The sequence below is a fragment of the Epinephelus lanceolatus genome, chromosome 9 (genome assembly GCF_041903045.1).
Source record: "Epinephelus lanceolatus isolate andai-2023 chromosome 9, ASM4190304v1, whole genome shotgun sequence".
NCBI classification, from domain to species: domain Eukaryota; kingdom Metazoa; phylum Chordata; class Actinopteri; order Perciformes; family Serranidae; genus Epinephelus; species Epinephelus lanceolatus.
In genome coordinates this window covers 16,044,112-16,312,355 of record NC_135742.1, presented here as the reverse complement: position 1 = coordinate 16,312,355, position 268,244 = coordinate 16,044,112, and the positions used below count along the sequence as shown (strand labels likewise).

The 268,244-nt window shown below is 41.0% G+C and overlaps 5 protein-coding genes across 8 annotated transcripts; 4 read left to right on the top strand and 1 right to left on the bottom strand.

The window, feature by feature from the left end:
- The first annotated feature begins 3,975 nt into the window (after positions 1–3,975).
- adra2b (adrenoceptor alpha 2B) lies at positions 3,976–6,930 on the top strand. Its single transcript, XM_033620596.2, has 2 exons — positions 3,976–4,635; positions 4,810–6,930. The coding sequence occupies exon 2, from the start codon at positions 4,833–4,835 to the stop codon at positions 6,408–6,410; it is 1,578 nt and encodes a 525-aa protein (XP_033476487.1). The 5' UTR covers positions 3,976–4,635; positions 4,810–4,832; the 3' UTR covers positions 6,411–6,930.
- A 20,654-nt stretch (positions 6,931–27,584) lies between these two features.
- On the top strand, positions 27,585–229,449 carry gpat2 (glycerol-3-phosphate acyltransferase 2, mitochondrial). Of its 2 annotated transcripts, XM_033619169.1 has the most exons (25): positions 27,585–27,673; positions 40,721–40,790; positions 93,301–93,366; positions 177,032–177,135; positions 180,337–180,447; positions 180,762–180,832; positions 180,942–181,052; positions 181,496–181,618; positions 187,039–187,138; positions 191,938–192,071; positions 193,827–193,926; positions 197,518–197,697; positions 200,802–200,900; positions 203,061–203,143; positions 206,609–206,739; positions 206,888–206,958; positions 207,221–207,381; positions 207,542–207,645; positions 214,841–215,025; positions 215,592–215,669; positions 216,444–216,572; positions 223,118–223,238; positions 224,502–224,570; positions 224,960–225,015; positions 228,803–229,449. In XM_033619169.1, exons 4-25 carry the CDS (start codon positions 177,064–177,066, stop codon positions 228,917–228,919), a joined length of 2,406 nt encoding a protein of 801 aa, XP_033475060.1. In that variant the 5' UTR covers positions 27,585–27,673; positions 40,721–40,790; positions 93,301–93,366; positions 177,032–177,063; the 3' UTR covers positions 228,920–229,449. The 2 variants fall into 2 exon arrangements, with proteins under 2 accessions (XP_033475060.1, XP_033475062.1); XM_033619171.2 differs by lacking the exons at positions 27,585–27,673; positions 40,721–40,790; positions 93,301–93,366 and adding an exon at positions 166,964–167,101.
- Positions 229,450–233,083: 3,634 nt separating this feature from the next.
- fahd2a (fumarylacetoacetate hydrolase domain containing 2A) lies at positions 233,084–246,732 on the bottom strand. Of its 3 annotated transcripts, none has more exons than XM_033620259.2 (8): positions 246,611–246,732; positions 245,139–245,407; positions 244,370–244,586; positions 238,794–238,853; positions 238,535–238,697; positions 237,012–237,120; positions 235,047–235,134; positions 233,084–233,207 (listed from the first exon to the last, which is right to left on the bottom strand). In XM_033620259.2, exons 2-8 carry the CDS (start codon positions 245,405–245,407, stop codon positions 233,145–233,147), a joined length of 969 nt encoding a protein of 322 aa, XP_033476150.1. In that variant the 5' UTR covers positions 246,611–246,732; the 3' UTR covers positions 233,084–233,144. The 3 variants fall into 3 exon arrangements, with proteins under 3 accessions (XP_033476150.1, XP_033476149.1, XP_033476148.1); XM_033620258.2 differs by lacking the exon at positions 246,611–246,732 and adding an exon at positions 246,378–246,604; XM_033620257.2 differs by lacking the exon at positions 246,611–246,732 and adding an exon at positions 246,470–246,604.
- Positions 246,733–247,082: 350 nt separating this feature from the next.
- LOC117252952 (putative aminopeptidase W07G4.4) lies at positions 247,083–253,625 on the top strand. Its single transcript, XM_033620256.2, has 16 exons — positions 247,083–247,199; positions 247,851–247,892; positions 247,983–248,073; positions 248,203–248,351; positions 249,427–249,535; positions 249,790–249,917; positions 250,011–250,110; positions 250,272–250,347; positions 250,460–250,545; positions 251,534–251,638; positions 251,955–252,030; positions 252,117–252,235; positions 252,327–252,410; positions 252,514–252,571; positions 252,797–252,978; positions 253,076–253,625. Exons 1-16 carry the CDS (start codon positions 247,189–247,191, stop codon positions 253,211–253,213), a joined length of 1,554 nt encoding a protein of 517 aa, XP_033476147.1. The 5' UTR covers positions 247,083–247,188; the 3' UTR covers positions 253,214–253,625.
- Positions 253,626–255,042: 1,417 nt separating this feature from the next.
- On the top strand, positions 255,043–258,266 carry pcna (proliferating cell nuclear antigen). Its single transcript, XM_033618705.2, has 6 exons — positions 255,043–255,475; positions 256,740–256,837; positions 256,951–257,018; positions 257,121–257,315; positions 257,509–257,632; positions 257,728–258,266. Exons 1-6 carry the CDS (start codon positions 255,255–255,257, stop codon positions 257,802–257,804), a joined length of 783 nt encoding a protein of 260 aa, XP_033474596.1. The 5' UTR covers positions 255,043–255,254; the 3' UTR covers positions 257,805–258,266.
- Positions 258,267–268,244: the final 9,978 nt, after the last annotated feature.

Here is a 268,244-nt window from a genome sequence, read left to right as displayed (position 1 = left end):
GGCATCCCAGAACGTCAACAACCAGTGCACCCAGGGTACCTTGCACATCATATGTGGATGTAGAAAGTCTATAACCAATCATCGATATATGTGACAAGGTTGGATTGAGAATGTGTTGCTTAGTTATTTACTTTGGTTTCTTATTTTACAGTTAATGTCAGTAATTATGTATATTTTAATTATATGCATAGACTAAAACTGGTTCAGATAACATTCTGAGTTCCTCAACTATCCTGTTTGAATATGTAATGTATCCATTTTAGATGATTCATTGTTCTTTAAATAAGCAGGTTCTTCTTTTCCTTAAAAAGACAAATATAAAGCTGTAATTTGAAGGAGTTCCTTAACTGTAGGGAACAGAAGTTTTACTGGGAACAAACCCTCTCAAGTTCAGAACCCATTTTCATTTAGATATCTTAAGATGAGAGTTCGAGTGACCCCTCTGAAAATGAACATGCCAAGTTTTCCTTCCAAAATTTTGCCCAGCTTTGAAGTGGTATTTACCACCCTTGCCAACAAGCATCCCAGCACACAAGGTTGTTACTGATAGATGACTTACGCCTCATTTCCACAAAACTCTGTGTACATATGCGAGTCAACTGGAACCCCATTCATTCCTGTGAGGACCTCGGTAGTCTCTGATGTGTTTGCAAAACTCCTCATTGGTTTTGGGAGGTTTTTGTTTATTGCGTCCATAATTTGCCTCGAGTATGTGGAAAAAAAATAAACTTTTGCGGCAGATTTTGAGCAGACCGTATGCATCGTGCTACGGGAAATTGACATGAAAATGAATTATCTAACAGACTGAGGAATGTAATACAGCTCCCTTCAGCCATTGTAAGAGCTTAGAACTTTACATAGAAAATGCTGGACGCTCTCTGAGGCCCCTCTCATCCCGTATGCCTTGTTTCCACTTTCGTATGTGTACAGAGACATGGCAACTGGAAGTCCATTCATTCCTATGGGAAACTTTGTGATATCTGATGTCCCTGCGAAGCTCCTCCCCTTCATAATATTTTCAGAATTTGCCTCGAGCATGTTTTAAAAAAAAATCGAACTTTTGCGTTGAATTTTTTGAAGAGACCATCTGACAGTCTGCTATCTTTGCCAACAGGTTGCTAACTGACTAACAGGCTATTTCCTTCAATTCATTTGCCTGTGTTGATTGACAAGTGAGTTGTGTGATTAAAAAGAACTTGTTTATCTAGTTTTAACACAATGTGAATGTTATCCTGCTAAAATATGGTTATACATTATATTCAGTCAGATTGCCATTCATACGTCTTTTTAATTAGATATTTCACAAAACATGCACCTGGCAGGCCAACATATTCACTTATTTGTTGCTATGCAATATTGATCCTGTTTTTGTCCCAGTAATGTTCCAAGTGATACCCCAAACCGCTGCAAACAGGAAAAGAATCCAGGCACTCCAAACAAAAATGAGAATGAGGAAGGAAAGATTAGATTAAAAAGCCTTTAATATAATGGCCAACTCATTAAAAAGCCAACATGTTTCCACCACTGTTGGTCTTCAACAGGGCTGGAGAAAACCCAAACCACTGGATGGCAATAAACGGATAAAATTAGCCTCTCCCCCATGGCTACAGGTAGTGTCAGGTTTCTATCATCCATAAAGAAATGCACTTCCTTGCGTTGGACACTAGGGGCATCATCCATGTATTCACGGATCTATGGGCACCAGTCACATACGTAAGTTGAAATGAGGCATTACAGGCGCAAAATAGTTAATAGCTAGCTAGCTAGCTAGGAATCATCTCTAAATGCAGCTAGAGTAGGTGACTGCTAATGCTCGTGGAGCACCAACCTACATTGTCATTTTCTTTCCATGAGACAGAAAATCAGAGTTCAAATTAAGAAAAGACAGGAAAAGGGCAAGAAAGCAAACTGACTTCTTGAAAATGCAGTTTATGAAGGAGACGTGAATCAAGTGAGTAAGGTTGGGGGGCCCACAGAGACTGCTCATGCACAGGGCCCAGACTTTGGTGTTACGCCCCTGTAAACACCTGACAGGCCAACCTCCTCACTTATTTGTCGCTGTGCGTTATTGGTCCTGTTTTTGTGTCTGTACCGCTGAATGTGCATATTCCACAAGACTGGATGGTGGAGAACGGCCTTTTCTGCAATAATGTTTTCTCCATCCAGAAAGAGATGCAATTCCTTGAGTTGAACACTAGGGGTGTACTCCGCATACTATAAGGAAATACGGACACAAAACAAGGCATTAGGTCGAGTTTTCCAAAAATACCACTACCTTTGCGCTAGCTTACAAAATGAGTGCCGTACAACCTTTGTCATGATTCTGAGTTTGTTTATATTCTGTCATCCTATGGACTTATTTGGGAGTTTTCTGTTTGTGTTCCTTGTTTCATGTTATTCACTCATGTTTAATCTGTTTCCTGTTTTATTTTGTAGATTCTCTCCTCATGTGTCATGTCTTACTTCCTGTCTTTCTGTGTTTTCCAGCCTTTTTTCTGTCACACCGGTCTCGTTAGTCCTTCCCTATTCCCAGAGTCTTCCCTTCACACCTGTTCTGTATTAGTCTTGTTTGCTCCACCCTAGTGTTCCTCTTCACACCCTTGTTGTCAGCCAATCCCCATCTCCTTCCTTGTGCCCGTGTCCTCCTGCTCCAGCTGTGTCTCGTTCTTGTGATTAGTTTTCTGTGTTTATGTACCTGTGGGTTTCCCTTTGTCAGTTTGTCTGTGTTCCTCCTGGGTGCATTCTGTGGTCGTTCCTGCATTCATCCCTGTGCTCATCCCTGTTCTCATCCCTGTTCATCGTGTTTTTCCCAGTTGGCTTTCAGTTTGGTTTTGTTCTGCTTTCATTTGGACTTTGAGTTGCCTCCCTGTACTGGATGTTTTCAATCAGCTACATTAATGCTTGCTTTTTGTTAGAAACTCAGACTGTCTGTTGATCTGCATTTGGGTCCTCCTCTGAACTGACAAGTGACACCCTTTTAAAGACAGGCCTCCAATTGTTTTCACCAGAGGGGCCAGGGCCCTCTCTCACCCCCCTTTGGGATCGCCATTGCCCTTTTATGGCGCTCTAGCAGTCTCTATCAAGAATGACCATGACAAATCACTGCAGCATGTTCACAAATCTTACCCCTGCATCACAAATGAATGTGTGTTTGTCCTGTACACCTCGAACATCAGTCCTAACTTTAACCTTTTGTTGTTTATCAGTGCCCTTCAGTCACTCAATCGACCTCCAGCTGCTGCAGTGAAGACGTTTATTGGCCCTAAATGACAGGAGCTGTCGGAGGTTACATGGAAACTGGTGTTAAGAAGAAAGTCTAAAGATGCAGAGATCGCACAGCCGACCTATATAAAAGCCATTAATCAGCCAAAGGTGCTGTGCCTCATATTGAAAGGGATGATGATGAAGGTGATGATGATGACGGAGTAGCTTTAAAAAGTGCAGGAGTCCCTGGAATGAAACTAATGTTTTCGTAAAGCAGATGACATCAACCCAGCGCTCTCAGCTGGACACCTCAGCGTCCCGCGGAGTTAATTGACCGGAGCAGTACCACCCAACAAGCCATTCCTAATATAAGTGCGTCGGTTGAGCCGCTCGGTTATACATATAATCTGAGAGAGGGAGAGAGAGACCGAGGGAGGGAGGGCTACAGGGAGAGAGAAAGTAAGGATCCCATGACGCCCACAGCTCCACAGTGACATCACCGGGTCTAAAAAGTAGCGCAGGAGGGAGATGGGAGGCACCCCACTCATTAGATTTCGTCGTAAGGTCCTGTTCAGTAGTGAAGATGCTGCTGCGCCTCTGTGAGGAAGCCTGTGATGTGCGCCAGCGGAGCGACTGTACCTTGGCATCCCGGTGAACTTCTGAGGAGACAGAAGGAGCGAGAAACAGCTCCAGAGACTCACAGACTGAACCTGCTCTGCGGGGATCGTTTCACCACTGAAGAAACTACGCGGCTACGCACTTTGACTTCATATCTGCCTTCATGCGCAGAGCTGGAGAGCTTGAGGTTAACTTTGTTTGATTGGAAACGCTGCCATCAGTCAGGCTGTCCTTCACGGGGAAGCATTAGTATCTTTTCATCTGTAAATCACTGTAAATATCTCATTGTAACTTTATTTCACTTTATCTAAACCATTCTGTGCTCGCTGTTCAGATGAGACTGTCAGTCATACGCGCGTCTCCAAACGAGGACGCACCGAGAACGCACAAGGGTCGAGATTATTTGCTCGTCTCTGAGCTCTTAAACACAATGTCGCTTCGCTGCAAATGACACCAAATTATATTATCATAAATTAAATATCCCCACCTTCAAAGCAGTAATTTATTCACTGAGGAAAAAAAGGACCAAACTCCGTGCGCTAAGGAAGTTTTAAGTTTTTCGGGCTGTAATGTAAATCCGCAGAGGCTGGTGCACAGCAGTCAGCGTCACGAAAATTTACTCGTGTTCTGTTTCGGAAAGAAATCTTCTCTACAAAGTGGCAAATCTTCTTAATTGAAAGGCAGTGATCCGTGTCTTGACGCATTGCCCAGGACTGTTTTGTATGCTTAAAATGGACTTGGAAGGGCTGCCGTGGAGGATGCAAGGGAGCTTTCGTTTGGAAACAACACAGGGACAAAGCCAGAGCATCTGAGGTAAATATATAATTATGATTTATTATAATCACATGTACTATGAAAATAAACACTGCATTTATTGCGCACAATGTATGATCATCTGAGACACAATTGTTAACACCTTATAAAAAGTTAAATACATTCTTTAAACACAGTTTATTTAGTGATCAAACATATTCTTTATCTATAAAGAGTCCTGGAAAGATAATCCCAGTATGGCCTCGGTTCTGGAGAACGGCTGCTCCATGGAGCTGAACGGCTGGAACAGCAGTGTGGGCAGCGCCGGAGCCTCGGTGCCCTGTAACCAGAGCATCCTGAAGCTCGCCCCTTACTCCCCTGAAGCCACGGCGGCCTTCGCCACCGCCATAACCTTGATGGTCCTCTTCACCATCGTGGGCAACATCATGGTCATCATCGCTGTCCTGACCAGCCGCTCCCTCCGAGGACCGCAGAATCTCTTCTTAGTGTCACTGGCTGCTGCAGACATCTTAGTGGCCACACTCATCATCCCCTTCTCTCTGGCCAATGAACTGCTCGGCTACTGGTTCTTTAAGTCTCTGTGGTGTGAGATCTACCTGGCGCTGGATGTGTTGTTCTGCACCTCGTCAATTGTGCACCTATGCGCCATCTCACTGGACCGCTACCTGTCCATTTCCAGGGTGACCTACGGGCGTCAGCGGACTCCCCAACGCATCAAAGCCGCTATTGTGGTGGTGTGGCTCATCTCTGCCATCATCTCCTTCCCTCCTCTGCTCTCACTCAACAAAAGCGAGGGAGGCAATGCGGGGACTGACAGAGGACCTCAGTGCCAGCTGAATGATGAGCGCTGGTACATTCTTTACTCCACCATCGGCTCATTCTTTGCCCCCTGCCTCATCATGATCCTGGTCTACATCAGAATCTACCAAATTGCCAAACAAAGAACACGATGCCCACCAGGAGAGCCCAGGAAGGATGGGGTCGGCTGTGCTACACCCAGTCAGCCTCCACGACATGTGCAAGCCAACGGGAGGGATGATGAAGAAAGCACACCCCCTTCATCAACCAAAGCCTCCAATACCAGACCCCCCACCCTCGCCATCACTCCCTCTCCCACCCTGGGAGACACTCAAACCACCCAGAACACCACCACCAATAATCTCCTGCAACCTCCATCTCCTTCTCTAGCCATGACCCCTGTCACAGCCTCCCTTGATACCTCCCCTCATGGCCCCACAACTCCCCCCTCTGTGCCTCAGTCTGCCCCTGCCAAGACTAAAGAGAAGGGAAAGAAAGGCAAGCGGCAGGGAGGGAAAAAGGCTGATAATAACAATGGTGACAGCTCGAGCACAGAGAGTGACATGGAGCACAGCCATGGAGGAGGCCGAGGCAGCACCAGCATGCCCGGGTCACCTGCAGGGGTCCACTCCCCGGCCTCGGTCAAGCGCTACCGGGACATGATCGCGACCTCAAAGGGGGCTCGGCTGGTGCCAGGGAGGAAGTCGAAACCAGAGAGCACCCCTGGAGCAGCCAGGCGCAAAGCGATGGTCAACAGAGAGAAGCGCTTCACCTTCGTCTTGGCGGTGGTCATCGGTGTCTTTGTGGTGTGCTGGTTCCCCTTCTTCTTCTCCTACTCTCTGCAGGCAGTGTGCCCGGAGACATGCGCCATCCCTGACCCTCTCTTTAAGTTTTTCTTCTGGATCGGTTACTGCAACTCCTCACTCAACCCAGTCATATACACCATCTTCAACAAAGACTTCAGAAAGGCCTTCAAAAAGATACTGTGCAGAGGCACCAAGGGTACTTTCTTCTAGCATACAAACCCACTGTACAGGACAAGGACATTTAAAGAAATGTAATCATTTCCATTTGTCAGAACACTCAAAGGGCTGTTTTAAAAAATATGTTGAACTGTGGAAATTCCAGCATAAAATTCAGAACTGAGAGCCACACTTTTACAGCCACAGTGTGCGCAAACATGAAACTTGGACTGTGAAATCTAGTGTGCAGCAGAAACACATTTTTACAGGGTGTGGGATGAAAACAGGACATGGATCAGAGACAGCACCAGACACTTCACTGCTTAGCACTCCAGTATAGCAGATAAGATTTTGATTGCAAAGTTTTATCTGCAGATCACATTGAATAATGGATAATGCTGGGATACAGAGGGGTGCAGAACCATGGAAGAAATGTACACATAAAACTTAAGGTCTTGAGGAAAGCAGGAAAACAGTTGAGAACGAATTCCTGGCTAAAAATACAGACAGTTTAATGTATTATATATGCGGTTTTGTAGTTATTTAAGACTCCAGGACTAATGGGGAAAGAAAACAAGTATAAAGAAGGAAAAGTGACCTTAGATTTCTACGAGCCTAGGGCCATTTATTTATCAATACAGAGCACAAGGAGCACACAAAGTTAGTGGTGATTTCTTACGTCTGCAGTCTTAATTCACCTGGCTGCAGGGCAAACATGTGTTCCCAGATTTTTATCTAAAAGAGCAGCAACAACAAAAAAAGGGTTTCTGATGATCTCTAATGCGACGGCATAGACAAGGGCACCCTTTCAAACTGAACTTGTGGGCTTTCATGAGGAAAGTCTGCACGTCAGACACCTTGCTCCTGGCTTGGTGTGGGTCATAATGGCCTCTCAGATTGTTTGTAATGACACTCTCGGCTTTTATCTTTCATGAAGTACAGAAATAGCCGGAGTGTAGGGGATTTTGGACTTGAGTGAAAACCACATGTGTGATATGAAGATGTGAAAGTAAAACAGTGTGACCCTCCCTCCTCATCCTCTTAGCTTGTTGTTTCTTGCTTTTTAACTTAACCTGGACGATCACATCACCGGACTGGACTGAGCCATCCCTCTGATTAACTCAATATTTGGACATTTAAGAAACAATCACATCAATTTTTAGCTGCTTCAGATGTTATTCTGAGTATCTAACGGGAGGTGCATCAGCTGAAGACTGACAAAGAAAAAAAAATCCTATTATTCAACATTGTTTTCCAGACACCTGAATAAGCAAGTAGACATTTACATTGACTGTAAAGGACAGATGAACAATGCAATTATGGATGTGTAATGTTACCCCTAATTACGCCTACATGGGTTATTCTGAGAGCCATTTGGCTGAGTCACTCCTTCCCTCTGGCACATCATCGCCTGCGGTGGACCTCTACATGGCACATTTGGTTTATAGCTGAGAGGCGAGAGGATGAATGGTACATTTATTTTTCTCACCATGAGACTGAGGCTCTGTCAGCTTCCTCGACAAAAAAAAAAAAAAAGAAAATGTGTCTGTGACTGTGAACAGCACACAGGCTTATTGACTCAATGGGACAAGGGCTGTCAGCAGCAACTCTTCAATTTACTAATTGTCTAATACTGCTGACCTGTATGAGTGTGTGTGTGTGTGTGTGTGTGTGTGCGTGTGTGTGTGTGTGTGTGTGTGTTGACTTGTTTTTCTGTAGAGAGTGTCAGTGCCTCCTCTGGCTGCTATGTACTACAGATCTACTGTAATATTGATAAGAACAGAGACCAGATTTCCTGGTGCAGGCATCGTTTTGTGAATGTTTTTACTTGATGGACAGATCAGTGGTATATCGCTACATTGAGAAAGTCTTACTGAACTTATAGTCAGTGTTTATCAGTGATATTGAGTACATGGCTTTTTAGTGATCACCATGGAAGGATTACTGAATGGGGCCTACTGTTCACAGAGCTAGGTGCCAAAAGTGTGCACCTGGGCCTTCACCTGCTAAATGTTGCTCAAATTAAAAAGTACAGAGCAGGAACAGACTCAAAATTACCACAAAGAGATGCAAAGTAGAAGCAAAGAGACTCCAAAATAACTTCAAAAACAGCCAAAACAACCATGAAGAGACACAAAACAACCTCAAGAAGACACAAATGACTGTCAAGACACAGATCATGACCACAAAGAGACAAAAAATGACAACAAGGAGACACAAATGACTATCAGGACACAGAAACTGACCAAAAACGACATAAAATGACCACAAAGAGAAACAACAAGACCACAAGAAAACACAAAATGACTACAAAGAGACATAAAGTGACCGCAAAGAGGCACAAAATGACCAAAAGAGACAAAAATGACCACAAAGAGACACAAAACTACCACAAGAAGACACAAAATGACTATCAAGATACAGAAAACAATCCAAAATGATCACAAGGAGACACAAAACAACCAAAAAAAGACACAAAATTACCACAAGACAACACAAAGTGACTATCAAGACACAGAAAATGACCACAAAGTCTGTACGTCTTGCTCCTGTGTAGGAGAGGTGGAGGGGCCTTTTGCGTATCTGAGCCCAGGGGCCCACTGTCTCATAATCCGCCGATGGTGATCACCCTCAAGGGACCAAAGAGCCTTTCAGGACACCAGCCTGACTCAGTGATATCTGGCTTTGTGTTGCTTAAACAAAGTATTTCTTTATATTTGGTGTATGTGACGGGAGGCAAAGATTGAAAACACTGTATTATTTATTTCAAACTATTTTGTGTTTTCTGTCTGTTACCTATTTATTGTTCAGTTACTGTGCTTTTGCTCTGAAAGTCGAGCAAAGTGGAAGTGATATCAAAGAGTGAGAACACTGTACAGATTTTTAATATCTTCAACAACAGCAAAATCGACTCTTGCTTTGTGGAGGTTGAGCTACATTTGAGCTTGGGGGGCGTATTTGTGTTGGAATGATGGAACTTTGCACACAATGCAGAGCCTACAATGCAACGTTTGTCGTTGTTTCATCTAGTTATCGCAGTGTTCGATCAGAGATACAAGCGTAACGCAAGAAAATCTCTCTACGGCACTGTTGTCAAACTTTTTCCTGAAATAAGTAATCGAACATGAAAATGTCAATAGCACCCATAGCCAGTTTCAGCTGGATGATCTGAAGGTTTTCTGCGGGACATTAAGGCTACAATCCATACCACACAGTGCTGCTTGGCAATTCCAATAACTGATAAAGCAAAATGGTTGAGAGTAAGAGCTGCGAGCACTTACACAACTGCTCCCTGCCCTCATCTGAAATGGTTATTTTCTCTCCAGAAATAAACAGCTATAGCAACGCAATTATAACAAAAATAGCCACAGAGGCCATGAATCCATGGTCGTTTCCGATATGAGTTGCAACGCTGCTCAAACCCTCCTCAACCATGGCTTTATGCGGTGAGACTGCAGCTTTGTTTATTTTATAAAAAGTATGAATTTTGGCTTCAAGGTGCCAGATGCAGTAATCTGCCTCTTGATCACCGTCTTCTCCCCTGAAACTGCCTGTATTGTCTCTTCTCCTACTGTGTTTGGACCAAACTGCATGGTCTGAGCTTTACAATCCTCTATCCCCCATCTGTCATCATCCTTCTCCAGTTTGGAAATAAAGCTACTTGAAAAAGCATGAGTCATCTCCTGGTTCGTTTATTTCATATATTTTCACATGACGCAACATCAGGCATGAGGGAAAATAAAAAAATAACAAAAATAAGGTCATTTTCAGGAAGAAAATTACCAATAAGTTGTTTCACAAATATGAGAGAAATTACACATGATGTTTTTCCAGCATACACGTCAAACCGAAGTGCAATCTGAAGCAATTTGCAGCCATAATAAAATAGCCCTGAATGGCAACACAACTTCAGGAAATAGTCCATAACATTGTGGGCTGATAGCAGATCAAGATGTCATTGGAAAAATCTCCTCTCGCAGTGGGACACGAGAAGTAGGCCGCAGCAGTGATGTCGCCCGCTGCCAACAAATAGAGGACGTCTATAAGGAATAGGAGCATGTTGCCAAATATCACATATGCACACGCACATACTGAATGTGTCATTCTCCAACAAGTGTCATATACTGCATTCAAGTCATGAAGGAGGCTCAGCCCACACAGATGCAGCCACACACACACACACACACACTGGTAGTGACAGCTTGTTATATTTGAGGTCAGCAGGCCTACGGTGAATTGTAATAGATTTATGCTGATGGGTAGTTTGGGGATTTCTCCGCACTGAATCAAGCCTCTCTGCCCTGTTTTCTCCTTCACACACATATCTCCACTTGAAGATCCCCACCCAAGTGATGCCCCACCTTTACCTCCTCGCAGTTTCATCTCCATATTCATGGCAGTGCTGTGGTTGGAGGTGCACGAGGAGGTGAACAGATAACTTATCATAAGCAAGCGCAGGGAGCCATGAGGTGTATGTTTACAGAGTTGTATATTCATACAGACACAGTGTCCCTACGCTGCTTATTCTCCAGCCTCAGCTGGAATATAAAGCAGGCCTGAATGGTGGCGGCGGACCCTCCAGAGAGTGGATGGGGGGGAGATGGACAAACATGAAACGCTACATACTCATTAGCTTCTACTCAACACAAGACGGTGGCCTCCAGAAGTAAGAAAAGAGGTGTACACACAAATATAGAAACACAGACAGACACAAATTAACTCTCATTTTCAAATTCATGATGGATGTGGCGTTCCACGGCATGAATATGTATGTGCTTGGAGGGCGTTCCAGCATGGAGCATTTTTTCATTTCCAATCTCCTGCACGTTACAACGGCAGATAGATTTCTTCACTCTGTAATTTGGCTGTTGAAAACACCCAAGAGACAGGATGAAAAATGAGAGACAGAACACACGCGGGCTCTCTCCCTGTTGAAGGTGGAGGCATTAAAATGCACTTTGTGGAATCTGTGATAAAAACGTCATTTTTAGGGGGGCACAGGCAGTTATGATTAGAATCGCTTTAGGAGTCTGTGGCTGTTTAACGGAGTGGTACTCAATGGTCAGTGTGTGTGTGTCTGTCTGTGGGGGGGGGGGGCTCTTGCAGTTCTATCTTTAAGGGAACCAAATTGAGCTTTAGACCTTGATAGCGAGAAAATAAGGACATTTTCTTCACGTTTATTTGGCTTTCCATTAGCTGTTACCGTGGCAACAACAGCTCTAAGTGGGGTCAGAAAAAGACACAACTAATGCAGGTTTATACGTACACTACATACAATTGACAATACATAGAGAACCTTCCGTATCTTAGCTCAGTATGTTAATTCTCATTTCTGCCTTCAGGACGTCACCACAGTCTATCTGCCTGTTTATTTATGTCATTCATTTGTTTATTTATTACCAGTGCAAATAAGTTTTGTACACTGTGATTATTTACTTTTGCGATAAACAGTGGGTGTTTTTTTTCTCTTCTTCTTTTTTGGGCGATTTGACTATTTATTCCTCCTGGCTTTAACTGATAATGTACAGTGTGCCAGTGACGTTAGCATGCACGCCACTGTGCATTAACGTAAACGTCAATGTCCATATAAGTTTTTATCAAAACAGTACAGCTTTAAAAAGTTTATATAAATGCAGTAGCTGCCTCCAAATGCCCCTGCAGGGATAAATGAAGTTGAATTGAATTAAACTGAGTCACAGTATCACCATGGCCCCAAACAAAGGCTGACACAATATCACATTTTCACTACACAATATTGTTGCCAAAGAGGTTCATCATAAGGATATCATCGCCATCCATCCATTTTAATCCACTTATCTAGGGCCGGGTCACGGGGCAGCACGCCAAGCAAAGCACCTCAAACGTCCCTCTTCCCAGCAACACTTTTCAGCTCCTCCTGTGGGAACCCAATACGTTCCCAAACTGGAGGCGCCCAGGACGCATCCTGATCAGATGCCCAAACCATCTCTACTGACCCCTTTCGACACAAAGGAGCAGCAGCTCTACTCTGAGCTCCCTCTGGAGGTCTGAGCTCCTCACCCTATCTCTAAGGTTGAGCCCAGACATCCCACTGAGGAAACTCATTTTGGCCGCTTGTATCCATGATCATATTCTTTCAGTCACTACCCTGAGCTCATGATCATAGGTGAGGGTTCGGACGTAGATGGACAAAACACATTCTCACTCCGACCTCGTCACATATTGACATTTTGGTCATGGACTTTCCACGTCCACATACAACGTGCAAGGTACCCTGGGTGTGTTGGTTGTTGAAGTACTGGGACACTGTGTCAAGTTCTGCCTGTTACATGCATTGTCTTCTTTCAAGATACACTTCTGTTTTATGTTGGGTTGTTTTCCCCTCAAACACATGTGGTTAGGTTTAGGAAAAAAGAACAGGGTTTGGCTTTAGAATCTTACGAGATGCAAACACCTCTCTCTCCGGTGAAAGTTGGTGTTTGTTGGACCCATCCACCACCCCTGCCGCCCGCTCTGCTTGGACTTTCACTGCCTTAACTTTCATCCTTGTCCCGTTGCGTTTCCCCTAACACCGCCAGGCACTATTAAACTACAACAGCAACCGGCCATGTATCATGTCAGCGTTAAAGGATGGCTTTTTTCGTTGGTTTCCGACTGCCCAAGCGCTGGATATCGACGACTTTGGAGTGAGATCGTGCTCTAATCAGACGCCCGAACCACCTCAACTGACCCCTTTCAACGCGAAGGAGCAGTGGCTCTTCTCCGAGCTCCCTCCGGATGTCTGAGCTCCTTACCCTATTTCTAAGGCTGAGCCCAGCCACCCCACGGAGGAAACTCATTTCGGCTGCTTGTATCCACGATCATATTCTTTCAGCCACTACCCAGAGCTCATGACCACAGGTGAGGGTTGGGACGTAGACGGACCAGTAAAGCAAAAGCTTCACGAGTGAGGGTATTATCGCAATGATTAAAAAAAAAAAAAAAGTCACATTCATCTTTAACTTTGTTTACTGTGCATTTTGTCTTTTTTATGGCAAAAATATGACACTCAAAAAGTGTAAGGAGTTTGTAACCACAACTGTATAACTGTACTTCATTCATAGTGAAAAGGTGACCAGGTGGCGCTGGAGGAGGGCAACAAAGAGATAACAGAAAGAAATGGAAATTATTTGAAAGACACTAGATCATTCAAATGATATTAACATGTAGATTATTAACAATCAACATTTAATTTTTGAATTATACAGTCACCTCAGTACTGGTCCTTTGTGGCACATTGAATTAAATCCAGATTTATGGCAAACAAAACTATAAACGGCAAAACTGAACCACTAAAAAACATCTGTATGAATGTGAGCACCTGTACTGCCAACATGCATTGCTTCTGATAAAGAATTTTTATTATTATAATCATTTATTTATTCTTGAGTTATGAAAGTGTGGCAGACGACTCCAGAGAGATACGACAGCCCCACACATTACTGTTTTATTGCACTGGTGTTCGACTGAGCTAATTTAACTTGTAAGGTTTATGGGTTAGAGAAAACATTATGTCAATGAGAATCCTCACAAGTAGGAGCACAGATGTGTGTGTGATTCAAAAACACAAATAAAATAAAGAATAAGAATATTAAAAGTTTACTAATTGACACACAAAGAGACGCGTCAAAATAAAAGCTGTGCAGTTTTGAAGCTCCAAGTGTGATGATGTTTAGAAATATATTTCCTCACCACTGAATTAGGAATGAGACTCATTTCTGTTTTTCCCCGTGGACACAATTACTTTCATGTTTTTCATGGATATAAACACTGATGCATTATTGTGCCTCCTGGTGTTGGTGAAGAAAAGAATCCAAAAGGCCAAATTGTCACATTATTATCACGGGCAGCATCAGCCTTTGTTGTAATAACTCTATTAGTGCTATGCTTCTGAGAAAAAAAGCAAAAATCAAAACAGAATCATCTGACTGAAAAGTGACAAAAGGCATGCACAGGCTATGAAATGGCCATAAAATGTGCTGACAGATCAAAATCCAATAAATTAGATTAGTTGTGCCGTTTAGTGCGACTTCCAAGCGAGGTTGCCCAACATGAAGACTGGTAGAAGACGGCTGTGACTTTATTTAGCCTTGTCATCATGGATAGGTCACAAGGATCCTTTTGATATGCCCTCGCACATGCGCACACGCTCAGGCGAACACAAACAAACACAAAGCAGGAGCACACTAACACGCACGCGCACGCCAAGTCAGTGCACACACAAAGAGAAACAAACTCAGGCTTAAAATAGAGAAACAGATGACTAACACTCAACTGCACAAACAAATACACACTTATGAATGTCAGCACACACACGCTGTCACATGGGTACACACATACATACACATTGCAGACGGCAACAAAACAAAAAGAATAAGATTAAAGATTATTTTCCTGATCCGCGTCGATTCCCTGACACAGCCCATCATTTTTAGCTCAAGCGTCAGTAGTGCTTTACTGTATAATTTATGTATTGATCCACAGTAATCAGCGCAACATCAATCTCGTCTCCAACTTTGTAGTAAAAAGACCTTTTTGGAGTGTGTGTGTGTGTGTGTGTGTGTGTGTGTGTGTGTGTGGCTAGAGACGAGAAAAAAAAGTTTATGAGAATGCAAAAGGAGGAATGTTTGTTTGTTGACATACAGTATGAGTTTTTGAGTGTGTGTGTGTGTGTGTGACTTTTGGCACAGGAGGCAGAACAGGATGTGCAGGATGGACATGACAGTGTTGTGTCCTTTCGGAGCTATACAGTAGTACAGTAGGCCAAGTAATGGACACAACACTGCAGATAGTTACCATTACAAATACTCACAAGACATTGCAAGACATTGTAGCGAGAGGTTTAGGGCTCCCGCATCTTCCAACACCACGTCGCATCAATTTTAGTCCAGTTTTTGCTGCTGTCTGCAGTCTGGGACTCCTTCCAGGTGTATAGCGTACCATTTTGGTTCAATGAAATGTTGAAATGTCGTTCAATTTACGCTTAAATGCAGTTTTAAAATCACGATGCCTCCGCTTCACTCACAGAAAGCAGTTAGAACAAAAATGCTGCATAAGTATTTTATGAAGCACGCAATGAGAACTTTCAGTATGTGAACTTCTCGTGAACTTTACCCAACAGAGTTTGGGTGCACGTACAGAATGGAGATTACCCACAGATAAGGTTTAGACATGGCTCCTCTGTTTGAGTTATTGCAGCAGTGGTGCAATGCTTCTATTTACATATTGGGGCTGTATAGACAGTGAAAGAATGTCCAAAGGTGCAAATGTCTCAGTCAATGTTAGACTTTCCTCACTGCGAAATGAGGCATGCTTGATGAGTTACACCATATGTGAGTTACCCTACAGGTGCACCTACTCAGTCATCAAGGCTGGACTGAACACACAATAAGCCAGCAGGTCAACTCATAACAAACAATATGAGTTAATAATATTACATATGGAAAACACTTTACTATTCATAAGTAAACGTTTTAAAGAAATAGTTAATTTTGGGAAATAAACTTATTCACTCTCTTGCCAAAATGTAGATGAGAGGATCACTACTGCTCTTATATCTGTCTGTTATGTATGAAGCTACAGCCAGCAGCCAGTTAGCTTAGCTTAGCATAAAGACTTAAATTATGGGGAAACTGCTAGCCTGGCTAGCATAACAAAATCCTTGTACATGTTTTATTTTGTAGATTCTCTCCTCATGTGTCATCTCTGGTTTTACTTCCTGCCTTTGTGTGTTTTCCTACCTGTTTCCTGTCAAAACACACCTGAAAACAGCTACTTAAAAAAATGATTTGATTATTAATTCCTCCAAGCTTTAACAGATAATGGTTGCCAATAACAATGGTATTTTTTGCCTTTTTGTATAAGCCTGTAACAAGCCGTGTCTGAATTGTCTTTTTCTAAGTACAGTACAGCTTTATAAACAAGTTGCTATGACCACAGGAGCTGCTGATTGGGGGTTTCTGCTGGCATCATTACACAGAAACAATTTAACAGTAACACCATTTTATAAATTGGGCCGCTGACCTTAGCTTCCTGGCATCATCCCACAAGTTCTCCCATCTGCTTTGAAGCCTTAACAGTGACTGATTTCAGAGGTCGGCTTCTTATCATCAGTGTGGATGAAGGGCTCCATGTGACTAACAGGAGGAGAGCGTGCAGCACAGTAAAGAGAAAGAGGCATTTATTTCTTATCACAGTCTCAGCATTCAATCCTTGTTTAGGTTTTTGTATCAAGAATATCTCCAAGGGTTTCAAAGCCTTTCATTGTAGTTGTTTCTTTTTTAATATTAATGTTTTTTTTGGTTCACTTTGAAAACTAAAAAATGAGGCCAGCAGACAAGACTCTGGACACAACATACATTATATTTCTCTGTCTTTTTGATGATTAGATTCAGAAGTCTCCAGTGTTGTTTTCCCTACTCATAAAGCACTCAACCGGCACATACAGTCATATGTTTTTGTGTTTTGTGCCGGCAGCTCTGAATATTATATTATTAAATTTTCAATTATTCTACATCGCCTGAAAAAGAGGTTATGACATGGAGGGGAGATGAAGTGGCTCCGTCCTGCAGGCATTTACAGCAGCTTTCTGTGTGAACGCTTAAATATGTCTGAAATCTATCACTGCTACATTTAGGTAGAGCTGTGTGAGTCCAGCATCGAAAAGAGGAAACCCTTGCTTGCTAATCCATCATAATAAGCTCGCAGACTTCACAGACAAGTCATGTGAGATGTTTAAGATAACTATTTCCTTTAAGCCTCTCTGTGCCAAGTTAATAACACTCTGTAAACCATATTTCAGAAAAGGGTACCACTTATTTCAGGATGTTGAAGCGCACATACAGTCTTCCCATGCCATTCATTTGGTAATGTTGAATGTCAAATGTCAAAGCCATTTAGTGACATTTTGAAGAGTTTTTTCCTGAAACACACTGCGGAGAAGGGTAACGATCAGCCTAAATTATCTCCCATTTAGAGTGGATTCTGCTGCCAGAAATACACATTTAAAAGCATGAAACCAGTACCCTTCACTCTGATGTCACATAAAAAACGATTAATGATATTTAGGTTCTAATTTCTCCTCTTCAGGCTCTGAATGACTTTTGTAAACAAGCGGACAAAGTCTTACTTCTGAATCTAGCAGTTACTGCTTCTTTCATTGGAGGCCATCAACACCAGCAAACATTCATAGTTATATAATTATCTTATTATTATCCCAAACAGCCTGCTTATTAGTGGTGAGTGTTGGAAACCAAACCCCTTTTTGTTGTTGCTGTGGCAGAATTAACTTTTGCGGACCTGCAAAGAAATGTCAAATATTCTCACTTAACCATAATTTTTTCCTTTTTTTTCTTCCCATTTACATAAACATTTTAAGAGATGCTTAAACACATGCAACCGTGTGAAACAAAACAATTTGTTTAAAGGAACAGTCCCCTCTTAAGCCTCCTACAGACTGTGATTTTTTTTCGCAATCTTATAAGTTTAATGCAGCCACACTGTGTGACATGGACACGGAAACCACTCTCTCAGGTGAAAGTCAGTTTTCATTGGACCTATCCACCACCCCTGCTGCTCGCCCCGCATGGACTCTCACTGCCTTAACATTTATCCTTGTCCCACCTCGTTTCCCCCTGACGCTGCCGGGCACCATTAAATTATAATGGCAACTGGCAATATCATGCCAACATTAAAGGACGCCTTTTTTCGTTGGTTTCTGGTGCCGCAAGTCACTGCCAAAGCGCCATTCTTCAACAACTTTGGACAAAGCATGTAACAGGCAGAACTTGACACGGTGTCCAAGGACGTTGACAACCAAGCACTCAGGGTACTTTTAATGTCGTAGCTTGACATGAAAAGTCCATGACCAAACATTGGTTGTTAGGTGGAGGTGTGTCCTTTGCCTTGGCAACACCGTCTCTAGGTTTCAGCCGCCTGTAGCTCACTTGTCACCCAGTTTGGTGACCTCATTTTTACATATCTCTGCATGTCATCTAGGACCATAGGTTCAGCAAATTTTGCCCCCTGAAATAAGCCCTCTTCAATGTACTTCTCCATAGTTGCCTTAGGTCCCCACAGAGGTCAAAGTTGACCTTATTGTGACAGCTGGTTAGTTAGCAGGCTCCCTAGCTAGCTCATTGGTTTGTTAGCAGTTTCTACAGTTACAGTACAAGGCTACTTGATACAAAATTTTGTATAGGAATTAGATGTAATTGTCTGTATACAGTTATTCTATCATGACTAACAACCAATCAGATTGCTTGATTTGACCCATCTGTTTTATAAAATACACTTGATGGCTGTAGTTCAGTAGATGAAACTGCTCACAACAAGGTCTGTGGATTATCTTCGTTAACGAGGTCATGATTTCTGGAGAGAGACATTGCTGTTGAGTTTGTCAAATGTGTGTTTTTTCTGTGCTATGAGCACCACAAGGCGAGTGACACCTAGTACTATTATATTCAAGAGAAGGCTGGCATCTCTCCAACACTCAGCATCTCACACTTAAACAATCTAGATAAACAAACAGCACTACAGGTAACAGGAAAATATGTTATTTTGATTTTAGAGGAACTGTGCCTTTAAGAGAGAAACTTTCTCTAGTTACACCTCGCTGCCACCTGAGGACACTAACGCAGCCAGAGACACAGCTTGGCAATTATCTCCTCCTGTCTCAGACAGACAAAAGTGTTTGTGAGCATGTGCATGTGTGTGCTCATGTTTTTATGTATGATCGTCTCGCAGGCATTTCAAACTCTTACTCCAGTATAACACATGATTGTTAAAGGCCGGTTCTGTGGCTGTCATTGCGTGCCAAATGACAAAAGTGGCTGACTGTGTGATCAGAGAACAAGAGGGGAGCCAGGAGAGGAGGGGGTAATTTGACGGGGACGGGTGTTACTGATTGACAGCTGAGAAATTCTCTAGATTACTTATCAAGCATGGTGACCCCTGAGTGATGGAATGAACAATAATGAAACATGACACGGGGCTAACAGGAATTGGCATCTCTTGCCGCTTATGGCAGGGTGAATATGGGGATATCTACCTGTTAGAGTGTGTGTTTCTCACACTCATGCAGGGACACACACAAAACACAATCACATTACGAATGAATTTGCTCCTGCTTTATGAGGAACTGCGTGAGCTCTCATACAGCAGTAGCAAATCAGCTGAGCCTTGATAAATACAAAGCCTGCAACTAAAGAGTCATCTAATGCCTGACGCACACTCCAGTGCCATCACCGGATATAATGACGTCACTGGACTTCAGGAATTAACACCTGAGTCTACTAACTAGCTATTAAGGTAATTTTGTGAGTCTTGTGATGACGACTGTAGCGTGCCAAAGTATTATTTGTCCAAGGCAGTTATCTCAGTGATGTTTCCTGATACGTCTTGGAAAGGCGCATCATGCACCATTCTGGCTTTAGTGAGTGTATGCCTACGTGCCCTCTCTTTGATTCATTTGTGGGTGGATGCCCAATTATCTCAATATTCTGCCTTACTGAAAGTACACTAAATACTTTATTGACATTATGTATAGCATGCAGATGAAAACTCACACGTGACTGACACCAATTAAGGATATTCAGCATATATGGTGAGTCAGAGTCAGTCAGTGATGCGTCTGCAATACTGAGATGGTTGAGAAACACAGCACTTAAAGAAATTCCCACTCTTACAATAAATGTGCGAATAAAAACATCATTACCCATAAGCATATGGGTCTTGCTTTATTGGTGTGGCTGGGCAGTCATGTGTGATGGAGTTCTGAGAGTACACTGCAGCTTTTCACCACTTCTCCTCGCTGTCAGTGTCACTTCTCTCTCCCCAAAGAGTAAAGACAAGAGGAGGAATAATTTGGAAAAGAAGAGGGGATGAGCTAAAGAGGAGGCCATGTGGATACATAATTTCGCTGCATCATATTCAAAAGAGGAGTTCTGCAGTTAATGAAGTGGGCCTGTGATAAGTGACGTAGCCCGAGCTTACACTGCACATTGTAGCCAATTAAAGCTGCGGGTGTGCACGCCCAGTGCAAAGCATGAATGTCACGTTCATATTTCATCCAAAATGCCAGCCCTGCTGTATTTACTCCATGATTAACATGGGATATTTAGTAGAGCTATGTACTCAAAACTTATTTGTGCGCAAACCCTTTTCCTCAGCCTTCATAGTGAATTAATTAAAGGCCCAATGTGTAGGATTTAGGGGGATATACACTCACCGGCCACTTTATTAGGTACACCTTCTAGTACCAGGTTGGACCCCTTTTGCCTTCAGAACTGTTTTAATTCTTGGTGTCACAGATTCAACAAGGTGCTGGAAACATTCCTCAGAGACTTTGGTCCATATTGACATGATAGCATCACACAGTTGCTGCAGATTTGTCAGCTGCACATCCATGATGTGAATCTCCCGTTCCACCACATCCCAAAGGTGCTCTATTAGACTGAGATCTGGTGACTGTGGAGGCCACTGGAGTACAGTGACCTCATTGTCATGTTCAAGAAACCAGTTTGAGATGATCTGAGCTTTGTGACATGGTGCGTTATCCTGCTGGAAGTAGCCATCAGAAGATGGGTACACTGTGGTCATAAAGGGATGGACACGGTCAGCAACAATACTCAGGTAGGCTGTGGTGTTTAAACCATGCTCAGTTGGTACTAAGGGGCCCAAAGTGTGCCAAGAAAATATCCCCCACACCAATACACCACCACCACCAGCCTGAACCGTTGATACAAGGCAGGATGGATCCATGCTTTCATGTTGTTTACACCAAATTCTGACCCTACCATCTGAATGTTGCAGCAGAAATCCAGACTCATCAGACCAGGCAACGTTTTTCCAATCTTCTATTGTCCAGTTTTGGTGAGCCTGTGTGAACTGTAGCCTCAGTTTCCTGTTGTTAGCTGACAGGAGTGGCACCTGGTGTGGTCTTCTGCTGCTGTAGCCCATCTGCTTCAAGGTTGGACATGTTGTTGGTTCAGAGATGGTCTTCTGCACATCTTGGTTGTAACCAGTGGTTATTTGAGTTACTGTTGCCTTTCTATCTTCTTGAACCAGTCTGGCCATTCTCCTCTGACCTCTGGCATCAACAAGGCATTTTCATTCAGAGAACTGCTGCTCACTGGATATTTTCTCTTTTTCGGACCATCCTTTGTAAACCCTAGAGATGGTTGTGTGTGAAAATGCATTAAGTTGCTGCCACATGATTGTCGGATTAGCTCTATGCATTAACAAACAGTTGAACAGGTGTACCTAATAACGTGGCCAGTAAGTGTATTAGCAGAAATGAAATATGATACTTCAAATAAGACTTTTATATCTATATAGGGAGTGGGTCCTTGTCCATGAAGTCCACCATGTTCCACTGCCATGTTTCTACTGTAGCCCAGAATAGACAAACCAAACACTGGCTCTGGATAGGGCCATGTGCATTTAGCAGCAGCAGAAAAACAAAGATTTTTTTTAATGTGAAACACCTTAATTCATTGTTTTTACCGGTTTAAATCACTGGTTACATTTGTTTTAGAGAGGAAGGGACCTCTGCGAATAATTTTGTCTCCTGGAAAAAATCTCCTAAACCTCTGGATGTTAAGTTATCAGAGAAAAAAGGTGATCACACATTAGCGGGTGGGTGCTCCAATGAGCCTAACAGCATAGGAGAAAAACCTATTTGTAGCATGAAGCTGCTTTATTCTGTGTATTTCAGAATTTTAATCACCTGGTCCATTTGTTTTTACAGTCTCCTGAACAATGAACGTTGACTGAATTCTAATCACGAGAAATTTCTTTTTTCCTTTTTTTTTTTAAAAGATTTTTTTCTGGGCTTTTTGCCTTTAAAGGACAGGACAGATTGAAATGGAAAGAGAGAGAGAGATAGTGTTGACATGCAGCAAAGGGTTGCAAGCCGGAGTCGAACCTGCGACCGCTGCAGTGAGGCATCGCCACTGTACATGGGGCGCTGGCACTATCCACTACACTACCAACACCCCTAATCAGGAGAATTTTCAGCTGGTTGCAATCTGCAGTCCTCACCACTAGATGCCGCTAAATCCCCCTATATTTTACACACTGCTTCTCTAAAGCTGCAAGAATTAATATTTCTACAATAACAATGGATCAAATTCTTATATGTATGTGAAAGTGGTCCCTGATGAGCCCACAAAGAATCATCACCCAACTCTGTACTTAACCTCAGCTCTACAGAGCTTGTTTGCCTCTTTTAGCTCCTTGTTTTGGTTTCCTGCCCCATAGACTGTCCTCATCAACCTAGTTTTCAGCAGCAGCATGCAGATGTATTCAGCTGAAAAAGCTCTGAACCCACTGAATACTACTTGCCCAGCACCAATTAGCAGGCAGATAAAGTAAACGAGTAGCTGAGGGGCCAGATATTTTCCTCGGGGCCTGGCAGACATCAAAACAGAGCTAAAAGGAGAGTGAATATTGGACTTTCGATTTGTCAAGTGGCCAGAGACATCACTCCTAACGAATGTTAATGTGAGGTAATGATTGCTTTGCACCTAACAACTTTATACGTTGATAATATATCAGTGTTTTCAGCTTGAAGAATGTAAAATGAATACAGCTTTGATTCAGGAATGAAACAACTAACTTAAAACAGTGAAAAACCCATCAAACATATGCCGCCCCCCTGTGCTTTGAAACTGAAAAAGCTCCACAGGGAAGAAACACCTGTGCAGCAGCTTCTCTCGTCGCTTCTTCTGCTGAGCCACACAGAGATACCAGCATTAGTTTTCATGTCACAGATGAAAAGACAATGATTTTTGGAATGTTTGGGTGCACCCTAGGTGACTTTACTGATTAACAAACTTTCACCCAGGGAGGGAGAACTAATCAGTAAAATTACCTTGGATGAATATCAAATCCATTAATACCTGGTCAATACTTGTATGCACCTACAATGGCGAAAATCCTACCCTGGATTCTTGGAAACAAGTATCTCATTAAATGGGTTGATGTTTTGTGCACAATCAAGTATTTGCAGCTTCTCATTTCTCCATCTGTTTAATCAGTAATAAACTACAGCACTACAGACATGATGCAGCCTCACAGGGAATCTTGAGTCTTACCATTCAGTCAAGTCACAATCCATTGCACTTTATTGGCAGCAAAACTTCCACTACTTTGGTTTTGAATTGTCTTGGCCCTACAGCTACGGTACTACTATATTTGAGATGACTCAACTGTCTGTGAGTGTGTTATCGCTTTGGCTCTATTCTCCTTTTAGTCTTGCCTTTAGACAAGCTACAGCTTATCTTCCTTTCTTGATGACCTGGGGTTTCATTTGTAAAACAATGCGTAGGATCCATACTATGAAATATACTTACAGACAAAAGTCAAAAATGGTGTGCGTTAAAAAATATTTGACAATTTCTACAATCAGGCTTCTACTTCACCCTCTGCGTCGCCCATTTCCTATTTCCAATTGTGCATAAGCATGGGTCAAAGTTTCTCCCATCAAGTCTGTTTTTATAGATCACAGTGGTTGCGTGGGAAGTGGCCCTCATTTTGTCCATACGCTATGTTCATAAATGAGACCCCTGTTCTGTTTGAAGCAGCCAGGTCAGGGCACAGACAGGGGGTTACCAGTGAAACTCAAACAAGAGTGTGGCCTAAAGTGGGATTTATATCTGTGTCAGCTCTATGCAGAGCCTACGCTGTAGCCTACGCACATGGCCTACGCCATTGTAAGCCTTTATACTTGTACTGTGGTGTGTCTGTGTCACTCTGCAGTTACACCTCTAAAACACTAGTTGGCGGTGGAGGTTTCTGTGAAGTGCTGTAAAGTTAAGTTGATTCAAAACACAACCAAAACACACATTAAACATGGCTCAGTAGAGACGTGTAGTTACATTTCTGGGGAGATGCACGTCAGGCCATGGCGTAGGGTACGGTGTAAACTCAAGACACACAAGATCCTAACATCTGGCTTTAGTCAGACTTACACGCTGCCCTCGTGGCTTTAAAAGTTAAGGTGGGACCCGAGAAAGACTACACTGACAAGACAAGCAGTCTCAGGCAAACCACTGCAAATGATTGGGGACAGATACAAAATAAAACATACTAATACCCATAATAAACCTTTTTGATTTTGTGATTTCACATTTTGTGCTTTAAATTCCAAAAGCTAATCCCATCATTTATCTTCACAGTAAATAATAATGAATACACAAATACATGATTATTCTGCAATTATTTTAGGTCTACTATAATCTGAGGCTGCGTCCCAAATCTGCACTATATATTACAACATCATATTAGAGTATTACACAACACATGCAAAAAAAAATATGCATTTTTCCATTTTATAATGACATGAAACGATAATGGGGCTCACGCAGAAGGGTGTTAGTCATTCTGCAACTCTTGAGGGCTGACAAAGATTAGATGAAATATTGATAGGATCTATGTATTGCAGGATTATTAATTTATTAAGGGCTGTGGGGAGATGTTTGCCTCTAGGGCTTTCTGTCAGAAAGCATTTTCTTAGTTGTCTTTTGGGAAAAGCTAATGGTTTGGGTTAAGATGAAAAAATTTCCCTCTCCCATGGGCTTTGTGGCCTTCATACTTGAAATTTTTATGACAGTGACCAACTTTTCTTTGACAAAAAATCAGCTATCTAAATGAGTGCAGGAGAATTTTCCCTTTTTTAAGAATATAATATTATAATAATATTGAGAGCTGAGGAGGTAGAGCATATTGCCCTTTAATCACAAGGTTGGTGGATTGATCCCTGGTTCTTTCTGTAATGGTGGAAGGGTCCTTGAGTAAGATACTGAACCTGATGCACGGCAGTGTGTGAATGGGTAAAGTACAGTTAATTTTACCACTTACCATAAGCATTCTTTGTCTGCAAGATTTAATTTGAATATAATTATTATTGTGAACCCCCCCCCCAAGTTAAACTGGAAAGGTCTTAAAGCTCTGGCAACAGTAGTAGCCTAAGGGGTTGAAAACTCCAGAAAAAGCCAAGAAAAATGTAAAAGAAGTACTGTTATGATGACATTCAAGAAAGCGTTCGAGGAGCAAGACTTCCACCAGATTGAAAAGCACACATTAAGTGATAGTTAATGACATTTTTAAAAAATCTAAATATGCATGTTTGTTTTCCTTGTTATTGATCTCCAAACAGATCATGGCTCTGTCCAGCAGAGGCTACGATGCAGCTGCTGGACAGAGCCATGATCTGTTTGGAGACCAAACACGCATATTTAGATTTAAAAAAAAAAGTCAGTAAGTATCATGTAATGTGTGCTTTTTAATCTGGTGGAAGGATTTTTCAGTCACAGTTAAAACAACAAGGATATGATGGGTTAAAGTATTATTTGCAGTGTCCGCCCCATGGACCCTAATAGGACATACATCAAAGTCTCGCTCCTTGAACGCTTGACTGTCATCTTGACTGTTCCTTCTTTTATATTTTCATGGAAATAGTCAGGAAGTAGACCTTGAATTGGGACTGTTTAGTCAAACTACTATTTTCAGGGTCAAGAACAAACTGTGCTAATTATAGTATTTGGATCAGTGACATTTCTGGACCTCTTATTAATGGTCTGTGCACCTCCTTTGGTTTGGCCTAGCTCCTTACTGCATGCTAAGAGTCAGGAAGCTGCAGGAGGACTAATATTAAATCTCATGACCTGATATAGGATTTCTGATAATGCTCTGTTCTGATCCTCTGGCGTAATACGTTAACATTGGTACTGTTTTTATGCTGTTTATGAATGCAAAAAAAAAGTTTACCATTTTATAATGACATGAAATGATAATGGGACTCACGCAGAAGGGTGTTAGTCATTCTGCAACTCCTGAGGGCTGACAAAGATTACATAAAATATTGATAGGATCTATGTTTTGCTATGTATTGCTTTGTATGGCTTTCAGACTGAATTTTTATGATGATGACCAGCTTTTATTTTACAAGTAACAGGCTAACTAAATGAGTGCAAAAGAATGTTCCCTTCTTAATGATATGATATTATAATATAATAATATTTCAGATTCCTGGTAATGTGATCTGATGCCCTGGCATAATGGCATAATCTGTTAACATTTGTACTGTTTTTACTGCTGTTTTTTAATAAAATGTAAAAAAAAAAAAAAAAAAAAAAAAAAAAGACTAACGTTAATATTATATTTCTAAAAGGTGATATTACACAAGGATAAACATGACAGTATTAAAATCAATATTAAAAATAATAAATATCAATATTAATTAAATACTGACCTATTACCACGTATAAAAGTAATGTTAAATTATACAACAGTTAGTTCCGGCCCTGCAATCTGATTGGTCGAGAGACAGTAAAACCGTGACGATATTGGAGTTGGAGCACAACATCATGGTTATTTCACTGTGTATGAATCACTCCGCCTCACAGCTGATTGCAATCAATAATCAAATCAAAACTGACGGTTAGTGTCAGTTAGGTCAGCAGTTGCGTTGTAGGCTAATTAATTCATCCACTGTCAAACAGCCAAAAATATGGATTTATTTCCTAAAATAAGTTTTGAATTGAACTATGAATGGTCATCAGAGGAAGATGAGGGAGAGGAGACGCTGAATCCATATGAGCACACATCCAGGTTTGTCAGTTTTTCATCAGCAGAGCTCAATGACTTGGAGAAAAGCAACATACTGTCAGATCAGAAGGCAGAGTCGGCTGTGCCTGTGAAGCGACAGTCCACCATGCAGTCACCAGAGACTTATTTCACCGGCTGCACAATTAATGGAAACGTGCAGATAAATGTGTATAAAGAGTAAGTGCCTGGCTCACCATGTCTGCATTACATAGCAACGGTGACAGCGGAGTCCTGAGGGAACTATTTTTGTTGGTGGAAGACAAATAAAATGCTTAAATTATCTAATTTTGTCCTCATTTTTCAACATTTCTTAATCAGCCTTGCTTATTTAACTGTTGAACTGTTGTATAAAAGCAATATCACACTTGAGCTCGTGATGTTATACTTGTAAATCATCATGGCTGTGATTGTCTTCCTATGACCGAATCACAGCCGTGACGATTTACAAGTATAACACTATGGTATAACATCACTCCCTCTCGTGTGATATTGCTTAAATAACATCTCTCCTTCTATGTAAATATATATTAATACATTTGATAACATAAGGTTTGAACTTCATGTCCCACAAATGGGCAAGATGACATGTCACTTCCGGTAGCCATCTTTGTTTGGATTAGGAGACATATGGAAAAAAACAGCAGTGGATTATTACCTGACAGGACTCTGGAAACATCTTTAAAACTAGGGTAGGTGTCGTGAAACATCAAATCTGTGAGTTTTTTTCCGTGGAGAAACAAAATGCTGGTATGTTGTTGTATAACAAGCGGCTGCTGGGCTAGTTAGCCGACAGGGTTGGTTTAGCACTGCTGCACAGCAGAGGTGAACGGATGCGAATAAAAATTTACACACAGGACATTTGACATTTACCAGAAGTGAACTTAATGTAATTGGTAAGTAAACCTGTCTTTCCTTTGTAACTGTAAGGGGAAAATATCCGTTTATTTCGAGCAGTTAAGCTAACCTTAATGGACATGCTAAAACGTTAGCTAACGGTTAAAACCATACAACGTCAGGATTAGCTCTCGGTTTTGATGACTAAACATGCTGCTAGCATAGTCTCTAGCATACTACGTGTTTGTTTTATGTGCAGTTTTTATCAGTATGTTTCTTTTCAGTATACCATATAGCTAATGTGGCTTAAAATCATGCCTCTTCTAAAATACTTAAGGCTAATGGCGCGGCATACAGTTAGCTCGGAGCTAGCATAGCCTCTCACGGTCATCTTGTTAGCGCTGTTTTTTTTCCACTCCCAGATTAAACTACAGTCTGATTAATGCTCATTGCTCCTGTAAATGGCTGCTGTGTTCCACCCTGTTTGGCCCAGCAGGTCAGGCTCTTGGTGGCCATAAAAGAAAGCCTTGGTGCTTGTCAGAAGATGTTTTCACTTCAAGTCTGCTTTGTTGCTGTTTTGTTTCTCATCCTCCAGCGACAATAAAAGTTCATTTCTAAGTAGGCAGCACTTTGTTAAGATGAAATATGTGTGAGACCGCAGCAGGACATAAATCCAGTGTTGCTTTAAAGAACAAGGTTAAATAAATACTTGGAAAGATAGCAAAAGGCAATAAAAACACAACACAACAGAATACCTGTAGGAGTGTTTGCTTTACTGTGTATTAATTATTAACGATAATGAAAGCAAATAATCAGCTAGGATTATTTTCTCAGTGATTATAATGAAGTCACTTTGGTGTCTAAGGCTTCAGATTTTTAATTATTTTTTAATATTTAATGCCAACACTGCATCTGATATTAGCGCATGCATCAAATAAGCAGGAATATGTCTTTATCTGTGATATTCAAATACATCCACTAGTCTAATGTGTAAGGTATATTAAGTGCTCCTAGAGTTGAATTTTCTTGTGTGAGGTTCTCACAGTGGAGGGAGGAGGTAGTGACAGACAGACAGTATCAGCATACTTTACGTGTCCCACTCTGTGGCCTACGTCTTTACCTTTACGTCAGACTCACTATCGTCTTTCCCCCAAAGTCACAGTGAAGTGGCAGATCAGTTTCAAAGCTATGACTGATTTCCCTCTCTTTATCTGCTTGCTTTTTGATATGCTGTTGTACAAGAGTCCAAGTACTGCACAAGAGTCAAAGACAAAATGTCCTAGGTGTTTTGTGTGCACAGTAGGGGTGGGCAGGGACTGGGTTGTACATAGATTAGATAGATAGATAGATAGATAGATATGGCGATACAAGACTAGATTTAGTCCTAGATTTTGGATATTGTATTATTGTAAGTGTTGTCTTTTCCTTGGTTTGAAGGACCTTAAAAAAACTTAAAATAAAATATCGTCACAATATGGATATTGAGGTATTTGGCAAAAAATATTGTGATACCTGATTTTCTCCATATCACCCAGCTTGGGGCTGTGTTACTCAACAAAACAGCTGACAGAATAATTGCATTAATTTGACTCTGTCTCCACACAGCATGAAACATGGCCAATAATTGCTGACATGAAAGGACAATTAAAATTTGCCCAATAGAAACAAACTCCTGAAGACTCAATTTTTCTCTTGTAAATGGGTTAGATGGCCAAGGTGACTTGTTTTGTCTCTGGTTCGTAACTATTACATCTTCTGCTCTTACTGGCAGATTACAGCCACGGGTAAAGCAAAGTCTATACGTTCAATTTATGACAAAACTGTGCTTCACGGAGCCTAGTGTATTTGCTTCAAAGCAGCTGATAGAAACATGTCTAATTTGCTTTTCTTTTGGCACATTTCCATACAACTTTTCTAATGTTATACTTCAAAATGAACATGAAAATATGATTAAGTAAACACACTTATAGTGATCTTTACATGTTTTAATCAGCTCAAGTTATATCAGAATAAATGTAAATAATTAGCACGGGGCCATTATCATGGGACCATAACAACAGCATGTGAGAGGAAAAACACATTTTTTATTAATTATTTAACAACCTTTTAAATATTAATACAAATAAATGAGACTGAAGTATCTTGATGTGGATAAATCTTTAAAAAAGAGTCTTGGCTAATGAACACTGCAGTCTGATTTAATTCTGTACTGGTGGAGGAGGATATTCTGTAGGTGACTGAGACCTGGCCCCACAAAGCTCATCTGAGAGGTCTTACAGTGTAGTGCCTCCGAAGGTGTCTCTGCCTTGCTGCTGTCACATCTTCAGCATTTTTTCACTACACTTTGATCTGCATGTTTTTAGCCTTTTTCCGGTAAATCTGTCCATCTTGGGGTTATAGTATACTTCAAGCAAATTTAGCCATGCTTTAATATGGTATGTCACTGGAATTTTGTGTCACGTAAAATTGCATTTGGCTGAGAGGAATGGAAGATAGAAATACTGATACTGTGACAGACTTATATCACAGTAAAAGAGTACATTTTCTATAGACTGAACAACTATCTGACATCACCAGATGTCTGAACTCAGTCTCTTTTATAGCACTTTCAGATGGACTGAATTACATTACAAGAAAAAATTACAAAAGTTTTGAGTCTTGAACCCAACTTTTTTGAGCTTCAGGGGCTATGACAAAAGTCAGGAGTTCTGGGGATGATTCACTTTCAAATAGAGTGAGTATTATATGGAAGTAAAACCACAAACACCAAGGGGTGTCTGCTCTGCCTAGGCGGACAAATTGCATTTAAGCGGGACCCTGCTTAATGTCATGTTTGTGATGAAACTATTTTTGTTTGCTGTTTAATTGAGCTTTAGTAAGTGAGCGTAAAGGGTAACTGCACCCTCAAAGTCTGCTAGGACCCTCTCTCCCACCATATTGGGGCATCTGTTGTAGGGCTGGGTGATATGGATAAAAATCTGCATCTCTGTATTTTCAGGCTGACTATATGAATTTTGTACGAAATGAGCTACATGTTGTCAGTTGCAAGTCAAAGCCACATTTGGGATGTCACAAGCAGTTTTATAAAAACAGACTGATCAAAATAAAATACAAAGAAAGAGATTTTATTCCCCTGTTTGAAAATATGCACCTGCACAACAGTTACACCTCCAAAACACTAGTTGGCAGCAGGGTTTCTGTGAAGTGCTAAACACACCCAAAACACACCTTAAACTTTGCTTAATAGAGAGTACAAGCACACAAATCAGCTTCACTATAACTCTCAGCATTCACAGACAAAGTACTTGTGTTTATCTGGACACATTTTCCCCACAAATACATCATGCTAATGTTTTTAGGGCAAGTCTATGACATTTTACCTTGTTTAAGTTAGCCTAGTGGCTAGCATGGATTTCCTCTACTCATATGAAGCCAGGGACAACAGCAACATTTAACAAAGGTAGCGTTGCAAAATTCGGCTCCATAACAACTCGCAAGGTTCACTGACAGAACTACTGTCTTATTCTAAACACATTTTTCAAACAAACATGCTAACGTTATTAGCACAAGCCAGTGGCATTATTCATTGTATGAATTAGCCTAGTGATGAGCGGAGATTTCCTCTGCTCATATGAAGCCAGGATAAATCACACACAAAACTTGAAATGCTATTTTGCCAATGTCAAACTGTAGACTAATCAACAGACTTAAACAGATTAAACAGAGGAGCAGCTCTGTGTCTCTCTGAACAACAATAAGGTTGTCGGTTTGATCCCGGCTTCTCTGGTCCACTTGTTACAGTGTCTCTGAGCAAGAAACTGAACCAGAGTAGTAAATAAACATTTTAAAACATGAATATGTATCAGCCACTGACAGATACATGCTCCAATGCACCAGCCGCTCAATACTAAATCATTATTTTGGTTCTGAAATGTATCAGCCACTTTTATATTTTACCAGCATTTGGCTGGTGGCTGTTGCTAATTTCACATCCTGCACTGAGCCCAAGATGCTCCCAGTGGGCAGACCAGTGCCTTGCATGGCAGCTCCGTCACCACTGGTGTATGAATTTGTGTGTAAATGGGTGAATTAGAGGCAAATTGTAAAGTGCTTTCCCTTGTAAGCTAGAAAGGTGCTATGTTAATGCAGTCCAGTTAACCATGTACCATAAGCTTTCTTCGTCCGCAAACTTGTTGCCAATGTAGCAACTGTATTGCTATTTTTGGTGACTTTTAAAATCCCTGTAGTGACTTTTTTCTAAAACATGCCGAGCCACAAAACTAGGCCAAGTGACTGTTTGGGCAGTCCTTAACTCCCGTCCTTTGAAGAGAGTCGCCAACATTTCTCAGCGAATGTTCTCATGTGGCTGTTGCCCTCTGGACTGACTGTGCTCAGTGAGTGAGGGAGAGCAGCAACATGTTCAGTTGACCAATTAGCAGCCAGACAGAAGTGTAAAGAAGCTGTGAATGTGCATACTTAACAACTAATCATTAATCCTCATTGTTTGTCAGGGGAACTATCTCTGCCTTGTTTTTATTTGAAATTGTTTGACTAGATGTTTAATTTCTCTCATGAAACAGAGTTAACAAGAGCTTTTTCACCATTTGGCGCCTGCTCTTCCCATTGAGCTACTGGGCAGCTCCCTGGGGTGTCTTCTTAGTAACATATAAAATCACAACAAAAAAAATATAAATGTAGTATACTAGTGATAAACAATACAAACAAAGAAGCAGTTTTGTTTCTGAAATAGAAGAAAAATGTATAAAAACTGGCATCATAATTTGGACTGTACGAAACAGGAATTACGGTCTGGCTAAAAGGATTTATAAAGGTATAGTATAATGGCCCTCAATTTCATTAAGCATGTTCGTAAGGCCTACATTTTCCACTACAGAGCAGGGTCTCATATTCACGGCAATGAATGTATCAGTCACCATGGCGATTCCTTTTTTACTGTTTGAATCAGTTGGGAATGGCTACCTAAAAGCTGTGAGGATAACCGTAGCTTTAATCTTGTTTATCTATTAATTGTTAGATGATATCACAGATGTGCAATTTTGTTTTACAGTAGACACATTGTGCCATTTTTTGTTTTGTTTCAGCTGGGAATTATTAGACACTGCCTCTCATATTCTCTGGCCTGTCTCTTCTCTTCGCCAGGGAGGGTTACCGAAATCCTTAGGGGAAACCTCGGGATAATAGTCTTTAATAATTTAGCCTCGGGACCAGTAGTATTGATAAGCTCCGACGTTAACAGTTCTTTTATCTTGAAACATTTTGGTTTAATTTATTATCATGGTGCCTCTCCCCTGCTCTCTGTGTCAGGGCTGACCTCCACACACACACACACACACACACACACACACACACACACACACACGGAAACACACACGGAAACACACACGGAAACACACAGATGCACACACACCCAACTTGGAGTGAAGTCAGCAAACAGCAGAGCAGTGGACGTCGTGAAGATGAGATGAAGATAACCAAAGACTACTTGACTTGATGTCAACTATACTTGTTACTGAAAGGACAACAAAACCCATTGCAATTAAAAAGCCAATACTGTGTTAATTCACCGGGTCAAGAAGCATAAACAGGCAGAAAGCAATATTTCAGTTTGCTTTATCAACGGTTTCTCATCCACCACCACTGTATATTATACACAAGCACATTGGGCTAGCTCGGCTAATAGCCAGTTGTTACAAACAAGCTAGAAACAAAACCTGTCTGCATGTAGTCTGGTTAGCTTAGTGTGCCACATATCTTAAAACGTTTGTAAAACTTAACTTCTTTAGTAATGAAAAAGAACTCTTAAGAGTGTTGACACAGAACTGAACCAATGAGGATGAACGGTAAAAGTAGTAGTAACACGATAAAATCCTAATAATGCCGACCCCTTCTCTTCACTTCTCATTTTTTCTCTCTCTTCCTCCATTTTTTAATCTGTGCCAACAGAACACGTCTTCCTCATGTAATGTGTCCACAGTGTGAGTGCGTTGTGCAACAGTAGTGATCATCCTTGTGAAACACAGTTCACTGTATATAGTTTTATGGATTAAACAAAGATGATTTTTAGTTATCAAGTTCCTCAAGTTTCTCAAAGAAACATTTTAGCCCTAGTGACTTAAGTGATTCAAGAATCAACACTGACATCAGTGTTTCCACTACACAGGGCCATCTGTGTCAGTTCTACTACGGCTGCCACAGTATCATAACTAATGAAAATTTAATTAGGAAACCTTAAATCAAATCATAAAGCTCCACCAAATGGCTCAGGATCGGAGAAAAATGACTGCTGTCAAGGATCTTGTAAAGATGAGTTTGAGAAGGCAGGAAAGTAGATATTCAGAAGTATTTTTAATGGACGCTCATAGCTCTGTTCAGACAGAATTATTTAATATATGCATTAGTAAAGATGTAGTTAAGCAGAGCCATACTCCTTCTACACTACATTGATCGTTCTGGACAGTATTTTAGCCAGTGTCAAATCACAGCAGGTGGCTAGACAACACATTTCCCAGCCTAAAGCACATAAAACCAAAAATATATGAAGGCAGCAAGCAGCCTAGGTAGAAAGCTAACTTGTGGCTGGAATTGCAGCGGCTATTACGCTCCACAGAACTAAAACTGCATGCAGAGCTGATGAAAGTTTATAATAGGAATGCACAAATACTCAGAGGTCAAACTCAAAACATATGGTGTCTCTTTGGACCTTAACCTTAATTATCAGAGCACCATTAAGCTGATAAACACCATACATTTGGGGCTGTAGTATCAGGAAGTTGGAAAGAAATCACAAGTGTCTCCCAAATGCCATTAGATTTTAATTCATGCAGTACTTAGATCACCCTAAGTATTATAAGGAAATTTTCTTATACTGGGGCCAGTTACCTTAACGCCCTATTCCTCAGTGAGCTGAATTCAGGCACCAGTCATGTAATACTAGTTAGGAGGGCTGTCGCAGTCTCTGCTGTCTTGAGTCAAGCAAAGTGATATTTTCTATATTGTCCTATTAAGGTATCAAGGAAGTTAGTGCATGACTTGCATTTGGGACCCTAGTGTTTATAAACTAAAATAGCTGAGCCCACATACAGACATGAGGGTGTACTTGAAAACATTAGAAACTAAAGACTGCAGACACACAGTTTGACTGGGGTTATTACAGATGATGGTGATGATGATAATGATAGTCGTTATTGAAGAAGCATATACTTTTTTCTTTGGGACACAGAAATGAGTTAATTGGATTTAGTGAATTTGATTAATGGAAGAGGTGAAGGTATATTTCATGAGTTACTGTCCTGCAGGGCTGTCTTGCTGCCATGTGTATGGGCTGTAATGCAATGATAGTATAAAGTCCCTCCTGTTCCCATAAATCTGAAGATATATATTACTTCCTGTGTGCAGAATTACTGGGAGTATAAATCCATGAGATAACCTTCCTCTTTGATGGGTTGTGCTGCTGCTTCAAGGAGATTGTTTTTCAGAAATATAGACATTGTCCAATGTATACATATTTTACAAACATTTTGAGTATGACCAAACTAGACAAAGTGTTAGTCTGACAGAAAAGACAATACAGAAAGGTATTCTTCAAGAGTTTTGAAAGTTCTGTATGTAACTTTTTTAATGTATTGATTGCTGTGCATTTGCAATGGGTGAACAGATTTTAATGTAACATAAAAACTGAGACCTTTTCCGACATGCCTGTTGCCTGTAACAACCTGTGAAAGTACTTGGGACAATTTTCTAGGAAAAGCCAAAGGATGCATGCTCCTGAGTGCCTTGCCTCTCCCCAGCTCCCCTACAGTGCTAACAGTGTGCAAAACTAGCTTATGTTGGCTTAGAAATGGAATTCACTAATGACAACGAATGACTGGCAGGGCCTTCATTTAACCACAGTAGCAACTTGAATTCAGCCAGTGCAAGACCCAGTGTTAGGGGGTCTAATCCCAGTATGCCTGACTCCCTGCTGGATAAACAAACTTTAAGTTGCTGTCCTTAAATATTAGACCCAATGCTGCCACTGCCCTCCAGCTCGCTGTAAGCCTTGGAGCCAGTATTCTACTTGGTGGTTGTAGTCTAATGTGTGATGGTGAGACGGCACCTGGATACGGGTGCTAGGTTTGGGTGGTATCCATTTTTTCATACCCTCCTGAAATTTTGCCGGGGTGTATGGTACATGAAGATATTTGTGTACAAAAGCAAACAAACAAAAAATAAAAAGTTGAGCTGCTAGTGGCGATAGAAGTCATTGTAGCCATGCACGAGTTTCCCCTCTGTCTCTGCTGTCCTGTAACGTTATCCCCACCACTTGCAGTCGTCGTCTTTCTCAGTTTAATTACCTTTTCCACCAAAAAGAGACTGACCTCTAGTGGCTCGTGCTGTGCACTGCATCACCTCAATATGGCATCTCTGTATTAGTTAAATAAAAAGAGGAGCGTCTGTAATTTCAACAGAGTTGACAATCATGCCGTGAGGATTTCTAAATACCCTAGTTAGGCTGACTTAGGCCTAGTCTGCCGGAGGACCCCCTATAATACACCGGGCTCCCTCTCTCTCCCTCTCTCTCTCTCTCTCTCTCTCTCTCTCTCTCTCTCTCTCTCTCTCTCTCTCTCTCACTCTCATCCTATTACTGCATCTTGCTAACTCGGCCATTCTGGATGTCACTAACTCGGCTTCTTCTCCGGAGCCTTTGTGCTCCACTGTCTCTCAGAATAACTCATACCGCAGCGGTGCCTGGACAGTGTGACGTGTGTGGTTGTGCTGCTGCCGTGGTCCTGCCAGATGCCTCCTGCTGCTGCTGCCATCATTAGTCATTAGTCATACTTCTACTGTTATTATACACATATGACTATTGTCACACAAGTATGCTGTCTGATATTAATACATACTTTCAACATATTGTACCACAGTAGCCAGAACTATAACTATAATATTATTACTTTCATTAATGTTGTTGTAAGCTACTGTCATTACCTGCATCTCTCTCTCTCTCTCTCTCTCTCTCTCTCTGTCTCATTGTGTCATATGGATTACTGTTAATTTATTATGCTGATCTGTTCTGTACGACATCTATTGCACGTCTGTCCGTCCTGGAAGAGGGATCCCTCCTCAGTTGCTCTTCCTGAGGTTTCTACCGTTTTTTTTTCCCCCGTTAAAGGGGTTTTTTTTGGGGAGTTTTTCCTTATCCGCTGTGAGGGTCTTAAGGACAGAGGGATGTCGTATGCTGTAAAGCCCTGTGAGGCAAATTGTGATTTGTGATATTGGGCTTTATAAATAAAATTGAATTGAATTGAATTGGTATATCGTAATACTGTAATACAGCCAAAGCCTAGCAGGCCAGGTGACAGATGTGTTTCTAAAAATGCAGCTGGGTGAGGATACAGATATTTCATACGAGACTTCATAAGAGGGAAGGAAACTGTCTTTGCATTTTATTTAGATTAAAGTCTGTTAAAATGAAAGTGCTTGTGTCACCTTACATGTGGCTTTGACTCACATCTGAACATTTAGCCCACTTGATATATATTGTGTAATGCCATTCAACCTAATAGTATCGCTGTGCCCTACATGCTTCCTTTACTTTTCTGACAACACAGCACAAATCTTTTGTCAGGAGCATGTATCTCCATTGATTGATTGAACAAAACTAAGTCAAAAAGCAGTGTGGCGCACACTGATTGACACTATGTTCTTTTTTTTTTTTAACCTAAAATGCCTTCACAGCAGTTTGTCATAGTAAAAGGCAAACAGAGATGAGTGATAACTGATGCTGTGATGGAGCAGCCCTGTATCTTGTTGTCTGTTCAAAGGTACTGACAGGGATCAGAGCTCCGACTGTTTGATATTAAATTCCAGGTCAAAATGTTTAACACACATTTACGTAAGAAGTTACTAGTTGATTTTGGAGTAAGTGAGTGAGTTTTATTTTTATGTTTCTGTCATGTTGGATTCAAGTGTGTTTTACAGTTAACGAGGCAATTAGCCAGTCTTAGATCCCTGAAAGAGAGAAACCTGAATTCATAAAGTTTACAGTTGTATTTCTCTGTTTGATAAAGAAAATAGGTCTGAGTTCATACATTTTGTGTTTCTTTTTTCTGTATTTATTATTCTGAAAAAGCTAAGGGAGCTTGTGAAAAGTAGTGAAGTCGCTGGTCGGGAGAGGAGTAGAGAGGTTATCACATCACACTCATAATGGCTTATACCAGGGTTGTCCAGCATACTGCCTGCAGGCCAGATCTGGCATGCCAAAGGGTCAAATGTGGACCACTGGATGACTTTATACACCTGACGGCCGGGCTCCACCAGGCATGTCAGCGGCGCAACACGTCTGCAGCTCGAGTCCCGTAGCAGCTCGGGTTCCTGTTAATCAATTACAGCAGCTCCACTGGCAATGGGAGCAGCGCGACAACCCCCGTCTGTCGCGCGACAACTCCTTATTTTATGCGGCTCTTTTATTTTTGTCGCGCTACGCTCCCCTACGCGACCCTCCAGCAGATAACTACATGAAATAGTGTACTAAATGAGCACAATGTGTTTTTAAATGAATAAACCATTATCAGAGGTGATATGTGATGATTTTTTTTTTCATGCATTTACCCATGTTTATCCGTGACATTGTGAAAATGTCCGTGGCGGACATTTGAAAGCGAGTAGATGACAAACTGTACAGTAAACTTGTAGATAACTCAAATATATGTAATAACTTAGGTGGAAAATGCTTTAACATTTCATGCAGCCTCTCGGCTCGGCAAATGGTAAACAACCCCGCTGGCTTCTCTACGTGTCACTTCCGTACGCCGTCAGTGGAGCACAAATGAATACACCGCGACGCTACGCTGACGTGATGCTTACGTTTGCAGCCGGTGGAGCCTGGCCGTTAGCTGACGCACTTGTGAAGGGTAAGAGGTGTCAGGTTTTAGGAGCAGCTGCTTCAAACGGCTTTTAACCCTGACCAGAACACAACTCTCTGAAAAAACAATAGATACTGTGGTCATATTTTAAGATAGAGATGAGCATTATACAACATATTGTAAACCGGCAGCTGTAGCAAAAAGAATCTGTATTAGACTTATCTTAAAACAATATCCGTAGAACCCTGTTACTGAGGCACTGCCAAAACCTTAGGCAGGTTAGATTTGTAAGGCAGGAGATTACTGAACCTGCTTCCTTAATAGCTCCCACTTTAGTTTGGTATGGCAATGTCAGCACTGCTACACAGGAGTGGAAACATATTGAACATTGCACATGTAATGACAGTTAGCAGTAGACCAAACGTGGAAAAACTGAGACATATTGTTGAAATTGCACCTATTTTTCTTAAGACATCTTAGACTGTTCATCGTCTTGTTTTGTAAATAAATAAATGTTTTAAGAATGTACTTTTTTACACTAAAAGATAGAAAGAATTTGTAGGCGTTAATATTTTTAGGTTATTATGAAATGGTTTAAGTGGTCTGGCCCACTGGCGGTCAAATTGGGCTGTATGTGGCCCAAGAACTAAAATGAGTTTGTATCTGCTCTGTTCAGAAACAAGCATTATAAAATGAGCATCTCTGTGTAATGTGATTGCTGCAGCAGTGACCTATTCAAGGATGAAAAAGTAATTTACAAGTCAGATCCCAAATGATTTCTACTTAAAGGGAAGCTTTACTAATATTCAATCAGCTTTGTGTCATCACAGTGTGGGTAATATGTGCAGATGAACGGTGTTTAGCTTCCTCCCGTGCTGTGAGTGCCTGGAGCTTCCCGCCCGTTGATGACATGTGTTACTTCACCCAGCGGACCTCCTGCGGTAAATAAGCAGGGATTTCTTGACGCTTGCAGCAGGGGGAAAACCAAACACAGTTCATTTTCACACACTGCCCACACTGCCATGACACAGAGCTGGTTGAATATTGGCAGTTTCCTTTTAAGTAACCAAATGGAACAAGGCTGCATTACTAAGTTTTAAGGAATTAAAATGAATCGGTAACAGATTATTCCACATTTTTGACAAAAACATTTTTAAACACCCACCTGATGTGTAGGTTGAGGTTGGACAAAAAGGGTGAATATGAGAGAAATTGAAACCACAGCTGAGGCCTAATGTAATGTTTTTAAGCGCTGACAGGATCAGAGATACCATGTCATTTCACCCTCTGACGGAGAGGAGAGGAGAGGAGGGAAGCCTGTATGTGTGTCGTGTTGATATGTGAGCTAATCCACATTTCAAGTGCCTCCATGTGTGGGGGAGTGTGTAGCAACAGTTGGCAGGAAAATGGATTGACTTTAATAAAGTAGAAAGCAGTGTCCATCTGCACTGGTTTGCTGAAAGACTGTCACGTAGTGTATCAGTGCAGTGAACTTGTACGTCATAGTAGATAGAAAAGAGTTTGTTCACTGCAATCAAATGAGCTCTGAGTCAGAGGTTTTCTCCCCCTCCCCTTACATCTCATCCCTCTCCTCTCTCATTTGTCTTTGCTCGCTGCACTGATGTCTTCCCTATTACCTCTGATTTGACTTGTCTGGTTGTGAATACCTAATCACGCTGAAGATGCCACACTTTCTTCCCTTGAAGGCTTTATTCTTATCACTCTCATCTCATGGTTGGGCTGATACTCATGCCTTGCTGAGGGGGAGGGTATGTGCCACATACAGCTCATTCAGTGTTAAAAAAAGCATGTGCCTGTCATGACCTTCGTTGCCCACCCACACACAGACAAGCATCTGTGCATGTTTTGTAGAAAATGAAATATAATAGTACCCAAACACTTTTGTTTTGGATATTCCCTCTTTTTACACAGAGTGGCTTGCCTGGCTTCATTCATAGATCCATAAATTGGAATTAATGCTTCAGTATTGTTCACTACGATGACTTCACGCTCCTGACATGTCTTTTGTTCCTTTAGACAGCGCTGAATGTCCAGACAATGTCCAGTTGTCCTCATCAGACAAACCCTTCTCCTGCTTCAGAATAAGGTAGGACAAACATCCCTCTTCCCATTGCCAACAGACAGTGTACAACATGGCAAAGCCTGCATGCTTGTGTGTATGTGTGTATGTGTTTTAGCCTGTGTGAGCTCATTCTGTGTAATCCCCACCAGTGGATGCATAGGGGCTCCGCAGCTCTTGGGGTTGTACTCAAGGCCTTGGTTGGGGGTCCACAGCTGTTGTATGGAAAATGTACTGAATAAGTCACTTTTAGTTGCTATGTTACAAGGGACCATAGCAACAGTATAACGTCATCACTATCACAGAGTGTTTTTCTTGGAGGAAAAAACACATCCTTTGAATTCTGAGTATGGCCTGCTGAGAGTTTCTATGTGGAAAATCAAAAGGAATGATAGTTGAGACGTGAGTATAGATTAGTTATTACCATACATAAATGATACACTCTGTGAGAGAGAAGTTGTACTACTTCATGATACTCATCATACATGTGTTACTCTGAATAGAAAATTGTCCATCTGAACTCTGGCGAACTTTAAAGCACATTTAGGATCTCACTGTGTTCTCTACGTGTATAGAAAATATGAATGCAGCCCTAGTTTCAGGGCTTTTTTAAAACCAACTGGGATGTAGCCTATTTGGTTTGCATGTGGTTCTTTGAAGTGCTGTGCCTTGTGAGTGTCTTCTGTCAAGGGAACTGAAGCAGTAATTCATGGTATCTGGTGGGCAATGATTGCATCTGTCTCCCTCTACATGAGTGCTCTTGAGGGAATCGTGTTAGTTAGCCTATGCGCGTGTTCATGTGGATGTGTGTTTGTAAGCCCTGTAGCTGCAACTGCTCTCAGAAGCAGTTTGCTGTATTAATCAATACCAGTGTTTAGTGTTTTATATCTTTCCCTCATTTCTACATTTCTTTTAATTTCTTTCATGTTTGCCTTTTAAATTTACTGTAGTAGACATTTGGTTTGGATGTGGGGGATGTTATGATGTTTCAACAATTCAGGTCCTCCATATTAGCACATATTAATATTTGGTAAGAATATCTGTGTTGATATGACGTATCATATAGGTCCTGGCAATGTTTAAGTTTACACAACAGTGTCTGTATATTTTGAATAGTGCATGATAGTGGACTATACTTAAGTTATGTTTACATTTATTTATGCGGTAGAATGCAGGCACAAGCTATTTACACCAGGTATGGTGCTGTAAGGTAGTTTAATATGCATAACAGAAGGAGTGTGGACAACGTTGTGTGTAAAAGACAACGTAAAGTTTGTGTTGATTTGGATCGTAATAAGTTTTTGACCGTTTTGCAGTGTTATAACACAACGGGAATATGATGAGAATATATAGAAATAGGACATCGAGCACCTAATCTTTTTAGCAAAGATAAACAACTAATTTGCTTAGAGCTGAACTAATAATTATTTCTATTAATCAATTATCATTTAAACTGTCAAACATTGTAGGAAAATAGTGTAAAATAATTGTCAGCATTTCCCAGAATCTAAAGGGACATTTTCAAACAGCTCATTTTGACCTACTAACAACAAAGCAGCAAATTACCCCGTTTGAGACATCTGTAATTACGTGTGCTGATTGACTGAAAACACTAACTTAAATCAAAGTGTTTGCTGGTTATAATTTTCCCTTGATTAAACTTTTTGATTAATCAACTGTTTGTTTCATCTCTAGTTTTGTAAGCATTTAGGCACTATCAAAACATCATGAGACTTTGTAGTGCCGCTGGGATTGACTTCAACTGGTACAGGCAGCACTGCCATTGTTCTACACACAGTACAAGTATTACAGTGAAATTATCCTGGGTCAAACATGCAAGTGTTATAACATTTAGTGATTATTGATGGTTTAAAAGGTAATGTCTGTTTGCGTTGTGTTGATAAAGGTGTGCCTTAGTTATTATGGTTGCATTGATTGAAGGAATAAATGCAGTATGGTGTTTCACCCATAAGAAGATATGGTAGGTAAAACAAACTATCCTCATGTTCCTAAATGCTTGATTAGAGCCTGGCGAATATTATGGGGTGATACTGGATACTTGTCAGCCAATAACGGACAACAAATCCCAGAAGAAAAATGACAAAAAATAAGTTTTTAATAAGAGTTAAAATAATCCATTCCTCCCATTCAGATCGATCTTCATTTGAATAACTGGACATTAATTCAAGAAATCCGAATTCCATCTTTTAGTATTCACTTTTTTACACTGATGTGTGAAGCTTTAACCCGTTAATCCCACAGGAAATCGATGATGATACCTAGCCCTAAAACATTTAAGTTCACATGATTTTGAAACAGTTTCTCGACCAGAGAAAACTATCAAGCGTATTTATTTATTTAACTGAACTAAAATGTCCCACTCAGTTCATAGTTTTTTTTTTTTACTACAATAGACTGTATAAAGATAATGGACAGAGCCACCGTGACGTCACCCGCTCATTTGTGGACTCCATTTTAAAGGATCAAGTTTGGCATTTGGCTGTAGCCACTTTGTTTTAACCAGGAAATGATAATATTTGGACGAGAGTGTGGAGCTGTGGAGGAACGAGGGACTGATCTGACTCATTGAGGGTGATGACGCCTCACTTTGAATGCCTAACTTTAAGCCTTATTGAAATGTAAACGGGTGAGTTATATAGAAATTAACCCCCTGTACAGCTGTCATGAATGAATGTTGAATTGGCTATAGAGACCAAACTGGTTTTTGTACCAGTCTGTAAACATGTTTATTTCTGCTGTAAAGTTGGGCATTTTAATAACATGGGGGTCTATGAGGACTGACTCACTGTTGGAGCCTCAAGTAGCCATTAGAGGAACTGCAGTTTTTGGTACTTCCATTTGGCTTCATTTTGTAGTCTCAAAGGCTCCTGCTTGGTTATGCCTCTGTGCATAATATTTTGGGTGTCTGTCCATCCATCTGTCTGTCCTATTCTTGTGGACATGATATCTCAGTAATGCCTGGAGGTAATCTCTTCAAATTTGGCACAAACGTCCCCTTGGACTCAAGAATGTACAAGAATGTACTCAAGAATGTACAGATTACAATTGGTGGTCAAAAGTCAAAGGTCACTGTGACCTCACAAAACTTTTTTCTGGCCTCTTCATACGCTACAATTCATACACTAATTATGACAACATTTCACACTCACTGTGACTTTGTAATATTCTGCAGAACCACTTTTGGGGCCTTTGTCAAACACCATAACTCAGGAACAGAAGAGGAGAACAGAAGGGGAGACATTTGGTCAGACACTGAGTTGATGACTCTAATCTTGGGTATACATGTTGAAACTGTGCTGATTGTATAGATCTCCTGTGCTGCCGGGGGGAAGATGTGAGTGACGTGTCCATGTTATAGAATTTGTAACTTCTTTGCAGCAACATCCATATCTGAAGCATTGTCTGCTGTCTGGTGATTGTCATTTCAGCATGTGACATGTCTCTCTATCAGTCCTCTGTACGCCTCTGTAAAAATAGTCTCTAAGTGAAGACAGCATGTTTCCCACTGGAAATTATTCACTGGCAGATCAAACATGTCAATATAGTGATGACTCCATTTTGCCAAAAAGTACATTAAATTCCTTTAAAGTCTGCTCTGCATATATTGTAAGAGTCTGGACAGATGTGAATGTAGATTCAGATTCAGATTCAGATTTCTTTATTGTCATTGTACAAACACACAAGGAAATTCAGATGCACTCAAGGACCAAGCTCATATATAAAAATAAGTAAGAAATAGTAATAAAAATATATAAATACCTCCATTCCAATCACATTGTACACAATTGTAGATACACCTCATACACTCACTGCCAACCTGTGCAGTTAAAATGGAATTAAAAAGTAGTGCTCATGCACATTATTTCACATAAAATAAGTCATTGCACTCAAGAAAATAAACTCTAATGTGTTTTAGTGGGTATGCTTCACTTCAGAGTTCAGTATGGTAATGACTTTGGGGTGGGGGCTGTTTTTGACTGAGACTGAATTTTGTGGTGCATGTTTTGATGGATCTGTAGCATTTTTTGGAGGGCAGTGGCTCATGGGAGTAATGTAAACTGCACCTTGAATGGTTGGCAGAGTTATGCAGCTGTGAGGCAGTAATTCTAGTTAATTAATTAATAAAAGTTAATATATTGTTCAGAACGTATCTGTCCCAGTATCATTTGGGCTGTGACCAAGAGTCACACATTTTCTCTGTAATTTACCATGCAAAAATAATTTAGAAACTTTTCTTTTTATTCCCCTAAATATCATCAGCAAGATTGAAGAGCATTACAGAAGCGTATCACATAACTGTAAGTCTGTAAACCAGAATGTAGGACATCTGTTTTAAGGGTCACTTAAAAAAGTCTTGAGACTTAACTGAACTCAATTTAGTTGGTGAGCACTAACTCAAACAGCTGATTGTACTTCCTACGTTATTTGTGCACCACAGTCAACTGACACTCTACCCCCACCCCTTCTTTTTCTCCTCTTCATGAGGTGCTGCTGCAGAACCACAGGACCACAGGAACAGGCTTGAGGGAGACCGTCTGAATTCCATTCCTCTCTTTTCACTTTTGCCCTCTTTTTAAATTTCCCCGAGCATATGCTCTCACACAAAGCTGGCATTCTCTCTCGTAGCTGCTCATCGTGTCACACTTTTGCTCGCCAGGAGACAGTGGGTGGGCATCTACGTCTTGTGGGTGCAAATATATCTATAAGTATCTTTTTATCTTCACCCCCTCAAACCATCACTTCCACCATGTGCCGTGATCTACCCTCAGTCTTGCAAAACTTGTAAACAACTATTCATCTAAAATTGTGCCAGTGGTAGAAAGGCTTCTTTTTCTTTAAAGAGCAGAAGGCATTCCCCCTGTTTCTGATTTCATTTGATCACATGGAAATCAGCCAGGCGATATATTGGCCGTTAGCTCATAGCAGCTCTATCTGTATCAGTGGACATGGAGGCTAATTAGTGATGTGCAAAACCAAAACAGTCTTAATGATAGTTTAGAAATAGTGATGCAGTTGCATAGTTTGTCCACCAGAGAGCACCGAAAGGTTCAACTGTGAAATGTTAAACCAAGCTTTCACCTGGACAAATGATTGTGAAAGGGCTGAGGGACGCCAGTGTGGAAGTAAATTTGTCTGTGAGTCCTTGATGCCACACTCATTTTTGTATTTGTCATTTCAACTTCAACAACCTCTGAATGTTTTGTACATCGCTCTATGCTAATTATTATTAGCATCGTAACTTCTGTCGGTGTATTTTGCCTACCTCTGTCAGCGCTCTCAGCCACTCACTGCTGTGCCCAAATAAGTTTTTACATTCACACACTGATTTTCACTCCCAGTCCCATATGTAGCAGAACACTGCAATATGTAGCCCTGTTGCTGTAAAGCACTGCAACACCAGCATGCTAAGGTGGATGTAACACAGTAGAGCACAGTAAAGAAAGGACTTTTTCGCCCTCAGATACATTGTTGTCAGTGTAGACAAGTAAAAGGTATGCTCAAAAGTGAGTGTGAAGCTATTGCCACATACCAGCGCTCCCAAGCTCCTTTTTTTTTTTTTCAAAGCATGACAGTTGTGCTCGGAGATTCAGCTTTTGAAATACACTAGCGCTGCCCCCGCCTAAAAACATTCCTAGTCGACCAGTAGTCGTCATTTAGGGCCATTAGTCGTCTAGCTGCCCGCATGTTTACGATATTAATTCAATTATTAAATGATATATTTTGGGCGAGGCAACACAATGGTTTGAGTTCAAGGTGTGAGAAAGAATAGTATCAGTAACATTGTTAACACTGTGCTACATTACAGAGAAATACAAAACCGTATTAATGAACCTTCATTAATATAGGCCTATATTTTATCTACAAGCCGCCTGTTAATGACACTGTCGGCTAATGGGCATGTAGCTACTTCCATGTTTCAGATGATACGTCGTGTTTGTAGTCGACCAATGAAGTTGAGTTTACATATCACCTTGTTCGTCCTTCACCTTCTCAAAATGATCCCACACTTTGGATTTCTGCTGAGTGTGGCCTCTTCCTGTGTCTGTCCTTTCAAATTAAATTCCCACATGGTCCAGTCATATAGGTTTGGATTTATTTTGACAAGGCGCAGCTCCTAGTAGAGTTTCACATTTGTTTGTTTGATTTTTTTCTGCAACTAAGCGACCAATTAAATCTTGCCGACCAATGACCTTTCTGGTTGACTAACGTTTGGTCGACTGTAAGGGGACAGCCCTAAAATGCACCGTGCATCACATGTCATTTGATAAGAAACAATCAATCACAGCTGGCATTAAAATATGGAGGAGAAGTTGTTCATTGTAGTGCAGGGCTACTCAAAGCTTCATGAGTTGTCCAAGGCAGTATTTAAAAATACACTTAAAAACAACATCTGTAACAAGATCAGCTCTGAACTCTAGATTTCTGGTACGTAGGCTACGATACAGTGTTTGCTCGCTTTGCAAAAACTTGCCACTGTGCCCTTGAAAGCTGGAGTCACACCCAGCTGGCGACTTTACGTTTTCCGTGCTTTAAAAGATTTGCATATGAGTCCTTACTTGTAGTAGAGTAGGGTACATTAGCATAGCATTCTTTCTTCCGCTCATCAACAACACAGATATATGTAGATCCCTTAGGTATCATGAGCTGTGAGTGCATTTCAGAGGAGCAGAATCTGTAGTGCGTCAAGGACTCGCTGACGTAAATTCACTTTCACACTGGTGGCCTCTGTGTACCTTAGTCCTTTGTGGTGCTTTGTTTGTGCTTTGTTTTTGCCACTTCACATTGTAGTGCCTGCAGTACCATCACATCTGCATGATGTAGAGAGGCTTGTGGAGTGTTTATTTGTTTCAATATCCCTGCAGGAGTCTGCTTTTTAATAGTGCATGAGCAGCTTCATACCTCTACCAAATTAACACTCTAGTGGTGTTTTTGTAATGTCTCTCATTCTACTGCTGTTTGCGTTTTCAATTTCAATGTCCTCTTCTAACACCACTCTTTTCCATTTATCAATTTGTCATCCTTTCTTCTCTTTCCCACTCCCATGTCTGTTTCTGTGGAAGTCGTCTCAACCTCTCCCCTTCTAACACTTTGCGGGCCACTTGGGAGCTGGAGTGCATATGCTAGGATGTTTACACATATCACTGATAAATTGTTTGGCTTGATCTCAGAGAGCAGGCCTGCTATTAGAATGGTTTATCTGATTTGGTGCTGGGGGAAGCAAATTTGCCATTATTTTTATGTGATTAAAAATGATTCCCGTGGGCCGACTTTTCATTTCTACAGTGTTCTCAAAACTCCAGGGAGGTTGGGCGGTAATTTGCTGTCTTCTTTCCCCTGTTTGGATTAAAAATGCACCCATGCATTTTCACAGTAAAGAAACCTTTATCATTTCATCCTCTTTTTAATTTTTGTCACACTTGTGTAGTGCCATTTCAACACATAACTGTTCAGAACGGGGCGATTGGTTGGCCTGCTCTGCGTAAAACTTTTTCAAAACACTCCACACTGTGCTTCCTTGAGATTTATTAAGATGTTTGAATACGAAAACTATTATATTACGTTGCTATTTAAACTCATTGTACCTCAAAATAACACACAAAAAGCCCCCAGAATACTTAAAAAGTATGCGACATGAAGGTACCTTACACTGCAGATTCAGATTTTACTCACAACAACTTAAATATGATGCATTGCTATTCATGAAATTATCCAGCATTACATTAGAATTGAAAAGGCCACCTGGATCAGATGGCAGTTAAATTTAAGTACATTGCCTCTCTCTTACTCCTCACTTTAATTAAACATTTGAATGCAGGACTTTTTCTGTGAGGTATTAATAGTTTAGCTATAAATAGTTCATAGTTTTACTTCAGAATTAAATGCAACTTTACTACTGCCAGTACCAACATTCCCAGTTACAGAGAGGGTCAAAAGTAAAGTAAGATCAGTGTTTGTCTGGGGCCGCCAAATCAGTAAATCCACCCAAGTCCCAGCTTCTCGAGGTCTGAAACACTGGTGAGCCACACTTAGCAGAGGTATTAGTTTCCAAATAGGTGTTTTACTCACTTGCCTTGACATAACCACCAAAAAATAAACCACCATAAATTCAACACTGCACCAGAGGACTGCATCAGGGCTGGGATCCCATGGGTCCCATGGGACCTAACACAAATTTTGCAGGAACAGGTGGTTTTTATATTTGTCACAGCATGAGCGGGCTGTAAAAACAGTCTTGCACGTTCCGGAGATTAATTAACATGAAGCATGGAGATGTCAACAAGTAAATTTGAAGGCAAGGCAAGTTGGATTTGGAGGAATCTCCAGGGATATTACAGGTAATAATAATAACAGTAAATCCCAGAGACACCAGAATAACTTTAATTATGCACTAGAAGGTAATTTTGCAACTTAATACAGACAGGTACACATATCTTTCTCGATACTACAGTAAAATAACATGTTTTCTCTGTGGGATGCGAGTCTATTTATAATCTGTTGTGCAGGCATGTATGGTCAGAGTGTTTGTGGATGCGGGCGGGAGCTAACACACACCCTGCTGGAATGATCGAGAACAGATAACACACTCTGCGGAAGTGGGCGGTAATGGTCAGAAATCCAGCAGGCAGGAGCGGGATTGGGAAAACGGCCTCGCTCGGGGCTCTACACTGCACGTCCTTTGTCCCCAACTATACACCCGCCAAGGGTTAAGTAGAATGGTTCTCAAAATATGGGAAGAACATACACATACAGAGACTTTTTGTCTTATAGTTAGATGTTGTGTCTTAATTGGTGTTTATGGACTATACGTGTTGGTTTACTCTTATTTTATTAGGCCTTGAATCAGTGTAAAATTATACTGATAGCACTGCTAGGTACAAAGAATTATATATTGGTAGTTAAACTGCTGACAAAAATGTGAATGTCAAATTACATACACTTTAGTTCTCACAGGATGTAGTTAAAAGTCAGTATGAGGGCATGTGTTTCCTGTACATTGTTTATCCTTAGTTTTAGATTAGAGTGAAATAATTTAGACTTCTTTGCCCTCATTAATTGTTGGATAATAGAGCAGTATTTCAGCAGTCTGTAGTCATAGCTGTTGTGTCTAGTTAATCAGAAACATGATTACACTATTCAACTTTTAAATTTTAAGCACATGATGTAGTTGTTCTTTTATTTACATTCTTTCGCAGACATTCATCCACCAAAGAATTATCTGCTGCCCTTGCATTGCTGTGTTATTCTTTTTGGGGACATTTTTGCTGTATTCCCATGACATTAATCAGCTGCTCTACAGGACTTTGAACTTTGTGTATGCGTGCATGCTTCAGTGGATACTTGTCTGAGTGCACTAATGGCATTGTGCTAAGTGTCATGTCCAACCCCAAAGACTGTTTTTCATCTCTGTTAGGTTGACAGTTGCTTTTTTCAGCCTAGTGTCTGCTTTCCTTTAATCACGCTACTGTAGGGTGAAAGGTTAGTTTCCCAGTGCTGCAGAAGAAAATAACAGAAAGCACAGAGATGTAGTGCAGAAACAGACATATAAAATAGGGCTAAAGTAGGGCTTGGCAATATATATTGATATTATATTGATAGGTCTTAGATTTTGGATATTGTAAGTGTGTAATCTTGTCCTGGTTTTGCTCACTTTGCTCACTTCGTCATTATATCCACATTACTGATGAATATTTTGTGAAAGCAAAAGTTTGTTGCAAAGTAGATATCAACGTATTTGGTTAAACATTGTCATATTTAATTTTCTATATATTGTAGGGATGTAATGATACCAGAAACTCACGATACGATATTATCACGATAAAGAGTCCACGATACGATATATATCATGATATTTATACAAGGGGAAAAAAAGAGAAAATTTATTGTTAAAAATAGCTATTTTATTCAAAAATAGTGCATGTATACTGTACAGCATGTTATTTTTAACTTGGAAGCGTATCATAAACAAATCAACACACAGTTGAACATGTGCTTTCATTTCCCCCCTATTACTGCTAGGCAGGCAGACATTAAAGTGCCATAACAAAGTCATGTCAATTAAAACTATAGTGACAGAATATGAAAATGGAAACATTCACATCAGTAACATTACCTGTGCTGCCTTCATGCACTTACGTAACATCTCCAGACTCCGTCCATCTCTCACCCAACACAACACCCAGGTCCTGGTCCACGCACTTGTCACTTCACGTATCGATTACTGCAACTCAATCTTCACTGGTCTCCCCAACAAACTTCTCCATCATCTCCAAATCACCCAGAACTCTGCCGCCAGAATCATCACCCGTACCAAATCCACCAACCACATCACCCCCATCCTCATTCAGCTCCACTGGCTACCTGTCCATCAGCGAATCCAATATAAAGTCCTTCTCCTCACATTCAAAGCTCTCCATAACCTGGCCCCCCAATACCTGTCAGACCTTCTCCACCCTTACACCCCCACCCGTGCTCTACGCTCCTCCTCAGCTGCTCTTCTGTCTGTCCCTAATTTCAAACTGACCACTGTGGGTGGCAGAGCCTTCAGCTGCTCTGCACCCAGACTCTGGAACTCTCTGCCCCCCCATATCCGTCAGATTGACTCCATTGGGCATTTTAAATCACAGCTTAAAACCCATCTGTTCAGACTTGCCTATCCGGTTTAATTTTCTGTCGTGTATTTTATCTATTTTTAATGTTGTATTATTGCTATTTTTGTATGTTTTTATTGTAAGGTGTCCTTGGGTGCTCAGAAAGGCACCAACAAATAAAATTTATTATTATTATTATTATTCAGTATTTTTTAACCTACTCTGAACAAAAGTAGTATACTATTACTAGAAAGTCATCCGAATGACATTAAATTATGAGGATAGAGTAGTCTTAATATTCATCAAATATACAGAACTTAGAACAATCAGACCCTGCAACAACAACAAAATTAACAAATTAGAAATAATGTAAACTCAATAACACACAATCCCTCACTCACAGATACACAGAGAGACACAGAGAGAAAGAGAGAGAGAGGTGGGTAGAGATGTGTGTAAAAGAAAACCAAAATAAATAAAGCCCAGCCATTTCCCTGGAAGTCATAGAAAAACTCAAAAACACACATTCACTCAGTTTGTTCACGCCAGGTTGACAATCTTGACATCAAGGAGACCCTAAGACTTCCTCAGAACAGGAGATGAGGAGAGGAAAGCTCTGGTCCTGCACTTTCATGTGATATGCGTGGCATTTCTGTGCGACCCTGCATTCGCAAGTAATCCATCTAGTGTTGTCACGATACCAAAATCTTTGTTTCGGTACCGATACCAATATGAATTTCGATACTTGTTGGTACTTTTCCTAAGGAAAAGTCCTTTTGGATACAAACCTTTAGAACAATAAATAGTAGGGGTGTAACGGTACCAAAAAATCATGGTTTGGTAAGTACCTCGGTACGGACGTCACAGTTTGGTTGCTCAAATGTTCCACCAAGTTTGAGTTGTCTTGTGATGTCTCCCTTTGCGAGGCAGACTTTCTCTTGTCTCGCCAGCTGCAAATGTTGATACAGGTGTTGTCATACACACCACTTGCGCAATATGTGCTCCAATAGGAACAAGGAAGGCGTTTGTGTGCATAAATGAATTAAATAGATTAATGAATTGAATCAATTTAAAAAGTACCGGTATTTTCCAAATGCAGTATAGTACCGTTTGGAATACTCTAGTATCGCGGTACTATTTTAGTACTGGTATACCGTGCAACACTAAATCCATCCAAAAGTAATGTGTGTGCAAAGCTGTATGAAAGCTTTGTTATACATTATTTTAGTGTAACTTTATCATTTTTTTTCGCTGTGAAAACATTGGACTACCGACAAGTGCTTGGTCTTGTTGGAAAGCCACGCTGTTTCACGTGATATGTGTGGCTTCTCGCTATGATGAACGGTCGCGGAGAAAATCCACAGAGAAGAACAATCAATCTCCTTACTTTTATTCGCTGTTTCCTCCGGTCACGCACGGGTCAGAGTCGGAGGCTGAGCTGCACGAGTCTGCTCTCACCTGCGAGCGCAGTTGCATGCAAAGGATTATGGGGAATGTAGTCACACAGTCATATTACCGGCTCTGTAGGAGAACGCAGCTATATAACTACTGTGGCATTCCCATGACGGTATCGAGAATTTATTTTATCGCGACACCGCGAAATTCGACATATCGTTACATGCCTAATATATTGCCTATAGGGTGAATGGTGTATCAAATCCAGCTATTGATATTATAATGTACATAACAGAAGGCAATTCTCAAACTGCAAATGTGGCATTTTTTTTTTAGTACTACACAATCTAACCAACCAGGTGGGTCGGAAACTCCTGACCCTGTGGGCTTCACATGCACACATGGTGTTCAACCCTCCATGTGACATAGTGAGCCAATGAGAGTAGATAATAAAAACAACAGCTGCAGATATGATGTAGCGGCACAGAGGAGGAGAAACCTCCCATCGTAAGGCTCCAAGATAACATCTTTTCTCTTCTGCTTGGAAGTGGTGACAACTTCACTTATCGGTGAAGTTGTCACGTGGTGATGTACACTGCAGGTTTCAGTTTGTCTGTGAATTAATGCTGCAGCTCATCAAGACTAAGTAAAGTCCCTGTGTCTTGGGTCACAGCTGCTGGGTGAAGTGAAGGTAGTAAACCCTGAAGTAAGTATCGACATCCAGATCATGTCGTGATCATGTCAGTTTGTGTGATTTGCTGCATGCTGTAACTGATGGGAGATCAGTAAGATTCATATTTTATTTTTCAATAATAATACAGATAAGGAAGAAAAAATTGGTTTAAGAAAATATTTTCCCAGATTGTTCAGCTCTAATATAAAACGGTAGTCTAGGTATTTCAAATCAATGTCAGTAGAACTGAAAATTATTAGAAAGTGAGTCTGTCCATGCAGAAAATGTCTCTGGCTTCCAACTGAAGTGTGATATTTTGCAATTTCATTTGGAAACCAGACGTTTAAATGTTGGTATTGAACTAAACTGCTATTTCTTAGAGATAGGGGCCACATTTTGGAACAGCAGAGTGATTTAGCGTTGTGTTTTGGTTAATGATTCAATCTGCCATTTTCTTATGACTTTGTTAAGGTTTCAGCAAAGGCTCAGTCAGGATACCCAAAGATTTGCAGTGCCTGTTAGATGCTTAGGCTGTCTGGGGTTGATGAGTGAACAAGTGAATTATTTTTGGAAGAGATTCTGAATCATTATGAGCTCTGGTTAGTGACTGAAAGAGTGAGATTGTGGATACAGGCAGCTGATTTGAGCTGCTTTTGTAGGATGTCTTGGCTCAACTTTGTGGGCATGTTAAGATGCTCAGATACTCAGTAGGATCTTGGAGGAGAACCAATGCTTCTTTGCACTGACAGCCAGTAAAGGCAGTTTGGGCACCAGGTCTAGGGTTGGGTACCGAAACTCGGTACTTTTTGTACTTGGTACCGATTCACGTCGGTACTACCGGGTACCGATTCACTTAAAATGAAACGGTGCCAAATTTCGGTACCTGAGGTGGAGGCGGAGCGAAAACGCATGACTCGCACCTCAGACTCAGCAACAATGGCGACAAAAACAATGTGCAGACAAAAGTTAATGTGCAGCACTGTTCCTAAATGTTCTCAATAAAATGTTGAAACTGAGAAGTTTAGACCATGGGCCCGAACGACGCATAGTGCGTCCAAATTCACACCCGTTCTTCTCTGTGGATTTTCTCCGCGACCGTGCGTTATAGCGAGAAGCCATGCATATCAGTGGACACAGCAGAATTGTAGCTTTCCGACAAGGCCACTGTCGGTAATCCAATGTTTTCGCAGCGAAAAAAATTGATAAAATTACAATAAAATTATGTATAACAGAGCTTTCATACAGCTTTGCACGCACATTACTGTTGGATGGATTACTCGCGAACACAGGCTCGCACAGAAATGCCACGCATATCCCATGAAAGCGCAGGACCACACACATCATTGTGCTGTCATCCCATCATGCTATAAATACAGATCAAGTGTCTACAAAATAAAAACCTGACGAATTTCTTTACAACCCATTATACAGATCTTGTTATCAGTCACTTCATATAGTGAGGAATATCGTATCTTACCACGTCTTAGGCTTGTGTGTGCTTCTCCCTGTCTATCCACAGTCCGGCTTTCAAGATGCAAATATCTCCATATTGTCCAGTTGACACTCCATCAAACTTTGTATGACAAGACCAGCCACTTCACCTTTGCGCACCCAGACAACTGTAGCCTAATTATGCATGCATGACAGGGCTGTAGTCACCATATACATTGAGGGGGACACGTGCCCCCCCACCAATGCCCAAAATGTCTCCCCAGTATGTAACTGAAACTGAAAAACAAATATTATCTTGGAGGACATCATTGCACTTGGTTGACTATTTTTCTATGATCTTAGATGTAAATATCGCATGTTTCTTTCAGATAAAACACATTTTTGACTTGTGAATGAGTCAGTGGAATTTCTTGCAATAATGAAAAAATACTGGCAATCATGTCCGCCTGGCACAAACCACATGTTTTGGACAGCTGTAAGTGACAGAATGTCCCAGCATCATGGTTCTTATATTGCCAGATTCCAGAGAGTCTCCCCTCTTCAGATATGGCAAAATATGTCATTTTCCAACTTGCTATGGTGAGATACATGTAAAAATGTAAGAATTTAGGCACACAGATTTGTTTTTTTCATTGATATAAAAATTAATATAAAATACAGGCACATAGAAGGACATGAAATGATGGCAAATCTGGTTAGCTCAGATTGTCCTGAAAAAAAACTAGATATAGCATGTGTATGTAGCCTTTATAATGACTGTGATATGAGCTTAAAAGTAAAGGCAGTAAAAATACCCCAAAAAGGCCTAGGGCCCATAGGGTTAAAACGTACCGAAATAAGGTACCGTTTGGTACTGGTACCGAATTCCAGATACCGGTACCGGTACCGTATCGGTTCAATTATGAACGGTACTCAACCCTAATCAGGTCAGGATGCTTCCTGGACAGCTCCCTGTGGTGTTATTGTGGGCAAGCCCAGCTGGACGCAAACCTAGAACATGCAATAGCTTTATCCACTGTTTACATCAACCTAGAGGGACAGTCTTGTTAGAGCGAAAAAATTGGCTGAATGAGTGGACGAAGACAACAAATACAATTACATCAATACAGGGCAAAGAATAGTTTGATTATTGTAAAAAATATGTGAGTCTTGTGTTGTGGTCTTCACAGTCAGAGTTGAACAGTCAAGTAATTTGAATCAGAATAAGATACAAAACCCAGGAAAGCATGAGTACTGCCGTGGGGCCCTTCACAGGAATAACAGATATTAAAACCATGTTAATATTTACTGCAGGGCTACTGTACTGGATTTCATTATATTGTCAGATGTTCCTTGTAGTGTTGTCCACCCCCATGTAGATCTGTCACCAAGAATTATTCCTTACAGTTTAATTCGGCTGTCTACGGAGCACTGTCGCAAAATGAGTCTCCTGTCACACATTCAAGCAGGTACAATATTCCTTTTACAAGTGATATGGGCTTCTGCTGATTCATGGGGTACTAAAACATCTGAATCAAATAAAGTCAGTGACGTAGGTGTGACTCACAGAGCATATCCAAATCCTGTTAAATCATGGAAATAGTTTTTCACATTAATCACATTAATACCAGCGATGGTAACAGATTTAATTATCAGCTATGGCTCAATTTACAAATCATCACCTGCTGAGACGCTGCGACAACAAATAACAACAAGTGGTGCTTGTTGTCGTCTGATTTGACACAAATTAATTCTTAATTAGGCTTTTTCAGCCTCTAAGTCTCTAAAAACGATTGCTGATCAAAGCATTAGTCAGGTAAACAACAGGAAGAGGAAACAAGATCACTGTAGTATCATTACTGCATCAGGGGGTCTTGAGCAAGCTTCGCTTTGCTAGGGGGCATTGCAAGCCCAAGCAAAAAGTTAAAAGGAAATGGGGGGTGAAACGTAATTTATGTTTAGCCCTGCCGTCATAATGTGTGCGTCATTGTCACATTAAACACTGATACATGTAATTTCATGGAAATTGGGCTTTTGGTAAAATTAGACTTCATTAGTCCTCTGGCAACAGTCCAGGTGTCAGACTGGAAGAATAAAAGGCTGTCTTTCTCACTCTCTCTCTCTCATCACACACACACACAGGCTCACAAACACAATCACATACATTCACACACTCATTACTTGTAGTACTGTTTTCATACTAGATTGTTTCAGTGTGTGTTGCTGAGTGTTGGAGATATCAGCCGTAGAGATGTCTGCCTTCTCTCTAATCAGTCCCTCCAGGATGTTGTGATGTTGCGATCACAACAATCAACACAAATTTAGCCAGTCCCCATGAGTTCTGTGCAACCTTGCAATTTTGTCCAGTTGTTGCATCTTTACTGGAAATTTTACCACTGAAAACAGGTAAAATCTCATTTTATTGTAGAGCTTCTTGCAGCACATTGATTAGCTCAGCCCTCCTCTCTTTCTGTGTTATCATGAGATTTGTGTATCACAAAATCATGGTACCATGGTATTTAGAAATTTCAACAGTATGATTTCCAATACAGTCTTACTTTTAATCTAATATGGAGAGGATGCACTGAGGATGTATTGTATGTAATGCACATACGATTAGGGGTGTGCCATATGCACGATTAATCTAATCGCAATCGCAATCGCGATGTCAGGCTGTGCGATTACATAACCACTTAAAAGGCTGCGATTGGCAATTTACAGTAGGCTAAATAAATGTTAACTTGTGTGCCTGTGAACGTGACTGCCTCTCCTGTAGTGTGTGGAGTTTGTTGACATCACGCCCACAAGCTATCCTGGTGCGTGCAGCAGTGACCAACACAGACGCTGAAGAAGAGCATGAGCACAACCATAAACAGGCTGAGTTGGTGGCGAAAAAAACGTCTGTTACATGGCGATACTTTGGATTCAGTTACGGCGAGGTTGAACAGAAAGATGTGCTGTGTAAGTGTAAAAGTTAAAGTTGCCACGTCCCGCGGCGACACGACCAATCTATATCAGCGCTCGAGACAGGACGTGGCGACTTTAACTTTTAAACTTTTACACAGCACGTCTTTCTGTCCAACGTCGCTGTACCTGAAAGACGTGCTGTGTAAAAGTGTAAAAGTTAAAGTCGCCACGTCCCGCGGCAACACGACCAATCTATATCAACACTTGAGACAGCACAGCACAGGGAAAAGTAGGAAGAGTGCATGTGAGAGAAAGCCGAGCCGTGTAACGTTAAAGACAAAGAGACAACTGAAAGCCGCCAGAGCCTCATCAAACAACGTCCAAGCACAGTTGAGCAAACATTTGTAAGTGTCACAGGGAAATCATGGACTCCATAAAAAATGAAAAATTTAGCAATTTTGCTCGGTTTCGGCCCACTTGACATGCTGCTGTGTTGTGCTATGGCGTGCTGGAATTTGTCATTTACGTGACAATGCCTGAACGCAACATATGCTCGCTCCGCTGTGTGTACAGTTCCGTGCTGCGCTGCTGTGTGAGCAGCGTATTTGACTGTGCTCAGTCTGTTGATGGTCATTGACACACTGTCTGTCCATAACAATAACTATGTCAGGTCAGTGCCCCCCTAATATAATGTAAGGGAAACACTGAATCAAGCAAAAAGACTGATGATACCATTTATTTATTACATTTTATTGTAATTATATTGTAATCGCAATCGCAGTCACAATCGCGATATTGTCCACCATAATCGCAATCGCACATTTTTACCAAATTGTGCAGCACTAGTGCCATATCATCATGTTCGCGATAATACCAGTATATTCTTTAGTATCATATGAAAAATTCGTATTGTGATACTCGCAATATATCGACTTATATGACATATTGACAATATACTGTTATCCACAGCAACAACAAGCATGGCGGAAAGCAGATTATTACCAATTCCATGGTGTTTCCAAAAAGAGGAGCAGCTTCAGTAGTGTGGAATAAACTGGCGTCGTTAGGCTTGGGTGTCTTGAATGTTTTTTGATGGCCCAGGACTTCTCAGACTTACCCACCCTGCAGAGGGAACTCATTCAGTGGCTCCGCAGCAGCAGCACAGCGTCTATCCCTCTCCTCTCTCGCTGTGCGCACACAGGAGTTGGTGTCGCCAAGTGATTTTGTCGTAAACCTTTGGTAATGTAAACCTACATGCTCCTCACAGCTCAACACAGTGCCTGTCCCAGCTGACATTGGAGAACATGCAAACTCCGTACAGAAGGGCTCCCCCACCCTGGGTTCACACCAGGAGCCCTCTTGCTGTGAGGTAACAATGTTAACCACTGCACCACCGTGCTGTTATTTTTTCAGTGCTTTAAGCACCACATGCCGAGTACCATCTAGTTCCATTATAGTTGAGAGAGAGCAGACATCTCTACAGCTGATGCATCAGACATTCGGCAACTCGCATGCAAGACAATCAAGACTGATAAGTAGCAGTAAAGGTAAGAGGAAAAATATGTTTATGATTTTTGGGTGAACTGCGCCTTTAAAGAGGAGCTCCAGTGTTATTTTGTACTCATAATTGCACAGATTCTTGTAGGCATATGGTTTTAAGACAAGGGATTTCTCTCAACACAACACTTTGGTGTGTAAAAGAAAAACAAAAGCTTGTTTCTGCTCAAAATTTGCTTGTACTTCATGTGTCTGCTTGGATTTTAAAGTATGCTTCAAACGAATTCTCTTGCCCCTCTGTAACCTTTAACCATCACAGCTGAATGCCTAACACTAACCTTAATCTAATTCTAACCTTACTGACCTGACTTTGCGAACTGAAAATTGTCCTCACAATGATAGCAGTGTGAGCACGCACACACACACACACACACACACACACCACTTTGGTTACAACTCTTAAGAAAAAGAAAGAACTTCAGCAGTAGCATCAGTGAGAGTGATGAACACAGCAAGGTTTCCGACAGGATTCTGATGTTGTCCCTCACACACCGAGTGTGCTGAAGAGGCAGAAAAGCTGTGTGCTCGCTGTAGAAAATCCTCCAGTAAGATATAGTTTTTCCAATTACTTGATGTTGTCTTTTCTTTCTCGCTCTCTTTTCCCCTTGTACTGCCGTGATTAAATTGGCTGAGAAATGTAATATCAGAAGTTTTAGTTAATTTGATTCTTTTGAGACAGAGGCTGCAGGCTAAAACTACTTTCTTTCAAATAGTAAATTGATGATTGTTTTTGGCGTTTTTCATCCCAGTAATTTTTTAACATCTAATGGAGGAGGCATGGTGCAGTATGAGCAGCCCAAGGTAGCATCTAATGGTACTGTTTGTGTTACATCCATTTGCAAGTGTTTTCCTGCATTTAGCAGCGCTTATGAAGTCTTTTGAGGGCAACTTACTCATAATGTGCACAGGATATCCTCTCTGTTGCTTAGTTTCCTTTTTCTTATTAGATTTTTGTCAGACTGATATTTAAGGTGCTATTAAATATGCATGAGCAATTCTCCAATGCAGGAGGACTTCAATTTTTACTATGATTTCAGGAGGATTCCTACTTATTCTGCAGAGTGTGAATGAGGGGTTGTTTGTGTAGGATGTGGGCTGGGAGAAGTAAAACGGAAGTGTTTCTCAGATTAACGTGCAGACAGAGTAGAGGAGGAGAGAAGCTGACACAGCACAGATTTAGTGAAGAGAGTGAAGCGGCGAGGAGAGAATAAGCCCGGACAGACAGTGAGGAGGGGAGTAAATCAGACCTCGAGAGGACTTGGAAATTGCAGGGCCTCAGAGACTGAGAGGAAGGATGCAGGGATGTTGATTGATAGAGGAATGACTGGTCTGTTGTTTATCCCTGGAGTTAAGATGGTGTTAAGTAGCCTTATGCTGTAGTGAGAGAGAAGTATGAGACAGGCAAAGGAGGGATGGGAGGTTGGATGAGAGGAAAAATAATTATGGTGAGGTGGAGGTTGGCAGCTTAGAGGTTTAGAGTGAGAGGCACATACTTTAAGAATATTGACAATATAAAGAAAGAAATCTGGTCTGAGTTATTTTTATAGTAAAACTTTTCCTCGTAGAAATGTATTAAGCTGCTGATCAAATACCGCAGCAATCCTGATTTCACCCATTGCTTCTGCTATATTTATTCAGATAAAGCAATCATTCGTCAGTTGTCTTTGCCACACCAATCTTTGTCCACATTACAGTCCTATTTTTCACATTGCCAGCAGTCACTTGGTCTGTGCTTTGTTGTAACCAGGAGCAATGTTTTCTATTCCTCGGTGGATTGAGGAAGACAGGTGCTTATTTTGTTTTGCCTGTGTGGGACCCCTCTGGAGATTTATTATATAATGCACCTCTATCCTCATGTGATTTAGAATAAAGACAATCTGAGAAACGGGCCCATATTTATGAAATATTGCTTCCAGCAGACATGTTTGTCTAGCCCTGCAACCACAGATAAAATACATACTGTGGTAGTAAAGAAGTTCACTTTTTTCCAGGAAATCTCTGGTATTGATCGCTTCCATGGCCCGTCTTGTGGAAAACTGCCAACTGGGAGGCAGACCGGATATATGTCCCTGTAGTTTTCGATAAATAGGCTGTAGAGCTGGACCAGCATTGAAGTGTTAATATGTTGTAAGCAATTTCCCCCTAGCTTAAATTGCGCTCTAAAAAACCCTTCAACTGTGTGTATACAAAATGTTCATCTCCATAAACCGACAAGTGGGACTAACAGAACGTGAAGCTACGTTACATATCCCTTCACTGGGAAATTTACTATATTCCTTATGTTCACACAGCCATGAATGCTTTATAGGAAGAGAGACACCAACACACAACATCCTGGAGAGTCACAGGTATGAGCTACAGTAAAAATGAAGAGCACTCCCTGTGTCTGATTGGCTTATATTTACACTGTCAATAGTTTTCTCATGACAGAGTTCACGCGCCCTGGAAAGCCTTACTGACGGGTGTGTTAGATCATAAATCTGCTGTGGCACCCTCTGATTGGTAGTTTTTCCCGGGCCAGGTTTACACTAACACCTGTGCTGTTTGTCTAAATGAATGAATGGATTTTACCTGCTGAAGGTCTTAATACAGTGAGTACAAGTCACTGACTGAGAGCAGGATTTGTTTTTTTCTTTCACCGTCAGCAGTCTAAAACTACATGAAGAATGGTGATGTGGCTAAAACCTAGAACACATTTCAACCCAAACAGCACTGTGGTGAAGGTGTGCTAAGGTGTAGGACCCCAAACCACTTGGTTATGGTGAAAAGAATATGATTTGGCTTAAAACACCCATGATTGGTGGCACAAAAGCTGCTGGAAAAGCACGTACAGGTTGGTGAAAACACCCAGGTTCGGTGGCTCACACGCCCTCGGGAAACGCTGTGATGTGTCTGTAAAAACATCCAGGTTTGGTTGCTCAGATGCTGTTGGGAAATTCTGTAATGTGTTGGTGAAAACCACTCAGGTTTGGTGCCACAAATGCTGCTAGGAAATGCTGCTCCTGCTGCCAAAATCACCTAGGTTGGGTGCCACTAACCCCACAGTATGTTTGTAAGAAACACCCAGGTTCGGTGTTGGGAAATACCGTGATGTGTTGGTGAAACCCACTCAGGTTTGGTGGCTCAGATGCTGTTGGGAAATACTGTGATGTGTTGGTGAACACCACTCAGATTTGTTGCCACAAATGCCGGAAGGAAATGCTGCACCAGCTGCCAAAAACACCAAGGGTTCGGTGCCACAAACCCCACAATGTGTTGGTAAAATGCATCCAGGTTATGTGGCTCAAACGCTGTCAGGAAATGCTGCAATGTGTCTGTGAAAAACACCCAGGTTTGGTGGCTCAGATGCTATTGGGAAATGCTCTAATATATTGGTGAAAACCACTTAGGTTTGGTGCCACAAATGCCACTAGGAAATGCTACACCGGCTGCCGAAATCACCTAGGTTCGGTGCCACAAAAACACTTAGGTTCGGTGCCACAAACCCCACAACGTGTTTGTAAAAAACGCCCAGGTTCGGTGGCTCAAATGCCTTCAGGAAATGCTGCAGTGTGTCTGTGAATACCACTCAGGTTTGGTGCCACAAATGCCGCTAGGAAATGCTTCCCCGGCTGCCAAAAACACCCAGGTTCGGTGCCACAAAAGAAGTTGGGAAGCACCATGCTGGCTGCTAAAAACACCTCGGTTTGGTGCCAGAAACGCCGTGATGTGTGGGTAAAAAAACACCCAGGTTTAGTGATACAAACACGGCTGGGAAATGCCATGATGTGCTGCTAAAAAACAACCGGTGTTGTTGGCATCTTGCCTGGTCTCACCTAGGTGACATGCCATCCAATATCCCTTCCACCTCTTGATAACACAAGTCAGCTTATATATTATGCCACTTTATTAACAATGAGTTATGCATAAAATGTGCAAATATAACATATTAAATGTTTGCAGAAACATTTTCTGTTGACGACTGGACTGAATTATTGAAATAAAACAATTTCCACAGAAATTATCAACAGCTTATAATTCTGCTAACTTAACTGACAATTTGGCTGGCAAATCCACGTAACACAGTGATTGGCCAGGTGTGTGGGGTGAGAAAATATGTACTATTTGAACCTCTCTCTCAAGCTCTCCTTTTCACACCTCGCATATCTATTTTGATCTCTTTATCTGTGAACAAACAAGTGCAACACCATGCATGCCTTTGTCTTGAGACAGTATAAATGTGTGCACTGTTCTCTTTATTCTCATGTGAGAGATTGTCATGTCTCGCCCCGCCTTTGTGTGTGGCTGTTCAGAACAACTAATACATATTCCTGTAGATGTTGTTGGAAGACACACAGACTACTTTGTTTTAAGCTCAAGTTGTGTTCAGTTCCTGTTAGTTTAACATATAGGGCCATCACCTGGCTTTTTTTCTGGTGAATCTGTTGATTCTACAACAGACATCCTTTTCAGCGAATGAATGTACACAGTGTTAAAAGTAGACATGCAGTTTTAGAGTGTGTCAGCCAGTAACTGCAGATAAATCTAGTCTCCACAAATAACTGTCAGAAATGTAATGGAATTGGTCCTGTGATCCATTTCCAACCCTGTGAGAGGCTTTAGCCGCGTGATCGTGGCGATAACATCTCACTCTGTCTCCACAGAATACCAATGTCATACTCACCCTCGTCTCTGACTGCAACACTTCTACACCGATTCAGTTGAGCCACAAAGTTTTTTTCGCTTGCTGCTTGAAAGAAAATTATGAGTTAGGCGAGTAATATGGTGCAGTGTGAGAGAGAACCTGGAAGGAAAGACAAAGTCCTGAAATGCATCTGAAAATCCCAAAGGTTTTTCCTCTTTGTAAGTTTCTAATGAAACAGGTGTTCCCCTTATCCTGCTGATATGAGAGCTGGGAAATGAGTTCACTCCTGCCTCATTTACATTCATATGAAACAAAGGAGTGGAAAAGTAACCAGCCTTTTCATCTCATTTCCAGTAATTTGTCTTGGAACAATGTGGTTTCTTTATCCACTGTGGTACAGATTTAATCTTCTTTGACCCACTGACAGCGATAATTCAACAACTGAGTGATCCTGATTAAAGGTCACATTAAAACAAGCTGTCATCACAGCATCCACGTTTAAATGGCATCAAAAGATCAGTCAAAAAGCCTATGAAATTTGGCGGATGCGTCTTCATGTAAATGCTTACAGGTGGAGGTGTTTTGTGTGTGTGAGCTCAAAGCGCTATGATAAATATGGAGCAGAGCGCTAACAGCGGGACGCCTGCTAATTTATCATGCCAGGATGCACTCATGAGGTTTGCATGCCTTCTAGAATTATTTTGATCAGAGGTACTGTAGTGGTTCAGAGCATATTGTGGCATCAAAACGTTAACTTACTCGAGTGTGTTCCAAGGGAGAAATAGCGAGGCAATAAACACTGAAATCAACATATTAAAAAACCCTGTAAATATGCGATTATGGCGCAGCTAATGACATGACAGGTCACGGCTGCTGGTTGTCATAATAACACGCTTTCCGGCTTGTTTCTGTTGACTGTCAGAGCATGCGATACAAATATTTGTCACTGTGAATAGAACAGAAATGTTGATACATGTCATCTCTCAACACTCAACGACTGAATGTGAGCCGACCAAAAATAACTAAAATCAGACTGTGCTTTCATCAGCAGGCTCACATGTACCAACAAATGCCTGCAAATATTTATTTTTTTGTCCTCGTACGCCCAAAATGTAGGGTACTTTAACTTTTGAGGAACTTTTAAGTGGCTATAATTGATATTTTAATAATAGCAATTAGGTATGCAAATTTTAAACAATTTCTTTGGTTGGCTAATCATTTATGTAATACATTCACATTTCTCCATTAGAAAACCATTAAAACCAGTGGTTCCCAACTGGTCCAGCCACGGGGTCCAGATTTCTCCTCAGTCATCAGTTAAAGGTCCACACAGTTTAATATATTCACCATCATACTTGAGTTTGGCCATGTCGTCGAGCTAGTTTGCTGTCTCTTTCAGGTAGCTGCAGTTATTCACTCACTCTATAGAGGGAAACAGCGCTTCAAAATAAAAGGTCTGTGCCAGAAATTCACTGTACTACAAAATAAAGTGTGTTTTTTATAAACTTGACACATTTGCAGGTCACTTTTGGTCCCATCAGATTGGCCCCGCAACCAACCAGATGGGAACCACTGATTTAAACCACTGATGTGACCCATGTTTGATGCAAAATCAGAGTGGGCTGCATCAGGAGTTAAAAGAACAGATCAACTTAACACCAAGTTGGGTCGGTATGGGAAAAAAAAAAAAAAAAAAAAACCGTCCAGTTTTTGTGAAAAAAAAAAATGCATCAAGTCGGTAATACCGCATTTTCGCCACTTGGGGGCGCAATTGACTCATTTAAAATAAAAAACGACCATAGGACAAGCAAGTGACAGTAACACGTTGTTTCTTTTATTCCTTACAAATAAATTTGCAGGTTTAGTTTACTCAGTCATTGCAAACAAGGGTTGCCTCCTTCGTCTAGCTCAAAGCCAAAGTGTTGCCATATTGGCGCATTCTTTGATTTCTTCAAGACTAAGTTGTCCGCCATTATTGACTCCCCGTCACTGTTAAACAAACTCCAGGCTACGGTAGAGGCCTTGGCGCATGCGCACTCGCACTCGCACCCCCTAGCTCAGTCCCCGTCCCACCCCCAGCCCCCCTTCTCTCCTGCTCACTGTGCGCTTGGCGAAGAGGCAGACATAGGTGCTCACAGACTTGGGTGTATAAGCGGAGCGGACTCTGCGAGGAATGTCCGCAGTCATTCAGGCTTCCATAGTCGAGCGCACTTCCGCGTTGTAGTTTCCTGTAAAAATGTCTGTGAAAAATCCCTGCAATGTGAAAAATACATGCCAAGCAGTCTTTTGTGTGACACTGGTGTGCAGAGCGGAGTCCGCGGCGTCTGAGCTTTGCACGCACATGGCTTGTGGACGTCCGCTTTCAGTCCAGGTGGACCTCCGTGGAGTCCGCTCCACGTACGTTCCGCCCGAGTATGTTTGGGCCTACAGGCTGTAAAATGACGTATGTGGTCCGGTCGGTCTCAAAAAAAAAAAAAAAAAGGTCCAAAATGGAGTACTGAACCGAATTGGTATTATCGAGAACTGACCCAACCCTACCAACCCTAATGTCTAGTGCTCCCCGGCTGCCAATTTGGGTTGATGACCCCAATACCCCACGCCCCCCTCACGTGTGTGCTTCAGTAGGTCCCTACCACCTGACCCATAGATGGCCAAGAAGACTGAATCCTAACACCTGCTGTCAAAAGTCCTGCTGTTTGGTTCAAAATGCAAGCTAGCGTTAGCATGAGACTCAGAAAGCTAAACTGCACAGCCACCAAACAACAGTTTTCCACTTTATGCTTCAGAGTTCATCAATAAGACTACCTCAGTGAGCAGAGCGAAGCATGTTATGACTTTTTTCTTCCTTGGAGGGCAGGAAGATGAGTTTGTTATACAGTTTGTGCGGCCGTTACGGTCACCAAACACACCTGTAACTCAGTCTCATTAAATGTAGGAGGCTCCACCTAGTGGCTTAATCATATACTACAGATATACTACAAATCTACACATTTTTGGACAGTCGGACCACACGTCTCAGGTCTTTTGCATTGTTGAATAATATATTTTTAATTCATTATATTTGTAATGGCATTTTATAATCTATTTATCATTGACATCCGTGATAGCAGTGTATCATGCAGCAATGTGAAAACAGTGTGAAAGGGGTCATTCGTAGCGATAAATCTACACAGGATTATTACCTGAACCTGAAGCTCCCCTCAGGTTGATGGAGCGTAATTGCGAGGTTTAGATATTTTTCTTTTTTGTATGTTTTTTTTTATATCACTTTGACTCATAGTGTTGCATCTGAACAAAGAAACTTTAAAAACCCATTGTATGCTGCCTGCTTATCACCAAACAGCAGCCAAAAAGTCAGTTATTGCAGACTAAAAGAAATACAATTAGTGAACTTAATTTACTATGTATTTAAAGTTCAGTATTAGACAGAAAATTTGTCATAGCAAAATGGGCAAGTGATTTATTAAATCAAATTTAATGAAACTATTTGGTGATGTGCGTCCATATGCTACATGCCGTATACTGTATATTATATAAATGTAGTTTTGTTTGGTAAATAAATTGAATAAATAAATTCCCCAAACTTAAAGCTGTCAAAGGTGCACAGTAGCTGTTGTGTGGCTGTGGCGTGACTGTTTAAATGGTTGTTGTGTTCCAAGGTGGCGCCCCATTCAATCCCAAGTAAGAAGCTCACTGGCTGCATATGTGAAGAGTTTTTTAGGCTTCACCAGCTCCCATGTGTTTGGGTCCATTTGGGGAAAAAATAACAAATCTCTAAGGGGATCCATTGTTAAAAAAAAAATAAAAATTGGATGGTGACCACTGCCACAGAGAGAGACATGTACTTATGCACTCCACAGCATTTAACGACAAACATCGGAGAATTGTCTGCTCTCGTGTATTAAAGTTTTACATTTTGAAATCCCCTGGTGTGGAGGCTCAGCCTTTATTTAAGTGTCAGCAGCAGCATCCCAGCATGTACAGTGTGGCTGTCATACTATAGTTAGCGTGTGTATTTATGTGTGAGTTTGCAGCAGAGCAATCAGGTGACACACTCCAACTCTGCGAGCCACTCAGGCTTGTGTCTGCAGTACCCGCTGTGTACTCCAGTTCCCGAGGCTGCGCACAGCTCTGCATATCTGCAACCCCTGTGACAGTGCCAGCCACTGTGTGTCTCTGTGCTAATGGTTTCCTTAGAATCATAAATTAGACTTGAAAGGGGGGAGAGAATGAGCACATGATTGAGGACTAAGGGATACACAGTGAGCTTGATAGATTTTTCTATCATTAATACAGATTGTCTTGTTACAGAGTCTCTATCATGTTGGGTAATTATATTGATTTCATCTGTCAGTCAAGTGTTACTATTAGAGCGTAGCCTTTGTCGAGTGTGCATGTGTGTGCTTGCTGTAGAGAATTAGACAGGTCACATGAGGGACTGTCAGAGGACTTTGCCTGTAATTAAAGACTGTGTGGCAGCAGCATGTTTCCCATTAGGCCACCAGTATCACATCTCAGCCATGTGACTCTTGGCAGTGAGTCTCGCCCTGTTTAATAAAGTTTAACAGAAACACTTGGCAAATTGTCCACATAACTGTTGGATTTGCCCGTAGCAGTCACACTCCGCAGAAGCAACACTGATAAACTAAATAGGCTAAAACAGTTAAATACCCAGTCATCCTTAAGTTAATGTGTACAGTGTGTTAAGATAACATTGTATGTCTTTTCAGTTTTAATGAATTTAATCTCTGCAGAGAGACTGGCTGCACAGATACAGGATGCAGCTGTGTTATTGATTGCCTTCAGGGAGATTCTGAGGAGCTGTGTGCCAGTCTGTGTTACATTAACACCAGTGTTGTATGAATGCTGCTCAGAAAGTACAATTTCTTCTCAGATGATACTTTTTCTTCTGCTCAAAGTAGGACTGGGTGTTACAGCCAGACATATTCCGATGTTCAAATCAGTCAATATCGATATCACAATAAACTTCAAATCATTATTTCTTTCAAATTTCAAGGTAGATTTTGGCCCCTTAGTGAGAGTTGAAGAAACCATACAGTTAAATGTGGTGTAAACTATTCTTTACTGTCAGTACATGACAAACAGTTGCCAAACAGTGAAACTGTTCTGACAAATCTGAGGTAGATTCAAAGCAAATATAATCAAAAACAAAGAAATCTTAATTCTGCTCAGTCAAGCCCTTTGTACAAACTAGGGATGCATGATATGTGTGTTTTCAGCTGTTACCAATAACTGATAATCACCTGCATCTCATTGCTAGCCAGGGACATTTGGTGACAGTACGCCGGCAAACATGGGCTAACTGTAGCATCACATGGCTAGCATTACCTCACCGTTATTATAGGTTTAAAGACAGAGTCACGCCTTTTTGGTGTGAGTTTGTTGAGACCATTTAAAGGCTTGTTGTTGCATGTGAGCTGCTACTGCTGTGTTAGCTTGTGCTAACCAAACAGACACTGACCATGTGCTGCCAGGACAGCTGCTCCAGAGACGGTCCTTCAGCGCTGTGTCTAACCTATTTGATGAGAGCAGGAAGTTTGCTGATCTGGTGGGAAGTCAGCCAGTCGGGTATCAAACCTTTGGCACAATCACGTTGTCTTCCTCTGGAACTGTTTAAGACTTTCACAGTGGCGATAACATGTCTGGCTCTCTGGTCAGTGTGCTGTGCATGTTCGTTTCTGTGGTCATTGGTGGCACACTAACCAACATTAAATGTGTATACCGCTACCTCCTGTGTCAGTGTGGGTAGGTGCTGCCCTTGTTATGTCAAAGTAAGCTATTTGGCTTCCTATTATTGGCGCGGTTAATCAGCTATGAATTAATTAGTGGAGTAATAATACATAATATACATTTCCTATTACTGGACAATTATTTATTGGCCAAAAATACATTGCACAACTCTAAGATGGACTTTGATGACAGTGTGAAGTAGTGTGCGATCATTGTGACTTAGGCGGAAATCATATTCACCAACAAATTAATGGTTAAAGTTTTATTTACATTACATTTAGTCACATTCCTTCACATTATGACATTTCATTCTAATAAAAAGAGCTGCAAGTGAGTCATGTTTCCTTGCTAACTTATCATTAGCATTAGATAAATGGAGTACCCATACAGCTACTGTAGCTAACGTTGAGTGGTGAATTATATTGTGGGTTAGCCCAGCACTGTTAGACGTGGCCAAAACAGTCATACTAAAAATAACTTTATGAGCATGATGAATGTTGTTGTAATTTCTTCTACTACTACTTCTTCTGTGTAATGGCAGGGGGGCAACCAGCATTTAAGGTGCATTAGCGCCCCTCTACCAGTGTGTGGGTGGTTTAATTATTGCAAATGTTTATTGAACATTGTCCTATGCTGGGGTGCCCACTAGCTCACCTGGTAGAGCATGTGCTCCATGTATGAAGGCTGTGTCTGCCCCATCCAGTGAAGGCAAAATACCAAATAAATCTTAAAGCAGCTGTGAGGAACTTTCCGTTTTTATAGCGCCCTTTTTGGTCAAAGCGGTATGACACCCACAGCCTGGTGTCGTAAAATTCCGACTGCAGCCTTCGGCTTCATTTGTAAAATCTCGACTGCAACCGGCAATTACCGCATGCATTTGTTTTGGAGAGAGAGAGGAAAATCATAAATGTTCTGGTGTAGCTCTGAATTTCTTATAAACTGAGGACAACTGCCTGCTGTATATTTGTGTTCATGGTCACAGTCACAGATAATACTGTGGCGTTTGTTGTAATGTTACTAGACAAAAGCGGTTCACATCAGCTAACGTTACATTTATAGGTTGCTTATAACTTCCATGTCGTCATATATTGAAGTGAAACAACGTCTAACAAGTTGCGGTATATTCTCTAAATAAAAACAAAAATTACATACCTGTCTATTAGGAAAAGGACCAACTCGGGATCAGTTTTAAAACCTTTCAAATCTCTCAGCTCTCTCCACTTGGTGAATGGATGACCGAGGATTACACGCGTTTGGGCTCGAGCCCTGTCACTGTCCCGTTTAGCCTTCTTCTTTTCTTTTTCTTTTAGATGGTGCTCCTTCTTTATCCACCATGACATCGAAAGTACAACCAAGTCCTTATAGATACATCTGGTAAAGCTGTTATGTGTTCAGCAATGGTCGTTGTGTACCGCTTACTCGAAGAACACTCTCTGTAAACACGGCTCTTCTTCTTCTCTCAATTTATTGGCGGATCGCAAACAACTTCCAGGTGCATACCACCACCTACTGTACAAGAGACTACTCCCTACTACATGTCATTTAGGCTGTTTCTTAAATCCTACTTGTAAACACGGCTCCTTCTTCTTCTGTGGTTTAATGGCTGCGGGCCGCTGCGGGCGTGCAGACTTACTTCCGCCTCCGGGTGCCGTATTCTGGTTTGCTGACTTCCGCATATAGAGAAAGGTTTTTTTGTCGCTGTTGGGTTCAAATAAATATGCGGATCTTCAAGGGGGGGTGATGCAAACAACGGACAGTTTAATGAATGGTAAAAAGTTCCGCACAGCTGCTTTAAATAAATATGTTATTTTTCAAACGAGATAAATTAAATCAAAATAAGCTCAAACCCTCATCACATCTATCACACATGCTTCTTTATGCTCCCTCCCAGTGTTAGTTTTTCAGCTTGCTATGTTCCCTCTCCCCAGACCCTTTCTGTAATGTTACCCAGGGTGCTCGACTGGCTGTTTTGAAGGGCTTAAATACGGCAGAGGACATAATGACATAAATACTATGCACATTACTGTGATATGGTCGGATGTGTTTTAAGGGCTGGTGAAGAGGGATGTGGGGATGTTCACAACTGCAGTTCTGGCTTGCCTACCTGTACTGAAGCAGGTTAATTGCCTCAGGACATTGCCACTCACTGACACTACACCGTCATGGGTGAGAAAAGTTCATGTGCAGCGAGAGGAGGTTCGTTTTCGCCATGCCAGCTGGAGCTTCTGGTCCAAGTTGAGGTTAATTGGCTCTGGACAGGTTAAAACGTGATCGCACTGTGACATGTGGGTAGAGTGTCAGAGAGAGAAAGAGATGTGTTGGAGACATACACAGCCCCCCTCCCAAGACATCCTGGCCATTTGTTTCCTGCTTTGTGTGTTAATAAATGAACAGGCTGTGAATTAAAACAGATTTTGTCTCTGTGCCGGAAAGCCCCTGTTAAAAGACACTGTGGTGGCTCTGTGGGTCATTTGCCACAGATACGTTTGGCCTCTTGCCACACAGCTTACAACATTTCAGCGGGGCTGCATGGTTAAGTGTGTGCATCCTCTCTTGCATTTTAAGTGGATTTCTTTAAAGACCAACAATTTATTTAGCACGATTCCCTGAAGTAATGATAGATTTCAGTGTTAAACAGAAACCAAATGCTAAAATGATGAATTCTAAGATGCTAAAATATTGGCACCATAAAATGCTAGATAGATTTAAGTACGTTATATTTATGTCCATGATTTATTTGTTCTAGACTCTGTGCAAACACATCCTATAAATCTGCATAAAATGTATCTACAAAGAGATGTTTTTATATTGTGTAGATTTCTCTGTGTTGTGTATTATTCATATAGAGCACACGATTCCTTTTTTTTATGTTCTGCCTCTCTCCGTCTTCCAAATCAACTAACCACAGATTGTTCAGTTTACACTTTATTTATAAAAAAAGACTGTGTTTATTTAAACATGAGCTGAAATGAAAAGTCAGTAAATCCCTTTTGTTGATTTAGTCAATGAACAGAAACGTAATCTCCAACTATTTAATAAGGAAAAAAAATGTTTAAGTTGTTTTTCAAGCGAGAACATCAAACATTGTGTGGCTCCAGCTTCTCAGTGTGTCTGTTCAAATAATTTTAAGTTTAATGTCCTTCAGTTTCTGTTGGACGTGCAACAAAACCCCACCACCAACAACGACAACAAGAAAAAAAATTGACATTTGATTACGTCATCATGGGCTTTAAAAACTTGTGATGGACATATTTTAATATTTTCTGACATTCTTGGATTTCACAGATGATTGCAGTCATATTGTTTGTGACATCAGATGTTTGCCATTCAATGAGTCACTTGACAAGGCCCACGGCTGTCTGCTGTCACATCTGTCATAAATATATGAACCTTTCTTTTGTTTTTAACCTGCACAAATATTTCAGTGACTTTTACTTTTCTATTTTGGATAGAGACTGTAGACTGACAGCATAACAATACTCATGAGAATTTATCAAAACTAAGATTTTGTATGGAAATATTTTATTAAAGCAGCAATGATTGATACAGTTTAGCCGTCTGGCTTCAACTTTACTGTTTTGGTTCACTCTCACTGCTCTCATTTGTTTTCAGCCACAGCAGGCAGCTTTTTGTGTGTGCGAAATGACTCTAAAAACCCAAGTGCACACCACCTGCTCAACACTATTTAGCAGCTAAACAGAATTATCTCTCAGGTAAAGAAAGTGAATATTGAATTTATATACATCCAGTCTTGGAACCCAATGGCTGTCATCCGACTAGAATAAAGCCTCTGTGGCTGAGGGACAGTGTTTTAGGAGATCCTTTATAGGCGATGGATATCCTGGCCAAAACATCCTCTTCCCCTCCGATAGCAAAATCTTGTACCTTTTTACATATGCAGAGTTTAACATTGATCAGATTATACGTTTTTTGACCTGATTATTTAATCTGGAAGTTTTGTGTTGAAACAACCTCAGTGCTTCAGGTTTCAGCAGAAAACCAGTAATAACCATGTAAAGATATATGGCGCCCTGAGCAGAGATAAGGTCACGCTGACTATGTGTGTGTTGTAATCCGAGCTTCTTTGCAGTTTGTTGTGGTAAGCCTGACCATCCGTGTGTGCATATGTGTATCCTGCTAGCTCATCGCTACTGCTTTGCACTGCACTTATATGGCGGTTACCACTGAAATCATGATGGTGTCACCATGGAAGCACTGTTTATGGAGTTAGCATTGCTAGCTGCTGTCTCACTCGCCTCTATGTGGAGAACCGTGTACAGATAACTCATATGCCCTGAATTTTACAGAGCGAATTTTCTTTTAACCTGTTGTGAGAAAAAAGAACTGCGGTGACTTGAGCGTTTTAATTTCCTCATATTTTACTGTATGTTTACTTAGTTTTTTCCTTCTTTTACTCCGAAGTGACGCTGTTAAAGCACTCAGCTTGGTGTCATCTCTGTGTCAGCCTTTTTAAAAGACTAGTGGAGTAGTCAGTGCAATAATTACAATCTAATATTTACTTTAAATTAAATTCTCACCCTAATGTTTATGAGGTGAAGTCTGGAAATGATAATAATCTCGTTTTACTCCACTAACCCTCTAATTTCCCTTGAAAAACAGCTGGAATAACAGTTTACACTGTGAAATGAAATTACCCTTCCAGCAGGTTTATGTGTGTGTGTGTGTGTGTGTGTGTGTGTGGGTGGGTGTAATATGTTGGGCTGGTTGTTAGCACCTCGAACCTGATCTGACAAACACATATTGAGTTTAGGTATGGCTAAATTTCCCAGAAACACTAAATGCCAGTAAAGACACATCCTGTTTGTCCCCTTTAATCTTGTTATGTCAATTGACTGACCAGCACAAGGGAAATGCAGAGCTGCTGGAGCCAGAGCACTGACATCCTTCGATCTCTTTTAACACAGACACACTTAGACACACACACACACACACACACGAATCCACATAAACATATATGATACATAGTATTATACAAAGCACAGCGACTGTGCTCAGATGTTATTGATATGTGTAATCATGGAGCGCCCTACTCTAATGGAGGAAGAGTCAATGCCTCTCAGGAAGTCTGGCCTTTTGAAATGTCACAGTCGTTTCAGAGGACTATCCTTTAAAAGAGAAGATTTCACTCCTTCGTCTTCCACTTGTCTTTTTGGTCCTTTCTCAGCCGATGTTCTCTCGGTTTGCACTCCAGTTTTCATTGTTCATCCTCTCTCTTCAAGTCCATCTTGAAGCTTTGAAGAATGTCACGATGTGCTTTTTGATTCTGACACAGCTAATGGGAACAGAAGTGCACTGCGGTAGTTCAAGGTGCAGGATATTCAGCTTCTTTTAATGCATGTAAACAGACTGTACAATTAAATACTCTCTCTAATCCTTACTGGGGGATTCCCTTTGGAGGCCTTTTATGTTTTCCCTACAGAATGTGGGGACCATTGATGGTGTTATAACATGACAATGAAGAATGCATAGACTACGAAATGCTGGGCTGATACCGATGTTTAAAGTAACAGTCTAGCTGATACCAATACTTAAGTTTTTTAGTTGTTTATTTTATTTTTTGATATTTACTCCCTCTTCTGTGTCAGACAAACAACGATATCTTCATTTTAAAAAAGTAACTGAACTGTTTTTTGTTTTTTTTTAAAGAAACTGCTTCAAAAGCTTTTTTTAGTAGTAGTAGTAGTAGTAGTATTTTATATATTGCTATAAAAACATCAACAAACTTCTCCTTCAAACAGCTGTATTTCTTTCCACAAACGAAATTTTACAAGATTACATTTAAACACATCAGAACATTATAATTAACCTTTGCCCAACACTCATTTTTACCAAGAGAGCTTGAACGCATCATAACGTAACCCAGTGCAAACTGTTACAGCAGTCAATTCCGGCCACTGGCAGCTAACAGCTAATGGCCCGTACACATGCCGTGTCTTTAATTGCCTGGAAAACGTGAGGTCGAACCTCCTGGAGAAAAAAGCCAATACTTTATCAATACACCTGTTTAGCAACATGTAAACATGTAGAAAAGTGATACTTCAATATGCTCTGTCCGTAGTCTCTCATCCACCGCTGCTAATATTATGTTATAAACAAGCACAGAGCGGAGGAGCAGAGAGGACAGGAGGAGTGATACTGACTGATGTCTGTGTTCTTTATTCTATCTTAACTTCACTCAGTACTTTGATGTTGGGAATATGATTTATTTTATTGACATTTTTGTTTTGTTTCCAGTGAGATATTTAGTTTATATTGCTGTTTTAATATTACTGTTGCTGCTCTAGAAACAACATTTAGTTCTAAAATATTTAGTTTTATTCCTGTTGTGAATCTTTTTTTTTATAAAAAAATAATTATTTGTAAATGTTTCACTGGTAGTTCTCTGAGAATCTCTTTCACATACTAGCAAAAATTGGTATTGTAACTACAATATCTCCAGTTGAATCGATATTGGATTGAATGGAATCGTAAATTAAATTGGGACCCCTGGAATCCAAATCAATTCGATTCAGGAAATCAGTGGCAATACACAGCCCTATTAATAACCATTAGCTAACATTAGCCTTGTGATGCTAACAGTTAGCCCTGTCTCTGAGTGCACGGACAGCAAACTCTCTTAGCTGTCCCCGGCGTGGAGCTCACACTCCATGCAGCAGCAGCTACAACCCTTACAATCTGTGGCGTGGTGAAGTTAAGGGCAGTTTGCAGCGTGCTGAGATTCCATGAAAACTTTAGAAAGTGTGGCTATACTACTTGCTGCTCTCTATACATTATATGTATCGAATGAAGTACTCTATTGCTATCAGAATAAATTTAAGGGTACCTTTATTGGGACTGGTATTGTAATTTCTTAGACAGTTCCCAGGCCTTTCCACAGGCCAATGTGAAGCTGGAAACAGGAACTGTGTTTCTTTTTAAAAAATGACTTAATTTGGTCACGATTCAATTCAGCTTTAGTTTTAAACTTTTATTTTCAGCACTGACAGTTATTCCATTGTTAGACTATTGAGTCTTTGTAAAGAGAGAAAAACTGGGACAATCGCTGGTTCTGCTTTTGATTTCAATGATCGAAATGCTCCTATCCATTGATTTTAGATTCATAATCAAATTCCTGACCCCCCTTATGGCTGGTATACACTGTACGATTTTGGGCTGTCCCAGACGACAGATGGCCATTGTGGGAAAAACGTGGCGATATCTTTGGTCTTGGCTCTAAAACGGTGGTCTTACGTCGCACTGTGAGTCAGGTTCAAGGACGGCCGTTGTCAACGTCTTGCGACCAAAGATAACCTCTGGATAAAATTCTGACAGTGTCAGAAATTTAGGATGACTATCTCACAGTGTGACAGCTGCTATGACCTACGTCTACTAATCAACCAATACAAAATAGTTTTGATAGACTAAACTACATGTAATTACACTGTAGTCTGTCTGTGTTAAGTTCTCTACATAAGTTACTAGCTAAAAAAATAATCTTACTTGAGAAACTACTTTTTGTTAAAGCCATACCTCTTTCTTTTGGGATCCCGTTTAAGAGTTTGCAGCTCATAGCTCTCCCATCCGGTGCCAGAGGGACTCAGCAGATATGAGTCTTATTCACTTGACCTTAACATAAAACCTTTAAACACTCAGACAGGGAGTGAAGTGCTTTGCTTCACCAAAGGTCACTCCCACAGATTTCTCCCACTCTGATGCAGTGCTCGGCAGCAAGATGGAAAGGGTGAACCCAGCAGGCTGCTGCTTTATGACCTAGGGCCAAATACATTCCTGGACAAATATAGCCTTGATCTGTCTTTATACTACAGCTCTGAGCTTGTGAGAGCGCCTTTACAGAAATTAGATTGATGGCAAATGTTTATAGAGATGGGTTTGCGTTAGTGTGAGTGCATCAACTTTGAACTGAACTCGTGTAGATATAGATAACCCTTTACGTGAATTCACAGAAAATGGACCATTTTCCTGGTGTGTGACGCTCAATATGTTCACATGCACACTAGTGCCTCAGTTAAGATTAGATTTCTGTGTCTGTAACTCACATGCTGCTTTTAAAGTACAGGATAAGCCCTTGTTTGTTTAAGGAACCTCAAGTACTGGTTATGTAAACACCATATTAGGTTCCTAACTATTGTCAGTATACCCGATGATGATGATGATGATGATGATACATGCTGAAATTAAATTAAATATGTGATTATTAGTCATTGTGAACTGAGCCAAAACAGATAGATACTGACAAGCTTCGTCTTGTGTTCAGCCTTATTAATTTACTAAAATGTGGATGTGTGTGTGTGTTCTTTGTTGTGTGAAGTAGCACCTCTGCTGTTTTTCTCTTCAGGTTGTGTTATCACACCTTTTTCAGTTTCCTCTTCCGTTTCTTTTGTTTTTCTTTTTGGAACTAACTATGGATGTGAATAGCCAGGTAACTATTATCTCTGCATACATACAGTACAGGCCAAAAGTTTGGACACACCTTCTCATTCAGTGCGTTTTCTTTATTTTCATGACTATTTACATTGTAGATTCTCACTGAAGGCATCAAAACTATGAATGAACACATGTGGAGTTATGTACTTAACAAAAAAAGGTGAAATAACTGAAAACATGTTTTATATTCTAGTTTCTTCAAAATAGCCACCCTTTGCTCTGATTACTGCTTTGCACACTCTTGGCATTCTCTCCATGAGCTTCAAGAGGTAGTCACCTGAAATGGTTTCCACTTCACAGGTGTGCCTTATCAGGGTTAATTAGTGGAATTTCTTGCTTTATCAATGGGGTTGGGACCATCAGTTGTGTTGTGCAGAAGTCAGGTTAATACACAGCCGACAGCCCTATTGGACAACTGTTAAAATTCATATTATGGCAAGAACCAATCAGCTAACTAAAGAAAAACCAGTGGCCATCATTACTTTAAGAAATGAAGGTCAGTCAGTCCGGAAAATTGCAAAAACTTTAAATGTGTCCCCAAGTGGAGTCGCAAAAACCATCAAGCGCTACAACCAAACTGGCACACATGAGGACCGACCCAGGAAAGGAAGACCAAGAGTCACCTCTGCTTCTGAGGATAAGTTCATCCGAGTCACCAGCCTCAGAAATGGCAAGTTAACAGCAGCTCAGATCAGAGACCAGATGAATGCCACACAGAGTTCTAGCAGCAGACCCATCTCTAGAACAACTGTTAAGAGGAGACTGCGCGAATCAGGCCTTCATGGTCAAATAGCTGCTAGGAAACCACTGCTAAGGAGAGGCAACAAGCAGAAGAGATTTGTTTGGGCCAAGAAACACAAGGAATGGACATTAGACCAGTGGAAATCTGTGCTTTGGTCTGATGAGTCCAAATTTGAGATCTTTGGTTCCAACCGCCGTGTCTTTGTGAGACGCAGAAAAGGTGAACGGATGGATTCCACATGCTTGGTTCCCACTGTGAAGCATGGAGAAGCTGGTGACACTGTTGGGGATTTATTCAAAATTGAAGGCACACTGAACCAGCATGGCTACCACAGCATCCTGCAGCGACATGCCATCCCATCCGGTTTGCGTTTAGTTGGACGATCATTTATTTTTCAACAGGACAATGACCCCAAACACACCTCCAGGCTGTGTAAGGGCTATTTGACCAAGAAGGAGAGTGATGGAGTGCTGCGGCAGATGACCTGGCCTCCACAGTCACCGGACCTGAACCCAATCGAGATGGTTTGGGGTGAGCTGGACCGCAGAGTGAAGGCAAAGGGGCCAACAAGTGCTAAACACCTCTGGGAACTCCTTCAAGACTGTTGGAAAACCATTTCAGGTGACTACCTCTTGAAGCTCATGGAGAGAATGCCAAGAGTGTGCAAAGCAGTAATCAGAGCAAAGGGTGGCTATTTTGAAGAAACTAGAATATAAAACATGTTTTCAGTTATTTCACCTTTTTTTGTTAAGTACATAACTCCACATGTGTTCATTCATAGTTTTGATGCCTTCAGTGAGAATCTACAATGTAAATAGTCATGAAAATAAAGAAAACGCATTGAATGAGAAGGTGTGTCCAAACTTTTGGCCTGTACTGTATGTTCTCACATTTTAAAAGAACCATAGTCGCTTGTGACAGATTTTTTTCTTGCCTCAATGACAAAGCAACGTATCACCTCGGTTTGGCGTTTTTACAGCCAAGTCTCCGTCGTTGCCCTTCTGTGGCACGGCAGCCATCAGTGTTGATAGGCTATCACTGATGATGCTCATGATGTGTAACCAATCAAATAGTGCTGTGGGCGGGACATTGAGCAAGGCTAAAGAGTGGTGACTGCAGACAGACATGCCGCATCAGAGCAGAAGTAGCACATTTTTTAGTGAGTTTATCATATTGGAAAATAAAAATAAAAAGTGGTAATGACAGTGATGACTTCATCACCGTGGTAGCGTCACATGGCATAAAATAAGGCTTTATTAGTTCCACATCAGGGAAATTCCCACATTACAGCAGCTCAAGAATGTGAAGCAAAAGAAAAAAAGAAAATGATTGAGATGCCATGGCAGATCACGTGACTACGATATATATGGTTATCGTCACAGCCCAAGTTTCTGCCTGGATTATGATCAGTGGCAATGTTTTTTTTTTTTTTTTTCGGTCCAGAAAGTGTTACATTATTGTATTGCATAGACACCGTAGTTTTACAGAAGTTGCGGGGTGGATTGTGAACGTATAAAGAGCGGGACTTTGACTCTGAAGACAGGAAGTTTAAAAAAAACAAATCATTTTGGTTTAAGTTAGGGGAAAATTGTGGTTTGGTTATATTTTAATATATTAAATAGGTCCTGTCTTGAGCTTCAACTCTCACTCTTATGATTTTCGCTATTTCCCAAAGACCCAAATTACGGATGCACAGTAATATTGGCACGATACTGGCTTTAAAATGAAATATCAGAATCAGCCAAGATGCTGATAATATTGGTACATAATCTATATCGGTCAATATTGGCTTTGAAATGAACTATCAGGATCCGCCAACATGCTTTTTCTTATTTTGCACATACACTGAAAGTATTGTATTTTGTGTCTCCATCTACTGGTATGCATGTATAATATGATGTTAATTCCACTACAGAAGAGACTTGATGATCAGTAAAATTAGGTGGGGAAAAAAGTGGATATATCGATATCGGTATCATTATCGGTCAAATGAGTTGTTACATATCGGCATATTGGATATCTGCAAAAAATCTAATATCTTGCATCCCCAACCCGAATCTTTCTTTAACCTTGAAACACACCTATAACATTTCATAACATCATCATGCTTTGGTTTTTCTGAATGGATATTGTATTGCATTCCCAAAATGAAATATATTTTCATGACGTTAACATTTTAAAAATATGTTGAGTATCAATATTTTGCAACTTTGCATAAAGTGTTCATTAAATATGTTTGTACATTATGTTGATAAAAAATGTAATTCAGAAAGATAATAGTGTATAACATAATTACTAGGAGGCAGGGTTGTGTGAAAATGGCTAAGGTTAATACCATCCCATGATATTAGTCAGCATGTAAATATGTTCTTTGTGTCTCTTTTATATGAACCTCTTGGGTTAAGGTTTAAACAGCATAAAGAGGATTATATATTGACACAGTGCCCCTCCTTATGTCACAAATTAATATATAGCTCGGCCTGTTGGCCTTTGAGACTCTGCTCTTTTTTGATCTGTAGCATTTCTAATATATATGACCTCAGATGTGACTGAGTCAGTCACTCCATCTTTGATTCAAGTCAGGCACACACACTATGCTCCTCTTTCATTTCCCTCCCCATCGCTTGCTTGTTTTGTTTCCCAGCCGTAGCAGTGTGATGAGATGAGAACATGCAGTGTCGCTGTTTACAAAAATGACTGCCAGCCTGACATTCAACTGTCCATCAGCTGCCTACATGAATTCTTATTACCCCCCGTTCTGTCTTCCTGCCTGTCATTTTTCTCTCTCCATCTCCCAACATAACATGCCTTTCTTCCCTTGGTGCCTCACTCCTCCTCCTCTCCTCTTCTTTCATCCTCTCATCAACTCACTTCGTCTCAATCTTCCACAGCTATCAGGGATGTCAGCTTTAACCATGCTGCCTCTTCTGCCTATTTCTTTCCCCTTTACCTCCTTTGCTCCTACCTCTCCTCTCACATCTTCATCCCACTCTCCTGTTTCGAGAAAATGCTGCGGTTGCCTCAGATCTTACAGTGTATCAGTTTGTTTGAACTGGAAAGAGCTCTTTCTCCTTTGCTCATGTTTCCTCCCACCACTCTATCACATTTATCTTCATCCCCCACTCATCCCATCCTCTCTGTGTGCTTTCCTGTCTCTTCTGCCTGTTTAATGTTGTTCTATCTTCTCCGTGTCCATGTCGTTTATCGTCCTCCTCTTCTCCCTCTTTGGAAAACTTGTCTCTTTCCCTTTTCTTACTTGAGATTAATGCATCTGCCAGGATTTGTCAATAAGGTTTGTGGAAGTGTATTTACTCTAAGAACTTAAATAATCTGTCCCGAGGAATGGAAACCTTATCTGGATCTGTGTTCTGTCCTTTCTCCTTTACTACAGTGGCAGTTTAAAGCAGAGTGTCTCTCACTAGATAATTGATGATCTCAGTGTACCAAATGATGTGATACTGTCCAGTTACCTTTTAGATTGTTTTTTTTTGTGTTCGTGTAAAGCTTCATGGTTTGTCTCTGTGTGATGCTCTACAGAGTTGAAAGGCCTTGCTTGTGTGGTCCGCAGACCTAGAGTGATGGAAAGGACCCCTTATATATTTTTTATCGACAGGAAACCTTGCTGGTCTCACTAGCTCTCCTCCCTTCCCCTACTGGGTAGATGAAGACCTTCATCCCTCTATTCATCTCCCCGTGACGCCACAGGAGTCTGTATTTTCCTGTTTTGCTCTTCATCCCCCTCTGCCTTATTTTCCTCTTGTCTTCTATTGCCTTTATCCTGTACTCATTTTTTCCCCTGTGGCGAAAAAAAAAAAGAAAAAATCAAAATGTCACCCACTACATTGAGACATCCTGAGCTTGCCCACCCACACAATCCTTGCACTAGATGGCCCCGCTTTAAAAACACTGAGTCCTGAATCTTTACAAAATGGTAAATGTTTTGATCCATACAAAACGCCCCCTATGGAAAGGGAAGCAATTTGGTGCTTGTTTTGCTGCCTGTCTCTTCCTAACAGTAATGCTTCCTCGGCGTGCTCAGGCAGAACCCAGTTAACACAGAGACTGAGTTTTAATTTCCCCAGATTCTCCACCATTTAACTTCTCATGTAGCCTGTTGCCAGTCTTGATTTGCCAGAACAGGGTCTGAACTAAATGTAAACACAGCAGAGCCTCTCTTTCATTTGAAAATTGATGTGTATTTCAAACTGGCAGACACACAATAACAATTTGCAAGTCTTGTGTCATCCAAATCATCTGTGCCACAACTCTTATGTTTTGGCTCTCTCTTTTTTTTCTGTTAACCTTTGTTGCGTTGCCTGAATCTGTACAAAGTTGGCAAATGCAAAGTTCTTGTAGAACAGATTCAGGATGGCCACAATTGAAAACCAAGGTTGGAAAAAATCACCAGAATTTATCTTTAAGCAGGGCAGTGAACCATTTGAGAGGAGGAATATATAAAGGAGGTTTAACAAGAGAGATTTAGAGGGTGGCTTGTCCTAATCAGAGTTAATAGTCGGATGCTACAGAGGTCACACATTCACCCATATGGTTCTGACAGCAAAGGGATCGTGGTGCTCTTCTTCCTCCTCCTTTTCTTCTCTCATTATCACATTACTCCAAAATGCTTAGCCCCGGACTATTTGCCCTGACTCACCACGTAGATTTTCCCTCCTTTGTCTCTTTCGTTCAGTTTTTAAAATGCTGCTTTGTCGCACATCAGCTAAAAACCCTGTTTATTTTTACTTTTTAGCACTTTGCGGTGGCAAAGGCGGCACTGTCATCATCACCAACATGAGCAGAGGCAGGGGCGTCAGCAGATTTACCATAGTTCCTCCCAACACATTTGTACGTTAATGGGAGAGAAAGTGAGTCAGGGTGATTGAAGCACGAGTGGTGGGCTGCAGTGAAAATATGTCTTTATTCTTTCGCCACGTGCAGCTTTTTGTTGTGATCACCCTACATCCTCCTCCTCTCGTCTAAAAGCTGAAAGGCACTACTGTTAACCCGTGCTCTCACAACAATTAAACAACTCCCCAAACTCAGAATTCATAATTAAGCAAATCACTCGTATGATTGAGTAATTAAAATGGGCTGTGTTGTTTCCATCCCCCAGAAGACCTCAAAAAGCAGTTTGAATTAACAAGCGTGGGCCTCTGTAATAAAATAAACATATTCACTGCATCAGACTGTAATTTCTGTATCATGCAGTACGATGCAATATGTAAATATCACCTTTGTGAAGCTTTTAATGGTGTTGAGAGCTGTTGAATCAACTCTGTGATAATGTTTGAGGCTGCAGTGTGAAGTGAGTACTAGATGGTAATGCATCATGTGGTGCTTGTATTATGTCGAACAAAAAGACCTCCCAAAATATGATGAATTACAATACAGTTTATGAAATTCAAAATAACTGAAGCACTGTTAGTGGTCCTTTGTGTTGCTTTATAATGCAAGGTAACACTGTAATACAATCCAATATAACCTGGCCTCAAAAAGGGTAATATACAATAGGTTTGGGCGGTATCTATTAAATCATGTGCGGCACATCCTCAGAAAGCTGAGCATCTGTGATGGTGTTGAAAATCATACTGTTGGGATTTCTAAATACCCTGGGATACTGTGATACCGCCCAAGCCTAATATACAATTATATTAAAAACAAAATACAAATAAAGAAGTGCAAAATAACCTTACTTTACCATACTCGTGCACTGAACGCCAACCTGTGCCCAAGTCCAATTGAAAAGGTCATCTTGAGTGTGGTTCTGGTGTATTCCAGTATGGTACTCATCAGGTGTGAACACCAACTGTACTACAACACAGAAGTGGACTGCTATTTAATGCCTGGTACACACTATACGATATCAGCCCAATTATAGTCCAACGCAGTGTCGTAAGGTGTCGGCTCGGATCGTGAACGACAATGAGTGTCGTACAGGATAATCCATCGTTTCATCTCGTGTAGTCTGTCATAGTAGACGACAGGGCTGCCTCATGACGTCCCAACAGAAAGTCAAACACGTTTGATTTTCTTTTTGTTTTGATTTTGTTGTTTTGATTTTTCTTTTTGGACAATTGTATAACAACAACACCCCAGATCTATTCATTTATTTTTTTTTAAAGATTATTTTTTGGGCTTTTTGCCTTTAATTGACAGGACAGTGTGAAATAGGGAGAGAGAGAGAGTGGGGGGATGACATGCAGCAAAGGGTTGCAAGCCGGACTCGAACCTGCGACCACTGCAGCGAGGCATCGCCTCTGTACGTGGGGCGCCAGCACTATCCACTACACTACCGATGCCATTGTGTAGTGTGTCATGTCTGTCAGCCAAGTCACTGCGCGATTTTATGACTCCACAATCGTTTAGTCTAGTGACTAGTATAGTGACTGCCGGAACAGACAAAAATGTTGTGTAGTGTGAACCAGGCATAACACAACTTAAAGGAGGTTTTAACTAGTTATGAAACAGTCTCAATTTAATATTGATGCCTGTATATCAGGCGGCAGTGCAGCCCACAGCCGACAGACCCAGATCCCACTTCAGCCTGCAGTTGGAGCTCCAGGGGGAGTGGAGAGCTCTGTGCCCGACAGCAGGGGCTCCTCCTGCGGCCAGGAGCAGAGGCTCTCCTCGCTGCTCTGCCAGTCCCCACTGATCACGAACACCAAGGCAGCAGGGTCCGTCTGCGGCGCCCTTTTCTTCACTGTAGCACAACAAAAATGTCACGTAGATGATGATGCAAGCGTACTTTGGTAGAGAACAACATCACTAAGAGGGGGCGCAGTCCACACGGGCACAATATGAATCAGTCGTATCTAATATGATAACGCCCTAAGAGTTGAATCAATACCTTTCTGACGCCATGTTTGTAAATATTAATCACTCTGAAGGTGTGTTCACACCAGACCTGTTTTTTTTTTCGCTAGTGACGAGTTTACATACAAAGTCAATGCAAACGGGCAATTGAGCGTATATTTGCCCGGGAGAAAAATCGCTTGGGCTCCGAGCAACAGCGACAGAGCGATTTTTCGCTCGTCGCTTGAGATGAGAAATCTCATCTGGAGCGGTATTTCGCTGGGTCCTGTCGCTTGCAGCTCAACGCTGATTGGCTGCCGTAACCCCGGAATCCCGGGGGGTTCTTGACTGTCATGACATATCAGCTTCATTAAAAGTATAGCTGCAAATTAAAAGCAACAATAGATGTCGGGGTTCAACGCTAAGTTTTCTTTTCACTTGCTCGGTCGGGCAAGTTGGTCAGAGATCTACTTGCCCGAAGTCAGTTTTTACTGGCCCTATAAAAATTGTTTAATTTAAGCGGCTATCAAATAACAAAGACTGCAGTTATTTTTATGTTATGTAATCTTTATTCACACTGTATTTATTAATTAAAACAATATATGTCATGTATTGTAGCTTAATTCCTACACAAAAATGACATTGTCAGGGCTTAAAGTGAAAAATTTGTCGATCATTCTCCATCTATAATTTTGCGCCCTACTTGAGCCATGCCCACCTCTATTTATTTTTCACCCCTCTCTCCAGTTCTGCTGTATTAACACCAGGTTTAATATATTTTGCTTCCATCTCTCTGCCCTGCTCTACTCTACTTCAACGCTACTTAGCTCTCTCTCTACTCTACCAGTAGACTACCACATCCACCTGTTGCACAAAACACACACAGCAGTGTTTCCCCTAGGATGGAGTTGTAGCAGCGGAGGTGAAGCACACGCATGAAAAATAATTTTCACATGCGTGAAACTTTTTTGTATGCTTGCAAAGCACAGCCTGCTGGGATGTTTCTACTGGCACCAGAAGGGCTCTTTAGGACTAAGTACATACAGTACATGTGTGCACAGTAATGAGCAGGTGAAATGTCTGTCTAGCTTAAATATGAGGTGTCTCAAGATTAAGGAACATACAATTGTATTGAATATAATAAAGTAAAAAGTCACTTGACATGCTGCTGTTTTGTGCTATGACCTATTTAAGTGTTGGAAGTTGTTATTTACGTGACAACGCCTGAACGCAACACAAGCTCAGCACGAGTGCCATGCTGAGCTGCTGTGCGGGCAGCATGTTTGTCTGTGCGTAACAGCAGTCTGTTGGTTATTTACACACTGTCCATTTCAATAACTTTGTCAGCTGACAAACTGCACCGGGCTCGGGGTCAGGTTTGGTCAGGAAAATGCGGCCTGAGCCGCTCTAGCGTGCTCACCTGTCTGTGTGGCGGAACTCCGCCGTGCGCGATACAGAGAGCAGAGGAGAATTGTTAACGCGTGACCTTGTAGAGACAGAAATGACACGATGGCATAACACCATAAATAGTATATTGTTATGTTATTATATGAAGCGTCCGTCGTGCCAAATAATATCAATGGGGGCTGTGGGCGGGACATTGTTACACAGCTGTGCCTGTGACTTCAGGCAGAGAGACCGCTGCATCAGAGCAGAAGAGCACGTTTTAAAATACATTTATTTTATCAATTAGTTATTAACTTTTACTATTTTAAGCAACTTGCCCGATCGGGCAAGTGAGTTGTTAGTTTACATGCCCGACTGTGAGTTTTACTTGCCCCGGGCAATCGGGCAATCCTTATTGTTGAGCCCTGGATGTAAAAACACACATACACAATGCATCTGTGATCAGTCCCCTAATTTAATTTTAACATTTTTTTCAATCTTCTCCAATTTCTCGTTTTATTTTATGGAAGTGCACTTGTCCTAGAGCCGCCACAACGGTTTTTATAATGCAAATAACTCTGAGATAAAACCTACAAGCTTCTCTTCCTATGACTTTTACTAAAAATGCGTCTTGTATGTTTTCTGAAGCCTTTAAGTTACAAAAATGAAACACACTAGACTTCTGAGCATTTATACCTCCGACCACGGCAGAGCGCTGCTGAAAGTTATACATTTTGATACATAGGCCCTACAGGTGAAAGTACACCAAAGCATACATTTTCGTTTCCAAATATTTATTTGAAAACAAAACCATTCATACGGTCAGTAAAAAAACATTTTATAAATAATAAAAAACGAATCTCAACAGTGACCGCGCCAGCCGGCGGGACTGCGGCTGAACCACTTCCAATGTTCATTCATTCATTCAGTTGCGTGTTCAGTGTGTGTGTGAGTGTGTGAGTGTGTGTTAGTATGGCAGAGAGGAGTATCAATAAAAAAAGTTTCCACTAATTATTTCGGTGTTTATTTCTTTTATTCTTTTTTTTTTTTTTTATTAAAATGTGTAATATAGCCAACAATATTATTACCAAAAGTTAATCTAATTTATTATTGTAGAATGTATTTAGCAAATCACCACTTTCAACTGGAGACACAGTGCAGCAGCAGCTCAGCAGCAAAAAAAAAAAAAAGGAATTATAAAAAGCTGACAAATAGTGTTAATTAAATGACATGAGACACTGTAGAGGCTGTCAGTCCTATTCTATAGTTTGTAATATTTTTTTTATTTTATCATAACTTCTCGGAAATTACTCAAATGCATTTTTGGTGTGCTTCTGAGCACACGGGCAGCATAAACAATGAAGTTACATATGTTGCGGCACTTGGAGGGGTGCTGGAATCTTGGCGGTCCTTAAGCACCATGGACAGCGCCAATGCATCTATCGCTGTAGCGCAGAGGCTCTGATGCCTGAGACAGAGCATGTGAGCGGAGCTGCCTGGAGCGAGGAGCGGGAGGATTTTGTATGTATGTGCCAAAATAGGTTAAAAAAAAAAAAATCATAATTTCTGAGTTTTGCAATATGTATAGCCTACCTGTATCATAATGTATAATTTTCAGCTTTTTATAATTATTCATTTTTATACCTTGGAGGTATAAATGCTCAGAAGTCTAGTGTGTTTCATTTTTGTAACTTTAAGGGCCCTATTTAGATGGTCTGAAACGCAAAGCGCCAGGCGTAGAGCGCATGGGCGTGTCCCAGTCACTTGCTAGTTAGACAGCGCGTTTTCAGACTGTGCGCCATGGCAGACAGTCTAAAAGGGTTGGACTTACTCTGTGAATTAGTCATGGGTGTGTTTTGGGCGTATCATTCAATAAGCCAATCAGAGTGTCACCTCTCATTCCCTTTAAAAGAGGCGCACGGTGGAGAGCTAGTTAGATGGCGGACCTACCAACTGGAAAGAGTGAGCGTTTCTGAGGAGACGATAAATGTATCTCTGTGTCGACTGTCGACACATGACTGACCAAAGACTGTTTCTGATAAATATTTTAATGTGCACAACACTAACCTTTCACAGTGTAATCATATTTTTATTTGTTATCTTTTGCATATGTGTGGCTGCTCCGTGTGTGTCTGAGCAGAGTGCACGCGTGTTGTGCACCCGCCTAGAGACACATATTACTAACTTGTTTAACAGCGAAATACTGCGCCGTTGACTTTAGACCAGGTTTTTGTTGGTCACTGGCGCATTTGCTTTTTACGTCATCTAACTAGCAACGCGCCATGACTGCGCCTGACTACTCCTCATTTTTAGACCAACACACCCAGAGAAGCGCAAGTTCATTTGCTAGTTAGACAACGAGGGCGCAGTGCGTGAAAATGACAACTGCGCCTACATCTATTGCAATGACACTTGCGACATGGATTATGCGCCCTCCACCGTCCGCTTTAGACCATCTATATAGGGCCCAAAGGCTTCAGAAAACATACAAGACACATACAAAGTCATAGGAAGAGAAGCTTGTAGGTTTTATCTAAACAGAGTTATTTGCATTATACAAACCGCTGTGGTGGCTCTAGGACAAGTGCACTTACATTGATCACTTCCATAAAATAAAATGAGAAATTGGAGAAGATTGAAAAAAATGTTAAAATTAAATTAGGGGACTAATCACAGATGCATTGTCTCTGTGTGTTTTTACATCTATTGCTGCTTTTAATTTGCAGCTATATTTTTAATGAAGCTGACATGTCATGACAGTCAAGCACCCCGCCACCCCCACCCCCCCGAAATTCCCTGATCGCTTCAATGACGTCATCAAAGCGAAAAAGCGAGTCTGTTGATTTCTGCCACATTGACGAGCGATTGCAACTGAGCGCTGAAGCGATATCAAAAGGGGCGAACTGAGCAACAGGTCCGGTGTGAACACACCTTAAGCCTCCCAAAGACAGTATTTACTGCAGGGCTGTTGTATTGGATCGCATTATAACTTCTAGCTAATCATATTATTGTGTCCATCCCCTAAACGTACAATTATACCAAATTTGTTTCGATATTTTCAGAGTTATTGTTTTTATGTACTTTGTAGAAAGTTCTGTGAAGACCACCGACAACACTTACGTGTAAAGATACATAAAAGCACATTTTGTACAAGCATACATAAATTAACTCGACCATCCGGCTTGAAACAATAGAACCTGATGGGTTTAAATGGACGCCTTGACACCAGGCTATTACCATTTCCCTCCTGTCCTAATTAATTGCATGGTGAAATGCTCCCCTCCGACTCTTGTCTGAAGCTTGACAGTTTGTTTGATGTGTGTGACTTTCCCTTGTTCTCAGTTGGATCCCATCCATTGCTGTGCTCTGTGACTCCCGGGCAGGGTGGGAATGCTACACACACATGCACACACACACATGCATGCTAAAAAGAAAGAGCTTCTGTGTAAGCTGGGAACTCGTGCCTGGCCTCCTCTCTGCGGCTAATTGCCTTGTTTCCCATCTGGACTATCTGGCACTAGTAGCGCTCTTTCTTTTCTTTACCCTTTTCCCCATTTTCTCGTCTCTTCTCTGTTAGCTGTGTGACTCTTTAGTCTCTAAAATAAACTGCTGTCAGAATATCAGCAGTGTCACTTGAAATGACAAACTCTTCATAATTCTTCACTTGCCTGTTGCAAAAGTAAGATTTTTGACATTGAGACAATGACGTGATGACCTGGAACACAACCTTGCTCAAAGTATATTTTGTGTCTCATGTCCTGAGCGGATGGTAACAATCTGTATCAAGTCATGTTTTAATGATTTGGTTTCCGCTAAAAAAAAAGTGGTCATTCTGTATTCATTTAGTTATCTTTTATTCTGTACACCTCCGTTCTGTCCACCTCATGCAGCGAGTGTTGCAGCGTTGCTCCTTTACAACAGTCATGTCATGTCATTCAGTATTTGTTATCTTATAGAAGGTTCTGGTGATAGTGTGCGTTATCGTGCCCAGAGAGTTTTCATTCATATACCTACACCGTATCCCATTCTGCTTTTGCGTCCTAAGGCTGTCTGAAAGCAGCGGAGACAAAGAGCTGGCCTCCGGTTTGTTTTGTCCTTGTCCTAGTGATTAAAATGTAAAAGTGATGCTAGTATATGTTGGGTGTTTCCATTCACATCTCCTACAACTGCAGAACAGCACTTGCACACAGTCCTGTTCTTACGCCTAACTCTTTCTCTTGCTGTTGTAGCTAATTGGCACACTGGGAACTGGCAGGTGGGTCCTCCAGCTCCGGTGTATTAATTTGTACTAGTTATAGTGATTTACTTGCACGCCATTTCATTTGTTGTGCTAACCTCAATATTTGTTTATTGTGTTTCATATCAACGGCCCACAAATATGTATCAGCAGACTTTGATCTTCTGTCTGACCCTCTCTGTGTCCAAGGCTATTCATTTACTTTAAACTGTATAGGCTATTTAATGCTTCTATATCATCACACTATTATTGATATGAGCAGGGTATTTGAATACAAAGTGGTAACCACTGTATGTTAATGCATGAATGGGTCAGATCTGCAGCACTGGATTTGAAATGAACTGTAATAAAATTGAGCTTCTGTGCTTTGATTACCTGATGTAAAACAACATGACCGTCATCCATTAGAATGTCTATTAGCTCTCCTGAGGTCATTTTGGTGAAAGTAGCATAAATGTAATGTAATGAGCAACTTACTACTCAACACAGAGAGTAATATTGTAATGTAACATATTACTTTTAAATGAAGGTGATTAGTAATATGTAAAGTATTACATTTTGAGAGTAACTTGGCCAACACTGGCCATTGTTGTTCATGAAGGGAAGCATACATGGTCTTTATTGGACTCACTAAAAATTGGAATAAACATTTTTAATAGAACTGAAACATTTATATGTATTATGTGGTACTTATCTCAACCTCCCCTTCCGATAGCCTTGTATTTATAATGTTGATATTGGAGGGATTTAATAGACATTTTGGAGCCATGTTCATTTTCTTTAATTGGTTCTAAAATCTGAGTTATACAACTGGATATTGAAATTGTCAAGTGGAGTGTAATTGCATTTAAAAACTAATTAAACATTACTCATTTTTTTTAAATTAAATTTCACGTTGTTAAATTTGAACAACTTTTCCTTTGTGCTGTAGTATCACCAAAAGGCACATTAGATAAATTAAAATTGTTCAACCTCTTGAAATAAACATTGTGCGACTAGAGGTGGTTTTGGTTCATTCAGTTGTGGAGCTCTGGTGCCTTCATATTGGCTGACTAACCGAACGGAGCACACTGGCATGACTGTCTGGCACATTGAAATGGAACAGTCATAATTAATGCTATTATTTTAAACCTGTGATTTTCCTGCTATGACGAGTCAAAATGTCTCCTGTTGGAAAGCTCTCTGAAAATGGGCCGTTTATTTTTGACGTTTCTGGTGGAGTTTTCGACCAGGGCTTTGGAAATCAGCCCTTCTTTTGGTCAAGGTAATAACTGGTGCCGATCATTAATTAGCCGGCTTGCAGGGGAGATTTCTCACAAAAAGTCTAACCCATCACAGCTTATTTATGACAGGAAATGTGAAAGGTTTCATAAGTCAGGTTTAGGTTGACTTTAAATAATGTCATGCAGCACACCTGGCATTTGTCAAGACTCCCAAAATAGGTGCCCTCTGGGTTAAGGAGCCGAATATGAACCGCAGCATTTCTGAATCAAGTTTGGCAGGGAACATTTGCAGCGAATCATTCCCATCTCTCGCTCCCCTTATTTTCTGTCATCTCTCTGCTGCTGCTGTCCATAAAAAATATATGAAATAAAAATTTCAAGAAGTGGTCCCAAACAATGTCTGATACCAGCAGTCACTTCACACCACAGGTTTTGTCCATATATTCTGGTACATCAGTACGCTACCTGCCATTATCATGGGGCTCTTTTTCCATCGCTATCAAGGTGACAAGGTTGCAGAGCAGTTTCTCAGCTGTCTGCTGTTGGAAACACCTCAGCCATCACTTTGCAGGCAGTACTACTAAAAATGAGAAATTTCAGGCTGTACTTCAAACCAGACCTCTGTCAATGAGATGAAACACTTCATGTCAACAGTTTGTTGTTTTTTATGTTTGCTTGCCCTTTGACAGATGTGCCAAGGAGTTGTTATTGTAGTCGGGTCTGATATCAGAATGTGGACTTGAACAGATTTGTCTCTGTTACAGGTGTTGATTGTCGTGACAACTCCTCCTCTTGAGGTGCCCCTCCACAGTTTTGGCAGTTGATACCAGGTCAGTGAGAGTTCAGCAGAAGTTATTACACTGTAGTCATCATAATCTGAGCTTTCATTACTCAGCAGAGGACTTTTTTTTTTCTGCCGGCCAAATCCTCCTGCATGTAAGAGTTCCTGGACACTCTGGTACACAGAATGAGCCCTTTCATTTAGCTGCTCTGATGATGTGTGACAGGCAGAAAATGAGATCATTAAACCAACGACGAAAATAATCCCCCTAAGACTGTGCCATATTATGTGTTATTGACAACATATTTGTGTCAAAATGTTATGGGTGCTCATGTGGCCACAAATATCTGCTTCAGTTTTCTTTAGTTGTGATGATCAAATTGAACATTTGAGTCACATTAAAGCCACAAAGGCTTCAGTCTTTTCTTCAGGGCAAGAACAGATCAGGCTGAATGTGATGGGGTAATAAGGGCCTTCATGTACGCTGAGCTTTTAATTTGGCTGTGTGACGTCAGAGAGAGAGACATATCAGTGGTGAGATGCAGCAGCCAGTCAGACAAGTTAATGTTTGGTTTCTTTTCTGATTATAGTGTGTTTGATAGAAGGAGGATGTGTTTGACTGAGGTTGTGAACATTTGCATTATGTTTCTTTTGTTCCCTGTTTGCTAAAGCTTACCAGGATGTCTTATCACATGTGCACTGTTAAAATTAAACACATTTAAAATGTGTAATGCTAAGAAAACTCACAAAAACAAGATACCGACAAATGTCTCATTGAGCCAATGTTCAGATATTTTTGGCCAATAAAGCTGTGTATTAAAAATGCAATCAAACACTGGACTCTAATCAAAAGAGGAATGTCAAACAACAAATATTAGGCCAACAATAAAGACTCCTGAAGGTTTAGCAAGTGCCAAATAGTTGTTTATTTCACAGCAACAGATGTTTCACCATCATGTCATCATCAGCCTGAAACAGCACAGTTCCCCAGATGATAACTGCGCTCAGGTATCTAAAGACACATACAGTGTCTGCTACACATTTTCACCACTTTTTGATGTATGGTGTTTATATACAGTCTTTAATGTTTGAGCAGAGTAAACAATAAAAAAAGTAAAACAAGCCGTAAGTAAAAAAAAAGCGGGGAAAAAAGCTCTCCTCCTTAATTCCTGACTGATTCTCTTGGCTGGCCCTAAATCACTGCTAGTAATAGGATTAGTCTGATAGTGAACAAACAGAGTTACAGTTTTTACTCTGGGTCAAATATGTTGTCCAAACTATGTTGTCAGTCTCAAATGAGGTTATAAAGACAGTAAGTAATAAAACAAAAGAGATTCAAAGTGACATGTTATGCAAAATGCACTTTTCCATGCCTGTTTAACACAAAGGTGTGTTCCTGGTGTGTTTAGAGACCCTTTAAAGTATTAGAAAAGACCATCCTCTCTCTTTTTCTCCATCTATCAGAAAATGTGTGTAACCCATGGATGTATAAATAGAACTGGATAAAGTACTATGAAAGTTGCTCAGTGGTGCATTGAGCCAAAATAGTTCAAATGCTACTTATAAAAATACCCTCATGATTGACACTGCTTCTGCACTGTGTGGCCCATAGAGCAGGGTCACTAGGAACTTCCATTGGCCAAGCCGACTACTTCCGGTTCAGCACTTTGCTAAATGTATTGGGATAGAATGATTCAATTGTGTGGCTCCTCTAGACTTTCCAAATGTAATTGGACCAAATGATTCAAATTCTGATAGTGAAAGTAGTCATTTTTTGCAGTTGTGACGCTCCAAAAAATGTATCCCCTCATTTACAGATGTTCCTTTTAGGGCTGACCCAAAAAATTCAAAGCTTCGAAGCTTTGTTTGATGGCACGGGATTCGATTGTGAATTTTTTTTCGAAGCTTCTGCGCTTTTTTTTTTTTTTTTTTCTCGTTTTTTTGGGGGAGGCCTTAAACGCAATACTAACTAAATGATCTAAACTATACTAACTAAACTAAACGAACAATACTAACGATACTGACAACGAGCGCACTCAGAGCTGGCAGACATGTCCAAGAGGTCATCAGATGTGTGGTTGCACTTTAAAATATGCCCCGACAACCCCCAGAAAGCAGAGTGCCAATTTTGCCAAAAGCAATTGGCATATCACAACTTAACAACAAATTTGGGAAATCACTTGAAAAACGTAAGTAATAACTAGTAGGCCTAATATGCATTTTCCAGTTCCACTGGTCTGCTCTGAGTCTGGTGTCAGAGACACTTCTGATACTCTGAGTTGCACATCTGTTTGATTGTGCTGCAGTGTGCACCGAGGGTTTTAATTTAGTGTTCAATCAAAAGTTAAACACTACTTACTTTTTTTTTTTTTTTTTTTATACAAATGCTTCGAATTAAATTCGTTCTGAGCTCCGATGTTTCAGATGTCCATAAATGGATTCGAAGGTCAGCCGTAGTTCCTTTAGCCATGTAAGTCTATGCTAAAAAGTATTTTTAGGCTACAGAGCATCATTTGACGGATGTAATTAGAGAGTCTGGGCACTATGAAAATTGGCTTCAAAGCCAAGTGCACTTCCTGGCGGGCTGGTCTAACCATGACATAGTCAGATTTGATGCTGATTATGACATCCTATGGTGTCGTATGCTGTACAGATTCTCGGGTGGATCAGTTAGAACCACCTTCAGCTAGCCATCAGCAAAGAACCTACTTTGCCCTGCTGTGGTGGACCTGGAAACTAGGACTGGGTGACATGGACAGAAATTCATATTGCGGTACTTTCAGGCTAAATGGCGATACACAATATATATCTCATTATTTTCTACGAAGTGGGCTATGTGTTCAGTTTGCATGTCAAAGCCACATTTGTGATGTCGCAAGCACTTTTATGGTTTATGGTTAGTTTTTTTTTGTTTGCCTGATGAAGGTCTAGTACCGAAACGTCGTAAATAAATTATTTATTGCAAGTTAGACAGTGTGTGGGAGTCCTTTTGCAACAAGCACTTTCATAAAAACACACTGATTAAAATTAAATGCAAAGACAGGGATTTTTTCCCTGTTTGAAAATATACAGCTGTACAACTTGTACATGAAAAATTATGTAAATTAAATAGCGGGGCTGTAGCACTGGAGCTACAGAGGTTTAAAGGTTTGCAGCACAGGCCACAAAAGTATAACATGAGTATAAAAGTATCAAGTAGGCCTAAATCCACTGTAGTCTGGAACAATTAATAATCTTTGTGGAGTTAAAAGTCTTTTCCAATGGCCTTTCAGATGAATCTAGTGCTGGAAATTGATTTAAATCTTTATATTTATTGAGGCTTTTAATCTTATTTATGCATAGACCATCAACAGAGAGGCCGAGGAAGGGAAGGAGCGAGAGACTCTTATATACATGCACGTAAAAATGTCTTGTATCCAAGGGCTGTTTCAGTGTCACACAATAGACTACAGCTACAAAGAATGCCGATGCGCTATGATCCATTTCACACACAAACTAGCAAACAAACGCTCACCTGACACAATCAAGTAGCTCTGTCTCCCACCTATACAGTGCAGCGCTGGATTGCACAAGTGCTACTGCAGTAATTTCATTCATCTCACTGACTAATTAAGAGTAGCACCTGCAACATATAGACCAGTGTTGCACTGTAGACTAATGAACAGACAGATTAAATAGAGGAGCAGCTCTGTGTCTCTCTGAGTGTTGGTGACGAACTTGTGAGTGAGTGAGTGAGTGAGTTGGGCGGAGAGTGTGTGAGAGGAGAGATGCACTCTGGCATGGCTTGTCGGGAGAAAAGGGTAATGTAACACAACTTGACCTTGTATTGATATAAATGGTATTGTGTAAATCTACAGTACAGGCCAAAAGTTTGGACACACCTTCTCATTCAATGCGTTTTCTTTATTTTCATGACTATTTACATTGTAGATTCTCACTGAAGGCATCAAAACTATGAATGAACACATGTGGAGTTATGTACTTAACAAAAAAAGGTGAAATAACTGAAAACATGTTTTATATTCTAGTTTCTTCAAAATAGCCACCCTTTGCTCTGATTACTGCTTTGCACACTCTTGGCATTCTCTCCATGAGCTTCAAGAGGTAGTCACCTGAAATGGTTTTCCAACAGTCTTGAAGGAGTTCCCAGAGGTGTTTAGCACTTGTTGGCCCCTTTGCCTTCACTCTGCGGTCCAGCTCACCCCAAACCATCTGGATTGGGTTCAGGTCCGGTGACTGTGGAGGCCAGGTCATCTGCCGCAGCACTCCATCACTCTCCTTCTTGGTCAAATAGCCCTTACACAGCCTGGAGGTGTGTTTGGGGTCATTGTCCTGTTGAAAAATAAATGATCGTCCAACTAAACGCAAACCGGATGGGATGGCATGTCGCTGCAGGATGCTGTGGTAGCCATGTTGGTTCAGTGTGCCCTCAATTTTGAATAAATCCCCAACAGTGTCACCAGCAAAACACCCCCACACCATCACACCTCCTCCTCCATGCTTCACAGTGGGAACCAGGCATGTGGAATCCATCCGTTCACCTTTTCTGCGTCTCACAAAGACACGGCGGTTGGAACCAAAGATCTCAAATTTGGACTCATCAGACCAAAGCACAGATTTCCACTGGTCTAATGTCCATTCCTTGTGTTTCTTGGCCCAAACAAATCTCTTCTGCTTGTTGCCTCTCCTTAGCAGTGGTTTCCTAGCAGCTATTTGACCATGAAGGCCTGATTGGCGCAGTCTCCTCTTAACAGTTGTTCTAGAGATGGGTCTGCTGCTAGAACTCTGTGTGGCATTCATCTGGTCTCTGATCTGAGCTGCTGTTAACTTGCGATTTCTGAGGCTGGTGACTCGGATGAACTTATCCTCAGAAGCAGAGGTGACTCTTGGTCTTCCTTTCCTGGGTCGGTCCTCATGTGTGCCAGTTTGGTTGTAGCGCTTGATGGTTTTTGCGACTCCACTTGGGGACACATTTAAAGTTTTTGCAATTTTCCGGACTGACTGACCTTCATTTCTTAAAGTAATGATGGCCACTGGTTTTTCTTTAGTTAGCTGATTGGTTCTTGCCATAATATGAATTTTAACAGTTGTCCAATAGGGCTGTCGGCTGTGTATTAACCTGACTTCTGCACAACACAACTGATGGTCCCAACCCCATTGATAAAGCAAGAAATTCCACTAATTAACCCTGATAAGGCACACCTGTGAAGTGGAAACCATTTCAGGTGACTACCTCTTGAAGCTCATGGAGAGAATGCCAAGAGTGTGCAAAGCAGTAATCAGAGCAAAGGGTGGCTATTTTGAAGAAACTAGAATATAAAACATGTTTTCAGTTATTTCACCTTTTTTTGTTAAGTACATAACTCCACATGTGTTCATTCATAGTTTTGATGCCTTCAGTGAGAATCTACAATGTAAATAGTCATGAAAATAAAGAAAACGCATTGAATGAGAAGGTGTGTCCAAACTTTTGGCCTGTACTGTATATCTTGATTGAAATTATATAGGTATATCATACATAGTTGTTATACCATCCAGCCCTGGAAACATGACAGGATCAAAGCTTGCTACATGTTGTTTTGCTGGCTCCAAGAACAAAGAAAAGCCTTCATTTAGTTCATCAAGTGAGGATGTGAGGACTCTTATTGACTGTAGTGTCCCCACAACAACAGAAAAAAAGTCTTTCTCAATAAGGGTTAGTACACAGCAGGGCTCACTTCAAAACTAAAGCTCAGGGTAGTTATTACCAGCTGTCAGTGATCCAACCTCAAACTTGACAGCTCGAAGTTTTGTCAGTTGTATGTTGTTTTACTGTTTACTTTACAGGTTAGCCTGAAGTTAATGTTGGCATATTGTGCAGCTAGCTTTGATTGTTGGCCCATAGGCTGGATCAATGTTGGAGCAACAGTTATGTAATACAGAAAGAGACTGTGTGAACTTGATGCCTCATTTGAAGCCAGTTAAATAATGAAAGAAATGGGTTGGATGTGGCTAACTGTTCTTTCATGTTTTCTTTTGTGAAACTTTACACTGCAACAAGCTTCGCTCGCTTTGTTGTTACGTAAAGGCCTCTTCTGTTCTGTGAGCCTCGCCGGTATGTGTGTGTTGCTGCTGTTGTGTGTGGGTGTAGATCCACTTGATGGACGTGCCCTGAAGGTACACATGTGAAAAACAAATGGTCAAACTGTAAGGAATTTCAGAAACAGTGATTCATTTGCTTGGCAATGTTGTGTAGCTTGGATTTGCCCCGACGTGCTCAGCCCGAAAGCTGGAGTTGCCAGCTGGCAGTGTGTGTTCAGTTACGCAGAGGCCAGGACAACCGTTATGATTCACAGATAAACTTATTAGCGTTAATGTAATACTTGCATTAGCAGCACACAACTGCCGCTATATCGCAGGTCCAGTGAAACATAACTGTTTGTTTTTGGCAGTGTTGTTAATGTGGGCAGCTCGGCTCAACTGAAGGAGACACGAGCCCTCCAGAAAGCCTAAAGTGAGAAGTTTAGGGGGAGCTCTAAGATATGATTTTTGGTCAGGATGGGCACAGGTAATGTTTCAAAGAGCATGGTGGCAGCAATGACAATGCACTTCACTGTGTCTGATGCATAATGCTTATTTTTTAACTTAAAAAAAATCACAGTTACCATTTGTTATCAATACTTTGTTATTTTTTTGGTGATTTTTCACAGTACAAAGTGCCATGATACTTTGTAACAGTCATATCTAGGCTACAATGACAGTGACAAGATGCAGACAGTGCAGATGCAGAAGACCAGAAATACTGACCAATTGGACACAGTCGTCAGATGGAGACCCAGTGCAGATAAAGGCAGGAGACAGTAAATGTACTCGCAGGCAGAAATATAAATATTACAGTTTAAATTACAAAGCAAACAAATCTTGAGCATTAAATAACCGTTTGTGATCACAATGAAACAAAAGTACTTTTTTTTTTTAACTGATGTCCTTTTTGTTCTGTCCAGTTTGAATAAAAAAAAAACAAAAAAAAACTGTTGATTTCGAGGACAAGTCAACATTGTAAGTCACATTTGTAGGTTTCTGTCATACGGTCTCGAGCCTTGATGGGTGTCCCTGAAATGGGCTGTGAAAATGAATGACAAATTGATTTTGTTGCATATTAAAATTGCAGCACACCAGTGTTGACAACTGTCAAAATGCTTTAGGCTACGGAGGCGCCCAGTCAATAAGATGCCAGGCTTACAACTGGAGGTCTTAAAATAGTGTATGCTTGGTAGAATTTACTCAGATGTTGCAGCCAAACAACAAAATGACAGCTTAATAAAAGCCATAAGCTGACACGGCTAAAACAGTTTCTGGCAGCTTCCACTTAATACACTGAATTATATGGTGAGTTTCCCTTAGTAAACAACCCAAAGCATTCCACACTTATGACTTATTTATCATGTATTTTCAGCTGTGAAGTAATTTGAGGATGCTGTAGTTATATCAGTTGTAAACAAGGCAACTTTATGCGATATTTGAACAATAGATTTTTGATTTAAATATGCAGCTACTTTGCATCCGTTAATGTGTTTGTGAATTAGTGCAGACAAGAGATTGATGTGGTTTTACAGGGTTTTTTGTCACACCTGTTTGGGAGATGAATGAAGGTCAGAATTAGAAAGATAAATGCTACAAGACACAGACATACTGTGTACTACATATTAGAGCTCTTAAAGGGACAGTTCATTCCCAAATCAAAAATACAAATTTTTCTTCTTACCTATAGTGCTTTATTAATTTATTGTTATTATTGATTGTTATGGTGTGCTGCCAAATCGAGGAGATATTGGCCATAAAGATGTCTGCCTTCTCTTGAATATAATGGAACTAGATGACACTCGGATTGTGGTGCTCAAAGCAACAAAATTGAAAAACTCAGCATCAATGTCTCTTTCCAGGAATCATGACCTGAATACTCAAGACAACCTACAGACTTTGTTGTGAGCAGTTTCATGGAGGAACTATTTTCTTTCTACTGAACTATACCAGTGTGCATCAGCTAGTCGCTCACCTGACATCACTGAGCTAGCAAACATTATAGCTCAGCCAAGGAAATACCATTAATGTTAATCTGTCACGAGTACAAGCCTCTTGTCTCTGAGTAGATGCACTCTTCCTTCTGCGCAGTGATAAGGTTGACAGGTGTAGTTCAGTTGAAAGAAAATATTTCCTTCATGTACTTGCCCACAGCCAGGGCTATAATCAACCAAAGTAAATCTTTGCAGACTAAAATTCTACCTACTTTTCAACCAGTCGATTGGTCGATGGTTGAAGAGTAGGCTGTCGATTGTGTGTCCAGCAAAGTGTTTTTATTCCTGTTACAGAGCTCGACATTAACACCTGTCCAGGGCAAGTTAACACTGTGTATGTGCAGGTAAAAATGCCCCAAGTAAAAAACTAAATGTGCTGTCCACAGTAATATTATCTGAAAAGAAATTGTGCACTGTATTGCTGGAAGCATCCCGCTGAGCTGCATCTGTCTCACTGCCAAGCAATAAACAGGAGTTCTGGAGTTAACGATGTATACAGCGCAACGGTACTAATGTTAAATAGCTCTGTAATCCTGCATGCGAGAGAGACTTACTATTTTTAGCCTAGTAGCTAATGTTAGCCATCCAACAAGGGCTCTGTTGTTTTCCTCTTCCTTTCAGAAGCTTTGTAATCCAGCTTTAGCAACTACTATCAATAAAAAAAAGCCACTAAGAGGCTGAGTGGGCTCTTAACTGATACACATTCTAGCTCCTGCCTTTTTGGAGACTTAATAAAATAAATTAATAATTACATATACAACACTGAATGTCTTCTGTGATTGTTTATCCGTTTTTCTGATTAAGAATGAGAGTTGAAAAATGTTTGATTTTTGGTAAAACGCTGCTCTCATCAGTGTGACCAGCCGTTTAATCACAGTGGAGAAGGGGTGTAACAAACACCACAAAGACCAACTGTCACAGAGGACATCTACAAGTGCTGAACAGCAACAACTGCTGTTATTAATGTTTTGGTGGACACACGGCCTGATTAAAGTAACACCAATGATTGTCCATCCAATGAGAATTTGATCGAACAGAAACATGTCGACCAACCGTCCAGAATGTGACAGCCCTACTCACAACAAGGTCTGTGGATTATCTTGGGTAACGGGGTCATGAATTCTGAAAAGAGACACTGCTGTTGAGTTTTTCAAATTTACTTTTTCGGCACTTTGAGCACCACAAGCTGAGTGCCATTTCATTCCGTTATTTTAGAGAAGGCAGACGTCTCTACGGCTGATATCTCCAACACTCTGCAAGTCACATCAAAACAATCTAGATTAATAAATAGAACCACAGGCAAGAAGAAACACATGTATTTTTGATTTTAGGGTGAACTGTCTTTAGGTCTTGAAATGGACAAAACATTATTTAATACTAACTCACTTATTTATTATTATCCTCTCGGTTTCCAGAGTAAAAGTTTGAGGCTGACGACACAAAACAGCAGAAAGATAGAAACCTGTTATTCTAGTTTTTTCTTGGTTCCTTTGGAGTAAGTCTGATAGAGGACTGCATGTTTCCACTCCCACCACTCACAAAGACAAGAACATGATGTTCAGAGTTGAAGAGGGCTTTTAATATAATCAATCAAAACAAAATTAATTCCCAACCTGAAATCAGATCCATTTCATTTTGCACGGCAGAGCACTTCACGATGCATTATTGTGAAACAAGATGCTTTGTGTATAGAAAAGGTAAACAACAGTTTATTCATTGGCTTTAATTTTTTCTCTTTCGTCAAAGTGGGGAGGTTCAGAGGAGGTCTCAGAACAAATGGGATGGATGTTCAGGGACCCAGATGCTTGTTCAAACAGAGTTAATTGGGGTTGTGTGCAAAATCCACTCTACCCATACAGACTTCCCCAGCTCTGACAGCTCATATTTTCCATCAACAATAAATTGTATGCATTTGCCCTTTTGTGCATTAAATGGACGCAGATAAAACAGTGATCTGGGGTCAAGCTTTTGGGGGCACAAATGCATGGGAAATTCCATTTGGTGTAGAAAAAGTGCAGGGAGGGGGCTAACAGGAGAGGAGGGTGCTCGGAAGCCCACCCTTTGGGTTAAGTGACAGAATCCACCCACTCTGTGTTTTAATTCTGTGACTAATGACATTTTGTGATTTGTGACTCTTTGATAGAATGTATTTTGAAACACTGAATTGCTGTCTATAAAATATAAAAGACATCTTTAATGAGTGTTGCTCTAAAGAGGATTTGTCGCCATGTGAGTTTAATAATGGGACATTGTCAAAACATGCTTCTCTGTGTGCCGTGTGAGTGCATCAGTGAGATCTACAGTGTTTCTTGTCGGGGCTGCTTCTTAGAAGGGCTGCACAATTAATTAAAATCATGATTTTGGTTCATTGCGATCCAATTTTTACATGACAATGATTCTGTAGTATTTCCATTAGCAGGGAGATCATTTGACTCTAACCGAGTGTTTCTGATTTTCCCCAACAAATGACAAGATAATATGACGAGCCGTGCCCAGGCAAGGAGGGCATAAACAGGAACTAAAATGCAGAACCCTTATTTATTGAAATGAGGTCGCTCAGAGGGCTCTGTCAAAAAAAGGATGATTTTGTGGCAAAAAAACATTTAACCTGGCTCACACATCATGTGGTGCAGGTGTTTACTTGCTTGTTTTGTATGCTTGTAAAGCTGTTATCGCTAATGTTTTAATAATTAATTTATACCAGTTTATGTGGTGGCGAACTGTAAACAAACAAACAACCAGCATATTTAATGTGGTTTAAGATGCTCTACAGAGGTGTTTATAAGCTTGTCTGGGTTGCCAGGTCACACCTTCTGTGTTTGACAGTAAGAAAGGCTGCTAAACCCAGAGCAGGCACAGCTGAAGTCAGTTTTACACATCAAAATAAAGCAGAAGCACTGAACTGTTACACTTTGCCAGCTTTTATGTTTCAAATTTTCAAATGGATGAATAAACAACAGGCTTCACCGCAACTTTCCGCATCAGCTGTGCAGCCTCTTCACGGTGATATGAGGAAAGTCACAGATTTATACTTTCATATTGCTGTCTAGATCGATTTGCAAGTCATTGTACATTATTGGTTTCAATAGATCGGTTATTGCGACTGATTCCCTGCGAGTGTTCCTGGCTGATAAAGCCCTGAGGGCTGCTTGTTGCCAGCAGCCAGAAAATAGTCCACGCAAAAGAGGACCTCGTCAGAGCCAATTCTCCAAGCTCTGCCAGCTCTGCTGAGCATTGCGCTGCCTGCTGTCAGACAGGGCAGAATGATAACTACCAGAATGGGCATTAATATGCAGTATCCACCGATCAGGGTAGTGCAGCTGGTATACAAATCAGCATTCCTGAGTGGATGACTACACCACTGGCTGTATTTGATAGTAATGGATCCTATGCTGCTTGTAATGTCACATGCATTTCTTTCATGTTTCCCTTGTAGTAGAAGCTAAACAGTGCAGCAGCATGTCAACCAGCTTAACGTATTTATTTAAGCATTTTTAATGTGACTTTTAATGGATGACTCCTCTAAATTTCATAGTTGCACCATAATTACATCATTCTCCAGCACACAGCATGTGTTGTTAAGGGCCTCAGGTTGTGCATGTGGGACTCAGAGAGGGTGCATTTTTTGTGCTGTCTCCTAGGAAATGTTTATCAGGATTTTACAAGAGTCTGTGTTGGCTGAAGTTGTCAGCATAAAAAACACTTCCCAAACTGGCCTTGGTGTCAAGCCTTTGTTGAAAGTGAGTCAGGTGCGAGAGGCTGTGGAGTCATGCAGAATTCATAGTGCTTACTCTTTCACTTCCTATTCTCTTTGCCACTGTAGAACAAGATGCAGGAGTATGGAGTACCTCTGTCATGGAGCCTTTGTCCAGGATAGGGCTAGACTCAGTGTCTTCTAAATATTAATGATGAGTCATGAAATATTGACCGTTACTATAGTTGAAGATGAAGTTTGAGGAGGAGTGCAGGATAAGGGCCAGATATAGGCTTTGTTGTTAGAATAATAGGAAACAGGAGTGTGAATGCATGACTGAAAATACAGACTGCTGAGCAGAGCTGCTGTGGTCCCCAGGAGAGAAATGCTCTCAGTTCTAGTTGGAAATATCACTGCTTTGAGTGGTAGCTGTGGTCAAAATAAGACAAATCAATAAGGTAATGAAAGGGAAGGACTTCTGAAATGTTGACCACAAAGCAACAACAAGCTGGTGGAGCCTACAGTTGTGATGGACAGCTGAGATGAAGGGTAGTCTACTGTAAGTTAAGCAAAACCTATCCAGCATAGTGTGTCGTAGAAGGGCTAGGGCTGCCCCCGAGGAAGAATCTAGTCGACCAGTAGTCATTATTTAGGGCCATTAGTCGACTAGTCACCCACATGTATACGATATTAATTTAATTATCAAATTATATATTTTAGGCCGGGCAACACAATGGTTTGAGTTGAAGGTGTGAGAAAGAATACTATCAGTAAGATTGTTAACACTGTGCTACATTACAGAGAAATACAAAACCGTACTAATGAACCTTCATTAATATAGGCCTATATTTTATCTACAAGTGCACGTCACACACTGAGTGAATGATGATGCTGTTAATGATGCTGTCGGCAAAACAGTAATGATTGTGCTAAATGGCTAATGGGCATGTAGCTACTTTCATGTTTCAGATGATACGTCATGTTGTAGTCGACCAATGAAGATGAGTTTACATATCACCTTGGGTTCGTCCTTCACCTTCTCAAAATGATCCCACTCTTTGGATTTCCTGCCTGACATGTTATTAACTAGCCTGTGTAATAACCGCAGGTACCAGCCCTGGAAATTAGGGGCCGTACACATGCCGTGTCTTTAATTGCCTGGAAAACGTGAGGTCAGGTGTTGGGTGTATGTGCCTTTTTTGTGCCAGCTTTCAAGAGCGTGGTGGCAGGTTGCGTCTGAGGTTGCTAAGCAACTTTAACAAGCATCATAGAGCCTATTTACCTGAAATCCTGAGTGCAGAGATGATCTTCTTCCAGGTGCTGTTTATAAGTGCGTAGACCTATTGTCTGTGGGACAGATGTAAAGCTCTGGGTAGCCCTGAACTAACATGATCAACTTTTCCGTATTTATCAGACTGAATATTTAGAGAAGAAGAGAAAGATATCTGTCGGCTGTGATTGGTTTGTAACGTGACTCCTGTCTGACTGCTGAGTGTGGCCTCTTCCTGTGCCTGTTCTTTCAAATTAAATCCTCACATGGTCCAGTCATATAGGTGTTGATTTATTTTGACAAGGTGCAGCTCCTAATAGAGTTTCAAATCTTGCAGACCAATGACCTTTCTGGTCGACTAACGTTTGGTTGATTATCAGGGGGCAGCCCTAGTGAATAGGGGTATTTTTCTGCTTGTAGTGAGTTCTGGATGAATATCATTGCTTTGAGTGGTAGCTGTGGTCAAAATAAGACAAATCAATGGTAAACAAAAGGAAAGGACATCTTAAATGTTGACCACAAAGCAACAACAAGCTGGCGGAGCCTACAATTGTGATGGACAGCTGAAGATAAAGGGTAGTCTACTGTAAATTAAGCAAAACTTATCGAGCATAGTGTGTCCTAGAACACATTTCATGACTATATGGATAAATCTGTCGAGTTGCCAAGAAGTTGTGGGGAGAAAGCAAGACAGCGTGTGAATGTGTGTCTGTGTGCGAGAGAGCTAAGATAAAGTGTCTTTAAGTGTGTGCAAGTGGAAAGAATAAAATCAGAGAATTTCATCTGGGGGTATTATAGGATCCAATTTAAATGTGTGAGGACTTAAAAGGTTTGTTATCTTAAGCCCAGCCAAAGATAACCTTCCCCAAAGTTGTTGATGAACACAAGTAAAAATAAAAAAAGGTGAGATTATAATAAGGTATTTAAGGTGGTGTTAAGCTGATCATTTATTTATAAAAACATTGCTAGTGCTTTTCACCAGCAGTTTTCCTGATGACTAGTCATGGAAATGTTGCATCCTCCCCTATACTGTTTGTAATTCAGCCTGCAGAGCCATTCTCCCTCTCTTTTGCTGATTTGATTCATTTCACCAGAATAAATTTAGAATCCCGTCTGGCTGTCATTCAACACACCAGATGAATCCGGGTCACACGTGGGCGGAAGTAAATCTGTAAACCATGGTTCATAGGTGCTCAAAGCAAGATACTAGAGTCTGTGCTGGCTTCATCCCACTTTTTACAAGTTGTTGGCATAAACAACATTCCTCAAACTGACCCTGGTGTCAGGCCTTTGTTGAAAGTGAGTCAGGTGCGAGAGGCTGTGGAGTCATGCAGAATTTATGGTGCTTACTCTTTCACTTCCTATTCTCTTTGGAACTGTAGAACAAGATGCACAAGTATGGAGCACCTCTGTCATGGAGCCTTTGTCCAGGAGAGGGCTAGACTCAGTGTCTTCTAAATATTAATGATGGTGATAACAAAGTTTAGTCCAGTATCAACCAGCAGCAAGACATCTTTCCTGGGCTGTGCTGTTATCAGTCACTCCAGCAACACTCCAACTTTGGGAGATATCGTAAAGCAATTCCACTTTTATTTACCTCCATTAATATTAAAGGGACAGTTCACCCCAAAATCAAAATACATAAATTTCCCCTAGCCTGTAGTGCTATATATTAATCTAGATTGTTTTGGTGTGAGTTGCAGACTGTTGCTGATACTGGCCACAGAGATGTCTTCCTTCTCTCCAATATAATGGAACTAGATAGCACTCAGCTTGTGGTGCTTAAAGTGCCAAAAAAAAAACATTTGGAAAAACTCAACAGCAATGTCTCTTTGCTGAAATCATGACCTAGTTACACAAAATAATCCACAGACCTTGTTGTGAGCAGCTTCATGTAGGAACTAGTTTCTTTTCAACCAAGCAACAGCCGCCACCTGTATTACTGCTCAGAAGAAAGTGTGCATCTACTGCTAGCTCGCCTAGCAGCACTGAGCTAGCTAATGTTACAGCTCAGCCGAGAAGGACACTTTTAATGTTTAAATCTTGCGCTTACACAAGCATGAGCCTCTTGTCCATGGGAGATAGTAGGAAAAATATGTATTGTAGATTTTAGGCTTAATTGTCCCTTTAAAACACACTCTACTTGCATTCTGACTTGCTGTTCAGTTCAGCTGTGTTGCTGTAATAATGGACGCTGCTCATGGGCGTAAATACAGACAGTGAGGGCAGTACGATTGCACTGGGGCCCCTAGGGTGTAGGGGCCCCTAAAGAAAGCAGGCCCTTGCAAGTGATTCAGATTGCCACCTTGGAAATAAACCTGTGTTTCAAGATAAATGGAAAAAAAAAAAAAAAAAAAATCAGTAGTCAATAACTATCTAAAACAACCTCATGTGCTTTATCTATTAGGGATGTTCCTGGTGACTAGTTTCCTTGTCGACTAAACAAAAATTTTAATTAAGACTAGTCGACTAGTCAAATAAAAGGAAAATAGTCAGAAAACAGTCAAAATTTAGCACAATTTATTGTTAAGTATTTGAAACATTGTCCGAAAAAATATTGTGTGCATAAAGAGCCCTTTGAAGCCTTTAATCACAATCTTCAACAACCATGTTGGATTTTAAATGCCTTGCGCCGTGCAGTATGAATGTGAACATGACGGCAACACATGTTACACGGTGTATTCAAGTGTATTCAGGCTTAACATTTTGCATTGACTTCCTGAAGCTTTTACCTTCAACAAAGTTAAGTGGAAGCATATTATGCGAGGTCATTGTCGTGATGAGCTGCGTTATCTTCTCAGACTGGGCGAGATCACAGCGTCTCTGGGTGAACAATGTCAAATTGGTCTGAGTATGGCTAGCATCGCTAGCAGTCGTTGTTCCGTGCAGGTTAACATCCAAATACTTGAGTTGAATGTGGTTGCACATTTCTCCAGTCGGGTGACTACATGCCAGTTTTTTCTGACAGAGTCTACATGCAACCAAACCACACTGGTTTTGCAGTTTTGCTGGTTTTGTTTTCCTCTCTTCAGTTTCCCACTGTGCTGTTTTAAAACTCCATGTCTGCTGCCAACTAGCGAGGGGGCAGATGTTAAATCATTAAGATGACTAATTGCGCGCATCCCTATTATCTATATAAGCTATAAAACTATTCAATAAAATGATTAATTTCTTACTTTTTATTTTTTTCTGATATGCAGGGTAATATACTGTATATGCTGATGTTATCCAATGTCAAGTGTCTATTTGTGCCAAGACAATACATGTATGATCGTGTGCACTAGGGCCTGTCGTAACTTCCTTACACCACTGTGGCTGCCCTCGAGATTGAAGTACACAAATCAACAACTGAATTTGTGTTCAGACGAGAGCACTTTATAATCTGTTGTGCTGAACTCTTGGGTTGCCAAAGTTTATTCCTGTGTCCATGCATTGAGTCTCATTGTTGCTGAACAAGTAGCAACACAATTTAAATGTTGTGCTATAAACAATCACTCCCCATAAAATTAACTTGTAGACTAGTGGAACACACTCCTGTCTCCAGCCAGCAGATTGATTATGCTAAGCAAACAGCTAGCAGTTATTAATTCCCAAATATGTCACAGCCCTACAATTAAAACAACTTCCACAGTCTATCAAAGATAGCGCAGAGCGAGGCTGGAACCCTGCCAGTACCAGTCAGCAGATGTCAAGAGAGTGAAACACTGCTATTATCAAAGTAAACACTCTTTGCCTGAGAAGCCTTCGAGAGAAAGAGGGGGAGAGAGCACGAGTGAGACCTTAAGACCTTGTGCATGATCTTTAAAAGTACGTCAATATTGCCGGGGGGTCATGCTAACCCAGGTCCCCATGCTATCAGTCTTTGTCATCACTTTATATATGCTGTGCTCCAGTCGATACGTCAGCCAGAGCTCAGAAAGGACTGAATAAATGTGAGTTTATAGCATCTACTCCACTGGTCATTGAATCTATAGGGGCATTAGCAGACAGAGATGCCTCAAAGCTGTCAAGCTGTATTCTGTGTGTGTGTGTGTGTGTGTGTGTGTGTTTACTAGCATGACTGAGCATTGAACAGTGGGTGAAGGCAACTGCTGTAAAATTAGCAGCATTAAAGTCTGAATATTACACTAATGAATTGGAATTGCATCTGTGCTAATGTGACTCATAACTTGGCCCGGGTAATTAGCTAGAGCTGAAGAACATTTCAGTGCTGTGTCTATACCATAGTTCAGTCTCCTTAAACTCTTAAAGTGCCGGATAGAATATTGTTGCTGTAGCCATTTAGCTTTTATATAAAATGGCTGATTAGTTTTTTTTTTTCATGGTAATAAGGCAGAGGCAGCCCATCATCTTCTTCTAATCGCCGTCTAATCTAGTGCTCCTTACTTCTTAAAGGAAACGTCTTTGCCATGAAAATGCAACCACCTAAATAAATCAATTATCTGTGGAGTCAAGCAGGTACTGTAGTCGTTAAAGTGATTTCACAGACAGGTGTGTGCGTTGGAACTGCATTTATCTGATCTGACAAGCGAAACCCTCCAACAGGGCTCAGTGGTCTTAGCCCCTTATCCTCATCCATCCATCTGTTTAACCCTACTTATCTGGGTCTGGTTTGGGGTTGCAGCAGGCTAGGCAAGGTAGCTCAGATATCCTTGTCCTCACTATGTCTTCAAGCTCTCCCTGGTTGAATCCCGAGGCATTCCAAAACCTTGCAGAAGGCTTAATCCCTCTTCTGCCCCAGGGTCTTTATAAATTGGGAAGAACCTGTATGAAAACCCTTCACAGGAAAACACTGAGAATTCATTCTGATCAGATGTCTGAAATCATACATCCATGCACTGGATGCATGAGCCATTTCACACTAATAGGGGATACTAATGAGGAGTATGCTCAGTGACTGAAATAAATTTTTTTTGACTCACAGGTAGTGTTGTCACGATACTGGAATTTCTAACATTAATAGCTACCTTGAAAAATATTGATATTCGATACAGTTTTTGATGAAAATTTTACCATTTGCAAGGAAAAAATGCCATTGAGGGCACACAAGTTCCATTTTTATTAAAAGAAAAATGTAACAACGTGATGACTTTTCTTTTGTTGGTTAGTAGCAGACAACAGCAGAATGACTGCAGGTAACATTAACATAAAGAGAGTGAGAAGAGCAGCTGGAACAGGTGTATCAATACTGCGTGAAATGAGTATTGCAACTGTTCCAACTATCCAGAATCTATGTATTGATAAATTGATATTTTTGACAACACTACTCACCGGCCAAGGAGACTGGTAGAAAAAAAATCCACTGACCAAGCAATTTTTTTTACCTGCTGGTGGTGCAGTGGTTAGCATTGTTGCCTTACAGCAAGAGGGTTCCTGGTACGAACCCAGGGGAAGGGGTCGAACCCTGGGGTGGGGGAGTCCTTCTGTGCGGAGTTTGCATGTTCTCCCTGTGTCATTCTGGGTTTTCTCCGGCTACTTCAGCTTCCTCCCACAGTCCAAAGACATGCAGGTTAATTGGTGACTCTAAATTGTCCATAGGTGTGAAAGTGAGTGTGAATGGTTGTCTGTCGCTATTTGTCAGCCCTGTGATAGTCTGGGGACCTGTCCAGGGCAAACTCCGCCTCTGGCCCAATGTCAGCTGGGATAGGCTCCAGCCCCCCCAACCTCAAACAGGATAAGGGGTTAGGTAAAATGAATGAATGAATGTTACATGTATATTTGTTTTAGTAGATGCCATTGACATAATAAGGCATCACATTGAATATAAACTTACAGAAGAGGCCAGAGCAAACTTTTAAGCAAAATTATTTTAACATATTGAACAACTTGTCACCACAGACTCAGCATGTGAAGAAGTTCCCTCTGGTAAGCAGTGATATGGTGTATATGTCTAAGACTTTTATTGTGATCGGTAAGAATGGAGGAAATGAAGCTTTAATGTGCTGCCACTGACAATGTGGGAGGTAATAAAGAGTTTGCCATCTTTGTTCAGACAACTGAGCCTCTGTGTTATCATTTGATTACCTCATCAGAACCCCTTGGTTTCACATTAGCGTAATGATAGCAGCAGAGTGGCAGCAAGTGATAGTTTTGAGGATCAGCTGATGTCCTGAACCATAAACAGTAACACAAAACTCTGAGCGCTTGAGTCGGTCAGTTTCACAGCACAATGTGTGTAAAACCGCATCTGATGTGTGTGTGTACGCGCCCATAAATGATGCCAAAATGTGGTGGAGTCGCTCAGCATAGTTTTTTATTACATGACTATTTTGGTACAAACATTTACCCACCAGTGTGGCCAATAGCCTTCAGAGATTTACTCGCCAAATGGATAATCCACCCGTATTTGGCGCTTGTTGGGTGTTAATTTCAGACCCTGGATGTCCCAGTATCACATTTTGATGCTGCAATTACTGTGGCCTGAAATACTGTAATCAGTGCCTAAAATAAAGTAAAATTATTTCATACCATGTGTGTTTTTGATTATTTTTACCGAACAAACTTGACAGTGAATCATATCCTGCAGCTTTGGGCCCTGTAAAATAACTAACATCAATGACACTTTAAACACGATCAAGAAATGCAAGTTGTTCAGAGTTTAAGAAAGTTTATTAGAAATTACTTTTAATTGAAGTTGAAATCATTTTTGCTTTGTGGACTGCACAATCTTGATGTAGCAAGTTTCCCTTGGTTGGTTGGTCATGTTTAACTCATGCCTACTCTGTCCCTTAACATTATAACTCAGTTCCCTGGAATTAGCAGTGCTTGACTATAGTAGACTAGTTAATGTTAGCACACCATATACTAGACAGACAAAGAGCTCACTTCAGTGTCTCAGCTGTGGTGTCTCAGCCTCTGGTCACAGTAGACAGGTGCTCCCTTGTTACTTACTAAAATAAAATTGCTAATAAAGTTAGAGTCATGCTTCACGCTGCCCTCGGACACTGACAGTAGTCATAGTAAGACAGTTATAGAAATTCTTGGCAGTGTTGTAAACATCAGAATGTTTCATCACAGTAAAACCAGTACACAGCATATCAGCACATCTCAAGTGCTAATGGCAAAGGGCAGCCGTAATCCTGTTTACCATCCAGTAAGGCTTTGTAAACAGAAGTTGTGTAAATAGACAACCAAGTGCAGCGGTGCAAAGAGTGTTTGTGGAATAATTTGTTTTCACTGCCAAAACTGTGGGCCCACAAAACATGTCATACCAGTATTAACTGAATATTACTTGGTCTCTTTGACTGGATCCAGCTCCCAATGGCTGTCCAGTGTGTTTTTACTGGTAGCACTGGTAGTCTTTGGCTGGCCCTACCTTTTATAGTCCCAGTGTGTTTCTCTATCACCTCAAAGCCTGTTGTGGTCCTCATATAATCCTTGGTCTGGGTGTGATCTTCCCTTGGAAGGTGAGCATTGTTTGGCTCTCAGCTGTGAGCTGCTCCCTGCCGTCCTCTGGCTCTTTACTCTCCTTCGCTCCCCCTTCTCTACCCCTCCAGGTGACGTCCATGTGGCAGTTATTGTTAGTCAATCGTAATCAAGGTCATTATCATTTAGTTCCCCTCCTCACTAGCCAGACACTCCATCACGTTGCAGACTCTCTTGGCTGCACCGACTGTGCCTGTCTGTCTCCCTGCCTCTTCACAAATGTCTACAAATATATTTGTAGCATCCAATCAATGCCAATCAGTGCTATTTAATTAAGTACAGGTGTAAGCCAACGTTGTTCTCTGATCTCTTAACTCAAAAATGAACATGCATTACAACCACCATTAGAGAATGCAAAGAATAACAAAATGACTTTACATTAATGAGTATTAGGGCTGTCAACGAATATTCTAAATTCGAATTTAAATTCGAATTTGAAAAAAAAAGGACCTTTGAATGTGAAAAGTGATATTCGATTGTGGAGGAAAAAAAAAAACACCACCGCAGCTGTCCTCTTTGCGAGTGGGCGTTGGCCTGGGCCGCTGCACTGAACGCACTGCATAAGGCCACACCGCCCGTGGAGGTGCTGCGAAGCGCAGCGCACCGAAATTCTCGCATGAGCCGGAGCACTTCCGTTCACATCAGACGCGCATTTCTCCATGCTGGTCGACAAGCGGTTCTGCTCCAAGCTGTTGTCTCCGTCACCCGGCTTGACACATTTGCTCGCAGCTCACGCAGAAAATAGACCAGAGCCAGCCACGGAGCTGTGCGGTGCGGCGCAGCCGGTGTGGATAACACAATCAGTTAACATGGGCGCTGAAAGGAAACTGGCTTCGCTTCTTGGCGCTTCGAGGCTCTTTGCAGCGCTTCCGCAAGTGGTGTGGCCTGACGGGTCAGAGAGGGGGGGTGAGTGAGAGGTCCACTGTCGTTTCTAACGTAATGTTATAGATAATTGTTTTATGTGTTTTAATGTGTAGGTATGTTTTCAAAGACGTTTATGTTGAAATAAAAATACCTACAAGTAGTTATGTTTCCTTGTATTAATACATATACAAGTATGTTTTCTTATAATAGTTTGCCCTCTTGTGGACATAATGCGAGAAAAACAAAATTCGAATGGTTCGAACCTATGAGTTATTTTTAGAGGAATATTCGAATGTCATTTTTGAGCAATTTTGACAGCCCTAATGAGTATAAATGGAAATAAACCTAAATGCAGTGTAAGATAACTTCTTTATAAAGGCACAGGGTTTGGCTGTATTCTCAAAACATTTTAAGAATAAGAGTAGCTCCCAAATGGCAGAGTGACTCCTGCAAATGATGGCTGTGTTGGACCTAACATCAGACATAATTGGCTTTTAGTCAGAGTAATTTACAAAGCACTTAAACCAGCTTCCTGAATCACAAAAGTTAAGTTAAAAAAAAAACTTCCTGGCTATCACTGGACTGCTGGATTAAGTGCTGTTTCTAATATGTGTACCAATAAAACATGAAGATGTGTCTGTCACCGAGCACAAATATCAGCTTCCATTAACACCTAAGTGGTTGATGAAAGCTACAGTGCAATACACTTGACATTGTTGTCCAGTGTCCAGGCTGAACCCATGAATCCTGTAGCCTGCAGTGTTGGAGGCTGCTATTTGAAAGGCATCATGTCCCAGCTGGATGTCACTTGGTGGGAGGCAGTGTCTGGCCCTGCAGCCTGTGGCTCCTCACGCACATATCTTTCCTCACACATCAGTTTATCCACATGATGGCAGACACAATTTTAGTTTGTTGTTTTAATTAGGTTCAAAGAAATAGTCTCTAGTAATTGTGAATATGTCATTGTGTTTTAGGGCTGTAGTCTCCTGGTCGATTAGTCGATTATTTGGTTGCTATGCTCTCGTCTGACCAAATTCTCATTAGTCAAATAATCACACGGGGGTGTTTTCAAAACACCCCCGTAGTTCACAGAAAGTTGAACTCGCCCACCCTCATGCTCAGCGTCACGGTGACGCAGACCTCCTGTCTGTTTCTGTAAGCTGAAACCATTTCCCTCGGTGGAAACAAAGCTTGTATTTACTTGTATTTCACACATAAAAAACAATAAATTGCGACGACAGTAAAGCCTCTGCTAAAATAGCATTTTAAGTCTTGTGTGTGATTTATCCTTCTGGGATTTATACTTCAGGATTTATCCTAGCTTCATATGAGCAGAGGAAATCTCCGCTCATCGCTAGGCTAATTTATACAGTGTAAAATGCCATAGGCTGGCGCTAATAATGTTAGCATGTTGTATTTGCTTGGAAAACGTGTTTAGTATAGGACAGTTGTTTTGTCAGTGAATGTTGTGAATTGTAATGGAGCCAAATTATGTACCGTTACCTTTGTTACATGTTGAGGAGAGGAAAAGATCGCTAGACGCTAGGCTAATTTATACAATGTAAAACGCCATAGACTTGTGCTAATAACGTTAGCATGTTGTATTGGTGGGGGAAATGTGTCCAGATAAAGACAAGTGTTTGTCAGTTCTGCGATTTATAGTGAAGCTGATTTGCGTACTTGTGTTTGAAATTGTCTCTATTAAGCCATATTTAATGTGTTTTGAATCAACTATATAAATAAAGTTTGATTTGAACTAAACTTTACAGCACTTAACACAGTCCTCCACCACCTACTAGTGTTTTGGAGGTGTAACTGCAGAGTGACACAGACACACCACCGCAGAAGTAAAAATAACGTGCAGTTTTCTTTTTTTCCCCACGACTAATCGATTAGTTGAAGATTATGTGCGACTTTAGTCGACCAAGATTTTCTTTGGTTGACTACAGCCCTATTGTGTTTGTACTACATTTTTATGATAATTTCACCAAAGCACACTGTTCCTGAGGAACGATTGTAGAGGAAGTTAACTCATTCGTGCAGCAGGATGTTGTCCATAAAGCAACAGCTGTTTTATATTTATGCCTCAGCGCCAGTGGTAGCTGCGACCAGAGGCAATATGGTTTCAGAATATCTGTACGTCTGTCCTTCTTTTGTAAACACAATATCTGAAGAACGCCTTGAAGGAATTGCTTTAAATTTGGCACAAACGTCCACTTGGACTCAACAGTGAACTGATTAGACTTTGGTGGTCAAAGTTTAAGGTCACTGTGACCTTGCATCTGTGCCATTCTTGTGAATGTGACATCTCAGGAACACTTTGGCCCTGTTTCCACCAAGCAGTACAGTTCAGTTCAGTTCAGTTCAGTTCAGTTCGCTATGCTTTTTTCCATTTCCTCTGTGAAAAGTTGTGGATGGTACCATTGGAACTGTTCCATACTATTCCCATTTTTGGTCACCTCTCTGTTGGGGTACCTAGCACACAGATCTGTTACTAAAAGGTGGAGCTGTGAACACTGCAGTCCATTGATTGGTCAATAGCGGATGGTCACTCTGCTCAGGGCTGAGCTGTGGCTGATTTTGAAGCTCATGTAACCACTGTTCATACTGAGGAGAGTTTTATTAGTAAACTGTAACTATAAAATGAAAGGATATTTGCTGCGTCTTGCAGCAGCTCTAGTCTGAGAAAAAAATAACTTAATTCACTGGGCCGACTGCCAGCAACTTTTAATGTGGAATGTGAACTTGTGATGTTATTCAGTGCAAAAAGCATCATGGTGTTCCTGTGGGCTACGGCAACGCTAAACCCCCGATTTGCCTGAGAAGGACTGAATGCACAACTGCAGCCTGTTTTGTTTTGTTCAGAAAAATGTCGGCATGCAACCCCGTTCTGTGGACAATAGACAAGGTGCAGACTTCCATCTGTGTCACTGGTAATGAGGAAATACAGTGAGTGCTGGACAGAGCAGTGAGTGTCAACAACCCTGCCCACATTTAAGAGTACTGTTTGCGGTGGAAACGCCAGGGTCTAGGTACCATGTCTGAAGGGTTACTTTTGGTTCCAAAGGCACCATACTGAAAGTGGAAACGGAGCTCTTGAGGGAGTTTTTCAAATTTGGCACAAACGTCCACTTGGACATAATGTTGAACTGAATCGATTTCAAAGTTCAAAGGTCACTGACTTTGCATCTCATTTTTGCAAACACAATATATCAAGAAGACCTTGAGGGAGTGTCCTTAAATTTGATACAAAAGTCCACTTGGACTTAAGAATGAACTGATAAGAATTTGGTGGTCAAAGGTCAAAGGTCAAGGTCACTGTAACCTCACAAAACATGTTTTTGGCTATAACTCAAGAATTCATCTGCCAATTATGATAAAATTATGCACAAATATCTAATAAGACGTAATGATGCCATTTTATATCCAAAAGGTCAAAGGTCATATTTACCGTGACATTATGATGTTATGCAAAAACACTTCTGGCCATTACATGACGTCATATCACAGGAACAGAAGGCAGACATTTGGTCAGACACTAAATTGGTGACTCTAATCTTGGGTGCCCACCCTGAAACTGTGCTACTTGCATAGATTTTCTGTGCTGCTCACTGGTCAGGATTACTTAATTCAACAGGATTATACATATCAAATCAAGGAGCAGAATATCTCATACTCATAGAGGCTCCTCTATGAATGCAAAATATGACTATTCAACAGAATTCAATAGTAGCTGCCTGACAGAGGAGAGTACCTTGCTATTTAGCCGGCAGTGAGTGCTTGGTCCGCTCAGTCCTCTGAATTCTAATTAAGGAGTTTTTACATCAGTGTTGAATCATTTAGGAGAGAATTTTGATGCATCCAGGAATCAATAATCTTTTCACCCTCATCTGATGAGAGGGACAGTTGAATGCATCACTGGACATTTACCTCAATTTTTTTTTGATAAATGTATCAGGACTGCCTGATTCTGATCTCACACCAGCCCACTCATTTCAAGAGATTAATCACTCAAACATGACCAGAAGATATCAGAAAGGCAACATCACAGCCCACTTAACTTTTTTTACTCTGTAGATTGTAGCTTTTTTCATAGATAGAGAAAAGGTTTAAAGGAATACTTTACCTGCAAAATTACTATTTTTATACCAATTTCTCACCCTAGGTTACCTTGAATTTGTGAAGAAAACTTTGCATGCCTCCATGGTGAACTGAGAATCCAAAAAAGGTGAAAATTTGTCATGAATTGAAGTAAATGAGGTCCACATTCAACAACAGCAAAACTAAATCAAAACATTAATTTACAGTTTCTTACACAACTCGTACTGCTTCCCAAAGTGCTTCCCAAACACTTGCATTTTTACTCAAACGTTAAGATTTTTATCATGTTAGTACAAACAGTTGGTGCAGAGCTGAAATGCAAGCGTGTGACCAGGCATGCTATAGGCACGCTACTTGTTGTTCAAAGTGTTTTATGTTGTAATGGTTTAGCAAAAAGCACGTGTGTGGGAAGTATTGAGCATACAGCTGGGCAAATGAGACTCAGATTATAATGCACGAGTTGTGTGAGATTTTGTAAATGCATCTGTTGATACAGTTCTGCTGTTTTTAAATGCAGACTTTGATTATTTAATTTTTTTGGGTTCTCCTGTCACTGTAAACGCATCAGAGAAAGTTTTCTTCATGAAATTAATGTAATAGGAGGTGAGTGATTGACATACAAATGGTCATTGCCCCCACATGCTAAGTAAATGAAGGCACGTCAACAACTTTAAGATGTTATTTTGGAAAAACAATAAAAGAGGAACTTTGGATGTGATATACCCAAACAGAACAAAATGAGTGAAATTCTTCTTGTTGAGTCTCATTAGAAATTTTGACAGACTTGGTGGATTTAAGGTTGTCAGAAACTATTTAAAAGTGTCCTAGGACAAGCCTTTGATGTCACGTCTATCAGAGCCAAGGTGAGTCTGTCAAAGAACTTCCCTGCTTACCTTATATCCCTCTTTATCTTTCGTCAGCAGTTGTTTCCTTCCTTTCTATCCTCTGACTGTCTTTGACTTTAAAGCCCAGTTGCTCCATGATCCCTGGAGGCTGCTTGTAGATGAGTGGTGTCTGCATTATAGTACAAAGGCTATTTTGGAGAGAAACCAGACCCAGGGAGTGAGATGACAGAAGACATGGGGAAGTATCCATGGCATCAGCCATCTTTTCCAAACACTACTTTCACTCCACATGCCAAAACGTAGTGATTAATGATTTGTTGGGCTGCTTGGTAGATCTACACTGATTAACTAAAAAGTTCAATTATCAGTTACAAAAGTTACCGCTCTACTGCAAACAAAGAATTGCCGGGAAACCATGAACTTGTATCGAGTCTCTCAGGTATTACAAGTGACCACAAATAAGTTTTGGGAAGCATAAGACTTCATTGTTATTATTCAGCTGCTGTGAAATTGAATTAGTTTACTTGCTAGAATCATTTACATCGTGCTTCTGTCACCCATACCTCTTGTTTTGAAGGGTGAGTTGTTCAATTCAGAGCCACGTTGATAATGAATTAAATTTACACCGATGGTTTTGTAGGGAAGATATTGGGTCCTGCCAAAGAGCAGTCGATTCAGGTTTTTTATTTTTAAGCCTGGAGTACATATCACTACACAGAGAGGCAGCCCATATGTAAGATGTTGTCAGATCCATATAGCACCAATGTGAAGTTAATTTACTAGACCAGCTGAGCAGAAAAACAGCCGATTATTGGACCTGGTACAAGCTATAGACTGCACAATTACAAAGCCCAAAAGTCCATTTTTCAGATTTCTTCACAAAGGAACATGCTTTCAATTAAACTTGTTGTCACGACATTTAACCTTTGCTTCACTAGCTAAAAGTTAGTCACAACGGAAAGACTTTTACACCTTGGTACACCAAGTACCAGTTTCTATGCAGGCTATTCTCATCCACTGTCTGTACATTTCCCTACAAAAAGTAATGCACCAAATTTTGTAAATATACTGCGTAATCATGAACCAGTAACTTGTGTGTAACCCATATATTTGGGAAGGCTGTGACCAGATGACCAATGCACTGGCAGGAATAAAGAAGGAAGCCGTACCCCTAAGGTGGAATTTATATTTCTGTGTTGAATCAACAGCGTAGACTCTGCATCAGTGTAGCCTAACGTGCACCTCCCCAGAAATGTTACTGCACGTTGCGGGGATTCAGTCCTCCCTTTTATTTTTTTAAGCTGAAACCATTTCCCTCAGTGGAAACAAAGCTTTTATAGACTTTAATTTCACCGATAAGAAACAATAAATTGTAAAGACAATAAAGCCTCCACAAAAATAGCATTTTCAGTCTTGTGTGTCATTTTTCCTGGCTTCATATGAGCAGAGGAAATCTCAGCTTTTCGCTGTGCTAATTTATACAATTTTAGATGCCATAGGCTTGTGCTAATAACTTAAGCATGTTATTTTTTTAGATAACGCATTTATTATAAGACAGTTGTTTTGTCGGTGAACCTTGTGATTTGTAATGTACTCAAATTTTATAACGTTAACTTTGTTAAATTTTGCTGTTGTCCCTGGTTTTATATGAGTAGAGAAAAAGTAGGCTAGCCACTAGGCTAATTTATACAATGTAAAATGCCACAGGCTTGTGCTAATAACATTAGCATGTTGTATTTGGGGGGAAAATGTGTCCAGATAAAGACAAGTGTTTGTCTGTGAATGCTGCCAGTTATGGTGAAGCTGATTTGTGTACTTGTGTTTAAAATTGTCTCTATTAAGCCGTGTTTAATGTGTGTTTTGGTTCTTTGGGTGTTTTAAATTAACTAAACTTTGCAGCACTTCACAGAAACCCCATCGCCGACAGGTGTTTTGGAGGTGTAACTGCAGAGTGACACAGACACACCACTGCACAAGTACAAATGCTCAAAACGGGGTACGTCCTTACCGTGTTTTCCCCTCCTTAACCATATCACAGTAACTTTACCTGCTTAAACCTAACACTTGTAATTGTACTCTAAGTACGTAATGTCACCAGTGGGGCACTAGTTCATAGATTATCATGCTTACTGTTGTATAAGGATTCATTGTTTCATGGCATATCACACACCAGCATGACAAAAATGAATTTTATTGATATTTACATACCAAGACTGTTCAAGGAAAATGGCAAACAATGCTGTCTCAATTTTTACTTATTGATTATTAATTGCTTATTGCTTTGCAAATGCCTTGGGAAGTGGAAGCAGTGCTTACTCTTTAGGTACATCCTTGCACGTGACAATACTGTAACTGTACGATGTGTGAGTGGGGTAGGGTCATTCCAAAGCTGACCCTGGTTAAAGCTATGGTAGGTGACTTTTATGAAAATAACTTTGTGTCATATTTTGTAAAACTGTTACTGTATTCTGACAAAAGTACATGAGACAGATAGTCTGTGAAAATAGTCTTCAGTTCCTGCAGTCGCTAGGGCTGTAGTCTCCTGGTCAACTGGTCGATTATTTGGTCGATATGCTCTCGTCTGACCAAATTCTCATTGGTCAAATAATCGCTGTGTACTTTCATAAGGAGAAAAGTGCTACATCAATACCTTTCCAGGATTAATCCATTATTTCCTGCTGTGGGAGGGACAGGCTAAGTTACCTGTGAAAATGGGGGTGTTTTCAAAACACCCCCTTTGTTTACACAACGTTGAACTCACCCACCCTCACGCTCAGCGTCGCGGTGACGCAGACCTCCTGTCAGTTTCTGTATACTGACACCTTTTCCCTCAGTGGAAACAAAGCTTGTATTTACTTGTATTTCACAGATAAGAAACAATAAATTGTGAATACAGTAAAGCCTCCACTAAAATAGCATTTTACGTCTTGTGTGTGATAGTCTCTATATGCAGACTCTACATTCAGTGAATGTAGAGTCTGTAGGCAAACCCAGGAGATCTTGCTTCCGGAAGAAGAGCGGAAGAGCCCTGGTTTCCAGTGCTAGGCTGTTTGTAGTCCGCGTGATAATGATCAATCACGTTTGAGCCGGCTGCAGTTGTTGCCAGGTTAAATGGTCCGTGCGGTGAACTAACGAGGCAGAACCTAATTGGCGTCACTGCAAACTCTGAATCTATCGCAATGGTTCAGCATATTTACTTAAATGGAAGTCGGAAAAGGAAATTCGCCTCCTCAAACTGGAATGCCAAAAAATCGGGGGTCTGCTCCCAGAGGCTGTATCGCCATCTGCAAGTCAGACGCCGAATACAGCCGATGGGTTCTAAGAATGTGTGTGTGATATATGCTTTAGGGATTTATACTTTGGGATTTATCCTGGCTTCATACGAACAGAGGAAATCTCCACTCGTTGCTAGGCTAATTTATACAATGTAAAATGTGCTAATAATGTTAGCATTTTGTATTTGCTTGGAAAACGTGTTTAGTATGACAGTTGTTTTGTCGGTGAATGTTGTAAGTTGTAATGGAGCCAAATAATGTGCCATTACCTTTGTTAAATGTTACTGTTGTCCCTGGTTTTATATGAGAAGAGGGGAAGATCGCTAGTAGCTAGGCTAACTTACACAATGTAAAATGCCCTAGACTTGTGCTAATAACGTTAGCATGTTGTATTGGTGGGGGAAATGTGTCCAGAAAAAGACAAGTGTTTGTCTGTCAATCCTGTGATTTATAGTGAAGCTGATTTGCATACTTGTGTTTGAAATTGTCTCTATTAAACCATGTGTGTGTTTTCAATCAACTAAACTTTACAGCACTTAACAGTCCTCTACCGGTGACTAGCATTTTGGAGGTGTAAGTGCAGAGTGACACAGACACACCAGATATAAAAATAACATGCAGATTGTTTTTTTCCCCACTACTAATCAATTAGTTGAAGATTATGTATGACTTCAGTTGACCAAGATTTTCTTTGGTTGACTACAGCCCTAGCTGTCTCTAATAGCATTTGCTAGAATCAGACCGTGGCACAACAGCTGTCAGTCATGTCAATCGCCCTGTGGACTGTGGTCAAACTAGGCAGCGCTGATCAAATATGAATCACGATTCTGCTACTGCATTGCCTTTTTCTCACCTTAAATGTTTTCAAAATCATATTTTAACTTACTGTTAAACTGTAAAATTGCGCAGTACTCCATTTAACTGTATCCAACATGTTGACTGGGTCACAAACTTTCTCATTTTACAGCTAAACGGTACACTGAAGTATATCTCTGAAAACATTTTAATAGAGAAATAGGCAATTCAGTAACAGAACTTTGGTCCATATTTGATCAGCACTGCCTAGTTTGACAGTCTGACTGCAGTTCATGAGCAGTGATTGAAATGATTGACAGCTGCGTTAGAGACTCCTTGGCTCTGATTGGTTGTTTTTGTTCACATGCAGTAAGGCCATTAGTAATGCTACAAGGCAGAGGAGTATGATTTTATTTTTTATAGGTTATCTGTCTCATTTAGTTCTGTGTGAATATAGTGACACTTTCAGCAAATGTGGAAAAAGTTATTTTTCATAAAAGTTACCAGCTGCAGTTTAAATAACTATTAAAAACTCTTGCTGACAGTCTATATGATTTACAAGTGGGCTAGCAAAGTTGTCGACTTTGGACAGCTATCGACAGCTAACATTTTACCGAAGGACTGATATGATATTGAAAGACAGCTACCCTAGGATGTGCTCTGGTGGATACTGTGTTGTGTAAATGGGTGAGTGAGTATCCTGATTAATGAAAGATTGTAGTATCTTCAGCCAGAGCAACAGATGATGCTGCATACCTAACTACAGGAGGTGCTGTGGGACTAGCATCTGTGTTTGTGTGGATATTTGTTGGCTAATACTTAGTGCTTCAAACAAAGTGTCAGACTTTGCTTTTACATTTGTTTAAGAGACTTCCTTATCGCTTTAAGTCCTGCATATTATTTCACAGTATTTCCTCCTAGTTATTTCCCCATGCATTATGTTCCTTATAGGAACTGCTACTGCAATGACAATAATTATGTGCTACCCACGCCTGTGAATATTGTTGTTTGATTGGACACTCAGCTAAGTCTGCAGGAGGCTCAGTCTGACTTTCTGCAGTGGTGGGTGTGTGCTGTTTACTTTGTGCCACTCAGTGACTCCCATGTCTGGTGTATCTTGCTCAAAATTGAACTCCTGGGGCTCCTGTTCATGTTGAGTCCAACTTGGTAAACTCTGACAAGTAAATTTAAGGCGCTGACCAATAGCAAACCTGTCTTGACAGTGCTGACCTTTTAGGGAATGGAGAGTGACACAGCTCTGCTGCAATATACAGTAAATGGCTCTATAAAAAGGCATGGTTTGCAAACTGTTCTGAGTTAATGGTACAAATACATCTACTGAATACACTTTGTTAACTTACTGTCTCATCCTGTCAGTCAGTCTGTTTTGGTGAATTAATCATAGGCAGTAAATACCAGCACGTGCAAACACTGTTGCAATATTTACAATTGTGTGGGTAAAAATTTTTTTACGGTCAGTAGGTGTGTTTTTATCCACTTGTTTCTGTGCACATTTTGAATTTACACATAAATAAACTGAGTGGAAATGCAGAAAATATTTCTAAAAAATTTTGCACTCTGAGGTGGAAAAGTTGGTGTATTCACAAAAGCAAAATGCCTGAGAGTGCAATGAAAACAGACTTGGCTAATTAATAATGACATACATGAAGCATGTGACACAAATGTCCTCTGAAGAGATGAAAAATGGCAACTCAGATCAGGTCTTTGTGGAGCAATGAGGAAATGAATACATGAATAAAACATAAATGCCACATGTACATCACATTTTCTCCATTGTTACTCCCTCTTTTAATTAGGTTTAGGGTTCAGGGATGATGAAATTGCGTGAGTTTCTGAGTTTTTATATTTTGTGTAAGAATAGAAATTCAGTCCATTTTTATTTTAATTTCACTTAATGTTATTAAATAGGCTACGTTCCACCATCTTTATGTTTGTCTTTCTGCAGTTGCATCATTGTTGCAGATGCTACCTGCCTTGTGCAAGTGCAGTGCATCTTGCATGCATGAGTGATTATAGTCGAATGATGCAGGTTTAACAGCTTCAAGCAAGCAAGAAAGCTACCATTAAGTGAAACTGTGTCTCAAATAGGGCTGGGTATCGATTCAGATTTTCCAGATTGATTCCATTCAATTTTCAAGGATTCAGTTCGATTCGATTCACGATTTGATTCGATTTAATTCAGTTTAATATTGATTCAGTCAAGTATATTTCAATTATGATACAAAATTTGCTTGGATATTAAGATATTTTCTGAGAACTAACGAAGTATGTTTAACAAGGAGCCCTCTGACCTGGTGCATTACTATTAAAAATACTGTTTACATTAAGAATTGACCCCAAAGCAGTACATTAGTCATCATGTACTTTTATTTAACATTACCTGACACATACAAAATAAATATTTTAAATTAAATCTAATCACAAGGCAGACAATTTAAATAAAATGGCTACAAAAAATGTAAACAAAGGACATCCACAAGTTTGCTGCCTGTAACCGTCTTATAAAGCTTTTTCCGCAATACACTACAGTGGTTGTGATGTAGGTGAACCCTGCAGCAAAGTGAGCCCTCTTCCTCAGAGAGGATCTTTGCCCCCCAGTTTGTTCCTGGCGGCAGAGCAGACTGAACCATCTTTCTTCTCAGAGGATCTTTGTCCCATGAGAGCAGGGATTAACAGCTCCGTGTCTGCAGTGTAAACAACTTCGCTAGATTTGACAGTCACTAGAAGCACATTATGACCCTTTGTAAAAGTTTCTGTGTGGTACCTGTGTTGTACATGAGCTAACGTTAGCAGCTAAGCAAGGACTGAGAGGCTGTCCAGTCTGTGTGTGTTTGTGTGTCTGAGTGTCTGAGGAGCGTCAGTACGTTAGCTTGTTAGCCGTAATGTTAGCCTTGATGTTTGTCATGTTAATGTTATCATCGGCAGCCCTGAATAGCTTGTAAAGCTTTAGCATAGTTAGTTAACACATTTGTTATCGGCCCATGTGTTTACTGCTACAGAGAATTAATAAATCTTTGGTTTATTTTAGGGCCGTAACGGAACATGTATTTGTGTTGAACCGTTCGGTACGCGACTTTTGGTTCGGCACGACCCTGTACCGAATTATTGGGCGCAGGATATTATTTTATTTTATTTTGTTTTATTTTAATTCCGTTTTTGCGAGCCGAACCGTATAAAATATCTAGTTCCCCGACGGACATAATTGAGTGATGGACCGAGTTCCGTAAATCTCCGCTTTCAGTTTGTGCAGCGCATTCTCACATTTTGACAACATGGCAAGTGAGCCTGACGAACCTTAAGACCCACCCGCAAACCTTAAGTCCTCCGTTTGGGAACACTTTGGTTTCAGGGTAAAATACGAAGATGGAAATAAACAAGTGGACAAGACAAAAGCAGGGTGCCGACACTGTAGAGCAGCGGTCGGGTATGTACTTGGAAACACGTCTAACATGCTAACGCATCTGAAGCGACCACCCGAGTTTGAACGTTAACCGGCACGACTAGAAAAAGCAATCTGGTGCAAATTACGATATCGTCGTTGTTTAAAAAGAAATAGCGTTTCCCTGACCATCGCGCTAAAGAAATAACCAACGCCATTGGAGTTGAGTAAACTTGTGTAAGCTGCACTTTAGATATAAGCATGTTTTGTTTACTGCACTTTAACAAAGTGGGAAAGCTAAGTAAGTTCCTAGTAAAACTGAATCTGAGCAGGCTTTAAAGCTGACCAGCTGCACTATACTTTTTATTTTAATTGAGTAAAACTGTTAAAGCAGAAATGTATATTTATATTTTTCATTCAAAAAATGTGTTAAAAAAACAGCAGGATTTTATTTTTCACTTTTATATTTCTATTTTCATTCAAACAATGTGAAAAAGCAGGATTTTATATGTATTTGTTTCATTCAAAAATTGTGTAAAAAGAGTTAACTGCTGTGGTGGTATGTTTTAATAAGGTTACCAATAAGTAAAATATATTTAATAGTTGTCTATTTTTTTCATTACTGTACCGAAAAAAAAACCGAACCGTGACTTGTGTACAGAGGTACGTACCGAACCGAGATTTTTGTGTACCGTTACACCCCTAGTTTATTTGCACAACGTCACCTCTCTGCTGTCTTTTATCACGCTTGCTAATGCTAAGTTAACTTTACCAGCAGATCTGTATGAGGTACAAACTGAGGCTACAGTTAGCAGTGTGCTGATGCTTAGTGGTATTTCTTAAACTTTTCTGTGAAACTGATGTGCATTTAATAAACATGCGTACATTATTAGTGTTATATTTTTAGGGGAAAATGCGAGTGAGAAAAATGCACCATAGACCCATGCCTTCAGTGGACGCACTCCCACCATTGTTTGCTGCTCTGTCTTCATTCAGTGTCCGGCTGTCTCGCGAGATCTCTCGCCATGACCACAGGTGCTAAATGCTGATCTCGCGAGATTATCTGGGTTGATAGTACTGCTGCTGCAATCTGCTACCGGCTGTACAACACATCCACGGAGGACAATAAATAGTTATAGTAAAAGATCGATTTTTTAATTAATGAATCGATATTGTGCCATTTAAAGGAAAATCGATTCGAATCGATTAAATCAAATCGATTTTTTCAACCCAGCTCTAGTCTCAAACTAGGCTAGGTGTTGGGTCCTTGAATTTGAGAGAATTTAACTGTGAAAGTCCTTGAAAAGACCTTACATTTAAAGTTTAAAGAAGGTGTGGGAGCCCAGTCATTTCTTTGTGCCCTCTTTTACTGTAATGGCTTAATGGCACCTGACTGGGGAAACAGCACCACCTACTGCCTATTTCAATTTACCAACTCCTAATATTCACATAACAGTAGTGGGTGGTATTGCACATACATTTGCATTGGGTTTTGGCAGTATCACGATGTTACTATTTTCTTTACTGTCAAAAATACGGGCGCTCATCTGTCTATTAAACTCATTGTATGTAGTGCACAGCATGCATCAGTTTCCTGCCTCTGCTGGTGAAACAGCAGCTGAGCTGACAGACACCTGACTCTGAGTGGTAGGGATAACAGTACAGGACTGTGAACAGCTGGCCAACAAAAGTAGAGAGAGAAACAGAGAGGGGAAACGGCATGTTTTCATAACTGACTCAGTGAATTAAGGGATTATTTTGACCAAACCAGATTTGGTGATTGTTGGAACAGTTAACCAACTAACTATTTGGTGAGTTTTTATTTGTATCTGTTGAGTTGAAATGGAGTGTTTTACAATGTGTTAATGAGGCAGTTAAGCTAGTCTTAATTCAGTGGAAGAAGAGAAGTGGAGAAACTTGAATTCAGAAAGTGTGCTGTTGTATTTCTCTGTTTAAGAAGGAGAACTAGTGTAAGAATATAAACTTTCTTGTCATTTTGTGAGTTTATATTGTTCAGTTGTTAGACTGAATTTAGCAAACTCGCTGGTTTAGGGTTTGGGGCACATATTAATACTGTCAAATATCGTATACCCTGGTGACATTGCAGCAAGTTATGATGGTATGAAAAAATAGATACCGCCCATGCCCTAATTTGCATTTCCTTTTACTGATTTTCCGCCCAAAAATGGTTGAAATTTGCACTTCATGTGGATAGAGCTTGGCACCTGGCAATCCTCTGTGGCTTCCTTAAGACCTTCTGCTCTCAGCCCTGTGCTTCTCAGCCACACTCAGCACAACCGCTTATTAAGACAAGGACCCTTACTAACCTGTCAGACGATCAGGACAGGTGGTGCCGTGACAAGAATGTGAGGTAAAGATCGTTCACACAGGAGATTTAAGGCATCACAATACTCTCAGAATGATGTAACTTTAAAGTCCTCACACATCACACACAGACATACAGAAAGATGAATGACTTTATAGATTTTATAGCAACACTTTGACCTCTAAAGGTTGAAAGTGGATGAGTTCCACAGCGAGTATACATTTGTTATTACTTGCAGCCTGTGGACATGTTCCTGAATGTGTATGTGTTCATATGCAGGTCACTGGCCTCTGGCCTTTCAGGGAAACTGGAGCTCTGGTGCTGAAATCAGCAGATTCATAATTAATAAAATGTAGGCTGACAGCAGTACAGACCGTCTCAATGGACCACATGCTGCTGTTTGATGTAATATCCCCCACCTCACTGTCACATTGTTCACTCCGAGGAGAATACCGTGTCTTGGTTGTTGTGTCCTAGAACCATGACGCCCAAATTAGGATTGCTTCAACAAATGCCCCGGATTGTGGTATTGTGCATTTGGTGCAATTCCCATAGTAACCATTGTCACCGCCGTCCTTTTATTCCAGTTTTCTCTCAATGTAGTTTGATGGGTGATGGACCTCACAAAGCCAGTCTGTCTCGCAAGCTCTATTTTTCCCTGGTTAGATACATAACGCACCAGTCGCCGAACTATGGGGAGTGTGTTGATAATGGTGTGACTCACCTCCTCACAAAGCCCCAGAACCTTTTAACATTTATTAAAAGTAGGCATTGTAAATAGAATAAATGAAGCATTTTTTGCAACAGCACGGCCTCTTTCTATAGTGTCAGCTCTTTCCAGAGAATGACTCGCAGCCATAGTCCAGGAAAAATATGAGGTTTTAAAAAACCCTGCCAGGTTGGTCAGTCTGAAACTATAATGATAGATCAGTGACAGCACAGTCAGGTGAAGGAAGTTGTTCATGTTGATGCAAGACTAAAGGGAAGTATTCCCAGGTAGCTGTTTAGGCTTGTTAAAGTTACATTCAGGCCAAATTAATCTACAGCTTCAAGACACCACAGTAAAAGAAGATAAATTGTTAGTCTTTTCCTTATTGGTCTGAACCATCGGATTTCAAAGTCACTGTGTGCCCCCTTCAGACAGAATAAAGACAACTGCAGAGCCGCAACAACCATAGTGATTTGGGGGATGTAAACAGGAAGCGTAATAACTAACTAGTAAAGCAGTAGTAAAGCCTCATGTCTCCGTCTGTACCCTCCCTTCAACTCTTCTCCGTACCTCACAGATTTAAAGTACTCCATCTGAACTAACTGGTGATGTCACAGTTTAAGGACTCAAGACAGCTTAAACCTGCTCTGTCTTGAAACATTAGATGACAGTGGGTGTTAAATGACATAATGCTAACCCTTCTTATGTGGTTAACAGCAGTTTGAATACTGATACACAAATGATTCCCCTCCAATTAAAATCACACTCCCACACTTGGCCTTCTGACTACATTCATTAAAAATGCAATAACCTGTGCATGTATATTGCATGTGTTTGCATAAAGTAGGCTTCAGTATAACAAGTCCCAACTCTCCAACAGTGAGAGGTGTGGACCTCTGCTGTACACCTATAGAGCTGGGTGATAATGGCCTTAATGTAAACTCCATTTATTCACACCACAACCGATTTATGATTTTAATCGATTTTTTTCTTTGTTTTTTCCTTAAAAACAATCTACAAAAGACAAAAAAATATTCAAGTAAGTTTTGTTTTTGTTTTATTATTAAAAATGAGTAAAAAAAGAAAACAAACAAAGACAAATTTTCCCACTTTATTTCTGAGGGCACTACTGTAGAAATGATTATGGGCGTAACTTCCAGTGAGATAGCCGAAGTAGCAGTAGGCTAGTTAGTCCCATAGACTGTGGTTAGTCCCAGTCGCTGGTTCTTTTTGAAAGTAATTTGCCTTCAGTTTAGCAAATGCTATTTTTAACAAATATTTAACTAATGTTAACTCAAAATTTTCTAAAATGACTTTGCGGAGCAGTGGTACCTGTTGCACTGTCCCTGTCTGTAACGACTAACAACCAGTCTGAGCTAAATTTTTGTCTTCAGCAACTGTGTGTTTAACATGTGACCAGAACAAATAGGGATTGTTCCTGTTGCCAAAAGTGTCATTGATATGAGAAATAAAACCACAAGAGTTTCACGAGACATAATGAAGAAGTATTAAATCAGAATTAGCTGAAGAGAATGATACCTAGACCGACAGGTCCGTCACTCAACGTCAGTGCATGATATCCCTGTCTTTCTCCGTCTGACTTCATTCTCAACCTACAGTAGAAAATAAACTCAGCAACATACCTTGAAATATGTATTTAGTCATCAGGGCTGAGAATGTGTTACTGATTTACCATACTTCCTTTATATCATATAAAAGAAATGAATGCCAAAAGTTATTTCTTTTATCACTACTTTATATTACTATAACTCAAGTCTGCTGCTAAATTCAGCTTCATGTTTTTCTCAGAACAGTTTTTAATAAATCAGAAGTTAAAATAAATGTGCGTCGTTAACGCAGGCAAGCGGAGGATTAGCTGGGAAACATCACATTTATTCACTTTACATGCAGCTACAATTCATACTGAATTATGTTAAATGTTTGCATTGCATTGAGATGGCTGTCAGAGATGGCAGAGTTTTGATCACATAATCCTGTTTGAGCTATAACAGGTGGTGTGTTCCATGTTTATTTCCCAGTTGCTCTTGGAAAGAAGAATAGAGTACTGTAAACAAACTGTTACCATTGGAAATCACTGGTTTCAGTTCAACGCCAGAAGTTGCACCCATAATTCACGCAAGGCATCCTGGGGTTAGGAATAAGGTGGATTGGGATTAATAAATTTAGCTATTATAATGTATTTCCTATCATACACTTTTACAAGATTTTTTTTATAAGAAACACAAGTCTGTTTCCTGCCTCTGGCTTGAGGCACCCCTGTGGCATGTTACAGTGCCCCTGCCCCACACACACTAAAGACCCTCTCTGACAGGCTCCCAGGCTTCTCAGACTCTATACAGGGACACCATATATATCTTTGGTGATGTGAAACACCACCACATCTGTAATGTCTATTCACCGGGGCCTCTTTTTCCTCATGTGGGATACTATGGGAAAATTATTCTGCTAATGTTTCCTATTTTTTAATGCAGGTGTTTTAGACATGTTGTGCAGCTCCCAGTGCCCCAAACTTCTCCCACTCTGCTGTGTGCCTCTGTTTAAAATGCTGGAATAAATTAGTTGTGCTGCTGCTTTTAGTTGCCACAGACTTTACAGAAGAAGGTGGTTTTCTGGAGGAGACAGAAGAGAGAGTGAGAGAGAATTTTTGGGACCAAAACTTTTTTTTATTAAGCACTTTTATCAGCACATGCCTGTGTCTGAAGGGGTGGGGGAGGGGGTGTTACCGTGAACTATGGGAGCTGGGAAGCAGTGTTGGTTCATCATATCATATCATATCATAATTATCCAAGTTAAAGTGAACATCGATTTTCATTTTTAAACATCATCCTAAAGCCTTGAATTAATTAGTCTCAACTAATCAAAGTCATCGGCATCAAACTGCCATGATTCATTCCAGCTTTCTTTTTCTTTCTTTTTTGTTTTTGTTTTTGATTAATGCTGTGTTTGAATGCCGACTGCTTTCGAGAATTACAAACAAATAATGGTGGTGGAGAGTCAGAGTCGGAGAGACTGAAGGTGAGAGAGTGGGCGACAGATGGGAAGCATAGACTCTGGCCTCAGCTAAATGAGCTGTTGCTGGAATTATTGGTCGAATCAATCCAGTGATGCTAGGGCTGTCTACCTGCAGGGCAGGAGTAGGAGTTTTATGATATCGTTCTTCTAGAATGGGACAGACACACACACACACACACACACACACACACACACACACACACACACACACACACACACACACACGGGATGAAAACGGATGAAACTGTATTTTAGCTTGTAAGACCTTCTCAGAAGTGTATGATTATTGATCTTGAAACCTTGAACGTGCGTTCTCCTTCAACCTTTCTAATTTTCACTTGGCTAAAACGTACTGTCAAGTGAAGTCGATATATTATATGTCCCAAATAAGCAATTTGTGCTGCAGCAAGCAAAAAGACACATAGCATAAAAACAACATATAGTATAACATAGAAACACACAGCAGTTGACAATACTGACATTTAGTGTTAGAGTATTCACCATCTGAAAGTGATTTGTTGGCTAAAGGTGCATTGTATCGTGACTGTACACTGAACTGTGGCTAACTTTAGGACACATATATACCATACACTGGGTGACCAGGAAGTATGGACATTTTAATTCAGTCCAACATTTATTTGATAAATACAACCCTTCTAAAAACCGACGCTGTGTAAAAGAGGTGTTGATTCAGCTTTATGGTAATTTCTGAAGCTTGTATTGGATTATATTGAGTTGTAGAAGCTGCTTCAGTATAATGCAGTATTATAAAAGACTACTGCAAAGTCCAGCCTTAATAATTACCATAGGACTGAGTCAGCACACAGTAGTCTCAATATAAACTACACCAGGTGCAGGGCTACTGTGTTTCATGATGTTGTGCAGGTGACCCCAGTCTTATGTTTACAGACAGGATCACAGTGTTTTTACTAGAACTTCTGGGTAGAACGTCCTCGCATCTTGTATATGAAATCAAACTGCGCTGAGCAGACGCTGCCTCAGTTAGTTCGTTTTTAGCCACCTCAAAATGGCCCACCTAAACAAATCAATATCAGTTTGAGTGTACGCTATATTTATTATGTTTTCACAGCTCTTCTTTGCCATCAGTCTTTTCCAGCAGGAAATTTAAGCCGTTATATCAAAACCACCAGACTTAATTGACAAAAACAGTATGCCGTGTCCTGCTGTAGAGTGAGTGAATGAACAGCTACGTGACAGAGACAGCAAACTAGCTCAACGACATGGTTAAACGCAAGTATGAGAGTGAATGTATTAAACTGTGGGACCTCGAACTAATGAGAAATCTGGACAAGTTGAGAATATAGACTATCAATATTTTTCAAGGTTTTGTATGAGAGTTAGAGAACACCAGTTTAGAGATGGATAGTTACTGTAGTAGATAAAGCAGGTAAACATAATGGATTGTGTATTGTCAGTAAAAATAAGTAAAACATCTTAAAAAAGATATTAGGATAAATTACAACAGGTAGAATTGTTATTTCTTTACATCTGGTAAGATCTGTATTTATCAGCTAGGTCACATCAGAGGCGCAGTACAAAATATGAATTGAAGTAGACTGGATATTCATTTTCAATAAGTTAAGATTTAGATATTCATATTGTTACAAAGCAATTTTACAGTATAAAATTAATATGGGTGCAGCTGATAATTTTATTATTGGTTCATCTGCAGATTTTTTTTCTCCATCAGTGGATGAGTCGTTTGGTTTTGTAAAGAAAGTCTCTAAAGTTATGTCTCACATTTTGTTTTGTCTCCAGCAGTCCAAAACCCAAAGTTTACCATAATGGAAAATGGAAAAGGAAAGCAGACACATGAAGTCATAGGAGCTTAGGAGCTTTAGGAGCTTACACCGGAGAATTTCTGTTTTTTGTTTTATTTTTTATAATATTATTATAATTTAATCATAATTTATGTATCTGTTGACTGACTAATCAATTCAGTTCTAAACATTGTTATAACATACTGTATTCTAGCTTACTATGAATTTGTGCACATCGTTTGTTCAATGTATGGCACAAGGTCGATATTTCATACTTAAACATGTGTATTAATGGATTGAAAGTGAAATTGCAAACTGGCCATCTTTCTGATTACGTAAGGTGTTCCATTGAAACATTCCCACAGACCTACTATATACAGCTAGTTGTCTTAAGACCTCCGTTGTTACCGTCAATAGATAAAGGATTAATTTGTCATTCAGACAAATTGATGATGGGGCTAATCCTAACCATGACCCGTATTCCATTGATTAAGACCCAACGAGTGAAATGTGCTGAGACGGGAAGATTGGATCACATTTCAATAACCCTTGTTCCATCCAACTGTTTTCCTGCTCGTCAGCTCTTTGCGGGCAGCAGGGGGATCCTGGGAATTTTGCTGATGCTGGAGAGCCACAATGATTCAAGCTAATTTGATTGGAAGTCTCCAGAAAGAAACCTCATGAATTTGAAAGTTATGGCCCGATTATCACATAAATTGCCTTGTTAAATAGGTTTAACTTTCTCTGCAGTGTGTATTGGTGTGCATTATGTTTATTTGTGTGGAAAAAGGGAAAGAGTCAGAAATCCATCCCAGATAACTTGCTCTCCATTACTTATATCAGCAGCGCAGATAATGCTAGTGTGGTTCTTTATTACTGTCATCAGTTTTATTGGTGTTGTTAATACTATGGTTTTGTTCCTCTGGCACTCTAATGCAGAGGAGATGAGTGGATCAATCACAGCTAGATTGGCTCCTGGAGGAGAAATAACCTGTATGAGGCAGGGAGAGAGACGGGCAGCGTGAGCAGCAGAAAGATAAAACAGCTAAGAAGAAAAGAGAAAGATGATATGAAAGCATGAACCAAATAATTGAACAAACAAACAAGCGGAGATGAGTTATTGGTCGAGAGAGAGGAACAGAGTGAGACAGAAGAAAGAAAATGGCTTTCCTCGGATTGTGTGTGTGCTCTGTGGGCATAAAAGTGATTTAAATTTAGGAAAAAAAAACACACAAAGTGAATGGGCGAGCTTTTGTACGGAGTGAAGACTACCAAGATGACAATAGGAGGAAGACTGTGACAGCAAATAAAGTGAATGCTTTATTTTCTTTGTGCTGGAGACAAAAGCACTAACTGGAGCAGAGACTCTGTAATGCTAAAACAAACTGTATGTTTCCTGCTGCACCTTGTTAGTTTCACTGATGGAAACTCAGGCAGGGGACTAGATGTGCTGGAATTTGTTTTGTTTGATGTTTTTGACTGCAGCCCATCATAACTGTGCTTCTACCTATGTTCTGCATTAACAAGCCAAAGCAAACATGGTCAAGTCTCTCGGGGCAATCTATGGGACATAAAGAAAATAAAATCACATCTCAGTATTTTTATGCTGAGTGGCGATACACAATATATATCTCTGTATTTTCTACGAAATGGGCTACACGTTTTCAGTTGCAAGACAAAGCCACATGTGAGATGTCACAAGTACTTTTAGAAAAACAGACTGTGATTACAATAAGATGCAAAGACAGGGATTTTTCAGCTGTTTGAAAATATGCAGCTGCACAACATGTAAATGAAAAATGATATGAAATAAAAAGTAGGGCTGTATGTTAACTTTTTGTACATAGCACTGGAGCTACAGAGGTTTAAAGGTTTGCAAAGTATCAAGTAGGCCTAAATCCATTGTAGTTTTAAACAATTCCAATGAATCCACTGAATAGGGAACCCTCCCAGGGTCTGGACACTGGTAGTGGTAGAGGTGGTGAAGATGAGATGAGAGGAAGATAGAGAAGTGCTGATGATCTGGATGAGTAGAGGAATGAGCCTTTGTTGACCTTGTCCTGGACTCTGGATACGAGGGCTGGAGGTGAACAGGGTGAAGGAGGGCACGAAGGTTCTGCCTAAAAGAGCAGGTTTAAAATTTTGCAGTGGTATTGTGATTGGCTGATATGAATTGTGGTAAAGTTTGATTGGATAACTAGAAGAGCGAACACCCCGTTGATTAGAGGAAGCAGTGGGAGTGGGAGGGAGAGAATTGTGAATGGATGAGCACAAAGAAAGTCTTCCTGATTGAAATTACGCTGAGCTTCATTAAAAAAATTTTCCATCTATGGTCCAGCTATGGTCCACCTCACACAAACCACAGCGCAGCTCTGGTTCGCACGTGTGCTGCCGTAATTTCATTCATCTCACAGACTGATTTAGCGTAGCACATGCAACATATAGACCGATGTTGTGTAGCAGCTGGAGAACTTGTGGGAACTTGTGAGTGAGTGAGTGGGGCGGAGCTGTGCAGAGAGTGTGAGAGAGGAGAGATGCACACTGGTATGCGTTATGTAACACAACTTGACCCTATATCGATATAAACGGTGTTGTCTAAATTTGTATCTTGCTTAAAAATATGTTGATATATCGTACATAGTCGTTATATCGCTCAGCCCTGTGAATGAAACCACAGGACAAAACAAGACACATTATTGGTTAAAAAAAAATAAGAGCTGACACTGGTCAGATGCAAAAATAGTCACACAATTACACACATACAGTACAGGCCAAAAGTTTGGACACACCTTCTCATTCAATGCGTTTTCTTTATTTTCATGACTATTTACATTGTAGATTCTCACTGAAGGCATCAAAACTATGAATGAACACATGTGGAGTTATGTACTTAACAAAAAAAGGTGAAATAACTGAAAACATGTTTTATATTCTAGTTTCTTCAAAATAGCCACCCTTTGCTCTGATTACTGCTTTGCACACTCTTGGCATTCTCTCCATGAGCTTCAAGAGGTAGTCACCTGAAATGGTTTTCCAACAGTCTTGAAGGAGTTCCCAGAGGTGTTTAGCACTTGTTGGCCCCTTTGCCTTCACTCTGCGGTCCAGCTCACCCCAAACCATCTGGATTGGGTTCAGGTCCGGTGACTGTGGAGGCCAGGTCATCTGCCGCAGCACTCCATCACTCTCCTTCTTGGTCAAATAGCCCTTACACAGCCTGGAGGTGTGTTTGGGGTCATTGTCCTGTTGAAAAATAAATGATCGTCCAACTAAACGCAAACCGGATGGGATGGCATGTCGCTGCAGGATGCTGTGGTAGCCATGTTGGTTCAGTGTGCCTTCAATTTTGAATAAATCCCCAACAGTGTCACCAGCAAAACACCCCCACACCATCACACCTCCTCCTCCATGCTTCACAGTGGGAACCAGGCATGTGGAATCCATCCGTTCACCTTTTCTGCGTCTCACAAAGACACGGCGGTTGGAACCAAAGATCTCAAATTTGGACTCATCAGACCAAAGCACAGATTTCCACTGGTCTAATGTCCATTCCTTGTGTTTCTTGGCCCAAACAAATCTCTTCTGCTTGTTGCCTCTCCTTAGCAGTGGTTTCCTAGCAGCTATTTGACCATGAAGGCCTGATTGGCGCAGTCTCCTCTTAACAGTTGTTCTAGAGATGGGTCTGCTGCTAGAACTCTGTGTGGCATTCATCTGGTCTCTGATCTGAGCTGCTGTTAACTTGCGATTTCTGAGGCTGGTGACTCGGATGAACTTATCCTCAGAAGCAGAGGTGACTCTTGGTCTTCCTTTCCTGGGTCGGTCCTCATGTGTGCCAGTTTCGTTGTAGCGCTTGATGGTTTTTTCGACTCCACTTGGGGACACATTTAAAGTTTTTGCAATTTTCCGGACTGACTGACCTTCATTTCTTAAAGTAATGATGGCCACTGGTTTTTCTTTAGTTAGCTGATTGGTTCTTGCCATAATATGAATTTTAACAGTTGTCCAATAGGGCTGTCGGCTGTGTATTAACCTGGCTTCTGCACAACACAACTGATGGTCCCAACCCCATTGATAAAGCAAGAAATTCCACTAATTAACCCTGATAAGGCACACCTGTGAAGTGGAAACCATTTCAGGTGACTACCTCTTGAAGCTCATCGAGAGAATGCCAAGAGTGTGCAAAGCAGTAATCAGAGCAAAAGGTGGCTATTTTGAAGAAACTAGAATATAAAACATGTTTTCAGTTATTTCACCTTTTTTTGTTAAGTACATAACTCCACATGTGTTCATTCATAGTTTTGATGCCTTCAGTGAAAATCTACAATGTAAATAGTCATGAAAATAAAGAAAACGCATTGAATGAGAAGGTGTGTCCAAACTTTTGGCCTGTACTGTACGTGTTCGTCATCAGTCTGAGTTCACTAAACTGCCAGACTAGATAGACAATATTTGTTTGTATTTTGTGTTTTGGAAGAAAGGAGATTTACAAAGAGACCCTGTCAGGAAAATAAGGGAACAAAATTCAGACAAATAACTGGAAGTACTTGATATGACGTGGGGCGCTGCAGGAGTTTAGGCAGCCAACCCTATTATGTTAAACTCAATATTACACACTCACACACATACACACAGTTATCAGTCCCTCAGTTCATCATTTTAGTAGTAGGAGGCATGGTTTTGGTGTGAGAATATTATTGCATTATAATTGCATTATTTCAGTGGAGCTGCCCTCAGTACATTACGTTATATTTATAAAGATTTCTCACATGGTCTCATCGGGAGGTAGAGATTTCAATAGTCTCGGCATTCCAGGTATTACTGTGTGGGTAGTTTTTAAGTTTTCAAACTGATAAGCAAACACTTTAACCTTTTGTGTGTGTGTCCCTTTGTGATCATTATGTGTCCCTCTCTGAAGTATGAGGTTTTTACACGTCCACAAAATGCTCAGTGGAGGTGTAGGTGGAACACTCAATTAGTGTTTTTTTGTTGTTGTTTTCCTCTGCAACAGTTTGTTGAGTTTGAGTCACAGGTTGGATAATTGATCTGTCAATCAGTTTAATCAATAGATTACATTAAAGGAGCAGCTGCTGCAGAGGTGAGTGAAAGCAACCTTTACGACCCAGTGCTGGACTGTGGGTTGTGTTATTTCCTTGGAAACGCAGCCAGTTTTATCTAGGGATGCACCAAAATGAAAATTTGTGGCCGAAGCCGAATAAAATAAACGCTTGGCCGAATACCGAGTACCGAATACCGTTGTTTAGTTTTTCATTCGTTTTTGCAGATGAACCCCCTCCAGATTAGTGTTGTCACGGTACCAAAATTGGGACCCATGGTATACCAGTGAAAGTATCACGGTTCTGAGTAGTATCACGATACCACAGCGAAAATGAGGCAGATGTGCCTTTTGTCATTTATAAAAAGATAAATCACTTTTCTATAATACATCAATGATATTTCAATGGAATAAATTACTTATTGACTTACTCATACTTCAAAAACAGCATCAATGAGTGATTAACATAGGGGGGATCAAAATAAAATAAATAAATAAAATAAAAATCAACCAGCCACCCTCCTCCCCTGACAAGTAAAGAACAGTCCCTTCATAAGTAAAGAACAGTCCCTTAAGTGTGGTGAGGTTTGTGGGCCGTTACCTGCCACAAAGAGAGAAATGTGAATGGCTCGTTTCTCCTCTGACACGCCACATACCTGTGTGCCGCCACGGCTCGGCTGTCCAGGTACATTTGGGCAGTCATGACGCCAAGAAGAGGACATTATTGGAGCTGGACTTCTCTGTCGCCGGTAAGCCTTATTTTGCGCCGCGGAGCACTATGGCTGCCGTATTGCCGCTGCTGGTTGAAATCTGTACTCACACAGCGTGCTGAATGATTTATTTTGCTTGCACAAAACTATTTTTAGTCGCAAATGTGAGTGCGGTGACGGACGGAGTAAAATATCACCACACTGCCGACATTTTACTCCGTCCGTCACCGCACGCTGTTTGATTGCGTTATCAAAACACGCCGCTGTTATTCGGCCTTGCTTTTCACTTATTCCACCGAATACCGAATGTGTGTTTCTTTTTTGCAATATTCAGCCGAATATATTCGGTTAACGAATATTTGGTGCATCCCTAGTTTTATCTGAAGTAGGGTTGTTATGGGGCTGGTATAAACATTTTCAAACCTACTTGATGTTAAGACCCCAACCGGACTGGTATCCCAAATTTTACCAGGTTTCGCACTTGACTCAGCAGACGCTCTGGAGTAGAACATAATGACACCATGTTGTAACAACAAACGAGCGTCTGACTTTAACATTGCTTTGTGTAACATTAAAGCTCTGTGTCCATACTAAAGACATAACCACTTTAAAGATGGGGGAGTAGTCTACTTGCTATCTACCTACATTTGTAACATTATGTTTTAAACAGAGGACATGTTTTATATTGTTATATTTACTGGAAATACATAAAATATAGTCAACATCAAGTAGACTAGCTTGTTGTTAGCGAGGGTCATTTACCTTACCACAAACTTTTGGCACCCTGGCGATCTCTCTCCAGCCAGCCTCTGCCTTAATTTGTTTTCTTGTGGTGAAATAAGAAGGAATCTTTTAGGTTATTCCATATTTCAACCATGTGAATAAGGCATTTTTGTCCATTGTGGCACTTTCAAAGCAACAGAAGAAGAAACAAGAATTAAGCTCAAAATGGTACACTGTGTCTTCGTAGCAAGTTAGGAAAAGTCTTTCATCAACTTCAAATCCAAACTGTTGCCATATTGGTGCTGTTTTAATTCAACAGAGAAACTCACTCTGCTATGTCTTGTCCTGTCACCTCAAAAACACACACACTGTCTAATAAACAAACAACATATGCTGCTCTGCCTCTTCCACCTCTACTGAAATTCGATCTCCTTCATGTTGACAGTGTTCGGCAGTAAATTGCACACGGCCTGTCAAACACTAATTGCTCCGTTAGTCCGTTTATAAACAAACATGATATTATGCTAATCACGTTGTCACATTGCTTATTATTGATGCAATACAAGTGTCTAATTTGGCGCTGTGACACCCTCAGCACAGGTTGCTGATGTAGGCTACTTTTTAATTTGCCACAAGTATCATAATGACAAATGACAGTTCAGCCAGTTTGCATAAAATCAAAGTGGTTGAAGTTCATACACCGGACCAGACGGGCATAACCAGAAATCGACCCACCTCTAATCTAAAGCAGTTTGGAAAAGCGATGGACAACACTAAAATGAAATAGAAAATCAATATGTGGCGGCAAATGCTGATGTTGAGGTGGGCTGCAACAAATAAATGTGGGAAACCCTGGATAAGGGTATTTTTAAGGTAGAAGGTAAGAAATATAACCTGTACCAGCTGACATTCATTATAAATGACTTGAGTTCATTGATAAAAGAGACAAATTCAAGATGGCGTTTTTGAGCCTTATGTTCAGGGTACAAGTGCCTAGCAAACTTGGTGCCCTGTGTTAACATGCTACGAGATACTGGAACTAACAATGTTAACACTGAATCTAGAGTTTTATATGAAAACAGGCTTTAGGAAGTTTGTTTTTTGCTCATATCAGTGTTTATCCGCAGTAAGTTATCTTGTCAGAATCTAATTTTTAACAACTTTTTGACACCACTTTTGATAAGTTCTAAGACCACAAACAACAAACCACAGTGAAACTTGCAAGAGGTGTTGATAGGGTACATGGGATTATGACAACAGAAAGTGTGATGTCTCCTCCTGTTTGACAATTTTCACCAGGTGTGTGATTCATAAAGCTGATCTGTAATCACTCAGAGAGCTGTAGCCTGGGGCGAGAGACCTGTCCAGCACTTTTGAGGCAAGGAGACGGTTCTTGAGTGCAACAGAATATAACGTGATGTAATTAAGGCAAAATGAGACGCAGTGTTGAGGGAATCTTTTGCAGTAGTGAATCTTAACTTCAAAAATACCATGGGATGTAATTACATTCAGTTAAGTGGAGGCTTTTCCAGGTACCTTTATGTGTTCTCTTTATGAAAAATGCTTTGAAACAGCAGTGAATCAATTACAGACGTCAATGTGACGCCACAAGATCACTGCCGTTTTTGTTTGGAGAAAAGGGGAGTATGTTCTCTGGTATGTTCCCTGTGAAATGAGTGAAGTGAGCTTCAGTTTTCATCCCTTTGGGTGAATTTCACAACCTTGAGTTACATTTTGATTGAAGAATATTGGGGCTGAGGTGGAATTTATACTTCTGTGTCGAATCGATGCCGTACCTACGCCATTGGCTCTGTGTTGACGTAGAGCCTACATGCCTGACGTGCACCTCCTCAGAAAACGTAACAGTGCATCACAGTGACGCAAACTCCTGTCTATTTTTGTAAGCTGAAACCATTTCCCTCAGTAGAAACAAAGCTTTTATTCACTCTAATTCCACAGATAAGAAACAATAAATTATGAAGACAATAAAGCCTCCACAAAACAGCATTTAAGTCTTGTATGTGATTTATCCTGGCTTCATATGAGCAGAGGAAATCACTGTTTATTGCTAGGCTAACTTATACAATGTAAAGTGCCCTAGGCTTGTGCTAATAATGTTAGCATGTTCTATTTGTTTGGAAAACTTGTTTAAGTATAAGACAGTTGTTTTGTCGGTGAACCTTATGAGCTGTAATGGAGCTGAATTTTGTAAAATTACCTTTGATAAATTTTGCTGTTGTCCCTGGTTTTATATGAGAAGAGAGAAGTCTGCTAGCTGCTAGGCTAACTTATACAATGTAAAATGCCATAGCCTTGTGCTAAAAACATTAGCATGTTGTATTTGTGGGGAAAATGTGTCCAGATAAAGACAAGTGTTTGTCTGTGAATGCTGCGAGTTATAGTGAAGCTGATTTGTGTGTTTGAAATTGTCTCTATTAAGCCATGTTCAATGTGTGTTTAATGTGTGACAAGGTCTGTTTGTCACCTTGTCCCTCATGATCCCTGAACCATATGATTTAAAACTGGAGACTTGGATTTGTCTGGTCTTGTTAGTCATACAACCAGTCACCCAGCAGCTCTTCAGCATTGCAGCGTGTTGATGTCATGGAGAAAAATATCTTATTTTACCACTTTTCCAAGCAGTTCTCTGCTACAAATGGTACTGGAAGTGATCTTACCCCCATGCCATAGTAGTGGAGCAACAACAGAATCAGACATTGGGTTGGTCAATCCTGATATATATATATATATATAACTATGAGCATCCTTTTTAGAGAAGTGGCAGATACTGCTGCAACCACCTCGCCTCGTTGGTGGTGAGGTGGTTGGCTGAGATATGAAGAGCAAACTCGAGATGATGGAAAAGAGGAGGTGAGACTGTTATTACCAGGCAGCAATCGATGAGGGAGATGAGGGACAGAGGGATGGCAAGGAGGAAAAAGTTTCTGATGAAAGGGAAGACAGCAGATCAGGAAAAGAGGAGCCAGGTGGTGATGGGAAGAGTTGACATGGAGGGGTATGAGTCTTTGTTTCACATCACAAAAAGTAGATGAGCAAAATGCATGTTTAGCTGTTTGACATGGTGGTTAAAAATTCAAGAGAGAGGCAAGAAGCGGTGCAGAGACTGGGGAACCAAATAGGCAGAGTTTAGGAGCAGCAGGAGAGGGAGCGGGGCGGCAGTAAGACAGAAGAAACCAAGGCTGTGTTTTGTAGTGTAATTAGAGGAGCTCTTACCCCGGGCCGCCATTGGGGATGTTTCTGTTCTCCACTTGAGCTCCTTGTTGTTTATCTGCACAGCTGGTTGAGAGACGGAGGGAGCAGGGGGGGGGAAACAAGACTAAGTGTGCGAGTCGAAGATAGAGGAGCAAAGGCTTCGGGATGTCATATTTTTGAAGAGAATACGCACACACCCGTGGAGTTTTCTTGCTTCTGTGTTCTACCATTACTTGACATCAGTTGTACATTCTCACATCTACTGTATATGCTTGTGTACTGTATGCAACCCAGTTTAGCTACATTATCCGTCTGCTTAGCTATATTTAGAGCCCTTCATGCCTCACTGCAGCATTCATATTAGCCATGCAGATATTTTGAATTAAGTGTGAAGGATCAGGTGGAGCAGCTTTGTGTTTCTGCCCCCTCTTATATTTTATCTGACCAAGTTATAGGGAGAGTTTTATTCACATCCGCATTATGCAATAATTTAAGCACCAGTTGCACAAGCAGGCTTACATAAGTCTTACAGTGTTCTTTACTGCCCCATTTTCCACAATGCACAGCACTCTCTTTATTACTACAACACAATAACAGAAATGCACATATTAAAATGTGATTTAAATACATTAAAGCAACACAATGGAGGATTGTGCTTTTTACCTCACGGGGTCCCCCTACAGACTAACAATGGTATTGTCTGTTACAACTGTCGCAAAAATCTTTCTGCACATACATGTGTTGACAAGCCAATGATACTGGTGAACTCCCTGAAGCTGGCCGTGTAATGCGCAATCATCATGTCTTCAGAACAGGTAAAGTAGCCTTATAGCATTTTGTACATACATTTTCGAAACTCAGAAATGCATTGCTCTCTGCATGTCAGGGCAGACCTCCTCCTCACAGCGCCCGCACACGCACACGCACACGCACACACACACACACACACACACCACACACACACACACAAACTCAACAGCGTGAAGTCAGGCAACAGCAGAGAGGCCGCGGTGCAGATGAAGGGAATATAACTTCAAAATTACTTGAGTTGACAACAACTACGCTTGTTGCTGTAAGTAAGTGCGATAAAACCTCTGCCAGCCAAGCCAGTACTTTATCAATACATGTGATCAGCATGTTGAAAGCCATATTTCAATCCACTGTGTCCACAGTCTTTCATTCACTGCTATTATGATTTACGATCGCTGTCGACACAAGCACATTGTGCTCGCGGTGCTAACAGCTACTCTAATGAGAGGAGGGGGATATGACGTATGCTGTAAAGCAGTCAAATTTTGTAGTCCTTTATGTGTCCGGGTTCCTACCCGAACCCTGAAACTGCATAGTGCCAGTGCAAGCGAAACAGACGCTCTCAAGCAATGACGGAGGTGTCATCCAACCTATTGTGAGTTTATGTACCATCACAAGGATCTTGGATATATATTTTGAGGGCTCAAAAACTCCATTGTGTTGCTTTAAAATGCAACAAGTATCTACCGTGCTGGAATAAACTGTTAATGAATGTCACACCACTGTTAATAAACAATTATAATAATGTAATGTTCTATTTATAATATCAATCATGTTGTTGCTTTCTGAATATACAGAAGGGCTTGGTCACTTGGGAATACAGTAAATATCAGGTGATGGTGGGCTAATAGTTTCCTATGTGCTTACCCATGCGTGGAATTGCTTGATGTAGACCTTTTGCAACAGCCATTTGTTGACTCAGCAGTATGATTGTGATTTTAAGGTCCAGTGTGTGTGGAATTTAAGGGGGTATATTGGCAGAAATGGAAAATAATATTCATAACTTTGGTTTTATTAGTTTATAAAGACCACACTAGAGCTCTGATTGGGCCCAAAAACTCAGGCCCGACCCTACATGAACCTGCACAGTTTCTGTCCAAGCCTGACCTAAAGTCAACCCATGGCAGCAGTTTTGGGCCCGAGCCTGATTAATAACCCAAATTTCTGCTGTAAAAAAAAATTTAATTTATTACATACATTTGTAAACATGCATTACAAGCTAAGAGCTGAAGTGCTTCCTCTCACCATTCCTCCTTCTTTGCCTCCTGTTATCTTCAAAGCCTGTCATCTCATGCACAACAGGTTCGGCAGACTTTGCTGCGCCCCTCGGTGCGTCTGGTGCACACAGCGGTCCATGGCAATGCGGTGTGCAGATGATGATCACTACTCTTTGCTGCTCATTTCTCCCACTGCTGGGGAGGCAGAGGCAAACACTGCCAACCAAGTCATCTTTCAGCCCCCCTCTTTCTCTGTCTTGTTTTCCGTCCCGCTCTTGCGCACACTGTCTCTCTCCCCGGTTCTCCACTATATTACTCTTGTTCCATCACTTTCCCCATCTCGATTGCAGTCCCTCATCTTTGTCTGTCTTTCCCTCTTAATTCAATCCATTAAAATGTCTTCTGTTTACGCATAAGAACAGCCTGTGTATTTAAAGAAAGAAAGAAAGAAAGAAAGAAAGAAAGAAAGAAAAACTCAGGTAAATTGGTGAGAACTTGAGCTGATTCAAGCCTGGGGGAATATTGTGAGATTACAACCTGGCCTGAAATGGGCGGGTCAGGTTGGGCCTAATCAGGCTCAGGCAGAGAATCAGAGGTCTAGATCACAGTAGACTCTACAAGTCTGTGTGTAGTTGGTTTTAATGCTGCCTCTGAAAGTCGAAGGTTCCAACCATCAGTTGACTGAGATTCCAAGTTTTTTGTTGTTCCTGTTTGATACAAACAGTTGTGGATACAACGGCAGCTGCCTGGAAGTGGAGAGGCTTTTCCCCATTAGGCTCCAAGACAACATCTTTTTGCCTTCTGCTACGAGGACTTTACAGCTCACAGCAACTTCATACGATACAGTCTCTAGCTTTTGTCTGCAAAAATCGAGGTTGCATATTTTAGATCCTTCATTAGCCTAGTTAGCCTGCATTAGCTCAAAGGGCTAACTTGGCTTGTTAAAGTGAATGTCATTGTAACACTCAACATATCGCTGAACCCTGTTCAAACTCTCAAACTCTGTGGGGAAAAAAAAGGCAATGAATAGTTGAATATTTGTATTAAACAGCCAAATCTGATTCAGCTGACTCAGTTCTGAGTGGTACAGCCCTAGATTTAACACTTTCCTTTTGACATAGATCCTTATTCTTAGTGTGGAAATTCTAATCTCTATAACAAAAGTTGTGGCCATTTGAAAGCAGCATTGGCGGACATCATTTCAAGTGACTGGACTTTAAATTTGCCAACTGTAAGACAAAAAAAGTCAGTGTTTTCAAAGCCTAGTACATCATTGCTGCCAGATCTGAAGCACACATTCTCAGTGAGTGAACAGAAAATGATCTTTTTTCGTGTAGAGCTGGAAAGACCAGCGGAAGGGTGTGATAATAGTAAGTGTCAAGTTGTTCAGATGAGGAATATACTGCAGAGGGAAACTGAAGACAGAGAATCACATCTCTGACTTTCTTTTCATTTTTCTTGTCATTCATTTTCCCTGATCTTTCCATTGCAACTGGAGATACATTAAACTGAATAGCATTCACTACAGGGACACTTCAGTAAAGAAGTAAAGGTAGTGATCGTAGCTCAGAGTACTGTTACAGTGCTGATCTGAGAAGTCTTAAAATGCTAACAGATGAGATGTAGGATGTTATGAACCGATTTTTTTCTTGACGTTGTGTTGTAAAATCTCAAAATAATTGGAAACAAAGGAAATTGACTATTGAACCAAGATTTCATGGCATGGCTGAAAGCAGCACAAGGCAATGCATACGAGGCTTGGTGTAATGAATGCACAGTTTTTAAATTTTGCGTGATGGGAATCAAAATAGTGGAATCCCACATGCAGAGTGAGAAAGGCAGAACCGCCAAGAAAACTTAGCCAACAAACAGCAGCTATTCCCCAGCTCTGTTCTACCCTCGTGTCTGCCCCGGGGCAAAGAAGTCATGTTTTTATGTTACAGTAAACATTTTGGCAACATTGTCCCTAATCCTAAATAATTTATGGTAGTTTATGGTTTTTTGTCCTTTCATTTTGGTTATTGTAAAATTTGCCTCAAATTTCATTCTGAGTGGCATTAAAAAAGTCTTGAAATGTATTAAATCTAACTTGCCTTCAGCTGTAGGAACCAGATCCACGGCTAATGTCCCCTGTTATTTTTGCTGCATGTGTTTGTCCACAGCAGGGCAGGTAAAAGTTTACCTGTTGGAGGTGAGCTGTTTGCAGAGGTGCAGTAAGAGCCTGTTGTCTGCAGCTCTTCATCAACATCTCACTGAGACTGATTCTGCTTTCACTTTCCTCCCTGTTGTATTATTAGACTTGTCTTTATTGAAGAAAAGCTGCTAACAAAGTTCTGCTAATTCAGTGATGAACACATTTCATTTCCTATAGATTCTTCACAATAAAACCCCCTGTTATTTTGTAATGTAAAACCTTTTATTGTGAAGCAGCAAAATGAGACAGCGTTGAATGTTAAAGCAGCAACTTCACACAACTTCTAACACGTCTGATAGCGAACATGAAATAGTAAAATAAATCGGATATCTAAAGTAAAAACAGGATGCAGCAGAGAAACTAAACTTCAAACCACAGAGATTCAGTTAGAAGCTACAGACTTACTGACAGCTGAACACAGAGACTTTAAAAACGCCCTTTTCTCTGGTCTCCTGCAGACAGAGGTGAGTTCAGTGTGACAACACACAGGCTTGTTTGAGGGGGAGAAGCTGGGTCGTCAGGGGTTGCCTGCGGTAGATGAGACATCCCCTCTACCCACTTGAAGGCTGGTAGAACAGCTTTTGGACCTGCTCCAGAGAAGATCCATCTCTGACGCAGGTTGGTGTGGCAAGGCACGTCTTAATTGATAATGGAAACGGAAATTGGCGCGGCCAAAAATAAGAGTGGAAAAGGCCCACAGTATTCATCTCACATGCTGATTTATTGTAGCACGTGCAACATATAGACTGATGTTGCACAGAGGAGCACCTCTGTGTCTCTCTCAGTGTTGCTGGAGAACTTGTGAGTGAATGAGTGGGTCAGAGCTGTGTGAGTGTGAACCGAGAGATGCACACTGGTATGCATTATGTAATGCAACTTGACCCTATATCGATATAAACAGTGTTGTCTAAATTTGTATCTTGCCAGAAAATACATGGACATATTGTACATACTTGTTACATGGCCCAGCACCAGTTCAGAGTATGTTTAATGCACCCAAAAAACCCAGTGCAGCCCATCTAAAACTACACAACACTACAGAGGAATGTGCAAAACCACCAGAAGCAAAAAAAAGCTGAAATGGTGTTAAATAAATCTCTTTGTTCATCTTTTAGAGTAAAGCCAGTCCAGTGCTGTACCTGTACACAGTATTATTTTAGGCCTGGACACAGACTGCACAGTCTCTCCTTCTTCTCTCTGTATGTGACTTATGATAAAAAAAATGTGCCCTCACTGGAAAAAAGTGTGCAGGTTTTTTTTTTTCTGGATCTGTATGACTCTACATCAGCACACAAACGGGGGCACACAGCACAAAAAAGGTGCAGATAAAGTCGATGGAAAAGGACTTTAAAGTAAAAGCAATGCTGTACCTGCTCCTGCTTTTTCTGCTGTAGACGAAATGTGGATGCTCTGTTTACACCCACCAGTACACACCTCCGCTCCACCAAAAATGACCAGAAATAAAAAAGGGCAGCAGCTGACAAAAACACCACACAGTAGGAACACACAGAGGAGAGAATTCATTCATTAAAATGCACACTACTGTCTTTAAGTTTTATTAATAATTGGAACCCCAGGCACTGGTGCATTGTTTTATTATGCAGCAGCTTAAATGCTATAAATCCTTGGAATTATCCAATCTCCAGACTGGTTTTTAAGCTTCCCAGTCAGCATTTATAATGATCCCCAAATCGCTCTTAATTATGAAAACATAATTTATTTTCCAGGAAGCAAAACTCCACTACCTATTATCATTATTTCATATACAACACTGCAGAATAGGAAAGTATCATCTTGCACATAACTTGGCTTTTGACCTGAGGAACCCCAATTAAATGCTGCTGCAAGTCAGGTTAAAATAAGCTGAAATTCCACCAAAATCATCAGAAGTAATGAGACGCCTTAAACTCCCAATCGCTCAACTTCCTTGAAACTTACAAGGACTGTTTGCTAAGAAGTTTTCCTCTGCTGCACACGTCCCATTGTTCAGATGGATTTAACTGACTGAAAACACTCAAACCCTGAATCAACAACACCTTGAATAAACTAAAGACTAAACTTTGTTCACAAAAACAGTTATTTGTTCAGTCTCCTGCAAGGCCTGTTTCATAATATGAAGAGACATTTATATGCAAGGCCACTGCCTACATCTCAGAGCCCCAAATGCACTGTACTACAGTTTTCTGCACCGTATTACTCGAGGTTGTTCCCGCATCCAGCATTATGACCTCTACAAAAATTCCCCAGCAAGACGGATATTGATTGCCTGTGTTTTTACAAAGCCCTCCTGAACAGGTTGCTTTTACCTTACATCAGCTGTGTATATACCTGACATGATCACAAATGTGTGCCAGAGGCCTGTCAAGTCAGATTGGAGTAAGAAAAATCTGCTTTAATGTGAAGTCCCCCCTGAGAAATGAAAGGAACTGTGTTAAAACTGAGAATCATAATCCCCTTAAGACTTAAACCACCACTTACACACACAGGAGGTAGACAAAATGATGCTTACACCTTGTAGAAAATGTTGAGGTTGTGCAATAAGCACTTTGATATGTGTTTTCAAAGCAACATGAAACAACTAACAAAGCTTAGATGGGGCAAGAACAAGAGAAACACAAGCAGTATATTGTACTGGCTGCTGATTGATTTGCAGCTTAATGTGACACTTTGCATCAGTGTTTTCAGAGGTACATTACTCTCCAAGTCTGTTTTCATTCTGTCCTAACATTATTTTTCTGGCTCCTGTGGTCGTGGCTGTTAATATTAAACTTTTATCTTGATGGTGGGTCTCAGCTGTCAGTGCCGAAACATTTTAACCTGTCTGTTTCGTTACTGATAAAGCACAGCAGCGTTTTCAAATTTGTTTTTGGCTTTTCTTCCATAAATGAAGGTTAACATAACAAATAGTGCAGTGCTGAGTAGGGCTGCACAACGTTAGAAAAATGGACATCTGCGATATAAATTGCACAGAAAATAAAAATAGTAATGAAAGCTAAAAAAAAAGACTTCTGAGGGGTGGGGGAGGGAATTAGGTAGTTTAATACACTGGTTGACTCAGCATGACACCATTGTTTCCACAAAATACTCCTCAGGCAGTCCAGGCTGAAGTCAATGATCTAACAAGCCATATTATTAAATGATGTTGCTTACCCTAAAATAAGGGTTCTCCTTTATGTTGCTCCCCTCCTGTTCCTTGCTCATTTTAAACATCTGGTTGGCTACTATCGGTGTAATGATCCATTGATCTGGATTGATTTATTCATTAAATGATCAATGATCCAAGGCCATCGATGCAAAGTGAAAACATCGAATCATATTGTCATCTATAGGATACGCTTTTGTTTGTCAAACAGCAGCAGGCAGATGGCAGGCAACCAAGAGAAGGACGATGAGGATGATGTTATTTACTCTGGAATAAATCAGCAGTGTGGAAATAGGTCAACAGACAGAGCACATGGTGTATGTAAACAATGCTGGTATGAGCTAAAACACGACGTGACCTTACCTGCCTGGTCGGGCATCTCGTCCTGCTAACTTCTCACTACAGCAACATTAGCTGCTCTGTATCAGTAATGTTCTGCTGAAAAAAAATGCTTACAGGCTGAAATTCAACTGTGCTGTTTTGTCGAGAGATACAGCGACTTGAACCAACACTGAGTAAGAAACATACTAACGTTACATGTAATTTATTAAGTTATGAGTGGAGGAAGAAGTCTGCTAGCTGCTAGGCTAATTTATGCCATGTAAATATGCTTCTAAAACTTCACCTGAGCCTCCCTCAGCATATGGGTGAGTAGGTAATGGCTTAATTTTCATTTTTGGGTGCACTATCCCTTTAAGCTTAAATTGGGTGACTAGCAAAAAACTTGTTTTGTCTCTGAACCTTGACAGTTATTACTGAGCTGAATTTGATACTTATGTTAAATGATGTTGTTAATCCATGTTTTATGGCTGTTGGGAGAAGTTTGCCTTCAGGGCTTTAAGCCAGATAATCCTGAAGTTGTAGGAGAAAGATGATGGTTTGGGTTCAAATTAAAATCCACAGCAGTAGGCCTCCCCACTACCCTAGTAGGGGAGGGGAGGGGTGGAAGGGGCCATCAACATTAGAAGTATGTATATGTTTTTTAAGTAGTGAGATGGAGGTGGGGATAAAGGACAGTTTAAAATGGTTACTCTTAACATCTGCTGGCTCTGTAGTGCCTCCCCGACGGTAAAAGTTCATATTCAAAAAAGAACATGTGAGGGGTCACTCAGGATTTTTTAGTTTTGTCTGACTACTGTGCCCTCATAAACTGACTGGAGAGATTGGAGTTGGTCATGTTTCCCTATTAACTTCATGGCAGTTGTCACCATTTTGTTACCAGTTAATGTTTCCTTTCCAGTTTGGCGGCTCCGAACCATAGCTAGGAGACCTCTGGTTTCTCTTTGCTAACCTGATAAACTATAGCCTGGCTTGTAGCTGGTAACTAGCTCTTACAGTACGGCAACTGCGATAAACAATGGTCGAGAAATGATGTGATAACTTTGCATCATCAAACAGTTACTTTATTTCTTTTGTGAAGCTAACACAAAACACGACCATTTTTAAAGTTGTTATTCTGGAACCTGAACTTAACACTTTCTGCTGACCACTTCACTGTGTCTGCGGCATTTGTTGGCCTGGTCAGGGTACTTTTCTACACACATACAAACACATAGGAGAGTCTCACTTCCCATAACAAATTACGTCAGACATGCACTTGTAACCTGTCTTAAAGGGAAAAGCTTTCCTTTTGTCAAGCAACAGACAGTTGTAGTATGATGTGTTTGAGTTCATGTGGCTTTGACACTGCACGTACTGTATTGCAGTGTTGATGCTAAGGCTCATCATTCTTTTAGTGAGACTTTGATCAGTAATTAACTGAGATGTTGTGTGTTGAATAAATGCAACCAATTAAAGGAATCTGTTCATCACTGACATTGAGACAAGTGGCCTTGAAATGCCGGCACTCATAGTATTGTAAAGCACTTTGAATATATTGATGTTTTCTCATAAAATCCCACGAATGAAACAGGAGATTGAACATTATTCAACCTGTGTTAGACTATCAATCATAAACAATAATTGGTCACACAATACTCTAAAAACAAATGTATACTTTCAGCATCTAATATGTTCTGCAGGGATCCTTGCAGCTGTGTGTGCGTTGGCTCTGCTTTTCATTTCAGAGTATCTCTGTATCTCCTTAGTCATCATTTCCACAAGACTCCAGTCTGCTGCTGCAGATCAGATTTGCTTTATGTCAGACTTTGTTTAGACCTACGTGCTGCAGTGTTTTGTTTTGTTTGTTTTTTTTACATTGGAGACTCAGTATTGATCCAGCTATTCTTTAACCTTTTAGTTATTGCAACAACTTGCACTTTACTATAAGTCAGTATTTTTGTGGTCTGGAAAACATTGTGAGATTTAAAGATGACAACAACAGATACAACAAATGTATACTATCTATACATGTTGGACGTATGTACTAAGGATACGATTATACAATGGAGTATCCACAGAGTTGTTGCCCAAAAAATGAATAAATAGATTTCATACCAAAGCTGTCAGATTGGCATTAAAGTCAGGATAGAATGAGGGTCAGGGTTTTCTGTTTTGTTTTGTTTTCAGCCAGTCCTGAAAAAAGATGCTTATTTGCCCACTAAAATGCTGCTGACTGGATATTATTTACCTCAGATCCAGGGTCACTAGAGCCTCTCTGAATTTTTTATTTTCAACATCCCTGTATTGGTGCATGCCACTATAAATAAAACAGCACATCCTCAGTTACGGAGAGGAGTTGGAGGCCAGTTAGGAGTAGCACTATCTACTATTAATGCTGGGGAAAAATGATTAAGTATCACTATTTATTCATTAATGAACTGGAGGTGGAAAGAAGCTGCCACTTTTATTGTTGTAATCCATGAGTAATGCAAATCATATCCATTTAAAAAAAGAACAAAGCTGAAGTGGCAAACAAAAAATGGCAGTGGTTTCAATGACAAAGACCTTCTGCAGTAGGCTGCCACAGCCATTACTAAAGGTCTGCCTCCTGAGCTTCCACCTGCTCTCCTCCCAGTGGGGAATGGGGCAGAGGGACCACGGTGTGTATTAGCTCACTAATCTCAACTCAAACTGTCTCTCTGAAATTAAATCCTGGATGCAAGCAAACTTTCTTAAACTCAACTGTGACAAATCAGACATGATCCTAATTGGTCCAAATTCCCTCACCCAAACAGCCAAAGACTTCCACCTCACCATCGACAACTCCACCCTGTCCCCCTCCCCTCACTGCCGCAACCTTGGTATCATCTTCGACAGCAACCTCTCCTTCGACCAACACATCAAGCAAGTCACTAAAACAGCCTTCTTTCACCTTAAACACATTTCTCGCTTCCGCCCCTCACTCTCTCGCAATGCTGCTGAAGCCCTGATTCACGCCTTCATTACATCCCGCCTGGACTACTGCAATAGCATCCTTTATGGCACAACCTCCAAACTCCTCAATAAACTCCAATATATCCAAAACTCTGCCGCCCGCCTCCTCACTCACACCCGCTCCCGCGATCACCCCACATCACCCCTGTCCTTCAGAACCTCCACTGGCTCCCTGTTCCACAATGCATCCACTTCAAACTCCTCCTACTCACCCATAAAGCTCTCCACAACCAGGCCCCCTCTTACCTCACAGACCTGCTCCACCCTTACACCCCTTCCTGCAGCCTCCGCTCTTCCAATGCCAACCTTCTCACCGTCCCCAAGACCAAGCACAGAACCTGGGGGGACAGAGCCTTCTCCGTTGCTGCCCCCACCCTCTGGAACTCCCTCCCAAAACACATCCGTGACTGCACTGACCTCCCATCATTCAAATCACTACTCAAAACTCACCTGTTCCGTTCTGCTTTTGATGTTTAGCTACTTTTATTCATTTACTTATTTACTTGTTTTTTTCACTCTCATTACTATTCCTCTTTGTCTTCGATGTCTTTGCTGAAAATTGTTGGTTTATTTGATGTGTTTGAACTGTCTCTGTAAAGTGACTTTGCGAGTGAAAAGCGCTTTTTAAATAAAATGTATTATTATTATATTATTACTAATTCTTATCTCATTTGTGGTCTGATGAACAGAGAAAGAGAAGCAATGGGCTGAGCAAATCAGTGGGTTGTACACAGTTCTATTGTGAAATAAAGGTTTGCCCATTTTAAATATTCAAAACACAGAAAATCAATATGTGGCAGACAAAGTCGATAATGTATCAACTGCCACAGATACATCAGTGTTTGGGAAACACAGCAGGGAGTGTTAAATGTAGCAGTTTACTCCGAAAAGAAGATATTTTTATTCAGTCTGTTGCACAATTATGAAGGAAGTAAGTGACGTTTAGTTAAAATAGTAATTTTCACAGAGCAGGGTCACAAAATGCTTCACTGGAATAAAATTGTTAAAAATTAGACCATAATAACAGTTATTTGTTTATTCACTGCTTTTGTATGCAGTTTATGATGCAGCTGAAATAAAAGTTAGAAAGACTGACTGACATAAGATGTTCCTAGTTTTGGAAATATGCGTCATGATACACAGTCTCTAATGACTATGATGCAGCTTTTTCCCACGGTCTACTGTTAAAAAATAAACAAAAATCCCCCATATCATAATATTGAATCGCAATACTTGTAGGACTGCAATACTTTTAAAAAAAAATCCTAATACATACTGAATTAGCACCCAAGTATCGTGATAGTGTTGAATTGGGAGATACTCATATGGTCCCAGCCCTATTGCCAATGCAATTACTTGCTTTTCTTACAACCTGGCTCTTATTCTGCAGCAATGATGGGAGACGATGGTACAAATTGTTGAAAGCTTATTTATTTACAAAATAATGATGAATAACTGAATACATGTGAAAGTCAGGAATCAATAATACATCGTTTGCGTGTGTGGGTGTGTTGGAAGGTCTGTAGAAAAACCAAAAGAGAACAGCAGCTGCCGTGAGGGAAGAGGGAGCTTTTGTTGGAAGGTAGTGAGCGCTCAAATCACGAAGCGCACAAGGCCCAGGTCGGCTTATGAGGTTAATGACGACCCTCTGCCTTGAGCCGCATCCTGTAACAGAAAGAACAGCCAGGAAAATAGGCACACCTAGTGGAGTGGAGGGGTCGTCACACCTTGTGTTGATTGATCCTCTTGGTTTACTGTGAACTGTCAACTTTACTGTCAGCACATACCATCTAAGAAAAGAAGCAGGGTTTGAGGTTCCACCCACATATTTTTAAATAACATTGTGTATTTCTGAAGTCTGCAAATGCAATTTAAAGATTTTGGGCTTTGATGCTTGAAGGAGGGAGGTAACCCTCTGGCTCTTGTATGTAGTTTCTGACATAAACTTAGCACGTAGATTATTATTTGTTGTAACAATGCTTCTTGGGAATAAATCTTATACCGCTGGAAAGCCTGTTTATTTCCCATTTAAATGGTGCCACATTTGTAAGGAACATGCATTTGCGCCCATGAAAAATTTGCCAAATCTCTTCTGCCAGTGCCAAACAGCATTTTTTTTGGTTTTGCTATTGACTCTTGTTTTGAGCTTCTGGTACCCCCAGTTGCTGACAATGAGGTGTCTGATTGGTACCTCAATGCAGAGAGATATAGAGATGAAATTCTGCAGCCAGTGGCAATCCCATATCTCCACAGTCTAAGACCGAACTCTATCCCCCAAGATGACAACGCTCGCCCCCACAGAGCGGGGTTTATCAGAGACTACCTCCGGAATTTGGGAGTGGAGAGGATAGAATGGCCTGACGAAGAATGGGATGCCATCCCAGAGCAGCGTGTGACCATGCTGGTGACCAGCATGAGGAGGCTGTTGTGGCTGTGTATGGTTCTTTCACACGCTACAGAGGCTCCTGTTTGTTAAATGAATAAATTGTTAAATTGCCAATATGTCTTGTTTCTTCATACTTCAATCATCCAATCCACCAAACAATACTACACAAGAGTTAACAGCAGCAAAAAAAAAAAGAAGCTGTTTGGCATTGGCAGAGACGATTTGGCAAATTACTCAGCTCTGCTGCTCATCCCACAAATGCATGTTCCTTACAAATGTGGCACCATTTAAAAAGGAAATAAACAGGCTTTCCAGCGGTATAAGATTTATTGCCAAGAAGCATTGTTACAACAAAGAAAAAATCTACCAAACAAAAATTTCCTTTCTTTTTGTGCTTGTTTTATATCTTGTACTCAGTGTGGTTACTAGATGATGGTATAACAATTCCTTCACTCATTAAAAAGTCAGTCTATTTAGATAAGCAGCCTTTGATGATCACTGCTGGTTTTCCTTGAAGCCTAATTATCCTACCATCATATTTAATTAATACCTGCAATGAGGTTTTCCATATTCATTCACAGCAACAGCACAAACAAGTTGCTTCTGCATCCCTGCTTCACTGTGACATGTTGAGTTATTTTGTCTTTTGTGTTTGTATCATAATATCTAAACTCACAATGAAAACAGTTTTTTCCTTATTTCTCAAGTGTTTGACAGGAACCCATTTCCTCTTCTTAGGATTCCCAGGACTAATAACATTTCCAACCCACTTCATAAAGCATCCTTAAAGGCTGTTTGGAATTAATTTTTAATCTGCAGTAACAAAAAAAACAAACATTCTTTTCCTTCCGTCTCACGTCTTCTCACTTGGTGTATCCGTTCCCTCGCCTCTGGAATGAAAATATTTTTGTTGGGTGTGTGTTGCCTTGTGTTCCTAATACTCAAATAAATTGTACATTGTTTTGAGAATTAGCCTTGGAGGGAGTCTTGGTATTTTTCCCTTAACAGAGAATGGTGAGAGGTAGTACTTGGCAGGAGAGGTAAACAGTGACACCACTGTATTCCTTCAGAGAGAGAAAAGAATAGAGACATATATACTTTGCACTCATTAAACCCGTCCTCACATGTCTCACTCAGACATATAACCACAGAGCCCTCAGCACTGAGTATATTGGGTTTAAAGTTATGAGCATGGGACCTCAATAAATCGCCTTCTTTCTCTTTTTCTCCTCAGGCTTGTAAACCATGTGGCAAAATTGAATACACATTCACAGTACCCTTTAAGTGGCTATATATATATATATATATATGAAAAGAGCATAGTTTAGCGTAGTTTGTGTGAAAAGGCTGGTATATATATATGTATGAAAAGAGCATAGTTTAGCGTAGTTTGTGTGAAAAGGCTGGTAGTATAACGGCGGAATTGTTCACCATGATTAACTGACAGGGAATGAAAATAAAGTAACTGAAGGTTACACAAACAAAGATGAGTGTAAGCACCATATTGGGCATCAGATTTTGGCAGATGTGGAGCAATTATAGCAAGAAAGCAACATGATTAAACAACAGAGCAGTGTAATTGAACTATATTAGTTTTTACCAAAAACAAGGTCCACTCTGGAGCTTTCTGTCGAATCACAACATGTTCTTTAGCAGATTGAGTCGCTATAAAATTGTTCCAATTCCCAGATTTTCTGAGCTTTTCACTTCTTTTTGTCCCTAAAAACAACAGTTGATAAAAACAGTCTCACCCCAAGGTCCAATCAGGAGCTGCTGTGAAGCTTTCAACCATATCACACTGTCTTCCTCAGCAGATGGAGCTGCCCAGTTGTTATTGAAGTGTAGTCAGTAGTTTTATTTATGGATTTCCCAATCAGCTTTTCCCCCGAGGCTGAATATTGATTCATATTTATTATTTATTTTCTTCATAATACATTTACACATCTGAAGGGGCATGCAGCTGATTCAATCTGTGAACTTTAGTCACGAAGAAACTGCAGAATAAAGTCCTGTAGAGGACTAAAAAAGAAAGCCTTTCTAAAGCCTGAGAATAACCCTTCTTTCAGGATGTGTGAGTGGATACTGGGCTAAAAGATGTTTTCATACATTTTCAATTCAGTTAATGTTGCAGTAATTCTTCTCTGGCTTCCTGCATTTTTCTGCTCCACCTATTGACTTTACATTGGCATGACGTTAGCGCTACGCCCACCTAAGAATTTTCCTAGTCGACCAATACTCGTCATTTAGGGCCATTAGTTGACTAGTCACCCGCATGTTTACGATATTGATTTAATTATTACATTATATATTTTGGGCGGGGCAACACAATGGTTTGAGTTGAAGGTGTGAGAAAGAATAGTATCAGTAAGATTGTTAACACTGTGCTACATTACAGAGAAATACAAAACCGTACTAATGAACCTTCATTAATATAGGCCTATATTTTATCTACAAGTGCACCTCACACACTGAGCGAGCCGCCTGTTAATGACGCTGTGGGCTAATGGGCATGTAGCTACTTCCATGTTTCAGATGATACGTCGTGTTTGTAGTCGACCAATGAAGAAGAGTTTACATATCACCTTGGGTTCGTCCTTTACCTTCTTAAAATGATGCATTTCCTGCCCGACATGTTATTAACTAGCCTGTGGAATAACCGCAGGTACCAGCCCTGGAAATTAGGGGCTGTACACATGCTGTGTCTTTAACCGCCTGGAAAATCTGAGGTCAGGTGTTGGGTGCTACTTTTGGGCCTCTTTTGTGCCAGCTTTCAAGAGCGTGGCGGCAGGTTGTGTCTGAAGTTACTAAGCAACCTTAACAAGCCTTGTATAGCCTTCAACTAAAATCCTGAGTGCAGAGCTAATCTTCTTCCAGGCGCTGTTTATAAGTGTGTAGTTCTATCATCCGTGGGACAGATATAAAGCTCTGGGTAGCCCTGAACTAACATGATCAACTTTCCCATATTTATCAAACTGAAGAAGGGAAAGATATCTGTTGGCTGTGATTGGTTTGTAACGTGACTCCTGTCTGACTGCTGAGCGTGGCCTCTTCCTGTGCCTATCCTTTCAAATTAAATTCCCACATGGTCCAGTCATATAGGGTTTGATTTTTTTTTTTTGACAAGGCACAGCTCCTAATAGAGTTTCAGGTGTTTGTTTTCTTTTTTCTGCGACTAAGTGACCAATGAAATCTTGCCAACTAATGGCCTTTCTGGTTGACTATTAGGGGGCAGCCCTCAGTACGTCATGAATAAAAATTCATTTTCTAGCCTCTGGAAAACTTTTAAAAATAAAGCCGGAGGTGTCCCGTCAACAGTTTGGTAGATGTCTTATATAATAGAGGTCTATGGGAAAATGGGCCAAGGGGATTTTTTTCTTGTTGCAGTACTGCGAGTAGCCTTGGGGACACATTGTCAGTAAGGCTGAGTGATGCTGCCGTATCCAGCTCTCTTAATGCATCCATGGGTCTGACTCATACTAGTGACTAAGGTCAAGATATCTTTGTGTCGGTGCAATATACATTACAGAACTTGGCCTATATTCAAATAAGTAAATCCAATCCACTTAGAGATGCTTTGCGACTAACATTAAGGATCTGTGAACTTTATTTAATAACATGATTCAGTGATTTTATGTAATTGATAGACAGAATGCACTGTGTGTGCATGTGTGTGTGCGTGTGTGTGTGTGTGTGCAGTGGTAATAAAGGCCTAATGCTTTATGGATCCTTTGAGTCTACAGGATATGTTCAAGGACACAAAGCAGTCATATGCCTCCCAATAATTTGACCCCACATTATCTGTCTTCTTACTCACAGCACCACCCTTCAGGTCAAATACCTCTCCAGCGTATTCAGTGGCCTTAAGCTCCTTCCGTGCTGCTCGTTTTACTGTGATCTCATAGCCTTCAACACCTCATCATTTCACTCACAGCTTTAACCACTTTACCTTGCTCTTTTAAAGGTAGTTGCTGAGATAAATCCAGCTTGTATACAATGTGTCTAAACCTTGTCCTGCTCCGTGTTTTTGTCCGTATGAAGAGGCCGTGTGTGTCTCTTCTGATTTAAAGTCGCTGTCAACTTTTCTCTTTGTTGTACACCATTACTATAACTCCTGTGACCATGAATACAAATAGAGATAATTATACACCACTGTCTCTCCCATTAATCATCTGTAGATTTGTAGGACACACACACACATACACACACACACATACACACACATGAGCGCACATGATTCATTCAGTTGTACATCATAGTATAATCATTCTGCCACCTCTGTCCCACCTTACTTGAACCCTACTATCTGCGCATCTGTGTGTGTGTGTGTGTGTGTGTGTGTGCGTGTGTGCTTAAATGTCAGTGTGTGTGATCTATGCTTTCATGCATACAGAGATTATAGGTGCAGTTGTGGTGTGCTGAAAACTGAATCATGATCCCGGTGAAGTATGTCACCTGCCATTTGTTTGACACATTCATCTACTTGTGGACAAGTGCCTGCCTGAAGTAAACTAAGGTGGAGTTGGACAACAAGACCATCACAGACTCTCCTGTTTACTTACCTACACCTGAAATGATTAGTCTCTTTATTGATCAGTCAGTTAAAGGGAGAGTTCAACCCACAATCAGATCTTACTTTTTACTCACATTTTTATTTACCTCTAGTGCTATTTATTAATCTAGTAGATTGTTTGGTATGGGTTGCCAAGTGTTGTCGATATCGGCTGTAGGGATGTCTGCCTTCTCTGCAGTATAACAAACCTGAAACTCTATTAGGAGCTGTGCCTTGTCAAAATAAATCAAAACCTATATGACTGGACCATGTGGGAATTTAATTTGAAAGGACAGGCACAGGAAGAGGCCACACTTAGCAGTCAGACAGGAGTCACGTTACAAACCAATCACAGCCGTCAGATATCTCTCCCTTCTTCTGTAAATATTCAGTCTGATAAATACGGGAAAGTTGATCATGTTAGTGCAGGGCTACCCAGAGCTTTACATCTGTCCCACAGACAATAGGCCTACACACTTATAAACAGCGCCTGGAAGAAGATCAGCTCAGCACTCAGGATCATCTGAAACATGGAAGTAGCTACATGCCCATTAGCCCACAGCGTCATTAACAGGCGGCTCCCTCAGTGTGTGACGTGCACTTGTAGACAAAATATAGGCCTATATTAATGAAGGTTCATTAGTACGGTTTTGTATTTCTCTGTAATGTAGCACAGTGTTAACAATGTTACTGATACTATTCTTTCTCACACCTTCAACCCCAAACCATTGTGTTGCCCCGCCCAAAATATATACTGTAATAATTAAATTAATATCGTAAACATGCAGGTGAGGTGAGTGTGACTTGCTGTTTTACAGGAACATAAGTTCAGTAACAGTTACTTTTGAAACAAAATAATAGGAACAGAGCCAATAAATTAAATCAAAAACTGACTATGTTTGGGCTCAGTGTCATTGGTTACACAAAAAATAAAGACATTTTATTGACCAATAATTAATAGTTGCTTTCTGCTCTTCTTCAAATGTGCCGTAACTCAGTGCTTCCTCAGCTGTCCCCTAAAATCAACACAACAAATTATTCATAACTGTGATAAGTTTTCAAAGGAGCTTAAAGGAGCGTGCTGCTTGTCCCTATTTTAATCCCACCATGCTGCTTATCCCTTTGTAATGCAAGACACCAGACTTCCAGGAAATCTCTGCACCAAAATGACTCCATTCTGTTGCAGAAGTTAAAGATTTTATTTTAGTGCATCCACTCGCGATTTTCCCCTCCAAATCTCTTCGGTGTCTGTCTCCTCGGTCTGTGACTCCAAGAAGAGACACAGACATTCAGTGTTTCTGCCTTGATTCAGTGAGTTCTTTCTGTAAGTGGGTTATTTTCAGCTGCAGAGAAATTTCACTTACTGTACAACATAAAGGCATACACATGAAAATCAGGCCACTGAGTCATGCTTTCATTTGAATCAGTGTATTCGCAGCCTTCTTTGCAGCACAGGTGGTGTACAGCTTGTTTATGTTGCCGCAGGAGGAGGGCAACGCCGGGTCAGAGATAAAGCAAATGTTTGGATAAAATCTATATGAATTTAATATGATAAGCGGATGTTATGGGGCAGTTGGTTTGGATTACATCAGCATACATTGTTCCTTATTATGGAGAAATCTGATGTTTGACTTTGCACCAACACACAGACACATTAACATATGTTTACACAATTTATTCTCAAGTATTGCATAAAAGCTGCCAACCCTTCCTGAATATTTTTGGTTCATGAATCAATTACCAAATAGGCCGGTTGCATAAGACATCAGGTTGCATCATGGTGTTTGCACATTTCATGTTGAGGGGTTTCTCTTAATATAGCTTCTCAGGTCTTTGTTCACATATTAATGCATCTGAGTCTCATGTGCGAAGGTGTTGCCCACGGCTTCCATATTTGTTTGAAGTTTAGGAGAAGCACAGCTGCGGGTGTTTCACCTTTCGCCCTTACCTCAATCTGTTGCAACCTGGCAGGTCGGCTCAGGTGTCTCGTATCCCACGGTTCTTAATAAAACATCACGCCTATCAGGGAGAGATGAAAACCTGTTTCAAGGTAGAAGAGAGGGAGAAATATGGAGGTGTGAGGGGTGAGAGATGACGGGCATCCGACGTGTAATTAGCACGCTCCCTTTTTTTGTGTGAATCCAGTGCAAGGTGTAAACCTTTTTATCTCCCAGTATCGGATAGAAACGGCTCAGTGATCAGCGTAATTATCATCAGATCTTGTTAGTCAAAAACACGATGATCAGTGTAATTATCATCAGATTCTGTTAGTCAAAAACAGTCTGATCTCTCCTTTTCCAAGCCCGTCTCCCTCTCCCCCTCTCCCGTTAATCAATCACATCTTGTATAGTTTTTGTGCACACTTTGATTTTGTTTTCTTGGGAGAACATCAAAAGTCACAGCAATTCACGTCTTTTTTTCCCCCTTTTTATCTATCAAACAAACATTTTATCATTTCATCATTCTGTCTGGGCCTTGTCTTGCATGAGTAGATGAGCAAGCTTATCCGAGGGGGGAGGTGTTGTATCACCTCATTTGAGATATTTTAACAACAACAGCAGACATGTTGACACTACACAGGTGATACTAGTAACATTTCAACCAAGACAGACTTATTTAGTTGTGCACATAAGTATGAGAAATGTGAAATGCCTTTGGCGATTAGGCCCCATGACGTCATCTACTTCAGGAGGGTGGTAAAGACGTAGTAGATTAGGGAACCCCCCTGTGGAGTCTAGACGCTGGAAGTGATAATGGTGGTGATGAGATGAGATGAAGAGGGAGCTGAGGATCTGGATGTGAAGAGGAGTGGGCTTTTGATGAGCTCGTCCTGGGCTCTGGATAAGGTGTCGTGGAGGTGAATGGGCTGGAGGAGGGTGCAATGATTCTGCCTAAAATGACAACTGACAGGAGCAGAGAGGAGAACAGATTGAAAGTTTGGCAGCAGCAACATGAACGGCTGAAGGAGACTGTGGCAAAGTTGATTGGCTAACCAGGAGAGGGAACACCATAGTCAGCTGAGTGGTGGAAGTAGTGGGAGTGGGATACAGAGAGAGATTGTAAGTGGATATAGCATAGAGAAAGTCTTCCTGATTGTACTTCAGCTAAACTTCATAAAATATGGCTGCATTCTGTTCAGGTGTCCCAGTGAGCCATGTAAGGGTGGCACTGACTATGTTTACATGCACAAATCTTACATTTTTTGCCCTTACTCCGAGAAAAGAAAAATAAAACAATACTCCCACTGAGCTGTTCCATGGCTAATGAAAATAAATATTCCCCTAATATTCCTGTTTACGTGCAGACATACATACTTAGATTATGTGCCCCAACATGTCATTTATCAAAATATGATTTTTTCAAAGTTTTCTACCAGAGGTGGTACTTGGTTGGACCGTGCTAACACAGCCTCCCTCTTTCATTCCGTCAGCCACCTTCTTTAAAAAAGGTTGGCCTTGTGATATTTGTGCATATCCAAAAACCTGTTGATTTCCAAGTCTTTCAAAAAGTTTAAAAGTAGATGTTTTTCTCCTTCCAACCAGAGATGTGGGCTTTTCTTTTGGGGCATACATCTCTTCCCCAGCCTTACAAACTATTGGTTAGTTGCTTTGTGTACAACGCATCTGTGACAACGCACAGAGCTGACTGTAAACAAGCCAGACACTGTGTGTTGCAAACTGTGTTAAAACCCCCAGCAGAGACGCATATTTTGAAAGTGCTGTATACAAGTCCAAAGAATGCTTGTAAAACTGGCTTGTAATATATGTCTTAATTTGCAAATGCTACATTTGTATAAAGGTTTAATTCGGAATATTTGAACGGATATGCTGTTTACATGACCTGCATCAAATTCAAAATATTGTCACATTTGGAATAATTGTATAATATCAGTGTACATGTAAATGTTGCCACTGTTGCACAGCTTTACTCGGTAAACTGAAGTAGTTATTCTGACTAATAAGACCCTTGGTTGATGTCAGGCTGAGCTGAGCTGACACTGTAAGGTGTCATTAAACTCAATATACTAATAAGAATGGGCGTTTAGTGCTGGTTTACGATGGGTGCCGTGGTTTTAACTCCATCTCTGTTTGACACACAAGATGACACATGCTGACAAATCAACAGCTACATGCAGCAAGTACATAATAACATGTACCAACAGCATCGCACTCAATGCAATCTAATAAACATGTTTGACATGACTTGTAGTGACTGATTCCAAATGAAAGTGTTTTGCTGACAGAAAAACTTTAAAATTAGGGATCTGTGTCTGGGCCGATCCAGGCAGGCATGTTTTAATGTGTCGTATCGGCTAAAATACAGCGGTAATTAAATCCTTTCATTAGTTCACCTGCTGGTGTTGCAGCATGCTGCCGTCCTTCATAACAGCCGGGCTCTACACTGCGGGACATTCTGCTTCATGTGTGAGTGGAAATTAAAGTGTGCAAATGTGAAATATTATTTGGTCATGCCGATAATTGACAGTGTTCTGACACCCTGGTAATTGGCGTCACAAAATCTGCCTCCGACCTCTGTCCTTCCCCTCAGCCACACTGTCAAATCACTCTCTCATCTACACTGTCACATCCCCAGGCCCTTTCATTGCCATTTTCCATTCATCCATCAGATGCCCTCGGAATTTCACTCCTTTCCCCATCACCTGCCCCACCCCTTTGACAAACCTGTTGCCAATTCCCTCATCTGCTGCCTGGCCTTCCCCACCTTCCCTCTCACCTGCATCTACCAGCCTTTTCTCCCCAGTCGTCTCAGATTGTTGAAGTTTTTATGTTGCACAGTTACTTTTGTCTTTGCCTCTAAACCACCTGTACCTGTATGCTTACCTGCCTATTTGTTCCTGAGACCCAAAGCCTCAACCCTGGATCCTGTACCTGCCTGCTAACCTGTAAGCTTTGCATGCTCACCTCTGCGATAAACCTCTGAGCTGTGGCTATGGCCTGCATTGTCTGCAGTCCAATCCCCATTGTCTCACACACACCCGCCTGACAATTGGCAAAATACACTGACTCACTAAACACATTTGACAGTAACAAATCTGTTATCTGTCCTCTCTTATTAGCATAGAGCAGCGTACAAAACATTTAGCCAGTAACTTCTCATTTACAGACACTAATCAATCATTAATCAGCTGTCACTAATTAGTATTCATTCAGTGAGTTACTTGGTGGCAGGCCAAAATGAAACGTGTCTGTTGTGGGTTTGTGGGCTCTCTGTAAGCCTCCGTCTGTACTCTGTGTATGTGCGAAAAGAAGGATCACTCTGTAACACCACTGTATCCACTTATGCTCGAGTGGACTGAGTGTTTTTGTTGTTCAAACAACTTCAGCAAAGTGATGGGTCCTCTTTCTAGCTGATCGCTTCACAGCAATTTCAGGAGTCACATTCTCCCTGTTGAACTTTTATCCACATCATTTTTCAATTCAGCGTCATGGTTTTGAAACAGGACATTCAGTACTTTGATAATGAAGCTTGTTAAAATACAGATGAGCCAAATGTAGAGGGCAGATGAGGCTTCTTACAGGCAGATATCCAATATAAAAGGGCTTTATTAAAGGTATACATTTTCCAAACCTGACAGACAATAAACCTATCGAGCGTTGGGGAGACGTCAGTCAAGCACAGTCTGCACACTGCCACAATGTCCTGAGAAGAGGACTAATCAGGCATATTCAGGCATATCAGGTGAACACACCTGTGTGGCTGAGCCGTGGATATGTAGCTTTAAATGATGTACTGTTTAACAAAAGTAATTATGTATGAACCTAATATCTAGAGGACAGCTGAGCTGAAACAAAGACATTCACCCCAGACTGCACCAGAATGAGCACAAACACAAATACTGTCATGCAAGAAAAATTATCTTTGCACACCAGTAAACAGACAGGAGCATGCCTGGAGATTAAGGGTTCAGTGTGTAAGTTTAAGAGGGTTTGCAGATTGCAACCAGTTGAAACTCCTCCATGTTAGAATTTCTTTAGTGTTCATTGTTCAAGAGGTTTTTACCAGGAGCAGAATCATCCACAGAGGTCTCCTCCTCTCTAAAAGAAATGGATCAGGTGATTGAAACCGGTAAAAACACTGAATAAAGCAGTTTCACGCTACAAATCAGTGTTTTTCTAATGCTGTGTCAGAAAGTCGCATGTTGCAGATGGACCACTAGCTAATGTGTGCTCACCATTTTTAATATGACAACTTAAGATCCAGACGTTCAGGAGATTTTTAGTGGGAGCCGCAGTATCCACAGAGGTCTCTTCCTCCCCAAAACAAACTAACCTGGCGATTTATACTTTTGCGTCAAATCGATGCTGTACCTACGGTGTAGACTCTGGGGTGACGCAGACCTCCTGTCTATTTTTGTAAGCTGAATCCATTTCCCTCAGTGGAAACAAAGCTTTAATTAACTTTATTTTCACAGGTAAGAAACAAGAAAATTGTAAAGACAATAAAGCCTCCACAAAAATAGCATTTTAAGTCTTGTGTGTGACGTATCCTTCAGAGATTTATACTTCAGGATTTATCCTGGCTTCATATGAGCAGAGGAAAGCTAATGTATACAATGTAAAATGCCATAGGCTTGTGCTAATGATATTAGCATGTTATATTTGTTTGGAAAACGTGTTTAGTATAAGGCACTTGTTTAGTTGGTATACCTGTGAGTTGTAATAGAGCTGAATTTTGTCACCTTACCTTTGTTAAATGTTGTTGTTGTCCCTAGCTTCATATAAGTAGAGAGAAGTTTGCTAGCCACTAGTAGCCTGAGTGTCAGACTGAAGCTCCCAGAACCTTCAGTCTGACATTGCCTCCATTGAAGGCGATTTACAGGGGGAGGGAATTTGATTTTTCCCTAACCAATCAGTAGAGATCAACGACTCACCCAGAATCTGACGTCATTAGTATCCGTGCCTCGGGGGTGCCAAAAACAAGCGAGCATTGCCCGTTTAAAATGTCTCCATCGTCGTGCACGCCCAGCTGCATCGCCGTTAATCCAGTTTAGCAGCTTCCTTAATTTGGTCCTCCATTAACGCGAGTAGTGGCGAAATACCTCGATAGCATCGTTAATGTGGTCTGCAGGATCTGTAGCGGTCGCCATTGTTGCTATCCTCACCAGTTACCCACCGGCGTACAGCTTGACTTCAGCGTGGCGCTGATTGGATAATCGCTAGACCCGCCCCCACCCCCAGTGTTCATTGGTCCGTCCATCGTTTGGACGAGATAAATCGCAAATTCATTGCAGTATGCCAGACCAGAGATGCAAGCCTGCTCAGTTGAGTGGGCGAGGTCTATGGTCTGGAACCAGGCTAAGCCACTAGGCTAATTTATACAATGTAAAATGCCATAGGCTTGTGCTAAAAATATTAGCATGTTGTATTTTGGGGGAAAATGTGTCCAGATAAAGACGAGTGTTTGTCTGCGAATGCTGCGAGTTATAGTGAAGCTTATGTTTAATGTGTGTTTAATGTGTGTTTTGAATCAACTAAACTTTACAACACTTGACAGAATTCTTCAACGCAGACTAGTGTTTTGGAGGTGTAACTGCAGAGTGACACAGATACACAACCAGAAAAGTATAATTGCTCACAACGGTGTAGGTGACATGCATAGGTTACGGCATAGTGTCTGCCGCACAAGTATAAATCCTGGGCGATTTAACTGTTAAAAACACTGAATAAAGTAGTTTGATGTTTTGTGCTGTTATCACAGAGGGGCTGCAAACGATGGTGGCTAACGCGGAAACACACGAATAGCCCTATCTAGAGCCAGAGTCTGGTTTGTGCATTCTAGGCTACTATAAAAACATTACAGTGCAACATGGCTATCTCTGTAGACGAGGACCTGCTCCCTGCGTAGATACAAACGGCTCATTTTAAGATAACAAAAACTCTACAGTTTTTATTTTCAGGCGATTATACAGTAATTAAAACATACTTATTTTATTAAATGCCATTTCTGCCAGTATATCCCCCTGAATCCTACACACTGGACCTTAAGTGACAAGTAGAGGTAACAAAAATCAGCCGTGACACGTTGTCATCTCAAATGATAAATTTACTGAACAGCTTCATTTTGAAACAGTGAAACAATTGCTTTCATCTGTCAAAATGTGGCTATTTAATAAATTCTCCGTGTTGTGCAGCAGCTGATTTTCATTAAAAGAGGATTATGTGGTTCTCTAATTTCAGAAGGATTCTTGTATTAATAGTATTGTGATATAAGTCTGTTATGAACCATGTCGTGTGTTAAAATTCTAGATACAAAATACAAAGAATATCTAGTAGTGGATAGTAGTACAATTGGTCATAGTTCTGTAACAGTGTGGAAACCTTTTAGTTTGCTGGCTGTCAGAGTGTTGCGTAAGGGTTTTCTCCGAGCGCTATGCTGCGGACAGTAAAGCAAAACCAGTGTGAAGCTCAAGAGTGGTAGAGAGCAGAGAGTAAAGGTGAAGAATCCTTTTGTTCTGGGAAATCAGTGGTACTCTGTAGCTCCGTGACGCACAGCTTCTGATTCACAGATAGATTTTCTGTGTGTGTGTGTGTGTGTGTGTGTGTGTGTGTGTGCGCAATGAAACGGGATCAGCTGATGCATCCAGGTGCTGAGATGTAGTGTGTTTACCATATTAACATTCTTTTCGGATAGCCTGGTTTTGTTGCAGACTGCAAATGAAAGCCCTTCATGTTGATGTCCCCGTGGCGTTATGTATCGGCGTGTCGTGCAGTATCCTTGCTCCCCATTGGGTTGTTTAAGAAGGCTCATCAGCATGTCAAAGACCTGTGATGACGCTATCACCAAGTACGCTGTGTATCACTGGGTTTTCTCACTTATCCCTTCATTGCTAAAGCAGTGCTCGGATTGAAAATTTATTTTCAGCATGAGGAGAAATTCTCTGCAAACACCAACCATTTGTCACAGCTGTTGTCATCACAGGCTTTAGATGTTTTTATGGCTGTCATCAAAAAGGTCAACAGCTCATACAGCTGACCGGTGATGATATACAGGACTTGATGATGAGTCAGACTGTCAGACAGTCTCTGTTAACAAATAAGCTCCGTTTTCTCCATGTGGGGCCACACATTATTGATGTTTTTACCAATTTTCTGCTAAGTTCCATGATCATTTGGCTCACATTGATTTTAATCTATTTTATTGCAATACCAACCTGTCTACTTTTTACCAATCAGTCTGTTCCGAAATAGGGATTTTTTTTTGCTCCAGACGTCTTAACAGCACTGCTTTATTAGTCCCTATCCTGTTTGCAAGCACTCAAAGAGATGGAGATCGGTGTAATCTAGTTTATTACATACACCCCCATTCCTGTCAAATAATAGGCTACTGTTAGAAGATACAAAAACTCCAGATTTTTAATTTGTTACTAAAGAGCTGTTATATGCCTTGTGGTCACTAGATGCTGTTAATTTCTCCCATCAGAGTCTGATTCTTGTCATTTATAAATAACAAAAACAAAGTAAGTAATTAAAAACAAAAGCAAGCATTCACATCCATGATGTGAATCTCCAGTTCTACCACATCCCAAAGGTGCTCTATTGGATTGAAATCTGGTGACTGTGGAGGCCATTGGAGTACAGTGAACTCATTGTCATGTTCAAGAAACCAGTTTGAGACGATCCGAGCTTTGTGACGTGGTGCGTTATCCTGCTGGAAGTAGCCATCAGAAGATGGGTACACTGTGGTCATAAAGGGATGGACATGGTCAGCAACAATACTCAGGTAGGCTGTGGTGTTTAAACCATGTTCAGAAGGTACTAAGGGGCCCAAAGTGTGCCAAGAAAATATCCCCCACACCATTACACCACCACCAGCAGCCTGAACCGTCGATACAAGGCAGGATGGATCCATGCTTTCATGTTGTTTACGCCAAATTCTGACCCTACCATCTGAATGTTGCAGCAGAAATCAGACCAGGCAATGTTTTTCCAATCTTCTATTGTCCAGTTTTGGTGAGCCTGTGTGAATTGTAGCCTCAGTTTCCTGTTGTTAGCTGACAGGAGTGGCACCTGGTGTGGTCTTCTGCTGCTGTAGCCCATCTGCTTCAAGGTTGGACATGTTGTTCATTCAGAGATGGTCTTCTACAGACCTTGGCTGTAACAAGTTAACGGCTATTTGAATTACTGTTGCCTTTCTATCATCTTGAACCAGTCTGGCCATTCTCCTCTGACCTCTGGCATCAACAAGGCATTTTCACCCAGAGAACTGACGCTCACAGGATATTTTGTCTTTTTCAGACCATCCTTGGTAAACCCTAGAGATGGTTGTAAGTGATCAGCAGTTTCTGAAATACTCAGACCAGCCTCTCTGGCACCAACAACAATGCAACATTGATTGATTGATTGATTGATTGATTGATTCAAAGTCACTTATATCACCTTTCTTCCCCATTCTGATGCTGGGTTTGAATTTCAGCAGGTCGTCTTGACCATGTCTACATGCCTAAATGCATTGAGTTGCTGCCACATGGTTGGCTGATTAGCTATTTGCGGTAACGAGCATTTACACAGGTGTACCTAATAAAATGGCTGGTGAGTGTATCTTAATAAAATTGAAAGAGCTGTAGAGGTGTGTTTTTTTTTTGTTTTTTTTTTAAGAACACCCATGTGTTGTTTTTATAAAAATGTTATCTTTGCCTCTGGATGGAGATGCTGAGTTTTCCAAAATGTCCAATAATGGATTGCTTCTCTTTCCTTGGCGTTGCCTAGAGTGTTTGATTGACAGCTCATTAAGCTAATTAGCTACTTGCAGCTGAGGAACAGCAACTTGCTGATGTTTCTGGATAGTTTGACATTGCAAGGACTATTAAAAGAGAGAGTCTTGTAGACTAGGCTGATTCATCTCCATAAACATTCCAAGGAAGTTTTTCCAAGCAGGGAGAGAAAAGGTTGATTTGTATGCAGCATGAATTTCTGCCAAGGTTGCATACAAAACAAACTGGATCTGTAAACAAGGTATTACTGCAGGAAATGTTGCAGTGGCTCCATTGTGAATTTGGAGGAGCCCAGCAGGTGGGTTTTTCCAAATTAATTGTGGATTGGCAGCCGTTCTCTGTATGTCTTTAACATATTTAACTCTGAAGCTGTAGCTGGGTCACATGTAGCTGACGTCTTTGTTGACTATTAAACGAAGATTCACACAGAATGAAATAGAGACCTTGGTTTGTAATTCACATAGCTGTTTTCTATCAAATTTGCTTTATATGATGTATAAGCCGACATTATACTCATACATGTCAGCAGTCAACTTTCTATCTGCTTTCTTGTCAGGTTAACAATGGCAGTGCTGCTGTTCTACAGTGTTTTCAGTCCAGGTTGTTTGGAGGCCACCTGGCTCACACACACTGTATATACAGTAGCTGTGGGATTCTTCTATTGACTTTATGTCGTGTGTCATGTTTACTCATTGCCACAGTGACTTTATCCATGTGGCCTTTGCAGTCGTTGAAACCTTGAGGTGTCTCAATGGTCTTCGTGTTCTTTGCAAGTAATAGAAATTCACCCACGATGCTGTCCTTTAGACTCACCTGAATAAAGTCAGTTAGCTGCTGTTTTGTAGCAGTACAACACATCTATTGATATAGAGATTCTGATTCCTGTGCTCCGAATGCTAAGTGTGTGTAGATACGCTGAGATACTAAAATAATAACAAAGACATGGAGGCAATATTTTTTCAGGGTGTTTGCCATCTGTTCGTCCCATTGTCGTGGAAGTAATATGTAGGTATTTCTTTTTGTGAAAGTGAGTGAAGCTTTTCTATGTAAAAGTCCACATTTCAAATATTTAAATTTAACAGCTATTTTTTAAAGATCATTTGTGTGGGCTTTTTGCCTTTAATAACAGGACAGTAAGTGAAAGGGGGAGACAGAGAGAGAGAGAGTGGGGACTGAGATGCAGGGCTGCGATTCGAACCTGCTGCAGCGAGGCGATGCCGCTGTACATTTGGCGCCGGCACTATCCACTACGCTACCGACGCCCAAAATATTTAAATTTTACTTCATACTTGCACTTAAGTGTAGATTGACTTAACTCACTCTAATAACCAAATTCCTACATAACACCTAACTAAGTAAAACACGATTTGTCAAAAAATCTGTCCTAAATTTGGTTAAAATGTGTCTTGAACAGGTCTTAAAAGGCATTGAATTTAACTGTCTGATAACTCTAGACACCTTGACAAATGTGTGTTAGGATAAAATGTTGAAGTGATGACATTTTATGTGCAAAAGGTCAAAGGTCAACTTCACTGTGACTTCATAGTAGTCTGCAAAAACACTTTTCTGGCCATTACTTAATGTCATATCTCAAGAACATAATGGGAGACATTTGGTTAGATAATGAACTGGTGACACTAATCTTTGGTGCCCACATTGAAACTGTGCTGATAGATCTTCTGTGCTACGGGAAGGAATATGTGTGTGAAGCATCCATGTTTTCACAGACATGGATGTAAACTGTAACTGCAACTTGACAGGTTCACTGAGGCATACAACCACAAGGTGGTAGCTCTAGTTTGTGCTTGTGCTCCTGAGTTATAACTTTTCCATAAGCATCTCTCAATTTTAAAAAAAAAAACATATAAGCCAGCTCAAACCACAAATTCTGCTCAATATTTTATCAGTGCTGTTTTCCCCATCACATTCCCCTCCATAGAGTGCAGAGGAGAGGGCTCGACTGTTTGCTGCTAACACTTGTGGTCAGCTGTACAGTGCACTGAAGCTGTAGATGTGCATGCATCAAATAGCATAAAGATTTGCAGAACAGGGCGTCAATAGCTTTCAATGATATCTTATAATACTGTGAATTTATGTCCCCAAGTGCCACTTTAGTTTTTAGATATTTTTTTGGTGCGTGCCATTTTCAGCTTTTGTCTGCACGTACACTTTTAGTATTGATCCTATGTAGTGTTTTATAAACGACACCCCTGATCTAATTGAGATTCTTAACTCTCCATGTCTCTCTAATTTCAAATAGACCCTACGTGTATTTAAAGCCCCTCTAATCACTGAGCAGTTTTGGGAATAGACTTGAAGGCGCCAACCACCATCACTTTGACTGCTGCTCTAAAATTAATTCCAATCTAATCTGACCTGGCAGCTCGTAATGGCTTCTGATTTTTAATCCTTTCTCATCTTGGGCCCAGTTAGGTCCTGGGCTATCACATTAGCAAACTACAGCATATTAATTAAAGACTATAATTGATCAATTAACTTCTGAGGAGGGAGGATGAACTAAGCAAGCATGAATGTGAGGAGGAACGTGTGCTTCAAATTTGAATACCTGTCAGGTTTCTACGCACCAGTGTGGGAATTCATATGTTGTGTGTTGACAGGTAAGATGTGAAAATGAGGAAAATGAAATTCTTTAAACATAGTGTTACACAGGTTTGACCCTGGCATGCTGCTGTCTCTAGCTGTTTCCATGTGGTCTTGTATTCCCTCTGGAGTGAGGGATTATGTAACCCTGTTAGAGCCTTTGCTGGTTCTCTGTCTATTTAATTTACACTTTTACACCCTTTATTACCTTTTTTGCTGCCTCGTCTCTTCTGTCACCTTCTGCACCTAGCCCTAAGACCCTCTTATCAATGGCCTCGTTCCCACTGGAGTTGATAATAAATGTGGGAACTTGAACCAGTTGAAATGGAGCATCTCCCAAAGGAGGAAGGCTTAAGTTTTAATTAGCAAAGTTAATGGGGCAGAGTCGGATGAACAGAGAGGGAAACACAGATCCAAAGGAAAAGTCTCCCATTGAACCTAATGAGGCTCCTGAATCTGATGGGTTTAACCACAGAAAGATTTATTAAAAGAGAGTCTGTCCACAGGATGACAGCAGACCACGTCTTTATTCTTTTGTAGTAGAAATAAAGCCTTACGTAAAACTGAAGGGAGGCTCTCTCGGGAGGGTGGCTTTTATACTGCTGCAGCTCTCTACGCACTGCCTCTTGATCTGTATTAAATCCACCTTAATCTCAGATGATTACTCATTTGAGCTCAGACACAGCCAGTGCTATCAATTAGGTAACCTATTTAAGCTAGATTGCATTGCGTTGTGACCTATGTTGCCAACTCTCATTACAGCATTTCCGAGTTGGCAAGGGACCAGCATCGGTTACATAAGAGCTGTTTTTCAGCTGATGGCTATGTACCTTGCTTTTAATGATTTATAATCCACTAGTGAGTGTTTGCCCCGCTGCACCTGTGTGGTGCTGAGCAAAGACAGCCTCCAGTTCCTCTCAGTCTCTAATCTCTTAATGGCAGTTCTGTCCTTGCTTTATTCTTCCTCCCTGCATACAGAAGTGAGCACAAAACTTTTAAAGTAAAGTTTTCCACAAGTCCAATAAGAGGGAAACAATGGGCCAAACCAACACAAGGAAACCCAGCAGCAAGAAGCTGTTTCCCCTTAACTGAAAAGAATGAAGGGAAGGTTAAGAATTTGAGAGAATTTGTGATGGTGGAGGGGAAGAAGTGCTGGTTAGATGGGTGAAATTGTAGCTGTGGGCACAGGGTGATAGATCTGTGAGTGCGGCCAACTGTCCCCTGCCGAGTACCAGAGGACAAAATAAATTTTATGTCACACTGGGATTGTGTGTGCACAAGTTGATGTGTATTTATTTTCTTAAATTGAAGAGATGAACCCTCTTCTGAAAGCTCTGCCGTCTGAAAATTGGTCTTGTATTGTAAAACTCCTAAAATGTCTGTCCACCCACATTCACATGTGCTTACAAACAATACTTATTACTCAGCACAGAGAATGCACTGTTTTAACAGGACACAGTATAACATAAAATTTCCCCCCAAAATCTTTTTCTGTGGTAGGTCTCTGAGTGAAAGTCTGCAGGGGGCTCACCATGGTGCAGGAGAAGAATGACGGGATAAACAAAGACATGGTCCTTCCACCAGTCCAACAAAATAGACCTGCTGTAAGAACACCGCCTGCATGACTCTCTCCCACTGTCATCTCCCACTTAACTCCCTGTGCACCAGTCTCAAACTCTTTGTTCTTCACAATCACGAGGAAACATGCACGACCACATGTACTTAACTCTGTTTGATGTTTACCAAATCACAGGATGTGATGCGCCAGTGAGTCATACTGATCCAGCAGAGAGTGAGGAGAATTCTTAAAGAAGTACTGCAGAATTTTGGGAAACATGCCCTTTGCTTTTAAACCTTGGCATAAAGATTGAAAACTGAAGCCTAACCTGGCTGTGTCCAGAGTTAAAAGGCTGCCAGCTTCTCAAACTCATTAACATGTTATTTCTTCTTTGTTTAACTCGTACAAAAATAAAAATAGAAGCGTAAAAACGTCATTCTCTGCTTTTACTGAGAGCTGGGTGCTTAACCTTTTCTTGACATGATGACTTCCTGGAGACGTGTTATTGCCATCAATACCAGGCAGATGGATAACAAACTGTTGATTTTTATGACTATTGTGTGTGTGAGGTTTAAACAAACATAAAAATAGAGTTTGCTTGCTGTAATTGTTCTCCCTGTTCATACTGGACACTCAAGATCCATTCTTTCAACATTTTGTTATGAAAGCATCACTTTGCAGAGCTAAACCTGTCCACTCTGAGATCAGCAACATAACTTTAATAGATTACTCAGTACAGCTGTCAAATTTAAAAAAAAAAGTCTCTGAGACATTCATGTCTGAGATTATTGGTTGGGTGGTCAGGCCAGCACAAAGGATTTACTGGCATGGTCCTTTATGACAGAGAATTGTGATCCTGTCCTGTAACGCACAGACATGAGAGTGGTATCAGTCTTCATCATCTAACTCTGGTCAAGTCACTGAACCCACCAGTGGGACGTGCACCGGAACACCTCCAACGATGCCAAACCACCTCAACTGACCCCTTTCGATGCGAAGGAGCAGTGGCTCTACTCCGAGCTCCCTCCAGATGTCCAAGCTCCTCACCCTATCTCTAAGGCTGAGCCCAGCCACTCTTCGGAGTCACTCATTTCAGCAGCTTGTATCCATGATCTCATTCTTTTGGTCAGTATCCAGAGCTCATGACCATAGTTGAGGGTTGGGTCGTAGATAGACCAGAAAATCAAAAGCTTTGCCTTCTGGTTCAGCTCCCTCTTCACCACAGCAGTCCAGCACAGTGCCCGCATCAGTGCAGATGTTGTGCCAAACCACCAATTCATCTCACACTCCATCCTACCCTCACTCGTGAACAAGACCCCAAGATACTTTAACTCCTTCGCCTCACGCCTTTTCCAAGCAGAGGAGCGAAGGAGTACATATCAAATATTGAGCGTAAATGAGCCCTCGAGGCAGCTTTTTTTCTTTTTACCTGTCTCCTGATCCAGTATAGTCATTACTGATAGTTCAATCCAAGCCTTTTCGTTACAGTAATGTTTGGTCTTTAAATCGACCTTTTCTTGGCAAGGTGCTTCAGTCAGCTGCTCTGTTTTCTGGAATCAATCATCATTATTCAACCTGGAGAATGTGTCATTGATTCTAGGAGATTCATTAGCTCACATCGTTTAAATGGGGTAATCAGTCTGAATCCTAACAAACACTTAATTACCACACACATATACATGCACACACATACACTGCATGATAATTAATGGGTATTGTTGCATAACACAAATATTTGTATAACTGACCAGCAGTCGATGTGCTTCAGGAGACCTTAAGTCTGATTAGTATACAGTACACAGTCTGGCCTGTGCTTCAGTGCATGAGCTGTTTATTCCTGATGTGCACTGATTGCCTGATCGCAGGTCTCATATGGGCCCTCTATTAATATTTACAACAGTGCAAGTTGTATGCTCCCATGGATTCAGAGTTAACCCAATCACAGCAGCACAGAAATCATAACAAACTCAAAATAAAACCAAGAGTGAAGAATTGAAGTGTTTAAAAGCGCTATTTTTTTCTCTCTCTCTTTTCAATTTAACAGTGCTGTTATTTTTCTGAAGAGGTGGTGAAGTCAAATGTAGCTTGCAGAGGTTACTTTTAAAATGTAATAGGTTACAGATTACTATTTACACTGTTAAAATTGTAATGTGATTAATTGATGTGATTAATGATGGTTAATGATTAATGTCAAGCTCAACTCCACTCCCAGCTCCATCAGTTGATCTCAAGCAGCCCAATCAACTGATGGAGGGAGGGATTGATGGAAGAGAGTCAGCTGATAGATCACATGATTCCTTTCTATGCAACCAATTGGCAAATCTCATTCAGGGTGCCCTATTTAAACTGCTCTGGCCTGCCTACTGCTGCTGCTTCCTCTGCAAGCTGCTTTGCAACCCACCTCCACCCCAGCTCCTCCTCTTCATGCTGTGTCTGACTTAGCAATGTAATTTCTGTTTGTCATTGATGATGTTCTGTTCCCGGGGGTCTTTGCTGCTGCTCCTCTTGCCTTAGGCTTTCCATGTAGATGCATGGAAGGGCAGGGAGGTTTGCATTCTCTGCCTCAGGCTTTCCTTGTTTGCACGTGGAAGGGCAGAGAGGTTTGCTCTCTCTGCCTTAAGTCTTCCCATGCAGGCGTGTGGGAGGGCAGAGAGATGGGCTCTCTCCGCCTTAGGCTTTTCATGTAGGCACATGGAAGAGGCTTTCTGTGTAGGCCCAAGGAAAGGCAGAAAGGCCCCAGAACAGAGCCATACTGCCAAACATAATACTGCAAATGAAAATAAACTTTTCTCTGACTAAGGTGTTCCTGACTTAAATCATGTTATTGTAGGAACAGTCTTTAAATGGGTTAAGTGCATGTGAACACACAGGCTGTGTCATTAGCAGATTTGTCACCTATCAGGAATCTCTGACTTACTCTGCTCAGAATTACAGAGAATGAGTCCAGTCCCCATGAATTACCACATTCACTCAGATGCCAGTTTATTAGGTACATCCGACTAAAACTACTGCAGTCTAATACAACTTCTTCTTTCTTGAAGGTTAAAATGTGCAGATGAAAGTGTTTAGAGAGGGTTGATTTGACTCTTTGGTTCGAGGATGTAGTTTATGGAGACATGTTTCTGTTGTTTAGCCCCTCTGATCTAAGTGGGGTGGACAAAATAAGAGAAACATCAGTGATTGCGGTCCCTGTGTATGTGACACCTTGTTTGTATGATTTGTTTGTTTGTGTTTCTTTCCCTCTCAGTTGTCATGGGCACTGAAGATCAAGAAAAAGCTGAAGACAGTGCCTCCGTGTCTGGGCAAGTTCAGACCGACTGTTGGCCAGTGCTGCCACCAGTGCACCCCCGACAGTCTGGTGAGTGTGCAGGGTAGATACTGGAGAAAGTCAGAGGGATACAGAAGAGGGGAGGAAAGGCTGAAAATTAGACTGATGAAATGAGAGAGATTGGCTGTCTGTTGATACCATCCAACAAATTCAGTTGACTGAGTTGAAGTATTCTGACATTACACGATACACTGAGCTTTTTCAGTGACTGTAAGAGGCTTTTATAGGTGTCCACATTCGAATGGCATCCTTCAGCTTCGCATGTCTTTTATACAGTGAATTGAATCTGTGCTGATGTTGACACCCAGGTCATTGGTCTGTGTGTGTTTTTTTTTATTGTGTAGCGTAAGAAACCTGGACAAAACTCTTTCCTTGGCTTTCACAACCTGCTGAGTGTCAATGAGACACACACCAGGTATTGATGATACCTACAGTATTCTGGCAAGTACATACAAAATGTTCCAGTCCCAACGCACTCACCCATGCACATTTTCTGCCTCTGCATTGTGTGTTTCGTATCGTAGGTATCGAGGCTGGCTGGTGCGGAGGGTGTGCTGCGTGCTGTTTGTGAGTGGGCGCAAGGTTTACGCGAGTCCTGTTAGCAACAGACTGGAGAGAGTCTGTCAGAGCAACAGGTACCTGAGGGAAGAGAGGAGGAGGAGGAGGAGGAGGAGGAGGAGGGAAATGCCAGAGGAGAGTAAATAAATGATAGGCAGAGATACAGAAAATGAAGCAGACCCTGCAGTTCTGGAGAGAGGGAAAGAGAAAGGAGGAGAGAAGATAAGAGACACAAACAAAGATATAGAAAATGAAGGCCATCATAGGGTCTGTGCTGAGTGAAGGAAGAGAAATAGAATAAGTTGGGACTGTCTTCACACTTTCCCTATCTCTGTCACTGAGTCTCCAGTTTGTATCTGTTGTTTTCTCTCCTTCGGTGTAATTGAGTTTAACCTTTATGTAACCTCTTTACTCAGGGATGTTGTTGTTGTTTTACTGGAAGGCGGGTGTTTGTCTGCATGTAGCACAAAAGAGGCTTTGTGATGTGTTAACCCTGCTGTCCTGTGACCATGTGTTTAAGGGTGAAGAAGGCGCTCACAGCAGAGCATAAAGCACCTGAGGAGGGAGACAGCCGAGGGCAGCTACGCCACCTCTCGCCATTCCTCCCCCTCATTAACACCTGCATCTCCCCTGGCCTCATACGGTGCGTCTGTGTTTGTTTATGTTTGTGTGGGGGCACTGATAGGCAAAGGGCGAGGTTCAAAGATTGTTGTTTATTGTTTATTTATTCATAAAACACCGTTGTGTATTGATTTAAAGCTGCACTATGTAACCCTTTCACTGAGAGGTAAAAATGAAAAAGAGTGATTGAAGCGGAGATACAGTTGTGATGTTCAGTTCGGTTTTTTTTATTGTCCCCAAAGAGAAATTCCTTTTGCAGCAGGACAGCAAAAAAACACAAACATGGAACATAAACACAGAAAAAAACACTCTAACACTTAGAATTCCAATTGCATTTATGAGAAATCAGGTTTTTCCATAGATTCTGTTTTATTACTTAAAGGATAAGGCTGGTGATATTCTGTATTTTCATGCCTCTACGCTGGCGACAGCCGTGGCAGAAGCTCTCATTTATTCATCTAACATACAATCCAGTGCTGATCTGAGCACAGAAATCATCCAGCGATAGGGTTCGCATGTGATTCATGAAATGCTACTATCTCGCCAGTACCAGGGTAGGAATGATTGGGTGTAAATAAGTGTGGCAGCTGAAAACAATCATCGTTTAAAAATCCTGCCCTATATATTTTCGGTTTAGAGGTCACGCCCCCAGAGTTTACAACGTGGAGAGGCGAAATAAGGCTAAGAGGAGAGAGTTCTCTGAGCTAGAAATTTAAGCGCTGATGTCCCAGGTTCAATTTAACAAACTGGTTCTATTTGACAGCCTGAAAAGTGTCATCAAAGGAATTTGGAAAAATGCATTCTGAAAAGAAATTACTGCTGCTGTCAACAATGTGTGCAGTGGACAATTAAACTCCAACTGAGGTTGGAATATTTAATTTATAAATCCATGATATGTTCCAACTTATAGCTTACATATATTAATAATATGAAACTATATATTTTATAATATTGATATTGTTATAATATTTATACTAAAGTTTAAAATTGACCCAGTCAGTCTGGAGCCAGTCCCACAGAGCCAGGCAGCTGCGAGCTGATAGAGTGCGTTGATGTAGGCCTTTATAAAATATAATTTATTCTTATAGGTTATACATTTTAAATATATATATGGCTGCAAATACATAGATGCCAGGCAGAATACGGTCTAATAACAATCTCCAACTCAGCCAGACTTATTATGCCACACCATAAGCCCACGCTGACTCAAACTTGCGTGCATGAGTTAAGACCTGACGTGAGATTTGACCATAGCCTCTGCTAACATCCACATTTATCAGTGCCAAGGTTTGCGTGGAAATGATTGTACGCCCGATTTCTGCTGCACGTTTGTTTTGTAATTGTGAATATATATATATATGTTGTTGGGGCATCCTTCTGTCTGACTCATTATTGTGAAGGCAATATCTCAGGAACACCCTGAGGAAATTACTCCAAATTTGGCACAAACATCCACATGGTCTCAAGGATGAACTGATTAGATTTTGGTAGTGAAAGATCACTGTGATATCACAAAATGTGTTTTTGGCCATAACTCATTAATACACTAAGTATGACAAAATTGTGTCTCCTGACAGAACAGAAATAAAAAACTAGGGGAGGCATATGCATCTACTGCAGAGCTCTCCTGGTGACTGGAAAGCAGTCTGTCACCTATTTGTAAAGTTTTTTCCCACGTTAAACAAAGCCATATATTTGCCCTAATTTTGGTGGGTAAGTGTTATAAGTGAAGACAGCATGTTTCTCACTGGACGTAATTCATTGGAATCTTACATGTCACTGTAGTGATTACTTCCAGTTAGCCAAAAAATACACTTATTAATTCCATCAAAGTCTTTGCTGTTTATATTAAATGATTCTGGACAGACATGGATGTAAACTGCAACTTGACTGGTTGATGGAGACACACAACGGTGAGGCCCTAATTCTAGTTCCCATTGTCATCAAATTGGGATTTGGAGAATTTGGAGGCTAGGTCAATGCCATGTGCTTTTTGTCGTGTCATGGCCATTCCGGGGCAGTTTTTTGCGGTGTGGCTGGGGGGCCACCACCATCAGGAAGTGCCGTTGCCATGAGGAGGTGTAATAAGTCTGCAATTGTGTTGGTGGTGTGTGTCAGGTGGCGTCCTCATGAATAGCAGGACCCAAGGTTTCCCAGCACAACATGGCAATATAACAAGATTCAGTCAGTGTTTTATTTTTTGGCTGATCAGTGTACACCATCCTGCTTCCATTAATACTCACTGTATGAGTAATGTGTGTTAAAAGCCACAGTGCCCAGCTGCTTGAGTGAAGTTCAGATTCTTGAGTTGTTTTTAAAGATTTACTCTTTCAGTAAGAACAGATGGGCTCGGGGCTGAGAGCAACAGCCAGGCTGGAGAGGTTGGAATGTTTTGAGACTTTTGGCCTCGATCTTTTTTTATGTCGACAATAACAAAAGGGCAGAACACTGCCCGCCTTATCCTTAAAGTTCTACTATACCCAAGGGCATCAGCTGCTGATGTTTTCAAAGAAGCAAATCAAAGGAGAGAGCTGTAGCAATTCAGAGGACATTTGTAGTGCAATTAGACAGCAGAGCAAAATCACCAAATTCATCCAAAATGGCCCCAGAATGTGAAATTAAGCTGATTTATCTTGATTGTGTAATCAGTTTTCTGTTTCCTGCAACCAAATTTGAGGCTTGGTGATTAGATTTTATGGAAATGCTCCTGTTTTTATGCTCACAGCCTTGTCTCTTCATCTTTTTTTAACCAAGAACAAGATATTTTCTGTTTTGTTTTTTTTTTTTGTTTTTTTTTTTTTACTGACAATGTAACTGATTGAAGTTGCTCCAACTAGCAGTCACCCAACAATGATTTCCTTTACTTACACAAAACATTTTGGTTTTGCCCCCGCATTCTGAAAAAGACAATAGCTGTTTATATTGTTAATGAAAATGATTTTTCCACTCATATTCCTGTTAACATGCAGCAGTGCATTCTCTAATTAGTGTTTTATCAAAATATAGAAAAGTGGAATGGGTGGAGCAGCTTGTACTGTCCTGCTTCTTTGCATGCGTCAAAATAGGATTTTGAAAAGTTTTCTGCCTGTAGCAGACTTTTTCCACCGTGCGAACACAACCTCCCTCTTTCCTCTTATAGCCACCATCCTGAAAAGGTCGGTGTTGCGATATTTGCGCGTATACAAAAACCTGTTGATATCCAAGTTTTTAATAATGTTTAAAAGTAGACTGACCTGAAATGTAAGATTTTCTTTTGGACATGTATCTCTACCCCCGCCTTGCAAACTGTTAGCTAGCTGGTTTCTTTACAGTGTGTCCATGAAAATGCAGAGCTAACTGTAAACAGGCATGAGGCTGGGTCCCAACCTGCAGTAGAAACCCCAACTGAGACACATATTATCAAAGCACTGTGTACATGTCCAAGCATTGCTCCTAAAACTCGAATGATACTGGCACATCTTCAGCGTAAAAATCTGGAAAAAGGCCTAATTGGGAATATCCAAACCAAATATGCATGCACATGACCAAATTCAGAATATTGTTATATTTGGAATGATAGTGGATGTTAGTGTGCATATAAACCAAAGCTCTGTTTCCACCAAACACTTTCAGTATGGTAATTTTGAAACCAAAAGTAACCCTTCAGACATGATACCCACTGTAAACAGTAGCTTTAAATGTGGGTGGGGTTGTTGTCACTCCCTGCTCCACCCAGCACTTACTGTATTTCCTCATTGGCGGTGACACAAAGGGAAGTCTGCACCTCGTTAATCCTCCACAGGACAAAATAGAACAGACTTTAGTGAGAGTCTCTCTCCATGGGATATTTAAAAAAAAAAGCGGGTTTGTGCATTTAGTCCTTCTAAGGCAAGCACAAGCTCAGGGGTTTAGTGTTGCTGTAGCCCACAGGAATGACCCTCCACGACACTTTTCTTTTCTCCGAGGGAGGATTAGAATATATGCAGTTTGCATAACGAGGTCGAAATGAATACATATAAATGTTTGAGGATCCACTCATTACTAAAAGTGTATGTCGTATAAGTTATTACGAATATTTAAGGTGTGCTGATTGATTCATGTCGTCAGCTCATGCATTGAGTAACATTAAAAGTTAACGCTCCAGCTTCAAAGTCCCTGACAGTCGGCCCAGTGAATGAAATTATTTTTTCTCCGACTACAGCTGCTGTGAGAGGCAGCAAAACATCTTTCCATTTTATAGTTACAGTTCACTAATGTGTAAAACTCTCCACAGTGTGAACAGTGGTTACATGAGCCTCAAAACCAGCCACAACTCAGCCCTGAGCAAGAGAGACTATCCTCTATTGACCAATCAACAGACTGCAGTGTTCACAGCTCCACCTTTTAGTACCAGATCTGTGTGCTAGGTACCCCAACAGAGGGGGGACCAAAAATGGGGACGGTACTGAATGGTTCACTTTGTACCATCCACCACTTTTCGCAGTGGAAACCGAAAAAAAAAAAAAAGCGAACTGAACTGCTTAGTGGAAACAGAGCTATAATAACGGTCTGCAGAAAATGAGCAGGACATTTAGTTCTGAAGCCTTGGATGCCTCAAAATGACCTCAACTAACTTCCTTTTGGCTTCCCTCTTGACAGCAATAGAAGGAAAAGCCACTCGGCACTTCTTTACAAACCTGGTGCCACCTGAAAGAGACAAACACAGAAGTTGTGCATAGATGTGTAGGATGTTTGTCAGGTTGCCCATGTGTTATATGTTTACTGGTGTGTGACTGTGCATCAGTCAGTCACACTCTTCAAGATGACTGACAGTTGTTGAGGCAGAAACTTGTTCCGTGCAGCACACTTCGATCTGTCCAGGCGAAAAAGGTGTGGGTTGTATTTTAAATTGAAATTTGGTGTTATGACTGTCAGGTCCTAAGAGCCTGCTCTTGTAGCCACAGAGAGTCTTAGATTCTACAGGAATGGTGTGAAAACTTGTGGCTCTTTTTAAAATTTTTTAGGCTGTCTTTTAGTTTTAGGAATCTCCCTTCAAAATCTGCCCTGTACTGTCTTTCCTCTCCTCTCTTACTCTCTCCCACTTTCTCGTTTACAGCCTCAGCCTTCGTCTCTATCTGCAGCTGTCACCCTCACACACACACCCCTCTTTATCGCTCTCCGTTTTTTCCTCTTCCCTATGTCATCAGTTTCTTTCTTGTCCTTATCCCTCTTCTTCCCACGTTGTCTCACTCCCATCTATCTAATTTACATGATGTCACACTTTACTCCATCCTCACTATCTTTGCCAGAGCTCCCTTATGCTCAACATCACAATATCGGTGGCCATTTTTAGCCTCACCACTATCTCTATCTGTCCATTATTCCCCAGTCTACATTGTCCTCCCTTTCTCCTTATCTCTGGTCATTAATTTTTTCCTCTCTTCTTTCTATACCTCTCTCCACCCACTATCGTCTCGTGGCTAGATTCCTGGGCTGGGTGATGCTGAAGATGTTTTCCTCCATGTTTGGCAGTATTCAAGTTAACCTCAACCATCTGCCGGCTTTGCATAGAGCCTCACAAGAGGTACAAGTATCTGTAAACACACACATACATTATGCAAACGCAGTATCTTAACTTTTTTTTCATTCACAGATGATTAAATGTGCTACCATAAACTGTTACCCCGAAGGGTGTCAACTCATCCTGAAAAACATGGAAAGTACACTTTGTATTTACAACACAGATACTATGATGTTGCGGCTCGACACACATCCACACTCTGGATGTGCTCAGCCATCTAATGAGATGGTAAACAGCTACAACCCTGTGTATACACAGCCTCTATTCTCTGCATTTGAAGGTAGAATATATGAATATTTCCAGTGAAGTAAATGTATGATTACTTTTAAAAGTCTGTGAACAAATACCTAGAACTTTTTATTTTTCTTCCTTGCCTTGCTATTCTTAATTATAGACTGTTTCTTACTGAAGACTACATAACTCGAATTACATGGTTGACTAAATAAATACAAGTAAATAAGTCTGAGTCAGGCTGCTGTTGCAGAGGGTCAAGATGGGCATGAATGAATCCAGTAAAATTTGTCTTTAGTTTAGGTATCATTGAAATGCAGTCAATTACATAAATAAAGGCAAAACCACCAACAAATTATTCGAGTGGAGCTTGTGGGTTTCAGTAGCTGTCAGCTGGTTGTCAGTGAATATTCAGGGTTTTGTACATCATGTCAGGGTTCTCTGTGGCAGTATATGGCTTAGGTGCAAAGCCTAAGCTTTTTTGCGTCGTGCCCTGAGACATATGAACGTAAAAACAGCTTGGAGAACATCTATAGAGCTCTAGGCGTGGGCTTGTTGATTTCTGCCAACAGCGCAGTGTCTCACTGCACCTCTTGCGCCATGTGCAGGCAGTCAGTAGGTGTGGGGCAGGCAGGAGGAGGCCACAGCAGTGGGACTTAAAGGGAAAGTTCGGATTTTTTGAAGTGGGGCTGTATTGGGTCCTTATCCACAGTCAGTGTATCACATACAGTAGATGTCAGTCTGCGCACCATCAAGTTTGGAGACGCAGACAGGAATCTGACACAGAAGCTACACAATGTACTGCTGTATATGAAGTAAGCGACATAACATACTTTAGCCACCTAAAAAAAAAGTCCCACCTAAAACAGTCAGTATTCATATTGAGAGTATTTTCACTGCTTAACCTTTTCGTCAGATGGCCCGTCCGGATGGGAAAGCCATTAATGCCTTCAGTTCCTCTATGCTTTAGTTAAAGCCACCAGACATTGACAAAAACAGCAATTTTAGCTCGCAGAATACAGGAGCTGCTGGTCTACTGCTGCCTCAATGAGTTAGTTAGTTAGTGTTTTTGTGCAACTTTGGTGAGTTGAAACTGACCCTTTTAAAGGCCAAATTCACATAATAACGCAAACAATGTAACTCTTTGAGGCAGTGGTAGACCAGCAGCTGCTGTGTTAAGCAATGTTAAATCACTGTTTTTCTCAATGCAGTCTGGCTTTGAAGAGATTGATATTATGGCTTATTTTTCCCCTGTGGAATTGACTGTCTGACATTGAGGCGAAGCAGTGAAACTACTCTCAAGGCCAGTGAGTTTTTGAGGTTACGTTGAAGCTCTTATTTAAAACTTTCTCTGGATTAGAACTTTTCAAAGCTTGAGAAAGTGGTGCACTATAAGCACCATAGATCTCATGCCATTCAGATGTTTTGTTGAGAATTTTGATACGTTGTATCCCTCCTGTTGTAGCTCATTTCATTTTTTTTACCTTTTTATTCCCAATATACAATGTTCCTGTTGTGGGTTTGTGATTATTTGGCTAAAATTCCACTATACATCTATTATATGGCTTTAGCTGAGCTCTCCCTCGCTGCAACCAGCACAACCACTCAGCTTGAATGCATGATGGCTTCACCAATATGCAAATCATCATCATCATCATCATCAACAGTGTTTATTCAGTGCAAATTGACTGAGCGTAAAGCTGTTTTTTAAACAATGCCCTGAATTCACAGTCATACAGACTAGAGAGATATATAATATATGTTAACAATCACAATAAAATGATGAAAAAGTCTATAAAAACAAATAACTAGCAGCGGTGTCTGGCGAGAATAATAAACAGCAAAACATCAGTAAAATAATGAAAAAGTAAAGTAAAAACAAACGCACAGGTATGCCAGGATGGAGGGATATGAGCGTATGGTGTCATTTGCACCCACACCCTTTAAAAACCCAGGGAAAACCCTGCATGTGAATAGTGTCCTCTCTTCTGGAATATTTTTGGTTTGTCCAAATGCATCTTTTCAACCTGTAAATAGGGGGACTAAAAAATGGGCTTAGGTCTTGATTCATCCATTCAGGTGCTGAATGCTGCTTATCCTGTCAGGGGTTGCGGGGGGCAGGAGCCAGTCCCAGTGGGGTACACCCTGGACAGGTCGCCAGACTATCACAGGGCTGACATGCAGAGACAGACAACCATTCACACTCACATTCACACCTATTGGCCATTTAGAGTCACCAATTAACCTGCATGCACCTAAAGATTTGCGCACAGAATACCTACTTAATTTCATAAAACACGGAGATCATGTGATAATAGTAGTCCAGTGCAAATCAGCATCTCTGGGATTTGGGATTGTATTTACGCTTTTTGTTTTCTCCACGCCTCTTAACTGCCTCCTTACTCGTCGAGAGTTACAGAGACTGCCTTGGCGATTATAAATGAAAGTTTTGACAGCATTTTGGGTGCAGGAGGCTCATCTTGCTACACAACAGCAAATCCATCACGTCAAAATGGCGTCATTTTCTATCAATCCCTCTCCTTCGACCAGCATATTAAACACATCACCAAAACAGCCTTCTTTCACCTCAAGAACATCGCCCGCCTCTGTCCATCCCTCTCCTTCTCAGCTGCAGAAACCCTCACCCACGCCTTCATCACCTCCCATCTGGACTGCTGCAACAGTCTACTCTATGGCTCATCTTCAAAAACTCCCAATAAGCTCCAGTATATCCTGCACTCTGCTGCTCAGCTACTCACCCACTCTCGTACCCATGACCACATCACCCCTGTTCTCCATTTACTTTACTGGCTCCCCATCCCCCAGAGAATCTACTTCAGAATCCTCCTCATACAAACATACAAAGCCCTCAATAACCAGGCCCCACCCTACCTGTCTGAGCTCCTCCATCATCGCACTCCCAAGACTCAAGACTCTCCTGTTCAACACTGCTTTCAATCACCCACAGTTTCTTAAGTTAAGTTAAGTTAAGTTAAGTTTAAGTTTATTCACTTTATTAATCCCCCTGAGGGGAAATTCAATGTTTTCACTCTTGCTTGTCAATTACACACAGGTCCGAAAGACACACACATGCACAAACAGGACCTATACATGCACTAAGTGGAGAGATCTCAGAGTGAGGGGGCTGCCCTTTGGTCAGGCGCCCCGAGCGGTTGGGGGGTTCAGTGCCTTGCTCAAGGGCACCTCGGCAGTGCCCAGGAGGTGAATTGGCACCTCTCCAGCCACCAGTCCACGCTCCATATTTTGGTCCGGACCGGGACTCGAACAGGCGACCCTCCGGTTCCCAACCCAAGTCCCTATGGACTGAGCTACTGCCGCCCCATCCTTCTTCTCCTCATCCTTAGTTTGTTCTCTTGCTCGTGTTTTTTGTTTGTTTGTTTTATCCCTGAATTTGTAAAGCGTCTTTGAGTGCCTTGAAAAGCGCTATATAAGTACAATGTATTAATGTTATTATCATTATTATTACAAGAGCAAAATCTGGAAACATAATGAGATGGATGATGTGACAGCGCGTGGCAGAATCAGTTCTGCATGTTTAACCCACATTAGAAAGAACATAAAGAGGTTAACACTGTAAATCACCGCTAGTTGTGTTGTCTAGTGTTTCTGTGCTGTGTAGATTGGAGTTACAAATTACTCTGCGCATCATATCTGGGGGATAATGTCAGTAAATTTGAATAAAATACAGACCTTGCTTATCCCATGTGAATACGCCACACTCAACACAGACGTGGGGAAGGTAATTTCTAAATTACAAGGTCCCGTGGTAATACTAGTCCCGTGCAAACAGGCTTTACATGTCTTCATCTAGCTGTTTTATTCACTGTGCACTGATTCATTATCAACTAATAAACCAGTAACTGAGAGTCTTTTGAGATTTCTGGGACATGTTTGCCAGATAAATAAAAGATGATGAACAAAAATTTAAAGAGAATAATAGACATGTTTTTATTGTGAGCATTTCTCCGACTGCTTACATGTTTTGATGTTCCAGCACTTTTATTGTCACACCTTATTATCTTATTTTATTTTACTGTAGCGGCACGATCATATCCACAAAAGTACAATCACGTTTTATCTCTTTGCTTTGACTTAACTCGATATATAATTGAGTTTGTGATATTAGCTCTTCATTTCCACGTCTGTAATGAAAACAACCAAACCAGTGCTACTTAAAAAGGAAAGAAAAGGCACAAAATAATACAGACAAATAGCTGTTGTTGACCTTGAAATAAAAGCACTCACAGTATGTTGTCACCCTCTACAGTATATACAGTCACTTAAACATGCCCTCCACGTATAACCTTCATCTTTTTCTGCATTTTCATTACCTCTTCTGGTTTTAAATTATAGACGTATTTTCTTGACTTTCCATTCTCCTGATGCTATCTAAAGCTTGTGAGGCTTGATTATAATATTGATTGAATATGGCCACAGAAACACTCTCCTAATCCGTGCGCCACCTCTGCACAGCCCACCATTGTTTGCCTTAATGAATGACAATGTGAGGAATCTTGTTTGTCTAAAGCTGCTTTTGTTCTGTAATTCAGGGATCTCTGCTGGTTTATGTGCATCTGCGTCAGAGCGTCGTGGACTGTGCCCTCATCTCCCTGATGCTCTTCTGTCACAACCTGAGAGTCCCATATGCTCTTTGTCCCCTTCGCATTAACAGCTCCATCATAAGGTATCACGCACAAACCCACATAGAAGCATAGAAATAGACATACAGTACCTTCCCCCGCAAATAATGCATGTAGACACCCTTTGTGCCAGACATGAGATGCTGAATTCATCTCTTTTATTCACAGTATCATATTCAGGCCAGTCAGTTTAATTTTAAACACAGTGTGAAGATGCATCATCTCTGCAAGCTTCTTAAATTATTATTGCCCCTGACAACCTTCACTCAGCAGTCAGGCAGAACCTTGATGCCTCATTCTCATCTTCTCGGACCAGTCTGCCTAATCTTTTTTACCAAGCTATGAGTTTTGACGCTCACTTTTCTTTTACCCGAGGAACATAGGCAACCTTAGCTCTGGTGTGTCGTGAAATTAAATGGGGATGCTAATACATGCTTTCATCTCATTACGTTTGATGAGATAAAAGCACGTATTAGCACCTTAACATCCAGACACACTAAACCGACATCAAAGAAGGGAACAACTGAAGCCTACAGCCAACTAGCATGTATGTTCTGTGCCTGTATGACAGGAAATAAGTCTCCATATCAGGCAGCAGTAGTCTTTATGTGTCACTCAAAAAGGGAACTGGAAGATTGACAGGACGGATTCAAGACGCTAGTTAGCCAGTTAGGATTTTGGGCTCTAATGAAAGCCGACACTCAGAGGTATCCTCAAAGATATACAGAATCACGATCAGTATTACTGACACAGAATTACAGAAGCATAAACACATCATAATGCAGGCCGTCAGATTTATGAGAGTTTAAGTGTACGTTATTTTTAGAATCTTTTCATGACTTTACCTTGCCGTCACAGCCAGGAAATGAAGCTGCTATATCAAAGCCACCAGGCTCTACTGACAAAAACTGTAATTTAGCTTTGCAGAACGCAGGAGTTGCTGAATTACCACGGCTTCGATAGGTTAGTGTGTAGGTTAAAGTGGAGCAAATATTCAAATATAGCGTACACTTTAACTGATATTAGTTTTTTAGGTGGCTAAATATGTTTTGCTGCAGCCCCCTCCACAGCAGCACATTGCTTAATTTGTGCTGGAGATTTTGGTCTATCAACAATGATAGCAAAGCAACAAACTACCTAAAATGAGCACAACAGAAACATCAGACAGGTCGGACCACCGTGTTAAACTAAACAGCTGCCTGTAACTAAAACTTTTAAAGACATATAGTCTTTAAACGTTTTAGTTGTAGCTGAAAATGACAACAGAAATAAACAAGATTTTACATGTCTCCATGATTTAAATTAAGTGCGAGCTGGAGTGATTGTTGCCGTCAGCACAACATCACAGTAATTTAGTCTATAGAGGCCTGCATAGTCAGGCTGCACAGTATATCATGGACCCTCTGCACCCCACTTCCAGAGCCAAGGTCTTATGTCCTCTGCTCAGGGTTTTCCAAGTAAACCTTGAACACAATTTAAGACTTGTGGAAATTGTGCTTTCCAGTCGGCAGCCCCTAAGCTTTGGAATAGTTTCAAAATAAGCTTTGGATTCTGTGGACTCTTAAAAAGCAGTTAAAAACCCATCTGTTCAGAGAGCATATGGTATGTTATGTTTTAACTTGTGTTATGTGTCTGTTCCCCTTGTACATCCTGTCTGGTGTCTCATCTTCAGTTTATGTATTTGATTTTATTTCTTGACTGCAAAGCACTTTGGGACGGACGTCTATGTAAGGTGCTGCTTGCTTGCTTAAATTAAACTGGTTATGCCTAAGATACAGTGTCCTCTATTTTTCCTGTAGATCAATCCTGCAGAAAGTAGGTGTGGTCCTCCTGCCACCTTCTGCACTGACTGAGCAAGAAGCTGAGATGGACAGTCTGTACGCTCCTGTAATGGCCTCCGTAAGTCTGACATGTGTTTTGATGGTTCTAAGATGAGGGTGAATGAACACTGAAACACAAAAGTTTGCTCCTCACTGGGGTCCTGACAATAAGGCATTATTATCTTAACCAGTCTAAGAGTCTACAGCCATGAAAGAGAGAGACTGTACATAGGCACAGCATTGCTATGAGCAGAATGCTAAAATGCTGATGTTTAGCAGGTGGAAACATATACCATGTTTACCATGTTTACCATGTTAGTGAAGCCTCTTAGCATGCTAAATCTCTTGAAATGTGTCTTGAAATGTCTTAAGTTTAACAGCTGCTGGACTATCAACCAAAGTTTTTGACAAATTAAAAGCTAAATGACTTTAATGAGGTTCAAAGTTATTTCATTCTATCCTGAAGGGATCATAAAATGGCTGTACCAATAATTATAGTAATCTATTCAATAGCTGTTGAAGTGTTTCATTCAAAACTACAGATGTCAACTTCATGGTGGTGCTAGATGAAAAGGTTAGAGGATCACCAAAGTCTGTGCAGTAGGATTCATCCTCTAGGGACCATGTATATGTGAAGCAAATATCATGGCAATCGATCCAGTAGTTGCTGAGATGTTTCAGTCTGAATCACAGTGGTGGACTGACACTCGTCTCTAGAGCAGCACCAGTCAACTGGCTAAAAGTCTAAGATTTATTTTAAGGTATCACTGTCAATTGGAGATGCACTTTGAGAAGCTACACAAAGCTAATTGAGCCATTAAAGGGATACTTAACCCAGAAAAACAATTTTGTTTATTTGTATATCAGTTACTCACCCCATGTTACATTGAATTTATGAAGATTTTTTTTGTCTTTACCACATGCCTCTATGGTAAATAACTTCTTGATGATTTTAACTAATGGGTGCTGTGTTTAATGACCAAAAATTGAGCAGAGCGTTAGTTCAGGCTCAGCTCACGTCCCAGCTACATCAGCTGATCTCTAACAGCCAATCAACTGATGGAGCAGCTGAGTGATGGAAGGGAGTCAGCTGATAGATCATATGATTCCTTTCGATGCAACCAATTGGCGAATCTCATTCAGAGTGCCCTATTTAAACTGCTCTGGCCTGCCTACTGTTGCTTCTTCTGCAAGACGCTTTGCAACCCGCCTCCACCCCAGCTCCTCCTTTTCATGCTGTGTCTGGCTTATCAATGTAATTTATGTTTGTCAATGATGCTGCTCTGTTGTGTTCCTTGGGGGGTCTTTGCTGCTGCTCTCCCTGCCTTAGGCTTTTCATGTAGGCGCATGAAAGGGCAGGGAGGTTTGCTCTGTCTGCCTCAGGCTTTTCTCATTTGCAAGTGGAAGGGCAGAGAGGGGTGCTCTCTCCGCCCTTAGGCTTTTCACATGGGTGCATTGGAGAGGCTTTTTGCATAGGCCAGAGGAGAGGCAGAGGGGCCCCAGAACAGAGCCATACCACCAAATATAATACTGCAAATGGAAATTAAATTTTCTTTGACTAAGTATCTGTTTACAAACTCTCACACAACTCCTACAGTATAGTCCAAGTCTCATTTATCCAGTCGTTATGCTCAGTACTTACGAACACATGCATTCTCTCTAAAATCATACTATTTGAAACACTTTTGCATACACTTTTCGTGCCTTGGCGACCACATGCCTTTGTGCTCTGCTCATGTATTCCGTCAAGCAGTGTTCAAATGCACACGCTTGCCCAGATCCGCTTCTTTCCTTGCATAAGATTGTGTGGGCGAAAATGCATGTGTTTGGAAAGTACTGAAGGACTGCATAAATAAGACTTGCATTGTACTGCACAAATTGTGTGAGAGTTTGTAAACAACTATTTTGATATTGTTTTGCTGTTTTAAAATGCGGCCCCCTTTTACTCGAATATTCCCCTGTTTTGTTTTCTTTATGAATTCAAGATAACACAGAGTGAGTAACTGAAGTATTCCTTTACCCTCAGTTGGAGCTTGTAGTTAGTGTTGCCCACCTCTTTCCACCAACAACCACCCAGAAACAGACTTTCAGCTTCAAATTAAAACGTACTTTAATGACATCACTTAAGTTAAGTACAACTCCCACACTTTGAGCCAGGGAAGACTTTTAACAACTGTTTTCATGTATGCAAATGCCCCCTTCAACAGCAGAAAGCTAATCCATACACCTTTTTCTGAGAGTCACATCCATTAAAAACACCCTCTTGGTACAAACCTTTCCAGCCTGACAGTTGGAGCAGTTCCTCATTAGCTGCATATGTGAACCCACAAACAGTCTGTTTACTAGGAGATGGCAACCAAGCACTGGGCCACGAATCAGAAAACAGGTTGCTAATGCATTTTGCTGAAAAAACCTTTTAGACAGCAGGTAATTATATAAAATTGCAGGGTAAGCAAAAGATACCTGTCCTTGTAATTTGGCTGTTTAGCGTTTGTGCATTCGGTTCAATTCATACTCACTCACACACGCACACCTTTTCATTGCACTCCTCAGTGGAGTGTTATCACAGTCAGCTCCTCAATCAGAATACAACCTGTCTTCCCCCCTGCTCCGTCATTCCCCCAGCCGCATCCCACTCTCTATTCATTCTCAAAATTACCGAGGGCTTGAGTTTTGCTACAGAGATTGCAGCTTTGGAGTTGGCTGGAGTGACAAAGCAATGAGGAGAGGGCGGAGAATTGAGAAGAATGGTGGTTAGTTTGATTGTGTGAGCTTGGCAGGTTTGAGCAGGTTGTGTCTATTTTTATGGGATGGTAATTTGTGTATTTTGGCCTTATTTTGGAGACTTAATGTGGTCTGTATTCATGGCTCCCTCCTCTCTCTAGTCTCATGCATCTGTCACAGTTTCCTCCAGTACCTTTCTTTGTGCTCCCTGATCCTGTTTCCCTATCTACTTGATTTTTATCAGTGATTAACACCTGCTTATCATTAATATCTTCCTGTATTTGAATCTAGCATGGGGGCTGTTTTGTGCTTTGTATCATTTTGCCTAAAGATGTATTTAATTTGGAGGAATTATTGACTTTATAAAGATCTATATTGTGCTATACAGCTCAATAAAACAGCTCAGCCTGAAATTAATCTACAAGACTACAGCCTCAGTGGGACATAACAGGGTGTTTATGAGTGACACAGCACGTAGTTTGTTTTTATATTCATTGACAGTTCATGTGAGTAAGCATATTGGCTGTTTGTGTGAAAGCAGGCTTGTTTATTGGTTGTATTTCAATGTTAATAGACCTTTATTGTTTATTGAGTGTAGGCCTGCTTAGCTGCTGTTCAGTGGTAATTGAATTTTCCTTGTCTGTAAGGTGAGAACAGTACTAGGGGAAAGGGAAGTATCTCTGAATGTCATGAAGTGTGCCCCACAGTGTCTTTTTTATTTCTGCTCTTTATCCTGCCTGCTTCCTGCATTTTGACTTCTCCTCCCTCTGCTGCCCTCATCGCTCTGTTTTCCTGCCTCTTTGTATTCCCTCCAAGGTCTGTTTCGCTATTGTGCTTATGTATATTTTAAAAATGCATGACAGGCATTTTATGTTAATTGCTCCCCCACTGCCAAGACTTTTCAGACCTTTGTCTCTGCCATCTTTCTCTTTCCCTACCTCCTCAGCTGGTACGTGAGCTGCTACATGAGGGTCAGGCGATAAGTGTCGGTGTGTCAGCGAAGTCTGGCCAAGGTGGCCAGTGGCTGGCTCGCATCAGACAACTCATCAAAGAGGGATCTGTCCCTGATGTCAGTCTGGTCCCTGTGGGCATCTCGTACGACTGTGTGCCCATGACCAACGCACAGGTGCTGTTTAAACACACACACACAGTCACCACTTAATAAGAGCCATCTGTGACATCCTCAGGAGCAAGTGAACAGGTTGGGTTTAACACAGTGGGTTAACAGTGAGGTGATAGGGACAGATGCGCACCGGTGTTCTCAGAACAACAGGAAGTTTGTTATTGTCGTGTGGCCCAATTATCAACACATTCAACAGTTGGAGCTGCAGCATAGGCCATGACACACAGCCTGGCTGTGTCAGCGTCAAAATTCATACTGCTTTTCAAAGTCATAACTCAATCAGTTCTCAACATTCTCAGACATGATGCACGTATTTTTAGATTCTGTGTCACTTACACTTCCTCAGGGCATCAGTGTCTCTCATGTCCATCTCTAATTAACTGCCATGAATCTGCTTTAACAGAAAAAAAGACACTCCTTATAGCTTCAGAAAACCTGAAAATCACCACATTTATTAATTTTTATTCAGGATCAAAGTAATTTAGTGATAGCTATGTGTACATATTGCAAACAGGAAGTGGTAACAGATTATTAAGCATACTTTTAACAATGCCAGTTTGCTTAAATGTCAACAAGTGCAGGCTAAAATAAAAAGGGAGGGTGTTTAAGTCATAGCGTACAGAATAGCTCACTGAATCTATGCAGCATTATACTTTCTGTTCTTTGCATATCCCAAATAATTATGGGAACTAGGGCTGCAACTGAAGATTATTTTCATTGTCGATTAACGTGTCAGAGAATAGTGAAAAATGTCCATTTCAGGTTCTCAAAGTACTAGAAAATGTCTTTAAATATCTTGTTTTGTTGATTGAAAACCCAAAGATATTCCATTTAATATGATACAAAACAGAGAAAAACAGTGACTGTGGCTCAGAGATAGAGCTGGTTGTCCACTGATCAGAAGATCAGCGGTCCGATCCCTGACTCCTCCAGTCTGCATGTCGAAGTATTCTTGAGCAAGATACTGAACCCCAAATTGCTCCCGATAGTGGTTCCATCGGTGTGTGAGTGTGTTAAAAACTGAGTAGCAGGTGGCACCTTGTATGGTAGCCTCGGCCACCAGTGTGAATGTGTGTGTGTGTGAATGGCTGGATGTGACTCGTAGTGTAAAAAGTGCTTTGAACGGTTGGAAGACTACAAAGACGCTGTACAAGTGCAGGTCCATTTACCATGTTTGCATTAAAAGATAATTATTAAAGGGCCAGTGTGTAATATTTGGCATGGTTTATTGTCAATCTGAATCTGAATCTGAATATTCTACCCATTAATATGTTTATACAAGTGTATGATCGCTATAAAATAAAATTCGTTTGGTTTTCGTAGCCTTATAATTATGCTTTTATATATATATATATATATAGCAAGGGCCTTGCTTTAGAGAGGTCGCCATCTTGCGCTGCCATGTATGTAAGGCAGCCCCAGCAGACAATCCAGCCAGCCAGAGAACGCGTTTTGCGTGTATAAATGAACCAACGAAGAAGACAGCGGGCGGAAGGAAGGAAGGAGGAGGAAACAGCAGAGAGTGATAGTAGTTCGTCGATAGAGAGTAGTGAAAAGTTTTTTTAGTTATAAAGTTTGCGAATGGACCACAGTTACCACGCAACAGGAGAGAATGAACCCGAACTGTCATCTGCGAAGAAAAGAAGACGCAACTTCACTCCTTGTGATGCACTCTCTGCGGCGCTTTTCCTCCTGATGATATATCTCCCCAACGATGGTAGCAGTAGCACCGAATCCCATTCTGTGCATTCAGTCTCTCTTCTCGCCCGCTCAGCATCAAACACATGGAGTTCCTCATCTGTGTGCTCCGGCTCAAACAGGTATGGCTCTGGGTCTGTGTCCGCTACAACAAACTCTTCAAAATCGCGTTCAAAGTTGTCCATTGCAGCTACTATAGTCCGGAGATATTGCTAGGCTAAATAAACAGCTGAGCTCTGTTTACCGGCTACGCTGTCAGTCAGTGTGCGGGCTGGAGATTGGTGGAGCAGAGAGGGGAGGGGGGTCCCCACTTGGTATGGTAAACGAGTATGTGTGTAAAGTTATGAAGTGTGTCTGTTACGCTAGAAGAGTCAGAGTTTGGGACGGAGTCTTTTACCCCCTGGAGTGTTACCAGAGTTTCTGGAGTGCTCAAATAAACGGGCCTTTTTCCCGAACGCTCCTCTGGTCTCCTGCTCGTGAGGGATTCATTACAATATCGTAACATGGCTTAGATTTCTAAATAAATATTCACCTCGTCACTAGATAGACCTACTCCTGAAAAACTTGTGCGCAAGGCTTTTTGTCCCTACGAGGCCACCGTCATTTACCCGATGGGAGGGGTGAGCGAGTGAGCCCTGCAATCTAGAATTTGGCCACTGATGTCACTGTTTTCAACGGTTTTCAACCCATTTTACACACTGGCCCTTTAATATAATTACTGTTAGACTATCTGTTGATTGACTAATCACTGAGTTGACTGTGGTTCTAAAACTTGTCTCCCAAATAGATGTAAGACAAAAAAACGATAAAATGAGTTACAAAATCTGTTTATAATAAATTATTTTATGTTGAACTGTCAGTATTTTTTGACGTAACTAAGGCTTAAAATGTCGTCATGGTGGATCCAGTTGTCTCAGATTTTGTCTGACGGGCGCCACATTGTCAAACTCCTGGTACAATTTACTAGTTATCCACAGCACAGTCTTATTCACAACTTTCCTATCTAAGTCCTCACTGACCAGCGCTGGTCGATTAGTTGAGGTTTGCATTTCATTTTTTCAAAGTATCTTTGATTGTTATTAGTCTCCATTAGTCTTGTCCTCTGTTATCTGCACTTTGAGACGATACTGGAGAGTGGGTGTTGCTTTCAGTTAATTTGCTGTAATAGGGTCCTCACCTCTTCATTTTGTTCTGTCATTCAGCCACAGTGCACGTACAGTACTGAACATTCAGTTCTAGATCCTGCTCATTAGTTGTATTGCTGCTGTAGTGTCCCTCCTAAAGGCAAGGCCTCATTATGATACTGTCGCTAACTCTCTGAATGTGTCACTCTTATGATTTTGTGTGTGTGTCTGTGTGTCTGTGTGTGTGTGTGTGTGTGTGTGTGTGTGTGTTACATATCCTTACAGGTTGGTTTAAGCTCTGTGCTGCAGTGGCTGTTGTCTCTACTCTGGAGGAGACCAGAAGGAAGCGTGAGAATCGACTTCGCTCAGCCCTTCTCTCTCAAGGTGCCCAATAGAAGGAGCATGTAAAGACCTGTTAATTACTCATGGAGGCGGTTCTGAAACTTTTTGGCCTGTAACCCTTTAAAACAAAGCAATGTCTACATTTGACACGTCATCACAAGTTACAGACTGAGGCTACGTTCACATTACAGGGGTCAAATGCTCAGTTTTGATTCTTATGCTTCCACGCCGCTGATAGCTGTGATGTTTTCGGATTGCTTGTGAACGCCATATCTCAAGAACGCCTTGAGGAAATTTCTTCAAATATGGCACAAACGTCCACTTGGAATCAGGGATTAACTGATTAGAGTTGGTGGTCAGAGGTCAAGGTCACTGTGACCTCACAAAACCTTTTTTTGGCTATAACTCAAGAATTAATATACTAATTATGACAGAATTTCACATAATTGTCCAATAGGATAAAATAATGAAGTGATGACATTATATATCCAAAAGGTCACAGGTCAACTTCACTGTGACGTCATATTGTTCTGTAAAAACACTTCTCTGGCCATTATTCAGTGTCATATTTAGGAGCAGAATCAAAGACATTTAGTCAGATACTGAATTGGTGGCATCAGTCTTGGGTCTCCACCTTAAAAATGAGCTGATTGTAAAGATCTTCTGTGCTGTCAGGGGGAAGACGTGTGTGAAGCATCCACATATTTACACACATGGTAGTAAACTGTAAGTGCAACTTGACTTGTTTGCGGAGGCATACAACTGAGAGGCAGTAAATCTAGTTTTCCCCACAACTGATCTGTTTGTCCAGACTGTTTACATTCATGTTTGACGTGACTCATATCTAACATGAGTGTGAATGGGTCTCTGCCCGGAAATGCCTCTCATGCAACCAGTATCGTCACACACTAGAGTGTTGGAACAACAATAATGTCATATTTGCAAGACAGTTGCAGTTTGCAGACAAAAAATGAGTCACAAATGGTGCAAGTGTTCATCTCCCGAATGATTTGCTGCAGAGGTCGGATGACAGTTCCTCATATGTTGAGGATGAGAAGTTGGGGGAACACGAAACACATATCATGTAAGAGATATAGCTCTATGAGCAGCTACTCTATCTGTGGAGAGACAGGTGTGGGTGCAGGGGAGGAGTCACGAGTGGTGGAGCTGCAGTGTGGAGGGCTTCAAGGAGGAACAGCTCCTCCAGAAATGAAAGTTGTCCACTTTTGTTCTGTCTCTTCTGTAGTTTCAGTGGTCTGCTGAGTGATCTGCACCTGCAGATATGACGTGAATACCATGGATGTATGGGAAAAGCTCATGTGAATGTCTCTATCACTGTTCTCACAGCAGTCGCATGGCCAGTGATCAGATATGTATTGGATTTAGGACCACATATGAAAGTGGCCCAGATCTAAATAGAAAAAAAATCTGATTTCTGTGTCCATACTACTCTGAAAAAATTAGATCTTTGTCCAGGAGAGAAAAAAAATCTGATTTGTTACACATTTGCTTATAATGTGAATGTCACCTTGAAATGAGCGTGAGCTGTGAGCGTGAGCTTTGAGCACGTCAACTAAAACATGGTGTTTCCCTCACTGATGGGAATACTTTACCTTTAATAGTCTTTACTTGAATGATAGAAGGCTATACAATATCAGGTAATGTGATTCCAACATTTTTCATTCAAGGACAGATAGGAGATTGTAAGGTGACTACGGTGACTTTAAAAAACTGGAGTCGATACTGACTGGGAGCAGCAGATGGTACAGGGTCAGGGTTTATCATTTGTCCAGCAGCAGCATGTTCAGTTAAAACCCATATTCCCAAAGAATCGCAATGAACTTTGACTTTCGTAATTAAGGTAAATAATGTATTTTAGGTATTTATCCCGTTGGCAGAGGCAGCCTCCAAAATGACCCTAAAGTTGAATCAACACATCCCTCGAACATGAGAGCATTAAAACCTCCATGTATATAGCATTTATTGCAGGACTGTTGCATAGGCGTACCTAATAAACTGGCAACTAAGTGGAACCAAAGGTAATAACAGAGGGATGGGCTTCAGTAATGATAGTTGGAATTAAATGTTTTGATGAAAACTTTGTCTTGTTTTCTTCACCTGATTCACAGAGCATCATTATTTAATGATTTACAGGTTCTGCTTTGCAGCTCTGTGAGAGTACACGTGTGTTTGTGTGTGCAGGAGATGTGCGAGTCAGGGAGGTGCAGAGTAGATGAATGGCTCCCTCTACAGGACCTGTTGCTGCCTGTTATTCTCAACAACAGGTAATCAAACCACCTGTGTGCACACCTTTATGCACAGGTGAGTGCTTATACTGTTCGTGAACAAATCATAAAGGGGGTTTGGATTTGGATTGTGTCTAATCTAACATCTGTGAAATCAAAAAGTTACTTTCTCTTAAACTTTGAAGATAAATTTTCCTCTAAACCTCGAATCTGGCAGAGACATGATGCGAGCTCTGATGAGAGTTTTCATCCTCTTAGACTCGGTCCAATTACCATCAACATTACACAGTCTGCCAGTGGAAAAGATAACAGAAAGAAAATAACATCCTCGCTCAGTCTCTGCTTGGCTTCTGACGAGCAAAGTGGCTTCTCCCTTCCTGTGTTTAATTCTTCTGAGAGAGCGGGATGCTGGAAAAAAACCCAGCATGAGTGAAATAGATGGGAAGTGATAGATGAGAAGAGGTAGAGAGTGATAGTTAGATTGGATTGTTGTCAGCATGTGAGCAGTTTCAGTTCTTTGTGCGCATCTACTTCATTAACATGCTCCTGTATTTAACACTGTGTCTCTGCCATCCCTACTCATTCTGTGTGGCAGCTGAAATCTCTGCTTTTGAAGCCTCTGTTTTTTTGTTCGTGTGTATAAAACATGCAGCGAATTTGAGGGTTGCTTTAACAAAAATTAAAAGTCCTCACATACCAACAGTTATGTTACATTTTATTCTTTGTTTGAGATGAACAATGTCACTGTCTGTGCGACTCGTGTACTGACAGAGCCAGATATGACACACTCTCTCTGATACACGACTGTATATCTCCCTCACACACACACACACACACACACACACACACACACACACACACAGAGCTACAATGCATAAATAACACACTCATATCACTCAGATAAGCAGCTCATAAAATGTATCGCACACACCTCCACTTTTGAGTGATGTAGCTGCTGTTTTATACACTTGTATGCACCTAAAGTGTCTCAGTCTACAGTGTTATTTTACCCACAGTTATGTGTTCCTTTTATTTCTCTGAGTTATGGTGTTAACTCATCCACTGAACTCTCACAATGGCCATTAAGAGTTTACTGGCATTATGGCTCATTTTCCTTCTCCTTATCCACAAATGTTGTAATAAGACTGAATTGATCATTACCAAAAACGCCCATGTAATATAATTAAATGTAGCCTTTCTATTTTTTCAACAGAAGCAAATAATACTTGATTACAACTTGATTTGTTATGCAACTCCCCTGACAATGAATCTAATTTACTGCAACACATTCTGATGGCACACAGCCAACAGTGGGTCCAGTGGCGTAAGGTAGTTACGACGGGCCCCAGTGTATGCTAGTCAAAAGTTATGAAGAACACACATACACACACACACTTAGGCGTGTATATATTGTACCAACGATGTGTTTGATGTGTTGGTCGAATGAGTTACTTACTTACTACCCTCTGCTTTTCTCTCTAAATTAGCTATTGTATATTGTATCGTCTCATCACTAGGGCTGCCCCTGACCAAGAATGTTCCTAGACGACCAATAGTCATCATTTAGGGCCATTAGTCGACTAGTTACCCACATGTTTACGATATTTTTTGAGCGGGGCAACGCAATGGTTAGAGTTGATGGTGTGAGAAAGAATAGTATCAGTAACATTGTTAACACTGTGCTACATTACAGAGAAATACAAAACCGTACTAATGAACCTTCATTAATATAGGCCTATATTTTATCTACAAGTGCACGTCACACACTGAGCGAGTGGCTAATGGGCATGTAGCTACTTTCATGTTTCAGATGATACGTCATGTTTGTAGTCGACCAATGAAGATGAGTTTACATATCACCTTGGGTTCGTCCTTCACCTTCTCAAAATGATCCCACACTTTGGATTTCCTCCCTGTCGGGCACTGGGCGCTACTCTTGTGCCTTTTTTGTGCCAGCTTTCAAGAGTGCGGCGGGAGGTTGCGTCTGAGGTTGCTAAGCAGAGTGCAGAGATGATCTTCTTCCAGGTGCTGTTTATAAGTGTGTAGTTTTATCGTCCGTGGGACAGATGTAAAGCTCTGGGTAGCCCTGCACTAACATGATTCCCGTATTTATCAGACTGAATATTTACAGAAGAAGAGATAGATATCTGTGATTGATTTGTAACATGACTCCCGTCTGACTGCTGAGCGTGGCCACTTCCTGTCTGTCCTTTCAAATTAAATTCCCACATGGTCCAGTCATATAGGTGTTGATTTATTTTGACAAGGCGCAGCTCCTAATAGAGTTTAAGTTCGTTGTTTTTTTCCCTGCAACTAAGCGCCAATGAAATCTTGCCAACTAATGACCTTTCTGGTTGAATAATATTTTGTTTTGATTTATTCCATACCTGATATTTTATTATCTTCTAAAGTTAGGCACAATATGAGATAAATAAATTCCCATTTTTGTTACCTTCACCCCCATCCTGACTGTAAGAGAGACGGGAGGTAAAATTCCTTTAGGCGCGACGACACCACATGCATCGTCCTGAGTGGCTGCAGTTAACTCCGGCAGGTGACTCAGCTGGCAGAGATCTGAGTCCACCTTTTTTAGTTTATTTATAGTTTTTATGCATATAATATCGTTACAGATTGCTAATGACTATTTTACCAGAAAAAAAGAGATGGAGATGAGTTTGGGTGGCGTTTCAAGGGCATGTTTAGCGAAGGAGTTCTCTCTCTGAACACAGGTGTATATTCATCGTGGCAATTTGTCTTTGCCAAATACATCATCTGATGTCCCCTGACTGTGTTTTCTTCAGGTTTACTGACTGTGATATTCTTTTCAAAAGTTGTAATCCTCCAGGTTTCAGCCCTGGTTGATTTTGAGAGATCTGTGATTACCGTGGCATTAGCATGTGTGGTTTAAAACAGCAAACACTAAGCACATACTTTGTCAGAAATACAACAGGAGAGCAACCAGTGTATCTGTTCACAGTGCAGCCAAACAAACTGTGGTTTCATGCTGAGCAGTTGGAGGTGTCCAACCTGCCATCTGCAGCTCTTTATCTAACAGCTCACTGTGGCTAATCCCCTCTTGTTCCATCACTCCCATTACTCCCAGCAGTGTTTATATGTTGTCAAACAAAATGCTGAAAATGACCATGTTGTGCTTTTTGGACGCATCTCTCTCAGTTTTTGCTAACAGCAGTCACAAATACATTTTATTTCCTGTTGCTTTTTCACAATAAAAATCACCCTGTGTTTTACCAGTGTAATGCTTTTAATGTGAAGCAGCATCAGCAGAATGTTTCATTTACAACAGCGGTAACTTACACAGCTCTGATACAGTGTAAAGAGAGGACACAGTAAGCAGTGACACTGCATGTACCTTAATATCAGAAATGGGGTTTGATGTCATTAAAATCTTGAGGATTAAACTTTAACAAGTATAATTAAGTTGAGATGACCTACAATAACTTTTCTGACATCCTTCTGTCATCCTCTCACTTTCATTTACTCAAGAACGGATAGTGTGTTTGGGCAGAAGAGGATGTCGTGGCTCCTGCCTTCTTCTCATTATGCCTCCGAACTCAAAGAGCCGAGTCATCCAGATAGAGACCTCAGCATCGCCATCATCCTCCACCTCATCTTCTGTAGGTCCAGGATTATGTGCCCCTCCTGAATCGTAAACAAATCTGTACTGTATAAGCTTTTGTTTTAATGGTATGCAAATTGTTTGGCTTTATCTCTGAATGTGTGTGTGTGTGTGTGTGTGTGTGTGTGTGTTTTCTCTCTTTCTAGCTGCAACCTCCTGCACGGCTGTGATGTCCACCAGTCTGGTGTCCAGTCTTTTGCTCTACAGACACCGCAAGGTACATGCATCATCCCTGCGCTGGTGTGTTTAATGAGCAATTTTCCTCCTCGGTGCTATCTGAGTTAAAATCCGCCCCTGCCCCTCTAAGGATCCATCAATACTCCGAGAGGCTCATAAACAGAATTGGTTTTCGTGCAAGTTTATTAGAGTGTGACAGTGATTTTCTGAGTCATACCCAACAGTCTCAAACTAACGTCACCAGATGGTTAATGCTCACATCTCATTTTAGAAGCAAACTTCTCCCTCCTTCTCCTCTGCAGGGTGTGAGTGCGTCTGCTCTCTGCCGGGATGTGGCCTGGCTCACGGAGGAGTTCTTGTTCAGGAACAGAGATGTCGGTTTCGGGGGAAGTTTAGAGGATGTTTTCCGCTATTCCCTCTCTCTGCTCGCGCCTCACCTCATCATAGCTGTAGCGCCGTCTAGGTTGGTTTTCTGTCTGTCAAAGAAGAAAAACAAAAAACACAGATAAGCCCTGTACGGCAAACATGTGTTGCTTATCAAAAATCCAATTTCCCTTTCAGTGGAGCCTCTGTCTCCATTACTGTCCTCTCATCCTTTTTTGTCCATGTCTCCCTCCTTCTAGGAAAGACCCTTTTATTGCGCCTTGTCCATCTCTTGCTTCCACGCTTCACCTCACCCAGCAGGCCAAGATTGTCACACACACCTTTATTTTGGAAGCTGTCGGCGGTGAGTGACTACACATGCATGTATTTTGTGTAGCTGACAAAACTTTCCTCAAAAGCCTAAATATCATCCTGAGACCCTGTGTTCCACAGGCTCCTTATTTTGCGTGGGAGGCCTTGGCCATGGCTGGGGCTGTTGGCATGTCAGTATGGAAAATCAGTTTGAAACATGACATTTTTAAAGTTTAAGTACTTAATATTCTGAGCGTTTTAAGGCATGCTAAGCTCTGAGTAGTGTCAGGGCACTGTACATGCAGCAGCAGATTTTTAACCACTGAACTTAAAAAAAGAAGCAAGTGATGTAAGAGCAGCTCATCAGTGGCAGTGCAGCTCTTAAAGAAATAGTCCACTGCTGGATAGATGGTCTTTTCATAAAGCTGTGCAGTCTGTGCAGCAGAGAGAAGCTAATACTTTTGAAATTTGTACTATATAATCAGAGAAAACAGGGGAAATAACTCAACAAGCTCAACCTGTAACTCAAACACTTCCTCTGGTGGGTGACATAATGCGAGTTGCTCATCCGAAAAAAAAATACGGCAGCTGACTGACAACAAACAATCTGTGTCTTGTTGTTGTGGCATGGATGTTTCTGAAATCATTTGAGGCTGTAAATAGGCAATGCAGTGATGGAATCTTGGTACATATTTGGTCAGCGCTGCTCAGTTTTACCTTTAGATCTCAGATTTTTCAGTCACCATTTTTACAATACAGGAAACAATATGGCAGCCACTTCCTATTCACAAATTCTATATGACAGCCAAACAGTGAGCTAAAATAGGTTTCTGCAGACATTTTAGGTGAGAAGTAGACAGTACAGTAAAAGAATCTTGGTTCATATTTGATCAGCACTGCCTAGTTTTAAAGTTTCATCTATAATTGGTCTGATGGTAAGAGAGAAAGAATGAGAGAGAGAGTGGCAGGCCTCTCTCTCGAACCACTTTTATACTTTTTGCGTCTGTGGTGGCAACAGGCATAAAAAAATTAAGAGAAGTACAATGAGCAGGGAGACCTGGCTGCTGGTAAGATAGGAGAGTTGTTACAATACAAAGTTGGTTAAAAATTGGCAAAGTATCCATTTAACCTAGCGTCAACAATTCCCTCTGTCAGGAGTAGGGCTGCCCCTGACCGAGAATGTTCCTAGTCGACCAATAGTGGTCATTTAGGGCCATTAGTTGACAAGTTGCCCACATGTTTACGATATTAATTTAATTATCAAATGATATATTGTGGGCGGGGCAACACAACGGTCTGAGTTGAAGGTGTGAGAAAGAATAGTATCAGTAACATTGTTAACACTGAGCTACATTACAGAGAAATACAAAACCGTACTAATGAACCTTCATTAATATAGGCCTATATTTTATCTACAAGTGCACGTCACACACTGAGCGAGCCGCCTGTTAATGACGCTGTCGGCAAAGCAGTAATGATTGTGCTAAGTGGCTAATGGGCATGTAGCTACTTCCATGTTTCATATGATACGTCGTGTTTGTAGTCAACCAATGAAGATGAGTTTACATATCACCTTGGGTTCGTCCTTCACCTTCTCAAAATGATCCCACACTTTGGATTTCCTGCCCAACATGTTATTAACTAGCCTGTGGAATAACCGCAGATACCAGCCCTGGAAATTAACCTGACTCCTGTCTGACTGTGGAGCATGGCCACTTCCTACGTCTGTCCTTTCAAGTTAAATTTCCAACATGGTCCAGTCATATAGGCGTTGATTTATTTTGACAAGGCTTAGCTCCTAATAGAGTTTTATGTTTGTTTGTTTTTCTGCGACTTAGTGACCAATAAAACCTTGCTGACTAATGACCTTCTTGGTAGCCCTAGTCGGGAGTTTTATGATATTACCCCCGATTTCCAGTAGTGTCAATATGTGACATGTAGAGATGATAAATCAAATACTGCACCTTTAATAAGTGAGGTAGGCTGCACAATGATGAGACAGTTCGTCAAATGTAAGACACAGATTTATCGCACACTAGGCCCTCTCCAGGTTACAGTCTGCTTTTGGTGGCATCTTTTTTCAATTTAAAGTTTGTTCTAAAAGACAGAAAATCTTGCGTATTACGCTGCATTCGTTTTATTTCTACAGTAGGTGTTTCTAATAAACTGGCAACTTTGTATACAGTGAACCACTTATAGTGATCACATCTGTCCTGGTCAAGTTGATCACCATAAGCAGATGATTATAATTTTGTAGCTTCATTATTCAGTTTTTACTGTATTTTACTGACTTTTTCGAAGTACAGTACATCTGTAGGGTCCACTCAAGGGAGCATTATGTAACCAGACATTATCAGTCCTCCTCACAAGGGTGGCTTTAACCACAGGTGCTTTCCCCGTGCACATTTGTTTTCTGTCTCCATCACTAGCAGCCACGACTGTTTCTCATTCTTTAAGTAGACTACACAAGGTAGCCTGAGGAACACCGAGTTTAGCTGCTGCATCTCTTGGGCCTGTTTTTGGCAGTTTGTCATGAGCCTCGAGGAGACTACGTTTTTCAGTGAGAGAAAATTACTTTGTTTTTCCGTCATGATTTGAATCTGCAGGCAGCACCAGCCTCAGGTTGGCAGCCAGAAGCAGATGGGTTACAGTGAGGCAAAGGATAATGATGGGAGTAAAGACAAAAATGGTATTATATGAAGACCCAAAATGAACACTGTAAGCGGACTACTTGACTACTATAACAGGATTTGTATAGGAGTGATTCTGTCCCAAGCCCTTTGATCCATTTAAGTGGTTGATCACTGTAACTGTGATCACTAGAAGCGGTTTTCCCTCCCCTAATTTGAGACATCTTGATCTCAGTTAGATGTCCTGAAAAAGAAAAGCTTAACTAACAAACATCCAGCCTCCTAATGGACAGCTAAGAGTTGCCCTGCTGAAGTGTCCCTGAGCAAGACAAAACATTACCCTAACCTTTTGTGTTTTTGTCGCTCACACTTAACTATACCCTAACCACAGTTTATTTCCCATAACCACAATATTTCCCTGACCTTCACCACACTGAGGCTGCCAAGTGCAGATACTGCTGATGGTGAGAATTTTTTTAAAACACTGGCACTGAGCTTAATCCTGGGTTTTGTGAGTTCTTGTTTGACGATAGGGTTGGGAACACTATCATATGTATGAGTAATATGTGGTAATCGTCTAATGGCGGCGAGCCTAGATGCGATGGAAGTGTTATATCAGCTCCTCCTTGAGCCAAGAGCTGTTAAATAAATACCACTTAAGCATGTGCTGTTTTGTTTCTAGATATCATGCTAACAGGCAGACTGGAGCGAGGCCATAGATACTGCAGCCCAGTGCAAGTATCGTTAGTGGAGTTAAAAATAATGCGGTGCTGTGAAGTACAGGAAGCTACTTCGTCCGCATGATTCATTATTCCTGCATGACTTGTTTTGGTGGTATAGGAAGTGAGGCTGGTGGGCAGTGGGCTTTGTGGAGCTGAAAGCCTCTGTGTGGTGGATTAATACATGGATGCCAACCTCATATGTTAAAAATAAGTCAAATCAGCCATACTGAGATAATGATATATTGTGGAGTTATATCCAGTAGCGGAGGAAGCACCCAGATCTTTGACCTCATATCGGATGGACTGATCAGTTATCCACCCCACAACTCAAACTCACTGCTGCTGAGGGCAAAAAAGAACTCATGATGAATTCTGCCTGCACTCTCTCTAAATGAATTTAGAGAGGGAAAACAGAATGATACAAAGTTTGCCAAAGTCTTACCTGAACCTGTAATAATAAATAATAATTTGTATATTTTTTTATTGTTCATCTAAATCTGCAAAGAAGCTCGGAACTAAATTTATGAATTAAATGTAGTGGCATAGAAAGTGCAATTTATTTTTCTCTAAAACAAAGTAGAGTACAAGTACCTCATATTGTAAGTAAGTAAGTAAAATGAATTTATGTAGCACGTGCTTCCCAAGGGCATCATACAACAAGACAGAAATCATAAAGACAAAGTGACTCCGCGAGCCACGCAGTGAAAAGTGTACAGCTAGCAACTTATTTCACACACAAGACAAAAAGATGAATTCACACTACACAACAGCTATACACAAAATTTGAAAAGTACAGCTCTGGTATATACAAGTTACCCAAACACCTGTCTAAACAGGTGTGTCTGTAGCTGGCTTTTAAAAGACACCACAGAATCAGCAGTTTGTAAGGGAGCAGGCAGAGCATTCCAGGATTTAGGTGCTATATCCGCAAAAGCTCGATCACCACTTGTCTAAAGGTGAGTGCGTACTTAAGTAGGCTCTAGTACTTGACTAAATCTACTTAGTTGCTTTCCACCACTGGCAATATTGTAGAAAATCTTTGGAGCAATTTAAGGACACTTACGTTCCTATCTTACACCCTGCACACAGCGCAGCACAGCTGTCATTGCTAGTTTCATTCAGACCTATGCAGTTGTAATTTTCACAGCCAGCACCCACATTTTGTAAGCAGCAAATGTAGTTGCACCCATCTGATGCCCATGAGTGTGTTGGCTTCCAAATGAGGTGTGGTCAGGTGCAGCGTTGGCGCAGTCCTATTTTGAGGCAGCAGAATGTGACCAGTAAAAAACAGGCTAAAGTCAGAATGGTGCAGTATTATCCTGTTATTTAAAGGATGCGTTATTTGGTTAGTAAGATGTTCCTACAGCGAGCATACTCTCTGCCTGTTACACACACTGATTGATGTTTTTGGTGAACAGGGAGTTTATTTTTGGGCGACACAACGGTGCAGCCGTTTACATTGTCGCTTCACAGCAATAGGGTGGGGGGTTCAAACCCAGGGTGGGGGAGCTCTACTTTGAGGAGTTTGCATGTTCTCCCCGTGTCGGCGTGGGTTTTCTTCCTCCCACAATCCAAAGACATGCAGGTTAATTGGTGACTCTAAACTGCCTGTAGGCAGTGTTGGGTAAGGGTTACTTTAAAAGTAATCAAAGTACGTTACTGCGTTACTTTCTAAAAATGTAACCAGTTACTTTACTGCGTTACTCCCTGTAAGTAACTCATTTACTTTAAAAGTACTTCCAACGTTACTCCCTGAGTAAAGTAACTCAAGCCACTTTTAAAGTACTTTTGAGTATTCTACATTTCCTATCAGGCAATGGACCACAGGGCGCTAAGCCTACATTTTTTGTCTCCAAAATTAAAGTTATGGACCACTTGCCCTTCACTGAGATCCAATTCTCCCATCACAGCCGTCACTTTGACCAGTAGAAACACAGAACAGTCTGCTGCCGTAGACAACTGTATGACAACAACACCCCAGCATTTAAATATTTCCTCTAGGGATGTTACCACACAGAGTAAAAGGGGGAAATGATGGTGTGAAACAGCAGAGGCACTTTGTCAACCCGCTGAGTTAACGTTACTGTCATTAGCATCAAGCTAGCAAACAATGGTACATCCTCACGGTCGGACATAAAGTAATAACGTTAACAAATAGCGGCGGGGCTTTTACTCACCACAACTACAGAGACTCCCAGCTTCATTTGAAACAGACTACATTATAGACGGTCCGTTATTTATTAATCCCTCTGTGTGTTTATATATTTACTTTTTATCCGCTCCATTGTCTTTGTAAAATTAACATATCGCACCGTCATTTCAAACTCAACGCTTGTTTCAAAATAAAAGCCCCTTATAACATCGGCTGAGAGAATCCCTCCATTTTCTAAATAGGCTTTTATTCTGAAACATTTGTCAGAACTTCCTGTGGAAGATACAGTAGCTTGATAGGTTATATATAGCGCTTCAAATGCAGCTCCTGCCATCTGCTGACGCTTTTAGGTGACTACAACAACATGTCAGCTGGCACATGAACACACACAGTTGTGACTCAAATAATAGTAACATAAAAACAGGACAAGAATAACCCGATGACATCACACACACCATGAAAATACGACCAGGGATAATTGGTGAGTACCAGCGTGTAGCGTGTACCAGGCGTAATGCAAGTCCTGAGTCTGAAATGTGTCTGTCAGCGAGTCCTACTCCACCTATTTAGACTCCACCGTAGACAACGGCAGCATTTCTCCGACCACGTAGCGAGCCACAAGCTCTGTGGCTTCTTTCAGACTGATAGGTTTAACGTTATCTCCGTTATTAGAACCAAACGACAGCCGTTGCTGTTTCGGAGCTGAAGAACCAGCGTTCTAAAAGTAACGGAAGTAACTGATGTCTTGTTTGAAAATGTACTTAAGTATTTGATTACTCAAACAGCAAACTAACGCGTTAGGTTACTCGTTACTGCAAAAAGTAATCATGCCTGTAGGTATGAATGTGAGTGTGAATGGTTGTTTTTCTCTATGTGTCAGCCCTGTGATAGTCTGGTGACCTGTCCAGGGTGTAGCCCAATGTCAGTTGGGATAGGCTCCAGCCCCCCTGCGACCCCCAACAGGATAAGCGGTGTGGAATATAAATGAATGAATGAGTTTATCTCCTGACATATCACTTTTGGCATTGTGCAGCCATTCTGGCAATTCCAGAAAACGATTTTCACCACCACTTCCTCCCATGTCTGTGTCACTTCAGGAAGCTTTGGTGGATTCCTGCTGCTATCATAGATGGTCTGCTTACATGCTTTCTCTTCACACATGAGCAGATTCATTTCCTCAGCAGAAAATCACTGGCCTCTCCAATTTACCAAATTTACGATGTAAATAGCAGCCAGGTGCAGGTGGCTTTTAACAGGAATGGGACTCTTGATTGGTTCAATTTATGTTACGCCCAACACATACCCCTTTGTCCCTTGTGCCTTACTTTGCATACAGATTATATGTATACCATGTGCCATAGATCATTCACATAGGGTGCTTAAACTCAAATCTCCTCTGGCCTCCATGATGTGTTTAGAGACACGTACAATCCAGATGTCAAGACTTTCCCACCAGCACATGAAAGCAGGATAACAGGGATAAAAAGTACAAATAAAGAGATAACACTTGTGTAAATGGCGGAAATCCTCAATTCTACTTATCAGTGAAATCTCATCAGCTGATTTATGAGCCCAAGTGTTCAGTGTCCAACACGTTTCAGTCAAACAGGGACATTTGGAGATATTTAGCTAAGACACACACACACAACCCTGCTTACCTTGGATAATATCAAACACCAGTTTTCTCACAGTGTGCGTAAAGAACAAGCAAATGATCAAACGGCTGTGTGTGTTTGTTCTTAGCGTGTGCTGTGTCGGCCATGCTGTGTGAGGTGGTCAGCAGTGGTGTCAGCAGCAGGGTGAGGAGTGGTGACGTGGACGGAGAGCAGGTCAGCGGTGACATGGAGTTTGATGTGGTGCTCTGCCAGTCCGAGCTGACGGAGAGAGCCCTGCAGCTCTGCCATCTCCTGCCTCCGGGCTTCATGCCAGTGAGTATGAATTCATATCAGACACACACACACACACACACACACACACACGCATCCAGTGTGTTTCATTCAGTGGATGTTTAATGGAGCTGAACAGCCATTCATCCTGCTCTGCTGCCTCTATCTCAGGCAGAGAGAGGTTTTGAATTGTGTGTGTGTATCTGTGTGTGTGTGTGTGTGTGTGTGTGTGTTAGTGCGTGGTTGTGTATGTGCGTGTGCCATCAGACTGACTTTAAAGGGCTCCGAATCTGAGCCAGAAATATTATTCCTTTCTCTGTTTGCGCAGCTTTCATTTTCGGCAGCTGCTCTTTCTTGTCTCTTCTGCTCTGCTCGCAGCCATGTTTCTAGCCCCATCCCTCACCGAAAAATATCGCTCCTGGTCTCGTCTTCCTGCCGGCCATCTTTCATTCTCCTCCTCTGATCTCTGCTAAGTCTCTACTACACACCTCATGCTCTCTGTCAGCTGTCTCCCCCTGAACTTCATAGAGATGTGACGGGTTGAAGCTGTTTCTGCCTCTAACCTTTCTTCACCACAAGGCTTACCTATTCTCTCCCCCTCTCCTCAGCCCTGTCAGTCATCCCAGAATTTCGCTCTGGATGCAGTTGACAGTCTGGTACGCTGTGGGATCCTGATCATGGAAGAAGTAAGATAAATTTACAGTTTATTTAAAGGCTTTATCCAAAAAGCCACATAATTTAATGCCCTGCATTGCCTCCGGCTCATTCCATTATTCAAAAACCCAAAGGATCTCGTCTGCATTTTATCTGCAAATACCTTTTTGTTGAGGATTTAAGTATTTGAAGTCAGTCACAAGTTGGGTTTCCAAATATAGCACACATTTTAACCAAACTCTCAGAAAATCTGCAAAAGAAAATGCAAATGTATGTGCTTTTCTATCCACTACTGTTACGCAAATATTGGGAGTTAGTTCATCGAGATAAGTAGTGAGTGGCGCTAATTTCTCCAGTCAGAAGCCTGCAGACGAAGGCACGAATAGATGCTGTAATTAAAAGAGTGCCAGTCAAGCCTCAAACAAAGGAAAACAATAGATGTATGCTAACGGTGAGCACACTGAAAAATGGAAAAGTTTTGCTCTTGGAGGAGTTCTGGTAACAGTCCTGTGTACATACATAAGTGTGTTAAAAGCCGTACAGAGACGACAAAAAAGGAGCTTTTAGCGACCTATGCAATGACTGTCATGACTGCACGTCATCATTTATTTGCTGAATCTGTTTCCCTTGCAATTATTCGCATTTACCTTTTATCCAAACACCTACTTTTCTACCTCCTCCAAGGGTAAAAACTTGTTTGTAATATTTTGAGATGGTTTTAAATGTCACCTACAGATGGTCTTACCAGACAAAGAGAGAGTTATATCCTGACATGCCGCTGTCTGTTTACTCTCCATCCTTTGTAGATTCCCAGGGACGTTCCCATCTGTGATTTCTGGAAGAGGGAGGGCACTTTGACCTGGACCACCTCTGACGACCCTTATCACAGCGACTCTGACTGCGACATGGAGGAGCAGGACCTGCGTTCTTACAAGGTACAGAAGAGCACTGCCGGGCCCCTCTGGCTTCTTCACATGTCTATAAAGAAGCACCAGAGGTCGTATGAAGGGAAAAATGTTTCCCTGCTGCCCGACCTACAAAAGATGACTATGGGGCATGTACAAAAACACCAGAAACACCACATGAAAAAGAACTTTGAAGTAACTAAATCTCCATTACAAAAGCACCTACACAGTTGAGTCACGAAACTTGAATACCAATTGGCTGCATGTGTCATGTTTGAAAGATGCCTGAGTGTCATGACTGTCATATGTGATGTTTCAAAGCAACACAAGGAAGCCAACCTGCCTCCGAAGGGACCGAACAGCTAATGATGGAAGTTCACAGCATTGCTCAGACACACTGCAGAGTGACTGTGAGGTGTCTTAAAGGGGGACCCTCCAGAGATGGACCTTTTTGTTTAAGACTAAGATTCTTTTTAATCATCACCAAAATCGCCATCACCAAACTCACCAGACTCCACTTAAATAAACAGTACTTTCAGCGTGTATAGAGCCATTATATTTTCACATCTAACTGGGCGAATTAAGGGTCTGTTTCAACCAAACCAGAACAGAGAAAAGAAAAACCGAGATGGCTTTTTTGGGTTTTATTTTGCTTCTCTCAACTTTGAATGAAGTGTGTTTTACGGTGATAAAATCATCTTGCGCTTTGTGGTCACATTGCAGCCTGTTTTACGGCTACAGCCCTCTCGTTCAACACTGGACCAGTTTCAAAAATTGTCGTCTCCATCAGGCACTTGGGAACAAAAACGTGGGAAAATAGGGTCCAGGTTGAAAAATACCAAAGCTACACTTTAACAGTCATTACATGTGAAATCTAAACTGCATCAAGCGGGAACAACAATGAAAGCACAGCGACATGAACAGAGATACACAGGTTCTGCATACAGCACCTTTTTTCAAATTTTCAGCATGTCAAAATTAGTGTTGCTTTCGTCAATGAAAAGTATGACTAAATATCGTCGTCAACAAACCTTTATCACGTGACGAAAACGAGACGAGACGCAACGTAAATGGTGGTCATGTGACGATAACTATAATTAAATATATAATGCAATGTTGTTGACGAATAAAAACGAGACTAAATGTGGTTTACAAAATAAAACCTCTGCTAAAATGTTTCTTCATTTTCGTTCACCAAAACGAGACGAGATGAAATAACGTTATAATGTTTAGTCGCATTATTATTATTATTTTGCAGTATTTCTGTTTCCTAGGCTGTGCGTCGCACTGCGCAGACGGATTACAGCCGTGTGACGATATACAGTACAACATCACTCGCTCTCATGTGATATTGCTTTTATACAACAGTTCAACAACAATTTAAACAGCAATGCTGAGTAAGGAAATGTTAACAAAAGGTAATGAAATAAAAGTATGTTATGTAGCTCCGCGATCCCCCAGTCTGTTGCCAGGCAACGCGGAACACACACCAGGAACTCAGAAGCTACTTTGTATTTACATTGATCTGCAGCTGTGTAACTTCGTCCAGTTTGGCTGATGAAACATTGGCAAACCTGGATGTTGGCACGGCCAGATTCAGCTTCCACTCTCCCTCATCATCATCAGTACCTCATCAGATGATCATTGATAATTTCTGAGTGTTATCGCTTGATTTTTGCTCCTCTCCAGTTTGTCGAGCTCGGCTGATGTTACACAAACACACCTGGAGGTCTGCACAGAAGAGTCCTGGCTTTCCTTTTCCTCGTCCTCTCCTGACGACCACTCATAATTTAATTCAAATGTAATTTTGGGGAAAATATCCATCTTCTTGGTGTAACGCTATAGTGTCAGTTTGTGTCAATGTAGCGAGTGTGACAGTTGGTTAATTAAAGGCTGTATTTATATTTATTACACGGCTCTATTAAATGCTGTATTCTGATTGGTCAGGCGTGGCATTCAGAGGTCTGATATTACTGTGTAATGACCGTTGCTATGTAGCCCAGCATTGCCAGGGACGCTGCCCTGACAAGGAGATTCAGCCATTGCCAGCAGGGCAGGGTGCGCAGCGGGGTTCTATTCCCCTGTCGGGAGTTATTTTCCCAGTATTCACCGGCTCATTATACATTATCCCTTACTTATAAGACCTGTGAGCGGAGTGATTTTACTGTTACAAGTCCCAGTGATGTTATACTCTATATCAGCACTCACGGAATGCCTCTCGTCCAATCAAATTACTCGGTCGGAACTAACTGTTGTATATATAAATAAATATATATTTAGCTCTAACTATAGGAGCTAATTTAGAAAAGAAAATTTTGGTTTGGTTATACTATACTAGGTACTTATACTATATTGACTGGGTATAATAGAGTTGCATTACTAAAAAGAGACTAAAATACAATTTTCATTGACTAAAACTAGACTAAAATGTCATCAGTTTTCATCGACTAAAATGAGACGAAAATAGTCATGGATTATTCTGACTAAAATAAGACTAAAATGCTCAGACTTTTAGTTGACTGAAACTTGACTAGACAAAAAAAGAGTATGAACGTGACTAAAACTAATAAAAACTAAAATGACAGTTTAACACAAAGACTAGACTAAAACTAATAATTAAAACAGGCAGCCAAAAACAACACTAGTTAAAATACAATAAAAAGAATGTCACAGTCTTTATGTTTCATGAGCTAAAACGTCTGCAACAAATGGTTAAAACCCCAAAATGAATGTTCTGACTGAACTTGACATACAGATGAAAAGAGCAGCAGTCGACACACTAGATATTACAAGCCTTAAAAATATGATTTCAAAGATGTTGTGAAGTGAACATCCATGTGAACAAAATGAAAGCTTGGTCACATGATGTAAACATCCTTTTTTATTGACTCATTCATTGATTTTCTTTAACTGCTTATTCTGTTAGAGGTAATGGGGGGGGGGGGCTGGAGCCCATCCCAGCTGACATTGGGCGAGAGGCAGGTGACACTCTGGACAGGTTGCCAGACTATCACAGGACTGACACATAGAGACAGACAACCATTCACACTCACATTCACAACTACGGGCAATTTAGAGTCACCTGCATGTCTTTGGAAGCCAGAAAAAACCCACGCTAACACAGGGAGGACATGCAGACTCGGCACAGAAAGGCTCCCCCACACCAGGGTTTGACCCATTACCATTGTCGCCTCACAGCAAATGGGTTCCTCGTTCGAATCCTCTTGCTGTGAGGCGACAATACAATAAATGGACTGCATTTTTTAAGCGCTCTAAATTCTTATTTCTTGACGTGTCGCATTCACACACGGGTGGCCGAGGCTACCATAGAAGGGGTCACCTGCTACTCAGTTTTTAACACACTCACACATCGATGTAACAGCCATCAGGAGCAATTTGGGGTTCAGCATCTTCCCTAAAGATACTTCAAAATGCGGACTACCCGGAGGAGCCAGGGATGGAACGGCCGATCTTCCAAGTAGTGGACCACCTGCTCTACCTCCTGAGCCACAGCTGCCTGACATTACTACCTACAATGCTAACAATGCTAACGACTTCACCCCCATGCCGTCCACACACATCCATCATACCAAAAACAATATACTCTGTGCATAATGTAACCGTCCTACAGAGGGCTATTTAAAAAAACAGAAGAAGCCATGTTTCACCTGGGGGGTCTCACCTACTCTGTGCTGACTTGGGATACAGCCATTATTTGACTCTCCTGTGTTTGTCAGAAAATGTCAGGCACACTGTTACTAGCTACAGTAAGCGAGACAGAACACATCCAAAAAGTTCTTGTGCCAACCTGTGCCACAGGGAAGTTGACTTACTAGCCTAGTAAAACCACTACTACCACCTCCACAGTGGTGTGAAAACCTCTCTCTGACTTCAGCTGTGTCCACTGAGGAAGAGCCTCATCATTGTGTGTACAGCGTTACTCATCTGCTCTCAACTTTTAACTTTCTCCATCCAGTCCACTTGCTCCTCTTCTCCGCGTGCCTCTGCTCCACTGCCCTCAGCTCAGGTGCTGAGCAAGAACAGAAAACACCTCCATACCAAAAAAAACCAATCCCTTCCCGCCTCCTCTGCTGCCTATTATCAGTTAGCCTGAGTAAAATCACTCTCGGTGGTCTCACAATGCACGCTGGCGGTAATCCAAGTTAAATTACTATAATAAATAATTCTCAAGGAAAAGCCTGGTCTTGTGTGGGCTCAAACTTATGAGATTTATGCCTGAACACCTGAACTCCAAAAGCTTCATTTTGTTCATTGTACATGTAGAACTGTGTTTTTCTAAAGGCTCTTTCATTTTTTATTAGTTATTGTGCGTGTGTGTATTAAGTTTTTATTTTAAAGCTTCTCAGCTATGCAGGATGAGGAGCAGTATATTCCCTCAGCTGTCAGGGATGTGTATGAATTTAAATTTATGACCTGCAGCTCAAAAATAGGTGTTTTTTATTACCTTAATGTGTGGTGTGTCAGATTTAGGGGAATCTATCAGCAGATATTGTATACAATATTTATAACTATGTTTCATTTGTTTATGATCACCTGAAAATAAGAATTGTTGTGTTTTTGTTACCTTAGAATGAGCCGTTTACATCTACATAGGGTGTGTGGCCTCTTCCACAGAGTCTGCCATGTTATTTCTACAGTAGCCCAGAGTGGACAAATCGAACGCTGGCTCTAGATACAGCCATTTGCACTTTTGTGTTTTTTAAGTCTGCCTCCGTAGTTCTCCTTTGTCACTGGAAGAAGTTTCAGCTCTGCAGCCTCACCGCTAGATGCCACTAAATCCTAAATCCTTTCCCTATTTCTCTCTTACTGTCATTTATTTTTATTTATCAGACCTGTACACTGATACTGATCCATCTGATGCACTATTATCAGCCAGTGTAAGTGTTTTTATCTTAACTTGCTACCATATTCTTTTTCTGACCACTTTGTGAAAGTTGTTTTTAAAGAAATCTGCCTATTTTAGGTTATCTAAATATTATGCTGCCAGGCCATTTTGTACACTTGAACTTCTCTGACCTAATTTGTTTTCACTCATCAGACAACTCATGTTGGTTTTAAAGTTCTGCCGCTGTATTGAAGCTTCTGAGTGCTGCACATTCATGTAATGATTGTTTAAACACAGACTGAATTAGCCTAATTGACTAAATGGCGACGGCTTGTTGAAAAATTGGACGAGCTCCATTCACACTGTCACTCTGAATGAAATATCACTTAGGTATGAAATCTGGATATGTATTTTTAAGCACAAAACAGAGGCCGCTGAGCAACGTCAAACACAAAATGGTCTGGTAATTTATGCCGTGCTGGTATGAGTATCCATACTTTGAGAGGCAGGGAATGCAAGGCAGTATTACAGGATCAGCTGCACTCCATAATATAAACTCTGCCCCCATATAAATATATATTTCCATATTACATGATTATAATGCCCCCATATATGCTGCTAAACTATTTATAAAGTGACCTAATGCACCTCCACTGTCATGGCCTCCGTTTTTACCCGATGAAACCACGAAGAAAATGTTTTTCTGAGCTTAGTGTGAAAGAAGTGGTCTGGCCTCAACAGAACTCTGACCTCAACCATCCGACACCTTTGGGATGACTCTGATCTCTGAATCTGAGCCGACCTTATTACGCAACATTAGTGCCTGACCCTACAAGCACTCTAGTGGCTGAGTGGGAGCAAATCCATGCAGCTAGGTTTAAAAATCTGGTGGAAAGCCTCCCGAGAAGAGTGGAGGCTGTTAAAGAAACAGATTAACACTTGTGAGTTTGCACTAAGATGTTCAACGATCACATATCAGTCACGTTCAGGTGTCCACATACTTTTGGCCGTGCATTGTACATTAATTTCAGTTTGACAACTTTCAGATGAGGATTGGTTCAAGGTGCAAGGTTTAATTTATGCATCTATAAAATCATGGAAATTACAGTTCTGCACTCCTAATCAACCAACGCTGATTACAGGACAGATAATAAACTTTATTCTACCATAAAAACTGTTATAGAAATAGAGGTGGGGGGTGTGACAAGACCGCTCCAAACAACAGCTTTCAAAAAACAGGATTAAAAATAAATTAAAATGGGAGAAGAAAAGAAGAGAAATAAGGAAATTAAACAGGAAAATCCTCTGAGCACACAGGGCAAGTCGAGTCCTCATTGGGATTTACTTGTTTTTCATATTTTTTTAGGTGTTAAAATGATTTTGTCCATGGCTTTTAGTTGCAGTAGATCACCAATGTCTTCACGTCACAAAAAGAAAACAAAGATGAAGGTTTAAGTTTGCACAAACATTAAAAGTTTGAATGTTTTACTGCATGAAACCAAATACAAACTTTTGTTTGTGTGCTGCTCTACCGAGTGTTTCTTTGTAATGTTGTGCCTCTGTGTACTGCAGCTGTGTTACTTTCTGGGGCCAACACACCAACTGACAGTGACTTCTCATTAAGTGCTCAGTGTAGCGGAGAAAATGCTCTTTCGTTCCTGCTCTCCCTGTCCATCCTCATTTTGCCCTTTGTGACCACTCTTGCTTCTGTCTTTGTCTGCTTCTCTAGATAAGCCAGCCGAGTCAGTGCCCAGAGATGCTCTTCTTCCTCTGCAGCATGCTGGCTGGTCATCTGAGGGCACTCTGCTGGACGACCACTGCATTAGACCTTCTAAACACACCTCTGCCAGGTATGTGCACTGTATATTTAAAGATATACTTCTCCCCCCAAAATGACCAGTTGTATTTTAGTTATTCACCCAGTGTTTTTTTTTTTTTGTACTTTATTTTTATAGAAAGAACAAACACAATATACAGCATAAAAAAATAAACAAACCATAGAACAAACAGTTGGTCACCTACACATTCATACATACGTTACACTGATGGAGATACAAGTCAGTTCATACAGTAATGGCTCAGTTATCATCTCTTGTGGTCACAAACATAATCCATTTTTCCCAGTATTTCAAATACTTATCCATCCGTAGACTTAGCGAAAAGGTCATCTTTTCCATATTTTGAATATTAGTCACAATATCTATCCAGTCTGTCTCTGTTGGAGGTGTCGCCTACAACCATTTTTGGGTTACAGCTTTCTTGCTGGCTGCTAATAATATTTTTAAAAGATATTTGTCTCGCATCAGCAAATGGGGTGCAATATTGACCAAATAGATTGTAGAAAAAGAGCAGTAAATTTCGTCACCAAAAATATTTTGTATTACCCGTATAATCTCTTGCCAGTATGGCTGAATAGCTGGGCAGCTCCAAAATATATGAAAATGGTCTGCTAGCTGTTCTCCACAGTTCCTCCAACATAGACCTCTGACCGTCCCCCCTGTCTGCACACATTTTAACTTAGGAGTTATGAAATACGATTGTGTGAGAGTTTGTAAACGGATGTTTTGATACAGTTTTGCAGTTGTTAAACGTGGTCACCTTCAGTGTGACTTCAATTCGTTTAGAATTTTCACTGTTTTGGGATTCTTCGTTTACAATTTTCTTCACAAATTTAACGCAACACAGGGTCAGCAATTGATATACACATAGTCATTTGTATATGGGAGGTGAAGTATTCTTTAACGGGACAGTGTTCGCCATCATTGATTGGTGTTGGGGAGATTAAAATTTGCTTTTTTTTTTGGTAACTTGGTGAGGCTTTTATTTTTTTACTAAAAACGTATTACACCACAGGTTCTTTTCCAAAGCAAAAAAAAAACCAGAATAGTTCAAAAAGTAATTCTACATTATGTCAAAATGAATGTTCCTGATGTTCTTAATGTCTCCGATATTTATATTTCACCCTGAGTCATTTGCAGTGACCGACCAGCCATGAATATACAGTACAATAGCGTGTCACTGAACCATGAGAACTTCATCTTTATGTCTTTGCAGACTACTCACTTCACTCCAAGTGGAATAATTGGCTCTGTTTTCATGTGTTTCTGCTGCAGAGGCAGAGTTTGTTGCTCAGGTACACTCCCATCTGTGTGACATGGCAAATAAAAAGAAACAACACTATGGTGAGCTCAACCTGACACCCCCCTCCCAAAAACACACACACACACACACACACACACACACACACGCACACATGCACACAGATTTTTCTTTGTGACGTAACTTTAAAAGCTTGTCACCTCGCCTTTTCCCACTGATTCAGCATGTGCTGAAACCAGCCAGCAGAGACTCCTACACACTCCCCCTCTCACATCACATGCTCTCCTCTTCTTAAAAAATATATAAGACAATCAGAAACTACACAAATGACACCCTTCAATAATACACAGTAAAAAAAATCCCATCAGTCCCACTGGCAGTGGTTTTGTTCTGTTATCCCGACCTGGTTTTTCTATATTGGATATCTGTCTGTTCTTTTGATTCATGTGTGCCTTTGTGCCGTATCTCACAGAGAGCTGCTCAGAGGAGGCTGCACACACTGCTGTTAGATCACTAATAGACCTGGGGGTGAGTGACAGCCTCGGTGTATGTGTGTGTGTGTGTGTGTGTGTGTTTCCAAATCTGTCTGTCTGCAGAGAATTACAGCTCCGCTCAGGACTGAAAGTTTAGGCGCAGTCCAACTCCCAAAAAGTTCAGTTTTAACATTAATCTGTTCCCAGGTCAGTCTGAATCCAGTCTAAATCCCCAAATCGCTATTAATCAATCAATTACTGGCAGAGCTTTTCAAAAATATTCTCGTCGTGAACAGGAATCCAACCTAATTTTGCCTCAACAAGAGGGAGACTGATCCTGACTCCAGCAGCCATATCCAATCAGGACTGAGGTAGAAATGTTGATCTTTAAAAAGAATTCCCCGCTCCAAGGACACAAGTGATTTTAAATTAGAAACTGTAAAACTATATAACACTTCGTCTTAGTCTTTTCCCCGGGCTGAAGTGATGCACAGTTCACATTTTGGTCGTCATTGTGTCTACACCTCCTTTACATTCACCACTGTCATGTTTCAAACTATGATGGATGTAATTTTTTTTAAAACTGAATTCACAAATTCAGTATTCTGTATAGATTCACAGAGACGCCTCGAAATAAAAGCTGGGATCAGTGGTGTACTAGAGTTCAATTTTGATGTACATGTACTTGACTTAAGTTCTTTCATCTTATGCTACAACCTCACAGCCACAGAGCCGCAGCTTCAGTCCTCTGTCTGTCTCCAGACAGGATGAGTTCAGGCACAGTATTGAGCGTAGGTCACCAGTGTGTTGGCAGCGCTTCAAAGCTCAACACAGTCATGTGTAAAACAGAAGAAAATAAAAGAGACTTGAAGCATAAAAAGTCTTTATGAGTTTGCGTCACTGCACTTATAGCATAACTGAAAAGTGAGCCACTGAACTTTTTACTTGCCTGTAGTTAGTTCACTGAAGGTCTCTCCTATGTTGCGTTCACAGTGACAGGGTAGACGGTAAACCGGATCATTAGTGGACGAGAGCAAGACAGAAAATTAGGGTGAAGATGCTGTTAAAAAGTTAAAATATTTTAACTTTTTGCTGTACTCCACGTTCACAATAGTAGAGAGCATGGGTAATCTGAATAGTTACTGGACATTACTTGAATAAAAACTTATGACGAAAAATTATGTATTTTATTCCACTCTTTGTAAACAGTACAACATCACCATGGCAACATATTGTCAGACATGTTTGTGTTTTATTCCTGCCATTCCACTGGACTTTGCTTTTTCTGTGCCGTCCAGAATGTGTTGTCTCTCTGCCGACTGCCATCTGCCTGATTCCATGTGAGTGCAGCATTAGCCACTCGTATCTCCAGTTTTAGCGCTGTGCCAGCGCTTGAAAAGCTCTGGCTGAACCCATCATAGTTCCTCACTATGGGAAAAAGTGCTCTGGGTTGTTTGTATTTCTTTAAGCCAATCACAATTGTCTTGGGCGGCGCTAACCTCGGGATGCAGCGACGGTGACCTTGCAAAATAGTGTCAGGAGATAGAAGAAGGAGAGGAGAATGCTGTCTGAAATAGGCAGAATATACACACAGTCCCCATCCTGTGCAGTGCTGGCCCGTGACATAGGCAGTATAGGTGAACGCTAACGTCATCCATAGGGGGCACAACAAATGGGGGATGACTGTTTTTTACTAATACCATTACTACTATTATTTTGAAATAATGCATAAGCCCACAACAACACAACTACATAGCAAAGCCTACTAAATAAGAGAGAGGCATTTTTTCTGGGTTCCTGCCGGCTCCCCTCCCCAGTTTTCCCCACACTTTACCTGCTCTCTGGGGGAGATAGGCGAGTTATCCGATGTCAAGTGAACCCCAAAACATTGTTTTTGTTATCATGTCAAAATGACAAAAGCTCTCTGGTGCCCACTCAACTACCGCTACACTACTGGGAAAAATGTATGTGGAGAGAAAGAACATGAAAACAACAACAAAGCCGTGTTGAAATCGGCAGGAGGAGAGCAAATTGTTGTTACCTCTAAGCTGCCGGTGGGGAGGGGAGGAGGGCTGCCAGGGCGAGACTCATCTAGGGTACTAGTTCCCAACTGGTCCAGCCACGAGGACCAGATTTCTCCGTAGTCATTAGTTCAGGGTCCACATAGTGTCATACATTCAGCTTTTACTTTGCGTTTGGTCATGTCGTCGAGCTAGTTCATGGTTTCTCTCAAGTAGCTGTCTGTTAGTCACTCACTGTACAGCGGGGAACAGCACTTCAAAATAAAAGCTCTGTGCCAGAAATTCACCGTGCTTAAAAATAAAGTGGATTTGTTACAAACTTGACATGTTTGCGAGTCACTTGAGGTCCATTCAGAATGGACCTACAACCCACTTTTGGACCACGACCCACCAGTTGGGAACCACCAGCCTAGGTCACCAAATGTGCTAAGGCCGGCACTGATCCTCTGAGTCAGACTGTTTTACTGATAATGATTTTAAAAGCAAAATATAACAGATATAACACGCCTATAAGAGAGCGTCTCAGGTGCTGGTAGGTGTGTATTTTCTTTCACGTTTGGACAGCGCCAGGCTAGCTGCCTTCCCTGTCTCCAGTCTTGATGCTAAGCTAAGCTAATGGCCTGCTGCCTGTAGCTTCATATTCACCGTACAGACATGAGATATTTCTTAGCAAGAAAGCGAATACACTTCCCAAAATGTGGAACTACTCCTTCAAGTACATTTTGCCAGTAACACTTCAGTGCTGACTAAGATTAGGGTTTTGAAGCAGGTAAAATATTTGTCAGGTGATTTATTCGTGAGGATTCCTCAGTGACATATTTACCTTTCCTCCTGGTGGTTGTGAGGTGACCTGATATGGAAACACTCCACTCAGGCACAATGACGAGACCAGATAAAGGCTTCACCTTTATTGTGATGGATTATCAAGCTGCTGCAATTTCTAAGTATGGGGAAGTTGTTTTTCCTACAATTCAAGAAGGCGAACGGTTCATGTGAGCGTCTGTTATCGCCATCTGCACCGACTCTGCAAACAACAGCAGGAATAATAAAAGGGAGCAGGGCAACGTAGCTACGTTAACACCAACTCAAAAATGTAAGGACAGAGGAGAAACACTTCCAGTCTGAAAAATGGAGAAAACAGCAGCTCACTCAGGAGATGCAGACTTTTTTATCCATAGATATATTATAAATGCTTCAGCATAAATTTCCTGCTTTCACAATTTACCACTCAGCCTTTCAACTCAGTAAAGTAGACAGCGTCTGCATCCATCAGTCTCCCTGATCAGTCTGCGGGTTGGGAATCGCTGCCTTTTAAAAATAGACATCATTGACCTATATATCTGCAAAGATCTCATGAGGATATTATTAACTTTCTTATCAAGGTTATCAGTCAGAAATGGTCATTATCGTGCTTATCTTTTTGGGATTGGACAGATAATTTCACTCCCTGATGTCAAGACTGCCTCATTTCAAAGATCTACAGGTCAAATCAAAAGGGAAATGTGTTTATGCGACTATAAAACAAAAGCAAGAACAGCACACACCTCATTATTCCAGACCTTGCTTTGTGAATAAGGTGGTTCAGTATTATTTATATAACATCTTTGTTTTTCTTTTTCATTTTTGAAGTGGTCTTGTTTTGAAAGGTCTTGTTTTTATCTCTGTTATTACTTTGGTGTTTTTTTTATTTGGCCTTGTGCAAAAAGAACACCACTAAAGATAAGAAAAGCTCCGTGCTCACAGTGTTCAAATAAAGGTTACTGCATAAAAAGCATTGTGGTTGTGAGCGTTCTGACAGTGCTGTGTTTATGTTGGCTTCAGGTCCTTTCAGAAGAGCGTCGGGAAGGAGGCGTCTTCCTGGGTGTCGTCCCTTTGTTCCAGTTGTCAGAAAACAGGCAGAAGCTGCACCGCTTCATCTCACAGTACCTCTACAATTAATGTGTTAAACTTCGCAGCATGACTCAAGGGCTCGACACGGCTTTGTTGTGTCGCAGAGTCTGACCTCATCCTCTGTTAGTGTCAGAGAAGCTTGTGTTCGCTGTTAAAAAAGATGCATGCTGAGCTGGGACGCTCGTGCCTTTAGGTTAATTGCATTTTGATTTTTCAGTGATGAGACATTGATTTTAAGTTTATCTTTAGTAATAGCATTAGCATAAAGCCACAGGAGACGAGGATTATGAAGTCCCTGTAATCAGTTGTCAGGACTGCTCGGCGCGACTCGTGTTCGACCATGTTTATGTTGTAATGAAGGACACACATGTTTTGTTTGTAACAAAAAGCTTTGTTCTGCTTTTTCTCGTTCTTCACAAGTTCATCAGTTAATCAGTGTTCGTACTGACAATAAACAAATGTCCTTATTTCATTATTAACCCCACACCAGATGAAAAGGCTCTTTGTACACAGACTGGTTACCAAATGGTTTACAGCAGTATAATGTGCTCATTCTTATAAATATAATTTCTTCCAAACAGCTCATCATTGTTTCTTGCTCTCCTCCTGAATGTAGATCTTTGTTTGCTGACTCAGACCTCAGGAGAATCTGTCTGTTCGATGTAGACCTTTTGACACCGAGACGCAGAGACAGATCGATGCCTGGCTTTGAACAGGACGTACAGCTTTTTCTTCTGGCAGGCATTAATATTTTGGAGTTCAGAGCCGTCTGTTTGTACAGTCAAGAGTCAGCGTGGCTGTTTGTGTCCTTTAAACTCCGTCACAAACCAGAGCTGCAGATGATCGGCCTTCACTGGCCATGAAGCTCTACTGCCACCCAGTGTTGAAGCCTCAATACTGTCCACACATGCCTCACTGTAGCTGGGTCTTAAATCCAAACTGCACACCAGTCTAAGCAGGCTCTGTGTTCACAAAATTAGGTTTACTTAAAATTGTCAGTATATGAATTAAGATATCCGTGAATTTTGAGTGTGCTGTTCACTGTTGTCACACAGCGCACTGCAAAACTAACAGTACCTTCCAGTACCCTTATGACCATACTATGTAGTATGCCAGAAAAAGATTTAATATGTCCCAATACATAGTGTGTGATACACAGTATGCCAAAAATACCAGGGTGTCAAACTGCATCCAGTCACATTTTGAAGTATGCAAGCTGGCATGCTTTTCTGGCTGTTCTTTCCCACAATCCTCTGCACATCAAAAGACGCGTCACATAGACTGAGCCGCAGATGACAGCTCACTGACAGCTGACAGAGGCCACAAACTAATCATTAAGATAACAAACGGCAGCACATTGGTGCAGTGGTTAGCATTGTGGCCTCACAGGAAGAGGGTTCCTGGTTCGAACCTGGGAATTCCGGGGTTCAAACCCCAGGGGAAGCGATCTCCCCGTGTGTTCTCCCTGTGACAGCATGAGTTTTCTTCAGGTACTCACAGTCCAGAGACTACAGGTTAATTGGTGACTCTAAATTGGCCGTAGGTGTGAATGTGCACGTGAATGGTTGTCTGTCTCTACATGTCAGCCCTGGTGACCTGTCCAGGGTGTACCCCACCTCTTGCCCATTGTCAGCTGGGATAGGCTCCAGCCCCCAGCGACCCCCAACAGGATAAGCAGTTAGGGAAAATTAATGAATGAATAACAAACAACAAAAGGACATAACAATAAATATAACTATGACAGAGGAATCTACAATGTATGCAGTTATTACTTCAAAGTTAAAATGACACATTGCAAAGTAACAACAGCAGAGTGCTTTCGGGTTGACCTCCGTCTCTGGTGAGCTTCGCTAATGGCATTTTGTTTTCTCTCTAAGGTCACATTAAGATCTGCTGCATTCCAGATTGCATACTTTTTCTTTTTACTTCAAAGTTCGTGCCACAGACTGTGACAGATACACTGCCTGGCCAAAAAAAAAGTCGCCACCTGGATTTAACTAAGCAAATAGGTACGAGCCTCCTATTGGATAATTACTGCATGGGCGATTATCTTTCAGCTGGCAACAAGTTATTTAACCCCAACTGGTGCAATGAGTTGCTTCTCATTTCCTAAACAACCATGTCGAAAGACACATCCCGTGGTCGTGGAAAAGATGTTAGTCTGTTTGAGAAGGGTCAAATCATTGGCATGCATCAAGCAGAGAAAACATCTAAGGAGATTGCAGAAACTACTAAAATTGGGTTAAGAACTGTCCAACGCATTATTAAAAACTGGAAGGATAGTGGGGACCCATCGTCTTCGAGGAAGAAATGTGGCCGGAAAAAAATCCTCAATGATCGTGATCGGCGATCACTTAAACGTTTGGTGAGATCAAATCGAAGAAAAACAACAGTAGAACTCAGGGCTATGTTTAATAGTGAAAGTAAGAGCATTTCCACACGCACAATGCGAAGGGAACTCAAGGGATTGGGACTGAACAGCTGTGTAGCCTTAAGAAAACCACTAATCAGTGAGGCTAACCGGAAAAAAAGGCTTCAATTTGCTAGGGAGCATAAAGATTGGACTCTGGAGCAATGGAAGAAGGTCATGTGGTCTGATGAGTCCAGATTTACCCTGTTCCAGAGTGATGGGCGCATCAGGGTAAGAAGAGAGGCAGATGAAGTGATGCACCCATCATGCCTAGTGCCTACTGTACAAGCCTGTGGGGGCAGTGTTATGATCTGGGGTTGCTGCAGTTGGTCAGGTCTAGGTTCAGCAACAGTATGTGCTCAAAGAATGAGGTCAGCTGACTACCTGAATATACTGAATGACCAGGTTATTCCATCAATGGATTTTTTCTTCCCTGATGGCACGGGCATATTCCAAGATGACAATGCCAGGATTCATCGGGCTCAAATTGTGAAAGACTGGTTCAGGGAGCATGAGACATCATTTTCACACATGGATTGGCCACCACAGAGTCCAGACCTTAACCCCATTGAGAATCTTTGGGATGTGCTGGAGAAGGCAACACTGGATGGAAATAAATCTTGTGACATTGCAGAAGCTTATCGAAACAATGCCACAGCGAATGCGTGCTGTAATCAAAGCTAAAGGCGGTCCAACGAAATATTAGAGTGTATGACCCTTTTTTTTTTGGCGGTGACTTTTTTTTTGGCCAGGCAGTGTATATAAGCAAGAGGGTCTAAGATGTTCCAACAAAGTAGTACGCCCCAGTTGTATGCATACTCCATGCAACAGAACATACTTTTCAGGGGCAGCTGCAGTATGTGCTGATAGTAAAAAGTATGTGATTGAGAACACAGAACTTATTAACAGAATTTCTTTGAATATGTCTTAACTCATTTTGAAGACTTTCACTGTGTGAATGCAGCAGGGGGAGTTACGGTGGCAGAGCGGGTCATAAATTGTAGGGTTGGTGGTTTGATCCACAACTCCTCCTGTTTGCATGTCCAGGTGTCCTCAAGCAAAACCATCAGCCCTAAACTCCTCCACATGTGCAGCGTGTGTGAGCCAATTTGAGCAAAATCTCACATGAATGTAACGCTGAATTTTGAGTCTATTCATTTCACTCATTATTAAGTAACTCATTGGTCAAAAATAATTTCCAGGTACAAAAAAGTCACCTCATCACATTACTGCAAAAATGTAAAATGGGTCCATTCAGTCTGGGAATTTCTCTAAAGCTGTTTCTGTCAGTGAAAAAAATATCAACTTCAATGATTTCAGTAAAAAGAAAATGATTCAAGCAGGTACATGAATCAGCGTAATTATGAAGAATTTCCTCCGAGGCAGTGTGAGGGAACAACTTTAAAGACAGCATATTTTTTTATTTGATTAAATTCCTCCTTAAACTTACTTTCTACAGAGGAAGTCTGTTTGAATCCTCTACGTTAGTCGAAAAGTTTTATATACAATTTATCATGACGATGAAAACATTTTTACACAAAAGTCAGGAGGTTCACAGTTTGTGCTCTGTAGCGTGAGTGGGAGGCTGCTGATAGAGGGGTATTTTTACAGCTAGTGACTAAATAACCGAGGTCAAGCTGCAAACAGCATGTTGAGTCATGTAATTATACTGTTTTCATGGAGTAAAAATACCATGTTTTCCTTCCTCACAATTACTGTAGTATCATAAATAAAACATTTATCAGGGAACCTTCGCACATTTTAACACACAAACAAAAAAAAGACATCTTTTGGAAATTCAGTGTGTGAAGCAGTCGATCAGAAGTGCAGTTTATTTAACAGCTGATGTTTTTTTTCGTCAGTTTAGACCACTTTGTTGATTATAGAGCCTAACTGGTCGATCTGGCACTCCACCACGTCTCCTTTCTGAAAGAAGAAACAGTAAAACTCTTAGTTAAAATACACCTTTACACCTTTTAATCTGAACCACTCCCTCGCCATCTATGAAAACACTATATTACAGACTACACAAAGTCCCTTTAACTCTGCACCACAGAATAAGAACATTACATACAGCCGTTAAAGTGTAATGTTTTTGTGTCCAACAGAGCTTTCAGACCTAGAGTTGTCTTGCTTTGGTCCGAATCAGGGATTCATTTTGTTACAAAGTTGTATAATTGCCTAGAGTTGGTTCGTGTTCTCACGGCAGCATTTACAAGCGGACCAGATCAAATACCTTGTGTGAGAAAGCTGCTCTTGATTGGTCAGAATTTCCATGCGGGAAAAATCCAGGAAGTAAACAAACCATTGAAGAAGAGTACACTTGCAAGATAAATGTGACACTTTCTAAAGTCACAATGGAAGGACAACTATGCAGATTGATTTTAGCGCTGCTCATCGTGGACTATATTGCTGTCATTGTTCATTTTAGTCAAACCATACAGTTTGAAAACGAGGCGCCACTCGAACTAGAAAACAATGTTTTGATGCATTGGATGTGCTGAATGTGCATATTAAGGCAGTACAGGAGATTAATAATCCTCCAGGACTGTAACATGCTCATGTTTAACCCAAACAATGTGTCATGTGACTGCAGTTGGTTCAGATTGAGGTCGAAACACGTTCTCACGACAAACGAACTGCACCAGAGTTCATTTGTAGCCGGACCGAGACCACCTCTTCAAGAAGGTCTCAGTCCAGTTGTTTCGGTGCACACCTGAGTGTGATTGCTGTGTTCACACCTGCCCAGACAAACCGCACTTAGGGAGCAAAGGAACTTGAGTTTGATTGAACCGAACCAAACAGGGCAGGTGTGAAAGCATCCTGAGTGACTAATGGAGACAACAATTTTTGAAATTGGTCCAGTATTGAGAGAGGGCTGCAGCCACAGTGCGGCCACTCTAGACATTTGTGTACCATCAGTTTACTTCCAGTGAACGTTCTTGTTTTTGCCACTGACAGGCTCAGATTATTATGTTACATTATTATTGTCTGACAACATTATGGAAAGGATCCCTACAGAGATAGACATTCATGTTTAAGAGTAAGATCCTTTCTGTTTAACCAGAAACAGCCCTGAAATCGTTTTTGGCAAACCCACCAGAGTCCATTTAAATAAACAGTAATTTTAGTGTGTTTAGAGGCAGCATATTTTCACATCTAAATGCATGAATTAAGGGTTTATTTAAACCAAACCTGAGTTTGTGATTGCTGGAGCAGTGTAAAGACAAACCAAGATGGTTTCTGTGAGTTTTGTTTTGCTTCTAATAATCTAAAATGTAGTGTGCTTTACAATGATTAAATTATTGTTTATTTAAATGGAGTCTGGTGGGTTTGTTGATCGCAGGGTTTCAGGGCTGTTTCTGGTTTAACACAAAGAATCTTACTCTTTAAAAAAACGTTTATCTCTGTAGGGATCCTCTGCTTAATGTTGGAAGATGCTTAAATTAACAAACTGAGCCTGTCAGTGACAAAAAAAAAAGCACTTTCAGTGAACTCACATTGATGGTGCACCATTGCTGATTACTGTTACATTGCAGCCTGTGTCACTCAGTACTGTGCCAGATTCAAAATTTGTTGTTCCCATTATTCACTTACACACTAAAACACAGGAAAATAGAGTCAAGGTTGAAAAACACCAAAGATCCCTTTTAAGTTCTTTTGAGTAAAGTCAAACTAGAGTCGATGCACAGCAAAAGACACAACTTGTGCATACTAGCTCTTCATTTTTGTTTCATCTTTGTCAGTTTCCTCCAAATATCTCACCTTGAGAAAGACGGGTGGCTTTCTGAACACACCCACGCCTGGAGGAGTACCTGTCAGGAAAACATCTCCTGGAGTCAGTGTCACAAACCTGACAGGAGAAACAAAACACAAAGTGAAGTTCACATTCAGGAGCGGGGAGGACCATGGCTGCGGAGAGTGCAGCGCGTAGAGATGGTCAACAAATTTAAATCAGGCAAGGTCATGTAAAAGTATACCGTCCCCAAAGTATCCTCATGTATACGCAGATCCTATGAAAGGTGACGTGGGCTGCTGTTATGACACAATGACACAAGCAGTGTCACCAGGAAATCAGGCGAGAAAGGGAGAGGCTTTTCTGTCCAAGAATCTCAGATCAGATCAGAGAATGCTCCAGTTGGTCAGGGTGCCTCGAGGCAAAAGGGTGCCTGCCGTGGCTGATAAGCCTTAGTTGAAGCATGTAATTTCAGTTTCGAGTCCATAAAGAACGGAGGCCATTTGCTCACACGGCGCTCCTTTGTTTTTTTTTTGTTTTTTTTGATTCGTTTCTGACATGATTTGCATAATTTCTTAAATGGAAACTCTGCACTCTCAGCTCCAGTTACTGAGGCAGAAAAGTTTATTATGCAAATCTGTGGAAAGTTGAAACACACAAAAAGTCAGTCAGTCAACCATCAGTGCACAGAAACCCGTTTCCCATCAGATCTATTCTGGTTTTTGACCAATAATAAATTGGTCCAGAACCTGAAAAGTTGGTTCCCAGCTGGAACCATAAAATAGCAGGTTTTCCTTGATCTGAAGCGCGAACCGTGACAACACCAGTGTGTGTCATAGGGTGTTTCTCAAAGTCAAGGAAGGATCCTTAAATGGCTGAATTTCAAAGAGGCTATGTCATCAAATCCCGCCTAAGGACGGTTCCAATATCAAGGATCCTTCAAATTCTACCAAGGACGGAGGGTGTTTCTCAAAGTCAAGGAAGGATCCTCAAACAGCCAAATTTGAAGGATGCTTCGTCACAGACCCCCGCCGAAGGACTGTTCCAATGTCAAGGATCCTTCTGAGTTTGACGAAGGACTGAGTCCTCCTTTCAGAGAAATTCCAAGGATGGAAGTGAAGGCGAGGCGTCTTCATTGAAACCTGTGCCAGTGGAACTCAGGATTTAGATAAATATGTCATTTATTTGGATTAATATCTTCAGGAGATTTTATTATACAACCATGAAAGAAATACTGACAGAAACCTCCTAAGTTACACTTTCCAATGTGTCCACTTCCAAATAATGAGATGTTTAAAATACCTTGATTAAGATATATAAATCAATCATTTACAGCAGTGACGGAGTACTAAGCGCCACAAAAGTTTCATTTAGCCTACCTGTTTATTTTTTAAATGCAAGGCAGAAATATATTCTCCCTAAAAGTAACATGACTCTGAAAATACTGTTACATTTGTTCAAATTGTACAACATTAGAGAGTGCCAAAATTATCACAGTACCCTGACACCCCCTCAGTCTGCTGAGGGTTAATGACGCACACCTGAGGACACTTGTTAGTCTGTTTCAAAGTGTGTTCATCGAATGCTAGGATTGATTCTTGCCATGCCTCTGCAGGATCCTTGACTTTGAGAAACCCATATTCTACAGGTTGGACAGAGGATGTAGAAGGCAACAATGGAGAAGTCAAGAGAGAAATCATAAACGAGCGTGCAGTGGTCTCATTAACAACTGGTCTGTGCTTGTTTTGGGTAAAATCAAATACCTGTCTGGACAGAACAAAAGCTTGCAGATAATCAAATGTAATCTGTGATTATGCCACTTGTTTACTTCCGCTGTGTGACACTCTCCACTGATGACACATCCTCTATTACAATGGCTCCACACAAAACTGGTGGAAACGTGGGCGTGTTCATGTGACAGCACCAACGTTCCAGCAACCATGAACGGAAGCAGTTCAAGAACCAGAGCTAATTTGGGGTGAGAGTGGACTTACTTTGAAACCCAGGCGACCAGTGCCTCCGTCTTGAAGATCATCTGATCAGTGTTGCTGCTCTGGACTGTGTCTCCATTAACCAGGCAGCGGACGCTGAGGTTGTGAGGATCTGGAGAGAAAAACGCCACCTTAATAATATATACTTAAAATAAACACTAGCACTTTGATTCACATCAATTTTGTTCATTAGGAACCATGCCATCTAATAATTGGTGATTGATCACGCTATTTAAAGGCACATTTCAGCACTCTAAGTCTAGTTGCATATATCCATGTTCACTGCTGCTGCTGTTAGATGCTTCAGATTGTGTCGAGACGAGGGAACACATCTTCCAGGACCATGCAAATCTCTTTGCAGAGTGGTGAAGACAACATGTCTCCCTCCAGTGGTCAGTGTCTCTCTTCTGTGTTCTGCAAATTTTCTTTGGCCTCACACTTGAGAGCGAACCTTTTTTTTTTTTTTTTTTTAAATACTTCTCCACATTCACTGAACAAGTTTTAACATCCCATTCATTGTGTTCTGTGTAGTTTTATATCCACTACCGATGCCACTGAATATAAGAGCTTGTTTGGTGTTTACTTCCTGCAGAAGCACCTCCACTTCAGAATTATTAGTTTGTTTCCGGTGCTCCGCCCTCTTTGGACTTTTGTCAACGCGTTCTGAATCAAATTATCTCACCTTTTCTTTTCAGTTTCTGTGTGTACATACAGCCCTGCAGTCTCATGTCCTTTTATAAGGATTTACAGGGTGTTTACCTGTACTGATTAAAATCATCTCACATGAGATTTCAATTCATGAAGACAATGGGATTCATCATTAAAAGCACATAGGTAAGAACACTTCTGCAGTTTAAAAACACATCATGAATCTGATGTAGACATTTCTTAAAACCTTTCTTAAGAACAAATTTAAGTAAAATTCAGGAAGCTATTGGTGAATGAGGTCCACTGTTATATTTGGCTGGAAAGTACTAAGAAATGTGGTATAAATGTCGATTATAAACATTTTATTATACTTAAACCTCCGGTTCTTTATGGTATAAAAAGGTCTTAAAAAGTCTTAGATTTCATTTGGTGAACACTGCAGGAACTAAAAGTGGCTGTTATTATTTTTTATCCCCCGCTTTAGTTAGCTTTAGTTTAGGTTTAGCTAATACTAAAGCGAGCGCGCCCACAAGGAGGCAGGGATCATTTCATTGGTCAACAGTAAATCTGGCATTCTATTGGTTGGGGTGCTTTGCAAGGCCTGCAACCCCTGCGACGCGGCCCCGGATTAGAGCTCAGATCGGGCCCAAAAAATCCAGCCCGAGCCCGTGCAAGCCAAGCCCAGCACGGCCTGTCCCTTTAACTGTAGCCTTAACAATATAAATGTCTCTTCTTTTAACAAACAGAACTGCAGCATGTACTCAGTGATGCTGCCGACGTTTAAAATTACAGATAATTGTTTGATTCACCAGATCGTCTTTAATTCCCCCTCTCTGTCTGCCTCGCTCTCCCTGCTGTGGTTTCTCCTTCCCTCTCACCTTTCACAGCGTCCGTGGTCACTAAGGCAGGGCCGAGAGGACAGAAGCTGTCAAACGTTTTTCCCAGCAGCCACTGCTTCCCGTTGCGCTTCATCTGCCAGTCACGCGCGCTGACGTCATTGGCCACGGTGAACCCGGCCACATAGGAGAGAGCATCTTCCTCCTTATCCACGAGAGGAGGAAGTAGAAATGGAGTCAGAACAGTTGCTTCCTCAGCGGAGCATCAAAGTGTCATCAGAGGTGATGTCATAACGCTCACCTTGATGTGTTTTCCTCTTCGTCCAATCACAAAGGCCAGCTCCACCTCCCAGTCCACCTCCTGCAGTCAGACAAGAGATCAAGGACATACAATAGTATCCTGATTATAAAGTACTCACCAAATCCAAGCAGGTTTTTGGCAAGGTGAGGCAGTTTTATATGTACAGCACATTTCATACACCAGGGCAATTCACAGTGCACAGAGCAATAAAAGATACAACATAATAAAGGATACAGTTTTCAGTCACTACAGGGTGGAGCAGGCAGTGTAAAAAAGAAATGTTTTCAGCTTTGACTTAAAGTGGTCAGAGTCGGGGCTTCTCTTACATCATCTGGGAACAAAATGCTGCTTCACTGTGTTTTGATCTGATTCTTGGTAAGGTCAGTAGGCTGGTACCAAATGTCCTCAGGGTCCAAGAAGGTTCATGTGTCAGAAGCATGTCCGAGATACATTTGGGTCTCTGAGCCACAGAGTGATTTATACACAAGCAGCAGGATTTTGAAATCAGTTCTCTGAGTGACAGATAACCAGTGTAAGGATTTTAAGACTGGAGTAATGTGGTCATATGTCCTAGTTTTTGTCAGGACCCGAGCAGCAGTGTTCTGAATATGCTGAAGTTGACAAACAGCTTGTATTGAAAGTCCTACAAACAGAGCATCGCAGCAATCTAATCTACTGGAAATAAAGCCATGGGTTAGCCTTTCAAGGTCTTGCTTTGACGTTATTCTCTAGCAATGTTTTTTAAATAGTGGTAGGCAGCTGACGTTATGGATTTGATGTGGCTGTGGAAATTTAAATCTGAGTCCAGGATAACACCAAGGTTTTATTGTGTCACTCTTAGGGTGTTTTCATACTTGGCAGCATTTTTTTTAGCATTTTTTGCACATATGTGAGCACTCCAAGAGAACCCAGACCCCTCTGAAGCAAACCGAACTTGGGTCGCTTCAAGTTCACAGTGCGGTTCACTTAACCTGCATCTTGTGAACACAAAGTGCTCCAGGTTCACTTTGCTCTTTGCCATTGTATTTAGCCCCTTAGATCAGTGGTTCCCAACTGGTGGGTCACAGTCCAAAAGTGGGTTGCAAGTGATTTCCAAACGTGTCAAGTTTGCAAAAAAAAACACACTTTATATATAAGTACAGTAAATTTCCAGCACAAAGCTTTTATTTTGAAGTGCCGTTTCCTGCTATAGAGTGAGTGATTAACTGAAAGCTAAACTAGTTCAATAACATGGCCAAACACAAGTATGATGCTGAATATAATAAACTGTGTGGACCTTGAACTAATGACTAAGGAGAAATCTGGACTCGTGGCTGGACCTTTTTGGAAACACTGCTCTAGATCGCATGCTGTTGCACTGGGACGCTTGAAAAAACAGACGAAACCATGGCAGCCTGTACGCTTGCAAGGACGTAGGATGAGGAGTAGTTTGGTCCACAGAAGATACTGCACATCTCCAGATGTGGCATGTAGAATACATCAAATGGAGCACAGAAATACGAAAGCAAGAAGCTTCATCATAACCACGCTGCAGTGCCACATCAAAGTGAAAACAAAACTGTATAAGCTATAGTGTGAACAGAAAGAGAACTGAGGCCACATCAAAGCTGATGAAATTTCAAATGAACTGACAACTTGAACACAAAAAGTCCCATTTCTGTTGGTTTCGTCTGTTTTTCAGGCGTCCCAGTGTAATAGAATGTGATCTTGAGGGTTAAATACAATGGCAAAGAGCAAAGAGAACCTGGAGAACTTTGCATTCACAAAGCACAAGTTAGGTGAACCGCACTTAGGACTTGAAGCAAACCGAAGTCAGACCACCTCCTGAGGTGATCTGAGCACAGTTTGCTTCAGAGGGGTCTGAGTTCTCTTGGAGTGTTCACATATGCGCAAAAAATGCTGAGTCACAGCTCTGAGTCCACTTAGAAGGCTGAAAAGGACCAAGTGTGAAAACACCCTAAGTTGACTGAGTTCGGTTTGTTTTAAAAGGACTATATGTGCAAACACCCTTAGTTATAAGACAGGATGCCTCAAGATGTGAGGTGACACTCTGTCTTTCTTTCCATGGCCCAAAGACAATTCTGTCGGTCTTATCTCTGTTGAGTTGAAGAAAATTCTGACACATCCAATTGATGATTTGCTCAGTACAGTGACACAGACATTTTACATGTCCCGTTTTTGTCTGTAGTGTCTTCACAAAATTAAATTTAGTATACTCAAAGCAGTCAGTCTGCATTTAAAAAAGCTCAGTGTTTGAGTGTGCTGTTGATGCAATGCACAGAGGAAACAGAGGCACTGCTCACACCTTCACAAAATTTAAATATATTGTAAATGTTGGAACATAGAGTATTGAAGTAGTTAAGTTTAACCACGGCACCATGCGTACTGTATCATTTCCCGTCAGCATAAGCAGTAAAGTGTGTTGATTTTCTCTTCATTACCTACACACTGTGTATGATTAGTATATAGTATCAAAGTGGGGAACAGCGCAGCAGTCGTTCTCTTTAATATCAGCAAACCATGAAGAGATGATAACATTTACTGTTGCATTCATTTCTTTCTGCAATATACTAGGAAAAAAAGATCTTACACAAACAAATCTTCAAGTAGGACTGAAGTGACTGGATTTAATTATGGTGCAAATTAACTTGTTTCAGGAAGTTTCTTAAATGAAATAATTCCACTTGTCTTGGAATGCTCGAGAGACAAGTGGAAGCTCAGCTCCTCCTGTGGATAGTTTTCACTTGTATACTAAGTACTAAAATCTCAGCTTAATTAGGTGTTGTTGTTTTTTTCTCCGGCTCAAATCTCTCCTGGTAACAAAACTAATTATTTTCATTTGCCTACACACTGTTACGCACAATTACTCAAATTTAATTCACTCGCTTTTTCAAATGTTACACTCAGTGTAAAAAGTCCTGGGGTTGCCTTTGAGCCCAAACTACATTTTCAGCTCAGTGTAAAATCTCTTCTTACTAAGGAACACTGCGAAACTTAGATGCCAACTTTAACCATAATATTTGAGGAAAGTAATTCATGCTTTTATTTCATTTCATTTATTTATACAGGGAAGGAATTAAAAGTAACATTGGGTGTGTTACAATTTTCAGCAATCATAAGTGCTCTATGGTAGGCAACTGGACTTGCTTAAGTTTCTTGAGGACATTTCGTCTCTCATCCAAGAGGCCTCTTCAGTTCTAACAGACTGGTGTGGAGTCACAGGCTTTAAACTCAGCGTGGGTGTGAACCCTTACAGAGTCATTAAGGTCACATATCATTTACCCACCAACCCGTTGTGTGTCGTTAGGGTTAGATGGATCCAGGTGTGACTGGATGTTAAGTTGTCTGGGGAGGGAACCCGAGACTGCATTGTAGGTGGGTGATAAGTGGTGTCGTAGGCCACCTCCTCTGTTTAACGATGGCCTCTTGGATGAGAGGCAAAACATCTTCAAGAAACACAAGCAAGTCCAGTTGCCTACACACGTATGACTACCATGACCTGGATGACTGAGAATCTTTTCCGACGGTTTTCAGCAGGTTGCACAAGTCATGAGAAATAATGGAGATGTGAAATAGGACAGTCTATGAATGGGACACCCTGACAGGCGATCTAAAGCTTGAGAATAGGGGCCCAGACTTGATGCAAATTGTATTTTAAAATATGTTCACTGATACGCAGTCTAGAGCTGAAAAATAACGGGCATGTAAAATACAGTAACATTTACAACCTACAGGACTAACCAAAAACTACACTACTCTAATGCTAAACATTGGTGTCATAGGTAGGTCATTTTGCAGCACATAAAAACAAAACCACATCACAACACAAACTGAAAACAACCAACAGAGACAAGACAACCACAAAACATAAACAGCTACAGAGACATTACAAAGGAGAGGACTTAAAGGGGAATTACGCCCATTTTTAAAATTCGTAAATGTTATTCCGATGATCTAAGACATTCAGTCATTTTCCATAACCGCTTTTCCTGTTAGGGGTCACGGGGGGGCTGGAGACTATCCCAGCTGACATTACACTCTCCACTACACTCAGGTCACCAGACAACCATTCACACTCAAGAACAATTTAGAGTCACAAATTAACCTGCATATCTTTGGACTGTGGGAGGAAGCTGGAGTACCCAAAGAAAACGGAGAGAACACGCAAAGTCCCGGGCTCAAACCAGGAACCCTCCTGCTGTGAGACAACAATGCTAACCACTGCACCACCATGCTGTCTTAAGTCAGTTCTAAGACAGTCCAAACATACTAGTAAACATGGACAACTCTCCCAAATCCAAAAACTAGAGTGCTAAAACTCAAATTAGTGATGTCACAGGGTATAAAGTCTGGAGCTGCTCCATAGACAACACATTGGTAAAGATGTCATAGATGACACTGAGGGCACCCGGGGGAGTGTTCTGAGTATATGGGTTCATTTTGTGTTTCAGAACTGAGCCCACTACAGCAGAGTAAAGCTCATTTGAGTATAAAAAGAAAAACATTCTGTGGGTCCACAAAATCAGTCTCCCATTCATTGTCTATGGAGCAGCTTTAGACTTAATACTCTATGACATCACAAGTCTGAGACTTCTCTGGTGTCTGGTTTTGACAGAGTGCAGCTCATGTTCACAAATACTGGTCGAACTTTTCTCAGCCATGGAAATCATATACTGGACTTTTTAATTTCGGTGGTGTTACCCTTTTAGGTAAATGAGCAAGATGGTGTATGAGATTTGAATCAGCATGTCCTTCCATTTAATACTGTTTGTATGCCTGTTTGAAGTGTGTAATAGAGGTTACTGCTCCATAATACAGAATCTTGTTGCAGATTTTAGTCTAAGTGTGAAAAAATGTCTGACTGTAATTGTTTGTGTGAGGCAGTGCTGGAATGAGTGTAATGGAAATTGATTAAGGAGTAAGTGTAGGAGGGGAGTTATTGTTTTGGATCTTGGCTGGGTTATTCATGTAGTTCTTAAAAGTCAGGATGCAGAGGTGACTCCACGGGAGAAGGTTTCCATGGATCTGTTGTATAGTTTTACTACAGGGTCAACTGATTTCTTTGTGGTGAGGGACCAACTTTGGAGACAGTAGGATGAAAGGTTGAAAGAATGATTGCATTAAGACGTGTCCGAGACAGTTAGGGGTGAGATACAGTCTGATCTTTTTATAGATATACAGTTTCTGGTTGAGCTTCTTTGTTACGCCTCGAGTACTGTGACGCAGTGTTCAACTGCCTGAACAAAACCTCTCCATCTCGACAGCAGCTACTCTAAAACTTTGCAGGAAAGTAGATCACACATAACACCAGGTTTAGCTTCTCTCCATTGACTCCCTGACACTTGTAGGATTGATTTTAAAATTGTACTCTTGACACAGAGGGCACCACATTAGATGTAATGTCCTCCTCTGGCCACCAGGTGGAGCCTCAGCTCTTCAGGGCAGAGACAGAAAACTAAAGGTCCCCTTAACAACCTCCCACAGTGTCTCAGAGAAACTAAATCAATCCACATTTTTTCTCCCTGTAAAACACTCTGTCACCTCTTGTTCGGATAGTGACATATAGATAAAGTTACCTGACTCTCTGAGGGCAGGACGATGTCATCGTACGGGCCGGTGATGGCGCTGGGGAATTTGCTGAAGATGATGGGCTCTTTGGGGATCGGGGCGTTCTGCTCCAGGCAGTGGTCGCGGTAGTTCATGCCCACACACACCACCTTCTCTGGGGCCAACACAGGAGACAGCAGCTGGATGTCTGATCGCTCCACCACACACTGACCGGACGACAAGGCTCTGAGGAAGAGGAGGAGGATGAGGAGGAGTTAGCAAGGAAGACAGACAGAGGAAGAAGATGATGATGAGGAAGATAAAGTTGTTAAAAGATGCTAATTTCAGAAATAAATTTAAGAAGATGCTGTTTCCCCACAAAGATGTTTTTAATGATTTAGGAGGAAGATTTTCATCAAGAGGATTTTGTTAATTAAGGAAATAGATGATGATTTGAGAAGAGACAGTTTAAATGAGGAGGACAGATCTTGATTTCCCATCTGTGTTTTATGATGAGTGTGACTTATGATTAAACAAGAAAAGGTTGCTGATTTATAAACATGGCAATGATTTAAGAAGAGAAGATGAAGTATGAAAATGATTAAACAAGAAGTTTGTTGATTCAGGAGATTACAGTCAGGAAAACATAATGATGTAAGAAGATGGTGTTGAGGAGGAGAAGATGATGATTGAGGAAGAATTAAAGCATAATTAACAAAGATGATGACTGAGGACAAAGAGGACAGTGATTTTGGAGCTAATGCACAATAACAATGAGATGATGAATGTGTTTGTCACCTCTGTGCACACTCCAGACCCTTGTCTCCCAGCTCCAGCAGCTCTCTCATCGTCGAGGGCATGGAGGGGTCAAACGCCTTCAGATCCACCACGCCGTGCCCTCCGTCACCTTGCTCCACTCCCACTCTAATGCCTCCTGCATCACCATGGCGATGAAACTGCACCAGACGCATCACTGCACCACTCAGGCCTCGATTCTGTGGGTTCGTCGTGTGTCTCCTTTGAGAGAGTAAACTCCTGAAGATGCAGGAGCGAAGAGGAAGTCTCATCTGTTGAGGACACAGGAAAGGAAAGAGAGGAGAGGAGAGCAGATGAGCAGAGACAGCAGAAATCAAACAAGCAGCAAATTAGATTTATTTCTCAGAGGGTGTCTGACAGACTTAAATAGATTATCATCCTCATTGTTTTTGTCTTACTGTCAACACGTCACACCTGAGCCTTCACATGTTGAGAGACAAAATCTAAATAGAGTGCAGCACCATTGCACAAATCAAAACCTCCTTTAATTACTCTATTTTTTTCAGTAAATCAATTCATTTTTAATCTGTTACACATGAAAAACATTGAAACGTGACTAATACAGTTTCCAGAACACAAATAAATTTAGAAATGTATTTTAAAAATAGCAAAGCAGCAAAACCTCACATCTAAGACGCTGCAACCAGAGAGAGTTTTGCATTTTTGTTTGATAAATTAGTGATTATCAGATAATATCACTGGTCACAAATCAGTCAACTGATGGATTGGCTGACTAATCATTTGAACTCTGGACCTGCTGTGAAATTATTGACCTTTCCTTGTCTTTACACACCACACTGGACAGAGGCAGCTGAAAACTCTCATAGGTTTAGATTTTGGGGGGGAAGCAGGGGACACGTTCCTCTCAGTATTTAAAACTTAAATTTAAAAACTGATGAAGAACAGGCACAAATGGGTGCATGACAATTCACCAAACTGTAGGAAATTAAGTGTTTGATGCTAAAATTTTCCTATGGGAGGACCCTCAACCCCCTGATTCACATGTGTGACCCACAATGTTGAAACAAAACCTACTGAAACAAATACGTGTCTGTTAACATTTCAGAAATGTACCTAACTTTTCTGACTTCTACTGCTGAAGGAAAAGTTTTAAACTCTGAGCTGGATTCTGCACCCAGACTAGTCTGTCAAGAGGAGGCTGCCATTAGGCCAGATACAAATCATATCAGCACGTCTGCCACACCGCACATTGATCATTACCTGCTATTTCTTGATAATAGAGCTGTAAATCATACCCACGACAGTAAAAGCATGAACACAGCTGCAGCAGCAGCGGGTTAACTTCTGCCTACCTGCAGCTCCAGCTGAAGCTCTGCAGTGTAATTTTTAACCACGGCAAATCACATTTGCAGAGGACTTTGACACTGTTGCCTGCTACTGTATAACCTGCTACTTCTACTCTGCCCTTTGTACTGTCTGTGGTTCATGCTCACCTCTTCGGTTCTGCTCAGAAAACGCCGCTTTTAACTACTTCCGGTTTGTGTTTGTAGTTCTTGAGGTCAGTCCTGTCAAAAGAGAGATGAAGTTAGCGACGGAAGCTAGCGACGAGTGTAGCAATTATTGTCTTTAAATCGTGTCATTAAGTATTGTTATATTGGTCATATAATTATCTAAATTCTAATTTTCGCGTTTGTTGAATTAGCTCTGGAAACTACAACTCCCTGCTGTAGCCGTCATAGCGCCTTCAGTACAGTAGGAACTTTTGTGTACATTCCACAACTAGCGTAAATATTATAAACATATACACGTATATACAGACACAGATTCACAGTGCAGGTAAATTACTTTAATGGAAACCAAAATGTAACGATTTAATGTTTTAATTTTACGGAAATTAGCATTCTAGGAGTTGGATGCCCGTAATTACGAGCATCGGGCAGCCCACGAATGCAGCATAATTGCATCTTAACGGATCATGTGACCAACCGGAGAGGACTGAAGGCAAGGAGCCGTTGCTACCGGCTGTCAGCCGCCTCTTTCACTCTGAAGGCACCGGGGGAGGAGGACCAAAATGTGCACCAGGTGAGATTAACGGCTGCTTTTATTGTACCCGGTTTCATTTTGGGGTTAATGGGTTCGTCACGTGCAGCTTTCCGCCGCGTGCGCCGTGTGCATTAAATAACAAAGAAAAGTCAGAGAGGCCTTTGTTTAATAGGATACTTTTCCACACAGCGGTAGTGTAATGTGTTTTTAATCTGGTTTAATTCAGTCATTTAATTTGAATTTAGCTTCTTAATTTACCTTCATTTGTTTATTCACTCACAGCTCAGAGCAGAAACCCTGATCCTCATGTTGCAGAACAGGCTTGACTTATTTCTGGATTCAGTTTCCACTTAAAGGGCCCAGTGCCATGATTTCACTTTATGTATTATTATACCTCTCTTGTGTAACACCAGCTGTCATATGATGCCAGAAATAAATTAAGTATAAAGTGTAGACAAGGTTCCAAGTGTTATTTTTCTGCAGCAGTTGAAACTAAATCAGATCTCAAAGGTCCTGCAGGTTTTCACACTTTGACCCACTCTGTTATCACGAAGCTGCATTATAAACACTCACATGAGAGTCTGCTTGCATCACTCAGCCTGACACATCTCTCCTTATTCCTGTCACATAATGCTGATGCTGCAGAAACACGAGGAAGTAACCCTTCTGTGTGTGTGTTTCTCTGTGCAGCGTCCAGCCTGTTGAGTGGACCACCGACCTCAAGAACCAGAAGTGAGTATCAGTGGGAATGCTTCACTTCCTGTTTAGCTGGACAGCTGTGTTAGATGATGATGGTGATGATGATGGGTTTTTTGTTCTCAGCTTTGATGGCATCGTGTTGGTGACTCAGAGCCATGACACACTGCCCTCCAAGCTCGACTGCCTGAAAGCACCGCTGCAGGACTACAGCTCTGTAAGTCTCTGTCCCTCACTTTCTGATTTAAACATTGTCTTGACTCTGTGATGTCTCATCTGTAGACTAAAGCGTTGGTTATGATGTCACATAGTGAGTGCTTTCCCTATCTGCTCTCTCTCTCTCCAGGTGGACAGTGGTCTGGGGGAGGAGGTGGTGGTCCTGAAGGTCCCTGGTCTCCCTGGTAACCGTATGGTGTTTGCCTCCACTGGCCCAGTAAACCGCGACTATGATGACATCAGGCGCTTCAGTGATGCAGCTGTCAATGGCATCAAAAGGTCAGTGAATAGATTTTTTTTTTCCCCTTTAGGCCAGAGATTACTTGCTTTAAACCACGTGGTAGGGGTGGGAGTCACCAGAGGCCCCTAAGATACGATTATTATTATCACAATACCTAGGTCACAATACAATATTATTGTAATGAAAAATAGTTTGCCATATGCTGAGTATTGCAATAACGCTCATTGCGATTTATTGCTTATTTTCAGCTGACAATTAGGAAAACTTTGCCAACATCTGCTTTATCTAATAAGATAAAGTTTTCAGTCTGTTCATCTCACTTCAGTCATTTTTATTGCAGCAAAATATTTAAAAATATATATTTTTTATTCGCAATATTGATAATTTATATGATAAAAATTTTGATACTTGGTGTGTGTGGATACAATCAGTGTCCCCACCTTCATGAAATTCCTGGAAAAGTTATGAAATTAGAAATATTTCCAGGCCTGGACATGCTTTGGAAAGTATGAATATGTGCTAACTGGTGGCAGGAATGTTTAACTTGCGAGCAAAGATAGGATGTGCTAGCAGTTTGCTTATCCACAAATGCCTGGGAAGTGCTTGTCTACTCATTTTAAACACCTTAAATAAAGTCATGGAAATGGGGTGAAATGTTACAGAAAAGTTTTTTGAAAATTAATTTGTAAAAAAATGTGTGGGAACCCTGTAAAATATTGCCACACAAAATATCATGATGCTATAAGTATTTTCTCCCCACTCCTGTGAGCAATTAGTCTGTCTTGTGTATCCTATATACATTTGGAGTATTGGTTGTGCACATCCTATACACACATGAACGTTAGGGGGAGTAAAGTAACCTCCTTGAGTGCTGCTACATTTATTGTTTACATCATGCAAATCCATAAGTTTTATGTGGTCTAAATTCTCTGGTGCGCCCTCCAGTGGAATCCTCCAGTAACACTTGTGGTACACAGGCAAGTGTGTGAACAGTTAAGGTCACAATGCATTCGGTTGTCGAAGAACCATGTGGTTAAAACACAAGAACATCTCCAGCCTTAGTGTGTCATATTGCTGGTTTACCTCCAGGTTTCTTTGTCTGTGTCTTTTCAGGGCCTTGAAAGCAGGCATGCAGCGCCCCCTGCTGGTTTGCCCTCCACACGCAGACTACAAGAACAGCACTTTGGTGGCTGCACTCGGGGCCCTTCATGCTCTCTACATGGTGAGATAATAACTCCTTATCATCAGAGCTGTGATGGCTCTGTTCAGACTTGGCACTTGATGTGTCCTGGGTGATCAGACTACAAGGGCACAGTTTTATAGTAGTCGTGAAGTACTGCTTAGGTAATACGCTGCATTAACAGTCATGTAATGAGCATGAAAGTCTCAGCTGTGTTTGAGCGTATCTAGATCTAAGATACTAGCTCTGAACATGCAATAATAAACTCATTTATTAATCTTTTTTGCCCTTAAAAGCCGCTGGAAGTGAGAGAGGGGAACGTCAAACCCACCGACTACAAGGTGTGTGTTTTGGGTCTGTGGGCAGCAGAGGAGGCTCAGGGAAAGAGACTGGTGGAGCTAGCTGACGCTCTTGAGAGCGGGAGGTGGGTCAGATACTTCATCTCATTCCCTGCTGAGATTTGTCATGTTGAGTTGTTCACATATTCACCACCAGCTGTCCTGTTTCTCCTCCTCAGACTGGCATGCCGTGACATCGGTGGCTCTGACCCTGAACGTATGGCTGCTCCTCGTGTGGCTGATTACGTCCAGGAACTCTTTAAGAACAGCCCTGTGCAGGTAGCAAAGAAACTTTATGTCATGTGAAAACAGAATAACATGATCCTCTGTTTTTTATTGTTTGGAAATAGTCAATAATCATCTGGTATTCCTTTTGGGAAACAGTTTGAGTCACAGTCCAGGACAGCTGTGTGAGCGTGTTTGTGTTTATTAACCTCCAGGTGGAAGTGGTGAGCAACGTGAAGGTTCTGGAGAAAGAGTATCCCTGTCTGGCTGCAGTCAACCGATGTGCCGACTGTAAGAGAACACATTTTGTTTTATCACTTATTAACATGACACTTGACACAGATTTCCAAGACTGATGTTAAATGGTGATGCACATTTATTCATAGTTGTCCTCCTCATACAGGTGTGCCTCGTCACCAGGCCAGAGTCATCAAGCTGCAGTACTGCGGAGAGGGACCAGTCCAGCAAACGCTCATGTTAGTGGGAAAGGTGAGAGGAGACTCTCAGACTTCTGTCCTCGAACCAATAAAACATTAAGGGATGAAATAACTATTAACCCATACACTCACCAGAGTGTCCCTTTAAAACATTAAGACATGACAGAACAAAATTCTAAAAATCTAACTGATCCAAAAGATCAGTTAAATGTTCACCAAACATCCTTTGTGGCAGCCGGTCTTTTAAGCACAGTTCAGACCAAAGATTCGTGACGAGGCATGTTGAAACAGGCAACTCCTTACAATGTATTGTTCTGCAACGTTCTAAAAACCCGCTGTTTCACACCAATGCAACTACATGAGACAGTGTATCATCTCTATGCAACAACTCTCTGTACTTCTATTCTCTTTTCCAGCTTTTCAGGCTTGTGTTGTGGCTGAATATAATTTGTAGCTTCTTAAAATATGAATGAGAAAAGTGATAGTGAGATACTGGCTACAGCTGCATTTGTAGAAGTGATGAAACAGCAAAAAACAGCATCAGATGGACTGTGTTCATAATAAATACGCCACAATAATATAAATAACAAGCACCAATTACATCATTGAGTGTGTGTGTCCAACACCGGCACACTGTGAGGATGGAAACAGAGCGTTTGGTGGGGACAGAGCACCTGCCGCAGCAAGCGAACACACCGTCTGCGGTCATTTTGACTTGACCATTGAACTTCACTACAGGCTGTTTGTCTGTTGAAACAGGTGATGAGCTGTACGTTCGAAGACCAGCCGCTGGTGATTTGACTAGCTGGGTTGCAGGTGACACCATCAGCCGGCTCAGCTCAGACCAGCTAGTTTACACTGCTGCAACTTTTCTCTGCAACGTTTTAAAACGCTTTTGTCTCATCGCAAATCTTTGGTCTGAACTGGGCTTTAAGATGATCAGGAAGGACTGTTGGTTTTGATTGGTTTAATTTGAGTTTATTGTGTATATGACTGACTACTTGATAAACAGACGTTGGTTCTTATGTGTTGTTTCTCAGGGCATCACCTACGATACTGGCGGAGCCGACATCAAGGCCGGTGGATTCATGGCTGGGATGCACAGGGACAAGTGTGGAGCTGCTGCTGTGGCCGGCTTCTTCCAGGTGAATGATCCTCCCTCTCTCTCTGCACCTGTGATAAACCCTCAGGAAGCTTTTAATGCACCTCAGACAAGATATTCAGCACTTGTGACTCAGCTTAGGTGACTCAGACCTGGACTCTGCTGAGTCATGTTGAACAGAAAGACATGAATATTACCCTTCATGCAAGCTCTTGTTTAATCTTCAGAGGAATACGAAGGGCCATCTATAGAACACAACATATACTCAGATTTAAGAGTTAGACATTTCAACAGGATCATGAAACTGTTGTTAAAGTTTGCATCACTGCTTCCTTCCTAACCCCCGCACTGCTCTCTAGATTTTAGCCAAGCTGAAGCCAAAACATCTGAAGGTTGTCGGCTCCATGGCCATGGTGAGGAACAGTGTCGGTGCAGGTCGGTGTCATCAACTTCTCTTTCCTATCGTACATGTGCCTGTCAGGGAGATCTGTGTTAGAGCAACTGTGTGTGTGTTTTCTCAGACTGCTACGTGGCTGATGAGCTGGTGGTTTCCCGCGCTGGTCGCAGAGTGAGAGTGGGAAACACAGATGCAGAGGGACGCATGGTGATGGTCGACCTGCTCTGTGAGATGAAGGAGAAGGTGACAACATCTGGTTTTTAGTCCTTCCGTATTAGTTTGTTCATCTTTTCTGAGCATATTTCCTTCTCACTGTGATGATGTGTGTCTGCAGGCAGTGCGTGAGACATCTCCTCAGCTGTTTACTATCGCCACTCTGACTGGTCACGCCATCAGAGCCATGGGACCTAACTACTCTGTAAGTACCGCTGAAATACTGCCACCTACTGAGACAGTGATATTTAAACATTACAGTGTCAAATAATCCACTGCTGTATTAGTCATTGTTTGTTTGTGTGTAGATCATCATGGACAACGGACCAGCCCATCGCAACAAAAACGCTGCTCAGTGGCAGAAAGGTGAGAAAACTATGTGGCTGAATTTAACCATGGCAGTTCATTTTTGATCCTGGGAACAGGACTTGGGAGTTTCTCTTCTTACAAATGCAATGCCATAGGTTGCCCACCAGATGTCACCATTTTGACTGTATCAAACACTTTGAAATGATAAACCATGTCATGCACAGCTGCTCTTTATATCCTCCATCACTAACTAGCATATGGTCTTTGTCCTCTCTCATGCAGCTGGAGAGGCTCTGGGCGATGTGTTCGAGGTGTCCAGTATCAGACGAGAGGACTACGAATTCCATAAGGGAAAGTCTGAGTATGAGGACATTCTGCAGTGCAACAACCTGCCGTCCTCGGCTACACCTCGAGGACATCAGACCCCTGCAGCTTTCCTCATCATGGCCTCAGGGCTCGACAAGGTGCTCACGCATTGTCAGAATAAGTTTTTATTTATCTGTAAATATGAAATATTTAATATGAAAGCAGTGCAGTGATTAACTTGTATTTCCAACACAGCATGGTGTGGACTCCAACGCGCCCCTGCCGTACTCCCACATTGACATCGCCGGTTCCAGCGGTCCCTTCCCTGGTATCCCGACAGGAGCCCCCATCCTCGCTATGGCAACCAACTACTTCCTGTCCGACTGTCTCTAAACAGATACCCTCAGTACGGAAACACCAGTCTCTGCGCTGACTGCCAACGCAAATTTGCAACCGTCCAAATAGAAATCAAATCTCTGCCACATCTCGATGCAAAGTGTCTAATTTTTTACATCTGACATTTCTTAATACCTCAGATTGCTGCGAGAATGTTCTCTGCTCTCTTTTCTAAGATCTTGCAACGTTCATCCTGCCTGCACCAAGTATCTAATGACCCTGTCCTGAAGTGGTCTGAATCAACATGTATACTCAGGGGTTAAATGGCAGTATAAACATACCATCCTTTTTTTATGTGTGTCTGTATGTCTGCGACAAACTGAGGACGTGGTTGTGTGATTAGTGATGCTTTGTGTCAGTCAAAACAAGTAATTCGCATTGATCAATAAAACAAAATCAAGATTTAAAAGTCAGCGTTTTTTCTTTTGTAAATTTTTGCGCAGGTTTGCATATTGCACACAAGTTATCAGGGGAAGAAAAAGAAGAAATCTTGTGACTCAGGGGAACATACATATATAACAGCCTCTACATACAGTATATCCCAATAAGGGTTGCAATGTTATGAGATTTTCATGGTTCATTCACAGTCTCAGAAAATTTCGCGGTTTCAGAATGATGCTTAAAGGAATGAAAACAAGGGTTATTGATGGTCTTTATTACTATAACTGATACTTGAACTTGTAATGGTTTGTGTAAAAAGTCTCCCCTTTGGAAATAACTCAAATAAAGGGGAGATTATCCGTCCAGTTGCATATTGTTTTTCAATATCTTAGATAGGTAAATGTACATGGTATGATAACCATCAACTCTTATGTACGGTATACCTTTAAACAAGTATATCATTGCGGCCCTAATTCCAATGCATACATGTACTCTTACATGCACACACTTCTTGACGTAGTATTCAGCAAGGTATTTTTTGGGCTGCTATGGCAGAAGGGGAAAAAACAGCAGATGAAAAGGTTTGCATGAACTCTTGCAAGCTTCTATATGAATGGGTTGAGACAGAATATTCTTAAATTTATATGTTTAAAGCCTTTCATCAGTGTCTTGCTTGCTTTTTTAAAAAAAAATTGTGTCATGTTTCAATTGTTTGCATTTGTTACTAAAAAGGGATAGAGAAAATAACAACAGTGGTTTGTTCCACTACTGTCTGTGGTCCTCACAATATACGTAACACAATTAATCTAATTTTAATTGTCAGGAAACCCACATCCTTTGTTGCAAATGAAAGGGCTCTTTTCTTTTCCGACATGAACTTTAAATTTTGCTTTTTTCTTGCATTAACTTTAAAATGTTTCTTGTCTTACTTAAACTTTAAATATATCTCTTTTCTTGCATTAACTTCGAAATGCTTCTCTTGTGTTACTTACATGAACTTTAACATTTCTCTCTATTAATTTTCATCAAATTCCCCATTTTTTTCAATATTTGCATTATTTGAGTGATCACTATAAATGCACTGCATGTACACCAGACTTAAACATGTTAATTAGACCCTTTTATTTTTTATAATTATATTTATTATAATTCACATTTATTTAAAGCACTGAATATTCTTCGTTTGCCTGTCTGTTGTTATATGTTTGTCCAAAGGTTTTTGTAGTTTCCTGTATCAAATGTTGTTTATTGTTGTTATAGATGTGATTAATACTGCTATTACTAATAATTACAATATAATATAATATAATATAATGTTCAGAGAATAGTCCTCTCCAAAATGGCGGATATCAGTGCCCACTTTAACAAGAGGAACTACCGTCAGCGGATACGGAAATGACGTAAAGTTACCGAATCATTAAAACCTGATGTTAGCGCGCGCTTACAGCTCAAAGTTTCCCTCTGTAGTGACAGTGGTGTCTGCGTGCTGCCCATCTGCCTCCAAACAACACAAAGCCTGCTCTCTGAGAGGACTCTCCGTCACTTCACTCGGTGATAACTCAAACTACAGACTCCCTGTTTGACGGAGTGACGCCACAGGCGACAGAAAACACCTCCTCGTTTGAATCTACGCAGACTTAAAAACTCCACCGCCACCATGTTTGAGGCTCGCCTGGTCCAGGGATCCATCCTGAAGAAGGTCTTGGAGGCTCTGAAGGACCTGATCACAGAAGCCTGCTGGGACGTGAGCTCGTCCGGGATCTCGCTGCAGAGCATGGACTCGTCTCACGTCTCCCTGGTGCAGCTCACCCTCAGGCACGACGGCTTCGACTCATACCGGTGCGACAGAAACCTCGCCATGGGAGTCAACCTCAGCAGGTGCGGCAAACATCACACACAGCTCATATAGGCAGGAAATAGTCGCATAATTGTTTTAATATGTTGTGTTGTCACGTTTGCTCGCAGATAAACTGAACTTATGCTGACTAATGTAGATAGTCTGACAGGTAGAGATGATGGAGTTTGCTCACTGCTATAATCTGCATAAAAATACATGAGGATTAGTTTGTCTGCTCCTCACAAACACCTGCACACACTCACACGGTTACTTCAGTTTCATCTGTTAACACAACTTAATGATCTGTGTCTAACAACCTGAAACATAAAATCGGTGGCCATCTTGGCGGAGTTGCCCGGGCATGTCTCTCAGTTAACCCTTTACTGTCAGGGTGAAAACACAGCAGCATGCACATCTCTTATTTACACGTATTTCGGTTTGTTTTAATGTGTGTTTTGTGTTTAAATCACATTTGGTGTACTTGAGAAGCAGCAGCTGCATTGTCTTAAAGCAGCGACGTCATTTGAGCGCCAAATTCTGCGCAGAGAGGGTTGGCGGGAATTATGCTTGAACCCGGGAACATCCACTTCCGTTTTACTGCCGCCTCTCTTTGTAACAGTACACCGGTGTTAGGATGGCTTTAGTTACCGGGCTTTTTGTCGTATGATGAACAAATGTAGAAACACACACCCTTTTACTTTACTGGAAGATGTTTAATTTGCTAACGTAACGATTTGATATTACATATTTAAGGTGTATTTAATTAGATATACCAGATAAATCAGGGCTGAAACAATTGAATCAGTCGATGGACAGAAAACAGTTGTCAACTTTTGTTTATAATATGGATCATTTTTAACTCCTTTTATCATAAGAGACATAAAATCCAGATAGTAATTCAAGGTGTTTTTATTTTTTTTATTTATTTTTTTTTTTTTTTGCTTGAACGTTGGACTTCTTCAGCTTTTATAAATGTATATTGCAGGGAAGTCGTACATACTCGCATATGGGATCATTTTTCCTATGAGGCCTAAAACATGTAATCAATCGAGTTTCTTTCAATTCAGTTTTATTTATAAAGCCCAATATCACAAATACAGCATACGACATTCCTCTGTCCTTGCGACTATGTGCAGTAGATGTTGTGTTTACAGATCAACATAATAAATTTACAGTAATCCATATGACTAAATATTACAAATAGAGAGATGCAGGGCAAACAGTAATGAGAATGGCTACAATGACATTGATTATAGTAATAATATTTTAGTTTTGACTTATTTTTCTCCCTGTCGTTCCATACAGCATGTCAAAAATCCTGAAGTGTGCAGGAAATGAAGACATCATCACCCTCAGAGCAGAAGACAATGCAGACACACTCGCTCTTGTGTTCGAGACGCTCAGTAAGTTTGTTGTTGAGTTGTTTCCACTACACCAGAAAAAATCATCTTGGTAGATGTCACTCAGCTCTGTTTCCTCAACGTCTTATTCATGTCCTCTCCTTTTGCTCCAACAGACCAGGAGAAAGTCTCAGACTATGAGATGAAGCTCATGGACCTGGACGTGGAGCAGCTCGGTATTCCAGTAAGTATTCTGTGGCCTGTCCTTGTGTTTTTGGATTCACTGTAACTTTTCATGCACTGTGTCCCTGACCTTTCCTCTGTCTGTGTCGGTGCGTCCCTCCAGGAGCAGGAGTACAGCTGTGTGGTGAAGATGCCCTCTGGGGAGTTTGCCCGTATCTGCCGTGACCTGTCCCAGATCGGTGATGCCGTCATGATCTCCTGCGCCAAGGACGGAGTCAAGTTCTCCGCCTCAGGAGAGCTGGGCACAGGGAACGTCAAGCTGTCCCAGACCAGCAACGTAGACAAAGAGGATGAGGCGGTGAGTTGGCGTCGCTGGGAGCTTTTTATAGAGGATGAATTCAAACAAAAGATGATTTAATTAAGATATTTATTGCTGATTTAATGTTTGTGCCCAGAGGGAAGGATTAAAGGTTGAACTGACAATAATCTGCAGCCATTTTGATTGTTTGAGACTAAAGTGCTTCAACCATTCCCTCACTTTCTGTTTTCAGGTTACTATTGAGATGAATGAACCCGTCCAGCTGATCTTTGCCCTCAACTACCTGAACTTCTTCACCAAGGCGACGCCACTGTCCAAGACCGTCACCCTCAGCATGTCCGCTGATATTCCCCTCGGTAAGAGCAGCTGTCCTGTTCTTCCAGTGAAGTCTTCATCTGGATTCTCAACATGTTTCTGTGACCCTAACTTGATCGTTTTTGTCTCTCTACAGTGGTGGAGTACAAGATCGCTGATATGGGACACGTCAAATACTACCTGGCGCCAAAGATCGATGAAGAGGCTTCCTAAATTGTTTAAAAACGACCCAAAAAACGAGAATAGAGAACAGCAGGCGACTGGGACTTGTCCTGAGTGATTGAAGGGCTGAAGTGATCTCATGGTGGTTGGTGATCTGAGGTCTCTTCTGATCTCTTCTGTCTAATGAGATTCACAACAGGAGGTGTAGTATCAACTGTTATGAACTGTCATCTGTGTGACGTGACGAAGCGTCAGCGCTCTGACTGTGTTCAGAGCAGCTGGCCGTGGTCCAGACAGCCCCAGTGTAAATTCCAGCACTAGTTCACTTCACTTTTGTGTCTCTCGCTCTCTCTTTTTGCCCATTTTTAGGAAAGCTGGTTTCAATTATCCCGTCTCTTCTTGTAGATAACACATTTGTAAATACTTCCTGTGGTTTCGCACTGTTGGTCAACCCCAAATGTTTTTGTATTCATTGATTCAGTCCAAAATAAATGATTCAACTTGTTTCCAATATCTTTTTTGTGCTTCTGACATTTGTGGATCAAAGTTGTAAACTTCATGTTTGGTGTCTTAAGGCAGTGGTTCCTAACTGGTCCAGCCAGGGGGTCCAGATTTCTCCTACGTCATTACTTCAAGGTCCGCACAGTTTAATATATGATCAGTGTCATGCTTAGCTTAAGCCATATCGTTAAGCTAGTATTCTTTCTCTGCCAAGTAGCTGTCTGTCAGCACTTTCTTGCTGTAGTGCGAGTGACTCTCTAAAATACAAACTGTGCCCAAAATGTATTGTACTTGTTCTACATGTTTGAGAGTCACTTGTGGTCCATTCAGAATTGACCCAACCACTTCCTTAAGGTTTTTGAGGTGTTTCAATTTGGACTCATTTTGAATTATCAGTCTAGCCAAACTTTCAAGGGACTCCATTTGATCACAAGTAAAACCTAGAATCAAACTAATGATTCACTGAATCTCATTTACTCACCTGCCACACTTGTCTGGAAAAGAAGACCTTATGTTAGATAGAACTTTGCACCCCCACAGTACTTGCCTTAAGATCTTTATTTCCAGAGAGTGACCCAAGCTGGTATTTTTATTCCCTAGATGTATTTATTGCCCATGGAGTATTGTTTATAGATGTAATTACACTGAAAAATGTAGACATAAATGCTACCCTACTTTTACCAGTTGTTGACTTTACTACAGTAGACGGTATACATCTTTCTAAACAAGCAGCCATCACTGAGCTAGTTTTTGCTTTTAGTTGTAAAATACTGCATGATTTTACCTTTTTGTGCCACAAACACTTAAATGAAACCATGTGAAAAGCTGAGGGTAAGGTCTTTGGTGGAACTGGTAACTCAGACATCTGAAATTTGATAATGTGCACTAACTCAATATTTCCAATGAGCAGATTAAAAAGTAAAACTCCAGCCTCTGACATTTAGTGGAGCAGGAGTATTTTTTAATCCATTAATGCAACAGTGTATTGCTGGTTTAATGTTTGTCCCCAGAAGGAAGGATCAAAGATTGAAACAATTATTCAATTAACATTAATCTGCAACTATTTTCATAGTCTGAGGTTCTTTTGTGAGCATTATGTTAATTCATGAGCTTCTCAATAGTGAGGACTGGCTCATTGTTTTTGTCAATGTCGAAGCAATCTGAATATGTTTGGGACAGTGGGGACAAAAAGGGTTATTTGAAGATAACATCGATGGATAATGGGTCATTGTTAATTTTTGGCCCTATTTGACTTTTACTGTTATACATGTTTTAAACACTGGATGATTTTACCTCTGTGGGCCTCACATTTAAATGAAACTGAAAAGTTGTGAGGGCACTGGCTGGTGGAACTGGAAAAGACTCAGACATCTAAAATTTGATAAGGTGCACTAACTCATTATTACTTGTGAGCAGATTTATTTTTATAATGTGAAATCTTAATCTAAAAACAAACTAGCAACTGTAGCTGTTAAATTAATGCAGTGGATTGAAAAGTACACTTCATTGCAATGTCTCTTTCAAAACCTTACAAATATATGTTCAAATCATTTCTAAGTTCACTGCATTATTTTATCCTATTTGTGTAAATTAAAGCTTCATGCACAACTACATAAAGTGCTAGAAATAAATATATTTTTGTGTCACTCTCCTCTTCATCAATAATAATAGCAAAACTAACAACAATAATAGTTAAAATTAAAAGAAGAGAAGAGGAAAAAACAACATCACAATAAACAGTCAAAAAAATTGGAAAGTCCCATTCAAAATGACATACTGTTCAAAACATTTTGTGTATTCTGCCATTGGGGTGTAATTTGTTCCAATTTCTCTAAATGGTCTCTAACCACTAAAGTTAATTTCTCCATTTCAACAATCCATTATACTGTTGTTACTCATGCATTTATTTTGGGTGTGATTGGATTTTTCCATGTCCTTGATTCCTGCATCATGGCTGCCACACACAGTATGTTAAAAACATAGACTTCATTCTGTTGTATCTGTCCACATAATTTATTCCAAGTATGTTTTATCTGTGGCGGTTCTTTTTTAATCAAATATGTATTGTATTCTTTTTTCTTAACCTCGTCCCAAAAGGGCTTCAACACTGGGCAAAGGAAAAAGGTTAGTTCTCGCTGAGGGGGAACATTTCCCATGTTTATTTGGGGATAGAAAATATTTCTTTTTAACTTTCTAAGCAAATTCTCTCCAGTATTTAGATTGTGTGGTATTAAATTTATTCTACTCTATCATCTGTAATTGAAAGTTTTAGTAGTATTTTATAGAGTGGAGCAGAAGTATGACGTATCAAAGAAGACATTTCAACTATAGTACAGGACTGTCACAAACAGTTGCTGCAGCAGTAACCAGGTGTGGCCACAAGATGGCGCTCTTCTATCACTTTAGTTTTTCTTCAATGGTCGAGGGAAAATTATCACCTGTCAGGTCACATTTGTGAAATCATTTACTCTGATGAAATCTACTCTTAATTTCCATTGGGATTTTTCCCCAAAACAAATGTCAGTGGATTTATTTTAGAGGAAGCACCTGTAAATGACATCAGATTAATAATCTCTTTGTGTCGACATGATGACTGCTGGCCTCTGTCAAGGACATGTCATCTGCATTAAATCCCTTCATCTGTTTTTCAGTTATTTAACTAGATTTCAGGGGGATTTGGACGTTCCCTCTCAGGAGTCATTGTAGCTGTTGGAGTGGGGAAGCTTCAGAGCTTCAGGTCTGTTTCTGTGCAGGTCAGTGAGCAAACTGAATAAAAGTGCAGAGTATTCAGACAATCCATTAAACATGCAGTCAGAAATACCTGAGACACACAAGCCTGCATGTCTGCCTGCCTGCCTGCCTGCCTGTCTGTCTGTCTGTAGCTGCTTGATGTGTACTGTATTTCAGTGCAAGAGGTAGTTTGGAGTCAGACAGTTTTAATCCTCACAAAGCTTTAATCTGACTGGCAGACACATCTGGCTCCACACTGAACTTCCCTACTGTACACAGAGCGGAGTGTCTATAACGAGATAATGTGATGGGAACATAAAGAAAACAGCTGCTATCTAACTTGTAATACATGTCTAGTATTAAGTTAATAACATTTTCGTTCTGTCTAAGAAAGCAGAACGACATCGTCTGGATAAATGAGAAGATTAATAAAGCTATGCAGTGTGGGGGAGGCCGGGGTCAGTTGTAACAAGGGGCAATAGAGTGCTCCAATGATGATGTTTTTCTGTACGCTGACATGAAGGTTAGCATCACCCTGGTTTCTACAGAGCTTATTTTTTGCAACAATCCAAAATCCCGTGGAAAAATCCTGCAGGCTTTTGATGAGGGCACCAGAGCAAAGCTAACTTCTGTGTAGGCCTACAAAAAAACATCATCCCTGGAGTGCTCCATTGTAACATCTTAAATTGCACCAAGCAGAATCAACCTTTCGCTAAGCCCCGCCCTTTTGTGATGGATCAGACAAGCTGTCGGAGTAAACATGGAGCCCACGCTGTGACTAACTGCCCTCTCTGAAGACACATCATCATATTTTTGGAAAACTGAAACAGTGATTCCAGAGAGAAGCAGACAGAGGGGTCTACAGTCTGTGTTTGAAGGATATATCCAGGATGTCAAACTGACTCAGCAGCAACAACAGGTTAAAAAGACAAAGATAGTTAGAAGCTAAAGCCAAAATATAGGCTACAGATCACAGTGTAAAAGTGAACCACCACATCACTGCTGATCGCCACAGAAGACAATGAATATAAAGGGAAACTTCGGCTTCGTCCCTGTGCAGCTGCCAGCACCCGGACCTTAAAGTCTCCCTGCTTCCCTTCACTGGTTCCTGTACAGCAGGGTCGGCCTTTTTTTTCACTGTTATAATCGGGACTTAGCAAAGGGTCAATTGAGGCAGAACCATGAAACTCAGTATACACATGGTCTGATGATTCATCTCTGCCTGCCAAAGGACAAACTGATATCTCATACAAGTCACAGGTTTTATGGTTTGAAGGTGATTTGTTTTATCTGCAGTATTTCCCTCAGACTGTCTTAACCTCTGATATCTTTTCATTTAAATCTGTCTAGTCTTGATGACCATACTGTCATCTAACATTTGATATATTCATCACATTTTATCATTGTTGTTTCTTGCCAGCAGGGTAGATTGTGTTGTGGGTGATACAGTCGGGGTCAGTTGTAACGCTGTGATACATTTGACCCCAACACCACCAAAATGGTTTCTACCTGTGCAGTACCTTCCTTATCATCTCCTTCAGGCCTCTGATATTGAATTATTGCCTATTTCCAGGACATGTATCACTGAGGCTGATCTATTATGGGTTTTTCTTACATCATACCTTCCTCTCAGTATCTGATATTATTGTTGTTATGCTTTTGAACTAGTGAGGGTGAACCCATTATAAGTGTTTTAATACACCGTCTTAAAGTGTACAATATTATACCTGACATGCCTTTGTATGTATATTACTGAGGCTGTGAGCCCTATGAAGTTTCCTGCCTTTGAATATTTAGGTGTAACATCATTCCTACTGTCACCTCCTAATTGTTAATTATCATGAGTTTAACTCTTTATGAATATTCCAGCTTTAAACATGCTGTGAGTTTGCTGTCCGTCCGCAGTGTGGTATATTTTCTTGTCTTTGTTATATTTTTATTAAATTTTATCGCCTATTTTTCAATTCTCTGTCACCCTCTTTCTTTTTATTTGCGACTGAACCTCTTTTTTCTTGTCACTAGATGTGTGACTCACTCATAGTATATATATACCTCATTTTCATTTGTGATTTCTTTCATTGCTCATTGTTTTTTCCCTAGTGGGCTACACCAATATATCATGTGACCTGTGTCACATGACCTCTATATGAGTTTTTAAATTGCACACCTGTTGCCAATCCCTTTTACACCCTGATGAATGCTCTCTAGTTGAAACACGTTGGTTTATCAGAGTGCCTTGGACGTATTTGCAGACTGCCTGCCTGCACCATGGACTTTGACACAGAGTGAGCTGGTCAGTTGTTGTTCTGTATTTTATGTGACTATTTGCCCTCTGCTTGAAGAGCACCTAATTATTTGCAATTAACTATGTAGTGCCTTAAACCAGTGCAGCAATCCCTATTTTTCTCTAAAAACTTTTAGTAAGGAGTCCTAGCTGAGCAAGGAAGGGACAGAAACCTGTATCTCACTGGGGAGGTGTGGTTGACCCGTTGCTAGGTGTGATACATTCTTTTAAGAAACATATTGGTTCTGACAGACACACCTTTTGTGAGCCTGCAAGGTGTGGACACCCAGTGGAAATGAAATGAACTGCTGACTGTCAAAGTGTCATTGTTAGTGTGACCACTGCTGATGGAAGGTTGAGACAGACTCAAGTCATCACTAATGCACTGATGCGTTTTCCAGTTTTCCAAATATCTTAGTGTTGTGATCATTTTATCTCTGGCTTTATAGCGTTAGGTGGGAAATGTGTGCATATTCCTAATGACATCGATCACAAATATTATACCTGCATGACCTAATGTGTAGCATTTCATTTCAATTTCAATTTCAATTCAATTTTTTTTATAAAGCCCAATATCACAAATCACAATTTGCCTCACAGGGCTTTACAGCATACGACATCCCTCTGTCCTTATGACCCTCACAGCGGATAAGGAGAAACTCCCCAGAAAAAACCTTTAACGGGGAAAAAAACGGTAGAACTCTCAGGAAGAGCAACTGTGGAGGAATCCCTCTTCCAGGACGGACAGACGTGCAATAGATGTCGTACAGAACAGATCAACATGATAAATTAACAGTAATCCGTATGACACAATGAGACAGAAAGAGAGACAGAGACAGAGAGAGATGCAGGACAGAAGGTAATGACAGTAGCTTACAACAACATTAATGAAAGTAATAATATTATAATTAATAATAATATATTAATATCTGATAGTATACATATGTGACAATAATCATATGTGTATAATAACAGTAGAAGTATGACTAATGATAACAGCAGCAGCAGGAGGCATCTGGCAGGACATTTACTCACTGTTATCCATTGTTTGCAGAATATTTCTCCAACTCCAGCTTCTTAAATGTCCTCCTCTCTACTCCTAACATTTTTTGACCTTGGGAGTTCTTTTAAGGGCTTAACATTTTGTGAATAACCTTTATCTTTACAAGGACCAAGTCTTAACTTTAAGGAGAAAAAGAATTCTTAGAATTTCATCCCTAGGGGCAACTCTTAGTACGAGAAAGCTTTGTGAGTACGGCCCCAGTGAAAGATGAGGCACCTCCTTGACAAACATTTTTCAAACAACACTGTGGTGATCCCTTTCTGCCTGCCAACGGACAAACTTATGTCTCAAACTTGATATGATTAATTACACAGTTTTAATTGTTAAATGGATATGAATTAGTTTTATCTATTTCTATATTCTTTTAAGTTTATTGTTATCCTTGGTATTTATTTGAAGGTATTAAGCGTGTTGTTACAATCGCCCCTGCACATGGGGGGAGATGTAATATTTGACTTCTAGTGCTTCAATCAATAATGCAACTCTAACATGGCTTGTAAAAACAACTGATGACTGTCAACAGGTCGAAAGAGTCTGTTCTCAGTCTGAAGTCGTCAAAATCGGGCACTTGGGCAGTGACTTGCAGTGTCAGACACTGACGAAAAAAGCCGTCCTTTTACATCGGCATGATATGCAGCCGGTTGCCATTATAGTTAACAGCAACCGGCTGCATCGGGGAAACACGGCAGGACAAGGACGAAAGTTAAGGTGGGGAATGTGTGAGTAGGGTGGTCTGGAGCAGTGATGGATGGGTCCAACAAACACCCAAGAGAGCAGTGTTACAAACATTAAAAAATAGCTTAAGAGGTTTTGGAGCCATGGCATCAAACCCAAAAAAATGTTACAACAGTCCCCAGTCTCCCCTATTTTCTAAAATGTCACTTTTACTACACTGTTATCTGTCCATCCATTTTTCTCCCTTATACCCATAAAGAGGCATTTTCTCATTTCCCAGTCCGTCACTGTAACGTCTGATTTTAATGGTCCTGGCTAAATAAAGAATAAAAGCAGCCTACGGCAGAGACAGCCGAGTTAAAACACAGCAGATTACAACCTCACAGTAGATCGCCTGCCATTGTAATCCCACACACACTAGAATATCCAAATTCATCTGCTGAAAGGGGCCGGACTCTGATGATCTTGCACACATGCTGCAGTAAAAGAGGATTTTATTTTTTATGGATTTATTTATGCCAAATACATTTGATAAATGTATTTTATAATTCCTAATAGGCTATGTATCACAGGAGTCATCCAAATCCAAACTAGATATCACCGGCTTTCCACTTTGTATTAAAATGCTTGTGAAAACTTGTCAGGGAAGCTGCACTCATAGTATTTTATTTTCTAAAACACAATGTACTGCAGCAGCAGATTTCTGATTAGAGCCTCTGTTCCTGATAAGAGAAGACGTGTGTGTCTTCAGTTGCAGAGCGGGGGAAAGAGATGAGCCTGTCATCTTAGGAAGTGACCGATAAAGCAAAGCGACAGCGCAGCCATTTAAGCTGCCTCAATATTTAATTAACCACTGCCATCCAGGTTAAGATTAATTACTTCCTGGAACAGAGCAACGAGGGTTCAACCTGATTGGGGTTTCCGCTTCTGAATTGGCCACGATTTCAGACTTCATAATGACAAATAATGTCAGAGCTGTAATTATGAGTTATATTTAATGGGTAGAGCAGATTTAGATAAAATTAGGCCAGTCAGGCCGTATGTCTTTATGTCGGAGCTACACAGAAGAGGTTCTGCTGGGTTTGAAACTTACATCATTCAGGCACATAACTTTTCTATCATACTGACTTTATATTACTGTAAATTCCTGCTTGTTATTATATATTTATTACTTTAACATAACATGACATACCATAGCATGAGCGGCAGCAAGATAACCTTCCATGGAATCCAGATACTGGTGGTGGTGGTGGTGGTGGTAATGGTGGTGGTGGTGGCTGCTGACTCTGAGGCTGCTGACTGCTGAGGCAGATGAGGCTGATGTATATGTTAAGACTAGGTGGTGATGGGGAGGTGGAGGGCATGCACGACGGCAGCAAGAAAGAACCATACTTAAAATAGTTACCTTACTTATTACATTTAAATAGGCTAACCAGTAATCATTAACCTATTACATTTAAAAAGTAACCTTCCCTAAACTGCCTATGACAGTAAGAACATGTTTTGAATGCCCATGGCAGCATTTATCAGATAGTTTTTTAAAGAAACATCAGATAAATAACAGAGTCCTGACATGCTTAATCACTGTTACCTTACCATGACAGAGGAAAAGTCATAAAAGTCATAACAAAATTAGCCAAAAAGAGATATAAATGCACTGAATTAAAACTAATCCTGTAAATTTCTCACACATGGCTCTGAAGAAGTAATGTTAGCTGCTGAAATAGAAAGATCTTTTACAGCATTTTGTAATATCAAAGTGTCACAGTGAGTGCAGTGTAGTAAAACTGGGAGTCCACGAACCATTGTAACTGTTTCTATCTATGAAGTTTTTGTTCCAAAGGCGAAGCATAGGTCCAAGAAAATGAACAATCACCTGATGGGAATGGACTTAAACTCCAGTTAAGGCCCCCCTGATGATTTGGTTCTGTGCCCAGTGAGCCAATTCAATAATCTTGATCTTTAGGTCTTGATCTTTACATTGGTCGATGAGTTCAACAAGATAAAGGCATACTAAAAAACAAAACAGAAGAGTACCAAACTCACAAACAATGCCAATCCCTCCTTAAATCAGTGTTATTATCTGACATTCATGTGTTATTGTGGGTTCCTGAACACAATAGTTTTCCCAGGCTTTCAGCAGTGTTTCAGACTTTCTTTGATAAACTCAGAATGAACAGCATGACAGGCTCAAGATTAAAAATAATTCAAGCAATTATTTATATTTCATCTCTTCATATTTTAATGCATTTTTTATGTGCTTACACGTTGCTTGGATGTAGTCTGTTGTGTTCAAGTGAACCTGATCTCTACAATGTTATCATGAGGGTGCATTCCTGTCTCTCTCCCTCTCTTCTGTCTCTGTCTGGCCTTTAAATTGCTTTCTGGAGGCAGGGGATTTTGGCCAGGGAGATAAGGGGAGCAGGATGAAACACTCTTGCTGGCTGTCTTTCTCTGGGAGGCAGTGGGAGTGTACTGAGCATGGTACATTTACTGAGACAGAGGAGAGAGCGGGTTGTACTTGCTTATCCCTCAGGGTCAGCGAGGAGACGCCTTGCGACATCTTTCAAACCCATTTCCAAAACCGCCGTCAGCCTTATCAGCAGCAAAACAAACCACTTGTGGGTGAAAAATGTCAAAGCATACAGTAGAGTCTCACTAAAAATACATGGAGATGCTGCAGAACGGATGTCTCTTTGTTTCTCCACTGTCAACAGATTTATGTGCATGTTCTTGTGGTTTTTCCCCTGCTTGTCAGTCAGTCGGGTCCTGGAGGATCCCAACCCAACCCTCAGACCTGACACTCTCTTACATAAGCCCTTAGTGCTCTGCTGTCTCCGCAAGAGCAGGTTGCATGGATTATTGATGCCAGTGCAGAGCGAATAAGTCCTCACATGGCAAGGACATACTAGTCACACACGTGCTGCACGATCCACCTGCTTCAGAAACCACTCTGTTTCATATTTCATCCTCTCTATTGTAAAGATTTCAAGGGAGCATGTTGTGTTTCTGGTGGTGTGAGCATGCGGGGATTCCCTCTCCACAAACACTTTACTTTTTATGCGCCCAACCACAGTACATTCATGTCACCCTCCTCCTTCTCATGCCTGAGCTTTGAATTCACACAGCGTGCCTCCCTGGTTGACACACATGTATTTCTGACTAGGCTCTGCACGTTGAAGTCATCCCCGCATGGATTAGCATATTAATGGGATGTCCTCTTTGTCCCTGTTTTCTG

What these genes read in the sequence shown, in the direction of transcription:
- adra2b (XM_033620596.2), top strand. Translation starts at nt 4,833, where the DNA reads ATGGCCTCGGTTCTGGAGAACGGCTGCTCCATGGAGCTGAACGGCTGG.
- fahd2a (XM_033620259.2), bottom strand. Translation starts at nt 245,407, where the DNA reads ATGAGACTTCCTCTTCGCTCCTGCATCTTCAGGAGTTTACTCTCTCAA. An exon ending in CTGGTCGCCTGGGTTTCAAA is followed by an intron (nt 235,135 to 237,011) that starts GTAAGTCCACTC and finishes TTCTCCTGTCAG; the next exon opens with GTTTGTGACACTGACTCCAG. An exon ending in AGCCACCCGTCTTTCTCAAG is followed by an intron (nt 233,208 to 235,046) that starts GTGAGATATTTG and finishes TTCTTCTTTCAG; the next exon opens with AAAGGAGACGTGGTGGAGTG.
- gpat2 (XM_033619169.1), top strand. Translation starts at nt 177,064, where the DNA reads ATGGTGCAGGAGAAGAATGACGGGATAAACAAAGACATGGTCCTTCCA. An exon ending in CATCCTCCACCTCATCTTCT is followed by an intron (nt 206,740 to 206,887) that starts GTAGGTCCAGGA and finishes CTCTCTTTCTAG; the next exon opens with CTGCAACCTCCTGCACGGCT. An exon ending in GGATCCTGATCATGGAAGAA is followed by an intron (nt 215,670 to 216,443) that starts GTAAGATAAATT and finishes CATCCTTTGTAG; the next exon opens with ATTCCCAGGGACGTTCCCAT.
- pcna (XM_033618705.2), top strand. Translation starts at nt 255,255, where the DNA reads ATGTTTGAGGCTCGCCTGGTCCAGGGATCCATCCTGAAGAAGGTCTTG. An exon ending in ATGGGAGTCAACCTCAGCAG is followed by an intron (nt 255,476 to 256,739) that starts GTGCGGCAAACA and finishes CGTTCCATACAG; the next exon opens with CATGTCAAAAATCCTGAAGT. An exon ending in TCTTGTGTTCGAGACGCTCA is followed by an intron (nt 256,838 to 256,950) that starts GTAAGTTTGTTG and finishes TTGCTCCAACAG; the next exon opens with ACCAGGAGAAAGTCTCAGAC.
- LOC117252952 (XM_033620256.2), top strand. An exon ending in CGCTCATGTTAGTGGGAAAG is followed by an intron (nt 250,546 to 251,533) that starts GTGAGAGGAGAC and finishes GTTGTTTCTCAG; the next exon opens with GGCATCACCTACGATACTGG. An exon ending in TCTGTGAGATGAAGGAGAAG is followed by an intron (nt 252,236 to 252,326) that starts GTGACAACATCT and finishes GTGTGTCTGCAG; the next exon opens with GCAGTGCGTGAGACATCTCC.